Source organism: Phyllostomus hastatus, unplaced genomic scaffold, assembly GCF_019186645.2.
Source record: "Phyllostomus hastatus isolate PE091 unplaced genomic scaffold, TTU_PhHast_1.1 phas_contig_198, whole genome shotgun sequence".
Classification (NCBI taxonomy): Eukaryota; Metazoa; Chordata; class Mammalia; order Chiroptera; family Phyllostomidae; genus Phyllostomus; species Phyllostomus hastatus.
Window position 1 is genome coordinate 2622544 of NW_025333715.1, and position 267691 is coordinate 2890234.

The 267691-nt window shown below is 64.2% G+C and overlaps 4 protein-coding genes and 1 non-coding gene across 18 annotated transcripts; 2 read left to right on the top strand and 3 right to left on the bottom strand.

Annotated features, from left to right (window-relative positions):
- The first annotated feature begins 2954 nt into the window (after positions 1-2954).
- On the top strand, positions 2955-58547 carry PHF21B (PHD finger protein 21B). 2 transcript variants are annotated; one of them, XM_045835012.1, is made up of 13 exons: positions 2955-3008; positions 3873-3938; positions 39035-39127; positions 40088-40438; positions 42511-42651; positions 49095-49146; positions 50126-50202; positions 51537-51591; positions 52917-52939; positions 54408-54566; positions 56345-56420; positions 56695-56798; positions 58194-58547. In XM_045835012.1, exons 1-13 carry the CDS (start codon positions 2955-2957, stop codon positions 58410-58412), a joined length of 1470 nt encoding a protein of 489 aa, XP_045690968.1. In that variant the 3' UTR covers positions 58413-58547. The 2 variants fall into 2 exon arrangements, with proteins under 2 accessions (XP_045690968.1, XP_045690969.1); XM_045835013.1 differs by lacking the exon at positions 2955-3008 and adding an exon at positions 3664-3681.
- A 10046-nt stretch (positions 58548-68593) lies between these two features.
- ARHGAP8 (Rho GTPase activating protein 8) lies at positions 68594-100403 on the bottom strand. 7 transcript variants are annotated; one of them, XM_045834904.1, is made up of 14 exons: positions 97843-97879; positions 92908-93032; positions 87206-87325; positions 86298-86450; positions 83135-83222; positions 81844-81975; positions 80537-80623; positions 78858-78956; positions 77486-77596; positions 73096-73169; positions 71782-71859; positions 70895-71023; positions 69342-69445; positions 68594-68954 (listed from the first exon to the last, which is right to left on the bottom strand). In XM_045834904.1, the coding sequence occupies exons 3-14, from the start codon at positions 87306-87308 to the stop codon at positions 68661-68663; spliced, it is 1452 nt and encodes a 483-aa protein (XP_045690860.1). In that variant the 5' UTR covers positions 87309-87325; positions 92908-93032; positions 97843-97879; the 3' UTR covers positions 68594-68660. The 7 variants fall into 7 exon arrangements, with proteins under 7 accessions (XP_045690860.1, XP_045690862.1, XP_045690861.1 ...); XM_045834906.1 differs by lacking the exons at positions 92908-93032; positions 97843-97879 and adding an exon at positions 100318-100403; XM_045834905.1 differs by lacking the exons at positions 92908-93032; positions 97843-97879 and adding an exon at positions 100079-100198.
- Positions 100404-103849: 3446 nt separating this feature from the next.
- On the bottom strand, positions 103850-153255 carry PRR5 (proline rich 5). Of its 4 annotated transcripts, none has more exons than XM_045834910.1 (9): positions 153153-153255; positions 128558-128677; positions 120047-120127; positions 117035-117083; positions 115674-115731; positions 111185-111276; positions 110720-110860; positions 106918-107053; positions 103850-106145 (listed from the first exon to the last, which is right to left on the bottom strand). In XM_045834910.1, exons 2-9 carry the CDS (start codon positions 128665-128667, stop codon positions 105691-105693), a joined length of 1122 nt encoding a protein of 373 aa, XP_045690866.1. In that variant the 5' UTR covers positions 128668-128677; positions 153153-153255; the 3' UTR covers positions 103850-105690. The 4 variants fall into 4 exon arrangements, with proteins under 4 accessions (XP_045690866.1, XP_045690868.1, XP_045690867.1 ...); XM_045834912.1 differs by lacking the exon at positions 153153-153255 and adding an exon at positions 148652-148805; XM_045834911.1 differs by lacking the exon at positions 153153-153255 and adding an exon at positions 121818-121909.
- LOC123816291 lies at positions 118583-118744 on the bottom strand. Its single transcript, XR_006785256.1, has one exon. It is a non-coding gene; the product is annotated as a U1 spliceosomal RNA (small nuclear RNA).
- Positions 153256-226493: 73238 nt separating the features above from the next.
- On the top strand, positions 226494-232632 carry RTL6 (retrotransposon Gag like 6). 4 transcript variants are annotated; one of them, XR_006785231.1, is made up of 3 exons: positions 226494-226880; positions 227075-228760; positions 229077-232632. XR_006785231.1 is itself a non-coding variant. In XM_045834927.1 (2 exons), exon 2 carries the CDS (start codon positions 227364-227366, stop codon positions 228081-228083), a length of 720 nt encoding a protein of 239 aa, XP_045690883.1. In that variant the 5' UTR covers positions 226494-226907; positions 227075-227363; the 3' UTR covers positions 228084-232632. The 4 variants fall into 4 exon arrangements, 3 of the variants coding, with proteins under 3 accessions (XP_045690883.1, XP_045690881.1, XP_045690882.1); XM_045834927.1 differs by having other exon boundaries at positions 226494-226907; positions 227075-232632; XM_045834925.1 differs by having other exon boundaries at positions 227075-232632.
- Positions 232633-267691: the final 35059 nt, after the last annotated feature.

Consider the following 267691-nt stretch of genomic DNA (forward strand, 5'->3'; position numbering starts at 1 on the left):
TGAAGAGGAATTTTTGGATGGTGGGCTCAGAGGGGAAGCGCGTTCCAGAGGAGGGCACGGCCTTTGGCCGGGAGTGCAGGACGCGCCGAGGGAAGTGTGTCCGCGGCAGCGGCAGCGGCACAGTGCTCCGCCTAAGTCTGCGAGCAGAACCAGGGCTTCGGTGTTCCTCCGCACAACCACTCCCCACCGCAGACGGCAACCCCCTCCCCCACTGCCCCCGCCCCCCGGGCTCGCTGGGGAATCCGGCGACTATGGCAACAACAGAGGGGTGTGCGGATAATTCAGTCCTGTATTCTGCACTAAGGAGCAGAAACTTGCAAGCAGCACTTAATTCATTTTTCATCTTTAAAAAGATTTTATTTGCCCCTGGCTGGTGTGGATCAGTGGATTGAGCGCCGGCCTGTGAACCAAAGGGTCACCAGTTCAATTCCCAGTCAGGGCACATGCCTGGGTTTTGGGTCAGGTCCCCAGTGAGGGGCGCATGAGAGACAACCACACATTGATGTTTCTCTCCTGCTCTTTCTCCCTCCCTCCCCCCTCTCTAAAAATAAACAAACAAAATCTAAAAGTTTTATTAAATAAAAATTTATTTATTTATTTTTAGAGAAGGGGGAAGGGAGGGAGAAAGAGGAGAGAAACATCAGGTATGAGAGACAGGTCAATCTGTTGTCTCTCATGCGCCCCCCAGCTGGGGACCTGGCCCAAAACCAAGGCATGTGCCCCAATTGGGAATTGAACTGGCGACCCTTTGGTTCACAGGCCAGTGCTCAATCCACTGAGCCACACCAGCCAGGGCCAAACCACACTTGAACGTCTCCACAGTAGGAGTCACTATCTACCAGCCAGCATCCCCCTGAGTCTGTGCAGGTCACGAATAACCTGAATATTCCCTCTGTTGATGTCTGTGCCTGTGTGGCTAATGAAATTAGTATCAGCTTTTACCAAAAAGCCAGTGAGTGGCATTTACAGAAATCATAATAGCACCCTCTCTCTGGCTCCCTAAACTCCGGACCCCTGGGCAGTCCCCTTTCCCAGGCTGGTGTCCAGGCCAGCAAAAGCCTGGACACCACTCTGAGTTGGGTACCATCTGAGCTGAGCCCAGCTCAGAACACCAGAACACCAGAATGGAAGGGACCGGAGCCCCATGGGAGGACCCAGACTTAGCCTTTTTGTTTTGCATGTGGTGAATTCTGCTCCTCCCTGGTCGACCCTGGACCCCTTGGAATTCCACCGCTTAGAAGCCACGTGAGTTCCGCCCTGGGTAACAGAGCTCCCTTATCGAGTGCTTCCTGTCTGTCAGTGGGGTCCCCAACACCTAAGACAACCGCCTAAGTCACTTGTGGCAAATGCACTAAAAGAGTCCAGAACTACCTTGGGGCTCCCAGCTGAAAAACGAGATCCAGCAAGTCCTGCTGACCCTAGGGTCATGACCCTAGACACAACCCGTGGCCCCGCGGCATGTGCCGGAAGGGGGCGTGTGTGGGTCGTGTGCGCCTGGGTACTGTCTATGCTGGGGAGGAGCATGAAGATGTAACGACTCATCGGTTTAAACGCTTCCTCCGCAGTGCGGTGGCACCATTTCTCTCCAGCGTCTTTCCAACAGGCCGGGACGCGCCGTCCACAGCGCGCACAGCACGCAGAGGCGCGTGGACGACGCCGGGCCTCGGCGGCGGCGGGACCGGGGAATGTCAGCTCGGAGGCGCGAGCGTCCTGGCCGCGGGCCTGCAGCTCTGCAAGGCGGGCCCCGCGGCCGGGGTTGTGCTTGTTCCCGGTCACGTTGACCGGGCATGCTACGGTTTTTATCAACAGTCTCAAAAACTCCAGTGACATCTCTTGAGAGTTTAATTGTGCGTGTGAAAAAAAAAACACCCCACTAGAGGAACAGCCGAGAGGTCAGTTTTCACACAGTTTAAAGGACCCGGGGACCGTCGGGCGGCCCGAAGTCTGGCGACGTGACCGGTTTCTCCTCCGAGTCGCCGCGCCGGTGCGCGCGGGGACCCGCGGGGCGGGCGCGCAATTCACAGCGAGCAGGAAGGCAGCGGGGGGGGGGGGGCAGGCGGCGGGGAAGCGGGGGACAAAGCGGTTGGCGAGAGCCAGACGGGGAGAAAAAAACACGAAAAACGGACATTTTCTTTCCTCCCACCGACCGGTATCTGTGACCCCGGCTTTAGGCTGGGCCCCCCGGAGGAGGGGGGTGGGGGCGCCCCGTCGTCCTCAGCTTGGGCCGGGGTCGGCAAGAGGAGGACGGCACCGCCGGAGCCCCGCTCAGAGCGCCCCGCCGCGGCGGCCCTGGGGTGGCGCTGCGAGTTCGCGCCCCTGCGGGTCACCACTTTTGTTCTCCGCTCTGGGCGCCGGGTCGCGGCGGCGCCGCAGTGCGCACGCGCGGGCGGGGCGGGGCGGGGCGGCCGGCTCCGGCCCCGCCCCCCGCAGCCCCCCGCCCCCCGCCCCCCGCCGCCCCGGCCGGCTCCATCCGGGCACTGCCGAATTAGCATCGGGCCGAGGCACAACTTTGCCGAGACCCAGCGAGATCCAGGCGCGCGCGCCGGAGGAAATATAGTCCCTGCCGGCGGGCGGCTCGCGCGGGCGGCGGTGGCGGCGGGGCGGGCGCGCGCCGGGCGGCGCGGGGCTGCGCGGGGCTGCGCGGGGCTCCCGGCGCCCCGGGGCCATGCGCCGGGCGGCGCCGCCAGCCCGGGGACCCGGCGCGACTTGCCGGGCGTCCTGAGGAGTTGGGGTGGCCGCGGGCTGTGCGCCGCGGCGCCCGGCCGCCTCTCCTCCCCCTCGCTCGAACCGCGCTCGCTTTCGGTGGTGGGGGCGGGGGCTCGTGCCCCCCCACCCCCGGGAGCCCCGGTCCGCCCCCGTCCGCCCCCGCCCGCCCCCGTCCGCCCCCGCGGAGCCACGCAACTTCGGCGGAGCCCGGGCCAAAGTGAGCGCAAAGTGCAGCCCAAGTTGCCGCGATGGAGCTGCAGAGCCGGCCCGAGGCGCTCGCCGTGGAACTCGCGCGCCACCAGGTAGGCGGCCGGGCGCCCCGGGCCGGGGTCGCGGGCTGCAGGGACCCGGCGTCCCGCTCCTCGCCGCGGGGTCTGGTCGACGGGAGGTGCCGGGGGGGGGGGCGCTGCCTCGGGAGCCTGCCCCCCGGGGGCGGGGACCCCGCTGGGCTTCCCCTCCAGCCGCCACGTGCGGTCCCGCGCGGGGGGGTGCGGGGTGGGCAAGGCCGCGGCCCCGCGAGACTCGATCCCGGCGTCTTCCCTTTCTCCGCGCGGGGTCTGCAGGACCCAGGGTGCCGGGTGGCGACCCCTCGTGAGCCCGCCCCCGGGGTCGGCGCGAGTGTGTCCCGGCGCCCTGCGGCCCCCACCCGCGTGCAGCCCCGCACAGTTTGCAGAAGTAGTTTGGGCGATTGTTGCTCAGCGAGCGGCTGCGCGGCTGCCGGAGCCCGAGCGGTGTTGCGGCGTGCGCGAGTGTGTGTCGGGGAGATTAGGACGCGACTTGAATATTTATGAGCTTTGCTCCACACGGACTCGCCGTGTTTACTTGGCTCTTTGTTCCTCCCCCCTCCCCCGGCACGCACTCACACTCAGTCCACACGCACCCCGGCCTGCAAACTTGCACGGCTCGGGGCGCACCTCCGGGTGCCTCGGCTCCCGCCCCGCCCCGCGAGCTGCCCCGATGAGGCGGCAGCCACAGGTAAGCGGCCCCGCACGGTCCTGACTGCCCGGTCGCCGCGCTTTTGCGGGACGAGGCCCGGGGAACTTGGGGCGCATTGCGGGCGGCCCGGCCCGCGGGGCCGCAGGGCGCGGGGCTGAGGTCCGCGGGGCTCCGGGCGCACCCGCCCCCCAGGGCGGTCAGCCTGAGCCCACTCCTCCGTGTTTCCACAGAACGGCGACCTCAAGAAGCCGCTCCACGAGAGGCAGCCGCGGATCGCCGCGCTCAGCGACAAACGAGTAAGCGAGCTGGAGCCTGCGCCCACCCCCCACCCCCGCCCGCCCGGGTCGGGAGGAGGGGTCTCCGGGCACTTTGGCAGCACCCTAAAAAGTGCCGGCCACGGCGCCGCGCGCTCAGGCTCCCCAGGGAGTCCGTGTGCCATCCTCAAAGTTACCCGCGCCCCCCCTTTTCTGGAAAGAAAGAGCCGGGTTCTCGGAGGCCGAGGGGGTAGAGCGCAGTGGCCGGAAGACAGAAGCGGCACTTAAAAGGCGGCCGGCAGCCCGGCGTCCATTTTGAGTTGGTGGACATGTTTTTGGAGCGTGGGCGTTTCTCCGCGCCCCGCGCCCCCATTTCAGGCCGGCGTGTGGGTGGCGGTGGAGGGGGGCGGTCATCCGGGCCTGGACGCCGGACCGCTCGGACGCGGTTTCTGGGTTCCCTTGCAAATCTGGTCTCTCCGGAAGCGTGCCTCCGGGCGCCCCCTCCCCTCACTCCTCCGGCGTCACTTTTTATTCTTGGAACCTGACGCCAGCTCCCTGGGAACAAAAGAAACGCGCCCCCGGGACCCCCCAGTTCTGCCCCAACTTTGGTCTGCGGGAGTCGGGTGTAGGTGGGGGTCCGGGAGAAGCTGCTCACGGAGAGGGCCGCGGCCGCCGACCCCCTCCCGGCCCCTCGGGGAGGAAAAGTTGTCCATTGTGACTTAGTTGCGCTGAGCTCAGCGCTCGGGGTTTCAGCACCACGAACAGATGCCGCCGCCGCCGCCGCCGCCGGCCGCGCGCCCCCGCCCCCTCCCCCGGCCCCGCGCGCCCCTCCCCCTCGGCTCTCCCCTCCCCTCCCCGCACACGCGCTCCCGCCCCGAGAACTTTGAGAGGCGCAGCCAATGGCGCTCCCGGGGCTCCGAGGCTGGCGGGGACGGGGGCCTCGGTGCCCCTCCCCGCTGCCCCCGCCCCCCCTGGCCATCGATCCCGGTTCCTTCGGAATGCCTGCCGGCCGCCGTTTTCAGCACCAAACTTGGACAGCGCGCCCCCCGCCCCCTCCCCCAGTCCCTGCCGGAGTGACCGGATCAGATGACCCCTCCCCGGAGGAATGTGTCCGGAGACCTGGAGGAGATTGGCGGGGGTGGCGGCGAGGGCGAGGGAGAACTCGGAGGCCGGTGCCGGTTACCAGTGTTTAAAGTTGGAAAGTGCTGGGAGGGGGCGTGCGGAAGAGGAGGGGGCCGGCGTTGCGGAAGGGAAGATGGCTGTTCCCCGCCGTGGGTCCGCGCCTGGTCGGGGGCGCCGGGCTGGACCGCAGAGCTGGGACGACGGCATTAACCCCTTTCTGGCCGGGGCCACGGCCCCCCTCCCCGGCCGCGCGCGCCCGGCCTGGAGTGGAAGCTTCCATTCCCGCTGGAGGGGGGGCCCGGTGCGCGGCCCCGGCGAAGTCGGGGAGTTCGCGGGGGGGGAGGGGACCCGGGCTCGGCATTACCATTTTGATTGCTTTGATGCCATTTTTGGAGGGGGAGGGGTTGGAAGACCCTTCTCCGCTGAGCACAAAGATGTTTAATCACTGTGTAGAATCAAATCAGATACTTTCTTTAAAAAAAAAAAAAGAAAGAAAGAAACCGCCACCAAATCCGGCACAGTGTGATAGCGGAGGGTTGCTAAACCGTTTTTCTCACCGGGTAAAGCGGCAAGTTGTTGACTCTTACGCAGCGACGGAAGATTTGAAAGAGCAAAAACCCAGCCATCCCGCAGCTTTCGTTGCGACAATGTCTCTTTATGTGTCTCGTACATGGCAACAGTTTCACTGTTCGGAGTGGCTTTTCAGAGCTCGGGTCTGGTCGTTTCTTCTGTGTTGTAGCAACTATTTCGAGGCTGTTTAAATTTTTATGGTGATCGTACATGAGTAGCTATTTATTATCTGTCATGCCGGGATTTCGATGAGGGTGAGAGAAACACTGGAAAATCCTGTTGGGAGGCTGCTGTTACGAGGCTGCTGTTACTCGTTCCTCGGAAGGAGCTGTCCAGCTCCAGCCTTCCTCTCTGCCTTTCAGTTTGAATGGGGAAGGATGCTTGTGAGCCACTGTGCCTCCATCTTTGTGTGTGTGTGTCTGTGTGTGTGTGTTGAAGAAGAAAGACGACAACAAAAACTTTTGTTCTCCGGCCTTTTCAAAATGTTTCCTTTTTAAGTGACTAGACATGACATCTGGTAAGCAGCCAGGGTTTGGCCTGGCCCGCCGAACTCATGTTTGTAACTGTAAGTGTGTTGTTTTTCCTTTTCCCTTTGTGACATTTTATGTAACAAGGGCTCATAAAAGAGGGAGGGGAGGGGCCGGGGCCCGGCCGGGGCCGTGGTGCAGCATGCTAATAAAGCTGCCCGGGCTCTCCCAAGCTCCGAGGTGAAACCTTGCAGAGGTCGACCTGGGGGATGAGTTGGGTAGACTTAACAGTCACTGGTGTCTCCTTGGGAGAGTTGGGTGATGATTGGCAGCTTGGTGGGGGAAAGGTCAACGACCTGCCCCTTGGAGGTGACTCTGGCTGCACCCTGACTCTGCCTGGCCCGCCCCGACCTGTGTGTGGGGGGGCAGAAGTGTGGAAGCAAGGGTGAACACGCCAATATTTCAGAGTTTGTTTTTAACTCAACACACATTTAAAGGGAGTGTTCATTTATAGATTTGCTTGGGGGAGAAACTCATACCATCTGGGCCTACGGAGACAGATGTGATTTCGGTGCCGCTCCTGCTTGGAGTATGGGAGGGAAAGGTTAAGTTTCAATTAAAAGTGCACACGTGGATGATGAACTGGATAGTCGGTGAGCGGATGACCCCATTACCCACATCTGCTAGAAATACAGTCGCCGCTGAGTGATACCTCTCGGTGTGCGGGCATCCATTTCCCATTCACGCCCTTGGCGCAGGGCTTCTCCCCGTGACTTCCGGAAGCACGGACAGGCGTTTAGAGAGCGTTACCAAGCACCCCTAGAAGCAGGCAGGAGGTCGTGGGTCAGAAGCGGAGAGATGCAAACTCCATACATACGACTCCCCCGTGCCCCCCTCCCCGTCGCCAGTGGGTGGGGCCTAAGCCGGAACCCGCTTCCACGGAACCCCGAGATTTGAGAGCAGTTCACATTTGTCCTTTAGAAACAGCCGCGCGTGTGGGGAGTGGGTGCGCGCCGAGTGGTGGCCCGGCCGAGAGTGGCCAGGCCGCGTTCCCGGGAGCGGCTGCGCCGGCGGCCGCATCCAGTTGCGGTTTGGCTGGAGGAGGCAGGACCCCTCTCCTTCAACGGGGTAGGTAGGGTGCTCAAAGCCTCCGTAAGTCGCTCCAGGGGTTCGACGCCTTGAGTCCGCAGCGCGCGCAGAGAGGCAGCCACGCTTCCGTCTCAGCCGCCCAGCCGCCAGCGCTGCTGCGTGAACAGCAGACCGCCCGCAGACGTGGGGGCGTTTGCTCCCCCTGTGGCGCCCTCAGCACAGCGTCGGGGTGCCCCGGGCGCTGGGCATCCCCAGACCTGGACTGGGTGCCCAGCGCAGCCTCGCTGTCCGGGAGCCTGCTGCGCGAGCTGCAGCCCGCGCCGGCGTGGCAGAGCGGGAGAGAGATGGAGGCGGAGACCCTGGAGGTGAACCTGGGGCCCTGCGCGCTGCTCCGCCTGTCGATTTGATGGACTCTGGGTTCCGAGGGGCTGCCCTCAAGTGCAGCAATAAAAGTATGTCTTCTTGAAAGCTGTTCTGTACGGGGCGCGTGCCTGGCGCTGAATCATGTCTTCCGTGTGATTCACGAGCCTCCGCGCTGGACCCCGGAGGAGCGCCTCCTTGGAAGTGTCCGCCGGGGAAAACCGGGGCCAGTCCACTCCGAAAGGTCCCCCCCGACGGTTCGCTGGCCTGCGCTGCAGGGAGCTTCCGCTCCCCGGGTGCTCCCCCTAAGTCTGCTCCTGACCAGGAGGCGTCTTTGTAATGCTTCTGACCGAGAGTTCGAGACCTCCTCCTTCAAGCAGCGGCATCGCCCATTAAAGGGAAAACCTAGGCCGTTTCCCAGCGCCCCTCCGTCCATTCTCTGCGGGACAGCGGGTGCGATGGGGAGAGGACAGTCCGGGCCTGGCTCCGCCCAGGGCCACCTGCGGCCCCGGGGCCCCCTCCTGCCCTGGCACAGCCATCCGTCCGGGCCCACACCTTCCCCTGAGCCCTGCTCCTGGAGCCCCTCTTCCCCTCCGTCCTCCCTCCACCCTGGCCCCCGCCCCCATCGTCTCTCAGCTGCAAGAAGGAAGCAGCCCCCTCACCGGATCTGCTTAGAAAAACGAAAGCCAGCTTGACTGAAGCACAAGTCACACAGCGCAGGCAGATGAGCTGCCCCTTTAAATAATACAATCACGTGGTTTTCGCAACCATCGCGACCACTCGTTTGAGAACATTTTCATCTTGAAAAGAAACTTTTTTTTAAAGGCTTTATTTATTTATTTTTAGAGAGGGAAGGAAGGGAGGGAGAGAGAGAGAGAGAGAAACATCAACGTGCGGTTGCTGGGGGCCGTGGCCTGCAACCCAGGCATGTGCCCTGACTGGGAATCGAACCTGCGACGCTTTGGTTCGCAGACCCCGCACTCAATCCACTGAGCTACGCCAGCCAGGGCTGAAAAGAAACTTTCTGACTCTCAGCCCCGACACTCCCCACCCCCAAACTTCCGCTCGTTCACTCTCTGTCCCCGTGGAGAGGCCTGCCCTGCCCTTCCGTGTGACTGGAACCGCAGGCCGTGTGGTCTTAAAGTGACCGGGGTGGGGGTCACCCACGTGGGAAGCGTGTCGGCACTTCTCCCCTCCCCGTGCCTGGAGATGGCCCTGCTGTCTGACGGACCACGTCTGTCTGTCCATCCACCAGCGAGGGACCCTTGCTCATTGCCACTGTCTGGCCCCTTCTGCCGCATTCTCCACCAGAACGAGTGTCTTCAACCCCGAAGGCCACCTCGGCACTCCCTTCCTCTCGGGAGGAAGCCTGAGGGGGTGGCCCCGCCCACCCGCCCGGCCTCTGCTGGGCCCCCTCCGCCTCCCTGGCGCCCCACGGTGCAGCGCCCCCCTTGGTGGCTTTCCAGCTGTTCCTCTGCACCTTGAACCGTCCCTGCCTCTGGAGAGGGCTCGTGGTGGGGGTTCTGATCTTGCGGGGTCCTGACCCGGCTGCGGCTGCTGGCTGGACTGTTAGCTCCGTGAACACGGGGCTGTGTGTCTCCCCCCTGCACCCCCACCCCCGCCCCGGTTCTCAGGGCAGCGCCCACGGCAGCTGAGTGCTTGCTCTTGGAAGCGGCGAGGACTTGGTGCAGACACGGCGTGAGTGAGGGTCAGCAGTGGTGGACGCAACCGGTCCTAGTGGCGGCCCTAGCCTGCGGCAGGTGTGCGACACGACACATGGGAGGCTTTTAAAACCGTGTGTGTGAAGAGAGAGGACTCAGAACCAGGAGGAGCAGCAGCCCCCGCCCTTAGGCACCTCTCCAGAGAATGAGGCGTAGGTGGCCCTGCCTGTGTCAGGGGCATCCGGGAAGAGCTCCGTGGGGGTCTTGTGGTAGGAGCTTCTGCCCCGTGTCTGGCCTGGGGGTGAGGAAGGGTCCCTGGAGGAAGTGGGGAGAGGGGTCCTGCAGGACACCCGGGGCTGTGGGCAGGCGGAGCCGGTGGCCGAGCCCACTCAGGGGAAACGGCCTGGGGAAGCCAGGGGCCGAGGGTCTGCAGGAAAACCACGAGGGGGGGAGGGGAGGCAGCAGAGGAGGTGGGTGGGGCCGGAGCAGGAAGGCCTCGGAGGAGGCCTGGGTGCGGGGCCTGGGTGTCGCCAGCACGGGGCAGGAGTGGCGCTGAGGCCCGGCCCCAACGTATGAGCTCCATGGGTGTTTGTCACCTGCATGGGAAGCCCTTGCGCATTCCTGTGGCAGGGCCCAGGCGTGACTTCCGGGGGAGGCTGGGGGGCCCACAGCCCTGGGCAACCAGTCCATAACAGGCCCTGAGGGCGGGGAGACCACATGGGACCCCCTCCTGCCCCCACCTGAGCCTCTCAGAGCTGAGAAGTTAGTGGGGGGCACTTCTGGGGGCCTCCAGGAGGTGACTCCATGGGCGTCTGCTCAGTTGGTTTAAGGAAAAAATGTGTGTGTGTGTGTGTGTGTGTGTGTGTGTACGTACACCTTTTTGCATTAGTTCTTGCATTTTCTTGACTCATTTTATTTTGACTGTGTGTAAACTACGTAGTAATGAATATGCTGACATATACCAGTACACACAGTGCATCCGAAGTCTATGGTATACGCATCCGCTTGATAATGCTTTGTCCGGGGTGGTGTTACTGAAGTGAGAAGGAAGAGAACTGATTACCGTTCTCTCGCCCAAGTGAACTCTTGCCGAGGAGGGCGGCGAGCGCTGTCCTGGCCCCCATTTCTGTGACGCGTGGGAGATGTAGAAGAAATCGCCCTAAAGAAGGTTTCTGCTGGAAGAGAAACTCATGCTTGCAGGGGAGGGACTCACGGCACAGACTTGAGAGTCAGAAAGCACGAGCGGCCCCTCTGTGCCACCCCCTTCCCGGGCGCGGGTTCAAGGCTGCTGCCCTCTGGCCCGGCCTGCACACAGACTCCTCCCACACCGTCCACGTTCCCCGTGGGTGCGCTGCCCACGCGGCTCCTAGACCTGACTCGGGCCCTGAGCTCCGGGTGGCGGACGTCTCCCGGGAGCGGCTGCAGTTAATCCCGCAAACGTTAACAAGCTCCCGCCCGGCCCTGGGGGACCTGGGGGCGATGGGGGTACGGGTAGTGACAGTGGCCTCCCCCTGAGGAGGCTCCGAGGTCACCCAGCGCCTCGTGTGGGCTCTGCCCGTGGGCGTTGTCCCGCAGAGCTGGGGAGGCGGGCTCCCTGTCTGCGGGGCCTCTCGCCCCCAGACTCGGCTGGCGGCCGGCGAGACCGGCCTGTGACGGGTGCCTGGGCTGTCCCCGAGGAGGTGGCCCTTGCACCTGTGGAGACAGACTGCCCACGCAGGGCGTCGGCCCCCTGCGGCCCCCACATGCCGCACCGGGTCTGTCCCGTTCCCTCCTCGAGGTCAGTCTTGCTTAGTTGTCAGGACGGCGCTGTGACGTGGTCAGGCCACAGGAGGGGACTTCCGGAGGTCAGGCAGCTTGGGACCGCCTGGAGGGTGCCGCAGTCGTAGCCCCTGCCCGGTCCCGTCCAGCGCCCTGTGCTGCGGAGTGTAACACGATGGCGCCCTAACGCCATGACCCCAGGGTTGCCTCCGGCTCCCTGCACGGATGCGGCAGAGGAGCCCGGGCAAGTCACTTTGCCTCCGGGAGCTCTGGGTTCCGTCTGTAAGGCCGGCGAGCTGCCGAGACCTAGCTCCCCGCTTTGTTCAGGTGAGCCGGCTGGTAGTGCGCGGTGGGTGGGTCTGGAGAGAACCGCGGTGGCCGCGTCTGTGGCCGCAGGGAGCTCCACCCTGCACTGTGGGGAGGGGGCGTGGGGGGTGCGGAGCCTGTGCGCAGTGGCTGGTGCCTCCTGTTGCCCCCCGTTTCTGGCGGAGGTGCCCATGCGGTGACTGTGCCGTCTTTCTCCCCTGGGTCCGAGGAGGTCGCTTCCGTATTTTAGCCCCTTAAGACGCCGCTGCTGGAGCGGTGCCGCGGTCCCAGTTCCCTTGGGCTCTTTCCGAGGGGCGCGTTTGGTCCTAATTCGGTAATGCCTCGAGCCTCGTCGGAGCAGCTGGCTTTGGTGAGTGCCCTGCGGCTCAGCCAGCGACTCCTCCAGCACCTGTGTCTGTCCCGGAGCCGAGTCCCGGGCTCGCTGCCCTGCTGTCTCGCTGACGGTGGCCGCCGCCCGTGCGCGCCGCAGCCCGCCGGCCTCAGGAAGCGCGGTTGGTCCTTCTTGCCCCGGGGCGGGCGGGGGCGCTGTTGCGCAGGAGCAGCGTCTTGCCCCGCGCTGGTCACTGGGGGCTGGAGGAGGCCGTTTTCGGGAGGTCTGTTGGCTCAGCCTCCGGCTTTGGGGGAGAGGCGGGTCTCTGGCGGGGGGGGGGTGCGTGTAGTGGGGCCACACTGTGCGTCTTCCCGCGAGTGTTTGGCATGTGCAGGGTTTCAGGGGCCAGGACCCGGGACCTGATTTCCCTCCTAGAGGCGCGCTGGCGAGAAGGCCCTTAGAAACGAGAGTGATGGGGCGCCACCGGTCGAGCGGGCGTGCTGGCGCGGGCCGGCGCGCGGGGAGGCCGTGAGACAGGCACCGGGAGCGTGAAAGGATGAGATGGCGCCGTCAGCTCTGTGTCCGCGGTCCGTCCTCAGCAGGTGGGACCTGGGCATTACCTGTCCCCCCATCAGCTTTCTGATCCGACGCCACCCCCAAGCCAGGCCCCTGGAACGGCTCGCTCGCCCGACACACAGCCCCCCCGCGTAGGGGCCTGTTCCTGGTCCCCGTTCTCTCCAGGGGCGGGCTGGGGGGGGGGCGGGGCAGGGAGGTGGGGGGTGGTTGTGGACAGCGCCCAGCTGGGGGCGGAGGCGCTGCGCTCCGGTCCGTGGCTTCCCGACCGCAGCCCCTGCGCGGGAGTGTGCGTGCCAGAGATGGCGCGCTTTCTGCCACCGTCAGGAAAGTCTGGGGTTTCCGTAACTCCTCCGCGCAAATTCAGGTGAGAGGCCGTGAGGTCGGTGCGTCAGAGACCACCGTGAAAATGATCTTCCCTCACAAGGCGGATGAATGTCCTGGACCCCGGGAGGGGGCCCGGGTCCGCAGCCAGTCCCTGCCTCTCCCCAGACGCCGCCGCCCACTGGCTGGCCCGGGTGCGTGCGGAGTGCGCCCCCTGCCGGGCGCAGGAAGGGTTCCCTGCGGTGTGGGGGGGCGGAGCCGGCGGCGGCGGGGAGGCTGGGTGGACCCCAAACAGATTCACCCGCGCTAGTCTGCCCCCCCCCCCCCCCCCCCCCCCCCCCCACGGCGGCCGGGAGCCCCTCCGGCGGGGCCGCCGCTCCTGTTGTTATTGTGACCGTGGTTATGTTACACTTCAGGGCGGAGGCACCTTCTTCTGGCTTTGAGACGGTCCCCGTTCTCCAGAGGAGCAGACGTGCTTCCTGAAGATAGTTTTTACGGGCAGTTACTTACTCGCTTGTAGCAGTTTCCGGGGTGCGGTGCGAAACTGCTGAGGCGGCTTCGCTCTGGTCACCGCCTCTGCTGCCCATGACACCCCCCCCCCCCGGGGGCTCTGGGAGACTGATGTCCCGCCAGGTCCCGGAGGCCGGTGGCCCGTCTGGTCTCGGGTGGGCCGCACTGTGTTTCCTGCTTGGCACGTGGGTGGGTCTGGTTAAAACACAGCAGAAGGGAGGATATTCATGGGGGGGGTTAATTTTTTTGTCCAGGTTCGACTGGAACCCTCAGCCCCCAAGTGCAGCAGGAGGGCAGGTGGCGGGGTCCCCATGTCACAGCGGAAGATGCTGCTTCCCAGGCCGCGTCGCCCGGAGGTGGCCGGGTTGGGGGCGCTCCGTCGATGTTACCCTGCTGACAGTGACCCGAGGGGCGGCGCGCCGGCGGGCCCAGAGACGTCACTGCTGCAGAGAAGCAGGCAGGCACCTGCGGCTTTCTGCCGGGACGGAACCTCCGGGGGCTTCTCGCCCCTGTGCACGGGGGCGTCCACAGCCAGGACGGGGTCCTGAGCTGGGCACTTGGTGGACACAAGGGCGTGCGTCCCCCTGGCTGGCCCTGATGACCTCAAGTGCAGGGCTCGGCCACCGGGCCCCCTTTGTACCGGTGGCCGATCATGTCCCTGAGTGGGGACAGGGATGGCCCAGGGGATCCGGGACCCCTGGGGACTCCGGTCTCCTGGCCACACGCCGCAGCCACTCGAGAAGCCGGTTGTGGTTGTTTAAGCAATTAAGTCCTGTGTGTTCACCGGCGTCTTCTTTCAGAAGCTGTTTGCCCAAGAGGGCATCCTCGGCATGGGATGTGCCTCGGTCTCACGGAAGCTGTTCTTGTGTGACAAGAGGGCAGCCAAGAAAGGACTGGGGACCCTGACCGGGTGGCTCGGTGGGTTGGCGCTTCAGCCTGTAACCTGAAGGTTGTGGGTTTGATTCCCAGTCAGAGCACATTCCTGGGTTACAGGTCTGGGTGTGTACGGGAGGCAACCAGTCGATGTTTCTCTCCCTCCTTTCTCGTTCTCTTCCTCTCTCTCTCTAAAAGCAATGAAAAAACGTCCTTGGGTGAGAACTTTTTAAAAAGGGCCCTGGGGCGGCACCTAGTGCCGTGGAGCAGCCGTGAGAGCTCTGGGGCAGCTGGCTTCCGGTGTGCACAGGATGGGGCGGGCGACGGCGGAGGCTCACGCCAGGGCTGTGTCGGCCACGTGAGACGCCCCGGACCACACGGATACAGAGACGGACACAGAGACGGCTCAGGAAGAGCAGAGCCGCTCGCCACCAGCCCCCCACCCCGCACGTGGCTCTGCTCCCAGAGTCTACAGGTGGGGGCCCCCCCAAACCGAAGAAGTGCTGAGAGATGGCGGCGGGGGGCTCGGTGTGGGGAGAGCAGAGTGCCTGTGCACCGCCAGAGCGGGGGCAGCGGGAGTCCCTTGAGCTGGCAGGTGGGGCCCTGGGGGCCCGGGGATGCCGGCAGGCTGTCTGTCAGGGGTGTTGCAGTGCAGTCAGTCTGGGGGGAGGCCCCGAGCTCCAGCAGAGAGGAGAGGGCAGGGATGGGCAGGGGGGGGGGGGGTGGGCGAGGAAGGAAGGGAGCCATGTGCCTCTTCGGTGCCACTCGGGCGGAAAGTCAATCTGCGCATGCAAATGAGCTTCCAGATGCAATTAAAGACATATACATATCCGCGACCGTGATCCCGAGTTTAACGTGAGCGGCGGGTCGCAGGGTGACAGGCAGCGTTTCCTGCCGTCGGCGGCGCCGCCTCTTCCCCGAGGTTCTCGCGTCTCAGTGGCGATCAGCGCCCGGCAGGCAGTACCCGCCCGAGTCGCTTCTCGGAGTGCGCTCTCGCGGCCCGCTGCGTACGGAGCGGAGCCCTGTCTGCCCGCCCACCCGGCCGGCTGGTGCCCTCCTCCCCGCTGCCACTGCCAGGGGACCCGTGCTCAGGCCCCTCCCGGGGCTTGTCCGGGTTTGGCAGGCGAGATGGCCGCACAGTGTCAGCCGTGTCAGTGGGGGCAGAGCACAAAGGGTGTGGGACGCCGTCCCCACCGGGGAACGGGCGTGCTGCGGGAGGCTGCCGGGCGCTGGGGTGTTGGGCCCAGGGCACTGCAAGGGGACGGGTGGCAGAGCTCCCTGTGTCTCGGGCCCTAGAGCCTGTGTCCTCTGTGTGCCCCCCGCCCTGTCAGCTGCCGTGTGTCCAGAAGAGGGCGCTCCGAGGGCCGGGTGCCGGCGGTGGCCTCTATGTGCCTGCTCTGTACCGGCACGGGGCTGGGCGCTGGGGCTGCAGCAGTGGCTGGAGGGGGCCCTTGAGACACGGCCCCAGTGTCCGAGGCGGGGACAGGTGACCGACGAGAAACGGGAGAGAGGGGTGGCGGGGTGGGTCAGAGGGCGACAGGTGCCCCGACGAGGAGGAGGGCAGGTGGCCATTTTAAACAGGGCGGTCGGGGGGGCGTCTGGGACAAGGCTGCGGGGGCGTGGAGGGTGAGCCTGGTGGCCCCTGCAGGAAGGAAAGAAAGGGTGTCCTCTTTGGAGGGGACAGCCTGTGCCACAGCCCTGAGCCGGGGCCTGGCGTTTCCGGTGTGGCCGGCAGAGAGCGAGTGAACCGGGAGCATGAGGGCGGTGGTCTTAGAGGGGGACGGGGCAGGCGCTCCCACGCCAGCATCACCGACCAGCCGGGACCGTCCGCGGGGGGTGGGGGTGGGGTGGAATTCTGACTCGACGCTGGGAGTTGCCGGGAGGCTGACCTCAGCCCACAGTCTGGAGGGCTCCTGGAGTGCCCGAGCCGTCCGGGGGGAGAGGTGACCGTTCTGAGACATTCGCCCAGCCCACCCGCCCCGGGGCAGCACCGGTGCCATTGGGTGGACGCGAGACCGGCTGGATCTCCCCGGCCGAGATTCTGCGGTTCAGAACCGCTGCGATCTCCGGGGTTCCGTCCTCGTCTAATGCAGAAGCGCAGACTCCGAGACGGCAGCCCAGGCTGGGCCAGGCCCCGCCCCGCCCGTCCCGCCAGGGGCCTGGCCCCACGCAGCCCCTGCTGCTCGGGGTTTCCGGGAGAAGCCAGAAGCCACGTGTGGTGGCTCTGGTGGCTTCCACGTGGGCGGCGTGCAGATGCCTCGTCTAGATGCCGCCGGCCGCTGGGTCTGCTCTGGTGCCCACGACCGACCGGACCGGCGGCCCTCCGCGTCACCTGTCACCTGGCTCCTCCTGCTTCTGGACAGGGCGGGGGCCCCTCCTCCCCACTCACGTGCCTTCGCAGCTCCGTGCTCCGGGGCCACCCTCGAGCAGTTCCCCGCCGCCCCCCCTCCACGTCCCCGGCTCCTCCTCCATCTCACCTGCCGCCTGCACGTGGGCGGAGCGCTGGGCACGCGCTCGGGGTGAGTCGGGGCCCAGGGCGCCGGTTCCGCGCCTCCAGGCTCCCCGGAGACAAGGGGGTCTGACAGCGAGCCCGGGAGTCGGGGAGGTGCACCTGGGGACCCGCGCCCCGGGGAGAAGCAGGTGCCCCGTGCGTGGCTGGAGGGCCGCGGCCGTTCCTGAAGAGCGTCTGGCTCTCGTTTCGAGAAGTAAGTGGGACTCAAGAATCTATTTCTGTAAATAAAACAGCCCCGCACCCCCCTCCTCGTGCCCGGAGTCCGGGCCTCGTTGAAGTTAGGTTATTAACGAGTTCTGCTGAGTGGGCTTGAATGGGGGCCCCGCGTGCACATCGCCGATCTAATTATAGGCGCGAGGGCCGGCACCAAATAAGCAGCCTTTAAAGGGAGAAGAGTCTGGCAGCTCGGCTTAAAGTGTCCTTTAATGAACTTCTTTGGCACTTGTATCTTAGCAACACATTTTATTACATCCTGGTGCAGCTGGACTCACGCGCAGTAATTTATCCCCCGCCCCCCCCCCACTCGGCCTGGAGGGAGGAATGTGGGGCCGCCTCCCTTCCTGAGGCTGTTTGCGTCTCTTCTGCTTTGTGTAGTTGATGAAAAAGATAAACACGGGCCGGAGCGGGGACGTGCTGGCGGGCGGGTGGGTGGACGCTGCCGTGGAGGAGGGGACCGTGGCCCCGGGCCGAGGGTGCGTGGCCTTCCAGTGGCTCCGATGCCGGTGCCGCGGGCCGCCCTGTCCCTGCGCCGATCCTGTCCCTGGCCCTCCCTGGGTTGGGGTATTTTTATCTGGACTGCTTTCCCGAGATGGCACTCATCTGGGGACGGCGGAAGTGGGGACATTTGCAGATCTTTCCTCGCCGTCAGCAGCCTGGAAGTGGGGTGGGGGGGAGTGTTCTAGACGGAAGGGGGGGGTCTGTGCCGTGGGGAAGAGGGAGGGGGTGCCGCCAGGCCCGGCCCCTGCTCACAGTGAGTGCGGGGATCTCGCCAGCTGCACCCTGCCCTGAGCCCTAACTTTCCCGTCTGCTGCGTGATTTTCCCGTGCCTGCTGTAACCGCTGACTGTGGACTGGGCAGCCTTGAACTGTGGAAATGCACCCTCTCCTGCTTTGGGGGGCCGTAAGTCCAGAATCGAGCAGGGCTCAGCTCCCCCACAGAGGCTCCACGGTGCGGGGGGGGGGTGGTCCTCCCGGCTGCTTCCAGCCCCCCGGGCGCCCCAGGGCTCCTTGGCTTGCGGCTGCATCATGGAGTCCGTCTCTGTCTCCGTGTGGCCTCTCCTCTGTGTCTGTGTCTTTTTCATCGGGTCCCTAGTCGTTGGGTGGAGGGTCCACCCTCACGCAGGGTGACCTCCATTTAATTACATCGGCGAAGACGCAGCTTCCAAATGAGGTCGCCGTCTGAGGTTTTGGGTGGATGTGAATTTTGGGGGGGGCACGACCCAGCCCACTACACCTGCCAGCTGAGGCCAGTCCCACCCACTTCACACAGCAGCTGGGGATCCTCAGACAGGCGACTGGCGCTCGATGCCGCCTCAGTGCCAGGTGCGGTGGGCTCTGCGGGCAGCCGCACCCCCCACCCCGCAGCCAGGGGCTGAGACGGAGGAGCAGTCTCGGACCTCGGGCTCCGTGGGCCGAGAGACGGCGTCTTGTCCGGTTTGAGGACTGGACGTCAGGGCCGCCCAGAACATGCAGAGCCTCCCTCCTTACCACGCGGGGCTGGCTCACGGGGCGTGGGGGGCCTGGCGTGGACTACAGGTGCGATTTTGAAAACCAGCCGGCCCATGGCTTCGCCCTGATTTGTTCTCCTTCCGGCGAGAGGAGAGGATGCTTTGGGGCCCGGTGAGTGGTCAGCAGGAGTGGGCACCTGCCGCACAGTGCCTGCGGCCCCTTCGCCCTGAGGGAGGGGCGAGGGCCCCTGGGTGGGGCGGGGCCACTCTTCCCGCCCCCACCTCCCAGGGGCTGCTCCACTCGGCACACGTTGCTCATCCTCACGGGTCTCAGTTTTCCCACCTGTAAAGTGGCCGCACTGAAGGACCCGGCCACCGAGGCCCGTGGTGGGCGTCATGGGCCTTACGGGGAGGCACGTGTGTGACTCAGCAGGTTGCTTGAGTATGTGTGTGTGTGTGTCTGTCTGTGTGTGTGCGTGCATGTGTGGTTTTGGAGTCCCTGTCCAGTGGCTGTGGCCTGTCCCCCTGGCCGACCAGGGGGCTGGAATCCATGTTTAAGTCTCAGGAGCCACGTCCTGTCTGGGCTGCTGTTGAGCCCTCGTGGGTGGGAGGGTGGAGGCGGCACTCACCTGGGACAGGTGACGGCGTGCGCCCCTCGCCTTCCCACAACACCACGCTCTGCTCCCCTCTCCACTTACAGGGTGAGAAGCTGCGGCTCGGGGGTACAGTCCTCGTCCAAGGGCTGAAAGGTGGCCCCGGGTTAGTCTGCCCTGAGCCCCAGCGCCGTCTGTGTATCGGCCGAGGTGGACCCCCAGCATGCTGCCCACGTGAGTGTGGCAGCACACGTGAGTGTGGCCTTGGGGTCCACCCAGGTCCCCCATGCCATGTGGGCCCCCGTGTCTCGGGGGCTGGTGGGTGGGGTGGGGGTATATCCCTGTGGGCCTGAGTGTGAGGAAGCAGGACCCCCGCCATGTCCCCAAGGCCCCGGGGGCGAGGCTTGGACCTCTGGGTCAGGTCGGGCCTCTGTACAATGGGGGTGGGCCTTTAGTGTCTGCGTGGCGCGGGGTGACCTCGGGCGGGATGACAAGGCCCAGGGAACCGGCCGGTGGGTGCCCGACTCCCGCTGAACCCCGGTAACCGCGTCGTGCCCGAGCCCGGACTGAAACCGGCTGCAGCACTGGGGCAGGTGGCTGGGCCTGTCCCCGCCCATCATCGACGGGACCCCCGGTGACCGTCTGGGCAGGCGGGCAGGTGCGGCTTTGACTCCCAGCCCCCGGGCCCAGGCAGGCTCGGGAGGAGGGCCCGCCCACCCTTTTCCGGGCTGAACCCTGCCCGCCGTGGGGCCAGACAGAGCACGTTGTGTCGACCCGTCATCTCTCAGGGACGTTCGAGTTTTCCCTCTGCTGGCTCTTGGGAGTGACCCGGGCGTATGTGGCTGTGAACCTGGCTGTGCAGGACGCAAATCCGTCGGGGCCCCTGCTTTCAGCCACTGGGGTCTGCGCTGGCTGCTGGGCTGGGCTGGGCTTGCCCTCCCACACACGCCCGTGGTGGAGAGAAGCCTGCCGGGTTGCCGGGGCGGCCCGTGGGAGAGCACGTCCAGGGTGGCCACCCCCCGGCAGACCCCCGGGGGCCTTGGTTTTGACCTCACCATCTCTCAGGGAGCTCGGGGTGTCTCCCTCCAGAGGTTTGCGTGGACGCTAAACACGTGCACGTTAAACATGTGGCCTCGTCCTGGCTGGTGTAGCTCAGTGGATTGAGCGCGGGCTGCGAACCAAAGTGTCGCAGGTTCGATTCCCAGTCAGGGCACATGTCTGGGTTGCAGGCCCTAGCCCCCAGCAACCGCACACTGATGTTTCTCTCTCTCTCTCTCTCTTTCTCCATCCCTTCCGTTCCTAAAAATAAGTAAATAAAATCTTTTTGAAAATGTAGCCTCGTTGTGGTGGCTCGTCCAGGCTTTACGCAGGGGTGGCCGACCTTTGGGCGTCTCTGGGCCACACTGGAAGAAGGAGGGTTGTCTTGGGCCACACGTTAAATACATTGTGACACGTGATCATAAAAAAAAAACCCCTCATAACGTTTTAAGTGACTTTACGATTTTGTGTCGGGCCACATTCACAGCCATCCTGGGCCGTGTGTGGGCAATGGGTTGACACCCCTGCTCTATAGTGAGTGATTTCTCTTCCTTTTCCCTGTCCTGATGGTGAATCAAGGTGGGCGGGGGGGGGGGGCCCAGAGTCTTCCCAGGGGCAGCAGTGACAGTCGCACGACAGCGTCTGGTGTCTCCGGCACCGGCACGTACGGTGAACACATCGCAACGTCGCGAGGGCATGAGAGCCGAGGCCGGAGGGCGGGTGGGTCCAGTCCGGGGCGTCCGGGGGTGAAGAAGATCGGGGTGAGGGCACCAGGTGGGGCTGGGCCGCACCTTCCCAGAACCTCTGTTTCCCTCTCCCGTGCCGCAGCCGCTTGTCGCCCGCACCTGGAGTCCGGGTTCAGCAACTACGTGTGGAGAGGCCCCCCGGCGTCGGCCACGGACGACGTGGCCCTGCCGCTGTGGACCCCCGGGCGTGCCCCTGAGCCGTGCTGGCCTGGGAGCAGGGCGAGGCCCTCCACCGCCGACCTCGGCCCCGCGGTCTCCCCGGCGTGCGGAACGTGCCACGAGAGCGACATGCAGGCCTTTCTCCCCGAAACCTCCCTCTTTTTCTGGCGCTTCTGTTTCTTCACCTTCTCGTGTTGGGCCCTCGCAGACGATGAAATGGTGTAAGATGCAGACAAAACTGGATAGGTCGCGGCGATTTCTCTCGACTTGGGACGACTTCTGCTGGTGACTGTCTTTGGTGGGGTGGGGCTCGGCTGCGGGCGGATAAACCCAGTTAGGTTTTCCCCAGTGGAGTTTGTCCCTGGCGGAATGAAGTATGTCCGTGGCTCACGGCGCTCTGAGGAGATGTCACCTGTAGGATCTGCTTCCCAGGCAGGTTCCACGAACACCGATCAGATCGTCCAGGGATTCCCTCTTCAGTCTCCTCCCCAGTGGAGGTCTTTTTCTGACAGGGAGCTCACTACCTCCAAAGCAGGTTCCTCCCAGGTCTGGTCAGCTGGTCTTCAGAGGGCCGTTACTTCCCATCCTTTCGTCCTTACACCCAGTGGGGGGACCGTCACAGTCATGCAGTGTGCACGTGTGTGCGTGCATGTGCGCATGCGTGTGCATGTGCGTGCGTGCGTGTGTGTGTGTGTCAGACGTGGGGCGCTCCGCAGAAGGAAGACCCGTGAGCCTCGGAGTCTGTCCTCAAGGGCCTCCGTCACCGTGGGGAGCAGTCATGCAGCTGCCTGGGGATGGGGTGTGATGGCCGGAGATGGTGGGGAGGTCAGAGGAGGGGGAGACCTTGTCCCCCAAACCCGGACCCTGAATAACGGACACTTTCAGCTCCCAGCCAGCACCTGTGACCCGGTCACTGTTGTGACATCGAGCGAGTTACTGGCCACCCTCCTGCCCGCTTGGACTCACGTGTGAGGTGGAGATGGTGCGAGAATTGACTCGTGACCAGGGGGGCTGAGGGACAAAGGTGGGGGTCGGCTCCATACTGCATGGGGCGCACCTCGGGGGCTCTGGGGAGGTGCGTCCCCGCCCTGCGGCCCCAGCCAGGCCGCTAACCTCTGACAACGCTGAGCTTCCGAAACCTCCACCTCCCGAGTCTGCTGGTCCCTGCTCTGGCCTCTCGCCCCACCCTGCTGGCCACCAGCATTTGCCAGATGCACCTCCCACATGTTTCTCACCTGTTCCCGCCTCCGGGGCTCTAGTCCGCCTCTCAGCTGCCTCACTGCTCTCGCGGCCTCCCGAGTCTGCCGTCCACCCTGTGACCACGGTGGCTCTTCCGCAGTGTCGCCCTTGGGTCACCTCTCTGTGCACGGGGATGACCTCCCACGCCCCAGTGCCCATGGCAGTGGCTGTGAGGGTCTCCTGGCCTCTCGCCTGGGGCTGAGCCACACAGGCGCTGCTGTGCTGGGAGCGGGGTGGGGGCTTGCCCCCCTCCACGGGGCCGCTGGCCAGTGGGAGGCACCAGGGCCCCGGGGAGCAGCACAGCCTGGCAGCCAGCGACTGGAGGAAGACGACTCCGGAACTCTCTGCTGGTGATTGACAGGCCTGCCGTCCTCTGGCCTCCCGGCCCGGCCTCAGCCTCGGGTGCCAGCCTGGACCTGCTGCCCGTTTCCCAGATGTGCCAGCCACCTGCGGGCCACTGCATCCTCAGGCACCCAGGATGCCCCGCCGGGACGCCCCCCGCAGAGCTCTGCAAGACGACACGAAGCCCAGAACACGCCCGGCGTGCCTTAGAGACTGGGGCTCTTCCTGGGCATGTGTGTCTCGTTTTGCAGTTATTTTGTGACATTTACTGTCTGTCACTTAGCAGGTCTCCAGCGTCCCAGGTCCACACCCGGGGGACGCTGTCTGTCCCTCCTCTGTCTGAGCCGCAGCTTCAACGGCTGCCAGCGGGAACACCGAGGATCTGGAAGGGAATCACAGGAGGAAGAGACAGTGTGTGATTTTTCTTTCTTCTTTTTAATCCTCACCTGAGGATATGTTTATTGATTTTAGAGAGAGAAAAGGCGGTTGGGGAGAGTGAGAGAGAGAGAGGGGAGAGCGAGAGAGAGAGAGAGAGGGAGAGAGAAAGAGAGACATCAGTCGGTTGCCTCCCATATGCGCCCTGACTGGGACCGAACCCACAGCCCAGGTATGTGCCCAGACCGGGAATCAAACCCACAGCCTTCTGGTGTGTGGGACGACGCTCCAACCAGTTGAGCTACCCGGCCTGGGCACGCATGATTTTTCTTGAAAATCAAAACTTTAAGTGAAAAAAAGCAACAAGATAAACAATCCCACCACCTACACATTTTAGTGGATGAATGATGGAGCAAGATGTATATACGGAGGGGCCCCAAAAGAAACCAGAATTTATTCATTCAAAATTGTGTATCTAATCTTACATGTTCAAACTTCAGTCACCTTCACAGTTCTCTCCCTGTGATGCAACACACCTGTCGAGACACTCTCCCCACGGCTCGAAACGGTTTTTGAGCTTGTGGATCTTGATGCCTTTTCGTGCTTCTGCCATTTTTTGTTTCGCCTCTTCCACCTCGGCAAAATGTTTCCCTTTGAGGACTTTTTTCATCTGGGGAAACAAAAAAAAAGTTGCACAGAACTCACGCTGTTTTTGGTCAAAAACTGCCGAACACTCAGTGTGGTGTGGGCAGGTGCGCTCGTAAATCACCTGTCATGAAATGGGCAAATGTGCTGAAAAAGTCTAAGAAAATTTTTTTTTTCACTGAAGCTGAACACCGCCTCTCACCACAACACCAGCTGGTCCACTGGTCCAGATGGGTTCCTAGAACACTCACTAGCAGGAGGAGCCTTTACTATAAGGGGCCCGCCCTCCTGAAGGTAATTACAGTTTTTGGGGTCCCCCCTCATAAGTAGCATATGTGTTGCATACTTTCACTGACGGAATCACTGCTTTTCACACTCACTGTTTAACTCTCAGGGGACTCTTTACTCCCAGTCACAGTGTTTGCAGGCTTCGCAGAGACCCAGGCCCTGACTGGACCTTCACTCGGGCCCCCAGAGCCTGTCCCTGACCCCCATGGGAGCTCCGTTTGCCAGCAGGCGCCTGGAGCCGCCCCGTGCTGTGAACCAGAAGCTCCACCCCTGGGCCTGGGAGTGTGTGGGACATGCTCCTGGCCACCCATCAAAGTGGAAGGGCGTGGGTGGCAGCTTCTTCAGCCCTTATGGGAGACTCCTTTTTGGATGGTGGTGGTTATGGCAGTGGTGACGATGGTGATGTGATGGTGGTTGGTGATGGTGGTGGTGATGGTGGTAGCGGCAGGGTGGTGATAATGGTTATTAACACAATGCTGGTGATTTGGGGAAGTTCATGGTTGTTCCTTGCCGAACTTGGAGAAGGACTGGGGGGATGGGGACACGGAAGTGGGGTTCAGCCGCAGGTCCTCGGATTCCTCACCTTGCACACTAGAGTGAGGCATGGGAACCCCTGAACCTCAGTTTTTCCACCTGTAAAAGGGGGATAATGGTCTCCATAAGCTCTGAAGGCCTAGGCACGTGGCTTTGTCGTCATGATTCCGGGCTGCACCCCATTTTAGTCGTGCGGCGTCTTCATGCAGAGGCGAAAGGAGGGCGTGGGGGGGGGGAGTGTGAAATGGTCTGTGACGTTCGACTGTCATCACTAGTGTCACGTGATTGGCAGACGTTTCTGTCCGTTTGCGTCGATTTCCTTAGGGTCTTGAAACTTATTTCTTAATGTTTCTTTTATTTATTTTTTTAAAGATTTTAAAAAAGATTTTATTTATTTTTAGAGAGGGAAGGGAGGGAGAAAGAGAGAGAGAGAGGGAAACATCTATGTGTGCTTGCTGGGGGCCATAGCCTGCAACCCAGGCACCTGCCCTGACTGGGAATCGAACCTGCGATGCTGTGGTTCGCAGCCCGCGCTCAGTCCACTGAGGAAACGTATTTCTCTAAAGAAACGAGAAAAGCAAACAAAGTGCTGAGGACAACTGGGCAAGCCTCCCTGCCACCTGCCCTCTGGCGCGGTGTGTGGGGACCGGCCTGCGTCCGCTGCCCCAGGTTCGGAGTGGTCCCTGGTCCACTGGTGGCCGCGGGGGCCGGGGCAGGGGGCCCTCCGGGGCCTCCTTCCCGACCCAGAACCTGTGGCATCTGTACTCCGCACTCACCCCTAAGGAGCTACCTAAAAGATACATCGATTTCTAGTTAAAAATCACAATTTTAATAAGTGCCCTCTGCAAACCTTATTACGTACAGTCGCCGAAACACACAGCCTGAAAGTAATGAAAACCCACCGCCTCTTGGATGCGGGACGTGCCTCTCGTTTTCCTGCTCGGACACGGGGTGGGGGGCACTCGCTGGAGGGCCCGCTGGGCTGCCTGGATCGGCACGGGAGTGGGCAGCACATGGGTTCAGAGTCCCCCCCGCCCACCTTGCTGGCCGCCCTGCACCCTCTCTCAGCCGATGGATGACCTTCGGGCCTCGGCCGCCTCATCTGTGAGATGGGCGTAGTAGTCCAGTCTCGAGCGTGTCCCGAGGTGATAGCCCATCCCTGCGCAGAGCACAGGCCCCTCTGTCTTCCTCGCTCTCCCTGCTCCGCAGCCGCCGTGGGAGGGCTAACCCCCCTCGCTCCCCATGCCACGGTTGTTGCAGTCGGCTTGCTCCGTTCATTCGTTCGTTCGTTGGTTCACTCACTGGCTTCTGCAAGGAGAGGAGAGGGAAGCTGGCGGGAGGCGGAGAGGGCGGGGCGCCAGACAGAGCGCCTCCCTCCGGTTTGGGCCGGCACTCCGCGGCTGGGAGCTCGCCACCAGCGACTCGGTCTAGGCCCGGCCCCGCAGAGCCAGCCGAGGCCTGCCTGTCCAGCCAGCACCCCCCTGCCCTGTCGGGACTGGTGGGGTGGTGGGCGGTGGCATCGCCGCACACAGAGGGAGCCCACGCAGGGCCGTGGCTGGGCGCTCCGTGGTCCCGGCCCCCACCCCCGTGTAGCAGGGGCCCCTCCTCCCCGGCGTGCGGGGGGCTGGCGGGGTGAGGGCGCGGAAGGTCCTCGGCAGCATTGCTATAGAAACTGGGCGCGTTTCTGCGAAGTTGCATTCCTGGGCGACCTCTTGTCGGTTCCCATTCCAGATTCTCAGAAACACTCCAGTGCGTCCTTGAGCGCGGTGCCCGGGGCCCTTGGCGTTTCCTATTGGTCCCCGTGCCGCTGTCGCTCCGGGCCGCCCGCCCCCACCTTCCCAGCTAGCGGGTGCAGGGCCGGGCCTCCCCGGGAGGGAGTGGCGCCGGGGTCCCGCCCCTTGCTGGTCACAGGCGCTGGGCGCTTCCTGAGCACCTCTGGGCAGCCTGGTCTCCTCGTCGGCAGACGACAGGCGGTCTGTTCCTGTGTCCGCGAGCCAGGTCCCAACCACCTGCCACGGGCCGGGCCCTGGGGGCGGTGCTGGGAGACAGGCCAGCAACACAGGGCTCCGGCGCTGAACTCGGTGGGCGAAGGGGGCGAGCCCCGAGGTCTGACCGTGCTGAGGAGGGGCCCCCAGCCCAGCCAGGGGGCTCCACAGGAGGCTGAGGCCCTGAGAGGGTGGGCACGGCCCGGGTGAAGTGGCTGACCGATGGCCAGGGCTCAGCTGAGACGGTTCCGTCCCTCCGCCCTTCCTCCCTGAATCCTGCTGACCTCGGTCCCTGCCTCCCAGTGCCCGGGTGTCTGTTCTCCTCGGCCTCCTCCTCTGGAAGCCTTGGGCCGTTCCTCGTCAGATTCCCTGTGGCCTTCGGTCTCGGGGACACAGGGATGACCCCCCACACACACACACACAGCCCCCCACGTCTCTGCAGACGGCAGCTACGGAGCAGAGAGAACAAAGCTGGGGAGTTATTTATTTATTTCTCGCTTTGCTGAAATGTTTATTTGAAAGCAGCCCGGCAAGGCGGACGGTTTGATTTGATTAGCAAGTCTAAATGTATTAGCGGCAAGACAGAAACGATATTACAATTAGCAGTAATTAGCTGTGCTGATGACTCTGGGTGGCAGTGCAGGGTGACAGATGTGCCTCCTGGTCCGGGGGAGCCTGGGAGGGCGCTTCGCTCCCGCGAAGGGACTGCCCCCGCCCCCCGCCGCCAGGGGGCGCAGGTCCCCGGCCCAGTGGTCGGCTCGTCTGAGTAACAGCTAACGAGTCACTTCGCGGAGACGCATGCGCACGGCCCGCCTGCTTCGAGTGCGGTGAGCGCGTCCTGTGCCGGGAGGCCGGCCTGACCTTGGGGCGCCGCCCTGAGCTGGCACCGCTGACGACAGCAGCGGCCGAGGCCTTTGTCCCCGACCCGTGTCTGTGCGGGGCTCGACCCCAGCACCACTCGAGGCCAGCACGGCTCCTCCGGGCCGGCGCCCTGCCCCCGGCTCAGCCAGGGCTGCAGCGAGGCCGCCGCGGCCCCGTGTGTTGGTCGGTGGTGGGCGCCCGCTAACGCTGAAGGTGCCGCACGGACTTAGGAGACACCGGGGACTGGGCTAGTTGCTCGTTGCCGTTGCTCGACACGCAGCGTCGGTGACTTTGGAGGAGGGCGGGGGAGGGGTGGGGACGCCCACGATGCAGCCTGGCCCCCCCCCCCCCAGGAGCTCCCAGGCTCCCTTCCGGCGGGGGCACGCACGTCCTGCGGGGGCGCGCACGCCCTGCTGCGGAAAGCCAGCTGCGTTTTGTGGGGCGGTGGCAACGTTTGGAACTGGACGGGGGTGCTGCTTCCACTTGGTGGACAGAGTAAATGCTGCTGACCCGTTTGCCAGAAAATGGGTTTTTTATTCCTCACCCAAGGGCATTTCTCAGGGAAAGAGGGAGGGAGGGAGACACTGATGCAGGAGAGAAACATCTGTCAGCTGCCTGCCCTGCAGGCCCCCTACCAGGGGCCGTACACACCCAGACTGGGGGTTCATTGACCCCGGGTCGAGGATTGAACTGCAACCCAGGCGTGTGCCCTGACTGGGAATCAAACCAGCGACCCTTTGACTCGCAAGCCAGCACTCAATCCACTGAGCCACACCAGCCAGGGCCTCATCTCGGTTTTAAAAGGAAGAAAAGTGCTAAGTGAGACTTTGGAAGCACACGCACGGCACACTGGGCGCATCCCAGAAGCCTCTGGGAGATCAAGTTCCTGCAGACGCTGGGCCCGTAGGTGGGGTGCCCCCGGATGTGGCCCCAGCGGCAGCACCCGCCGGGCAGCTCCGAGGGGCAGCCCCGATCGCAGCTCTGTCCCAGCCCCTTCGCAGCCCCCAGACCACCCGGGGGTCCTCAGGTCCAGGCCTGGCCCCGGGCCCGTGGGTGCAGCAGAGTGAGACAGACGTGGCCTTCCCCCCGCCGGGGGCTGTGGATCAGCGCTGTCCGAGGCCTCGAGGCGGGGCGTCGGGGGGACAGCTTGAGAACGCCCTTTCTGGACGCGGTGCGACTTCGGTTTAAGGGTTGCAACGGTCAGGGTGGGGGCAGCAAAGGGAACGGTCAGCCGTCAGCTGTGGGCCTTCGCTCTCCTCCCAGGCCAGGGCGCAGCCGTGGGCGAGCCCGCCTCCCTCCACAGCCACGCAGGACAGTGACCGTCCAGTCCCCAGCGCACCGTGCTCGGGCCCCCGGGCTGAAACCCTGGTCCAGGGCCGTGCTGTGGCAGCTGGGCAGGGGGGTGGCTGAGGGGTCTTCCAGAAGGGGAAACGAATAGTTGAGCACAGGCGAGAAGACGCCCAGCCCCACCCGTGTCGGACGCGCACCTGTGGTGTGTGCTGGCAGTGCCCAGGGCTGGGCAGCCGGGGGCCGGCGGAACTCCCACACGGTGGGAGGGAGTCACAGAGGTTATAAAACAGTGTGGAGTCGGCTGGTGAAGCTGAAGTCAGACACTCACGTCCGGTGACCAGAAACCCGCTTCTGGGTGTGCGTGTTCGCCTCAGAGAAGCCCTTTTGCAGGACACCGGCACGCTCCCAGCCGCCAGACAGGCAGACAGACAGACGCGGTGGGAATGAGACACCGCTGATGGGAGCGGGTAAGCAGGTCCCTGCTTGCACTGTGGGGCTGTGCCAGGCAACAGCCAGGCACCAGCCAGGCACGTGTGGTGACAACAGGGAACCTCAGACACCTGCAGTCGAGTCTGGCGGAGTACTCGGGTACGATTTCATGTGTCTGACGTTTGAACCACGCAGAACAAAGGAATGTACTTTTTGACAGACATATTTAGTGAACTACAAGGTCACGGAACGGTGTGCAGACCCGGGGTTACCTGCGCATGGGGGGAGGGGAGGGCACGCAGAGGCACGTCAAGGCTGCTGTCCGTTCCTTTGTTAAGCCGGGCGCTGCGCACAGATGGTGTTCCTCTCCGGGCGGTGCGCGCATTTCATCATTTCTGCCGTCTCCTCGGTACCTAGGACAGGAGCACATTTCTAGAGTGAGCCTGTGGGCGTGGCGTGTGCTGCCTCAAACCACAGTGAGGTCCTGGGCTTCAGGGCAGGTGGACAGAGGTCAGGGCTGTCCTTGGTCGTCTGGCCTCCAGGGACAGGGCACCCCCAGCTTCCCGGAGGAAAGAAGTTGTACCTTTCCACAACAAGACGGAATGGTCAGAAGTGTGTGAGGTGTGCCAATTGTGGAGCTCATGTCATAAGGTGTTTCTTTCCCCCCTAATATAGCACCAAGGCCACATTTTAAAAGTTCTGTTTTAATCAATGTAAATTTTGGAAATAAAGCAAAACTGACTAGCGCCCTCTCCTGGACAAGGCGGGACGGAGCGCTGGCTCCCCCGCGCGAGGACAGCGGGCCGCGCTGGTTCAGCACCACGGACAGCGCCCCGCGGGCTCCGCGTTGGCACTGGGTGCGCGCCCCTCGCTGAGGCGGGCGGGCGGCTTTGCGGCCGGAGACCCGGCTCGGCTCCTGCCTCTCGGCCTTCCTGGCTGCGCGGCTTCGGGCCAGTCCCCCAGGGCTCCGGAGCCTCGGTCCCCTCCTGTCTTCCTTGTAGGGGAGGCGCGTCGGGGAAGCTGCTGTGACGGTGCCCAGCGTGTGCTCCGGGCTCCGAGAGTGGTCCTCTCTCTGGTTACACACAACCCCGTGCTGGTGAGGGGAGGGGCTCCCTCAGGCAGCACACGCGGGCCTGGCACGTGGGCCTCTGTGAAGCGTCCACTTAGCTGAAAGGGTGGTCAAGGGGACCGAGGTGAGCCGGGTGCCCCACCAGGTCCGCTCCCTGTGTGATCGGGCAGCTGGTACAGGGTGGGGGGTGGCGCGGGGGGCAGGACCACCGGCCTGTCCTCCACCTGCACCTCCCGCTCAGGACCAGCCTCCAGGGGACCGGAGGAGGGGCAAGGCCAGACAGGTGCCCGCCAGGAGCCTGGGCCCTTGACCCCGAGTCTCTGGAGAGAAAGGTGTGCTGATGCACTTTAGGGGGTAGAGAGCTGGTGGTGGTGGTGGCTTCTAGAAAGTTCTCTCTTGTCTTTCCTCAGTGAGTGAAGTGAGTTGAACAGCAAGGCCCTCCCCTGAGCATGTGGGTAGGGGAGCAGGGGAGGCGGCAGAGGATGGGGAGTCACCGGCCAGGAGCGTGAGCAGGCGGGGACCCTGTGCCCGGAGAAAGGAACAGCCACGGGAAGGTCCACGTTCTCTCCGCTCTGAGCCCCAGGGCGCCTGCTGCTGGCCCCCGCAACGCCCATGTGTGAAATCACATTCCTTCTTTACTTACTGACTTGCCCCGCGAGTTTGGGCCCTGAGGTGTGCCCCGGGATCTAGGCCTCAAGACCACAGAGGGCGATACACCGCCAGTCAGGACAAGTCGGTCAGCGCCGTGTCCTGCGCCTCGCCGGCTCACTGAGTCACGGCGTACCCGCACGCCGTGGGTAGGCAGCTCTGGTTTGAACCGGGGGTGGGGGGCGCCGGCGGGGGGACCCCGGTGCAGGCGGAAGGGTGCCTGCCCTTTGGGGAGCGCGTGCCCTCCTCCCGTGGCTGGCTCGGTCAGCGCCAGGCCACGGCTGCAGGGTCGGGGGCGGGGCCCAGGGGTGACCCTCTGTCGGCCCAGTGTGGGTCGTGTGGGTGTGGGACTTGGTGCCATGCAGCCATGGAGCGTGGGGGCGGTGCACGTGAGCACGCACGCGGGGCTCATGTCAGGTATGATCACGCCGAACCCCACACTTCCGCACACACGTGTGCTCACGGCATCACACGCCACCAGCGCTCCAGGGCCAGGGGTGGAGCTGATGTATTGTTACTCCTGTTCCTTCTCCCGCCTGCCGTGATCCCAGCCCAGAGCTTCAGTGCTCCTGAGCCAAGGCCGCGGGGTCCTCCTCCTCCAGGGGTCCAGGGACCCAGGCCCCAGCCCCCAAGCTGCAGGCGTGGGTGGCTCAGCAGCGGCCCAGACACGCCCATCGGCTTTTGTCTCTGCGTTTAATTCTACCCGTGGTGTTCCTCCCTGCCTCCTCCTCCGGGCTCATTCCTGCTAATGCTTTAGGAGCTGACGTTGCGCCTCCGCCTCCGAGAAGTCTTCCCTGACTTGGCAGGCCCAGGCCAGGTCTTCCTCAGCTGGTTGCATGGCTCTGGGAGCAGGAGCCACACGACCCCCTCCCGCGGCGCCCCGCCCCCGCTCTCACAGCGCCTCGCCCGACCTGGGGACTCGGCGGGTGCTTGCTGTGTGTTAGGTGTGGTTCGGACTGGTCACCTGCCCCCCCCCCCCCCCGCCCTGCAGTCACACACGTGAGGATTCTTCCCCAGGCCACACTGGGAGAACCTGGCGGGGTCCTGGAGGTGAAACCCATGAACCTGGGGCCCCCAGGAGTTTTTAACTCAACCTAGTCCATACTCGGCCTCCAACACCGCACTGAAGTTACCATTTACGCCGTCCTGCCGGCACCTGGCTCCTGTGGCTTCTGCCTTCGGAAGCTGGGATGCCCTGTGGCCCCCTGCCCGTCTCTCGGGGCAGCCTCCCGCCCTGCCGCCTGGGCCTGTGCGGGGCCCGCTGGTCTGTGCGAGGAGCTCCCTCTCTGGGGACAGACACACACGCGGCCTGGTGCGCACTGCTTTGGGGGGGGAGGCCCCGGGAGGAGGCCAGTCCCCGAGGGCCAGCAGATGTGAAGAGCGTTGGTCGGTGTTTGTTGGCTGACGGAGCGAGGGTCCGTGAGCCTCGGGCCCTGTGCCGGCTCTGCCCAGAGCACCCCAGACCGCCCCCGTGGGGGGCATGGGGCGAACAACATGGGCCCCCTCTGCCCCCTCTGCCCCCCGGGAAGCCGTCCGTCCAGCCAGGTCCGGGTCCCAGACCCCTTTGTGCCTCGGGTCCCCCCTTCCTTCGACGAGATGAGGAAGATGAGCACTAGGCTAAAGTGTCCAAATGTAAAAACGTTAGGAGGAGGAGGAGGGGCGGCAAACGACCTTCAACGAGAGTCCGTGTCTGCGCGGCACGTGGTCCGGCTCCGCAACGCACGACAGGGCCCGGCAGGCGCTGCGTGGCCGCGTGCCCGGCCTGGCATGTGGAAACCGGTCCCTTTGCGGAAGGCCAGAGGCCGGGCCGGGCCAGGTGGTGGCTGTGGGCCAGGGGAGGAAGCAAGCGTCCTCGCCAGTGGGCTTGCGGGCTGGGGGCGGGCCCCGGAGGGAGCAGGGTGGTGCTGGGCGAGGGGGGAGGGGCGTGCTCACCTGGCCGTGGCCGTGGGACCGCCGTGGGGGCCGCGGCCACCAAGTACAGCTCCCACCCGTGGGAGGAGGAGGAGGAGGAGGAGGGGGGTGGCACTCTTGATGGAGCCAGAGCGCCTGTGGTGCCGCTCACGGAGTCTTTTCTCCGGCCCCGGCTCCCTGGGAGACCGGGTGAGGGAGGCCGGGGACCCGCAGGGCGGACCCGCCACTGGGCAGGACCCTCCGCCCCTCACTTCTTGGCGTCTCCTGCTTCCACAAAGGGCCAAGGTGGTTCCGAAAGGAGCAGCCACTGCCCTGGGCCGGCCCAGCAGCCGCCCCAGGGTCAAGTCCAGCTCCCCGAGCTCCCCGGGCATCCACGGCAGAGGCGGCCGCGTCTCCACCCCCCATAAACCCCGCCATCTCGGCCACTAAACAATGGCGTCTCCAGGGCTGAATTGCCACCTGCAATGAGCAAATTAAATATTGACGGCCCCATCGGCGGCCAGATTTAATTTGGCGCCATCTTGCTGGCCGTGATGGGGCCGGGATGACTTCCTCTCTCTTCCCGGCTGTCGTCCCGTGAGGCGCTGAGTGATGGGGAAGCGATGCACTTGTCGGGACGAGGAAGCCCTGAGTGCGCGGGGGGGGGGGGGTCAGGCCTCCGCCCCGAGAATTTGGTGACAGCCCTCGCTGCCACTGCTGCTCGGCCCCGCCCCCGCCCCCGGGGATCTCAGACCACCGGGCCCTGCGGGGACTCGGCTCGAAGGGACGTGCCTCTGCTCGCGGCGCTGGGGCCGAGAGCGCCATGCCGTGCCCTTTCCGGCGGTGTGGGGGCGGGGTGGGGGGGACACACTGCGCGTGGTACGGCCCACTGTGCTGGCCTTTGCCTGTGAGGTGAGCGCGAGAACTTCGTTCGCTCTCCTGGTCCGCGGTGTCGATGGGCAGCTGTGAGCGCGGACTCCGGGCGGGGCTCCGTTCTCCGTGCCCTCGGGGTGTCTTCTCGCAGGAAGGCTGCAGTCACCGCGCACACCGGTCACGGTTCCCACGTGGGGAGACTGAGGCGCAGGGCGAGCCGGGGGCCTTTGTGAGGCCACACAGGCTGGGAGGGGTGATGTCCAAGCCCAGGGCCAGTGCTGACTGGGGACTGTGCCGCCACTCTCGCCCCTCTTGGGGCTCACCAGCTGGGTAGTTGGGTAGTGGGCGCCCCACCCTGGTGCTCCGGGCTTAGCTAGACCGCGGCCGATGGGCAGCAGAGGTGTCTCCCACGTGGGGATCAGGGGTGCCCTAACAGCCTTGGGGGAGGCTCGACAGGGTCCTCACTGGCCCCTAGGCCCTCCCCCAAGTCCAGTTCTCTCCGATGTGGCCTTTCTCGGTTGAGCTGATGTGACGCATGTTTTTGCTGGTCTCGTGGACACTCCGCCGGAGAGCCGGCACTTCAGAGGCTGCCGTCGGGGGTGGGGGTGTCCAGCACGCCCACCCCTGCCCCCACACCCACACCTGTGCTTGCCAGACACCCCCGGCGGGTGTTCGCGCCCCCTCGAGACCACCGCCCAGTTCTTCGTCCACGGTGCCACTTGGAGTGCGTGCTTCCTGCTGGAGAGCGTCGGGCTGATTAACCCTCTTGGCCGCGCTGGCTGCTGAGAGGGTGCCGTGTCGGCTGGGCTTTCTGATGAGCAGCGGCGGACCGCCCCCCCCCCCCACCCCCCGGCAGAGACCTCGTCCACTGGAGGGAAGTGGCCCGGGCAGTCTGCACGGTCAGGGTCACCGGGACCCAGCTGCGCAGAAGCTGCCTGTGCCCCGCAGCAGTGGGCCGCTGAGTCCTCCCAGCCCCCCCCGTGCTGTCTCCCCCTCCCCCGCCGAGCTGCACTTGTGATCGGGCTTGCTCTGGGGCGGGGGGCGGGGGGCGGGGAGTGGGGGGGTCCCGCGTTTCCAAGGCTGGGCTTCAGAAAAGGGCGTCTGTGCAGGGGCTTGAAGGATCCCCATTCTCAACGAGAAGAGCGTTCTCGCTGTGCAGACCCAGCGGTAGGGTCATCCGAGAGCCCCGTCGACCTGCGTTTGTTCCTATTTTTGCTCATAAGACGTGTGGAAGGCACCACAGCAGACCCCCCGCGTGAGCCCCCCCCGCCCCCGACAAAGGAGGAACATCTCGTCCAGTTGCTCCGACCGGTTCAAAGCCCGGAGACCTGCAGGGGGCGCGGGGTCCACCCTGCCCCCTTCCCCTCCCAGGGCAGCTGCTGCCGCTGCTGCGCCCCGGTTTTGCTGGGGGTCCCCAACCGTGCAGCCTGGGGGCTCCCTCTCTGCGAGCGGTGTCCCTGAGTTCCCTCTCTGGGTGGCGTGGGGGCTTCACGCTCACGGGGCACGTGTGTACGCGGTGTGTTGCTCCGGGCCGGTGCCGCATCGTGACTGCAGACAGGCACACGGGCTGGGAGAAGCAGAGACTTCCAGGGGACGGGGCCCCCGAGCTGGACCCCGGGGCCCGCGGGCCCTCCTTGTCCGGTGGCCCGGGCGGGAGGGACTCCAGGACACACAGGCCTCAGGCTGCGCCCGGCCCTCCGGGAGTCTTCTCAGGTTCGGCCGCGTCTGAAGTCCCCTGGGCCGCCGCCCCAGGGACCCCGCTGGCGCAGGAGAAACGTTTTATCTTTGACTTCTGTGGTCCCTTTCTCCTACTGAAATGCTCGGAGCTGCAAATGCCTGTCCGCGTCTGACGGAAGTGCCCCCCGGACTGCCCGCAGCTCCTGCAGGCGCCTCCGGTGCGGCCTCTGCTGGTGTTGCCAAATCTCGGGCAGGCCGGAGGTCGGTCAGGTCGGCCCGGCCCGGCCCGCAGAGCGTCTGCAGATGGTCCGTTGAAGGTTTGTACGGACCAGAGGCGGGCGCTCGGGCCGGCCCCCGAGCAGAAGGGACAGCGGGTGGGCGGTGGCTCTGGTGTCCTGGAGGAGACCCACTACCTCCTAACACTGCCTTTCCAGCTCAGGGGCTTTTCGGTGGTGAAGTCCAGCGTGTGGCTTCACCATTGCAGGGGGCGTGGTTTGGATGTCTCGCGTGGGGTGGCTCCCCCGACCCGGAGTCCCCGGGCGAGGCCCCTCCCCTGCAAGCTCTGCGGGCGCCCGCACCGCGCCTGGGGCCCTGACCCGCGCCGGGTGCTTTCCTTCCTGTTGCCGTGGTGCAAGGTGGGCGTCGATGTTATTGTTTGTGTTATTTTATTTTTACTTTAATATATTTTACTGATTATGCTATTACAGTTGTCCCATTTCCCCCCTTTATTCCCCTCTGCTCTGCACACCCCCTCCTGCCTGCATTCCCCCCTTCAGCTCATGTCCATGGGTTGATTGTACACACAAGTTCTTTGGCTTCTCCACGTCCTGTACTATTCTTGCCCTCCCCCTGTCTGTTTTCCACCTACCATCGACGCTGCTTGTTCTCTGTGCTTTCCCCCTCCCCTCCCACTCCCCTGCTGATAACCCTCCATGGGATCTCCGTTTCTGTGGTTCTGCTCCTGTTCTGGTTGTTTGCTGAGTTTGTTTTTGTTCTTGTTTTTGTTTTAGGTGTGGTTGTTGATAACTGAGAGTTTGCTGCCCTTTCACTGTTCATATTTTTTATCTTCTTTTTCTTGGATAAGTCCCTTTAGCATTTCATATACTAAGGGCTTGGTGATGATGAACTCCTTTATTTTGACCTTATCTGAGAAGCACTGTATCTGCCCTTCCATTCTAAATGAGAGCTTTGCTGGATAGAGCAATCTTGGATGTAGGTCCTTGCCTTTCATGACTTGGAATACTTCTTTCCAGCCCCCTTCTTGCCTGCAAGGTTTCTTTTGAGAAATCAGCTTGACAGTCTGATGGGAACTCCTTTGTAGGTAACTGTCTCCCTTTTCTCTTGCTGCTTTTAAGGTAGTCTCCTTATCTTTAATCTTGGGTAATGTAATTATGATGTGTCTTGGTGTGTTCCTCCTTGGGTCCAACTTCTTTGGGACTCTCTGAGCTTCCTGGACTTCCTGGGAGTCTATTTCCTTTTCCCGGCCAGGGAAGTTCTCCTTCATTATTTGTTCAAATAAGTTTTCAATTTCTTGCTCTTCCTCTTCTCCTTCTGGCACCCCTATGATTCAGATGATGGAACGTTTAAAGATGTCCCGGAAGTTCCCAAGCCTCTCCTCATTCTTTTTGAATTCTTGTTTCTTCATTCTGTTCTGGTTGAATGTTTCTTTCTTCCTTGTGCTCCAAATCATTGATTTGTGTCCCAGTTTCCTTCCCGTCACTGTTGGTTCCCTGTGCATTTTCCTTTATTTCACTTTTCATAGCCTTCACCTTTTCCTCTCTTTTGTGACCATATTCAACCATTTCTGTGAGCATCCTAATTACCAGTGTTTTGAACTGTGCATCTGATAGCTTGGCGGTCTCTTCCTCCCTTAGTTGTATTTTTTCTGGAACTTGGATCTGTTCTTTTGTTTGGGCCTTTTTTTTTTTTGTCATGGCGCCTGTTTGTTTTTAACACGTGAGTGTCCACTTGTTCCAGCGCCTTTTGTGAACCAGCTGCCCTTTCTGCACCGAGTGCATCGCCCTTGCCGAGAACCAGGTGGTGGTGTGTGTGCGAGTCCACTTTCGGGCTCTGGGTCCGTCACTGTGTGTGCGTGTGCGGCGCCCACACCGTGCACTGTCTCGGCTGCCGCGGCGTCCCAGTGGGCCCTCGGGCCGCACGGTCACGCCCTTTCACCTTGATGATGTTTTGTGTTTGTTTTAGGGTTGTCTTGGCTGCTCTGGTCCTTTACATTTCCATATGCTTTTTAAAATAATCTTGTCCATTTTTACCAAAAAAAAAGTCTGCTGAGATGTTGATTGAGGTTGTAATTGAATATGTAGATCAATTTAGGGAAAACTGGCATCTTAACAATGCGGAGCCCCCTAATCCATGGTGACAGCGTGTGTCTCTCTTCACACGGGGCTGGACATGTTTCTCTCCGCGGCACCTGGGGGTTTCGGTGCACAGGTCGTACACGGCCGTGGGCACATCTACCTCCAAGTGCTCCTCGCTTCTCAAAGCCGCCACAGGTGGCGTCTACACATTTTTTAAATGTCTGGATGTTGGTGGCTAGGACATAGAAATACAGTTTTGTTTTGTTTTGTTTTTGTATATTAATCTTGTCTCTTGTGACCTTGCTGATAAACTCATTTATAGTTCCCAGAGCTTTTTTTGTAGGTTCTGTAAGATTTTTTTTATGTAGCCACTATTGCCATCTGCAGGTGAAGGCAGTTTTATATCTTCTTTCTAATCTGGAGGTGTTTTATTTCTTTTTCTCGCCTGATGGCAGTGGCCGGACTTCAGTCCAGTGGGGACTGCACAGGAGTGGGGGAGAGAGCATCCCCGCCTCGTCCCCGGTCCCAGGGGGCAGCCTGCAGCCTTTCCTCGTGGCGTATGGTGCCAGCTGTGGGTTTTTGTAGGTGACTTTTTATCAGGTTAAGGAAGCTGCTTTCCGTTCCTAGTTTGCTGGACGCGTTTGTCTTGAATAGAGGGTGAATTTTGCTTAGTGCTTTTTTAAAAAGCAGTTTATTTATTTATTTTCAGAGAGGGAAGGGAGGGAGAAAGAGAGAGAGAGAGAAACGTCAATGTGCGGTTGCTGGGGGTCATGGCCTGCAACCCAGGCATGTGCCCTGACTGGGAATTGAACCTGCGACGCTTTGGTTCGCAGCCCGAGCTCAATCCACTGAGCGACGCCAGCCAGGGTGCTCAGCGCTTTTCTGCGTCTATCGAGGTAACTATATAGTAGTGGGGGGAGGGCTCCCTACCTGCTATTCAGACGGTGAGGCAGCCTTGTGTTCCCGGGGTAAATGCAACTTTCTCCTGCTGTATTTTCCTTTATATCATTGTTGGGATTGCCTCGCTAGCACTTCGGTAAGAATTTTTGCATCTGCGTTCAAGAGAGATCCTCACGGGTCTCTGGCCACCGGGCTCCCAGTGAGGCGTCCCTGTCCCCAGCAGGGAGGCTCGTGGGGGACGTGCGTGGCTGGGCAGGACTGCTCCTTCGTCAGCCGTGGGCAGTGGCGATCCCCACCAAAGGAGGCTTCCGGCAAGCAGGCACCCCGAACTCAGCGATGTGTGTATGTGGGCCTGGATTCCCCTGGAGGCTGCCGTCTCCCCTCTCCCCACCCTAACGGCGCCCCCTGCTGGTGGTGCGGCGTCAGCATCGGAGAGAGCCCTGCGCTGGGGAGCTGGGGGGGTTCGGGGTGTGTCCCGGTGTGCCCTGGACACAGCCCACCTGACGGGCACAGTGGGGACATGAATCGGGGGCCCAAAATACTGCCACCCTTCTTCACCCTCACCCTGCCCGGGAGCCCCGCCTGCGGCCCCTCTCCTCTGGGAGCACGTTGGGGGTGGGCACGGCTCTCTCCACGAAGACGTCCGTGGAAGCCTGGTGCGTGCGTCGGGAGAGGGTGGGCTAGCACCCAGGTTTCTGAGAGGGGGGGGGCTGGGGAGGAAACGCCGGCGAATGTGCGGAAGGAAAGACTCAGCAGCCGCGGGAGTGACTCACGAGGGTCGCGGCAGCGGCCGAAAGTCCTGCCCACCCCCCCACCCCCCCATCAGTGAACGCAGCAAAACAGGCGGCAGACGCCCGCGTACCGCCGCGTGACGCTGGTACCTGCAGGGGGCCGACGTGCGCCCCGGGGTGGCTGCCTTCGGGTGCCGCCGTTCCTTCTCTCTCTCTCTAGTCTCCGAGATTTCTCGAGTGTCTGTTCCTCGTGAACAAGACCTGGTAACGAAGAGCGGAGGGAGCAGAGGGTGTGCTGTGTCCACGCGCCGCCCCCGGGCAGCTGGGCTGGCGGAGCGCATGCTCCCCCTGCCCCGCAGCCCGTCTCAGCAGCGCCCCCTGTCTTCCAGGCCTTGGGATCCATCACCGCAGTGCCTGTCGCGGGTCCTCAGGTCAGCTCCTTGCAGAGGTTGGCCGGGCAAGGAGCGGCAGTGCTACCTCAGGTAAGCAGCCCTGGAGGGTGTGCCCTGGGGTTTCTGGCTGTCTGTCCATCCCCGTGGTCTCTCACCCCAGCCCCCTCCGCACTAAGGTTTTGGGGGGACACAGAGCTGGGCGGGAGCCCAGACGTGTTGTGCAGACAAGTTTGGACCAGACCCAGTTGTTGCCGGTGAGGACCCGGGACATCAGTGTAGTGGGTAGCGACCAGGATTTGTCTTTAATGGGATAAACTAGGCTGGCTGGAATAGAACAGAAAATATCGAGACGCATCAAACTTTGAGCCCAGCCCGGAGCCCCCGGCCGAGCTGACACTCGGCCTGGGGGCTGCCCGCCCACGTGCGGGTCTGGGTTGGGTGGTCGTAGCCGGCGGTGCAGACCAGAGCCCGTGGGCGAACCTGGCAGGCCGGGGAGTCGGCAGGGCAGAGCACAGCCCTCCGTGTGAGCTGGAGGTCACAGCGGGGTCGTTGTCTGCTGGTCCCCTTCGGGGGCAGAGACCACAGTCTCCGAGCTGGTCGCTGTCGGCAGCCACAGCCGACAGAGGCCACTGTCTGCCGGCTGTCCCCACACGTGATGCCCGTGGGGTGTCAGAGGGAGCCCTGCTGCTTTGCAGCCGATGCGGACAGGGTGCTGCCGCGGCCTGTGCCTGCGGCCGGTCCCTGTGCTCCCCCGGCCTCCTGCCCTGGTCTGCACCGTCGTGCCTGCCTCGAGCTGGGAGGGGCTCGGGCCTGGAGTGGCTCCTCCCGGGCCCCCAGCCAATCCGTGCTGGCCCAGGATGCGGGCAGCCGTGGTGGCCCCCTGGCCTCTCTGTTCTCGCCCCCTCGCCTCTGACGCGGGTGGTCCCCGAGCCAGGTTCGCCGGTGCCGTGCTGTGCCCCAGTGTCCTGGGTCTGCCCAGGGCTGCCTGTTTGCTGTGCCACCCTCCCCTGCCGCGTGTCTGCCTGACCATGCAGCTGTCCCTCCCCCCAGGTTAGGCCAAAGACTCTGATTCCAGACAGCCTCCCCGTCACCCCGGGCCGGGACCGGCCCCCCAAGCAGCCCCCCACGTTGCAGAAGGCCACCGTGGTCCGCGTCAAGAACCCCAGCCCAGCCCTCCCCACCGCCAACAACACCGTGAGCCATGTGCCGACGCCCGGCAGCCAGCCGCAGGCCCTGGCCGAGCCGGCCGCTGTCACCTGTCCTCTGAGCAGTGCCGGAGTGGCCTACGCCCTCGTCTCCACCGCCCCCAGCCATGCCACTGCCGTCGCCCCCAGCAACGCCGTGCCTGCGGTCGGCGACAGCATCAGAGTCCAGCCCCTCCTCCTCAGCGCCGACAGCAAGGTGAGGACGTGCACTTGGCGGCCGCCGTCCGCCGTCTGAGAGTGGCCCAACGGAGGAGGCCGGGGCAGAGGGAGTGGCCAGGTTCGGGGAGAGGATCCGGGAGCCGCATGGGTGGGCGGGGCGGGAAGTGGGGAGGGCACCGCCGTCCGTGGCCGTGAGATTGCAAGGACGTGTGGCTGAGCGGACGCCCTCCAGCTGGACAAGAGCCGCTGGCTCCTGACCGAATCGCTTCCTTTGCCGGAGTGAGTAGCTCAAACACTGAGGCGTGTGGCGGGAGCCGGCGACGGCTCTCTGCCGTGCAGCTAGGCGGCCGGGGCCCTTCCGGACCCCAGCGTCTGCACGGGAACACCTCAGATTTGTTGCCAAGATATAAAACCAAAACCGAGACCATTCCCCAGTTCCCCAGTTCCCCTCCGAGCTCCTTCTCGCTGTGCTTTTGCAGGCCCTTGGGGCTGCGTGGAAGACACCGTTTTCTCTTTTGGCCTCTTTCCCTGTTCCCGGTTTGGGGTCCGCCAGGCCGCCCCTCCTGTGTGTGGCCAGTGTCCCGTCCACTCCCCTTTCCTGCCACCTGTGTCGTCGCACCTGGTGTCTCGGGCAACAAGTGTTAGGCTTCCGAGCCCCCGCCCCGCGGGCCACGCCCCTGGGGAGGCCGGACGCCCAGGGAGCTGTGGCCGGAGGGCTCTGGTCAGATGGCGAGGACTGCGTGGAGGCGTCGCAGGTGTGTGCCGGGGGAGTGTGCCCGTGTCACCACAGCCTCGCCCGCTCCCCCTTCTCACCCTTCAATCAGGGTAAACGGACGCTCGCTGCTGCGAGTCGCATTGCTAGGTGATTATTAGGCTTGAATGTTTCCCTGTATTTCTCAAGAATTCCGGCTCCTTCCGTGTGACTTGTGTGAGGACATTCTTTGCCCCTTTCTCTACTGGGGACGTCACTGCTCTCCTCCCTGTGAATACGGTAGAACGGGGCATGGTTTCCCACGCAGAGCGTCTGGGGTACAAAGAAGAGCAAGGGGCCTTCCCTTAAGCCAGCAAAAAAAAATCCCATGATGCATCTTCCCCCCGTGTGCGGGGCTCACAGATTCTCACGACAGTCCCTGCAGGTTCTGGGGGCGGGTGGGGTGGGATACAAGTTCAAGTTTATTCCTGGCTCAGGCCCAGGGAGCTCCTTTCCCCGGACTCGTGAAAGATAACGATTCTTTCCCAGTTCCCTGTCCGAAAACTAATGAATCAGCCAGACAGCCGAGTCCCGTGTGGAAGGGACTGTGGCCCGGGCCGGGCCGCGGAAGTCCGTGTCGGGCTTTCCGGCCTCTGACCCTCCCCCGGTCAGAGCCAGTGGTGGCCCCGGACCCTGCGGAGGGGAGGGCTGGCTGACGCGGGGCTGCCCTGGGTGGTTCTGTGTGGGTCTGGGGCCCGCCTCCTCCTTCCCCACACCCCCACCCACCCCTGGGCTCCGCAGGGCTCCCCAGAGGGAGAGAAAGTCCACCATTCCTGCCTGCACCCCCGCCCCCGGCCAAGTGTGAGCACCTCAGAACCAGTGGCCTGGGGCCTGGGGCCAAGGGGCAGCGGGGGAGAGGGCGGCCAGGTAATGCCTCTAGGACAGACGGCCAGGGAAGGGTCCCTGCCCCTCTGCTCCCCCTCAGCCTCAGTTTACCTGCATTGGAGCTGGGATAAAGAAACGAACCTCTCTTGTCCCTGCTGCCTGGAAGTTAGCAGCCCCCTGGGGTAGGGGTTGCGAGGAAGCCGGGGAGAGAGGTAGAGGCACCTCCCCGGGCCCCCATGGCCAGAAATCGGCAGCACGGGGCTGGACCTGGGCCGGTCTCTCGGGCAGGCTGCCCTCGGGGGTGGGGGTGGGGGGGCTGTCGGAGGCATGAGCCCTCCCTGTGGACAGGAGGGTCAGAGCCAGCCGCCTCGTGCCCCTGGGACCCCGCCACTCGGCGGGGGGGGACCCGCTCCTCCGGAGCCGCCGTCGTCCTGGCTCACCCGGGCTCTGTGAGGCCTGCCCACCCTGGACCCTCCCAGCCCCCGCCCCCGCTCCCTGCCCCGCCCCCCCTCACCCCTCGCCCCACCTTCCAGGTCATCCTCATCCAGCCTCAAGTGCAGCCGCAGCCCGAGGGCACGGCGGGTTCGCGGTCGCCCACGCAGGAGCTGTCTCAGGGAGCGCGGGCCGCCGAGAAGAAGGAAGACCGGCCGCCACCCGGCCAGGAGAACCCCGAGGTGGGGCAGCTGCGGTCCGGGGGTTGCTGTCTGGGGGCTGCGGGCAGGTCCAGGGATGTGGTCCGGGGGTTGTGGTCCGGGGGCCACGGGCAGGTCCAGGGATGTGGTCCGGGGGTGGCAGTCCGGGGGCCGCGGGCACTCCAGGGGATGTGGTCCGGGGGCCGAGGGCAAGTCCGAGGGCCGGCCTTGCATGGAGTCGGCGGGCACATGCAGGCGCAGCCCCCGTGCAGCGCGTGCTCGGAGTGGGGACTCGCCCATGGCCCCGGTCTCAGCCGATTCGGTGTGCAGACCGGCCACTGGGTGGCGGTGGTGCCTGGCAGCGGCCCTGCAGCCAGGTGCGCGCCCCCTCCCGCCCCCCCGCCCCGGTGTGTGTCCTGGAGCTGCCCAGGTCTCGGGGTGCGCCCGGTGGGCAGGCGGGCCCTTGTCCCGTCCGTGACATGGGACACAAGCAGCCACGGACCCCGCCCGCCTGCCTTTGACGGGCGTTCCTAAGTTTGTTCCCCCTTCTCCCTGCTTCCTTGCTGTGCGTGTCGTTTTCCCGGTGTCTGCACCTACTGCAAGTGCTTTTCTCCCGGAGCTGAGCGGACACCATGTTGGGCATCAGTCGCTCAGTAATTAGTGCTGACGGCAGGTGTGTGCTCAAGGTCAAGGCCTTCTCCGAAGGACCCTTTTCATGGCTGAGATCGCGCCACTCAACTCCTGAAGGGCACACGCCACGTGGCCCCACACGACCCCGCACCCAGGGGCCCGGGCCTATCCTCACACTCCCAGGCTGCACCGGGCGCGTGCGGGACACACGTGTGCATGGCTAGTCCGTTGACCCCACACAGCCACGCTCGGGGCAGGGGGGTCACGTCCCCTGCCGCAGGGCGTGCTTGTGCACCCCAGGCTCAGAGCAGCCAGAGGCCTCTATCCTGGTTGTTCCGGGAACTTGGGGCCAGGAGCCCCGTCTCCGGTCTCCCCGCAGCCCCACGGCGCCTCCTGGCTGCCGTGGCAATGGACTGCGTGTTTGTGAGGACACAGCGAGAATGACCAGGCTGGACATAGACAGAGAAGGGGCCCCAGAGAAAGCGCTCGGTGTGGACAGTCGAGGCCGTGCAGTCCGGCCGCCGTCGGACCCTGGCGTTCTCGGGGCGTCTCCGCTCCGTCTTCAGGGTGCCCGGGGCTTCCTGCTGTGGGACAGCGGTGGCAGGGCAGCCCGGGGTCCGTGGAGGGGCCGCTTGTGTCTGTGACTCTCTGCAGCTTGTGACGTGCGTCCGCACGCTGGGCGTCTGCCGCGCCCCAGGGCCGCCCTGGGAGGTGGGCAGGCAGCTGACGCTCAGGCCCAGGAGGGGACGGTGCCCGCCCGAGGCATGGCAAGGATGCGGGCAGTCACCCCAGATCACACAGCGGAGGCCTCAGAGCTCACGTGCGTCTGCTCCTTCTCCCCACGTCCTCACGGCGGCTGTGCCCCGGGGCTGGGCCCGGGGGCTGCACGTCCATTTGGTCAGCGAGGCCCACCGAGGCTGGCCGAGCGCGCCGTCACAGGCCCCTGGCCCCGGCCTGGGCTCTGTCCGCTCCTTCCTGTCCCCGGGCTGGACTTCTTCAGGACAGCTGCGGCCTTCTCCGGACCTCCTGGTGTCCTGGCCTCGGTGGCGCCAGACCGAGCTGGCCGCCCTCAGACCAGCATGTGCTGACAGAGAGCCGGCCGGAGCGGGGGGCCGCAGCCCCGTACGGGCCTGCCCACGGCACCCCCCCACCCTGCCGCCTCTCCGGGCCAGACCTGTGCACGCAGTCGCTCCCTCCCTGCACGCGTCCCTGCTGCCGGCGCCCCGTCCCCGCCTCGTCTGCCCCTGGGCGCTCGTCTCCCCGTCCCAGACGGGGTCCCCCGCCTCTGTCCACTCTGCAGCTGGAAGGGTCCTCCCACCATTCAGAAATAACCAACTCACCCCCCTCTCGGAACCCCGCAAAGCACATCCCATCTCGGGGTGACTCGGGGGTCCGTCTGCTGCAGACCCACAGGAGCAGCAGGGGGCGCACAGGCAGGGCGAAGGCGGGGCCGTGCACCGCTGTGTCCCTGTGTCTGGAACGGCCTTGGGGAGCAGGACTGGTGCCGGGCCCCCAGCCCAGAGTCGGGCGGGGGGCCAGGAGGGTCAGTGCACTCGGGCAGTGGGTCCCCAAAGCTGCTGTTTGGGCGATAGAGGAGCGGAACCCAGCTTCTCTGCGCCTGGGGCCACAGCTGCACCTGGGGGGGTAGGGGAGGGGGCAGGTGGTGAGGCCGTTCCAAACTTGTTGTAAGGGAAGGCTAAGCAGCAGGGAGAAAATGCAAAAAAAATAAACGGAAAAAAAACTGTGCCCCAAACGAGTCTGTAGACAGAACCCCAAACGCGTGAAGAGATCTGATGCTGGGAATGACGACCCGTGAAAACCAGCACTGGAAGCCTGAATTCATGCATTCCAGACGGAGCTGATTTTGTGGAATACTCACGCTCACAGCGACTCTTTAAGGGAGGATGTTTGGGATCCTCGAAGACGTTCAGAAAAGGGAACGATACCCACAAGGAATAATGAAGTGGAAGATCCCGAAAATCAAACAGGAACAGGCGAATATAAAAAATTATTTGAAAATCCGCCAGCGAACAACGTGGCGGTGAGTGGGAATGAGAAAACCTTCCTACTACACGGGATGAGCGAGGCAGTGAGTGCTCTGGAAGTGGCGCCGCGGGCCCGCGCAGAGATGCCAAGTTCAAGGGTAGTTTGCATGTGAAAGCAGGCGAGAAGCCGGAGGGCAGAGAAGCATCAGCTCCAACGTGTGGGAGCGCGGGTGGAGGAATGGGGAACCACGGTGATCGCAGAACGGAGCTGAAAAGCGTCCTGGGACTGAGGAGCATCGGTGGGGGTCTTCAGATCAAACGTCATCTCCGTCTGTCCGCCGGGCAGCTGGCTGAGAATAAACCCAGAAGGCTAGGTGTCTGTGTCCAGAGAGAAAAAGGAGGGGCCGTGAAAACTGCCGGTGCAGAGCCACAGGTCACCACCAGGGGGCGACCCGCTGAGCGAGAGTGCCTGCACACTCAGGGTTTCCCAGCCAGTGAGATCATTTTCCCAAAGCCAGGGTGAAAGAGAGACATTTTGGATGTAGGAAGGCTGAGATTTGTGTCCCCCACAAGCAGTCCATTAAAAGAACAGGGCTTTGAAGCCCTGGCTGGCATAGCTCAGTGGATTGAGCTCGGGCTGCGAACCAAAGCATTGCAGGTTCAATTCCCAGTCAGGGCACATGCCTGAGTTGCAGGCCATGACCCCCAGCAACCGCACATTGATGTTTCTTTCTCTCTCTCTCTCCCTCCCTTCCCTCTCTAAAAATTAATAAATAAAATCTTTAAAAAAAAAGAACCGGGCTTTGGCGGGGAGCCGGGGAGCCCGGAGGTGGGCGTGAGAAGCCGCAACCGGCACGGCTGTCGTTAGTGGCGGCTGCTGCACGCAGGCCGAGACTGCAGCAGTCTCCCGCCTCGTGTTCCAGAGCAGGTGGACGGGAAGTCCTGGGCGATGGCAGCAAGTCGGTTGGGATGTTTGGAGGGCGCTAGAGCCTGCTAGGGTTAGTGTTGTGTTGGGGGAAGATACAAACGTTCAATAACCTGAGACTTGGTTAGAAAAACGGGCAGTTAAAACATGCGCCCTGGAGGGCGTGGCTCTGTGAATTGAGCCACCCACCTGTGAACCGAAAGGTCACCGGTTCAATTCCCAGTCAGGGCACAGGCCTGGGTTGCAGGCTGGGTCTCCAGTAGGGGGCGTGCGAGAGGCAACCGATCAATGTGTCTCTCACACATCGATGTTTCTCTCCCCCTCTTTCTCCTTTCCTTCCCCTCTCTCTAAAAGTAAGTAAATTAAATCTTAAAGAAAAAAAACATGCCCTTCAAACATCTAGGCTGATCTCTAAAAATAATAAAATGCCACCTATAATTTCCACATCAGCGGAGGAAAAGGAGGTGGGTGTGGGACTGTGTTTTTAAGAAGACAGGAAAGGGGGTGGAAGGGGGGTGACCAGCTGAAAACGCAGGTGAGCCACCACTGGGAAGGGGATGACACGCGAAACCCAAGGGTGCAAGGGGAGAGGCGGCTCAGAGGCCAAAGTGCAGGAGACAGTGGGACTCGCGCCGGATTTACTTAGGAAGAAGTAACACAGAGGCAGGTACGTAGCCGGGTGGGCAGAGTGTGCCGTGGACACGGCGAGACACCGAGGAGGCAGAAGTGAGCGAGGCACGCAGAACAAAAGGAGAGTTAGACCGTGAGGCAAAAGACGGCAGAGAGGGTGCAGCCGGCAGATCACTGGAGGCCGGCGCGGACCCCGGGGTGACGGAGCACAGTAAATACAGCCGCCCGCGGTCCCCCAGGGTGAGTGAGGCCACAACAGGGCGGCCAGCCGGTGGCCGCTGTGACCTGCCGGTCACCTGTTTTCAGGTGAGCGTGAGCTCCTGGGCGGGGAGCCAGGAGGCAGGAGCACAGGCCTCTCAGGGTCCCCGTCCCAGCCTTCCAGTCCCGGGGATGCCCAGCGGCCCCGCTGCCGGTCCACTCAGCCACGGGGCCCGGGAGTGACACCGACACCAGGAGCCGCCTCGCTGCAGCCCGACCGGGGCACCCATTAGTCTCGCGCTGAGCTGGGCTCGCACCTTGCAGGATCTGACGGTACGGCCCACCTTTCTTGGTGTGGTGACGCTTCGGTGTTTTTTAAATGTAGTCCAAGCAAAGTTTACTGAAGTCGAGAGGACTTGAATTTACACAGTGAATGAACACACTGAGCACCAGCAGAAATGACCGGTCAACCGGGAGACACCACCTGGAAAGTCACTGCCTTTCCACAGAAGCACGGGGGTCCGCTGGGCGCCCAGGCGGAAGCGACCCAGAGACTTTGGAGGGAGGATGGTCAGACTGGCTTCTGCCCTGTCCACGCAGCACTGAGCTCGAGACCACGGCCCGGCCACCACGGCAAGACCCCGAGGACAGAAGGGGCCGAGGACGTTCTGTCCACCAGCCGAGCTGGCCTTCCAGGTGAAAGGCCACGAGGAAGTTTTAAGTCTGCCAGGAACTCAGGCGATGGACTCCTGGAGCCGTTGACGGGAGAGCACTACTGCAGGCCCAGCCCAGTCGGCCGTGAGCCCGCTGGGGCCGCTCTGGCTCCCAGACTGAGGCAGGCACCCCCCTCCTCCCGAGATTCACTGCAGAGTGAACCGGGGGCGGGAGGAGCACGTCGGGTCAGTGTAGACGTCACCTGCTCCTCCGATGGCGGGTCAGAGGCCCAGCTGAGCGCAGTGGGGGGAGGGGGAGGGGGCGGACTGAGCCGTCCCCTGGGCTCGGGTCCTAGTTGGGACTTCACACGCCCCAGAGAGTGTCGTTCACAGCTGACAACGTGAGGAGAAGCGTTTGTAACAGCGCAGAAGTGAAAATTAGAAAGGGGGATGAACGGTCACTGTTCGAAAGTGCAGGAAACCCCAGAGGATCCGTGAAATCTCCCTCGGACCGGGAGAGACTGCGGCGTGGCAGCGGGTGAGGGGTGGGCGAGCGGGCGTCGCGGGGCCTGGCCCCCGGGAGGGGCCATGTGGACGGCCCCCCAGGGAGAGCGGCAGGAAGGCCAAGGGCCTCAGAGGGATCATCGTACAAACCTCCGCGCCCACCTGGAAGTCTAAATCCCTGAAGAGCAAACGGAATCGAGGCCCGCTGTGGCCCGGGTGGGGAAATTCGGTGTTTTAGAGCCGTCTGGTGCCCTGGGTTGTGAGTGGTGTTGACATCACCCCAGTCAGCTGGCTCAGTCAGCCTGTGAGTTCAGGTGAGCGCCAGCGGGTCAAAGATCTACAGGCAGAACGGGAGACGGGGGGCTGAAGCGAGACGCAGTGAACCTGCTCCGTCACCTCAGGGCCTCTGGCCAAGGTTCGTAACCCCAGGCGCCGCCCGGGAGAACAGCGATGAGTCCCACCACACACACGTCACACGTGGTGTAGAGTGCGTGTGGCCCCAGCTCCGTAAGCGTGGGCCGTGCACAGCGACTTCTTCCTCTCCGAGGCGCCACGGAGGGGAAGTCAAGGTCAGGGTCACAGTGAGCGGTCACGTGGACAGCACGTGCCCCCTGTGTACTCCCCAGACCCGTGACCGCACTGTGACCCTGAGAGAAACACCAGACGCACCCCAGGGGAGGGGCATCTTCCAGAATCCCCGCCCGGCCCTCCGCTCCACTGCCAAGGCCGCCCAGACAAGGAAGTTCTGAGGAGCGGTCGGTCCCCAGGGGAGCTGAGGAGGCGTGGTGTACTGTGGGACCTCGGAGGGGTTCCGGGGACCAGGGAGAGACCATTAGGTTAAGACCAGGGGACCCCAACACAGATGAGGGAGCTGCGGGAGTGGGCGCTCCGCACGCCTTTGCCGAGTGAGCGCGTGCGGGAGGGCGGCTGCGCTCACGCTCCTCTGCTTCCTTCCCCCAGAAAATCGCCTTCATGGTGGCGCTAGGCCTGGTCACCACGGAGCACTTGGAAGGTAAGGTCCCCGCGGCGTGGGCGGGGCCGGGACTGGCCCGGATGATGGGCGGGGTGGGGCGGGGCGGGCCATCCAGGGGCCCAGGGTAGAAGCAGCGGGTCCCCAGGTCCCCCGGTCAGATGGCGGCGCCCGAGCGTGAGCTGGGCTCCTGGGAGACCTGCCCGGGTGCCCGCCGGGGGGCCACCCCCGAGGCGGACCCTGCCCTCTCTCCCTGGCGGTCTGCACAAAACCCCGTGTGGCGCTTCCTGGCCCTGGTCTCGGCGGAGGGACCCTGCGGGTTCCTGTCCCCCGGGCGAGCCCGCAAGGCGGAACGATGAGGGCCAGGCGCCGGGGCCCCGCCCCCTTCCACCGAAGGCCCCAGGTGCCGCAGGGCGCGCAGAGGAACATGAGAGGGAGGGTGCGCGGCGGTGCGAAAGGGCCCGTCGGGACCGAGAGGCAGGGTTGGAGATTGGCGTCAGCGCAGCCGCACACACGCCCCTCCGGCAGTCAGAGCCGAGGGGGAGAGTGAGACAGGGGAGAGGACACTCGGTCACTGTCCCTGCGGTGGCACACGCCACACCAGTCCTCTTGGCGGCTTCGTGTTTGGGGTTTCGGGGACCCCGGTCCCCCAGCAGCCCTGAGCCTCACTCCGCGGCCCGGCCAGGCCAGCGTCTGACTGATGGGCACCTGTCGTCCCGAGGGACCCGAGAGAGACGGCCCAGGCGAGGCCCAGGGGGACAGGGAGCTGAGCGTGGGCACTTGGATTCCGAGTGTCGCCCCCTGCCTGCCGCCCGGTTCTCCAGCCTGAGCCCAGCAGGCCTGTCCCATCCCGGAGGCCGCGAGACCCGTTGACCCCACCTGCTCCGGGCCGCGGCGGGCCTGGATGCTGCGCAGACAGAGCCTGCGGGGCAGCAGGGGGCGGTGGCGGCTGGGCCTGTGGAGGAGGCGTGCGGGCTCCCGGGGCGGGAGGGACCCAGCGGCCGCCGCGTGTGCCTTGCAGAGATCCAGAGCAAACGCCAGGAGCGCAAGAGGAGAAGCACAGCCAACCCCGCCTACAGCGGCCTCCTGGAGACGGAGGTGAGCCCCGTCGCTGCGTGGGGGTGGGGAGGTTGAGGGGGGCGGGGCGCTGGCCGCCCTCACCTGCCCGACCTGCACGGGAGCTGGGCGGTGGCCGTAAGTCACGCCCTGCGTCACCCCTGAGGTCAGAATCAGCTGACAGGCCCGAGGCCCGAGGACTGAATGCCGGCCGGCCTCCTCCCGGGAGCTGCACCGGGCACCGCCTGCAGGGGGCGTGGCCGGGCTGCGGGGGCGTGGCCGGGCTGCAGGAGGGCGTGGCCTCCCGATCCTCCCCTGATCACCAGGCCTGTCTCCCAGTCCCAGCCAGTGCAGAGTGGCAGCCAGGAATTGTCCCTTAGAAGCAAATTTTTAGGGCCTTCAAGTCCAAAGTGGGGGACAGTCCTCTGAAGCGGAATGATGTCCCCAGAGGCCAGCGACTGCACATTCCAGACTCAGCCGTCCCGGCCAGGGGCCAGCAAGGCTCCGCGGGGCCCCGAGGCGCGTCCAGGAGCAGCCGCGCTCGCCTCCCTGGGCGCTGGCCGGCCGGGGCCCGCTGTCCCCAGTCCGCAGTTTGTGAGCGGGACCTCAGCGGGGAGGTCTGGCAGCCCCGGGCCTGTGTCCCCTCTGGAAGAACGTCACCGAGTTGTTCCTCACCCTGCGCCTGCAGAGGGCGGGATCCCCGCCCCCTTGCCTGTGGTCACTGATGAGCTGCTCCTCTGCTCTGGTCTCTGACGTCCGGCTGGGCCGGAGGTGACCTGGGGGGACCATATCAGCAGCCAGCACCAGGCCCCGTGCCCTTGAGCCTTGGCCACATAGTAGCCTCAGGAGCAGCCCTTCCATGGGTCGCCCCGCGGCCTTGACCGCAGCCCAGGGGTACCCAGAGAGACAGGTTTCCAGCTCAACACAGCTCCAGAACGGTCTCTGGACAGCCACAGCCAAAGCCACCAGTGTGGCCTGAGGGGCAGAGCCGCTGTGCTGGCGTGCGCGCACCAGAAACTTCCGTCTACCCGCGAGGGAAGGGACCCAGGTCCCTGGGCCACGTGGCGGAAGTGGGGTTTGCGGAGCTGGTTAGCACCACCGCTCATTTCCCCACCGGACCCCAGAGCCGGCTGAGGAAGGAGACACGGGAGCCAGACACCAGCCCTGTTTCCGATTCGCCCCAGCGCGGGGTCTTAGCCTGTCCCTCCCGAGTGCGGTCCGCCACGTCCCCACGGGACTCCCCTCCCCTGCGTCCCCTCTGGCCCTGTTCCTGCCTCTGGCCGTGGGCGTCCGGCCAGGGGTGTCCCGGGCAGGGGCTGTGGCCTGAGGAGGCTCCGCACGACGGGTGGTCTGGTCTCGTTTTCTGTTCCCTGCAGAGGAAGCGGCTGGCATCCAACTATCTCAACAACCCCCTGTTCCTCACAGCACGAGGTGAGCTGCCCGGCAGGGGCTGTTCTGGGGCGGGCGCTTTGGGGACCCTCCATGCCCGGCCTGGGTTCTCGGCACACCCTGGCCTCCTTAGCCTCACCCTGCTTCGGGGAGGAGGCCCGGGGTGGGGGGAGGCCCCCTCCTGGCAGGGGCAGGCACTGGGGCTCTGAGCAGGAGTGCCGATGGGGGTCACCCACAGGGTCACACCCAGGGCTCAGGCTGCCCCTCCGTGCCACCCCCGGGTGTGGCCCCGAGCAGAGCCAGGTCCCTCGGTCGCTGAACGCCACTGGGGCAGGGTCCGCCCTCCCAGGGCTGAGCTGGGTCAGGGTGAGGGCAGTGCGCCGGGAGGAGCCCTGGAGAACCCCTCCTTCTCCATCCACGCAGGCAGCTGGCTGGGCTGGCGGCTCTCGGCGCATCCTCCCGGGCCCGCCCTGCGCCATGAGGGGGTCCAGGGCCCTCGGCCCAGCCCTGGCTCTGACTCCCCACGTGGTCAGAGCTGTGCTGCCTGGGCCAGACCTTTCCCTGGGCCTCAGAGTCCTTCTGGGTAACGGGGCGCACACCCGCACCCCGCACTGGCGTGCTGGGCCCCGGCCTGAGGCCCTCCCCCGGGATGCACGGGTCCCGCTCTCCTCCGCCAGCCCCGCCCCACCAGGGGGCCGCCAGGCCCGAGAATCCAGTGCGCATGGGGGACACAGCCCCTGACGTGGTGCAGCGTCCTCCGGCACAGCGGCCAGGAGGGGCCTTCCATTCGCAGCGAGGGGAGACGAGCAGGCTCCAGGGCCGGGCATGCGTGTCATGCTCTTCGTGGGGCCCTGCGATGCTGGCCCGTCGTGCACCTGCCACGCCACCGCCGCCGCCTCGGGCCTCTGTTTGCCGGCGTCCGGAGTGAGCCCCGAGGCTCCCGCCTCTCCGAGTGCGGCAGAGGCACGGGGGGCCGAGCCGACGGCACCACGGGGCGCTGGGCGCACAGGGCCGTCCTCCCCCCTGCCAGGAGCCATCGCGGGCCAGTCTGCTCGTTGAGACGTGGGGTCGGGCACCACCTCCCGGCGTGAGAGGGGGTTACGGCCAGAGAGAGAGGTGAAAATAAGTCACTTGTTTTCCTGGGAGTGACGGCGGTTCGCTCCCCGGGCTCCCTGCTACCGTGTCCCTCGGGAACTCGGGCCCCGACGGGCCTGGGCCGTGGCGGGTCCTGGCCGTGACCAGGCCTGTGACACTCCCATCATGCCCTGGGTGAGGACCAGGTCACACCGGGCCCCGTGGACTCCCGTCCCGATCGGTGCTCCCCAGACACCCACTAACGTGTTCTACGCCCTTCTTCCCTGTGCTAGCCAATGAGGACCCCTGCTGGAAGGTACGTGTCCCCTCTTCACACCTGGGGGCGGGTCGTGCTCCCCACGGTCCAGGGAGAGCCGCTCCCGGCATGGGACAGGGGCTGCGCCGTCCTGGGGTGGAGCAGAGGGCCTTGAGACCGCGGCCCCAGTGCCGCGCTTGCGCCCAGGCCCCCGCCTGGCCGGCCCCGCCTTCCCCGGGGCAGACTGGGGCCTCCCCGCCCGGCGCTGAGGACGCAGGGTTCCCGGGAGCCACGGTGCCCCGGCTGCCGGCTGGACTCTCCCCGGCGCTGCCCGGCCTCACTGTGTGGCCCTGGGCAGAGCTGCCCCTCTCTGGCCTTCACTGCCCACCCCTCTAGGGGTGAGGCTCGGCGGTCTGCAGGGTCTTGCCTCCCACACCCACCCTCCTGTGACCCTGTGACCCTGTGAGCCCCAGCCCCTGGTGCCTGTGCACGCCCCCGCTTCCCAGACAGACGGGTCACGACCTCGTCTGGGGGTCCCACTCAGAGTTCACTCAGTGTGTCTCTTCCCCGGGGGTCAGACCTAACTCTGGGGGTGTCTGGTCCCTACGTGCCCGTGACGGTCACGCTGCCGAGAAACAGTAGGCGGTGGGCATGGACCCTGGCGGGAGGCCCACGCCTGCAGAGCCCACAGTGCTGCAGGGCCTGGGTTCCGGGCAGGAGACCCCGAGGCTGGCCCTGGCCCCATCCCCAGCTCCCTGTGTCACCTTGGGCCAGCGGGTCACCCTCCCTGTGCCCTCGAACAGAAACTGGAGGTGAGGGGGAGAGGGTTTCTGAGGCCGCCTTTAGAGACAGTCTTGGAATTTCTCGTCACGGTGGCTTGGGTCATCCCGGATGAGGGTCCTCTGGTCTGTTCCCAACCTGAGGGGCAGACGCAGGCACGGGGCTGGGGAACAGGCGTGACGTGCGAGGAGAAGGGTTTCTGTCAGTTGGCGGGAGATCGTGCAGACTGTGCAGGTCACGGGAGGCTCCTCCCCCTCAGGGCTGCCCACTGAGGCTTGAAAGGTAGTGAGCTCCCCGTCCCTGGAGGTGTGTGAGTAGAGACCACACCCAAGGGGGATGACTCTGCAGATGGTCACTCTGAGGAAAGGGAAGGCGACCCCTCCCCGGGTTCCTCTCCAGGCGGCACTCTATGTGCCCTGGTCTGGTGAGCCCCCCCCCCCGCCCCCCACGGGGCCGGTATCCGCATGGGTGCCAGGCGTGGGGATGGAGTGCAGCACCCGCCCCAGGAGGATGGAGATGCCAGGTTAGACTGCGGTGTGCCGACAGGGGCCGCACAGCAGGACCCCCGCCCGCCGCTAACACTCGGCGACACCAGCGAGCGTGCCCGTGGGTGCCCGGGAGGCCTGCCGCACCTCCCGGTCAGGCTGGGGCCCAGCCCCCTCTCCCAGAGCTGCCGGGATCCGCAGCTGGGGTGGCAGGCGCCCGCCCGGGAGGGGACTGCTCACCCCCTGGCCCCCTTGTCCCACAGCACGAGCCCGGCCGCGATGAGCGCTGTGCCGCCTGCAAGCGCGGCACTGACCTGCAGCCCTGCGGCGCCTGCCCGGGGGCCTACCACCTCGGCTGCCTGGACCCGCCCCTCAAGACGGCACCCAAGGGCGTGTGGCTGTGCCCCAAGTGCCAGCAGAAGGTACGGGCTCCCGTGCGGCCTGGGGGCGGGGGTCCCTGCGGAGGCGGGGACGGGCGAGAGGGGCCGGCTGTAGGACAGGCTTCCGCACTCCGAGTGACCCGTTGTGGGGGCTGTCCCGGGCAAGGGGAGCCCCCCATCAGGGCGCTCAGACAGTGCGGGTTGGAGACCGCTGGCTGCTGTGGCCCCAGCGCACCCCTGCCCGCCCGAGGGGCTGCGCCTCGAGCACCAGACTCCCCCAGGCAGAGGGGACCAGCGACACCGGCCACCAAGGCAGCGATGGCGGGAACGAAAAGCTCTCAGATTAGCCAGAGCAGTCACACGCCCTTCCTGCGGCGAGGCGGCCACTTTGACACTTGACAGTATCTAGTGGAGAGACTCGGCCGGAGTGTCGTCCCTTAAATGGAAAGGTCACGGGTTCGATTCCCTGGCAGGGCACGTACTGTGGTTGCAGGTTCAGTCCCCAGTCGGGCCTCCTGCAAGAGGCAGCCGACCGATGTTGCTCACTCACTCAGTGTCTCTCTCTCCCTCCCTCCCCTCTTTCTAAGATCGGTAAGCACATCCCCTGGTAGGATTTAAGGGAAAAGTGTGCACCTCACAGCCGAGAATCTTGCTTGGGGAAACGCAGTCTGAGGGTATAATCCAAACACATTCAAAACTCCGTGCGCGAAGCCGCCAGCCCCCCCCCCGTTTACAGAAGGGGGAAGATGTGCTCCCCGGCAGTCAAAGGTGGTGAAATAAATCCCAGGGCTTGTACTGAGACAGGCGATCATTGAAAAAGGTGGTTTTGCCCCGGCGAGTGTAGCTCGGTGGATTGAGTGCCAGCCTGTGAACTGGAGGGTTGGCAGTTCGATTCCCAGTCAGGGCACGTGCCTGGGTTGTGGGCCAGGTCCCCAGTAGGGGGCGCATGAGAGGTAACCACACATTGATGTTTCTCTCCCTTTCTTTCCCTCTCTAAAAATAAATAAATGAATAGAATTTTAAGGATTATTTTTTTTACAAAGACTTTGCCATTCTTTGGGACATGTTCACTATGTGGAATTGGGTTTAAAAAAATAAAAATTAAAAGCAGGCTTTATAGCTGCTGTGTAGTGTGGCCGCCAGCTAAGGAGAGCTGTGTGCAGGATAAAAACCTGGGTGAAGCATCTGAGCGGGCAGCCTTGTTTGCGGCTGCGCAGTGAGAGGGGCATCGACTGGTTTTTTTAACAGGACAGTTTTCTACGGAACGTCGTCTTGTAAAATCATAGGGTGATTCTCTTTACTTCAAAAACCACCACCTGGAGCATTCTGTCATCCGGGTTCTGAGATGTGGGGGTCTGTGTGTCGCTGTGGGGGCCGCCAAGCCCCTGCATTGTCACTACCGGGGGTCACAGCTCTTTGAGGGGGTGCCCAGGGGGAGTGAGGTGGCTTCCCACTTCAGCACGATGGTGGGGCCTCCCTGGGCCCCTGGGTTTGCCGCTGGCTGCTCTCAGGTCCCCGGGACACGGGAACAAGACAGAGATTTATTTATTCATTTGTTCGAGAAGAATTCGAGTCCGCTCTCGGCGGCCACTATCTGAGGCCCTGGTGGTCAGCAAGCCCTGCCCCCGCTCAGCAGCCTCTGAGCTGGAACCCCAAAGCGGGGCCCCCATCCCTGGTCACAGCTGAGGACCGTGTGGCTCGGGGAGCTCAAGCCTCTCCCAGGGTCACACGTGCGTGCACGTGCACGCACACACACACACACACCCCTGGCGTGGCGGGTCCCCACCTGCCTGCTTGCTCATCTCCCCTCCGCCCTGCAGGCCTTAAAGAAGGACGAAGGTGTGCCCTGGACGGGGATGCTGGCCGTCGTGCGCTCCTATGTCACCCACAAGACAGGTAGGGAGCGGGAGCGCCCCCGCCCTTCTCTCCAGCCCCGCCTCCAGGCGTCCGGGCTCGCCCCGGGCCCATGGGAGGCCGCTCTGGGCCTGAACTCTGGAAGGGGCCCCGGGACCGGTCCTGCGCACAGGGCAGTGACCGTGGGAGGTGGCGTCCCAGTCCCCGTGCGTCCGGCTCGGGCCACTGGCCACTGCAGGAGGGTGCGGCCTGGGCACAGACCCCGGGTCCCCTCCGCTGACCTGCCCTCCTCTGCGCGGCCGGGCCCTGTTTCTAGTCAAAGAAGAGGAGAAGCAGAAGCTGCTGCAGAAGGGCACGGAGCTGCAGAGCGAGCACCGGCAGCTGGAGGAGCGGGACCGGCGCCTGGCCTCGGCCGTGAAGGTGCGTGGGGGTCGGGGGCGGGGTGGGGGGGCGGTGCGTCCTGGAACCACAAGGTGTGGGTCCGGAGCGCCGGCGTCCAGTTCCTGGGGCCCCAGGAGAAGGCGGACTCGCCCGTATCCCTCCGCAAGTCGGGCGGAGGGTGCGGCCCTGTGAGTCGTGCGACGAGCGTTGTCGAGTGAGTGAGCGAGCTCACTAGCTGGTGGCTCTGTTCCCTCTCGGCTGCGGCGCCAGCCGGGCCCTGGCTGTGTCTGCACCCGTTTCCTCTCTGTGGTGCGACCGTGAGGATTCCTCCTCTGTGGCGTGCCGATGAGACGTGGTGATGGTGATCGTGGTGATGGTGATGATGTTGATGTTGATGTAACAGCAGCGCCAGGCCCTGTAAAACTTTTTTTTAAAGACTTTATTTTTAGAGAGGGGAAGGAAGGGAGAGCAACGTCAGTGTGTGGTTGCCTCTCATGCGCCCCCTACTGGGGGCCTGGTACGCAACCCAGGCATGTGCCCTGACGGGGAATTGAACTGGGACATGTGGGTTCACCAGCTGATGCTCCACCCACCGAGCCACACCAGCCAGGGCTGGTGAAACCCTTTCAATGTAATGTGACGAGGCTGCCCGTTTATTCCCGTCTTAGCGTTCCGGACAGTCTCAGGGATTTTACGCTATTGGCCCCAGCACCAAATGAACTTTAGCCCAATGCATCTGTCCTTGGCTCTGTATAGAAAGGCTAGGGAGAGGCAGGAACACAGACTGCAGGAGAAAGAGCGGAACCCTGGCCGGTGACCAGCAAAGGTCTGGCGCGGCAGCCGTGGCTGCGTCAGCCGGCTCGGAGCTCGCGCCGGAGGAGGAGAGACAGGTGTGGCCGGTTAGGGGGGGTGCAGCGGTGAGCAGGAGGTTCCCATGCTTCTGCACAAGCCACACCGTTTCTGGCCCCAGCTTTTTCTTAAGATTTTTATTTATTTGTCTTTAGGATAGAGGGGAAGGGAAGGAGAGAGGGGGAGAGAGAGAGGGAGAGGGGAAGAGAGAAAGAAACAAAAACATCAATGTGTGGTTGCCTCTGGGGACCTGGCCCACAACCCAGGCATGTGCCCTGACTGGGAATGGAACTGGCGACCTTTTGGTTTGCAGGCCTGCACTCAATCCACTGAGCCACACCAGTCAGGCTTCTGGCCCCCCCAACCCCCAAATTTAAAACAAACTTCCCCTGTGGGTTTGGCTGCTGTTTAATTACATTTTTCACTGCCGCTGCCCGGGTTCGGTGAGTCCCTCTGGCTGGTCCTTTCAGGCCTCTGCCATGGGAGGGAGGGGCTTTGGGGGACAGGGCTGAGGGATGGCCACCCAGGGCACCTGCACCGTGGAATTCCGAGACCCTTCTCTCTGGCCCCCTTCTGCCCTCACAGAAATGCCTGGAGCTGAAGACCAGCCTGCTGGCCCGGCAGAGGGGCACCCAGTCGTCCTTGGACCGTCTTCGGGCCCTCCTGAGACTGATACAGGGTGAACAGATGCTCCAGGTCACCATGACGACCACCAGCCCCACCCCACTGCTGGCGGGGCCCTGGACCAAGCCCTCAGCAGCAGCCATGCACTCTGCCCTCCAGCACCCCCAGGGGCACAACTGACCCCGAGGGACCCGTCTTCACGCCCGTGGAGAGCCCCTGGGACCCTGCTCACAAGACCCGCGGGTTCCGTCAGCCTTAATTCATGAACACTCTGACTTTCAGACAAAAATAAAACCAGACAGAGAGAGACAGGGGACAGAGGGAGGCGGAGCTGGGTGGGGGTCCTGGTCCTGCAGCCGGGGCGGGTGGGGGTGGAGTCCTGCCCCTTCAGGTGTAGGCAGGACCCCCAGAAGCCAGGTGGTGCACACCGTCCGCTCCAGCCTCTAGCCCAGCTGTCCCTGTGGCCTTGTGTAGTGTGTGGAAGGGCCCAGGCCACCCGTGCCCGGGGCCGGCACCTGTCCAGCGTCCTGCAGGGAGGGAGCCGGGACGCAGACGTAGCTGAGTAGTGCAGGTAGTGGGGCGGAAGTGGGTAGGAACCTAGGTAGGACTCCGGCCCCTCCCCAGCAGGCGGCCCATGCCTGGGCCCGGGCCTGGGCCTGGGCCGCGGGCGCCTTCCCAGAACCCCAGGCCCGTCGGTCAGTATTATTGGCGTTAAAATCGCAGCAGTTTGACTTGAAGCTCTGCGCGGCCTGCGTTCCCTGCCAGTGCCACCATCCCTAGAGTCCCGGGGCAACCCGGCCGCGCACCGCCTTCCTCTCGCTAGTGCTTCGGACCCACGTTGCTGTCGGTGTATTTTTCTCATGGAGTTTCGGGCCAGACGGAGGCGCAGCCGTGCGGCGGGGCATGGGGCAGGCGCCCTGGTTCGGGTCGAATCGTTCGACCTGCGACCGAAGCCTTTTACTCTCTCCTTCCGAAGAGCCGATCAAGTATTCCACTCCCTGTTTCTTGCCAGTACAGACACTATGCCAAAAAATAACCTTCCGTTTTTGTACGGTGTTTTTATTGTGAGATGTTTAATGTGAAGGGGGCACGCCTGCTGGCCGCCCTGCCTGCCGGCCGCTCTCTGCGGCCAAGTCCGAGTGGGGGCGCCCTCCCAGGGCTGGAGACATCCAGGGGGCGGGCGGGGAAGGGGGTGGGGCCTCGGGAGGGCTCAGCCCTTGGGGACTCCACAGAGGCCCCCTCCTTGCCGGCTCCTTGAGAGCAGAGGGTGCGCCCACTGTCTCAGAGCGCTCCTGCACTCCGGGGTGGGCTCTGTTCGCCCTTCACCCCCACCAGCTTCTCCAGTCCCGAGGGACTTAGCACAACAGACAAGCACCCGGGAGCCTCGGGGCTCCCACCCCCCAGCCCGTCGCCCGGTGCCGCGTTGCAGGGACCACACGTGTGCGGGTGCGCGCATGCGCGCGCAGACGTGCAGAGCAGGGGGCCAGCCCCGCCCCCCACAGGCGGCCGCCGGGCCTCCTGCCACTTCCACGACTCCGGGAGAAACTGTGCTGTACGATACAGAGCTATTTTAATACACGTAACACTGGGTTGAACAAGATTTTTATATTCTTTTATCGATGAACAGAGCGAACTGCGGGACACACGTCTTCTATGTTGGTTACTCGAGACGCCGATTATGCAGTACCTGCCGCGCGGCTTGCGATGCAAACGTCCTCAGATTCCTTTCTTTGGGTTTGTTTTCTTCCTGGATGGATTGGATTGAGTTTTTTTAACAATGTAACGGGAGGGTGTGAACGGCTGGACCCGGGAGGGGTAGCTGCTGGCGTGTCTTGAGTCTTAGATTCCTCGGACCCCGGAGGGCCGTCCAGTGGATAGAGTCAGGCTAGAGAAGAGTGTTCGTCTTAAATTTGCCCGTGTAGCCCTTCTGTGCGACGCATTAAACTCGATTGACGATTGCGGAGTCCTGTGGTTCTGTCTGCTTGCCTTGCGCAGAGAGGCCTCTGGGAGCAGATGGGGCGGGGCGGAGGGAGAGGTGCTCACGGGCGCCCTCTGCAGGCTGACCGATCCCCTCCCCGGGAGGTGCACCTGCAGGGCCGGGATCCTGGGTTGCTAGTAACAAACCCACCAGGCCAGCGGCACCACGCGGAGCCCAAGGGTGCGGTCCACACTGTCCCGGCTGGCTCCTTTCTCGTTCTCAGCGGATCGACGGCACCCACTTCTGCTTCCCGGGCAGCGAGGCATGCAGTGTCCCACAACCAGCGGAAGCTTAATCTGTGGGCCTCTGAGACCAGCCGCGCGGAGGCCGGAGCCCCCGCACCCTGGGTGCAGACACTGCGCCGGTGGGCCAGGCTGGGCGAGGGGCCACCCGTGGGCAGTCAGCCATGGCTGGAGGGTGGGATCCAACAGGAAGTGACTGTCCCCTGGAGCTCTGGGGTCTGAGAGGTACACGGGGTGGGGGCAGGGCTACACGGCCCACCCAGGTGGGGTGGGTCACACACCGTCCGGTTAGTTAGAGGGCGCTCACTCCCCTCCTGCCCGACCGTTCGGTGCGCAGGTCCCGGTCTGGGCTGCGCCCCGCCCTCGGGAATTCCTAGGCCGGCTCCGCCCAGCCTCCTGGCTTCCTGTCTGCCCTGCTGCTCCCCTACTCCTCTCGCCAGGGGGGCTCCAGCTGCTTGGTCTGGAGCTGCTGTACCTGGGGCGGCCTCAGTCCTGGCTCAGGGGCCCCCTGGGGGGCACCCCTGCCAGGCCAGCGGCCAGGTCCACCTGGCCCTGTGAATCTGGGGTGTTGGGACAGTGAGAGCGCTGAGGTCAGGGAAGTGAGGAATCCGCTCACATCCGGGGCAGCTGGGGAGCAGGGACCACAGCCAGCCCTCCACCCCGCCCCCACACAGCCGGCTGCACTCCCTGGGAGAGTGAGCGCGCCACCCTGCTCCTGACCACGGTGGGAGCTCCCTCCAAAGACCCACCCTCCACGCCCCCTTCTCCTCCTCCATGAGACAACTCTGCCATTAGAAAGGGGGCCCCAGTGTGCAGATGCCTGCCCCCCACAGCTTTGCCCACCCAACCCAGCGCCCAGGTGACCCGTGCCCGTGCTCTGGGACAGCCCGTGGGTGGGGACGGCCATCCCTCCGTCACCACCTCCTTCCCCAGCTCCAGATGACCCAGCCCAGGCCACAGGCCCTGCTGGGTGAGAGGCCCCCAGGAATGGAGGGGTGCAGGCCTGGGAGCAACCCCTCCCTGCTCACGCAACCACGCTGAAGGAGACTCGCCCTCCCCAAGGGCCAAGGGCCGGACTGCTGGGACACTCTCTTAGCTGGGGGGCAGCTGTGACACAGCACCGCAGACCTCGCAGCTTGAACAACAGAGACGTGCTTATTCTCTCCCAGTTCTGGAGCCTGGGGGTCCAAGGTCAAGGGTCCAGCAGGGCTGGTTCTCCCCGAGGGCGGTGGGACACACGTTCAGCCTCCCGCCCGGCTCCCGGTGACCTCGGGTGTCCGTGGCCTGCGGACGGCGGTCTCTTCTGGGGCTCTCACTGGTTTCCCTCCATGCAGTTGGCCCGTGGTCTTCGGCGGTCCCTGGCCTGGACTCCACCCCCCGCCCTGGGCCTCTGTCTGCAGGTGGCATTCTCCCTGGCGCCGGTGTGTCTCAGTGTCCCCTTTTCAGAAGGACACAAGCAGGTTGGATGAGGGACCACCCAGATGGTCTCATTTCAACTTACCCGCCCTACTTCTTCCTCCAGATAAGGTCACATTCGCGCACGGAATGTCAGGACTTCTGTGTCTTTCAGGGGAGCGCAGTGCAGCTGTAACAGCCCCTGTCCCTGGGTGTGTGGGGTGTGCTTTCCTGGGACTTCCCCCCCACCCGGGACCACCCAGCGTGGCCCTTCTGCCCCTCGCCTCACACGCCCGCCCCCCACTTGCTGGGTCCCCCGGAGGACCCCACGCCAGGCCACAGCGCGCTGGGCACTGCCCACGGTTGCTGTTACTTCACTGAGGACCCCTGGTTTCCAGACAGAAGCAGAGGGGCCCCCCTCCACCTGCAGGGCAGTGCAGCTCTGAACACGCCCTGTTTTGATGTCAAGTGACAGAGGTCCCCTGGTTCCAGTGGTGGCAGGTGATGTAAGAACTAGGCACCGAGGAAGGCGGGTCCCCGCGGGGAGTGTGTGGCTACGCTTCCATCCCAGCTTCCTCCACCCCCGGGATAACACAGAGAGAGAGGTGTTCCCCGGGCGGGGCTCCTGCTAGGCAGGGACGTGCCTGGAAGTGGCGGGGAGGCCGGGCCAGGGACAGGCACCCTCTGGTGCTGGGACCAGCTCCCACCAGCCCCAGGACCACTGTGAGCGTCTCTCCCCAAATCCATGTTTGGGGGTTTCGTGTGAGTGAGTCTGAGGCCAGGTGGGAATATTTACACCACGGAAATGGGCAGACACGACAGGTCAGAGCTCCTGTGCGTGTGTCCGTGTGGATGTGCACACACGTGTGCATGTGTGTGCAGGAGGGGAGCAGAGGTTCCCAGGTCAGCTTGTGAGCCCCGCAGTGGTGACGCCACTGCCCTGGCCAGTGGGGGCGGCAGGCACGACCGAGCGAGCCGTGCACTGGGTGGCCGTCCCATCCAGAATGACTGAGCGAGCAGAGCAACAGGTCGGCATCAGATTTTGCGTCAAGCTTGAACGTTCTTCCTCGGAAGCTACCGGGATGACTCGGGAGGCCGCCGCTCTGGGCGCAGGTGACGGGCAGCGTCATCACCGCGGCACGCCCGCCCGTGCATCCCGTCTCGGGCGGGGTTGTCTGCACAAACATCGCGTCCCCCACGTGACTCACTCAGCCCCCCTGCGGCTTCTCACGTTTCCCAAAACTGAAATCACCTTCGAAGGGGAAGAGGTTTCAGACCGACAATGAGCTTCAGGAAAATACGGCGGGGCCACCGACAGCGACTGGGAGAACTGCGCGAGGTCCCAAGGCGCCTGCTTCGAAGGGGACCGAGGCGTCCTTGTCCTGTGCACCGTGTGTCCCGCATCTTCAGTGCCTGTCTCTGGTTTTCATATCGCACGGCCGGCTGCCTTCTGGGCGGACCTCGTGTGTGAGGTGGTGTCACATTTTCCCCCCCAGGTCCCAGAGGCCCCGTCACCTTTTCTCAACCCTTTTACGGCTTGTCCTTCGGACGGGCGGCTCCCGCCGGCCACCGACGCCTCCCGCCACCTCCGTCCGTGGAACACACGACTGGTGCTGCCGTGTCTCTGAAACCTCAGACCCTGCATTTTGTGGTTTTGAAATTCCAGGGGTTTTTTTTAAATATCTATTTTTTGTGTGTTTTAAAAATTTCAGATATTGTAGTTTGCTTTTCTGGAATCCCTTTGTTTTTAAAAAAAATTTTTTTTTTTGGAACGGACCTGTCCCGTGTTTTCACTTGCAATAAGCACATTTTCCTTCACACGTTTGAGCACGCTTATAGTCGCTACTTTGACCGCCTTGCCCCGCCCCCGCTGTTGCCAACACCTGCGTCGTGTTAAGGGTGGTCTCTGTTGACGGATCGGCTGGGCTACGTCTGCCCGTTCATTTGTACAGTGAGTAATCTGTATTGTGTCCCGGACATTGCGAACATGAGGTTGTGGAGACCCTGGGTTCTGTTACATTCCTCTGAAGAATCTTCGGTCCTGGTTGTTTGCTTCGGCGCATGTTTAACGGGGATGGACCCAGATTGCCAACTCTGCCCATTTGCAGCTCAAACCTCTGTTCAGCTGTGTTTTCTCGTTTTTACCCCACACCTGGTGCCCGCCCCGCCCGTGCGTGGCTCGGGGGCCGGGCAGCACGGTGGGCAGAGGCGGAGGCACAGACTCAGGCCCTCCCTCCCTCCCCGGCTTCCTTGCCTGGGACCCGTCCCCCAGGGCGTGACCCTTCATTTCTAGAGGCTGTGGTCGTCCCAGACCCTGTCCTCTGCTCTTTGAGCCACAAGGTCGTCATTTCCTCCTGGTCATCGAGCCCCCTCTGACAGGAGTGCCAGCGCTGGCGGCTCAGGGTAGAGCCACACCGTGGAGGCTCCGCCTGTGCCGTGCGGCCACCGCAGTGGCGTCAGGTCATCGTTGGTTGGTCTGCCCTCGTCGCTTCACAGTCGGTCCAAGGCTCTCAGACGTTGTCCGTGGGACGGTCACGCCCTGCAGGAGGGCGACGCCCACGGGTTTCGGACAAACGATGAGACACATTTCAGACGCAGCTGAGGACCCCACTGCCCCTCCCCTCCATGGGGGATGCGGTGTGTCGCCTTCTCACTCAGTTTTTAAAAACCCTTTTTTCTACGAATATTGCTCAAAACACTGGCTAGCGCCTAAAGCACTCAGGATCGGGGAGTTTTCTAACTTCGCACAAGTGAAAGCACATGTGTGTCTCGCTCCGCAGCCCCCCTCCCCCCGCCCCGTCTCACGTGGTGTTTGGAGTTGCAGCCACGCGGGCACGTGCAAGCCCAGCTGGGTCACTCCACCGGCGGTGCAGCATTCAGCCGCACGGGCGTGGCGCCGGCCTGTCTGCCACCCTCCCGTGGACGGGCACACGGGGCCGCCCCCGTTCTCAGCTCTGCGGGGTGCGGAGACAAGCCCCGCACCCACCCGTCCGGCTGCGGACCGGGACGTACAACTGCTGGACCAGCTCGCGGAGTTGCTCCTGCAACTGCTCGTAACAATCCACACCCCGATCCTCCGAGCCTTAACGATGGTCACCTACGGGCGGTCACATTGCAAGTGACTTCCACTTTCCTTTTCCACATGGTTTGCCGTAGGATTCCCGCTCCCCCACCCTTGGCAGTGACTGTTCCTGCCACAGACAGTAAAGCTTTGGGTCCTCGCGCCCACAGCAGAAGCTGCTCTTTCCTGCCAGCCCAGCCCCTCCGTCTGGGGGAAGGCCAGCGCCCTCGGCTGCCCGCAGAGCTCACCGGGGAGAGCCGGACAGTGCCCGGGACTCACTGCTCTGGCTCCTCCCTCCTGCACCTGCCTCTGTCCTGCACCCACTGCTTTAGCTCTAAAAACCTACACCGCCCTGGCTGGTGTGGCTCGGTGGGTTGAGCGCTGGCTTGTGAACCAAAGGGTCATCGGTTTGATTCCCAGTCAGGGCACGTGCCTGGGTTGTGGCCCAGGTCCCCAGTAGGGGGTGCTTGACAGAAGACCACACATTGATGTTTCTCTCTCTTTCCCTTCCTTCCCGTCTCTAAAGATGAATAAATAAAACCTTTAAAAACACATTCCTCGTGCGTGTCTCTGCTTATTTTCTCCCCAACTGCTCCGCAAGCCCCTTGCGAGCAGGTGTGCCCCACGTGTCTCTGTAAACTGCGACATGGGCTTCACCTGGCGCAAAGCAGGTGCTTCAGAGCCCACGGAATTGCAGCGTGCCCACGGCCTTCCTCGTTGTATAAATGGGGGAGAGCACGAAGCACTGAGCCTGGCCTCCACCCCCACTGCGTCAGGCAGGAGGCACTCACGCTGAGCCTTCCAACCGCAGCTCCCCCTGCCCAGCGAAGTGACCCGCCTACCTAGGGCCACACGGCCGTGACTCTGGGCTGGCCCTAGAGGTGGGGTGCCCAGTCCTGGCTCCCCCCAGCGACGGCTCCCTCTCCTTGGGGTAGACTGACCTCCTGCTTTTTTTTGCTTCAGCCTTTTCGGCTCTGGGTAGGATCCAACCGCTCCCCGCGGACGTTGGCAGCAGGGTCTCCCGCCTGCTACTCTGGCGTCACTTAACATCTGTCACTTCTGCAGAAGCGAATGTTTGGACAATTTTTCCACACGCCCTGTCGACAGCGGCACCCTGGAGTCCTCATTTCCCCATCACGTTTCATTGTTTCGAGCTGAAAGACGCTGTGTGTGTTTTAAGACATTAACAGTGTAACCGCTTCCTTCTGCTGGGAGCTGATCGGGAAATCGGGCTTGGAGGCGGGGAGGGGTGACGAGGCCTCACCACGCACGCCACGGGCGGCTACGCGTCCACAGTCGGTGCGCGGCGGGGGAGCCCGCTACCGAAGCATGCCCAGGAGAACGTCTCGGGGCCACCTTTCGGCGTCAGAAAACTTGAGGCGTATATTCCCCCAGCGTGCGTCACGCCGTAAACCTTCCTGCATAATTCATGAGACCTGATTTAACGCCATTAATTTTGGTGCTCACAGTGGTGAGCGCGTAAGGGAGCCGTCATTTTTCAGATTTTTTTTTTTCCTGCCACAGAACACTGAGGCCGCTTCAGGGTTGCTCTGAACTGTGTGAGAGCAAGACACCCCCCACCCCCGGCCCAGGGGCGGGAAGCAGACGCCAGCCTCACGGCGGGGGGGGTCCTGGGGGTGTCGTCCTCGGGCTCCAAACCCAACTTTTCCTGGGGATCCCACAAAGGCCAGGTCTGGGCTCCCTGTGCTGGCTGGCCAGACCTGGAGGGTTGTTTTGTTAACTTTTTTGAGAGGGGGGGAAGGGAAGGAGAAAGAGAGGAAGAGAAACATGTGTGGTTGCCTCTCACATGGCCCCCACCAGGGACCTGGCCCACAACCCAGGCATTTGCCCTGACTCGGCTTTGAACTGGCAACTCTGATTCGCAGCCTGTGCTCAATCCATTGAGCTACACCAGCCAGGGCTGTTCTTTTTTTTTTTTTTAAGAGAATGAAAGAAAAAGTGTTGGTAGCAGAACTGAGAAGAAATAAACAATCCCTCCTTAAGACGCACGAGAGAATATTCCAGCCTGGGTGAACTCTGAGCCAGAGAAGACAGGAAGAGCGGATGGGGGGGGAAGACCAGATCTGGGGGGAGAGGGAGATGCGGGGAGGCCGGTGAGGAAAGGGGGGCTGGCACCTGGGGGCCCTGCTCTCCGCTGGTGCCTCGGCCGTGTGGGTGCGGGTGCAGGTGCAGGTGCAGGTGCGGGGCGAGCCGGAGCCTCGGAAGCCTGGGGACTCCGGGGCACCTGCCGGCCGCTGCCCTCTGCTCAGGGCGGAGGCAGTCCCTGGAGGAGCGTCTGATGGGCCGCACAGATTGAGGAACATGGACGGCCACCGGGGGGGACCAAAGCCCACTTTAAACCAAAGATCTAGATGGTTCTGGTCCAAGCAGGAAATGTCCACAGTGCCATGCAGCGGCAGTGAGTTGGGTGCCACGCTGGCCGGATCCCCCGTTCAGACAGGGAACAGGCACGTGGAGGGTAAACACGGCTCAGGTGGGCAAGCGTCCGGGGAAGCCGGTTCCAGCCGAGGCCGCGTGGCTCCTGAACCAGGTGCTCAGAACCGGCAGGCGGGCGGGGCACACAGTGTGAACGCCCCCATTGTACAGACGGGGAGACGGAGGCCCGGATCCCTCCCCGTGGCTCCCACAGCTCCGTGAAGGTGCACCCCCAGGTCTGCCCTAACCCTAACCCTAACCCACGCCTTCCCGGGGTGGGGGCCAGGCGGTGGCTTGGAGCAGACAAGACGCCCTCAGCCCCGGATCTAAGGCAGGTCTCCACTCTGCTCGGCCCCTGGGACGTCCTCTTCCTCAACGTTCTGAGCTCAGGCTTGAGGAGGGGCGTCAATGAAGCCCCCTCAAGCCCCGCCCAAGGACACCTATCCAGCTGGGCTGCCCAAAGGCTCCCGTGGCGGGTGGGGAAGGCGGTCCAGCACCACCCCCGGCACACAGCAAGGGGCCCAGCAGAGGGGGCAGCAGTCTCCTTATCAGCCTGTGGCCCCTGCCGGAGGGACCCACCTCGGCCTCTGACCTCGTCCTCCCAGAGGACCCGGACTGCCCTCCCCCAGGGAAGACATGTTCCGTGGGCCGCGGGGGCTCCCTCCCAGCACACCGAACCCCGGCTCCCATCTCCTCCACTCCAGACACGGTCAGAGGGTCGGTGGTGTCCTTCCTGGTGGGGCAGCCAGGGCCGCAGGGCCAGAGCGGGTCCCAGAGCCCGCAGGAAGGCCGCCTGCCTTATCACCCCAGCCCCCACCTGCCCCAGGGTCACCCCTGTGCCAGATAATCGGCAGAGCCCTCCCACTGGGATCTGGCCTTGGCCCCAAGGCTGGCTTTGGCCGGTGCAGTGTAAGCACGCGGGACGGCAGCCAGAGCCAGGAGGCCGCCTGCCCCTCCACCTCCAGGACGGGAATGTGTTCCGCTTCCTAAAGCCCCGGCCAGGGCAGAGCCGGCCGGCTGGCCCACCGACAGTAGGCCAGAAACGCTGGTGCTGTATGTTACTGGCCCGTCTGTTACACAGCATCGCAGCCGCAGTGGCTGCCTGATACAGGGCCCAGCCCGCAGACACCCATCTGCAGTGAAGCCACGTCGGACTGTGATTCTGACAGAGCCACCCTCTCCTCTGCGCCCACGCTCAGCAGTGTGGGAGGGGCCGGAGGACCAGAGCCACGGCATTGTCACCGGAAGGTTCGCCAGGAGCGTCTTTAATGGCAGGTTAACGCGCGCGCATGCCCAGAGAAACAGGCATTTCTACACTAGCGGAGGCTCCCGGCGGCCGCCAGGGGGCGCAGGCGCACGGGGCGCAGCGAGGCCTCGGGCGAAGGGGCCGCCCCGCTCTCCAGCCCCGCCCAGCCGGCGCCCGGCTCCCCGCCGGCGTCCTGGGCGCGGAAGACCCTTCCGTGGTGCTCGATGAGCAGCTCGGTGAACAGGTTCAGGGGCACCAGCGCGCTCAGGGAGGCCGCCCCCTGCGACGGCCAGATCAGGTTCAGCCCAAAGACGCAGGCCAGGTTGGAGCTGTTCATCTTGTTGAAAATGCTCTCCCGGGACACCTGCGGACACACGTGACACGGGGTGACCCGTGGGGCCTGCGTGGCGGGAAGAGCACTGGGCTGGGAGCCAGGGCCGTGACCTTAGGCTGTCACTGTGCTGCTCCCTGGTCAGACGACCGGGGACATGGCCCCTGCCTCCAGGAACCGCCCCTTCCCGGGAGACCACGTGGGGCAGCAGGGGTGGGCGTGGTCGACCCCGGCCAGAAGGCAGAGGGCTTCTCCGTGCCGCAGCTGCCCGCCAGGCCTGGGGGAAGCCCCCGGGGGCCCGGAGGTGGCATTCCAGCAGGAGGGAGAGTGTGACCCCAGAACCCGGTCAGGGTCGGTGGGTGTGCACAGATGAGAGGGCGAGGCCGCCGCCCCCGCCCCCGCCCGGCTCCGCCCACGCACCTCGTGCAGGAAGCCCATGAGGTACTCGAGCACCGCGTAGTTGTGTTCCGGAAGGCTCTGCAGGATCTGGCGGCAGCGGGTCACCCGCAGGCTGCTCTCCACGCCTGTGACGGCACCAGGGTCCCGCTGAGCCCTTCCGAGCGGAGGGCGCGGGACGGAGGGAGGACAGCCTGCCCCCCTGCCCCCCTGCCTGCACTGGTTCGGAGCACCTGCCACGTCACTGGCCTGCAGGTTTCTCCTTCCAGCTCCGCCCCCTTCTTCACACGGGGCGGCTGTGACCTCCCGGGGGGCCACATCACTCCACCCGTGGGGCGTCTGGGCCGGGCGCTGGCACACAGCAGCCCGGGGGTTCGGGGCCAAACGGCCTGTTCTCATCATTAAAGCTCCCCCGGCTCTGGGCCGCACCGGTCACACACAAGTCTGCGGCCGCCTTCTGGGAGTGGGGTCGGGCGCACTGAGCCCGCGGCACTTCCCGTCTGGCCGGTTACAGAGAACACATGCTGACCCCGCTCTCGACTGGCCTGACCCGGTTATGATTCTCAGCAGTTCGGGCCCCCGCAGCGACAAGGGGGCTGGATGTAAGCTGTCCCAGGGTCGAGAGCGCCCCCCACCCCAGTTCCCTCTTAACGACATCCCCCACGGAGCTCTGTGAACTTCAGGTCGGACCTCACCAACCAGCTCTGGCGAGTCGTGTAGCTCAGTGGATTGAACTCTGGCTGCAAACCCAGGGGTCACTGGTTCGATTCCCAGGCAGGGCACATGCCTGGGTTGCAGGCCAGGTCCCCAGTGGGGAACTCGTGAGAGGCAACCACACACTGATGTTTCTCTCCCTCCCTTCCCCTCTCGAAAACAACGATGAATAAAATCTTTTAAAAAACACACGCACACACAGCTCACCAACCAACCAAGTGTCCCCAAGCTCCCCCTGCAAAAGCGCACCCACATGCTCGCACTGACTCACACCACACCGACTTGCACACTCACACGCACTCACACACATACACACACTCTCACACCCTAGTCCCTGGGTGTGCTGACCTCCCGCTGCACCTCGGGCGGGGTCACCACGGACACCCCGGGCTCCGCAAACGCGGCCACAGCGGAAGGACACAAAGCCTTCCACTGCGAACGTTCTTGCGGGGTTTCTGGTAAAAGCCGTTCTCTCGTGAAAACCCGCTGTTGGGTCTTTGTAAAGGGACACGCAGTTCCCGTGAAACGACCATTCTCGAGCCGCCCACGCGCCGGGGGCTCCCCAACCCCCCCCCCCCCCCCGTGCTGGAACTTGGCTCTCCAGCCTCACCCCACGTCCTCCGCATGACGGTCCCAGAGCGGCTTCCGGTGCAGGGGCTGCCTCCAGCGCCCCCTGCGGTCCCTTCGGGAAAGACCCCTCGCAGCGGGCAGGAGGGACGCCCCACTGACGGCCACAGAGCCACGGTGCCCGAGGCTCGTCCTGGGTGCCCGGAGCCAGGCCCGGCTCGCCCTCGAGCACCCTGCCTCTCAGTGTGGCGGCACTGGGCAACCCCGACCCCGGACGGCCCCGGGCAGGCACGTACCGGTGATCCCCAGGATCTGCTCGTAGGCCTTGAAGGTCAGCAGCGGCTGGGGCAGCTCCCGCAGGAAGGTCTTCAGGATCACGGCGGGGACATGGACGTCCCCGTAGTCGTCGAAGTCCACGGGCTTGCCTGGACACGGAGGGCGTGGCCCTGAGTTTGGACCCTGGGCCGGGGACTCGGGCTTCAACACGGGGCGGAGGCGAAGCAGCTTTAAACCTCGGAAGGGAGAGCCTCAGGCGGCAGCAGGGCTGACTGGGGGCGGGCTCTGTCCGGGGGCGGGCTGGGTCCTCTCTGGAGGTGGGGGTGCTGTCACCCCATCCGCCCCTGCTTCCCCCAGGGAGCCCGGTGGAGGCGGGGTCGCTGCTGGCTTCTCGTCTGGGCAGCTTGGGTCCCGGCCAGGGCGGGAGTGCCCGGGGTCAGGGCCCTGGCCCGCACTGTCCCCAGTGCCCACACCAGTGCAGGGAGGGGCTGGCCCGCCGGCTCCCAGCGCCGGCCGCATGGCTACAGGAGCGAATATGTGACCACAGAAACGACGAGGGGGCGGGGGGCACGGGGCTCCTCCTTGTGGGTGAGCCGTCTGCTTTGCCGGCGTCACGGCGTCTCCCCACCCGCAGGCTACACCCTGGTCGCTGAGGACGCTGCGGTGAGCAGGTGGGCGCTGCTGCCGACAGAGCTGCCGCAGAACCGTCCCCACCACCGTCCGCCTGGTGCGCCTGGAGAAACCCTCAGGGCGTAAGGGCGTCGAGAGGCCACCTGCCCCGGAGCTGGGCACAGGACCTACCAGGACAGCTGTCCCGGCCCTGGGTTCTTTGGGGGCTGGGCGCGGGGGGGGGCTCCAAGGCCCCAGCGGGCAGGTGGCTCCAGGAGCCACCCTGATTCCGACTCACCCTGATTGTAGAGCCGCTGGACCTCGCGCACGGTCTGGATGCTGGCGGATCGCCGGAACAGGCCCTCCGTGCGCAGTCCTGCAGGGAGAGGGCCTCCAGGGGTCTCACGGGTTCCAGCACACCAGGTTTCCAGAACCTTCCATGGCTCCCCCTCCCTCTGCTGACCTCCTTCATTCATTCCCTTCTGTTCAAGCTCTTCCACGTTCCCCAATCCGACCCGATTTCCCTCCCACCTGCATGGCCCCTGGGAAGGGAGGCTGGAGACCGACCGCCATGGAGGCCAGACAGACCCGGGTCCCGGGCAGCGCTGCCTCGGACCAAGCGCACAGCCTGCCCGAGCTCAGCCGCCCGTCTGCAGAGCAAGGCCCGGGCTGCCCGCTGCCCCCGGGGGCCGATGGACAGGAAAACGAGTGGCGAGCATCGGGCACCCCCGGGCCCCAGCCCGCTGCTTCCCTTCCTCCCCACCAGGGTCTAGGGCTGCCTGCCCGGCACGCAGTCCCTCGCCGCACGCGGAGATTTAAATGTAATTAAAATTAAATGACACTTAAAACTCCAGCCACTTAGCACTCACGCCAGGTGTAAGGGCTCTGTGGGGCGATTCCCCACGGGGGGTAGGGACGCCCACTTGGGGGTGGGAGGCGCAGGCAAGACCCGTGTCCCCCCCCACTGTTCTCCCCCCCAGTGTTCTCCCCCCCCGTGTTCTCCCCCCCGTGTTCTCCCCGCCCCCCGTGTTCTCCCCCCCCCCGTGTTCTCCCCCCCCCGTGTTCTCCCCCCCAGTGTTCTCCCCGCCCCCAGTGTTCTCCCCGCCCAGTGTTCTCCCCACCGCCCCCTCCAGTCTATCTGCATTCTGACTCCGAGGGGAGCCATCGGCAGACTTGGCCGACGCTCCCGTCCTCGTCAACCACAGGATGTGCCCCCCCCTGCGCCGTGGATCCCTGACTCGGACCCGCTCGGCAGGCCTGGTAGCCCCTCTCCCACCCCTGCCGCCTCTCCCTCCAGCCTGCAGCCCCCTGCTCACTCAACGAACAGACCCTGAGCCCCTGCTGTGCGCCGTCTCTGTGTTTGTTCGTTAAGGGACAGAGTAGCTTCCTGAAACAGACGCAGCCCGTTTCACAGTCTCTGACCTGGGTCTTTGCACACTAGCCTTCGCCCGGTCCCGAAACACGTCACATCCCGGTCACCGCCCTGCATGGGCTCCCCTCCCCCAACTCCCCGGCCTGGGGTGCTCAGGACTGGGCTGGCCTCCCAGCGAGGCACGCAGGGTGGCCCTCCCGTCCTCCTGCCCCCCGGCCGGAGCCAGCTCCTCCCACTCACCTTTCTCTCTCAGGTAGGTCACCGTGAACCTCAGCACGGGGGGGATGAGTTCGCCTTGGTTTTTGTCCTTGAGGCTGAGGGGACAGAAAAGACAGCAGCGGTTTTGGCCTGGGCGTGGCAGGCAATCGCGGCCAGCACAGGGCTCCGGGCCTCTCCACACCTGGGAGAGCATGGGACCCTGGAATCCAGGAACCCGAGAGAGGGAGGGAGAGGGAGGGAGAGGGAGAGAGACTCGGCCACCGCCCTCAGGTGGCCCGGTGGCCAGGAGTGGCAGGAATAGCAAGAATGAAAGCGCAGTGTCAGAGGTTCTCCGCCAGCTGCGGGCTCTTTTCCTCCTCCGTTTCCTTGGGGGGCAGTCTTGGCCCCGCCTGAGCTGGACGACCCTCAGCCTGCCTCGTAGCCTCTCCAGACCCAGTCCCCTGCGGAAGGCAGGGATGGCTGGGAGCTGCAATTCACAGTCAGTGGCGAGGGGTGTGGACGGCTTTGCGAAGGGGCACGTCAAAGGCACTGACAGTTAAAACCGCTGGAAGGCCAGGGGCTGAGGGGCTTCCCAGGCCAAACACAGGGGGCCCCCTCTCACAGGTGCAGACAGGGTCACCCAGCCAGAGTGCCCGGGTCTGTTGATCCCAAAGCCCGGGCTAGTCACCGCTCCTGGGGGGAGGGGACCCAGCTGGGAGTCACTGACCAGCCTGGGTCCCGGAGACCTGTCCCGCCACGGCTGCTGAACATACCCCTCGCCTATAGCTCAGCCGATGTTTCGTGTTTTAGGAGCAGACTTCCCGCGCAGAAGGGGCCCGGGAGAGCAAGAGGCCGAGGGCCTGGAAGGGGCGGGCTGCCCCAGGTCACAGGGCCCCCAGCCCAGTGTCCTTCCCTGTGCTGGGCGGTGAAGGGGCAGGACAGACGCCCAGCCTGCAGCATGGGGGGCCTGGCACTCAGTCACCGCCCTCGACGGAGTAGAAATGACAGCTGGGCTTTCTCCCCCGGTCCCTGAGCCAGTGAGGAGGGGCTTGCCCCAGGCACTGCCACCCTACCAAGCCCGCTGCCTGCATCCCAGCAGCCCCGTGTTCATACAGGACAAACGGACTCAGAGAGGCTGACTGTTTTATCTGAAGTCACACAGCCTAGGGCTCAGGCCAACGGGCTCCCAGGGCCCTGTGCCTGGAGCACCCCAAGGCCTGGTGTGCAGTGGGGGTGCTGGGAGGTGGCGGCAGGCCCCCGCAGGCTGCGACACCTCTCGGACAGCTGGCCCTCCCTGGGGGCTGTGGGGGCCACGACAGAGGCTTGCTCCACCCTCTAGACCGGCCCCCCCAGCTCCAACGGGCGGGGGCTCTGCCAGGTCAGGCTGGCGGTGACTTAGAACCGGGGCCATAGGCCCACCCCCTGCCCCACAGCCTTCCCAAATAGCACTTTACGCTCTCTGCCCCGCCCCCGGGGCCGGAAGACCAAAGGCAAGCATCCCAAGCACGCAGGGAAAGAGCGGGAAAGCAGCCGCCCATCACCCCTACCCTCGCACAACGTGTCCTGGCCGCCGAGGCCTTCCACCCTGGGGCCCCCCGTGCTGCGCGGCCCTGCCCACCCGAGAGCAGACAGCACCCCGGAATCTGCTGCCTGAGGGTCCTTAGCAAATGGGGGCCCACATGGGCACACTGAAAACTACAAAACATCCCTGAAAAACATTCAAAAGGTCCAAGTAAATGGAAAAACGTCCTGTGTCCGGGGACGCAAAGACGCACCGCTGTCAGGACGGCGGTAGTAGTCCCCAGACTGACCTCCCTCCCGGCGGCCCCGCCCCGCGGAGGCCCAGCGGCCCGGCTGCGGAAACGGACGAGCCGATGCTAAAGGTCGCGTGGAAACTCAAGGGGCCCAGAATCGCCAAGACGGCCCCGGGAGAGAACAGAGTCGGAAGACTCCTACTCCCGATTCCGAAACTTCCTGAAGCTTCGGCGACACAGAGTGTGGCACCGGTACACAGGTCAACAGAATAAAATGAAGAGTCAGAAATAAACCCTCACATTTATGGTCAATCCGTTTTTGATAAGGGTGTCAAGGCAAGTCAATGAGAGGAAAATAGTCTTTTCAACAAAGGGTCCCTGTTTGTGTGGAGTCATCAGGGAAGGCTTCCTGGCGGAGGGGGCCATGAAGAAGGAATAAGAGCAGGCAAAGCGCCGGGCAGCAGGAACTGGCTCCTAGAGTCTGACACCCTGGCCCTGGAGGGTGAAGGAGGAGGGTAAGGTTTCACCTCCAGTCAGAGAGAAATTGGGGTTGCCTAGCTTGATTTCCGAAGACGGAAAGTGCCAGAAGTGGGATGTGGACCCCCCACCCCGCCAAGGCCCCTCCCTCTTCCCACGGGGCCACGTGTGCCCAGGCAGGACTGTGCTAAATGCACGCGAACATTTCCGTTTCCTCTCTTCAGGGACCTCGGGCCAGCAGAGACCTCTGGACTCACTGACTTCCCATCAACACACTAACTTCATCAGCTCATGCTAAGGTGAGAGCTCTCTGTTGTATGCTTTTGAACTTGAACTCAGCGAATTAACACTGGCGAATAGGACGGGGTGATGAATTTCAATGGTGTTTATTCATTCATAGTCCAAGGAGAGTACACAGCTGGCGCCGTATTTCACGTGCTCATTGCCGTTTCATTGTAGTCGTTCTCGGCGAAACGGCAGAAAATGCTAATTCCGAGAGGCGACTGCACGGGCTGCCCCTCACAGCGGTGCGCGCAGAATGATTTCAGGGGCTGTCCGAGGCCACCGCCACTCCCCATGGACGTGAGGGACCGGTTTGCACAGTGACAAGGGGCCCTGTCACAGGGAGGGACCTCGGCTCTCTAAGGGGTGTCACTCACACGCACGGGGCCCCGGGGGGCTTCACAGAGCAGAGAGGACGCCCCCAATTATTGACCGTCTCCCCCACACTTGGGGGGGGGGCTTTAGAAGTCCACCAGGCGGGCGTGTTTCCGGCGTTTCAGCTTTAAAGTTTCATTGGACAACGGGAGACAGAAGGGGCTCTGGACAGGGAAGCTGGTCCCAAAGGCACTGAGAGCCACTGGGCTGAGGGACGGATGGTGGAGAAGCCAGCGGCCTCGGCCAGGGCCACCCACCCAGGACCCCTGCAGAACCGCCAGACATGCCAAAAGCGGGTGGAAGGGTGGCAGGTGGGCGGAAATCCCAGGCCTGCAGGCGGGGCGTCCCTGGGACCCTGCTGAGAGCGGAGTTCTCGCCAGCGCCCCCCAGAGGGGCCCAGGAGCACTGCGGGTCAGCGCCCCACCCTGCCTTCCCTGGGGCTGTTAGGAGTGTGGGGTCAGGCCAGCCCTTGTTACAGTGTTTGAAAAAAAGGGAAGAAAATGCCTTTCGGTGAACTTTGGTTCCAGATATATGAAGGGGAAGGGTCTACGTGAACAAATACTGTGTTTGCGAAGGGCTCACAAAACACTTCTCGAAGGGGACCCCACCGTGTGGGTGTGGCAGGGCAGGCGGGGGGTGAGCCCCCCTAATCCAGACAACAATGTCTAAACTCAAATAAAGTCAAACTCAGGGCCGCACGGACACCAGCCACGTTTCACGTGCGCATCAGCCACCCGTGGCCACCGCAGACCGAGCCTAGCCTCCCAACGGTCCGGAGAACATCACCGCTCCACCTTTACCCGCTGGGACGCAGCCGCGGTGGCCATTGCCCTCCGAACCCCTCCCTGCCAGCTCCCCGGCGGACGTGCCTGGCCCTGGGACAGGTTCCCGCACAGCCCCTGCCCCTCGCTGCCCGGACCAGCTTCCTGGTCCCGCCGTACGCTGGGGAGTTCGGGTCAACACGTGTTTACTGCCCTGCCCCTCCGGGCGGGCCAGGGTCTAGAACGGGTCAGCGGGGCTACGTTCTCTGGCGGTTCCAGCGGACAGCCCGTTCCCGGCCTCTCGCAGCCGCTAGGGCACCCGCAGTACCTGGCGGTGGTCCTGCGGTGTCCCCACGTCCCTCTGACCTTGACCCTCCTGCATCCCTCTTATGAGGACCCTGAGAGGACACTGCCCCCCATCCCTGATCACCCAGGGTGACTCCCCACCCCAAGGTCCGTCACCTGACCACACTTGCCAAGTCGAGTTTGCCATGTAAAGCGACAAAGTCACAGGTTCTGGGGACCAGGACACCATGTCCACAGGGGTCAGCGAGCGGCCCGACACCGCCCCTGCCTGCCCCCCCTGCCCCCCGTGCCCCCCCTGCCCCCCCTCACTCCGGCCCGAGGAGACAGAAGGAGGTCCAGTGCACCGACTCACAGCAGTGGGCGCCACCCAGTGACCGCTGCAGGCCTCACTGCTGCTGGCCAAGTCTGGGGACCACTCCCCCCACACAGAGGCGCCCCACGGCGGACACGGGAGCAGGCCACGCCGGGCTCACTTACTACTGCAGGCTGACGCCGAACTGCTGCGTGGGCAGAGGCGGCCGTGGTGGTGGCGTCTTGGCGGGAGGCAGCAGCTCGCCCTTGCGCAGGCTCCGGAGCTTCTCGTCGTACCTGTGGGCACAGCAGGAGCCCGGCTCTCACCTGGTGGGGCCGAGGGCTCGGACCAGAGGGGCCACCTGCAGGCTCTGTCTGGGGCCAGCACCCTTGGGCGTCTGCAGGACACCCAAGTGTCAGCCTTCTGGGCCCATGCACCACCCTGCTGTCTCTCTCTCTCACGCGCGCACACACACACACACACACACACACACCACTGCCGGGGACGCTCACACACAAGGCAGGAAGGGACGCCCAGCCCTGTGAAATGTCCAGTCTCCCCCACCCACCCACCCACCCACCCCCGGCCAGTACTTCACCCACACGTGTCTGCATAGGGACGCCCCCTTCTGCTGGAAACACCCTTCCCTGGCTGCCCGACGCAGCCGGCCGTCCCCCTGAAACCCCCTGAAACCCCCTGAAACCCTCTCCCGGCGTCGCCCCCTTCTGGAAGCCTCCTGCAGCACACCCGTTCCACCCACCCTCCCGGGCTGGGTGCGGCGCCTCTTGCGGGCCCTGTCATCTCTAACTTGTGGCCACTGCCACCTGGCGGGGTGGGGAGGGGTCCTGAGGGCAGAGTCACTCCCCGAGAGGCTCCGTCCCCAGCCTCTGGCATGTGACTTGGAGCCCGGAGGGAGCTCAGCCTCTCCGCTGCCCCTGCAAGGCTGTGTCCTCACCCGCAAGAGGGCCCTGGTCCCTCAGAGGACACCCGGAGAGGGAGACGCAAGGGGCAGAGGGCGCCCGGGCAGGGGCAGAGGCCTGGGTTGGAGGGGACCCCAGCCTGCACTGGCTGTGGGGTGAGGGCCACCACATGCCTTCCTGGGGTCCCCCACCCCACATGACAGAGCAGGAGGGGAGCTCCTGTGCCGTGTGAACTAAAGCAGCAGACCCAGCAAGCAGGCTTTCAGCAAGCGGCCACGGACGCGCTGCCCTCGAGGGCACCTGTGGCCTGAGCACGTTCAGCCCAGCGTCACCCACACCCCTGAGATGCACCCCAAGGCTCCTCCCCAAAGCAGAACCACCAAGCACCGAGGCAGCGACAGCCATCACCGCTGTGGCTATTTTCTGAAACCCACTTTGCAAGGTGGGAGAGAGAAACAGGGGTCCCGCACGTGCCCCCCACCCGGGGTCGGCAGCCGGCATCGCCACTGCGCCTCCTGGAGGATGCTGCCGGCTGCTGAGCCGGACCTGGCCGCTCCTCGCAGGATGCGGAGCCTTCCTCACGGATGGGGCGGGACCCAGACTCGGGACACACCTCACACGCTGCGGCCTGACTCACCGCACGACCTCCGCGGGGATGGCCAGCTGGTCGCATTTGAGGTGCGCCCGGAGCTCACTCAGGTAGTTGAAATAGGTGACTTTCTTCCCGAACTTGTGGCTGCGGAAGCAGAAGAGACCAGAGACCATGAGGCGGCCGCAGAGCTGCGGGCCGGAGGGCAGGGAGGCAGGGGTGGGGGAACGCCACCCGGAATCGGGCCGTAGCGGGGGTCTCGAGTCTGCAGATGCTCTGCTTTTACAAGACCACGGACGCCCCGGACACTCGAGGGACCCTCTGCGTAAACACAGATCACGGTCTGCACCTGCCGTGAATCTGCAGACGCCGGAGTCTGCGTGGGAGCCAGGGGTGTGGAAGGGCAGCTGGGAACGGGGCTTCCCCTCCAGGCCCCCTCCTCTCCCTGTGAAGGGTCCTGTGAGGGCAGGGGCCACACCCAGGTCCTCCCCGGCGTCTTTCCAGGACGCTGTCCCCCTGGGGACCACAGTGGAGCCAGCACGGCCCCAAGGCCAGCCCAACCCTGGGCGAATCACCTCGCCCGCCTGCCGGGCTTCGGCCCCCCCTTGCAAACGGGGCTTCTCCCTCCTACATACACGGGCGCCCCTCTGCATAAACTGGTCCGCTGCCCCACCCCGGCGGACACTACCACCGGTGTCCATTACTATGTTTTACGTGTATCCATCTTTTATGTCCCCATCACAGGTGACACAACATCTATCAGTTTCAGGAATACGACAGGGTGACGAGGCATTTATAGAACACATGCAGCGATCCCCGAGAAACCGAGGCCCACACCGTCCGCAGATATGACAGCATGACCCCGCGTCTGCGGTGCCCGGCGAGCCTCAGGCTCCCGGGCTGCAGAGTGGGGGGAGGCCGGGGCAGGGGGGGGGGCGCCGTGGGAGCAGGTGCACCAGCACCCGCTCTGGCCAGCGACCACGCCCACTGGGCTGCTCAGCTTTCCAGCCTCCCCCGCCCCGACCGGGAATCGCCTCCAAAGAAAGCTTCCTTGGGTCCCTCTGCTTGCGTCCCCACCTCACAGGACATGCACCCTCTCGGGGCAGTTCTACACCATTACAATGACCACGGGCTCTGTCCGTCCAGATCTCCAGAAACTCCCCATGGTTCAAAACTGAAACGGAGCTGTTTTATCACCAGCCCAGCTTGAACCCAGAGCCGGGGGAGGCCCCGCTGTGCGCACTGGCTCCCCCTAGTGGACGAGGGGGAATCAGACGGGTTCCTGGACCCCCTGCTGCTGGCACTGAGGGGCAAAGCGGGGGGCCCTCGCGGTTCTGCGGGAACAGTCTGTGGGGACAGAGGTGCCCGTGTCAGAGCTTCGGGGAGCCCCCCGTACCAGAGCAAGAACCCCCTCGGCGATCCACCCGTGTTTCTGGCGCCCCTCTCCAGCCGTCCAGGCAGCTGCTGGGCCCCCGGCTTGGCGGATGGCTCAGGACTCTGTGTGTTGAGGTGGTGTGTGTGTGTGGTGGTGGGGGGGTCAGGGTTCCTCCAGGGTCACCTCACACCGTGGGGCACGCTGGGACGTTCCTCCTCAAGTCCCAGGGTGGCCGGGACGAGGAGAGGGCTCGGGAGGCAGGTCGGGGCCTCAGAGAGCAGCCTGGGGGCCGCAGACGGTGTGGGTGCCAAGCGTGGAGGCCGTGGGGGGCCGGCGGGGGGGGGCCGCGTACCTGATGAGGGGCCTGAAGACGTTCCACAGGACCTTGATGAAGTTCGTGGGGTGCACGACGTAAAGAGCCTTCAGGTTCTTCTTGTACCTGAGGGGGCGGGGCCCTGACTTCAGAGCGCGGCGGCCGCAGGGACACACCCGAGCGAGCGGAAGAACCGCCGGCCACTCGCCAGAGCCCGTTCAGGGACGGCGGGCAGACCCAGAAAGGACTGGAACTCGGGGGAAACCAGGACCCTGCCCACCACAGCCCCACTCACTGGGGCTCCCTCACTCCGGGCCGGGGCGGGCGGTGGGGGTTCATAGCGGAGGGCAATGGGGCCACAGCTCTCAAAACAAAACCTGCACCCCGTTCTCTGCTGGGAATTGCTTCTGGGGGAGCAGGGAGTCTACCGTGTGGGTCACACAGGCTGTGAGATGGGTCACAGAGTCCCACACAGCGAGGCACTAGGCACCCACGTAAAAACGAGGTGGTTCGCCCTGGCTGGGGTGGCTCAGTGGGCTGAGTGCCAGTCTGCAAATCGAAAAGTCGCTGGTTCAGTTCCCAGTCAGAGCACAGGCCTGGGTTGTGGGCCAGGTCCCCAGTTGGGGGCATGGGAGAGGCAACTGATCGATGTTTCTCTCCCTCTCTTTCTCCCTCCCTTCCCCTCTCTCTAAAGTAAACAAATGAAATTTAAGAAACAAAGCAAAACTGCTCTAGGAGGAGTCCCAGTGCATTCCTGTAATCTCACGCAGCACCACTCAAAGAGAAAAACAAAAAACGAGGTGATTCTCAGCTCACCTCCCTCCCTCCCTCCCTCCCTCCCTCCCTGAATAATTCAGTCCCAAGGCTGAGCCAAGGCCATTGGCTTGCACCCCGGGTGGGGGCAGAGGCCGCGCCGGGCCCATCGGGGCCAGGGGCCAGTGCGGTGGCCGTGGGCCCTGGCGGGGAGAAGTCCCGCCAGCCAAGAAGAGCTTTACGTCTGCACGTGGTTGAAAATCACCAGGACAACAGTGCATGACACGGTATGTGAGCATGGAGCGGAGGCCACATTTCAGCGTCTGAAAATACGTGTGTTGGAACTGAGTCCCCGCCTTGTTCATGTATTGTCTGTGGTGGCCGCGCCCTGGGTGGTGTCTGGGGTCTGTGACCAAGGCCCATCAGCCCTGCAAGGACACACGTGCCTCCCCGTCCTGGCCGGCCGCTCAGGACAGAGCCCCAGGCCCCCAGGCTCGCCCAGCCCCCACCCCCCCCGGCCCCCGCCCACCCACAGCCATGCCCCCGGGCTGCCCCGCGACCCCCGTCCCGTCCCCCCCCCCCCCGGCACGCACTTCCGGTCGAACTCCCGGTAGGCGCTCTGAAGCCAGTGCAGGGACGGCTTGTTCCGGCTGCTCAGCCCGTGGTGGAAGTACACCAGGACGTAGTCGCTCTCCACCTGCTGGTCCAGCGTGAACTTCAGGTACCTGGGCGCCGAGCACAGACCCGGGCTGACCGTCGTCGCCGCCGCCGCCCTCCCGCTGCCGTTACACCAGACGGGCCTTCCCCACGGCGGGAGGCTGGGGCGCCCGGCGGGTGTCGGCATCGCGTGGGTGGGGGCCCCCAGTCCTCATTTGTTAGATGACAGCTGAGACTCAGAGATGTTCGGTAACTTCACTAAGGTCACACAGCTTGAGAGTGGATGTGGTGGGCCAGAAAGGACCCCCGAACACACCCAGGTCAGATCCAGAATCTGTGAGTGTGGCCGCACTGGGGAAAGGGTCCCGAGAGGAAGGCCTACCCCTGGACTGCCTGGGGGGGCCCTGGCTGCCACCACGGGTGTCCCCCTGGGGCAGAGGTAACGGGGACATGGCACAGAGGGGGACGGCCACGTGGAGGGGGGGTGCGGGGGGAGCAGAGAGAGGTGGGCCCCGCCCGGGAGGGTGAGGGCCGCTGCTGCCGCGGGAAGCCGGAGACGGCAGGTTCCCTCCTGGACTCCCGGCCCCCAGGACCGTGAGAAGGAACTTCTGTCTTACATGCCCCCTGGCTTGTCACGGCGGCCACGGGAAACTCACCGAGGGGAGGAACCCGGACGGGACCCCAGGACTGGTGTGCAGCCCCCCTCCCCGGTCAGACTCCCCGGGGCTCCTTCCAGGAGTGGCAGCTCCTTCTCTCTGTGCTGGCTCCCAGCCCTTCCCCATCTCCCGTGAGTGGTGTCCTCACTGTGCTCTGCCCTGTCCCTCGACCACACCTGCAGGACCGGCTCCACGGTCCACCTCCCTCACTCACACACACACACACACACACTCAGGACAACCCTCTCAGGCTGGCACCGGCGTGCCTAAGTCTACACACCAGGCCGCTGAGGCCCATGCAGAGGGCCTGGGGGCTCGGGGGCAGCGGGGAGAGGCTTCTAGAAAGAGGGAGTCCCGAAAGGGCCCCGAGGCCGACGGGGCCCGCAGTCCTGCAGGCGGGTTGGGTGACTGGCAGTGGGCGTGACGTGTGCCTCGGGATCCGTGATTCGATCTACGCGTGTGTTAGCCTTTGACCCTGAATGTCCCTCCTGTGCTGAGTGACGGAGGGGCGTGAGCACAGGGCGGGGGGGTGTGAGCACAGGGTGGGGGGCGGTGGCAGGGCGGCACTCACTCCAGCAGGCGCCTGTGGTTGAGCTCGTGCGAGGGCGGCATCCGGCAGCAGCTGAAGGAGACGACGCGTCTCCCGAAGCGGTCCTCCCCTGCGGGAAGACATGGGCGCGGCCTCAGCAGGACACTCATGCCCCAGCGGCCGCTGCCGCTCTCAGAGCCCCTGCCGGCATCCACCGAGGGAGGCGCCTCCAGCCCGGCCTGCCTGCGCTAAGAGGGGCGGGCAGCCGGCCGACAGCAAAGGTGGCACCTGCTGGACAGGCACCTGCCGCGTGACGGTCGGGGTGCAGCAGCCAAGTTCACCTGCACGACCAGGCCACGTGCTGCATGCCCCACTCCCTTTTACAAAGGGGAAGCCGGGCACGGGGGTTGTCACCGGTGCAAAGCCACACAGAGGTTGTCACCGGTGCAAAGCCACACGGCCACTGAAACCGAGACACAACAGGCTTGCGAACCAGTGTCTGCCACCCCGCCTGCCGCCTCCGCCCACAAAACTAAAGCACCCCCCCGTGCCGCCCCCCCTCCCGCACAGGGCCCCCCGGACTCTGGGCCCAAGAGAAACCAGGGGTGGCCTTAGGGGGGACAGTTTTCCGGATGTGACCTCCCATGGTACAGGAGCCCGCTCGGAAGTGTGGCAGCTTGGTCCTGGCCCCTGTCATGGCCCAGGTCACCCTGTCATAGTCTGGACACAACCGTGCTCGCCCCATGCGGGACGGAGGGGGTAGTCCTGGAGCACCGCCCCCCGGTCTAGTGACCCTCGACCCAGAACGCAGGCTGCTGCGCGTGCCTGAGGCTCCGCCCACGTCCAGGGACCGTTTCCCGGTTGGCGGAAGGGCTGGCTGTAGAAAGAGCAGCAGGAACCCAAAGAAAACAGGGGCGCCCTCCTAGAAATGGGCACAGCTCTGAACTCACGCTCATTAGAAAGAACTCGTTTATTTAATTTTTAGAGCTGGGGGAGGCGGGGATACACACAGGGACCGAAACGGCAGTGTGAGAGAGACACATGGATCCGCAGCCTCTCGCAGGCGCCCTGACCGGGGACCGAACCCGCAGCCCAGGCTTGTGTCCCGGTCAGGGCCCCTGCAAAGAAACACCCGCGCCAGCTCTCAGCTGCTCACTGGAAGGGGGACAGGGTGGTGACAGTGTGTTCTCGTGCCCCCCCCCGCCCCCCCGCCCCAAAAGGTAACGAACTGAGACACCCCACGTATGCCCACGTGTGCCCTGCCGGCCCTGACCCCGCTGCCCGCCACTTCGAGACACGTGCCCATCTTCCCGGGAGCCTGGAGGCCACCCTGGCACACGGGACTCCAGCTGCTTCGGCTCCCGGCGCGGCCGCCTCCGTTTCACCGGCTCCTCCAGAGTCCCGGCCCCGCCTCCCGTCCGTGTGCAGAGCGCCCGCCGGAGAGGCTGCCCCAGAGGCCACGCACTCACGTGCTTCCCCTGCCCCCACCCCCACCGCGTGCTGGTCCTCCACACACACACCCTCGGGTGGCCGGGTCTGGGAGGGCAGCCTGGCTCCCCAACCGCGGCCCACCGTCTCGGGGGCCAGGGCTCCGCGGCCGCCCTGCGTCCGTGCCCACCGGCGGGACCAGCGGGAAAAGACGACTTCGCTTCTGAAGCTGTGAACGGTCAGATCACCGAGTGGCCACTATCACTCCTGAAACCGGACCACACGGGAGGTCTGGGGGACTCGCTAAGCAACTGGGCCAACGGAGGGTCAGGCCCACCAGCGTCGGCCGCGGCCGCTGCGCACGCAGCTCCGGGGAGAGTGACCACACACGGGCCGGGGGACAGGTCTCTGCCCAGCCCCACGAGCCCCGTGAGAACCGCCGGGGCGCCCTCTGACAGCCACACCGACATCGGCGGTGACTTCCACCCGCGGCTGGGCCGCACCTCCCGGGTGAGGGCACCCTCCCTCACCGGACAGCCCTCACTTCAAACCCCAGCGGCAAGACCGGGGTCCCCAGGCCACCCCACTGCTGGCCACAAACGGGCTACAAACAGGAGGTTCCCACTAACCCTCAGGATCAGTAACTCACGAGAAGAGCCCACAGCACTCGGCAGGGGCTGTGCTCACAGCTACAGTTTATCACAAAGGACACCGCGCGGGTCCAGCCCGGGGGCAGACGTGGACGGGAGGTCTGGGGGACCTCTCCCACCGAGACGGGGACATGGCCGTGCCACCCACACCCGGGCGGCCCCTCTGCACCCCGGTGTCCAGGCTCTCTGAGTCCCGGGTCCTTGGGGACGGGGGTGAGCCAGCAGCAGGGGAACTGGGGCCCAGAGGGGAGGGTGCCCAGGCCCCTCCCTGCCTGTGACGTCGCTGTGATTGGGTTCCCAGACGCCCGGGTGGTGGGGGGAGCACGTGTCTGCGTGTGTCTGCGAGGCGTGCCTGGAGGAGACCACCGTTTGGGACGGGAGACTGAGAAGACACTCCTTACCAGCTCAGTGGGTGTCGCCCCCACGTGGGGCGGCCTGAAAGGGCGCAGGAGGATGGGTGCTCGTGCCCCCCCTGCCCCCGCGGGAGCTGGAGCGGCCGTCTCCTCCTGCCCCTCCCACTGGCGGGCGTCCATCGTCCGTCCGTCCGTCCATCCGTCCATCCGTCCATCCGTCCGTGCTGCCGGTCTCAGGCCCCAGCCTCCGACTGGGACCACCGGCTCCCCTGGGGCTCCAGCTCGCAGACTGAGGGTCACGGGGCTTCCCAGACCCTGGCACCATGTGACCCCGGGCCCCCCCATAAACCTCCTCTCGCCTGTAGCTCTGCATCTCTCCCCCCGCCCCCCCCCCAGCCTAATGAAACCGACCCACTATGCCCCCGCTGCCTGCTGAGTGTGGGGCGGCTCGTCCCCTCGGTGTGGCAGGGGCTGCTGCTTCTGGCGACGTGTGGCGTGACGGCGTCTTTGGTCGGCAAAGCCACCTGTTTCATTCCGGCCTCCGCTCTTCAAAGACCGCAGGACGCTGCCTGGCGGCTTCCCAGAGCCCCCGGGCAAGGCTCGGACCGGTAGGTCATTTCCCTCCCAAAACGCCGGCGGCCACGGCGTGCTAGTTCCTGTCGCGGTTTTCGCGCCGGGGGCACAGCCTCGCTGCAGGGAAGCGGCCCCGAGGTGCCGCCCCACGCCGCGGCCGGCACTGTCGGGGCTCCTGGGGGCCACCCGGCTGGGACTCACCTGCCACCTGCAGAATGCCGTGTCGGGCCACGTCGTAGAAGGGGTGGCTGGTGCTCAGCGCCGGGTCCTGGCCGGCCGTGGGTGCCGCCGAGGGCCTTCGTGCCGCGCCCGGCACGGCCGCCACCTGCTCCTCCTCCTCATCTCTCCGCAGCTCTGTGGCAGACAAGGACGAGAGGAAGTTGGCTGGATTCTCCGGGAAGGAGAATGAGGGAGGCTCTTCTTACAGGACAGCCGCCACGCCTCAGCTGCGGTGCACCCACCACGCACCCACCTCTGCTGTGCACCCATTGGGTGGGCACCCACCACGCACCCACCTCCGCTGTGCACCTACTATGTGCAGCGCTGTGGAAGAAGACATATGAGACCTGAGGACTGAAGAGCGGAAACTGAGGCTCAGAGAAGGGGCATGGCGTCCCCAAGGTCCCACTGCTAGGGGGCAGCAGGGTGTGCACTTGAACTCGACTTCTCACCACCGAGTCTGCCTCGGGCGCTTCCTGAAGGATGCTGGCGCTGGCACTGGCAGGGTGCCGTGGGGGCGGGGCGGGGGGTGCGGTGAGGGCAGACCCTGGGTCCCTGAGCTAGCAGGTGGGAAGAACGCGCCGACTTCCGGAGCTGAATTTGAGAATGAGGGTTGCGGGGGGCCCTTCCTACAGAACAAATTGAGGATCTCGCAGGAATGGTTTCAGCTGGAAAAAGAGTGGGAACTCCACAAAGTTCAGGGAAGGGTGGACTCTGCCCCCGGTGCCCTGGGTCCACCGCACCCCTCCACCACGCTCGTCCGGCCCGGAACCCGACAATGGGACGCCCATGGGCACCGTGTCTTTGGAGACAAAGAGTCAAGGAGGGCGGGCCCTGTGAGAAGGGGACAGGACACACAGAGACACCGGGGAGGGGGAGCACACTTGTACCTATTTCGGCCAGCTCCTCCGGGTCCAGCCGGGACATGCTCTGCTGGGCGGCAGGGTGGCCGGGGCACACCGTCGAGAGGCCGCCTCTTAGGGGTCCGGGCATGGGGTCCTTCCGAGGCCCTGAGTGGGGAGAAGCACAGGAATCTCAGGGGCATTTCACACAAGGCCCCGGGGCGGGGCTTTCTGTCACCAGGCGGCCCTGCGTCTCCGGAGAGCAGGGCAGAAGGCAGTGGGGGTGGGGACAGCGTGTGCAAGGCCCACGGACCTCCGGGACACCAGCACGCCGGCCTCCCCACCTCCCGCAGGGCCATGCACACCCACTCCTATACCCACTTTACAGAGCGGGTCACTGAGGCCGGCAGAGATCATTTCAGAACCGCTCGTGGCTGCTCAATAATCGTCATAATTAATGTTACCCTGTGCTGGGGACGCCGCTTCCATACTTGCATAGACTTTTTAAAATACCTGTTTCTGCCCTGGCTGGTGTGGCTCAGTGGATTAAGCTCGGTCTGCGAACTAAAGGGTCACAGGTTCGATTCCCAGTCAGGGCACATGCCCGGGGTTGTGGGCCAGGTCCCCAGTAGGGGGTGCAGGAGAGGCGCCCACACATTGATGTTCTTCTCTCTTTCTCCTTCCCTTCCCCTCCCCTCTTTCTAAACATAAATAAATAAAACCTTTACAAAAAATACTAAATGAAAAAAATCCTCACAACTCCACTCTCGGACAGACACCCTGCAGACTGCACGGAAAGCCCAGGACTAGAACATTCCCAGCGGCACTACAGAAGCAGCCCCCCAGCGGTGGTCGGGGAGGCGCGGAAGTGGGCAGAAGGTCACACAAGGCCCGCCCCCGCCCCCGCCCCCGCCCCATCTCCCGTTTCTCCCGGCTCCTCCCAGTGTCCAGTGTCTGACCTTGGCACAGGCAGACCCGGGTTTGACAGCACCCCCCCCCCCCCCCGGCTCGGAGCCACGGCCACAGCGACACCTGCGGCTTCCCACTGGCCTCCCCCACCCGCTGCCGGCCCCGCCCTCACCGCTCAGCCCTCAGCGGGACTCCGCCGTCAGTCACACACAGCTGTGTGGCCTTGCCTGGAGTCTCGCCCTCTCTGGGCCTGGACGGGGCAGAGCCCGGCCCTTCCCTCTCACTGACTGGCCACCAAGTCCCGGAAGGCTGCCAGGGCCGTGCTGAGAAGGACCTGGGCAGGGCAGGAGGGGGGAGCCCAGGGCAGGGAGGTGGTGGGGGAGGGGTACAGGCCTGGAGAGAAAGGCCCCAGGGCAGAGACAGGCCAAGGTCTCAGGAGTCAGGTGCACACCCTTCTACATGCCACCCTCACACGCGAGTTCATACGCTGACACGCACGTGTACACACGTGCCCTGGCTCCTCCCCGCCTGCAGCTCTGGGCGACACCTCCACATCAGCCCCCCACGACCCACGTTTCACACCACAGCACCCTGCCCCAGGGTCTGCGTCCGAGTTCTTGCGAAGTCACCTGACCCCGGAGGGCAAGGAGGAAGGGAGGCAGGTGGGCGGGACGAGCCAGCTGGCCGGGGCCGGGACCCACAGGGGATCGGGTTTGCTCCCTGGCAGGATGCGGGCACCGAGCGACAGGCAGGGGAGCCCGGCTCTGCCCCCCCGGGCTCCCCACCCGGACCCCACCGGCACCTCCCACGTCCAGCTTCCCCAAGTTGGGGGGCAGCTCACTGGGGAGCTGGGAGGGCACTGGGGGTGACCCCTGGGCCTGAGACCAGCACTCACGCCTGGCCGGGAGCCACCCCCGACCGGCCGGGAAAGTGAGACGAGAAACTCAATCACCTGCCCCCGCAGCCCCGGACGCAGCCAAGGCAGCCGGTCTGCAAGGAGTGCTGGGCGCTGGCTGGGAGGCCTGGGCACCTGAGAACTCGGTCGTGTGTCGGCGGCCATCCGGCCAGCCAGGCTGCCCACTGCGGGGCGGCCAGGGCGGGGCTGCCCTGAGGCGGGGAGGGCGGTCCTGCGGGGGACTCACCGCCACCGTCATTCCACTTACACCCCCCAACAGGCAGGAGGGGGTCCCCGAAGTCTAAGGGAAGGAGGCCACCTGCCCCCACTCCCACCCCACTCCTGCCCGCCCCCCAGGCCTTCGAGGGCCACGGGGGCCCTTCCGTGGGCCGGCCTGGAAGGCTAGCCCTGTCCGGGGCCAGGCACACAGCGGGGATGCAATCCTCCGGGGGCGCCAGGTGGCCCTGATGGAAAGTGCAGGGGTACCCCCTGGGGGGCCACACCCCCCCGAGGGACGGGCCTCAGGGGACACAGCTAGAGCATTTTTGCTTGAGAGCCTCGCAGGAGGCCCTGACCACCAGGGCGACAAGTGAGACAGCCCCTGCCCCTGGGGACACAGCCGCGGCCCCCGAGGTCCCGGGGGGCACCGCTCGCTCAGAGCTCCGAGCCTCTGAAACCAGAAGCTTCTCCTCCAGACCCTGCTCTGACCACGCAGGGCTGTTCGGTCGCTGTTCGGTCCCCGTTCCCTTGACGGGCGCAGAGCACGTACCTGCTGCCCATCGGCGGAGGCGCAGACGCCATGACTTTGTTCTCCAGTTTGCACCCTCGGGCCCGCGTCACCCACAATCCCTGCTTTGTTTCGGCAACAGCAGCTCGTTGGGGGAGGGAATCTGTGGGGTGGGGGAGCCCTGAGAGCCTCCGTTCCCCCAAAGCCTCGTAGTCGAGTAAAACAGGGCCCACCCACTGGCTTGGGTGCCCGTTGGACTGGGGTCCCCCAGCCTCGCCCCACCCCCTGCTGCGTGTGGTCAGTGGGAGGGGCTGGCGCTGCTGCCCAGGGCCTTGGGGGGTCCTGGGGAGGCCAGGGGCTGGTTCCCACAGGCCTGCCCCGTGGATCCGTCTCCTCCAGCCCCAGGAGCCCCCAGCGGTGCCGGGTGGCTGGAAGGCGCCCCTGGGAGCTGTGTGTTTCCCCACCTGGGGGTGGCTGGTCCCACCCGCCTTGTGATGAGTGTTTGTGTGTCCGCGTGGCTGGCGGTCAAACACAGTCCAGGTGTTGTGCGAAGGTAGTTATGGGTGTGCCAGACACCTGCAGCCGGCGGACTCTCAGTAAAGCAGACCCACCCCCCGGAACAGGCGTGGGCCTCCTCTCATCGGGCAGAGAGGCCTGAGGAGCAAAAGCTTTTACGGGGGGAAGGAATCCAAGGGTTTGGGGGAAGGGACCTGCCCCCAGACTACAACGCTGAGCCCCTGCCCGGGTTCCAGCCGGCCGTCTGCCCTGTACACCACAGGCCTGCTGCCCCGTAGTGGTGTGAGCGAACCCTACACCCGTTTACCAGGGTCAGCCTCCTGCCCCCGCACGTTCCGCACCCACCCCAGACCCGCAGCATTTCCTCAGTGTTACGTTGTTGCCGGCACGTCCCATGGGGTTAGGTGGGGGCTGCGCCTGCACTGAACAAGACGTTTTTCCTCGTCACTGTTCCCTGAACCACACACACACTGCGGCAACTGCTCACACAGCATTTACGTTGTATCGGGCATCGCGAGTGACCCAGAGAGGATTTAACTACGCGGCAGGGTGCGCATTTGCGCCATTTCATCCGAGGGACGGGGGCATCCGTGTGGTCTGGGGTCTGCGGGGGCCCGGGAACGGGTCCCCATGGTCGCCGAGGGACAACGGCAGGGAAACACCCCCGGAAGTTCTGTTTCTCCGGGCCACGGCCCTCTTCAACGCTCAGATCCCTCCCTCCTGCGAGCAGTTGGAATCACGAACAGTGGAGCCAGGAAGGACCCCAGGGAACGCCCCGTGCCGCCCGCTGTCCCTGGCCGGCGGGAAAACGGAGGCCCAGAGAGGGTAAGGGGCTCGCCCGAAGCCACACAGCAAGTCCCGGTGGGGGGCTGCCTCTGGAAACCGGGTCTCCTGCCCCCAGCCCGGAACCAGAATGACTCTTTGTAAATGCAAAGAAAAAACGGCCATGGGCTCACTCACCACCCCACCGCCACCCACAGCTGGTTCTTTCCCGAGGGTGCTCCCCTAGCCGCTGTCCAGGGTGTCATCTGTCCCAGACCCTCTCTTCCCAAGGGGACCCTTCACTTCCTGGAAGACTCCCCTACTTCCTGCCAGGCCGTCGTCTGAACTGCTTCTGAGATCTCAGGCCGCCCACCGATCCCCTGCCATTCACTACCGCTGCCCCCAGGGGCCTCTGGTCACTGCGGGACAGACCTGTGCCTGAGGGGAACCATGCGTTGTGTAGATCAGAGACTGTCCTGGGGGGTCTTGCGGAGCCCCCCACCCCAACCCCCATGTCTGGGGGCCTTCTGGGAGCCCACCCCGCAGGCTGCAGACAGCAGCTGACAACAGTCATTCCAGTCTTCAGATGCTTCTCTCCCTTCCTGCGCCCGCCCAGCCCCCCAACAATGCCCCAAGGGTGCCCCCACTTGCACTTCTCTGTCACCTTCCTGCCCTGCGAGTTCCTGCCCTGCGAGTTCCTGCCCTGTAAGCTCCTTCCCTGTAAATGCCAAGGTCCTGCGGTAGCCCTTCTGAACCAGTGATAACATCTGCCAGGGTCTCTCCTGAGTTAAATAACATCTTTAACACGCGTCCATTTTTACATCTTATGATGAGGGTCGTGTTTTATTCTCTCCTGACAATGAGCTTTTACTGCGACTCTGCGGAGGCAAAGGCAGTTCTCTCCCGCTCTGCCTCACCCTCCACCTGATCCACACCTCGGCGCCCTGTGGGCCCCGGTGGGCGCCGGGGGGAGCCTTCCCTGGGACGGGGCCCCGTGGCTGTCATGCAACAGAGGTTCCAAATCCCCCAATGGCTCTATTTATAACTCACAGCAAAACGGTTTGTTGCTGGAAAAATATACTTGCACGTGACACACACAGACCCTCGGGGCAGTTACCCAAGTGCCGTGGTTACAGATCAACGCCTGCGTACAGACTGGCTCCAGATTTCACGAGTGCCCAGGGGGAGGCGGACGCACGGGGCAGAGGAACAGCTCTCGGTGGCGCCTACCCGGCCGGCTCCTGTGTGGGCACGGGGCGGGGAGAGGGGCCCCCACCATCCAGGCCTATCCCTGTATTCCTGGGGTGGGGGGGACACCGAGAGCCAGAGAGAAGGGGCTGAAACAGGGTCACATGTGGGGCAGGGGGTGCACATCGGGGTGGGAGGGGCAGGAACTCTTGCACTTGGCTGAGAAGGGGGCCACCACTGAGTTGGGGTTCCAGGGTCTCCTAGTGACCCTCCATAAATAGTATTTTCACCCCTGTGTGTCAGCTGCCACAAACTCCCTGGCACAGACCCCCGCCCAACACCACTCGCAAACACCTCTGGACTCCCGACACCGGCGAGAGGGCAGGTGCCAAGCAGCAGGACCAGAAGCCACAGGAATTCGGGCAAGACACTTGGCTGACACCCGAGGTGGCAGCAGCAAGGTCCCCACAAGGTGGGATGTGCTACATGACCTTGGCAGAGGCCTGCCCCAAGTCCCAGGGACCCTTGACCCTCAGAAAGGGCAGGGGGGTCTGTAAAGAGCTGCTGGGGCTGCCCACCCCGTCCTGCGGTTACACTGACATTAAGACGCAGGGCCCACCTGGGCGCCTGGCTCTGTCTGGGGGGCCCAGGTGCTCACTCAGGTGCGCACCTCTCACCTGCACAGCCTTCCAGCTGCCAGGTGCTGACCCACCCCACCTCCCAGAGCCCAGCTCCCAGAGCCCACCCAATTACCTATCTCCCTCTTCAAAGGTTTATGGAGAACCCACGTTGAGCCAGTCACCACACAGCAATTTCCCTGGCCAGAGGGAGGAGTTCACTGAGGCCAGTGAGGGACCAGGAAGAGTCTCCAGGTGCTTCTGGGAAGGAAGAGCCGTGTCAGGAGAGCACCACTGGAGTGGTCTCTCTCCACACTGCTGCATGTGACGATGAGGCCTGGAACGGCTGCACACAACTCACCGCCCCCTGGAAGACCCTGGAAAGTCCAAAAAAGGCAGGGAATTGCTAAGCCCTGATCAAGCCATACCTGATCTCCACCCTGTCCCCAGACCATGTCAGCTGCATAGGCCAATATATCCCCCTTGACTTTTGGGCCAGAGTTGGGTTTTCTCTTCATTTACAGTCAAAAGTGTCCTGTTTCCCTGACCAGTGTGGTTGGAGTGTCATCTGAAAGGTTGAGGGTTCGATCCTGGTTGGGATGTGTACGAGAGACAATCAATCGATGTCTGTCACATTGATATTTCTCTCCCTCCCTTCCCCTCTCTCTAAAATCAATGAGCATGTCCTCGGGTGAGGGTTCATAAAACAAGTGTCCTGTGTTCCCCCGGGGGCCTCACCACCCGGGCCGGGAGAAGGGCTTCCCCTGGGCTCTGGCCGCCCTCAGCCTGCTCCCCGGGTCTGCGTGTCCTTCCTGACCTGGCCCCGCGTGCTGACAGCCGGGGCCGTTTCTGACTCCCACGACCCATCTCAGCAGTCACCTGGCCGGTCGGGGTCGTGAGGGGGAGCCTGGCGGCCGGGGTGGGGTGGGGTCTGTGGGACGAGAGAGCAGGCACCAGACCGCGCCCAGCACCCCAGGCCTCCGGGCCAGGTGTCACGGCCACAGCCCGCCTCGCATCTGTCCCCTGCCACCCCAGGCTGCTTTGTGCCTGAGGAGGGCATGGAGGGGGCCTCTCCGTGGTCTCCGTCATCCATACCCAGACCTGTGGGGGCTGGGGTACCCCAAGCCCTCTCCTCGCCTCCCTAAAGGATAGCAATCTCTTGCTCTCCGCCCCAAACTCAGATCTCGGAAGAGACCTCTCCCCCAACTCCGGACTCAAATCCCCCAACTGCCCACCCCACACCGCCCTCAGCCCCTCTGGGTGCCAACAGCTGTCCGCCGTTCTGGGAATAAAATTCCGACCCCCACAACCCCTGAAAGACCCTGTCGCCTGGCTCCGCCGCCCCCTGGAATCATCTCACGCTACCTCCACTGGCCCAGCCTCTGCTCCAGCCACGCAGGGCCTTTGCACACGCCGCCCCTCTGCCCGGGCGGAGCAGCCATCGGGAGTCAGTGACCTGTGAGCAGTTCCTGTTTTTATCTCGGGCTCAAGCCAACCCAGTCATTCGGTCTGAATTCAAATCTGGCCCCTCCCCGGCCTCCTGGGAGACTGACGTGGGGTCCACAAGACTCTAACACAGCTGCCCCCCACCCTCAGGGGCCTCTCTTCAGGGAGACCCGGTTACGGGTCAGCCAGGGCAAGCACTTTCCCTGGACGTGGCCAGAGAGAGAGGCGCCCAGGTCCCAGGGGAAGGTCGGGCCACTCTGTACCTCCCGGACCAGGGACTGGTTCTGATCCCACCTGTGCCCTCGTCCAGAGAGCCCTCCGTCCCTCGGGCGTGCTGGCCGCCAGCCCCTGCTGGCCACCGTCCCTGTCCCTGTCCCTGTTGCTGGTGTTGATTTTACGACCAGGTGGGGAGGAGGATGCCTCCCCAGAAGTTTCTGGACTCCTGACTGGCCAAACCAGTTCCTTCTCGTGGACGGCCACCAGCTCCCACGGAAAATGAGTGTCTGGCCGCCCTGCGTTTCCCGGGTCACTGAAGCAGGAACCGCCGGGCCCCCGGCCTGGGCAGGACAGGTCCCTGCCAGCTCATTCTGCACCGACTCCCGGGAACCGGGAACCAGGAACCGTACCCCCGGGGGGAGGGGCTGGTGCTCTCACAAGGGCAGACACACACAACACGCCCCGTGTAGGGCACTTGGCACGCATTAGCCCCTGGATTCTCCCAGCAACCCTGTGCGTGGCTGCCACCACTGCCCCTGTTTCACAGGTGGGGAAATCGAGGCGCACAGAGGTCAGCAGCCCTGCTCCCAGAGTCCGCTGGTGACATGTGGGCCACAGACACCTTTCCCTCTGAGCCTCAGGGCAACCCGCTCCTGAGGGCACCCGAGTGAGAGGTGAGAAAACGGGGCCGGAGAAGTGACGCGGGGGGAGGCCCCAGCCGGGGCTGCTGCCTCCCAGGCACCCGGAAACCCGGGCCTCGGCCGGATCCGGCTGCCAGAAGTCCCGGGAGCCCGCCGGTAAAGGTCGCTGGGGCAGGACTCAGGACGGCACGCTCCCCTGCGGTGACCCTCTCACCCAAATGGCATCGTGGCGGCTGTCCCCACCCCCGCAGCACCTGGCCCAGGGGATCCTCCCAAATGTGCCCCAGGAGGCCCGGGAAGCTCCAGGTACATGGGCGGGCGCAAGCGGTCCATCAATCACCCTGGGGCATCGGTTGTAATCAAGGGGTTGAGAAGAAAGTTCAGCAATTTATCTGAAAAAATTGCTTTCAGCCCCGGTGCTCATTGCACACAGCCTGCAGGGGCGGTCGCTGGCAGACCCCGGGCGTCTCCCTGGAGACCGGCCGCAGTGCCCCGGGGCAGTGCCCCGGGAGGCGGCAGAGGCAGTGGGCAGGTGTGGACACCGCGGCCGAGGCACACCTGCCTGGCTCCCCGCTCCCTGGCCGCGTGCCCTCGGGGAGTCACTGAAACCTCCCTGCCCAGGTGTCCTCGCCCGTAAGAGGGGACAGTGGCTCAGTCCCTGCCTCACGAGGCTGACGGGAGTGAGCGAGGGGTGAGGCATTACCGGCGGGGAGAGACCGTGGCCATCCCGGGAAGGGACGGCCCCCAGGGTCACTGTGGGGCAGGAGGCTGAGTCCCCAGGAGGGAAAGAAACCTGCTCAAAAGCTGGCTCCGACTCCCCCTGCGTCTCCTCCCTACCCTCCTGCTGCCTCGGTGCCTCGGTTTCCCCGTCGGTGGAAGAGGGCACCCTCAGGGGACGGGGCGGGTTACTAAATGTCATGAAAGGTGCCCACATCGGGCACCTCCCGGGTGGCCTGAGCTCTTGCTGTCCCCTCTTTAACTGAAGGCGCCCTGGCCGGCGAGCCCAGGACCGACTCGGCCTGGAGCCAGCCTGTTGAGGGATGTCATATGCCCACGGGATGCTTAGTCCGGTAAGTGTCCAGGCCTTAAAGCACTCCACGAGCCCTGGCTGGTGTGGCTCAGTGGGCTGAGCACCGGCCTGCAGACTGAAGGGTCACCAGTTCAATTCCCGTCAGGGCACAGGCCTGGGTGGGCAGACCAGGCCCCCAGCTGGGGGCGTGCGAGAGGCAACCGATCAGTGTTTCTCTCGCGCATTGATGTTCCTCTCCCTCTCTTTCTCCCTTCCTTCCCTTTTCTCTAAAATCTTAAAAATAAATATCAGTGAGGTTGCATTGGAATGACTCCGTGGGCATTTCCGCCCCCTACCTTACATGTGAGTCACCTCCGGTCACATGCAGTCGTCGTGCCTCCCCACCCCGTCTCTGGTCTCTGTGGGGCCTTGAAGCACGACACCCTTCCCTGCCTATCACTTATCCATGATCCAATCACATCTTCCAGCTCAATGGTCGCCTCCTCCAGGAAGCCCTCCTGACCAGTCACAGCCCCTGGCTTCCCTCTGTTAACAGAGAGCAGACTCTGGGTCCCCTGTGGGCGGGGACTTGATGGGCCCCGGCTACTGCCCTGTGTCCCTCGTCCCCTTTCACTCCCAGGCCTGGTGTTGGTTTAATGAACGGTCTGTCACTGCATTAAGGGAGGAACTCACAAACGAGATTCTAAAACTGCCACCAGAGCCTTGTCAGGTGTGGCTCTGTGGGTTGCATGCGGACCTGCAAACAGAAAGGTCGCCGGTTCGATTCCTGGTCAGGGCACATGCCTGGGTTGTGGGCTGGGCCAGGTCCCCAGTCCCTGTCTTTCTCGCTCCTTCCCCCTCTTTCTAAAAATAAATAAATCTTTTTTGAAACAAAATTGCCACCGGAGACCACCAAAGGATGGTTACTGTGGAGGCTTAAATTTTGAGCTCTGGCCTGGACACAAGCCAACACCGCACTTGCCAGCCCTCCCTGGAACCCTCGCAGCCCCGCCCCGGCCCCGCCCCCGGCCCCGCCCGACCAAGGCTCCCAGGCCTTCCTCCCCGCGGGCTGGCCGTCTTTTAGGGGGCGGTGATCCTCCTCCCGCCTCGCACTCCCGCCGCGCAGTGGGGAACCCCCGGCCCGCGCGGCCACCGCGGCTGCACCCTGAGGGGTGGCCCCGTGCCAGGGTTCGAGGAAAGCGAAAGCAGCCGGCGCCTGTCCTCTAACCGGCGCCTTTGGAGGGCGACGACCCGCTTGACTGATTTTTGGCCTATTAACTCTTGGGGTCCCAGGCCCGTGCTGAACGGGCCAGCACCCCGGGCAGAGCCCCTGAGTCTGAGTCCGCGCAGCACCTGCTCTGCCTCCACGTTCTCGTCTGGGAAACGCACGATGCCTCCCGCGTCCCGGGTTCGGGGAGAGGGAGCTGACGGTCTGCACCGTGCGCGGGCCGGGCCCGGAGACCCCGAGTTGGGGGAGGTGGCGGGGAACTGCCGGCGGAAGTTTGGGCTAAGTCAGCGCAGCCGGAGCAGACCGGACACGAGTGAACGGGGGGGGAGGAGGGAGGGAGTACGAGGGGCGCAGGAGTGGGAGAGGGGCGCGGGGGGGGGGAAACAGGCGGGGCCGGGCCCTCGATCTGCGTGGGCGCCAGTCTTCGCACCGTGTCCCGCGCCGCCTCGGAGAGCCCACCCGCGCCGCGAGCCTGTCCCGTCGCCGGCTCCCGCCCGCCGAGCCCGGGCAGCGTCCCCGCGGGCACCTTACCTGGGAGCAGCTCGACCTGCGACTCACCTGTCCCCGCCCCGGACGTGGCTCCCGCGCAGGCCCCGCCCCTCTCCCCGCCCCCCAGGGCCCGCGCCCGGTGCTTTCCTAGAGCCCTGGACGCCCCAGGACCGGCTCCAACTCTGCGGGGGGCAGGGCGAGGCCAGGCCGGTGGCGCCGCCTTGTGGACGGGGCGGGGGGCTGGCGATGGCAGAGGCCCCTCGCTGCCGTAGCCCTGGAGGCGCCCCGGGGCAACGCCTGAGTGGATCCCGCCTTGGGCGTAGCACCCGCGCCCGAGGCGGGCCTTTTCCTTGCTGATCCATTTCCCCTTTTTAGGGACGCACAAAGCGAGGTGGGAAGGGGTGAGATCTGCGAGGAGCCGAGAGGACACGGACATTCCACAACTGGCTCCCAAAGCGCATTCAGAGTCCCACGGGTCCCACGGTGCGCCCCCAACCTCACAGCGGCAGGGGTTGGGTGATCCCAGGGGCAGCTCTGACCTAGGCTGAGAAGCAGGGAGGACTTTCTGGAGGAGGAGAGGGGAGCAAACCTTGGGCCTCCTGAGGGTCATTCAGGGCTGCATTTCTGCGGGCGCAGCCACGGTCCCCACCCTGAGGCGGGGGTCCTGTAATCAGGAAGGCCAGGCCTGGATTCCCCTGGAGGTGTGTTTGCTGGCCCAGCCCCCCAGGCAGGAGGACGACCCGCCCTCCAGCATCACCGCACTCCACCCCAGGGCGCAGCTCAGGGAGGTGGGGTTCAAAGAATGGGTCTGTATCAGGCACCTCTCTGGCCCACCTCTCAGGCGCCTCCTCGCTGCCCCCTCCCCCATCTCCCCAATTTCCGAAGGTCATTGCCCCGGGGCGGGGTCTGCACCTCCTGGGCCACACTCCCTGCCCCTTGCTTTCAGAGTGCCTGTGCCCTGACCCCCAGTTACACCCCCTGACCCCAGATGCCCACCTCTGACCGGCCCCCAGCCTCTCCACCTGAGACCTTGGTGGGCAGCTCCAGCGCCACGGCCCCTCCGCACCAGCCTCCTCTCAGGGGCTCCCCCGCCCATTCTCCGCCCACCAGCCCCACCCAGCCCCACCCAGCCCCTCGGGCTCCTCCTCTGCTCTCCAGTCCCCTCACGTCCCACATGTGGTCCCCCAGCAAGCCCCGGGGGCTCTTCCTGCACGACGTGTCCCAGGGCCACCATTTCTCCCCACCAGCACTGGCCCAGAGGGCTCAGGCCACCAGCACCTCTCCCAGGGCTCCCCACGAGGTCCCCTGACGGGCCTCCCTGATTCTGACCTCGCCCCGTTGGGTCTGTGTCACCCCAGCAGGGGTCCTGCTGGAGACCTGGGGGTCCTTTTGTGAGTGCCTGCCTTGCCCCTGCTCAAGTGTCCCTCTCCCTCTTCCTCCTCCTGCCCCTTCGGGGTGGGGTTGGGGGGCTCCCCCCGCAGCTCCGCAATCCCAGGCTGCCTTGCATGGAAGGTGACGTCCAGCTTTTTGAGTTTCCTTAGTATAATGCCATCCCTTCACCACAGTGATTGGTTCAGGTCCCAGAGGTAACCGGGCCTAAGCCAATCGCGTGGGTGCTCATCAAGCCACAGCGAGCAGTTCAGGCCAGTCCAGGCGGTGTGACGGACTGCTGGACTTCGCCTGGAAATTGGGGAAGGAAAAGGCTCTGCTCTCTCTATTCCTCTTCCCGCACCTGGACAAGGAGCCTGGCACGCCAGGGACACCCGGCGGACACCCTGTGACCACAAAGAGATCTAGTCTTAGGCTGCAGCAGAAGTGGCACAGAACTAGGTCTCTGGTGACAGTGCAGAGCCCCTGGATCAAACCCACCCTGACTGAGGATTGCCCTGTCTGTGGCCTTTCTCATTAAGTGCACCAATAAATTCCCCTCTTGTTTAATCTAGTTCCAACTTTCTGTTTCTTACAGCGTGTCACATGATGAAGTATCCTCATTCCTTTTAAACAAAGTGCAAAGCGTTTCTCTCCTGACAGCACTTGCAGAAAAAACCCCGGGAAGACCTCTCCTGGCTAGTCCTGGGACACACACATGGCCGGTCCGGGGACCAGGGGAAGTCGGACAGACCCAAACCTTCTCTTCCCCGAAGTTAGGACAGCCAGCTTCACCCCAGTTTTGCCCCCGAGAACCATGAAGCCAGCGAACACGGGTTAGTGTTAACGGGGACCCTCGCCCAGTGCCACTGTGCCACGGAAGGCCGGAGCCGGGAGGCTGTTTGCTCACCGCGGTGTCCCCAGGGCTTGGTGCTGCGCCCGGCGCACAGGAGGCGCTGTCCCCATCCATCTGAAGGAATGAATGACCTCAGCTTCTTTCTGCCATCACCCACGCAACTGCCTTTTCCCCACAAAGGCCGTCCGACTCCCACAGCGCGCTTGTGTGGTGTTATTTAGCGCTTCCTCGCTCCCAGGGGACTTGGGTTGGTGAGAAAGCCAAGGGCACTGTGGTGCTGACCTTGAACATACCCTTGCGTATGAGCCTGAGGCTGCGAATGGAGCGGGAACGGGGCCTGTTTCTCTTCTTCCCATCAGTGCACTCGGTGGGTTGCGTCCAGAGCTTTGTGCCAGGTTCTCTCTCCCGCTTGTGGAATGTAAACATCTCTATTTGATCATCAGTGCAAGGCCAGCCTCTCAGGAAAGAGGGACAATGGGCAGCTTTTCTGTTGTAAAAAGCACTTTGGACCCAAAGGGAGAGAAAACACCCCCTGCGGGTGCCTGGCTGGCGAGTAATTTCTTGGTATAAAGACACGTCGGGGGCGGTGGGGGGAGGGGGAGCTGCTCTCCTCGAGCCTGTGTTTTGTGCGGAGCGCATACACATTCCACACCACCGCCCGGCGATGTAAACCCCGCACAGTAAAGCGATAACACAGAAGACGGTGGCCACAAGAATGCAGGTGCGCCGCCGGTCCCCGGAAAAGGAGAAGGGCACGGAAAGGCACGGTGACCCCCAGGCAGGCTCCCTTCCGGGCTCGCTCTTCTGGGTCCCCCCAAACACGGGCGATCAGCAGCCCACCAGTCGGCCACTTCCCTTTGTCGCTGCGACAATGACTCCTTGCATTCCGGGCGCTTTGCCGTGGGAGGGAGAGAAGAAAGGTGCAAGGCGAGGCAATGGCATCTGAGTGGCGTTCCTCCCAGCGTTATTAAATTTCCTCTCGCCAGTGTTTACAAAGCGGGAGAGCAGTGGTACCCCCCCTCCCCCAGCAGCAGCCTCCACATTAACAGGTGCCAGGGGGCCGGGGGAGGGGGGACAGCTGCAGGGAGGGAGGGGATGCAGAACCCGCTCCACCCCGGGTCTGGGGCTTCTCGCTCTTTTTCTCCCAAATTAACTCCCCCGGCCAGTGGCTTGAGCCCAGACTTCGTCTGCTTTGAACGCGACTAAAACCACGAAACCGAAACTTCCCAGCTAAGTGTGGGTGTGACCGCAGCGTGAGCCGAAGATGTCCAGGAGATCACGTTCTGACCCTCCCTCAGGGGCTGGGGCCCGGGACCCCACGAGGAACCCTGGCCCGTGTCAAGAGTGAGTGCATTTGGTGGTTTGCGCCAACAGCCAACCGAGCCCAGCCCGTGCCTCCTCTGCGGTGCTTTTGGGAGAGTTTGGACCTAGTTCTTTCTGGAAGCTCTTTGATTTGCAGCTGGGCAGGCCACACCCTTGGTGCCCTATTTGACACCAGGGTGGGACTCTGGTCCTGGACTCTGGCCCCTTGCACCTTTACATTTTTTTAACTTATTGATTGTTAGAGGATGGGAGAGACAGAGTGAGACTGATTTGTTGTTCCACTTACTGATGCATTCATTGGCTGATTCTTGCATATGCCCTGACCGGGGATCCAACCCACAGCCTTGGTGCACGGGGATGATGCTCCAACCAACTGAGCTACCCGGCTGGGGCCCAAGCTCCCTGCACCTTTCAAACATCCTCACTAGTCTCTCTGCCCAAAGTAGTCAGACAACAGGTCGACTCAGCCTGCTTTACAACCGGGGCATAGACGGGACTTAGGCTCCACCATTGTGACACTCCCCCAGCGGCGGGGAGGGGGTGGGGGGCGCAGCCCTGGAATTTGTTACACTGGAGATGGCAGCTGCGTGATGTTTGGCGAGGGCCCCGGGGGCGGGGGTGCCATGTGGACGCTGCAGTGGCTGGAAGGTTGGGCACAGGGGCTGTGATTGACATCAGTGCTGGTGGCAGCAGCAGGTCTGGTCCAGTGCAACTGGCGCATCTGCGGAGGGAGCATCCCTGTGGGGTGGGAGCATCTCCAGGCAGCGGGAGCATCCTGTGGGGTGGGCGGATCTCTGGGGTGGGAGCATCCCTGTGCGGTGGGAGCATCCCTGTGGGGTGGGAGCATCTCAGTGCAGTGGGAGCATCCCTGGGCAGTGGGAGAATCCCCATTTCCCCACAGGCCTGTCCTGTGGGGTGGGCTGAGGCATTGTCCCCAGAAGTGACGCCTCCAGGGATGCTCTCTCGCGTCCTGACGGCCCTAGGAGTCCCCACCATCCTTTAATAAGCTCCTTCGCTGAGTAACCGGCTGGGACCTGCTTCCGTGGCTTGCAAATAAGAGCCCTGCCTGACGCTGTGGCCTCCTTTTTTTAATATTACCCGGCCCCTCCCCCCTTCCACACACAGGCCGGCACAAATCCCCACAGCGTGGAGAGAAATGTCAGCATGAGAAATTCCTCTGGCGACGATGCCGCCGATACTTGACAGTTTCACAGCGTTTCACAGCCTGGTTAAGTAGTCTGAGCTCTCTGCAAACACATCCCGGCGAGCACAAGGGTTCTCGCCAGCGAAACCTTCAGTTCATTACTACGCCATGGTCACCTCCAGGTCAAAACCCATCAGGGACTTGTTTGCCCAACACGCCGTCACCTGTGCTGAGCTCCTTCATCAGATGCCCGCTGTCTGGGAGTTCTTGATCTCACGGCTGGCCCCGGCTGGCCCCGTGCGGTCCGCATAGTGCAGCGGACAAGCAGAGAAATATCACTAGTTACAGAATTTTATATCCGGAAAGATCCTTCCTACAGCTAGAGGTACTGAGGATGGGGCCATTGCCCACTGCCACACCACAGGTGAGTGACCGATTCGGGAGGAGAACCCAGGGTCCTGGCACTGCCCTGGCGGGGCGGGCTAGCCACACCAAACATGTAAACATGTATTAGTCAGGTCAAGCCAGGTTGTGCTGCAATAACAAACACCCGCCAGTCGCAGGGCCTTACACTGAGTGCAGTCTCCTCACTCAGACCTGTCTGCAGCCCCCCACTCCCCTCTGGCCAGAGCAGTCCCGTCTGGAATGTGGCTCCACAGAGGGAAGAGTTCTGGAGGGCCTCTGCGTGGCACGAACGCTCCAGCTCCAAAGGACCCGCGGTCCTTTCTGCTCAGAACTCACTGGCCAGAGCTGGCCACAGGGCCCCACGAACCCCGAGGGGACCAGGAAGAGCAGAGCACCGTGACTTTAGGGGCTCACCTAGAATCTCGTTGCTCTGCCGCCCTGGCTGATGTCCTGCGCCCACAGCCTCCCCACACCTCCCAGAATCCCCAAGGCTGCCGCCCACCAGGGCACTGCTGGACGCTCCTGGAGCTCAGGGCCACGGCCCCCATGCAGGGGGCAGGCCACACCCCCTGAGGGACAGGGCGCAGACCGGTGAACTTGACTCCTCCAGGGCCTCATGTCAGTGGGACCCCATGGCATTTGCCTCCTTCGTGACCGGCGTATTTCACTGGGCGTAACATCCTCAGGATTCACCCACATAGTCGCGCGCGTCAGAACTTCCGTCCTTTTCAGCGCTGAGTCGTGCTCCGTCGCGTGGACAGACCACACTCTGCTGGCCCGTTCGTTCACCTGCTGACGGACAGCTGGGCTGCCGCCACCTCTGGCCCGGAAATAGAGATGCACACGGCGGACAAGCATCTGTTTGAGCCTCTGCCGCCGCCGGTTCCTTTGGGGTACATTCGGTTCTTTTCTTTTCAATTTTATTTATTTTTAGAGAGAGGAAGGGAGGGAGAGAAACACCAGTCAGCTGCCTCTCACGCACCCCTAACTGGGGACCTGGCCCGCCACCCAGGCACGTACTCTGGCTGGGAATCGAACCAGTGACCTTTTGGTTTGCAGAGCCACACTGCCCAGGGCCAGCTCTTTTTAATTATAGGTCAAGTACCACTGTCACGGTCAAATGGGAAACAAGCAGCGAGTCAAAACCTGACAGGGTGCACCCTTGGCTCACCCAGTGCCCAGCCTTTCTCCCCTATACCAGTCTCCCCCTCCTCCTCCTCCTCCTCTGGGCTCCCTCTGCGGCGGGCAGCCCCCCGCCTGGCAGGGACCCCCCAGCGCACCTGTGCTCCCACCAGCGATTCCTGGGCCACCGCCGCCCAGCAGCACCTCCCTTCCCAGAGACTTGTATCAGTGGGAGCAAAGAACACCCCTGGGCCCGAGGGCATCTTGGGGTACCCACATACACCCCCAAACAAATGTTAACTCTGAGGTGGTGCAGTCCAGGGCAACTTCAATGCCGCCCCTCCACAGCGGGGCGAGGCCCCAGGGACCTGGCTGGGCTCCTGCTGGCTTGTGGCCTCCTCTGGCTTCCGGGGCGGGCCTGGGGGCCAGTTGCCCAAGGAATGGGTCCACCACCCACCAGAGGGCCACGGGAGGGAGCTGTGTCCCCCGAAGCCCCCACCACCCCCGCCCAGTGTGGTTGTGTTTGGAGATGGGTCCCTAAGTAAGTTTCAACCAGGTCATAGGGCAGGCCCAACAGACGAGATGTGTCCTGATGGGAGGCACCCTCTCCACAGTGAGGATGTGAGAAAAGGTGGCCATCGGTGACCTGCGGGGTCAGCTGGCACTCAGAGGAGGACTCTCTGGGCCAGCAGACGGGAGGTGACCTTCCGGTGTAAGAGGCACAGGCAGGGGTATGTCTGAGGGACAAGACTGAGGAGCCCAGACCTCGGCAAATGCACGGGTGCCACAGGGGGACAGGCCAGGGAGCCTCCCCGTTGGGCCTGGGTCCCCGAGCCGGGGAGGGTGCTGCCTGCCGGGTGGTAAGAGCAGGTGTCGCTGGTCCCTCGCCAGGCGGGTCTCTCCAGCAGGATTATGGCAGGGGACCAGGTAGCTCTGTCCCCCTTCCAAGCTCTTGAGCTTTGCCGTTGGGGACAAAGGCAGGGCCCGTCCCCTTTGTGTGGGCCAATGGTCTGCACCCGGCCTCTACCCTATGGTCCCCGCAGCTCCTGAGAGGCTGTCGGGTCCCCTGGCCCCTCCCTCCAGGTCTCTGGGCCCCTCGGACAGGGTGGGACAGAGAAAGTGGGCAACAGGGACCAGCCCCTCCAAGAGCAGGGCGGGGAGGCCCCAGCAAGGGGAGGCGGGGCAGGACACACTCGGGAGCAGGGCTGACGAGGTTTATTCCCCCCTCTTCCTGCCCGCGGCCACCCTGGCCCAGTGAGGGCAGGCGGCTCCCAGGGTCCGGGACAGAGTCACCCACAGGTCGTGCTGTGGCGAGCGGGGAGGGACGGCTGTGTCCGAGGGTCATTCTGGGGGCCTGGCCGGATGCCAGGTTCACAGTCTCCGGGGGTGTGGCTGGGCGGCCTGGTGGGCGGGGCGAGTGGCGGCGGCCCTTCCGAGCACGTGAGGCCAACCTGCGTGCTGGGAGCCCCGCGGGCGGCAGGTGAAGACGCCGGGGTCGACGCCCCGGAGTGGGGCTCGGGCTGGTGAGAATGGTTTCTCCAACCCAGGGCTGGGGGACAGCCGCAGTGGACGGGGCTGGCCGGGACGGAGTAAAAAACGCACGCGCACGCACACACGCGCACGCGCACGCACACACAGGCTCGCACTCGGGCTCGGTAAAAACTCCAGGACCTCACACGACGCTCTGGCGCCCCCTGTCCCCCTCCAGCTCGGAGGCGCCGGGCCCGCTGCGCCGGCCAAAGTCAATGAAGATGCCCTCGGAGTCCGAGTCCACGGACTCCAGGACCCGGTCCACCAGGTTCTCGGGGCTGGAGGAGGGCGGGGAGCCGCAGGCCGGGCCGGCCCCGGGCGACTGCGTGCGGTCCGAGTACAGTCTGCTGGGGCAGGGCCCCGGCTGCAGGCCCGCGGAGGGCTCGAAGTCCCCGGCGGGGCCCTGGCCGGGCGCGTCCGGGCAGGACGTCATCTCGGAGACCGAGTGCCTGCGGATGCTGGCGCCTCCGGCCGCCGCGCCCTCCGCCTCGTGCTCCGCCACGGGGTTCAGCAGCGGCGTGTTGTAGCTCTTGGAGCGCACCACCGGGTTCTTGGCCAGGATGTCCCCCGAGCGGGAGCGGCGCAGGAAGTGCTTCTCTGCGGAGACAGACAGGCAGACGGACAGGCGTCAGGCGCCGGAGGCCAGGGGACGCGGCAACCCCGGGCACCTGGGGGTTCCAGGCCCTTTCCTCCACCGGGTGCCCGGCGGCTCCCGCTGGGAGCACAGACTGGGCCCCCGGCTCTGCTCCAAGGGCGGCCGCAGGAAAGGCCGGACTGGGGCAGACCCCGGGCCAGCCCCACCGAAGCAGCCGCAGGGGCGGCTTGGTCTGGGGGGAAGAGGGTGCAGATTCCCCGCCCCCCCCGCCCCCCAAGCTGTCTCCTCGGACCCTGCCTCTGAGACAGGAGAGGCGGTGAGGGGGCAGACACGTCCGCTGGGGGGCGGCTAAGCCAGCTCTGGATTGGCAGCTGCTAGAGCCTGTACCCATCCCCCCCCAAACCAGCAAATACCAGCACATGCTCTGCACCAGCACCTCCCTGGGCAGACTCAGAGACTCAGCCCTGTCTGTCCTCGGAGCTGGAGTCACAAAGCGTGTGTGTGTGTGCTGGGGGAGAGCTGGGGGTGGGGAGGGACCAGACGACAAACGCACATGGGTGGTCCGCGAGTCGGTAGCGGTAAGTGCCAGGGTGGGGACGGACAACGAGGGGCCCGTCAGTGTGAGGTCAGGGCTGGGTCTTTCATTCTGAGTGTCGTGGGGGCCCTGCCATCATCAGCGACGGTGTCGGCTCCGGGGTCTCCTGCAGCCCAGCAGTGGGCCGGGTGCGTGGGCCCAGTGGCTACCACTCCCACCCAAGGCCTGGGCCGCCCTACCTAGGATGCAGGAGTGCGAGAAGGAGCCCTCGCCGGAGTAGAGGCCGTAGGTGCCCAGGTAGGGCGACACCACCTTCTGGATCAGCGTCTCCAGGCGCAGGTAGTCCTTGGTCACACCCCGGGACTCGTGCACGCCCTGCGGGACGGAGAGGGAGCGGCGGGAGGGTCACTGCGTGGCACGGTCCCCGATTCCCTCGCCCAGAGGGCTTAGCTCGAAGCCACCATGCCCGCCCCGTCCAGCTCCCACTTCCACGGGGCCCGGGCCCTGAGGACAGCGCCTGCCAAGCCCTGCCCCCAGCTGTCTCTCGAGCTGGGGCCTCGTAGCCTCTCTCCTGCTTTGACACCCCCTGTGGCTGCCCACTGCCCACGGCCCGCAGCAGCTGTGGGTCAGGGGGCCCATGTGGCCCTGTGGGGAAGGACACTGTAGCCGAGTGAGGTCGGGCTGTCTTCAATCAGCCCCTCGGGAGAGGGTCCTGGGCGTCGGTTTCCTAGAGGCTCTGGAAGCCCCCTGCAGGGGCAAGCTCACCCACCCAGGGCCCCTGCCAGCCCCCCCTCGCCTGTGGGGCGCGGCAGGCAGGCAGGCAGGCAGGCAGGCAGGCAGGCAGGGCTGCCCACGGGGCCAGGCCCGGGGTCCGGGACTCAACAGCATTTTGGCGAGTGCTTGCTGAAGACTGATGGATGAATGAATGAATGAATGAATGAATGAATGAAAGACACCACTCCTAAAGTAGCTGCCAGTCGGTAGAGGACAAGGCAGAATTAGGATAATGACATTGAACAACAGCGCGAGACAAAGAGAGAACCCCACTCCACGCTGCGTCGAGAAACCCGTTAGACTGTGAAGACACTGTAGATGGAAAGGAAAGTGAGGAGAAAGCCACGCCGGGCTCTCGCTGACCCCGGAACAGGGTGCGAGTGGCTGTGTTCATTTCAGACAGGGCAGACTGCAGACCAAGGAAGCCCCAGGGGCAAAGAAGGTCATGGCAGAAGGACGAAGGGGTCCATTCTCCAAGATGCGATAGGGGTCCTTTGCACGCATGCACCTAACGACAGAGCGCCACCTATGGGAGGAATCTAGAAGTGCAGGGAGAGACACAGATCCGGTCCCACAGCCGAGACTCCAACGTACCCCCTCGCAACTGCAGCGCCGGTGGTGGGCGGTCGCAGGGGCCAGGCTGAACGGAACAGCACCAGCGGCCAGCCGTCTGTGGCCGTCTAGCCCCCCCCCCCCCGCCACGAGGGGAAGCACACCCACCCTCCTCGCGCTCACGCGGCACCTCGGCCGAACAGACCGCACTCCGGGCCGCGGAGCACACCCTCGGGTGTCTGCTCTCAGGCCGCACCGAAGGGAAACCAGGAGTCGGTAACGGGAGACTGGCAAACTCTCAAATAGGAAGAGACCAAACAACTCACGTGTAAACGACACAGGAGTGGAAGGAGAGATCTCAGGAAGACTCATGTAAAAGACCTGGCACTCCATGAGAGTGAACACCTAACGGTCAAATTCACGGACGACACTGGAAACGGCCCTCCGAGGGGCATTTACGGCATCGAACGGACACGTCAGAAAAGGAAAAGCTCACCCTGGCTGGCGTAGCTCAGTGGATTGAGCTCGGGCTGCGAACCAAAGTGTCGCAGGTTCGATTCCCAGTCAGGGCACATGCCTGGGTTGCAGGCCATGACCCCCAGCAACCGCACACTGATGTTTCTCTCTCTCTCTCCCTCCCTTCCCTCTCTAAAAATAAGTAAATAAAATCTTTAAAAATAAAAAACTTAAGTCAAGAGAAAAGCTTGTGGGGAGGGGTGGGGCGAAAAGGCAGAACACTGTACCTGAACAACAATAAAGAAAATAAATATTTTTTAAAAATCACTAAAATAACGTGGTTACTCAGGTTGACTGAATTACTATATCCAGAATTGTGTAGGAAAAAAAAAAAGGAAAAGCTCAACAATGGACACTCTAAGCTGCCAGCTTACGGAACCACGCAAAGAAGGGCGAATCGAGTCTGGCGTAAGCAGAGGGAGAACACCCATCAGAGCAGAGATGAATGAGACGGAAAACAGGAGGTGAGAGAGAGAGAAAACCCGGCAAGACCAAAAGCTGGTCCTTGGAAGAGAGCAGTAGGATCACGGAGCCTCTAGCCAGGCGGACGGAGGGGAGAGAGAAGACGCACGTCCCTCGGAAACGAGAAGGGACATCACTACAGACCCCGTGGGCCCACCCGGCTGTGTGTGGACGAGGAGGGGCTGGGATCCCACGGGTGCCCGCCCCCCCCAGGACCCTTGATGCCCCTGGAGCTGTCTCCGCCCCTGGCAGCGGTGCACCCAGGTGACAAGGGCAGCGCGGAGCTGTGCTGGGCCTCCGGGAACCTCACTGTCACTGCATCCCCAGAACTCGTTCGGGCAGCCTGCTGTCTGCTCCCCCGGGCAGAGAGGACGCGGGCCCGGGGATGCACTGTTTGTGTGCCCTCTGCTGCGTGGCTGTCCCCGTGGTTTCTGGGACCCCGTGAGAAGGAACCGTGCCTCTCTGGACGAAGCACAGGGCACACAGGAGGTCCTCAGCACATGCCGACCGGCGGCTGTGAATTCAAATCCATTTGGGACATGAAAACAGTAGGGGCGAGTTTCTTGGGGAGCCGGGACAAGGTCCCTCAACGTGGGGGCCAAAGTGGGGTGGGCACTGGCAACACGCTGTGGTTTGGAGTCACGCCCACAGTCTGGGTGGCGGAGCGGCCCAGCCCAGAAAGCTGTACCAGGTGGTGGCCACCAGGGGGCAGCATCGCCCCAGCCTGGCCGCCAGCGGGGATGGGGCTCCAGGGATCTGGCGCAACCTTAATATTCCTGGTTCTAAACCCTAGCCCTGGGGCCGCCTGCTCCTGGGAGGGCTTTATAGCAATTTCTCTCCATTCCCCTTGGCCCTGCCCCCGCCAGGCAGGGGGCCTTTCTGCACCACGCAAGGAGACAAGAGGCCCAGGGGCAGAGTCCCTCAAAGCCCCCGGCTGCAACCCAGCCGGGAGCCACCGAAAAGCCCTTACAATCCCTGCCTGCAGGCCCGGCGCCCCCAAAGCTGCCAGATGACCACAGGCCTGAGCGGCGCGACCCCTGACCCTCCACATTCACCGGCCCTTCCTTGCTCTGGAAACTTCGCCAGCTGCCCTGGACCCCTGACCAAACTCACAGACCCTCCCTAAATTGTCAGGATTTCTGCGTGGATGAGAAATTCGGGGCGACAGGCAGGGCTCTGGGGGCGGCCAGGCTCGCCCATGGGTGAGGCCAGACTCCTGGCTGACCCCCATGGGTGAGGCTGACGGTGCCCCCCTGGGCCCTGTGAGGTGAGGCCAGCCAGCACACCGAGGAGCCCTGTGCCTGCCCCAGGGCTCAGGATGCGCCAAAGGGGCCAGTCTGCAGCAGGGGCTGCTGGCGGCCCATCAGACGCCCCGCCTGGGCCAGCCGGGAGGACGGTGGCTAACAGCCTGCCGCTGTCCCTGCCCCAGAGCTGCCCTCTGGGACGCCAGCCGTCCGTGCCATACATGTCGGAGCCACTGTGGGGCGTTGGGGGAGGCACCCTCCGCCCCCATGACTGACCGACCGGGCTGTGAAGGCCCAGCCCCGTGCCCACGACACAGAGCTCTGGTTCCGATCTCGCGGCTGCTGGGCCACCGCGGGCGGGACCAGGCGGAGGCCCGCCTTCTCCCGAGCCCAGGCCTCTGCACGGCTCCTCCCGACAGCGTCCCCGCTGAGACACACGCGGACCCACGCCCCCCTCTCGGGCCCCGCCCCTGGGAGCCCGGCCCATGCGCACCTGCAGCACCAGCAGCATCTGCACGATGGCGGGAGGCACGCGGGCGTGGGCGCGGGCCAGCGCCTCCTCCAGCTTCACGCTGAGGGTGATGGTGTTCCGGAAGTGCAGCAGGGCCAGCTGGCGCACCGACGGCTCCTTGCCCTGCGGACGCACAGCACCGTGGTCGCGGGGTGCCCGCCGACCCGCAGGCGAGGCCAGGGTCACGGTCCCACGCATAGCGCCTACTCTGCGCTGGGCACGGCCTACTGTGTGCTGCTCGGGCTTTCCGGGGCCCTCCGGAGGGAGCTGGCTTTATTTCCATCTCATGGGTGGGAATGGGTTCTGAGAGGTCCAGGGACCACGTGTCTGGTCTTGTCACGGGTGCAGACAGCTGTTGCCAGCACTGAGGGCCAGAAGGGCGTGTCCACCCCAGACTGGGCAGCGGAGGGGGTGAGTGAGGTCGTGGCCTGGTGGGGGGGTGCTCACCTGCACGGGGTAGAAGACGGCCTGCAGCGTGGGCAGCACGTCGCTGAAGAAGAAGTCCCACGTCTCCGCCAGCGAGTCCAGCAGCTTCTGTCCTGTGGGCACAGGGGGCCGTCACTGCCCGTCTCCAACGGGCTCAGCGGACACTTCCCACCCTCCCAGGTCAGAAGTCCCCTCTCCGGTCCGAAGGAGGTGCAGGAGGTGCCGGGGCCAAGGGCTTGAGTCCAGGCCTTGGAGGCACCCCCGAGGTCAAGGGCACAGAGCCCTTGGCAGCTGGGTGGCCCCAGGCCCACTGCTTAGCCTTTCTGTGCCTCAGCTTCCCCATTAGTAAAAGGGGACAGGAGCAGGCCCATGTCCCAGAGCCCACACAGGGCTTGGGGCAGAGGAGTGAGACTGTGCGTGGGCTGCTGGTCCCAGCCCCGCCCCCACAGGCCCAGCAGGCGTGTCCCCCCCCCCCAAAGGAGCATCCCCTCTGTCCTTGTCTCATCCGCCGACTCACCTCACCCACCACCCTGGAGCGAGGCATCCGTCCGCCGACCCACCCTGTGCCGGGCCTGACACCGGGGCCCCTGCTGAGCCCCACACAGTCCAATCCCACTGTGTGTCACGGAGCAGGGCACGGAACAGCAAGTGTGAGGACGGTGGCAAGGGGCGACCTCTCTGGGCCAGCGAAGGGTTGGAGCCTGTGAGAGGCGCAGGCCTCCTCCTCCAGGGCCTGGGGCCCCGCCACCCGAGGCCGCCTGAGGCGGGATCGGAGGAGCCAGGAAGGCCATGTGCCACCATGGCAACGGGTAGAAGAGGGGTAGAGAAGGTGGAGAGAGTCAGGCAGGGAGGGCTTCCTGGAGGAGGCGCCACCTGTGCTGATTTGGGATGGTTTGCCAGGTTGAATGACGTCCCTGGTGTGTGACCCACAAAAACAGGTGTGTGGACAGCAGGCAGTTGGGCAAGCTCTGCAGTCACTTCTGCCTGCCCCGGGAAGGAGGGGTGCTGTCCTCGGGGCTGGGGACAGCTGAGGGGCCCTCAGGCTGGCTCTGGGATCCCTCAGGAAGTGCCAAGTGCCGAACCCCCAGCCCTTCCACTGGGAGGAGCAAAAGGGTGAAGGGCTGCCGGGCCAGGAGGAGCGGACCCCGCCGGGAAGCCAGACTGCTGTCAGCAGGGGCGTGGTGGGCGGCTCCGAGTGGGGAGGGGGAGGGGGAGGGGGAGGGGGCGTGCCCCTCGCTGGCCGCTCTCCCAGACTGCACTGCTCAATGCCGGCGGTTTCCATGGGAACGAGAGGGCCAGACAAGAGCCTTGGCCTCTCTTCTCCTCACTTTGCTTGGGCTCCGGGCCCCACGGCCTCCACCCTGCAAAGCCCCAGGTCTGTGTAGGTCCTGGGGCTCTGGGAGGGGAGCCTGGCGAGGCAGTCTGGGAGGTGCAGTGCAGCCTGGCTGGCGGTTTGCGGGGGGGCGGGGGGGTGTCTGGCTTCTGTGCTCGGCCGTCGGCTGGCACTGGGGCTCCCTGCCCAGCGGCCAACTCCCGGTCCTCCCTGGGGCCCACACCTGGGTCTGCGGCGGGACAGGCGGGCACTTGCTGCCCCAGGGGCTCTGTCCGAGCACAAAGGTCCCTTCAGGGCCCCGCCGCTGCCGGCAAGAAGAAAGGCAGTTCAGTTCCCTCGGCCAGCCGTGGGGTGGCCCTGGGCGCGGGCCAGGCCGGTGTCCGCTGAGCTCAGGCCGCTCTCCAGCCCCCGGCCCGGAAACGCGGCGGAAAGCAGATGTCGAGAAACGCGAAGTCCAAGCCCGGCTGAGCCGCCCGCCGGCCAGGCCCTCTGCGGGGGGCTGTGTCTGGGGGCGCTGCGGGCGTCAGGTGACAGAGTCGGGCCGCACAGCCTCGCTGGGGGTCCCCAGGGGAGGCCCGCGCCCCGGGCCTCAGTCTGGCTCTCTGTAAAAGGGGTGCGATGACCGTCCCTCGCAGGCAGGGCTAAAGGCGGCCGTGCGGCCGGTGCTCCGGAGGTGCCGGCTGGTGTCCCGGTGACCGGGGGGCCGCGTCCTGCTGACGGACGGTCAGCAGGGTTCAGGCGGCGGCTGAGGCCGGGCCGGTCCTCCTTGTCCGAGTTCTGAGGGCCGACCGTGGGGCCTGGAGACCAGAGCGAATGCATGGCGGTGGCTCAGGTCTCGGCCGGTCTCGGGGGGCCCCTAGGGACAGTGGGGACCGCAGGGCCTGGCTGCGGCGGAGGGGGTCAGCCGTCCGTCATGCTGAGGGCACCAAACTGCAGCCTCAGCCACGGTCCCGGAGGAGCCCCCAGCTCTGGGCTGCCGTCCGGGCTCCTCGTGCCCGGGAACCTCTCTGCTTGGCGGCCGACGTGCCAGCTTCGGCGGGGCTGAGGGAGCAGCAGGTGGCAAGGGCCCGGCCACCCTGTGTGGGGGCAGCACCCCGTCCGTCAGAAACACAGGCAAGGGCAAGGTGGGGCGCCCGCAGCCGCCTCAAGGAAGAGGTCTCCCTGGGCCCCAACCAGGGCTGAGAGGCAGGCGGAGAGGCTCCTGGGGCTGCCCTCAGGGTGTGGGTCGGTTTTATTGTTCCAACGGCATGGGCCGTAGAGGACCAGACATCGTCCTGGACGGACTGCATTTGAAACCTCTACTCGAGGGCCACTGCCTCCACGCAGCCCTCCCTGACTGCCTGTGCGGAATCAGTCCATTCTCCCCAGGGCTGCCCTGTACCCCGACATTCACCACACTGTACTTTCGCCACCTGAGCCTTGCCTATGCCCCCGAACAGCTGTGAGGCCCTGCTGGACAGGGCCTGAGCATGTGGGTGGAGCTCGACCCACCCCACCCCATGGTGCCGAGACGGGGACACCGAGGCCAGAGGGAAATGTCGTGTCTGCGGCTGGATGAGAGTGGGACACCAGGCCCTTGGCCTGTAGCAGCCGGGGGCTCCGGGCCTGTCCCCGAGGCCCAGGGAGTCTGAGCGGGCTGGCACTCCCTGCTGGGTGGCCTGGCAGCCTGCGGCTGTGGGCAGGGCCCCGCCGAGCCGCACAAAGCTCCCCTTCTCCGACGATCCCGGCTCCCCCGGGGCTGGGGTTGGTGGGAGGCACGGGCGCCGCCGGAATGTGCCGAGTCAGGAGAGGGGTGTGGGAGGGCGTCTCCACCAGGTGCCAAGTCCTTGCTGGCCCGTTCTGCGGGCTGAGGTGCAGCCTCCTCCAGGAAGTTGGCCTGGGACCCCTCGTGGCTGTGCCTCCGGCTTAAGGTTCTCAGGCTCCTGCCTCAGGGACTTCCGCACAGAGGGGCACAGAAGGAAGGACCTGCGGCTCCAGGCTCCTCCAGGGCCACCAGGCCACCAGGCCCCAGTCCCCTCCTCTCTGACACAGGCTAACGCGCCTTCTGCACAGGGTCAGGGCGAGGATTCGAGGATGCGACTGGAGCTGCAGAGAACAGCGTGGGCTCAGGAGCCAGGCTGCCACGTGGACTGCGAGTCACTGAACCCCTCTGTGACTCGGTTTCCCCCATGGTCAGTGGCTGCAGCAATGGAATCTCCTTTGCAGGTCGTTGGGAAACTCGGTGAGTTAGCAGAGTCAGGACAGAATCTGGTGGAGTGAGCATGTGCCCAGTGCCCAGTGCCCAGTAGGCGCTCAACAAACATTCACGGAACCTGAACCCAGCACTGGCCCGGCGCACAGTAGGCCCTGAGCACAGGCGCATCTGCTGGAGCGGGGCTCCCGCTGTTTGATGTTTCCCTAAGGAGGCCCACCCTCCAGCTGTGGCCCTAGGGCCCACAGACACGGGGAGCCCGAGGGTGCCAGGACCAGGCCCGTCCTGCTGAGGCTTGGTGCCTACAGGGGAGGGCGGTCCCCTGCTTGCCGAGGCCTGAGGCTAGCACAGAAGCCAGCTGGGACTCCGGGCCAAGAGAAGGGCAAGGAGCGTGTGCTCTGGCGTCAGGATGACCTGGGTTCAAATCCCACCTCCACTCCTTATGTGCACTGTGGTAACGGACAGATCACTTGCCGTCACTGCATCGTCCCCAGCTGTGTAACGGGAACAGTGACCCACGGGGGGTGGGCGTGGGTGTGAAACGAGGGAACCCCTGAGCATGCCTATCAGGGAGCCCCCATCGGCTGCTCCCACCGGGAGGCAGCGACCGGCTCCAGCCTCTTCAAGATACTCCCTGTCAAGCCTCACAGAGCCTGAGGGCGCTCCCAGGCTGCTGGGGACCGTGAGTGGGGCAGGAGCCTTCTCCCCACCACCCCTTGGGCCTCCTGGGCTCCAGCAAGTCAGGGGGCAGACGTTCTCCCCAACGAGGCCCCCTCCGGGGATAGGATCTCTCCCTGCCGTCCCGGAGGCCTCGTTTCTGTCCCTTCCGGGCCCCCCCACCCCGGACCGGGAGAGCCGCACTGCCACGGTCCCCACGAGCACACCTGCTGTGCCTCCGCCCCTGGGACGAGCCGGGACCCCCCGCAGCCACGCCAGTGGGCAGTGCAGCCCGGCACACAGCCCCCACCACGGGGCCGCCGACTCACCCTCGTAGAAGCGGATCTTGTCCCTCAGGATCACCATGCCTTTCGTCAGCAGCTGGTTCTGGAAGGCACAGGCGGAGACGCGGTCACGGCCCTGAGGGTGCCCCCGGGGGCCTGGCAGGCAGGGCTCCCACGGGTCCCCCGCCCGCAGCCAAGGCCCAGCACGGGAGGGGCTTGCTGACACCCCCCCCCCCCGGCCTGCCGCAGAGCCCGAACCTCAGCTCCTCCCGGGGGGACGCTGACAACGGACCCGACCAGGGGTTGTCACCGGACGGAAGGTGGCCACAGGGACGGTCCCGAGAGACGGGCGGCCCCTGCCTGCAGCTGCAGCTGAGCTGGGCGGGCAGGCTGCCCTCCCATCCCACAGCAAGGGAAGGACGCTGAGCCCGCAGGGCCTGTGGCAAGGGCCTGGTTCGGGGACTGCCGCCGTCCCGCGAGGCTCCCACCATGGGGACCCGTGCACGCTGCCCTGGGCGCCGGCCGAGGATGACACCGTGTGGTCTTGGCACCATGCCCAACAACGAAGGGGTGACACGGCCCAGGGCCCACCCACAGACTAAGGAACAAAATGGGGTGCACGTAGATGGGGGGCGTGTCTGGTGGGGGAGGAGCAAAGCCCAGACACCTGCCGCAGGGCGGGTGAGCCTCGAGGACGCTGTGCCCGGCCAAGGCCGCTGGACACGAAAGGCCGGACAGGGCGGGCGTGGCCGAGTCCCTGTGAAATGCCCCGGACAGGAAAGTCCAGAGACAGAACGCTGACTGGTAGTTGCCAGGGGCTGTGCGGGGAGGGGACGGGGGCCGATTGTAAAATGTGGGGTTCCTCCTGGGGGGTGATGAGAGTGTCCTGGAGTTAGCCAGGGGTGAGGGCAGCAAGACTCTGTGGGTATGCCGAGAACCACTGAGCAGAACCCCTTAAACCGCACGGCACGGGGCTCCCCTGGGTTCAGCGGCTCTGCCGACCGGCGGCCCGGAAGGGGACCAGGAGTTACGAGAGCCGCAGCGCCTGGGGCAGAGGGAACTCGGTGATGCCGACACCCCCGGCTCAGGGCACTGGGGCGGTGGGGGACGGGTGGGGGGGCACCCCAGACATAGATGTTGGGGGCCACGCTGACATTCCAGGAGGAGGTGAACCACTACCGACAAAGCCGCCCGAGCCCGCCACACGCCAGGCACAGCACTGAGACAGCACCTGCATCGAATCATTAACGTCCCAACAGGCTGCAGTGCCAGATGGGGAAACCGAGTCACAGGAGGTAGAGTCTTTGCAACCCAGTGCTCCAAATGCCCACCGAGAGCGGGTGACCCCGGTCCTTCTTGCCAGCTCAGAAAGCCACCCCGCCCAGCGAGAGGGCAGGGCCACCCACCTGCAGGCACTCGGTGAAGAAGGGCCCCAGCTCCGTCCTCAGCAGCTGCCTGTGGGGGGGAGGGGAGACGAGAGTGAGGGAGGGTGGGAGTCAGACGCCATCGAGGGGCCCGCCTGGGAGCCAGGGGACCCTGGCCTGTTCAGCCCAACTCGAGGGCCAGCATGTGTCCACCTGTGTGTGCCCGCACTGCCGGAGACGGGTGGGCTGCGCACTTTCACCGTCCACAGCTGCGGGCCCCCGGCAGTGCGCCCCAGGCAGGGCCCCGGGGCCGTGGGAGCGCGTGTCCGCACAAACCGTGCACGCGACCTGCACGCGACCTCACAGCAGCGGGGTCCGTCCATGCAGCCGCTGGGAGGAACCGGCCCGGACGCCCACCGGCGGAGGAGAGGGCACACGGGAGGGCGAGTTTTCTGCGCACCCCCCCTCCGTGGGTGTTCCGAGTGGCCGTGGACAGGGACGCAATCCCGACACCTGCTCCGACGTGGACGGACCCCGAAGGGCTGTGCCCAGTGACGGAAGCGGCCATGAGAGGCCGCGTGCGGACTGAGGGATGCCACCCCTACGAAGCGTCCCGATCCATCTGGGACAGATCCATCTGGACGGACGGACAGACAGGCATCGGCAGGGGCCGGGGGAGGGGAGCAAGGAGGGGTTGGTGATAGGGACAGTCTCCTTGTTGGGGGTGGGGGATGAAAATGTTCTGAAACGAAATAGGGTGGTGGTCGTACAAACTTGGGAATAAACTAGCATGACGAACTGCACATCTTATGACGACGAATTATGTCTCCAAAAAATACACGGACAAAATGGGGGGGCGTGGGGGGGCAAGCGAGGGCCAGACGTCGGCACCCCCTTCCGAGTGAGTCACGGTCGTGGCCCTCCCCGCGCCCGGGCGCTGCCTGCTGTCACCGGCGAGCTTCCGGAGCAGAGCGTTGTGTCGGGTGAGGGCGCGACCCGTGGCTCCAGGCCCAGGCTCTCGAGGGATGGAGCTAATGCCCAATGATAGATTCAATCACAATTAACTTCACTTAATTTAATGTGGCCGCTCGAAGAGCCAGGGCGGGGGAGGCCCTGAAGGACCCGCGGGCCCTGGAGTCAGGGGCCTAGGCCCCGGCTCCACAAGCGACCTATGACCTCTCCGTGCCTCAGTTTCCTCATCTGTCAAACAAGGAGTGGGGCGTCTACTCCTCAGAGGCGCTGTGGAGAGTTTAAGGTGTGTGAGCTCGTGGCACAAGGTTGGCCGAGAGTACACTCTCCAAAGAAAAGCCCGGTTATCTCCCTGGCTGGCGTGTAGCTCAGTGGATTGAGCGCGGGCTGCGAACCAAAGCATCGCAGGTTCGATTCCCAGTCAGGGCACATGCCTGGGTTGCAGGCCACTGCCCCAGTGGGGGCCATGTGAGAGGCAACCACACATTCATGTTCCTTTCCTTCTCTTTCTCCCTCCCTTACCCTCTCTAAAAATAAATAAAATCTTAAAAAAAAAAAAAAAAGCCCAGTTATCAGTACTTAACAATGCCCAGCATTTCAGTTTTTGTGGGGAGCGGGGGTCAGGGGAGGGAGCGAACGCGGTCCCCCCCCACCAAAAGTTACACGGCTGAGTCTCCCACGTTTGGGGAGATCGTGGGGTCAGCGCATCGGGCTGCCGCGGAGAAGCCTCGCCCCGGGAAGGTGGCCTCCGTGGCCGCGGTGTCTCCCCTGCCCGGCGAGTGCGGGCTCTCACCCTGAACTGGCCACAGCGCTGCTGCTGCCCCAGGGAACCTGCCCGGCCGGGAGCTGCACGTCTCGCGTCGACTGCTCTCCACCCGTTTCCCGGGGGAAGGATGCCGGGGCTATCCCCGGAGGGGGGGGCCTGGGGCGCGGGCTCCGTTCCCGCCCCGTGCCAGCACCCCACACACACTGCTGAGGGGGGCCCCTGCTCTGTGCGTCCCCCCAGGGCTGGCAGGCCGCGGCTGGTGACGGGGGTGGGGGGGCGCGTGTGGTCCGGGGTGACAGTCCCCACCCCCGTGCTGTTGGTGCTGCCGGAGGAGCGGGAGGCTGTGCGAAGGGATGGCTGGTGGGCTGTCCCTGGCGCTTTGCTCAGGAATTCACAAGCGTTTCCTTATGTTCTGTTGTTTCCACATCTAGCACATTCTTTAGGCTTGCCGCAAACTCCCTGTCCCTCAGCAGAGCACAGCAGAAAACGGGGGTGCCGCGGGCCCCACTGAGGCCCTCGGGGGCTCCTGGGGCCCCTCCCCTGGGTGGCCCTCGGAGCCCGGGAGAAGCAGGACAGACCACATGTCAGGCCTGGCAGGCAACAAGCCCCTGTGTCCAGTTTCGGGCCTCCACAGTGTGAGTGCAGGCGCCCTCCCGGCCCGGTCACTTGGCGGCGGGGAGGGCTCCCCCGTCCCAGGTAACCTTTCGTCCCGCCTTGGAGCTGGAGAGGTGGTCTGCTGTCTATCCGCTCCCCCCTGCCTGGAGGAAGGCGAGCAGCTCTGAGGAGGCCCCCGCCTCCTTGCAGCCGCTGTGTGACCCTGGGCAAGGCGCTTGCCTTCTCTGAGTGCTGGCCACCTCCTACTGCACAGCAGGACCGCGGCCGGCCTCGCAGACTCCCCCGGAGCCAGGCCGTCGTGGGGGGCTCCTTGCCAGGTGCTCGTGCCTTGGCCGCCCGCAGGAAGCGAGGGCCGTGCGCCGGCTGTCGTGGCTTTTCCGGGAACCACACCCCCGGCGTCAGGTCAGGCCGGGGGGGTCCTTCCTCTTTAACAGAACGAATGTCCCTCCTGACACCCCACACCAGCGGGGTGCGTGGGCGTTTTCTTGACCCGCTGTCAGGTCCTGCCCTGTTTCCCCTGGACAGCTGTCCTCGGGGGGGCGGGCGGCGAAAGCCCTCCAGGCCCGAGAGCCACGTAACAGGTCCACGTGGCGGCCACTGTGGACCCGGCTGGTGGGCCAGGGGCCTGGCTGGGGGCTCCCACCCTGGCACAGCCCTCCCCAACCCTTCTCACAGACCTGGGCGGGGGCAGGGCGGGCACTCACCGGACGCCTTCGTTGAGGCTGAACAGCTCCTGGTCAGGCAGCCCCTTGCGCTGGAAGACGGCGATCACCCCGTTGTGGATGCTGCGGGCGGGAGAGGGGCGCGCTGGGTCCGGACGCCCCGGGACCCCTCCCCGCTCCCCCAGACCTCCCTCCAGCCCACTCTCCTCGGAGGCCTCCCTGCCTGGCCGGCCGAGCAACAGGAAGGGCCCGTCAGAGGCAGGGCGCCGGGACAGCAGGGGTCCACCGTCCCCGCGGGACCCTCGGTTCCCACCCCGGCCCCCAGACCCTGCGCCCCCCGCCTCCCCTGTGCCCCAGGCACCTCCTGGTCACCTCCCTAGGACGTCCCTGTCCTCCGCGCACACGCCGCTTCCCTTCCCGCGCTCGCAAACCCCCCAGCCCAGGCCAGAGACTAGGGCCACCTGCTGACGGACGGCCTCACCGCATCCAAGCCCACTGGCTTTGCCACCCTGGGCGCCTCGGTGGCCCCGAGCCGGGCCCTGCAGCTCCCGCCTCTGAGCACCAGGCTGCCGGGAAAGCTGCCGGCAGGCCCTCCCACCCTCCTCCCCCTCCTCCCCCTCCTCCTGTCTGCTCCCTTCCTCCCTGCAGATCACACGCAGGTGGCCGTCCGCTTTGGCAGCCCCGGTCAGCCTGGATCGGCACGTGTACGAGTGAAGTGTGAGCTTAGCTGGTCTCCGCCATCTTCCCAAAGGGCGGGAGCGCGGGCCCTGTGCCGCTCACGGCCGCGTGACAGCCCCTGGCCCGCAGGGCAGCTTGGCGTGCACTTGGTCAAGTTCATCCTGACCCTCGCCCTCCAAACCCAGTCTCCGGCCCTGCCTCCTGGATCTCCGCGGCAGCCCTCCTCTGCCTTCCGGCCCAGGGCCCCTCCTCTCCGCCTGGACCTCTGATTACGCCCGCCGCCAGTCTCCCCACCACACCCACCGCCCAGCACAGAGCAAGGCCTGGGCATGGCATTCAAGGCTCCTCGGAAGCAACCCCTCCCCGAGTTGCTGGGCGCCCCGCACTCTAATCCCATCTTAGAATGCAGGGCCTGTCAGGGGTGCCACACCTTGGGGTCTCTGTACCCACTGCCCCTTCTGCCTGGAGGGTCCTCTCCTCGTCTCCTGGGCAAGCTGCTGGTCATATCAGAGCCTCCGCTCAGAGGCCACTGCCTCCAGGAAGCCCCCCTGATGCCCTCTCCATTCTGTGTAGATTTGTGTCCCAGTACTTTGCTGATTCACTTTCCTGTTAGTCCCTCCCACTGGCCACCCGCTCCCAAGGGTAACAACCAGGTCCCGCTGCCCTCTGCCCAGCACCGGGCTGCTGCTCCCTGAGGTTCACCACCTTGTGCTGGCTACATGACTCTCGGTATGCAGGGGGCAGCTGGACATGTGCTGCTGGTCACACCCCAGGGCAGGCAGTGGCCGGAGAGTGCCTGGTGCCCTTGTCGGCCTCCCCCAGCTCTGCCCTTCCCAGCAACAGGGGATTGGCCGCCCACTTCTCAGATGAGGAGACTGAGGCTCAGAGAGGCCCGTGCCCTTGGCGGGGGCGGGGGGGATGGTGGTGACGGGTGCAGGTCCAGGCAGGGGCAGGACCCCACGGCCCAGGGGCATGGAGGGTCTGGGCAGTGTGGGGACGTGCCCAGTGTCCACAGCCGGCCCCAGCTGAGCCAGAGGCTGTGACCAGACCGCACTCCTGTCCCCTGACCCAGGGGCCCGGCTCCTCTGGGGCCGACACTGGAACGCTGCTCATTCACGTGTCCAGGGACACGCACCTTCCACCCGGCTGCTGTCTGCCGGCCGGGGTCACGGCTGGGGTCACGTCCGCCTGCTACTGGTCCTTGGCGGGCTCGGCGCCCCACCGGCACTAAAAACAGATGAGAACTCGGCGGGAGGTCGGTGGCCACCAGGAAGCCAGCTGCCCTACGGCGGTGGCCGCCCCCGGAATCCCGATAGCTGGGGACTCGCTCTCCGCCTCATGGGGGCTGCTGGGGTGCCCAGCCCTGTCTGCCTGGGGTGGGGGGGTGGGAGGGGCGGGGCCTGGGACCTTGAGGCCTCGGCAAGCCCCCAGGCCTGGTCCTGCTGCTCTCGGGGACCCCCTCTCACCAGCCTCTCTGCGCCCTTCCTCTGCTCCCCTTAGACCCTCCGAGGGGCTCCAGCCCACTCTGGTCCCACCCCCCCACCGAGAGCTGGGGGCAGCCGGCCGTGCCCTGCGGGCTGTTTGTCACGGTGTGGGCCAGCCGGCCTGCCTCTCGGGAGGGGCGTGACCCCAGCGGCGGCAGCAGCAGCAGCAGCCGCCCAGGCTCAGCCATCTGCCCTGTGGTTTTCTCGATGTCTTCCTTCTAACCACAGCACGAGGTGGGGACTTCCATACCCAGGCCACAGAACAGTGAGGCTCCGAGAGGCCGGGGGGTGGCCCAGAGTCACACAGCGTTATCGCCAGCCCGGCTGGAGCCCCAGGCCCACGGCCCCCCACCCCCAGCCCCACCCGCTCCGCTCCGCCCCAATGTGGGGGTGGGGGTGGGGGTGGGGACAGGCAGGCCCAGCTCCTTCCCGTTTCTCTCCAGCTGAGGTTCCATGTTCTGCCCAAAGCCCGCGTTGGGTAAACAAGAGAACCTCGCTGCGAGCCCCTGGCGGGGAGAGGAAGGGCGGAGAAGGTGAAGGAAGGGCCTCATGTGACTTATCGCCCCCCCCACCCCCCAGAATAGAAGTGAAACCCCAGCTGTCCCAGCCCACGGCGGCCTAGACCAGAGCGGGGCAGGCCCAGCCAGGGGCGCAGGGCCACGGTCCCCCGGGAAACTGCAGGTGGCCTTCGGGGAGCCTCTGGGAGACACCCTGACCCATCACCCCGTCCTCTCATGGGGCAGCCCCTCCCCATCCACCCCCAGAGGAAGACAGGAGGCGGGGCCGAGTCCCGGCCTCTCCGGTCTAAGCACTGGGTGGGCTCTGGGCGGACATGCGGGACCCTCAGGGAGGCTCAGGGCACCCAGGAAGGAGCCGAGATCAGCCACTGAGGCTGGAGGGACAGGACAGGGCTGCCCAGGATTGCTGGGGTGGGGGGCGCTGTGGTGAGGCTGGGAGGGAGGGCTAACTGGGGAACTCGGGGGCACCTGCCAGTGGCCATCCTGGCCCGGGCTGGGGCTACCGCCGTGGGTCTGTGAGCGGCTGGGACACCGCATCGCCTCTCGGTGTCATGCTGGGTTAGCTCCATGGACACTCAGGGACCCCTGGAGGCAGAGCCCTGTCCTTCCTTCGGCCCCCACCCGCTCTGGACCGGGCCCCCGGGGCCTCTTCCGATATTCTCCTCATTGTCCGGTGCCCCCAGAGCGCCGACCAGGCCCCGGGCGGGGCTGGCGCTTCCTCAGGCCCCTCTGAGTAGTGCCGCAACCTGGATGCTCTCAGGACCTGACGCCCAGCCGGTGGCCCCAGGGAAGGACTGAATGGGTGGGCAGACGCCGCAGGCAGGGGTGCTGGGATCCCCTGGGTCCCCTCAGGATCTCCCTGATGCCACCTGAGCCGGTCAGTGCCCACCCTGGCTCCCGCCCACCTCAGGCTGCCTGGGCTCTACTCCTCTACCTACCCTGTCCACCCAAGGGTGACTGGAGCCCCAGTGTCCTCATCTGTACCCCAGGGGGTCACACCCAGCCCCCAGAAGTTAAGTGGCAGGACCACCGGCCTCTTCTTCGTGCCCAGGTGGAAGGCCCTGGGAGGCAGGCATCTCGGAACCCATCCCTACCCCCGTTTGGGCCCCAACCTGGCCCCCTGGAAAGCAGGGGTGAGGACAGACCCGAGGGCAGGTTTACCTGCTCCTCAGCAGACAGGCACCGCTCCTGCCCTGGCTTCAGCCCACCTGGCTTCAAACCCCCCACCCCAGTGTTCCCGGCTGGGCAGGAGGGGCCCCGCTGACACCCACCGCAGGCGAGGGCTCGGAGAATCTCCCAAAGGCTCACCGGCACAGGTAGCAGGCGCCCGCTGGGGCTCCGACCCCTCCACCTTGACAAGCTGCAGAGGGGGTGGCGGCTCACCCGCGTCTTCCCAGGGCCGCCCGGGGCCTCCTATTCCCACCCTCTGAGCTGCGTGCGCGCGCGTGTGTGTGTGTGGGGGGGGCAAGGCGTGTGGTGGGCGGGGTGCCCAGAGTGTGGCCGTCCTGTGCTGCTGGGCCAGAAGGCCACCAGCCTGCTGGCTTACGACGAGCCCCAGTTGTTTTCCCGGCGTCCCGAAGGCTGAGAAGTCCAGGTCTGAGCGGCAGGGCTGAAGCCGAGGCGTGGGTGGGTGGGCTGGCCCTTCGGCAGGGCCCAGGGCAGAGCCTCGGTGCCGGCCTCACCCGGCCTCGCCCGGCTGCCAGAGGCGCCTGCACTCCTGGGCTCTCGGGCCCTTCCCTCCGTCCCCAGCCCCCCCTTCCACCCTGGGTCTCCCCCTCACAGAGGCCCTGTGAGGACATCGGCTGCCCGGGTCATCTCCCCATCCAAAGGTCCTTGACTTCCTTGACTTAGTTGCCTCTGAACAGGCCCCTGTGCCTTGCAATACAATGGACTTTCAGGTTCTGGGGGATCAGGGTGTGGGCCTATTTGGGGGCTATTACTCTGCTGACCACAGGCGGACTGCCTCAGGGGGGTGGGGCTCCAGATCCGGGGCCTGGCCCTGAGTGAGGGAGGAGGTGGGGGTCCCCACAGGTCCCCCACCCCCCCCCGCCCCCGCCCCCGCCCCCGCCTCCGCCTCCAATCCCACTCGCAAGCAACTTAGTCACCTCGAAGGCTTCAACCAACCTCCTCCGGCCCCCCAGGGACCCTCGTGGTGGCGGAAGCACAGGCTTGGGAGCGAGCCTGGGGCGGTCCCTGGGACTCTCTGAGCCTCATCTGCGGGGTGGGGGTCGGGAGAAGCACCTGGAGTTATTTCCAGGATGAAAGGAGCTCCTCCCACCTGAGTTTGGCAGAGCGGCACCGTCCGGGGGACAGGGTGTCACGGCGTCACGGCTGCTCAGCGTTGCTGAGATCGGGGAGGGGAACAGTCTGAGGGGTTGGGCCAGGGCCCCTCCAGGGCCGGGGGCTGGGGGCCGGGGGCGGACTCCGGCTCATCCCCAAAGCCCACTTCGCCCTGGCAGTGGCTGCACGTGGACCTGGGCTCTGACCGCAGGCCCTGGAAGCGGAAGACCGTCGCCCAGCTTTGGAAGTGAGTTTGTGGGGAGAGTGACGAGTGTCACCGGCACCATGTGGAAGCACCCCCACCTGGCTCCTGCCTGGCTGGGCACCCAATGTCTCGGTGGAGTGGGCGCAGGCCGCTCCAAACCTCAAGCATCTGGGCAGATGCAGGCCTGGCCAGTAGGGTGCCAGAATACTGAGCGCCCTCTGACCCAAACGCAGGTGCAGGGGATCTGTGTCGGGGTCCGTGACCCACATCTCAGAACGTGACCTTCACGGAACTGGAGGTCCCATGCACCTTGAGGAGGGAGGGCATGAGGGACTCCAGGTGAGGCTAGCAGGTGAGCCTTCTGACTCTCCCCTGCACCCCAGCCTCTGCCACCCCAGCCCCTGCTGCCCTGCCCTGGGCCTGGCACAGGGGAGAAACCTGTCTGACCACGCGGCTCCTGATGGTTCCAGTCCACAGTTTGCAAGGGCAGCCCAGGAGGGGCCGGCCTGGCACCCACCCCTCACTCAAACATGCCCTGCACACCCACGGGACCCACGAGAACAGAATGCAGGCTGCCGGCCGCGTGCAGGCAGCACTCGGGTGCCCGAGTTCGTCTCCCCCCGGCACCGACGCCAGGGACCTGCGAGCCCCCGACTGGTTTGCTCGGGTCCCGTGTATCTCCCGACTCCAGGCTGGAAGCCCTGGGCGCCTGCCCACTCTTCGCTGACTCCGCACCCGGGAGTGAGTCAGTGAACGAATGAACGAACGAATGAATGGCCCAGTGAGTGCATGAATTCTATTTTTGCAAGAATAAGCTATGTGTTTTTGTTTTGTCTTTTGCCCATGCCCCACGTCCGGAGGAGGAAACCGAGGCACGGGGAATTTAGGGGGTGCCTGGGGTCACTGCAGTGAGTTGAACTGTGGCCCCTAGGAAGCCATGTCCGCCTGAGATCCCAGGTCTCACTTGGAAGCAGGGCCTTTGCAGGTGCCACCAGCTCAGGGCCTTCGGACGGCCACCCGGACCCGGGGCGGGCCCTAAGTCCAGCGGCCGGCATCTTTACGCGAGAGGAGAGGGGTGTGCGCCCAGAGACACGGAGGAGAGGCTGGGGGAAGACGGAGGCAGAGGCCAGAGTGACTAGGCCACCGGTCAAGGGCCCACTGGGAACTGGTAGAGGCGGGGGGGGGGGGGGGAGGGGACCCTCCGCCAGAGCTTCCGGCAGGAGCACGGCCCTGCCGACGACACCTTGATTCTGGACTTCCGGCTCTGGAGCCACGAGAGAAGGAACCCGTTGCCGAGAGTCACCCAGTCGTGCTGCTGGGCTGCGGTGGCCCCAGGACACCCGTGTGGCCACATGGGCAAAGGGCGGCTCACCTCAGGCTCAACTCAGCAAGGAGGGCCCATGCAGGCTGTCCCGGCACAGACAAGACTTGCCTGTGGGCCCGGCGGGGGCACCGCGAGGACCAGGAGGGGCCCCGGCCCCCACCGCAGGCACTCAGGGGCCTGGCTGAAGGCGCTTTGCTCCCTTTTTGGCTCAGACCGCCCTCGGCCCGGGGCGGGGGTGGGGGAGAGTGGGGCTCTGCGCCCCCTCTGCACCTCTGACCTGGGGGCGGGGGTGGTAGTAACCCCTCTCTCCCTGGGCTGCAGTGGTAGCGAAGTGAGCCAAGGACACGAAGGGGCCTGCCAGGAGAGCTGGCCCGTGGAGGAGCAGACCGGAGCCTGAGGGTGCAGGCTGTGGGGAGGGGTGCACCCCTCTGTGCGGACCCAGGCACAGCACAGAACTGGAGTTCCACGGCTCCCTTAAGGAAAAGGCGGCTGGGAGACCAGGCGGCCCCTCCTGGAAGACTCAGAGCAGGGCCTACAGTGCCCCCAACTCTGTTTGGGGGGACCCCTGGCAGGGCCGATCACAAAGAGTGCCGTTCACAAAGCAGCAGACTCCGAGGAGCGCCCCCAAACCCCACCCCTTCAGGTCCACCCTGACCTGAGTGCGGGCCTGAGTCGAGCTGCAGAGGACCCACTGCGTGCCAGGCGCTGCACCGAGGGCTTCACCACCCACCTTCACACCCAATCCCTGCACCAGCCCTGGCAGGAGGGAGGTACGCTTGTTAGCCCATTTTATGGGTAAGGAAACTGAGGACCAGAAAGGGTACACAGCAGGGAAGAGGCAAAGCGGGGATTCGAACTCGGACCGTTGGGCGCCTTCCACTAAACCGCAGCGGAGGAGGGAGAAGGAAGGCCGCTCCCCTCTCAGTCCTGCGGGAGGAGGGCACAGCCGTGAGGCAGTGTGGGGGAGTCCCCGGGGCCCTTCTCTCCCCGTCCCACGCGGGACCCCCGGGGAGGGGTGTGCATGCGCACAGACACACAGGGAGACTGGGCAGAAGCGTCCCAGCCCTCAAACAGCGCGCAACTTGGTAGGGGGCCGAAGACAAGCAGACGGATGGCAGTGTCTTGCTTGGTGCGCAGACGGGAGGGTCCCCGGCTGGCAGCCCCGTGCCCACCACGATGCTCGTGAAGTCTGGCCAAGACCACAGCCCGAGGAGCATCTGGCAAGACTTCACTGCCAGGTGTGTGTGGTGGGGGGACAGCATCCACAGCCCCCCTAAACAGCCTGCCTCACTCTCTGCCCCCTCCCCCTCCCCTCCCCTCCCCTCCCCTCCCCTCCCCTCCCCATTGCCTTTTGGTGGAAACATCTATTTTTGAAAAGGGCCAATGAGCAGACACGCTGGGGAATCCCACTAAATAAACCGTCTCTTTTCCGGATCCCAGCCCTGCTCTTCAAACAAAGCTTGGGGGGGGGGGGGCCTTCCCACGCCCCTGCCTGTCTGGGAACGGCCCCTGGAGGAGGGTCGGCTGAGGAATGCGGGGCAGCTGCTGCACCCTGCGGACAGCTGGGAGGACAGGGGGCCGCTGGAGGGGAAACCGCCCGCCCGCCCCCGACCTCAGTGCAGAGGCAGGAAGCGCGGCGGCAGCCTACCCACGGCGCCCGCGAGGCTCATCGGCTCATCTGCGAAATGGGAAAAATACTTCCTGCTGTATTATCTCCCAGGTTGCCATGAACACTGGATCGGAGACGTGGGAAGACCACGGGCGGGAGGCCGGCACGCGGCGCCGCCCACCCCGCCACCCACGAGCCAGGCGCTTCGGGACCAGCCCCAGGTCCGCGGTCTCGTCCCTCCGCTCTAGAAACACGTTGCACTAAACTTCCCTCCCAGCCCGTACAACTCCGGCGGAGCAAGTTCTTGCAAATAGTGAAGTGCCGCGGTACCCACGGCTCCATTCCTCTCAGGGGGTTCGCCCTCTACGGCAGACCGGCTCGAGGGCGCCCCCTCCTCCAGCTCTGGGGCTCTGGGGCCCCGGGCCCACAGGCGGGCCGAGAGGGTGCGGCCTTACCTGTTCCAGGTGGCGTTGGCGCAGGCCCGGCGCTGCTGCGTGCCCCGCTCGTCCGCGGAGGCGGCGGCCGGCTCTCTCTTGCCCAGGTCACTGAGGCTGGGCGAACTCATGAACTTCAACCTGCGGAGAGTCCTCATGGTGACCCCAGTGGCCCGCTCCGCGCCCACGCGCGCCCCGCGCCGCGCCCTGCGCCACGCCGCGCCGCGGGCCCCGGCCGGCACTGCGCGCTCTACGAGGAAACTTGGGAGAGAGCAGGAAGCGGAGCGGCGCTTCGGGGTCCCGCCCCGGCCCCAGGCCTCCGCCCCGGGCAGGGCGCGGGCCGGCCCTCCGGGTTAATCATTGCTCCGAGCGGCTGCAGCGTGGAGTGCCTGGAGCGCGGCGGGCAGCGCGGACCCGGCGCAAACAGAGGCCGGGGGCGTGGCCAGGGGCAGGGCTTGAGGCCGGGGGCGGAGCAGGGGAGGCCCCGACTGGAACTGGAAAGGGGGCGGGGCTGTGGGAAGCCGAGGCGGGGCCACCAGCTGGGGGCAAAGACGACGCCTCCGCCTTAAATCCCCTCGGTCAGCCTCGCGTTCGTCCAGCCAGACTCGCTGCCTTCTTCCAAAGGCCACACCTCGGAAGCCAACCCGCAGGGTGGGAACAGCCAACAACCCCCAGCGCCCGCCCCTGCGGACCCATCCACAGGATGCTCCGAGACTCCTGTTCCCCCACCCCCGAAATCCCCTCCTCTGCAGGGCCTCAACCAGAGTCACCCCCTCCTTCCCGTCCCTCCCCATCCCTCCCCACAAAGGCTGTGTTCACACAGATGCCTCCACATCCTGCCACCTGGACACAGACGTCTCCATGGTTCTCAGGAAAACAGAGCCAAAGCCGTCAGCCCCCTGGGGTGCCTCAGGCCCCGACCCCACCCACCCTGGCTACTCTGAACCGTGTCCTGCGGCTTGGGACAGGAGGAGTTGCCGGATTGGGGGGCTGGGGGGACCAGGAGTGGCCTCCCCAGCGCAGAGCCCTGCAAAGCTGTTGCTGCCCCTCCCACCCGGGGTCTCTGGGACCATAAAAACAAGTGGGCCCCCTAAGGCCCCGTGGCTGGCGAAGAGTGAGCCGTGGAAGGGATCCCCACGAAGGCCAGATTTGCTCGGCACTTGGAGAAGCTTGATTGCATGCCGTCTCCTCTAGGAGGTAGAAATTTCCCACTTTCCAGTCGGGGAAACTGAGGCTCAGAGAGGGAAGCAATTCGCCCAATGTAATGCAGTCAGCAAACGGTGAAGCTGGGCCTAACCACCCAGGCCTCCTGAGCACAGGGCACAGACCCGCCCCCTGCCCTGCCTTGCCCTGCCCTGTCCTGCCCCAGCTTCTGGGATTGCCACAGACTTCACCCCTGCCCTGCCCTTGACACTGCCATCAGGCAGCATGGCTGCCCTGGTGCCACCAGAGCCCCAGCCCCATGTCCTCCCATCAATGGTCCCTGTGGGAGTCAGTGAGGAGAGGGGGCTGATCCGAGACCCTCAGCCTGAGAAGGATGCCCCGGGAGCCCCCCTACACCAGTGTTGTACAGAAGAGGGAAACGGAGGCCCGGAGGCCACGGGTCCCCTATCCCAGAGGGTGCGCCTTGCAGTCCACCCTCGATGGTGGAGCCAAAGCGTCTGCTCCCTGGGAAAGAGGTTCCCTAACAGGGGGCGGGGTGTGGGGGGACACACGGGTGCCTAGGGCTGGCTCGGAGTGATGCACAGCGGGCGGCGATGTCATTCCCACTCAGAGACAGAAACCTGGACCCCAACGTGAAGGAGGCAGGGGGCGGGGTTTGCTGAGGCCCGGCTGGGCGGCTGAGCTGCTCTCGCGGCTCCAGGAGCGGGGACAGCTCCCACCTCGGCGCACAAGAGCTTCATCAGCAGACAGGGTCCAGTTCAAACCAACCAGCATTTCCCAAGCACCTACTGTGTGCCGGATGTTACCCTCGTCCTTAGGGAGCAGAGTCAGGGCCGACAGACCCCGTGACCCTGTGCGCAAAACTGAGGGTTGGACCCCTTCGCCTCCCAGAGCTGCCGTCCCCGAGGCTGGGACCCGTGTGACTTCGCAGGTCGCCCCGGCCTCACCTTCACCCTGTTCCCTCCCCCTTCAGAAACATCGATGGATGCTGCGCCCTCCACCTCCCCCGCCACCTCCCCAGGCAGAGTGGAGGGGTCTCTGGCCAGGATGACAGACGCCTCCTCCTGATGGCTCTCCCGGGGCCACTGCAAAGGTGCCTCCCCTTCCCTGACTCTCTGCACCCCGGGCTAGGCTCAGAGACCGCCGCCCTCCGTCACTTGGTGGCTTTTCCGTCCTCTGCCCTAAGCCCAAGCTGGGCACCCCCCACATCACCGCACCCCTACACAGTAGGCCCGCTGCAGTGTTTGGCGGAATGGCTGGAGGAACGCCTCTGCCAGGAAGAGGTGATCGGGCAGATGGGCGCCAATGCTTAGGGGACGGTGGGTAACTGCCCCTGGCGAGCCACGGCAGAGTGTACCGGGTGGGACAGGGTGGGAGAAGCTTTCTCTCGCTGCAGGCGGGCTCCGGGCAGGGGGCTGGCTTTGTTCACCAGGCACACTGGGGTGGGAGGGGCCGGCCGGTGGGAGGAGGCTGGACTGCTCAGATAAGAAACTCTGGGGATGGGGAGGCGGGGAGGAGAGGGAGAGGGGTGGTTGGAGGGCGCCTGGGTGGAGAGGGGGCTAGGGCTGCGGCAGGGTCTGGGAGAGGTGGCCGGCAGGGAACTCCAGGCGTGGGAATAGCCCTGGAAGTTAAAAGCCAGCCGCAGTCTATGGGAAGGGAATCAGCCGTGGCCCCAGCAGCCCTCACCCCACGGCCCAGGCCCAGCGGGGACTCAGGGGGAGGCGCCGCGGCGGCAGAGGGTGGGCTGGTGACGGGCGGAGGGGGACACGTAGGTGCTGGGGGTGGGTTGGCGGCCCAGGGGAGCAGCCCGCCGCCAGGGCCGTAGACTCTGAGGCAGAGGCCGGGAGGGGACAAAGCCATCACAACCCCGCGGAGCAGGGCTGATTGAGAACCTGGGTTTTGCACTGCCTGCAGCGTGGGGGGAACCCCACCCAGAACTGCGCGCAGCCAGGGTTCCACACGGAGAGACCGACATGCAAACCCTGATTTCTGGCTTACCCAGAAGCATCAGATGACCGGGCCTCCTGGGCCCGAGGCCTCACGTGACGGCTCTCACAGCGCCGCCGCCCCCGCACACAGGCAGGCCCCGCGCTCCCGGTGCCCACCAGGCCCACGCTCGCTTCCGGGACCTCCCAGGCCCAACCCGGGGCGGGGGGCTGAACAACTGTATTGAGGGGTGACTCTGGGTGGGGCTTGAGACTCCGGGAAGGGAAATGCTCTCTTTCAAAAGCAACAGGAGACTAGGGGGACCCATTCCTGGGCCCCAGAGCTGCCAGAGGGACCTGGTGGCACCGACCACATCCTCTCCTCCCCCGGGACCCTAAGTGTCCCCCCTCCCCGGGCAGCAAGATGTCAGGAGCTGGTGCAAAACCCCACTATCCCCTTTGGATGGGAGAGGGAGCCTTCAGCTGGGTGGCCAGAATGGGGGTCCACTTGGCCCTGACCCTGAGGACCTCAGTTTGCCTGCCTGTAAGATGGAGGGGGTCGACAGTGGGACCCCTCCCTCCCTCCCTCCCTCCCTTCCTCCCTCCCTTCCTCCCTCCCTCCCTCCCTCCCTCCCTCCCTCCCTCCCCAGAGCTGCTGCAGGGGAGTTGGAGAGGGGAGAACCCATAAAGCCCTTTAAAGGCTGTGCACCCCCGTAGACAGACGTGGCTGGGGGGGCGGTGACCTGGCGTCTCTGGTCCCTGTGTCTGCACCGAGGGGCTGGCCCAGGGGCTTCACGTCCACAGGAGCAGCGCTGGGGCCCGCAGGGCGGGCCTGGCCCCTGCTGGGCACCGGGGAGTCGGGATCTTTGGGGGCAGGGCCTGTGTGACGATGGCTGCTGAGCATCTGGGGCGGGGAGGGGGTCTGGGCCCCTGGGCTCAGCAACCCCTGAGCCTGGCACAGAGAGTCTGGTGCCCAGGGGCGGGCAGTGAGTCAGCGCAGCTCTGGAACCGGGACCGGGGACTCGGGTCCACCTGGCCCAGTCCACCAGCTCCGTGCCTCCAACCCGCATGTGAAGGGGGTCGGGGGAGTTCGTCTGTCCCCAAAGGGGCCGGGTGAGAGGCAGGGCAGAGGGCGGCCGGCCCCTGGAGTCCTTCTGCCGCACCTAGTCCACCCAAGGCTGGCAGGCAAGGGCAGCAGACAGAGAAACCGAGGCTCGGGAGGCCAACGTCAGAGTCAGCATGGGGCTGGAGCCAGGCCAGCGGAGCGGGAGAGAGGCAGTCCCCAGCTGTGCCACTCCTGCCGGCTGGCCAGACTCCTGCCCCCTGGTGGGGAGGCCTGGCGTGGCATTCTCTTCCCCCGGCTGACTGGGCAAGTCCCTCCCACTGGCCGGGGATGCCTGGGTCGGGGGACACCCAGGGAGGGGCTTACCAGCGTGCTAGGCACGGGGAGCCATCTCACTCCTATTCTGGGGTGGACAGGGAAGGGTTCACACCTGTCCCAGGAGGGGTGAGACCATTCGTGTCGCCATGGTGCACACCAGCTGTCACGCTACTGAGGACAGCTCGTGTCTTCCCGGGACCCAGCACAGAGCGGCCCTGAGTCAAGGGCAGCTGCAGTTTCTTCACTTTCATCAGCATCGTGGACCGAGGCAGCGCGGGCGGAGTGAGGGGGCGGGTGGACGCTAGGCCATGGCCGCCCGGGTGCCCGCCCCTCCCAGCCTCCTGCCCAGGGACGCCACCCCGCAGCCCGCACACTGAGCTGGACACAGAAACGGCGACCTGCCTGCGGGGCTGAGTCCCGGGCACTGCCCACTGCTCTCCTGCTGTGGGTGGCGCTGGGTCCCCAAAGGCGTGCTGAGGTCCCGGCCCGCGTGCCTGTGACCTCGGCCTTATTTGGACACAGGTGTGATCGGGCTGAGAGGAGATTGCACCGGAGAAGGCTGGGCCCCGGACCCTGTGCCCAGCGCCCGGATGCGAAGGCCGGGTGGAGACACAGAGGGGAGGTGGCCGTGGGGGCAGAGAGGCAGGGACCAGACGGGTGCAGACAGGTGGCCGCCAGCAGCTGGAGGGGATAGGGAGCACGAACCCCTGACCCCGTGGCCTCAGACTCCAGCCTCCAAGACTGGAAGAAACGCGTTTCTGTCTCCAGCCGCCCGGTTCATGCTGCTTTAGGCAGCGCTGGCTTTCCCACTCCCCCACCCTGGCTCTGGCGGCGGCGCCCAGGCCACCCCGCGCGAGTGCCAAACGGCCAGCCCCAGTGCTCGCAGACCCCTCTCCCCTTGGCTGGTCTCTCTGGTCAGAACGCGCGGGTCCAGGAGTCCTGCCCGGAGCGGGGGCTTCTGCCGGAGGCCCCACGTGTAGCCCAGGCCCCTGCGTGCCGACAGCGTGCGGCACTGGGCCTCACTGCGCCCACCCAGTGCCCAGGCCCCCGGGGGCATCTCCTGACCCGAGTCCCGGCAGCGGTTCTGCGAGGCAGGCCCCGGGACCGTCCCCACCCCAGGCGGACATGCGGATGGACACCATGCCAGGCAGAGACGGACGGCCCGGGCCTGACTGCCAGGTTGTCTCCCCAGGGCTCCTCCTTGGCCCGCAGCCTTTCCTTGGAAGGATCCTTGGAAGGATCCTTGGAAAGAAGGGATGCATCTGCGGATTTCAGAAGTCACGCCGGTCGGGCAGCGCACCCGAGGGAGGGGGCTGTGGTGCCGGGGAGGACCTGGTGGGAGGCGGGGCCTGAGGAAGTGCTTCCCCGCCCACTCATCCGCTCACTGCGCCCCCCAGTGGCCCCAGAGGCGGGAACCGCTGTCCCGGCCACACGCAGACCCGGCCCCGGGAAGAAGGACAGCGCGGTGTCATGACTTGGCCCGTGCTGTTGGCTTTGTGAACGAAGCCCAAACCCCGCCCAGCGAGGAGGGGGCGTCAGGCCGCCCGGACGCTGCCGAGTCCGGGGCTTTGCCCTCGGAGGAGGGTGTCCACCTGGGCGGGCGCTCCCCTCGCCGCCCCTCCTTCCGCTAGGACGCAGTTCAGCCCACGAAGGGACGGACTACATGGAGGAGAAACTGAGGCTGAGGGTCTCTGGACGGGCGGGTGGGACCCCATCTCCCCATGGGGGCGAGAGGGAGAGGTACCCCTTACTGAGTACTTTTCCCAGCCTGTTTGGCCCATGTGTCCCCACAGTGACCCTGCCAGCACACAGAGGGAGGTCTCAGATCCTGATGTCACCTGCAGGGTCGCAGGCTGGCAAGGGGCAGGACCAGGATGGATGCTGGGGTCCCCATTCCAGTCCCTGGCTTCCCCCAAGGTGGGCTGTGGACTGAGGACTGAATGCAGGCACCCCCTGGTGGAGACTGGGACCTTCCCCACCTCAGGCCCGGGCAGGTACTGCCCGCCCCTGCTATCCTCTCCGCCCCTGCTGGGCCACAGGCCCCAGCCCCGGCCCTGGCCCCGTCCCTGCAGCTTTTTGGGCCCCCAAGCCCCTAAGGGCTCGGGACTGTGCCACTGCCCCCCCCTTGGCGGGGGCTGGAATGCACCTTGCCTCCACCAGTCACTTGCCCCCCCCGTGACCTGCACTTCCTGCTGGTGCCCCCACTTGTGACCTGCACCGCGGGCTGGGATGGAGGCCCCCCACGATGCCCTCTGCCGGCAGGACGAACTCCAGCTTCCCGTGCTGGGCGTCCAGGACCCTCCACAGTCCCGTCACAGCCTTCCATCCCTTCCGTTTCTGCTTCATCTCCCACTGTGCCCCTGTCCCCCGGGCCCCCTTTCTCTCACCGCCCCACCCCCCCAGCCAGGAGACAAAGCCGCGTCTTGTTCTCCAGACTCCCTGCCTGCTTCCCACTTGGGCCTTCACCCAGGCTCCGCCCTCCCCCTGGCGGCCGCCCCCGCCCCTCCCTCCGGTCTCTGGTTCCGCGGTTCCGATAACAGCAGGAGGCAGGGCAGCCTGGAGCTGGGGGTGGGTGGGCTGTGGAGCAGCGGGCCTGGGCGGGACTGGCTTCCGCTGGTCAGAGCTGACCACTTGGGCCGTTCAATTCCCTGTGCCTCAGTTTCCTCCTCTGTGAAGCTGAGAATGTGGGAGAGGAAGAAACTGCACCCTTGATGTTCTGTTAGCTGGTCTGACAATCAAGCAGACGAGACAGCGGCCAAAGAAAAGAACCAGATTTACTGTGTACATGCACACGCACGTATGTACATACGGGGCCCTGCGTGCAGGAGACAGCCGGGGCCCCCGTGAGCATGGCAGCCGCGGAGGCAGAAAGGAACCGGGTGCGTGAGGTGCCCCGAGCTCTGCGCAAGGCAAGGCGCCATGGGGGTTCTGGTCGCTACCGGACGTCGGGAAGCGGGTGCCCCCTGGTTAATGGTTGCCTCCCCGCACGGCGGGTCAGAAGGGGCAACGCAGACACTCTCTGCTCCTAGCAAGGCCCGGCCCCCAGGGCGTGGTTGTGAAGGGGAGGCGCAGACCCTTCTCTTGCACCCACTGCTCAAGCCGCTTTTAGCTCAAAACTACGCACATACCACAGAGGCACCTCTTTGGGGTGACTCGTCCTGAATCCCCCCAGACTTCTGACCCCTTCCTCCCCGGGTGAACCCGAGGCTGGGAACGTGCCTGCGGCTGCAAAACGCCGAGAAAGGGGCCTGGCCCGAGCGCTGTGGTCACCGGCTGGCCTCGCTTGCCCCACGCGGCCCCGCGCCAGCGGGCAGCCCTTTCTCCTCCCGACAACGGCTCAGCTAACGGTCCCCCGGCCATCGCCCTCCGCCTTGTGTTCGGTCTCAGGACGGGGTCTGCCCTTCCCCGTCCGTCAGCCCGGGCTCTCCGGTCCCGAGGCCGTGGCTCCTGCACGCACAGGCCGCTGCACGCGGACTGACTGCTCCTGCGCCTGCGCGGATGAGGCCCCATCTTGGGCTCCCCTCCCCCTTGCCGTAGAACCCAGCTTGAGCCGGACCCCTGCTGGGCCAGTTTAGGAAAAGTCCCCACACTCTGGGTCTTATCGCCTGGCCTGCCTTCACGAATCTGATGAGCTGACCTCACAAGAACCCCCTGACCCCAGACGCTTCCTCTCAGTCCTTCCCCGCCCAGGGACCCCCGCTCAGCCCCTGGGAGGTCAAGCCCCACTGGTCCCCGTTGGAGTTGAGGCTCCCAGCCCCTCCCCCACCCGGCTGCCAGACCTCCCCCACCGTCCCCGGGGCTGCAAACCCTGACCTGAGGGGCGGGTACTGCAGAAACTGTCCCCACCTAGAGGTGGGACAGACCGCGGTCATCACGAAGATTGGACAGGAATTCCCACACCGCGCCTGGCCCTGAGGGTGGCAGATCGGGGCGGGAGACGGCGCACAGAAGGGACGGTGCGTCACGGAGCTGGCAGGTGGCGGAGCCGGATTCCCCGGGAGAGCGAGAGACAGGAGCGTCCTGGGCCCTGCGGGTGCTGGGAGAGAGGTCGGCGCCTGTGGGGGCGGGTTGGATGACGCTGCATTGACGTTTAAAGGCCAAGAGGCTGGAGGTTTGAGAACGGCGCAACCAGGAAGCTCCTGCCAGCACACCTCCCAGACGGGCTGGAAGGAAACACCACGGGCATCTTCTGACTGCACGAGTGAGCTTGTAAGACAGCGAGGCACGTGACCAGCACCCGGGCCGACGATGCACATGTCATCACTGAGACAGCAGTGCCCCCGTAGTTACACCGAAGGGGACACCGATGGCACCAAAGGCCGGCGTAGCGCCTGCCGTGCGCAGCCACTCACAGAGCGGTGGCGCCTCGGCGCCTGGGCGTGCCGAGCCCTCTGCCCCTGCCGCTGTGGGCGAAACGGGCGCCGCCGGCACAAACCAACCAACAGTAACCTTGCAGGGCGGTCCGACCTATGCCCCTCATCGGGCAGGTCACGGGGGCAGTCCCGCCCCGGCCTCAGCTTCCCCAGTTTATCTTTTAAACCTTGAAGGCAAAGGTTTGTCTTTGCCTTCAGCAAACCCCGTGCGTTGCTTCTGTGACTCTACGTTAACGCCCCTTCCAAATTAGGCTGAACACCGGCAAGAAAGCACTCGGCCTTGTCTGTAACCCCCGCCACACGTCTCCTGTCTTGGAATCAAAAGCAGAGAAGAAACGGCAACGCGGATATTTCCAGGAGCCGTTGAGGTCTCGCTCCTCCGCAGTGTTGCCCGTTTGGCTCAAATAAACTCTTAGGAACGTTCTCTACACGTTTGGACGGTTCTTACGCCGGCGCAGTGACCCCCGCTATGACCACCCCCCCACCCCCTCCTCACAGATGAAGAAACGGAGCCCGAACCCCCCGGCTGGCGGGGCAGGCGCTCTGGCTCCAGAGTCTGCGTTTGCCTTTCTTAAGATGACTGACTTGTTTATTTTTAGAGAGAGGGACAGGGAGGGAGAGAGGGCGAGAAATATCAGCGTGCCTCTGACCAGGGACCCAACCCACAACCCGGGCAGGTGCCCTGGCCGGGAATCGAACCCGTGACCCTTCACTTGGAGAGCCGACACCGAGCCAAACCGAGCCGCACGGGTCAGGGCCAGCATCCGTATTCTTAGTCCCTCTACTCTCCCAGTGCCCTCGGAGTGGTATTGATGGGGGCTCAGGTGTTGGAAAGATTTTAGTTGCAGGTGATCGCTAATAAAAGATTAGCAACCAATGTATAATGCATGTAAAAAAAAAAAAAAGCTGTCGTTCCAGGAACGGAAGGTACGGCCCACCCTGACTCCAGGAGACCGTAAACAGTCCCACTGTGTGCCTCGGGAGGGCTGCAAGCCGTCACCACCGCGACCTCTGAGCTGTCATGCTCCGGGGCGCGGCGTCCACCGCCGGGGCACAGGGGAAGGAACGCTGCAGCTTTTCCCCTGGTTCACCTCCCCCCCCCCATTCCCATCCCCCTACCCTATAAAAAGGGTGGGCGGAAATGGAATTTAGGACGGTGTGTTAGGGTACAGACCCCCGTGGCCTCGGATCGCCGGCATCTGAGTGAAGCGCCCGCAGACAGTCAGCCCCCGTCATCGCTGCCTCTGGAGCGTAGCAGGCGACCGGCCGCCCGAACGCTGGCGTTTCCGGTTTCAACCCAACAGCTGCTGCAGGAAAGCGGCGTGAGCTGAAAGCCTGGACTTTTTTTTTTTTTTAAGATTTTAAATATTTATTTTTAGAGAGGGAAGGGAGGGAGAAAAAGAGAGAGAAACATCAATGTGCAGTTGCTGGGAGCGGTGGCCTGCAACCTAGGCATGTGCCCTCAGTGGGAATCGAACCTGTGACACTTTGGTTCGCAGCCCGCGCTCAATCCACTGAGCTATGCCAGCCAGGGTGAAAGCCAGGACTTTTACGTGAAGGTGGTGGTGGTGGTGGTGGTAATGGCGGAACTCAAGAGCTGGAAAGTTTCCAGTTGTAAAGTTACAGTCAATGATCTTCGTGACGAATGCATGTAAAACGCTCCAGCCCCAGCAGCTGCAGGCGTGGCCCACCCTGACTCCCCGAGACCATTCCACCCTGGTGCCCCCGGAGGGCGGCCGGCGGCAGACACGGACGAAGAGTGAACCCCCGGCCAGCAGAGGAGTGGCCGCGGGGAAAACCTCAGGGCGGCAGCTGTTACCGGACTCACCCTTCTCCCGGATCCCAGACCCCTCACCTAGGCTTGCTTTCTCCTTGTAAAAGGGGTCGGCTTGAAGCGAACTGTAAGACGGCCTTTTAGGGCGTCGGTTCCCCAACCTTTTTGGCACCACGGACCCGTTTTGTGGTGGGGGGGCCGGTGAGCTTTGCCGGTCCCACTGTCCATGGGAGGGGCCGGGGGCGGAGCTCAGGTGAGCCTCACTCCTCCGCTGTGGACAGCAGTGGGGGGGGGGGAGGTGGAGCGCAGGTGAGCTTTGCTCATGGCTTGGGGGGGGCCTGGGGACCCCTGTTTTAGGGCACATGGCCCGCCCTCTTCTCAGATCGACAGTATCTGCGTGAAACGCTCGTGAAGACTTAATCCCCGTCCCCGCTCGTGGGGCCGGGCAGCGACCCGCAGCACAAATGCTGACCTTCCCCGTGTCCGAGGCGGCCTCCGGAGGGAGGGAGGGGGTGCTGAGGCAGGTTAAAACCAGCCCTCAGGAGACAAGACCCCAAACGAGCAGGGTGCCGGTCGGGACAGGCAACTGAGCTCCTCACACACAGCAGGGGCCTCAGGGGGCTGCACCCCCCGCCCCGCCACCCCAGGCCTGGGGAGCTGGGAGAAAGGTCTGCCCACGGACACAGATGTGCAAGGCAAGGGGCCGCCGGGAGGGGAGGCGTGCGAGGCGGTCTTACACGCTCAGAGACCCCAAGTAACCACAGAGGACGGGCTACAGTGAGAACTTACTAACTAAAAGCGGTCCAGGGCGGGTGGTCCGGTGCTAGGCCGGTGTGGTTCCCTAAGGAAGGACAGCCCTCACCTCACCTGAGCCTGTCTGCTGTCCGTTCGCCTCTGTGACGACGCACCTTTGGAATGTCGGAGTAACCTCCCTCTTCCCCAACCCCCGGCGCACCAGCTGAGACCACACCCCCCTTGCAGTGGTCGAATCGTGTTAACTGTGGAGCGTTCGCTCCGGTCCCCACATACAGGAAAGAAGTCTGTGATTCTCCTTTCCCCCGGTCCCAGAGGTCCCCCCGCCCCGCCTTGCTTGCTCCCGCCCCCCCCCCAAGCTGTCACCGGTGGACCTCACGCAGCCCCCTTAGGGCGCCTCCTCCGACTGCGCCCCAGAAAGTGAGGCGCTCAACTGCCGCTCTCGGGGGGCATCACTCAGTCCGCTGAGATGCTGCTTCCTGGCAACCATTGTCAGCTGGACTCAGATAAACTCCCCAAAAATTCTCTGCAGGTTTGAGTGTTTCCCTCGCTGACAGAGAGAGGAGAAGGAAAGTCGCCAGGAAAAAGCACCGAGTCCCCGGAGGCTCCGTGACCGCAGGCTGCCCTGCTGTCACCTTCTTTCTGGTGGGGACACCTGAACAGTAGCATAAAAGCGGCCCCAGACTGTGGGGCGGGGGGAGGGGGGCAGATTGGGGGGCGCACAGGCCAGGCCTCCCAAGTGCCCCCAGATAAAGCCAGGCTGGAAATGAACTCGAGATCCCAGGCGGCACCTCACAGGAGGAGTCGGGCCGCCACGAGGGAGGAGAGCGAACACCGGAGCCCCCAGCGCCCCAGCGGAGGAGCGCGCGGCTGGGAAGGGGCTGTGAAAGCACGAAGGTGCTTGCGTCACTCAAAGCCGTGGAAGGAACGTAGAGAAGAACAAGACGCGTGGCCGGGAAAGGGTCCCTCGGGGGCCACTGTACCGGGCAGGTCCCCGGGGCGGGGGGAGTCCCTCCCCAGGCACAGAACGTCTTCGGTTCCAGGTTTACCCTCATCTGGAGCAAGCCCGGTCCAGGGTCCCGGGGCACCTAGGGTAGCGCTTCTTTTCAGACGCGCAGAGGAGAAACCTCACCCTCGAGCAGGCGCACGATCTTGCTAACTCTCCTTCGATCCGATCCCGCCTCGGTTTCTCCCACCGTCTAGAGCATTCCTTCGCTTCCCTCCCGAATTTCCTCCCGAATTCCAGACGCATGTGACAGAGGCCGCAAACTGCCATCTATCTGGGAAGCAGTGTTCTCAGTCCGTGGGCATCCCGCTTCCAGCTGTGTCCTCTGTTTGGCCCAAACGCCTTTTTGTGAGACTCCTCCACACGCTGGGCCGTCCTCCCACGGACAGAGGCCACGGAGCCCAGTGCTGGTGGGAAGCCGGGGTTCAGGGTGAGAGCCGCCATGGGGCCTGCGTCCTGGGCGCCTAGGGCCGTGAGAGGGCGGACAGGCCCCGGGAGAAGAGAGCGCCCGCAGTCCCCGCGTGGACTTCCCTGTCCTTCCTCGGTGTCCCACAGTCTGTGTGAGAGTCCCCGCTGACTCGGCTGACCGACGTCTGGGTCACATCGGTTGCGCCTGAGTAGATGCCCCTCCAGGTCCATGGGAGGTTGCTGCTCCTGCTGCCTGACGAAGCCCAGCTGCGAGGAACCGTGCCCGTGAGCGGGCCCAGGGGGCAATACGCTGTCCCCCTGTCACCCTAGGTCAGGGCCCGCCTGCCCAGCCGGGGCCTGGAGTCCCTCCGAAAGTGTCTGCGTCACTCCTGAAGGCCAGCATGCCTTCTTCTGGGGGGAGGGGCGTGGCTTCCAGGGACTTCCCTTAAGGGGCCGAGGAATGAGTGCAGCCCCCCTGTGTGGAGCACCCGTGGTCCCCAAAGAATGCAGTGGAGGAGGGAAAACATTACTTTTGTACTTAAACACATGTGACTCTATTACAGATCGAGGTGAACTCCTCCCGGACTCTGAAAGTAACATGTGAAACTTCAAGGTCCTGGGGCCTTGCCGGGTCCCGTGCGCAGGCCCCCTGAGGAGGCCCCACTCCCTCTCCCTAGCGGTCAAGGGAGCCTGGATGTGCTCCAGACACAGGTGCACCGAGGAGGCTGCTCAACGCATCACGCGGGGACCCTTGATGGGGGCCCCTGGGAGGACCATCTCTTGGATCTCATCACCAGGAAAAGCGGTGCTTTCATCTTAAGGGCATATGAATCCAGGGAGTCATCCTCTTTCCCTTTTTACTCTTCCTGCTAGGAAGCTCAGTCAAAAAAAATCCGTCCATATCTCACACACGTACTGGACCTCCTGGCATGTCCGTTTTTAAAACAAATCTGGGTACATCTCATAATAATGACAGCAATAACACAAGCACAAGCATTGCATTACAAGCGCTTTCTAACAGCAAACACAGGCCTGAAGGGTGTCTCTGTACAGTCAGGCTGCTGCAATACGGTCTGAAGCAGGTACTGCCATCCCCACCTTCCAGACCGGGCCAGGGAAGCCGTGAGAGCAGCAGACACGGCGCTCCCCCAGCAGCACCCCCCTGGCAGGGGAGCAGTGGCAATCTGACTTGCTCGCTTCCTGGGCTGGGAGAGGGGGGCGAGCCCGGAGACCAGTGGGGTTCCTCTCCCGGGGGGCCTGGAGGGAGGGGGCACTTCTGCTGGGCTCCGCGACCCCGGGACATCCAGCCCTCCTTCCCTCGTCCCGCTCACACACCTGCGTCAGGGGCCCCACGCCTTCCTGGCCCTGAACTTGGGAGCTGCCACAGAGGATAAGCGAGGGCTCTCACACAAACCACCTGGCCCTCCTTTCCACGCCAACACCATGTGAGCAGGAGGAAGAGGTCTGGCGGCCTCAGGAGGGACGCTGGACGACCCTGGCCCCAGTCCCTCTGCACCCTGCTGTCGCCCACAGGAAGCCAGGCCCAAAGGCCCCTGGAGTTCCTCCAGCTCAGCTGCCCACTTTACAGAGGGGAAGAGCAAGGCCTCACATGGGGGCGGGGCACGCCGGGTCTCCCTTGAGCAGGGCTGTGACAGTGGGTGAGAACAGCAGCATACGCTGAGGTCCCACTGGGTGCTGGGCAGCCCCACCAGGTCCGGAGGAGGGAACTGACCGCCCGGTCGCGCAGCAGGTGAGTGGAAGGGCCAAGACCCGAGTCCAGCTCGGACCTGGAGCCCACACCTCACACGGTCACTCCCGCCTCTGCCGTGAGCACCTGCTGTGGCCAGCACGAGTCCCCGGAAGCAGCGTGTCCCCTCCCTGCGGAGCCCCGGAGGGAGTGGGGGAGGGTGCAGGGACTTCCAAAGGACACTGACTGCCTGGCGGTTGTGCAGCAGTGGCGACATTTCAGACAGGCCTGGAGGGCTGACCTCGCCCAGCATGGAGCAGGGTGGGGCACAGACCAGACCCACAGGACTGGTGGGCTGCCCCCCACGGTCTGGCCCGGTGGTCAGCAACTCTGCCCATTGTCAGGTGTAATGCCACAACAGTCCACTGGGAGGGGCTCTGGAGGGGGCAGCGCAGCCCACAAGGTCAGTCAGGGCAAAGACGAGAGGTGGCCCTCGGGCCCCTTGACCTCCCCTGCTTTGCCCCAGTGCAGCTGCTGCCCAGAGCGGGGCGGGGAGGTTGCACGGCTGGTGCCCAGGCAGGTGGGGGTCTCCCTCGGGGACGGCCCTGAGCTGCACGGGGCCTGAAGCCGAGGGAGGGTGGTCCAAGGGGGCAGGAGCCGGGCCCCAGGGAGGCAGGGACCTGGAGGCGGGGAGCAGAGGGGGTGCTGCACGCTGACCTCGGGTGGTGAGGGGTTTGGAGGGGGTGGGTCTCAGGGAGACTCCGAGTTCCACTCCACAGCCCCACCTCTCCATCCCCGCCCTCATGGGCCCTGGGATCTGCCACCAGCAAAAGACAGAACTTGGGGCTGGTGGCCTGTGGGGATGGTGACATGGGCCCAGGAGGTTGTGGCCGTGAGAGGAAGGACCCTGGATGTGAAATAAGAGGTGGGGGCCTTTGGGGCCCCCCCTCACCCACCCACCTGGCGCTGAGAGGAGGCCGGGCCCATACTCGGGCTCTGTGAGCCCTGGGGGGTTGGGTGGAAACGGACACACGAGGCTTGTTGAGCTGAAAAGCCCCAGGCCTCCCGCCCAGCCTGCCCTCCTGCGCCTGCGTGAGCTCGGGAACCCCTCGGCTGTGGGCCGGCCAGGCTGGCCCGCCTTGGATCCAGGCCCCCTGGGGCCCCACCCCTCGGCCCCCACGGCTCACTTGCTGCGTCCTCGGAGCCTTAGCCTCCCCCCCCACCTGCGAGATGGGAAACCACATTCACGAGGCGGCTCTCAGGGGGGAGCGGCATGAGCTCCTGGGTGTGACCCGCTCGGGCCTCCTGGGCTTTCAGTGATGCCACAGGTGGTTGTCACTGAGGAGGGTCACCGGCTTCATCCGCTGGGACTGTGGTGATGGGGGTGTGCCCCCGGGCTGGGTGGGGGTCCTGGCGTGCAGTGCTCAGAGCAGAGCCTCAGAGACAGGAGTCCCTGTGGGTCCACCAGCTGCCCATGCAGCGGGGCCTGGGCAGCCCCACAGCCCACTGGGACCAGGGCCAGAGCCAGGAGCTGGCAGGTGGACACGGTGTCCTGGTGCCTGCTGTCCCCTGCTGTCCCCTGAGCCCTCCCCTGGGTGCTGGGTGTGGGAGGACGGCCCTGCCCAGCCGCCAGCCCGGCTCCCGCGAGCACTTCTCCTCACCTCTTCCCGCAGTTTCTGGTTCTGAGTAACCAAGGTCTGGCTGGGCCTTTCTCTGAGGCTCCCCGTGTGGGTGGCGGAGAAGGTGGGGACGGAGGTGGGGACAAGGTGACATGCGTCTGCCTGGAGCTGAGGCTGCCGGGAGGCCTCCCAGCAGCTGTGGCCTGCTTGGCCCCTCCCGCCCTGGTTCAGCTGCGGGGGTTTCCCCGGCGGCCTCCAGGGGCAGACGACAGGAAGGGGTCCCCACGACTTTGCTGCAGGGGTGGGACAAAGGGGTGAGCGCAAGGTCATGGACTCTCAGCCCGTGCAGGGGGCCCAGGCCTCAGGTCCTAGGGTGCCTGAGGGGCGTGGAGGGGAGCTGGGGAGCCAGGGCCTCGCCGAGGCCTCCAGAGCAAATTCAGGTGGAGCCCGGCATCCTGGTGAGCGGTGCTGTCCCCGAAGGCCAGGCCAAGTTCCCAGTCCCACGCTTGCCCTCCACCCTGTCTGGGATGACTTCCCCTACGCCTGGTCTGCTTGGCCAGCCCCTGCTCATCTTGCAAAACCCCGCTCAGGGCGACCGCATCCCCCAAGCCGCCACCACGCACGGCGGTGGCACGGCGCCTGCACGGCCGCGAGGGCAGGGCAACGTGCCCAAGGCCACCGGCCCTTCCCCTCACTTTCATTTAATGAGTGTTTCTTGAGAGCCTGCTATGTGCCAGACACGGAGCTGAGCCCTGGATTTGACTCTGACCTTGACCAGGCCCAGCACCCTGTGCTGACCTCAGTGTCTCTGTGGCCCTCAGGAGTGAGTGCTCTGGGAGGGAGACAGGATGTGGGGGAGGCGGGGGTGTCCTCGTTGTACCAGTTGGGGGACAGAGGCCCACAGGGAGCTCGCCGTGGGATCTGCAGCCCAGCCTCTGAGCCGACCCCCAGGGCGCCCACCCTGCCCACCCAGCTGGAAGCCCACAGCGGGCAGGGGACCCCCACCCTCTCCCAGTGGAGCCGGGGACGGAGGACGGTGGGCCCCAGCTGGGCCCCCTTCCCTCTCTCCCACCCACTGCCCACGGCGCCCACCCGAGCTCAGCCCAGGGGGATGGCCCCCAACCGTGGCCGTGAGCACGGAGGCCTCTACCCTTCACTGGGCTGGTTCTTCTCACCTTGGGGTAAAGCAGAGGTCACCTCGGTGACTTGGGGGGCAGACACGCTCCCCACGGCCTCTGAGACCTCAGCACGTAGGCCCAGGGCCCCAGAGCCACGCCCGCGCGGGCCGCCCCTCTCCACCACGCCGAGGCCGAGTCCCGGCTGCCTGGGGCGGCCCCGGGGCCGGGTCAGGGCTGACCTCCTTTAGGAGGTCAGGGCTCAGGGCTCTCGTGACATCGAGCGCATTTCCCACGCCTGTGGCTTGTCCTTCTCAGAGCCCTGTCCCCAAGGTCCCCCCTGTGCTTCCGGCTTGTCCCCTGACTGGCGGCCCCGGGCAGCTCTCGGACCATAGCGGAGCTGGTTGGAGGACGGGGGGCGGGGGGCGGCGGCTCCAGGGACGGGCTCCGGAACTGGTTCTGGGAAGGGTGTTCGCTGGGTCTGGGTCTGTCCCACCACCTTCTGGTCTCCGCTCGGCCGATGACCGAGCAAGGGCCCCGGGGGCTGGGTGACGAGCGCAGGCTGTCGGAGGGGCCGGCTGTTCCGAGCTGCGCTCTGGGGACAAACAGGCCTGGACTGGAAGTGCGGCTCCATCGCTTCTAGGGCTTGGCCTCGATTTCCCCATTCTGTGAAATGGGGACGCGGCAGCACCTGCCCCAGGGCCGGGGTAAGAGTCTCAGGGGCTCCTTAGTGCAGAGTCCCCCCCTCAGCCCCGCTGGGGGGCCGGTGGCTGTGTCCTCATTTGGATCCTGAAAGGAGTTCCCTCCCCACAGTCACTCAGGACCTGGTCCGGCCGCTCTCCCTGCAGGGTCTCTCCTGCCGCCACCACCACCACCTGGCCCCCCTCCAGGTCCGTGGCCACACGGCATCACGGGCGCTCGCACGCCCGCCGGCCCGTCTGGCAAACCCGCCCCCCAGCGAGCTGGCAGCCGGCCGCCTGCAGGCTGGGCTGGGCTGGGGCCTCCCTGGGGCTCCCATCTGCCCAGGACCCACCCGTCAGCCACCGGGCTGTGTCCCACCTGCCTGCCTGCCTCCCGCATCAGTGCCCCGGCGGGCAGGGCTGGGGCACAGGGGCAGTGGTCTCTCCGGGGCTAGCGAGAGGGCCTCAAACGCACACGCAGAGTCACCGAGCGAACTTCAGAACATTTGGAAAATACAAAAAGTTGGATGAAGAAACTGGCCACCCATCTTGGCGCCTTTCCTCCCAGCCCCTTTTCCGTGCCAGGCGGTGACACAGCCGGTGGGGACACCACCACGAGGGCCCTGCCAACACAGGCCTGCCGCCTGCCCCCCTCCCTCGAACCCGTACCGCTGGGCCTGCGGAACGGACTCGGGCCCGACGACGGGGGTGGGGGCGGGGGCGGGGGGGGTGAGTCGCTCGTGGGCACGCAGCTCCCAGAGGGGGAGTTGAGGCTGGGAGGGCAGCCCTCCTGACCCCAGGGCTCGGCACCGCCTCCCGCCCCAGCCTCCGCCCCAGAAACCTGGATTCTCCACCGCCCAGCCGCACACGTAAATGGGATTAGGTCATGTGGCACGCTGGGCCCAATCGTCTGTGACGGTCAGGGGGATGGAGGCCCTGGCCACAGAGCCGGGTCACGTGGGGCACACCTTCCAGGCCCCTCCGGTCTCCGCGGCAGTCCTGAGCCCCGCCCCAGCCCTGCACGTCCGCCACTCACTCGCTCATTCCTCGCTTCGTTCATTGGACACCCCTGGGGTCCTGCTCCGTGCCAGCCCTGGGCTGGACCCTGGGACCCCGAGATGAATGTGGAGGGTATGGGAGGGGCTGAGGCCAACCCAGCCTGGGGTGGACTTGGCGCAGCCAGGAAGGCTTCCCGGAAGAGGAGGGCACCTGCTATCAGGGGCTTGGAGAAGCAACGAACGCCCCCAAGTGAAGAAGGAGGGAAAAGCGTTCCAGGCAGAGCAATGGCGGGGGGAGGCTCTGAGGGGGGAGGGGACAGCATAGGGTGGCCAGGGACAGGACCTGCATGCACGGGGGGGGGGGGCAGTGGAGGGAGGGCCACAGGGACCCGGGTCCAGGACTGGGGATGGAGGAGAAGGTGGCCACCCACCGCATTCACACCAATAGTTTGTGTGTGACCGACCGGCTCCCCGTCACGGTGACCGTGGCCCCAGGGCCCCAGGGCCCCAGGGCCCAGTGTCCTTCAGAACGCAGCTTAGGAGAACTCCCACCCCCCACCCTCGGATCCCAAAGCCCTGGGGACACCAGCGCCAGTTACTTCCTGGAGAGCCGACCGTCGCCAAGCCTGCTGGGGCCTCAGGGCACCAGACCCGCTCCAGAGCCCATGGACGATGCCCCTCGGACAGATGTGAGGACGTGGCAGAGAACAAGGACCCAGGTGTGACCCTCACTCGAGAAAGCGGCACGTCCCCCCAATTCACAAGTCAGAGGCCGAGGCTCGGGGCGGCTGCACGGCCTGCCAGAGGCCCCGGCCCCGAACCCGGCCCTCTCTGGTTCCTCGCGCTCCCACCCCACGGCCAAGTGCCCCCCACGCCCCGGCCCGGGCGCCCAGCGCCTGTTTTATGAATGAGTGAACAGAAGCGTCTGATGGCCCATCATCCCGCCGCTCCACACGGCGGTAGGTAGAGACCATCTGCTGCTGTTTTTTTGTTGTTGCTGTGACTCTGGAAATCAGAACGACAAACCTGAAGTCACAGCGCCGCTTGGGATCAAGAAGGGGAGACACCAGGCCCTGATTCAGGGCAAGAGCCGAGGCCGGCACGGCGGGGACAGGAGTCAGACGAGGGCCAAACCTCTGCTCGGCCGCCGGCGACCGAGAGACGGGACACGTAGTGCCCGGCTCTGAGCCCCTGTGTCCTCGCCTCCAGGGAGGTGCAAGGGGACCACCTACCTTGCGGGGTGCCGTGAGCAGTAAGGAGGTGTGACCCTGCAGGGGTGGGGGTGCAGGGGGCTCCCAGCTCTCTGGCCTGCTCTAACCGCTCGACCTTGGCTGCTGAGGCCTGCTCCCTCCCTCGGGGTGAGCTCTGAAACCCTCAGCACTAACCGCGCCGGATGCCCTGGCCTCGCGGGCAGCTGAATGGCTTACACATTAGGAGGCGCCCATGTGGCCAAAGGGCACGGGGGCCAGGAGGCCGCGGGCAGGCGGTGCCCGGCTCCCCGTGACTCAGCGGAACACGGCGCAGCTGCAGGCCCGGGGCGGGGGCTGCCCCCCGCTCTGCCCCCCGCTCTGCCCCCAGCTCTGCCCCCAGCTCTGCCCCACGCAGGGAAGCCCGGCTGCTGGAGTCTCTGATGAATCTTTTATCGCTGCTCACGGAGCAGAGCGGTCCCTGGCAACGTGTCGGCAGCCTGCGAGCCCCAGGAACACCCCTTCCTGCCCAGACAGAAGGAAGTGGTGGGCGGGGTGCGTGTGGGGGGAGGTCAGGAGCCCAGGCAGCCAGCTCGCTGCTGTCCTGCGGTGACTCCAGGCCAGCCGAGGTCAGCAAGCGCTCATCTGTGCTGGGTGCTGGGTGCTCGGCTCAGGCCTGCCCCACGGACGGTTCCCATCCTCCTCTTCCCACGTCTGACACGCACCGGCTCTCCGCCCCTCGGCCCAGTCAGACGCCCCGTCCTGCTGGCCCAGGGCCACTGCCACCTCCTCCAGGAAGTGTTCCGGCCTCCACCTCCCGCTGTGTGCCCTCGGGCAGGACCACCACCCTCTCTGAGCCTGTTTTGAGATGGAGCTGACGGCTGTGGAAGTGGGGGACAGGATGAGGTTGGGTAACTGTCCCGGTGCCTTGCCCACAAGGAGACACTCTAGTTGGAGGAGGCCCCAGAGGTCAGGAATCGGGTCGGTAAACGTGCCTGAGCGTGCTCGGGGTGGGGCCCGGGACCGCACGGAGCCTGGCTCCTGCGCACAGCGGGCCGCACTTTGCCTGGGGCGACGGGACCTGAGCAGCAACGGTAATCACAGCCGCCGAGTTTCAAGCCCCTGCCGCCCGCCGGAGACGAGACATCACATCCCCTCGCTTCCTCCTGCAGCAGCCCCGTGACACGGGGTCCTTACCCCCCATTCCCAGCCGAGCAGGAGTGCTCTTGAGACTCAGAGAGGCGCGGGGCCCCCCCAGAGCCTACACAGCCTGCGGGGTGTGGGGGCTGAGCAGCTGTCCTGCTGGGCCTTGGGGGGGCGTGACCTCAGGGGTCCACACCTGCTTTTTACATCGTTGTCCACGTGGTGGCGCCACAGAGCGAGGATGTGGTCCAAGTCAAGGGATGAGAGGCCCACAGGGCAGGATGCTGGGTGGAGCTAAGCAGGTCGCCAGCCGATGGTGGGGGGGAGCTAGCAGGCCTTCGCGGAACAGGGCTCACGCCCCTCGTATCCCACGGAGTGATAAAAGCCTGGGCAGCCCCCTGGCCTCTCCGAGCCTCAGGGTGCCCATCTGTTGACCGGCCTGGCTTTGATCCCCTCTGCGCTGGCCGGGGGCGGGGTGAGGGGGACGGTGCCTGGGGGAGTCTTCATGCAGGCCTGGCACACAGTAGGTGCTTGCCTTCAAGAGGTAAACCCAGGCTTTAGAGTCAGGACGAAGGAAAGCGATATTTTTTTTTTCTCAGTGATCTTTCCAGCAGGGGCCTGGCCTGGGCACTTGCCACCTGCTGGGCACGTGGACAGTCGGCGGTGGTGCCGTGGCCAACTCCACGTCTGTCCCCACGGCTCAGAGAGGCTGGGTGGCTCTCCCAAGGCCACACAGCTGCTAAGTGGCACTTCCAAGACTTATAGCAGTGGGCCTGGCTCAGCTTCCCAGCATCTGCGGCCCGCGCCCCCCCCCCCCGCCCCGGCCTCCCTGGGAGCTGTGGACGGGCTGAGGCCTGTGGGCAGCTCCAGTCCCGGGAACCAGGGATTCCCGCGCCGGAGACCCGGGCTCACACGCAGACTTCAAAGCCCCCATCCCACGCAGCACTCCCCAACCAAGATCTGATGCTGAGACATAAAAGAGGGATGTGGTTAAAAGAAAAGAGGGCCGCGCTGTCACCAGGAAGCCACCGCGTTGTCCCACTAGCTCATTACAACCACCCAAGGCTCGAATTCGCATCTCCCGCCTCTCCCCGGGGAGGGGGCCGGTTCTTCTCAGCGGCTGAGCCACTGGGGGCCACCTTGGGCTTCCTGACCCCACAGCAGCTGTCCGGCCTTGCCACTGGGCTCTGAGGACCACCGGTGCCCCCGTCTCTCCCGTGGCCCCCTGTGCAGCAGCCCCTCCTGCCCGGGTCTCCTGGCCTCCCTGGGGGTGCCCCGGCCACCGCCAGGCCCGAGAGACCTGCGAGTGAATGCGGACGGCTGTGACTTTCTCTGTCCCTCTGAGGGTGTCTCGTGAGGGCCGTGCCCTCTTCCCAGATGTCCTGGAAGAGGGCTTCGTCCCCGCCCACGGACACCCACAGCCCGGGTTCCTGGGCCGGGCCCAGGCTACCCCCTGCACCTCCTCGCCGGCCCCTGCTAGGTGTCTGCCCCTCTCACTCCGCCGGGAGTCGCCGGGACACTGGGGCCTGGCCCGGGGCCGGCCTGGAGCGAGAGAGCTGGCCCGGCGGCCCTGCCAGGGCCCACCAACCGCCACCCAACTCTGACCGGGCATTGTCCTCGGCCGCCGCCAGGCCTTTTAGGCCGTCCATTAGACAGAAGGAAGTCCATTAGCTGACAACCGCTCCTGCACAGAGCGCTTCCCCCGCCGGTGAGACAGTAAGTCCACAAGCCTATTCCCATCCCCCGGGGGTCCAGAGAACCGGCTGCACGTGCAGTGCCTACCGCCCCGGGGGCTGGAATCCCCACCTTGGCGGTGGGCTCGTGAGGTGTCGGGCATCGTGCCCCACTACCCGGAAGGGGCGGGCAGTGTGACTCCGGTGTCTGGGCGAGAACCCGAGGTCTGGAGGAGCACAGTGACCGGCGTGGGCCCCACGGCCAGCCAGTGCGGGCCTTGGCTGCTGCCCAGGTCTGCCCGACTCTACGGAACGCCCCCCAGGGTGGCAGGGCCTCGGCCTCTAGGATGACCCCCTCTTGGGCCCACCCCACCGCCTGCCCACCAGCGAGGGAGCTGTATGTGCGGCCTTGTCCCCTCGCCCACGGCCGCCGCCCGCTGCCTCGGGGTGCTCACATCCTGGTGCCCCCATCAGGGGTCAGGACAGGAGCCCAGAAAGGGGCATGTTGCCCCTCTCATTTGCCCCTTTCAAGCTCTCTCATCAAAGAGGACAAGGCAGCAGTCCCCGACTCATTCCCAGCGCCCCCAGCCCGCCCTCCAGGAACGGGGGGGCTGGGCCCACGCAGGAGGTCTGAGGGAGCCCCTCCCCCTCCAGGGGCAGTCCAGGGGGTTGGCCTTTGGGAGCCTGAGAACTTGGGTAGAGCCACGCCCTCACCGAGAGCTCACTAATCACCTGGACAGCCCCCCACCCCCGCACCTGCAACCTCAGGGCAGCCTCTCACAGCTGCCGGGGCAGAGGATGGGGAAAGGGGGGCTGCCGGCAGGAAGTGGCCTGGTGGGCATCGCCGACCACACCCTAGGCCCCCCCGGGACCGGTGACCCTCCTCCGGCCCTGCAAGTGCTCCCTACCTTGGCTCCATGGGAAAAAAATCTTAGAAAGTGTCAGCCGCCCATGTGAGCAGGTCCAGTGCAAGACCTGATGGTGCCCGAAGCCCAGGCCCTGACCCTGGCCGGGCTGAGCTGGCCACTGGGCCTCTGTCAGGACATGTGCGTGGGAGGCGGTGTCCCGAGGCTGGAGGGCACCGACCCTGCCCTGCTCCAGCCCTGGGGCCGCTGCCCGCAGAGGAGCCCGCGGCTCCGGGCCCACCCCCACCCACACTCTGCAGGGCCGGCCCCCTGCAGGAAGGTGGCGGAGGCCCCCTGCAGGAAGGTGGCCGGAGGGGTGGGGCCCCGCGCTGAGCCAGGACACTGTCAAAGGAGGTCTCCCTCCCTCATCATCTTTGTTTGCTCTGTGAAAGGGGCAATGGGAAGGGGGCGAGAGCCCCGATGGGGAGCGGGCGGTGTCTGGAGGGAAGATCAGGAACGGAGGCGCTGGCCCGGCGGCTGGCCCGACAGGCAGAGACGCACCCACAGAGACCCAGGGAAACTCAGAGACAGGTAAGGAAAGGGGGGCGGGGCGGGGCGGGGGGCGAGAGAGAGAGAGGCTGGGAGAGAAGACGAGCTGCGGGAGGTCCCGGGAGAGACCAGGTGGGAGAGGGTGGAACCCCCACAAGGTGGACCCCTACCCCACCCCGTGTCTCCGCAATCGGCGCGACACAGGCGCGCGCGCACACGCCGCTCCACCCGCGCAGCCCCAGGCCCCCGCCCTCCGCAGCGGCGCTCTTGTCGCCCTCCTCTCTCCCGGCCCCCTCCCCCGGCGGGGCCTCCGGGACCGTCGCCGCCGCCACTCACCTTGGTCCCCGCGCCACTGCCGCCGCCGCCGCCGCCGCTGCCACCGCGCAGAGCTGGAGCCCGGGGCCGAGGGCGAGGGACTCCGAGGCCCCGCCCACCCCGCCTGCCCGCCTCCTCGCCCGCCCGCCTCCCCGGCTCGCGCCGGGTGCCCGGCGCAGCCACGGCCACGGGACCCTGGGGCTGCGGGGAGACCCGCGCCAGGCGGCGAGTGGGGCCGCGGACGCTCGGCCACCGACCCGGGCCCGCCGGGGGCTGGACCCGCCCGAGCCGGGAGCCGGGGGCCGGAGAGCCTCCTCCCGGATCCCCCACCCCGGTGCGCTGCGCAGGCTGTGGGTGGTGCCCGCCGCGGAAGGGGGCGCCCCGCTTACCGCGGTGGCCCAGATCGGCTCTCTGACCAGCAGCCCACTCCGCGGGGCCCCTCTAACGTCGTCCCATGGCCTCCTCCCCAAGCACACGGGGCTGTGCCAGGCTCCGGGAGCCGGGAGGGAAACGGGCCGTCAGTTCCAGTCCCCGCTGTGGACTTAGGAGACGGAGGCAGCAAACCCACGCACCCAGCATCTAAGCAGCCCGAGGCCAAGGTTAGACCTCGCCAAGGGCACCACGGGAACGGGTTAGAAACTCGAATTCTTGGGCCCCACCCAGACTTACAGAATCTGGACAAGCCCTCCTGGCGGTTCCCAAGCTCCGGGAAGGGGGGTGAGGGTGGAGACCCTGGGGCCTCACTAGGCCCAGGGGCAAGATCCAGCTCCCCCCCTCCAGCACCGCAGACCCACCCCCTTCGTTTACAAAGACCCCCGGTGGCACTATGCTGCGGTGGAGGTGGTCTGGGGAACAAGGCCCCCCCCCAAGGACTCGTCAGCGTGGGTGGAGGAGGCTGGGGAGCGTCGGGCCCCCCGGGGCCAGGGGGCCTGGCTGGCTGCGGTGCCCCAGCGAGGGGCTCACTGGCCCTCCCGTGCTCACAGGGAGTGCGGGGAGGCTTTGAAAGGCAGCCGTGCGAACAGTTTTGCTTGTGTTCAGCACTAACTCATCCCCCCGCCCCCCCATCACGGTGCATACTTGAAGGGAACCCCCCGGGCCCCCGGGAGCAGGGTTAAACTGGCTCAGGCCCTCCTGGTGGCCGGGCTCTGGGAGAGCGAGTGGGCGGGTGGGGTCCCCTAGGGTCCCGGGGCAGGTGAGTCCACCTGGCCGCGGGCCAGGGCGTCCGTCCCAGAGTGGAGCGGGCAAATACCTGGGCGGTCGTGTCCGTCTCTGGACCATCTGCGATGGCCTCCTCTTTGCACTTGGCCTTGGCCTTAGGGTCTACAGGCGCTTGTTTCTTCGTTGTTTAGTTTGTCCCACAGGATGTAAATTCCCTGGGAGAGGGGACTTGGGTATGTTTTTCACCCCGAGTGTGCCTGGTGGTTGGGACCGTGCTTTGGTGCCTAGAAGGCACCTCATAGATGTCTGTGGAAAGAGGGGTGAAGGAGTGCGCAGAGAAGGACTGGTGCCAGTCACTCATCACCTGTGGCACCCCTGTCCCCTCAGACCCACTTGCTGCCGGGCTCTGTGCCCACCCTGGTGGACTGCACCCAGCTCTGGCCCCTGGTTGGGTCTGGCTAACGGAAGGCCGCTGCTGGGTGTCAGGGCGTGGGCAGGGGGCGGGGTCTTCCCTGCACTTCCCACGGGCTGCTGAGCTGGCACTGGCTGTGTGAGCCACGCTGCAGCCCCCCCCCCGCCCCCCGCCCTGCCCCAGCTGCCACAGGAAACCCCAGATCCCCTGCTTGCTCCCCCAGGCCCAGGGATGGCAGCTTCCCGCACCTGCTAGCCTCTGGGTGCTCCCTCACCGGCCCCGGCCTCTGTGAGTCCCTTTAGTCCCGCCTCTTACCTGGACCACCCCAGTGCCTTCTGTCCGCTGCTGGGACCCTGGCCGACACAGATAGCACCTTTGCCAGTTTCTAGAATTGGAAGCTGAGGCTCAGAAATGTTATGAAACATGCCTGGCCAAAGAGTTTAACAGACACCTCTCCAAAGAAGAGGTACAAGTGGAAAAAAGCGTGTGAAAAGAGGCTCTGCATCCTGTGTCGGGGGGGTGGGATATGCAGGCTGGATGTCCAGCAGGGAGGCGGCCCTGTGTCCCCAGCAGGAGGGCGGAACCCGGAGTGCCGACAGCAGGCGCTGACCGGGGCGAGGGGCAGCGGGGACTCGCTTGCTGCCGGTGAGGATGCAGACGGCGCAGCCCGTGGTGGAGGGCGGCCGGCGTGTCTCGCAGGTCCAGACGCACTCTGCCCGCACGGTCCCGCACTCTCGCTCCTTGGTGTCACCCACGGGAGCTGCAACTTGTTTTCACACAAAAAGCAGCACCCAGAGCCGTCACTGACAAAACCTGGAAGCAGCCAAGACGTCCTTCTGTAGGTGACGGGCAAACCTGCACGTTCAGACAATGCAAAAGTATTCAGCACTAAAAAGCAATGAGTTACCAAACCACGGAAAGACACGGAAGAAACTCAAGCGCCTGTGACTAAGGGAAAGGAGCCGGTCTGAAAAGCCCACACGCTGTGTGACTCCGACTCCGCGACATTCTGGAGAAGGGGAAACTGTGGAGACAGTCAGCTGTTGTCGCCGGGGCCAGGGGAGGCAGGGGCGAGTAGGCAGAGCACGGCGGGCTTGGGGGGCAGCAGGGTTATTCTTCATCGCGCTGGGGTGGTGGACGCGCATCACCGCAGGTCTGTCTGAGCCCACAGAACTCCCCGCGCCAGTGGCGAACGCTAGCGCCAACTACGGACTCTGGGCGGCAGTGACGGGTCCTGTAGGCTCATCAGTTACAACACCCAGGGATTGTGGGGGAGGCTGTGGGTAGGTGGCCTGAGGAAGGTGCATGGGAAACCTCTGTACCTTCCACTCAACTTACCTGGAACCCTAGGCGTGCCCTAGCAGGGCTGGGGTGGGGGACACTGGGGGGGACCTGTAAACGCCGAGGGCCCTCTACACAGCAGGGACTTCTGGACACGCCGACCTGGTCACGGCAGACGGGAGCAGGCCAGCCTTGTGCCTCATCTTGCCCAGGGACAAACGGTGTGCCAGGCTGGGGTGAATGCCCCTGCCCCCAAAGATGCCCACGTCCTGGTCCCCGGAGCCCATGAACACATTCCCTTTCACGGAGCCTCAAGGGTGTGAGGAAGGACTTCAGGGGGGACGGCGAGCCTGGGTTGGTTGATTATCTGGCGGGCCCGCTGTCGACGCAAGCAAGCGTCCTCATAAGAAGGAACCTTATAGGGAGGTCAGAGTGAGGAAGGGTGGCGTGGCCCCCGAAACAGAGAGGGGTTGGAAGACGCTACCCCCCGGCTTTGAAGAAGGAGGGGGCCCTAGAAGCAGGACACGGCAGGGACATCGCGCCCCCGCCCCCCCGGAGCCACGGGAGAACCGCCTGGCAGACCACGGCCTCGGGACAGTGAGAGGGCGCGCCCGTGTGGTTTGGAGCCCGTGGCGCTGCTGCTGTGAGTTAGAGCAGCCACGGGAGACCCGTGCGCGCAGCCGGGCGGGGCCGGGACGCCGGGCGTCGGGCAGCTCTGCCAGCTCCCGCCCGGAGCCCTGAGCCCTGACCCGCGCCTCCCGTCCGGGGCTCCGGGGCTGGGAGCTCGTCCGGTGCTCCAGGACAAACTTTCCCCCCGTGGAGTGCTCAAGTGTTACAGGAAATACACATAAAACGACGCACACGATAATGGGGGGAAAAAAAAACAGAACAAACCCACCAGTGCCCAGTGGAAGAGCCAGACTGCCCCCCCCCCCAGTCTTGAAGCTCCCAGATGAGCCGGCCACCTGCAGTGGGCACTTCAGCGCCCACGGGGTTCTCTCCGCGGGCCCCTCCTGCACGCTCGGGGCACAGGAGGAAGATGGGGCCCTGCCCCAACCCCAGAGTCCAGTGGAAAGAGGCAAAAGTCCCCCTAGCACCTGGCGTGGGGCGACAGGCCGGCTGGGGAGCAGCTGTCGCCTCTGCCTGGAACCCCCTCCACCCGGCTGTCCGCCCTGGAGCCAGCTTGGGCCTCACCCGATGGCCTCGGTGACCCCCCTGCCCCCACGGCTGCGTGAGGGGCTATCGGTCTTCTGGACCTTCAGCTCTGACCCCTGACTGCAGGCTGAAACGGCAGGCGCTGGGTAGCATTGTTTCACTTGAAGGGAAATGCGGAGCTCTGAGTGACGACACCGTGACGTTGGCATGCATTTCCCCCGTCGCGCACTCGGCTTTCCCTTTGGGCTGCAGCAGCTCAGACTTGACCTTTGTCTCCGATGCTCTGTCAGATGGCGGTCCCTTCGCCCCCGGGGCCAGCACCCTGGGCCAGAGCCGGCCTGGCCCGAGGCCACGGTAAACAGCGGCGGCTGCTGGAGCATGTTCCCACGTCCCCCTGTTCCCTGGAGTGGAAAGTGCTCCGAAGCAGAGCCTGGCCTTCAGCTCCGGGTCCCCAGGGTGCTGCCCAGGGCTTGGCCCGCAGCAGGTGCTCCGGGAGTGCTCAGCAAGTGACACACGGACTGTGCAGAGCGCTGTACAGAGTCAGCACCCAAGGGCGCGTGGACGGGTGCTTGTGTCACCTGGGCCCCACACCTGTGTACCAGGCTGGGCTGCAGGGGTGGGGGCCCTGGCCTAGGGCTGCCGGCCTCCTGGCTCTCCTCCCGTGGGTCTGCCTCCTGCACCAGGGTTGTCTGCCCAGCCGCGGTCCCAGCTGAAAACCGGGCCCTCTGTCTGCAGCAGCGGCCTGGACCGCTGGCCCACCGGTCACGGCAGGGCTGCGTCCAGTTCAATCCGAGGGGCATTGTCCACGCGCCTCACTCGTGCCAGGCTCTGAGTTCGGGCTGGGATGCCGATGGGGGCCCTGGTAGCTCCGGCAGGGAGGGGGCGGGGATGTGGTGGGGGGGGTGTAAGAGTCCGATCTGGAAACCAGTTCTGCCACTTGGCATGACCACGTGTGTGGCCCTGAGAGCCCAGGAAGGGCCCTGGGGAGCTGGGCACGGAGACCGCCCTCTCCCTGGGAGGTCAGCAGAAGCTCCGCAGGAAGGGCGGACCTCTTGGGACATGGAGCCGCCAGGCCTGGCACCTGTCCGTGAGGGTCTCGGGCTGGGCTCCGGGTGCTGGACCAAAGCCGGGGGGCGGGGCCTGAGCGGGCAAACCCCGCAGGGCCCAGCCTGCCAACCACGAGTGAGGTCCCACTCCCGAGACCGCTCACGCGCCCTCCCTCCCCACTGGGGACTTGACCGGGGACGAAAGGAGTGGGAGTGAGGCCTTTCACACACAGCCAGCTCCCATTCCCGTCCCCCCCACCCCAGTGCACACACAGAGCCTCTGGCAGCCTGCCCCCCGCACTTGGCCCAAGCACACCCGAGGCCGGCGAGCCAGGCCGTCCCGCCAAGAATCTGTCTTCAATCACCGCTTTCCGATTTCCAGGCAGAGCCGGCCTGGCCTCCACAGGAAACCCAGGCCCCGGTTGCCTTAAAATAGCCGCGTCCTGGGCGCCTCCCTGGCAGAAGCAGCCCCGAACGAAGCTCTCTGCCGTGTTCCGCCTCCGGGGCCCCAGTCAGTGAGGGAGAACTGGCCCCCTGGCACTGAGGTCCCGCAGGGCCGTCTGTAGCGGTGGGCGTTCTTGTCCTTGTCGCTGGCACCCGGGGACGGGCTGGGGCCTCCAGGACACGTGGGGTGGACGTGGGGACGGTGGGCAGACTGTCTGCTCCCCGGCCCTCCGGGGAGAACTCCAGCCTCCCGCCACGTCCCGTGACTCCGGCTGCAGGTTTCCCTGTAGCTCCTCGGTCCTGTTGGTGACAGTCCCTTGAGTGCCTCGACGGCTGAACGTTAAAAAAATCTTTCTTCTTCTTTGGTTATGAATGCATTTGTTCCCATGCTTTCTTTGCATCTATTGAAATCATGTGATTATTTTTATCTCTTATGTTCTGTTAATGAAGTCAATGCCATTGACTGGTCGTGGAATACTCAGCCAGCCGATCTTGCATTGCTGGAAGATGTCCACTGTCTCATGGTTCATGATCACGTGTGTGTATTGCTGGGTTTGCTCTGCCACGCTTGCGTTGAGGGGTTTGCATACATATTCAGGAGCAATATTGGTCTGTAATTTCTCTCTCTCTCTCTTTAAAGATTTAATTTATTTATTTTTAGAGAGGGAAAGGAGTGAGAAAGAGAGAGAGAGAGAGAGAGAAACATCAATGTGCGGTTGCTGGGGGCTGTGGCCTGCAATCTAGGCATGTGCCCTGACTGGGAATCGAACCTGCGACACTTTGGTTCAATTCTCTCTCTTTTTTAAAAAATAATGTCCTTGCCAAGTTTTGGTACCAGGGTAATTCTAACTCATTAAAACAGTCTGGGGTGTTCTCCTGGCTCCTCTGGTTTCTGAAGGGGTTTTTATGAACTTCTTCCCTAAATGTTGGAGGTGCGCTCTCAGCACCAGGGAAAGGAGGCGTCTGAACAACTTACCAACGGACAAGGCGCCCGTCGGAGTCTGCAGCGCAGACCCGACTTGTTTCCCACACGCTTCCCGGTCGCCTTCCCGTCACCACCCTCCCCAGAAGCTGGGAACCCCCTTCCACTCGTTACAGCCTAAGGCAGCAGAGGGGCCCAAACCAAGCTCCGGCTGCCCCTCTGGTCAGTCAGGTGTGGACACTCATGTTCATGAACCCCTGCCGGTTTCTCTCTCGGGAACCTGTCTGGCCCGTCTGATGCACAGGCCCAGCCGAGGCCCTAAGGTGGGTGGAAGCCAAACACTTCTCCTTCTCTCCGTTGTCACGGGCGGCTCCGAGGTTCCGAGCCGCCCCTGCCCGCCTGGCCCTTCCTGCCCGCACACACCGCCCGGGGCCGTTGGCCGCCGGCACGGAGCCGCTGCGGCTCTTGGCTCCGCCTCCCTGGAGATCAGTCCATGCTTCCTATGCCCAGCCCTCCTGGATGCCCCCTAGAAACATATTGTTTCAATTTTTATCCAGGGATTTTTTTTGTTGTTGTCGTTACTGTAAGATCCTTCTGTATCCTGATGGAAAGACGTTTCCGGTCAGCTTGACATCCTGGCTGCATCTCCCCGCCCTGGCCCCTGGGTTGACTCAGTCCTGTTCGCAGCCTCCCCGGAGCCCATCCCGTCCTACCCCGAGAGGGCGTCGCCCCCTCCAGGCAGCCTCGGCCGCCCCCTGCAGCTGGCTGCTCACTCCCGAGAGTGGCCTCCCAGCGCCCCAGGATAATAAGCCTGCTCTGACCCTCCGGCCCAGGCTGTGGGCCCGGGGCCCGCCTCCCTCTGTGCCACCCCCCCCACCCCCCCGCAGCTTCCTGCCTCCAGCCTTGGCTCTGCCCTCCCCTCCGCCTGCTGGTGTTTGCCCAGCTCCACGCCGAGAGACGGAGGGAGCACGCCAGACGGCGCAGGACGTCCAACCGGTAGTTCCCTTCCACGCGTGTGCACACACACACACACACACACACACACCCAGTTCCCGACTTCTCCTCGCCAGTTGTCCTGGGGGATGGGGCTTCCAGGTGCAATGAAAACAAATAAAGAAACGAGTCCCCAAACAAACACAGGTGGAAAACCGGCCAAACCCTCCGAATCAAACCCTAGAGAAGAGTTTGTTCCTTAAGTGGGTCCCCCGCTCCTGCCCACAGACATCTTGGCCCCAACACACAGACCTGAGTTAACAGCAGGATCTGCGACCTGAACGGTCCCTGTGGGGTGTCCCTTCTGGCTTCGGGGTGTGTGCCATCATTTGAGACCCTTCTCCCTGTCCCAGAGTGGTGGTGAGCGTGGTGGGGGGCGGGGGGAAGCAGGCCCCGTCTTGGAACAGTGCCAGCTGCTGCGGTCCGCAGGGTTCGCTCTAACATCCGAGTACGGACATGCAGATTCTCACGTCTGGAAGTTTCCAGCAACTTCTGTGGGGAAAGGGTCATTGACGGGACGCCAGGGGACTTAGCTGGAAGGGGCTGTCGCTTGCTCGTGTGTGACCTTGAATGAGTCACTTCTCTTTGAGGCTCAGTTCACTTCTTCATTTTTATAGGACGAAGGTGAGACTCTCTTGCTGTGAAGTTCAAGAGAGAGAATATGCGAAACCGACCAGGATCGTGCCGACGGCCCAGAAAGTGCTCGCTTCTCCCTCCACGCTTGTGGCTTGCATGGCCTCTCCCAGACGCCGCAACCGGAAATGCACCAGCCCACGTAACCGACACAGCGAGAGGGAGCTGCAGGAACCGCTGGATCCAGGGCCCCTAGGATGTCATCGGGCCTCCCAGCACCCCTAGCCTCGCAGCCTAGCCACCTCCCTAGAAAGAGTGGGTTCCAGCGAGGACCCCGGGGGCTGACCCTCATCAGCCTGAGGGCGTCCCTTAGCCACTCCTGGACCACTCGCCGTGGCCGTGGGCTGTCCCGTGATGAATGACCAGGGTCCCTGGCCCATCCCTGGGGGCGGGAGATAGAATCACCTCCCCTCCCCACCTCCCCAACACATGAACTGTGAGCGGGGGTGGGGGGATTTCTCAGAAGAAAGTTGGGGTGCTGTTGGCAGAAGGAGGCAAGGGTGCTGGGCAGCGACAGGCGTGGGGACATCTCCACACAGACTGGCCCGTGGCATTCCAGGGAGAGCAAAGCCCCGCAGGGGGCGCTCCGCTGAAGTTTAGAATGACTGACTGAGCGAGTGGATGAGTGGCCCTGGCCGGCCTGGCTCAGTTGGTGGGAGTGTCGTCCTGGAACGGAAGGGTTGCGGGTTTGATCCCCAGTCCGGGCACGTCCAGTCCCAAGTCCAGGTGCCTACGAACCCCGGCCCAGGTGTGTACAGGAGGTAACCAATCGGTGCTTCTCTCTCCCTTTCCCTCCCTCTAAAAAAGCAATGAAAAAAATGTCCTCGGGTGAGGCTAAAAGGAAAACAGAATGAGCGAGAGGCCCTGATGCGGCAGGAGGAAGCGAAGGCAGAGGCGAACTCCGTACAGGCGGGCAGGCTCAGCCGGGGAGACCTGGGTGGGCGGCGCGCCCAGGGCAGGCGGGGGCGCGAGAGACCCGGGCCTTCGGGCCTGTGGACCTTCACGCCAAGGTCACTGCCGTGGGTCTCACAGAACAGCAACGCCTCGGGGAGTGGGGCTTGTGAAAGAGACATTATCCTCTTTGTTGCATATTAAAACCAGCGGGGAAAGCTTTATTCGACTTTTACTATTGCAACAGGGGAGAGAGGCAGGGGGCTGGACGCGGCAGAGGGAGGGGTCAGCAGATGGAAACTCACTGAGGGGAGACACTGGGGGGGTGGGGGCCTCCTGCTCTCCCGAGCTCGGCAGAGCAGACGGCTCGGGGAGCCCAGCTGAGGCTTGGTCGCCCAGGGGTCTTCGTCCGGGGACCTGTACCAGCTCTGGGACGGGGACATCCTCTGGGCGGGGAGAGCGGGGCTGGCTACCCCGGAGGAGAAACCCAGACAGACGGCCGGGCTGCCCCAGCTGCGGGGGGCCCGGGGCCTTTCCGAGAAGCCTGCGGACCCCCGAGCCCGCTGTCTCAGAGGCCCACCGCTGGCGGGGTGGGACTGTGCTTTTCAAGGGGGACACACCCTCTTCCTTTTTAGGACACCCCAGCCAGCAGCACTGTTGATACCGGACTCTTCATTTTTTTTTTAAAGATTTTATTTACTTATTTTTAGAGAGGAAAGGGAGGGAGAAAGAGAGAGAGAAGCATCAATGTGCGGTTGCTGGGGGTCATGGCCTTCAACCCAGGCATGTACCCTGACTGGGAATCGAACCTGCGACACTTTGGTTCGCAGCCCACGCTCAATCCACTGAGCTACGCCAGCCAGTGGATTTTTCATTTTACTGATTTATTTTTAGAGAGAAAGGAAGGGAGACAGTAAGAGAGGGAGAGAAACATCAATGTGTGGTTGCCCTTCACGTGTCCCCGACAGGGGACCTGGCCCACGACCCAGGCACGTGCCCTGACCAGGAATCGAACCGGCGACCCCTTGGTTCGCAGGCCCTCGCTCAGTCCACTGCGCCACAGCAGTCAGGGCTGTGTCTGCTTCTTAACCGCTTCCAGCACAGCCCACGGGAGAGTGGCCCCTGCCTGGGCGGGGAGACCGGGCCCTGAGCGTCAACACTGTGCTCGGCTCAGAGCCGGGCCGGGGGTTGGGGGCGGATCGGGGGGGTGGATGATACGACCTTGACACCCTCTCGGAGGACCAGCCAGGGGGCTGGGAGTTACCCCAGAGGGCGGCGTGGGCTGAGTGGAGGAAGCAGGGTCGGCACAGGGTGAGGCGTGGAGCTCACGGCCCCGGCGCCAGGACCCTGGTAGAGACGCCAGTTCTCGGGCCCCGCCAGCTCTCTGGACCAGAAGTCCGGGCTGTGAGGAGCCCCCTCTCCAGGGGTCCTGGTACACCCCCGGAGTCTGAGGAGATGCCCGGACCTAGACAGGGGTCCCTGGGTTGGGGCGTGAACTGACTCTCGCACAAACACTCAGTGAAGACATGCCAAAGATCGCAGTTAGCTCATTAAGTAAAGGGGGGGGCAGTAGGTGTCACCATAATTTGGAGGAAAAGCCAAGGACAGACTCGTGTGTGGGCAATCGGGAAGGCCGAAGGGAATTTGCTACTTGGCACAAAACTGGCTCTTCCTGTGGGGTGGGGGGCCCCCGGCCACCAGGTCCAATTCATTTGCATCTCTGTGGGCAAGGCTCTTCGAGTTGCTGTCATCTTCTGCGGTGTGCAGAGTGCTCAGCTCGCTGAGTCAAAGACAGTGCAGGATAGAGACGCTTATAGAATCAGCTGAGGAGATGGCTCTGCCTGCTGGTCCCCTGCAAGGGCGTCTGGTAGCTCCCGCCCCCTCCCTCCCTCGCCCACTCCCTCCTCACTTCTTGCCCCATTTTACCGACAGGGCGGGTTTCTAGCTGAACACCGGCCTCTCTGAGCCTCGGGTCTCGGGATCCCTGCAAGGAGAACAGGCCGATGCCGCCTCTCCCGGGGGGTTAGGCCAGACCCTGGCTGCACAGCCTTTCACGCCCCGTCTCTGGCCCCTGGGGGGGCCCTGGTGCGCAGACCTGGCATGAAGGGGGTGGGGAGGGGGGACTCAGCGAGCAGCCCAGGCAGCAGCACAGAGATGGGGAGCAAGACAGCTGAAGAGGGGGCCCCCTTTCCACGGGGTTTTCTAGGTGCCGCACTTGGCCTGCGGCGCTTCAGCTGCTGATGGAAATCTCCGAGGAAGCGGTCTGGGTGGGAGGGGCGGGTGTCACGACTGTGGCCGAGTTTTCTGTGGGGCAGGGGGCGGGGACGCTGGAAGGGTGCTGCTGGTTACGAATGCGCTTCGTCCCCACCCGCGGGGGCTGCCCCGCCTGGCTGGGCCCCGCTCTGCGCCCTGCTCAGCCCACAGCGGCGGAGCCCGAGGCGGGCCGGCCTCGGCTCTGACTGCACTTTGACAGGTGGAAACGGGGCTAAATCGGGAGTTTGTGAGAAGGGCTAACCCTGCTGCAGGCTTTCTCCTGACTCCGGCAGGGGGTGGGGTGGGGGGTGGGGTGGGGGGGGCACCGGCCCTCCTCCGATTGCCAGCCGAGAGGGCTAGGCCCGGGCAGTCCGGCTTTTTAACGTTTGAAACCCGCGGAGCCTCTTTTGCAGACCACCTTGGCTGGAAGCCCCACGTGTAGCCACGATAAGCTGTAAGCATTTAAAAGTCGTCTTATCAGCTGACACACACATTTCCTTCCCGAGGAGGGGAGATGGCAGGGTGAGCCCCCCGGCAGGGGTGATCGACTCTGCAGGGGTGCGACCCCCCAAAGGCAGGAGAAAGGCGTGAAAGGTGGGCGGTGGCCGTGTGCCTGCTGGGGGGAGGGGGAGACAGTCCTCCCTCTGCTCGACGGTGCTGTGTGCGAGGGACCACTGCCCCGTGTCCCTGGCTCTCTCTCCGAGGACTTCATACAGGATGCATTCGTTTCCGTGACTGCTGTAACAAATGGTCACAAACTGGTCGGCCTAGGACAATAGAAATGTGTCGTCTCTCAGTTCTGGAAGCCCGGAGCCCAAAGCCAAGGGGTCGGCAGGGCCCGGCTCCTTGTGAGGGAGGGCTCCCGGGGAGGGCCCCTCCTGCCTCTCCCAGCGCCTGGTGGTGGCGGGCACCCCGCGGCGGTACTGGGCTCGTGGCCGCGTCCCTCTGGGCTCTGCCCCCCGACTGCGCACGGCCCCTCCCTCCGAGGGTCCGAGTGCAGACTTCCTTCTGCTGCCGAAAGGCCCTCCCCAGTCCAGGAGGGGCTCCCCTTAACTCGCTCACGTCGGGCGAAGACCCTGCTTCTAAACGAGATTGCATGCACAGTTTCTGGGGGACGTGATTTTGGGGGACACTGTTCCATACAGGGTAGGTGAACAGTCTGGAAACGCGCAGCTCTTCCGCCTCCGGAGCCAAGGGCAGGCGCGCTCGCCGCCGCCGGAAAAGGTTCCGGTCCCCAGTGCCGGGTTCCCCTCCTCCGAGCGGCGGGCGCCACCCGGCCCCTTTGCGCTGCCCCCCGTGGGCACCGGGGCTTGGGGAACTGGTGCATAAAGATGCTGACCCTTGGCTCCTGCTGCCACCACGAGTCCTAGACGGTCCTTTGTTTCTGATCAGGTGACTCGTGTTTGTCACGAAAATTTGTGGAACGGCTGCAGGGGGTGGGGTGGGGGGGCTGTGGCCCAGCGAATGGCTCAGCTTAGTACGGAGGAGGGCCTGGGACGAATCTCGGGGTGGGAATCCAGGAACAAAGAGAAAGGCAACCACGTGGGGACTGCGAAAAGCTGCTGGTGGCAGAGGGGCTCAGGGGAGGAGGGGCCTGAAGAGGCTCCGCCCCCACCCTGCCCTCCATCAATGCCGAGCCTCTCCCAGGCCCCCACCAAGCTTTCAGTCAAGCAGACTTGACCAATGGGGTGGGTGGGGGTTAGGGTACTAGTGGGCCCTGAGCCGGGGGGCCAGGGCGGGGCCTGCCTCCAGGTGAGTGTGGGTGTGGGGTGAGACCCCAAAGGCCCGCTGGCTGAGGTCTGAGACGGCTCAGGTAGCTGTCCTTCTCCTGAGGAGTAAGCTGGGTCCCAGCGCTCTGTGTGCTCGCCCTCGAGGGTGGATTTGGACCCAGTGCCCCTGTGTGACCCCGATGCTCTCTGTTCCAGCGGAGAGTCTCCCGGGGTGGAGGGAGGGCTGCTCCCACTCGCTCCTCGCGGACGCTGCACAACCATTGGGCTGTGACAGACAAAAGACAGAAAAACACTGCCTTGGCCGGTGTGGCTCAGTGGGCTGAGCTCGGCCCATGAACCAAAGAGTCGCTGGTTCAATTCCCAGGCAGGGGACATGCCCGGGTTGCAGGTCAGGTCCCCAGTAGGGGGCGTGCAGGAGGCAACCACACACTGATGTTTCTCTCCCTCTCTCCCTCCTTTCCCCTCTCTCTAAATAAATAAATAGATAAATAAAAACTCAAAAAAAGAAGACTGACCCGTGGGTGGGTTTCGCTGCGGGAGGCCCGGCCCCTGGGAGCCTCAGCGGCCCCCCCCCGTGAGAGGGGGATGGTGGGACGGGTGCTTGGCCTGCGTGCAGCCAGGATGTGGCCTGTGGTCGCGCACGAGCCTCCCGCTCGTGGGTGGCTGTGAGGCCTCGTCGAGCCCCACCCCCCGACCCGGCCCCCCTGCGTGCAGCAGGGGCACCGTCTGGCCAGCCGCCTGGGAAAGGCGGGCCCGGACACAGGGCCCTCTGCCAGGGGGCGTGCTCCCCGAGGGTCCAGGGCCACGGCCGGGGAGGGACCGGGGATGAAACCCGGAGGGCCCGACAGATGGGCCCTGACTGCGGCCTCCCGGAGGTGGGGCGACAACACCTGAACCCGAAGGGCCGTGCAGTGTTCTCTGGGACGCCAGGGCCTGAACTCCCTGGGTCTCCCTTTCCTCCACTGTGGAGTGGGGCCACGATCCCTCCCACGTGGGTGGGGACCCCGCACTGGTGCTGGGGGTTTTATGAGGCTGCCATGCGTGCAGCCTTCACGCCAGCCTCTCCATGGCTTGATTGCTGCTGGAGACGGTGGACTCACCCCTCCCAGCTGTCTCCCTCGTGAGGTCTCTCAGCAGTTTGCCTCGAGCGCCCCACCTCGTTGCCCACGGCCACCCGTGGGGACACACAGCCACCTCTGGGAGGGCTCCCTGCCTCTGTGTTCACAGCGGCCACCGCCCTGCGGCTGCCGGATCGGAGCAGGTTGAGAACGGGGCAGCGGGTGGCCAGTGGGGACTGCCAGGCCCCGGAGCTGGCTCGGCCTCAGCGCGAGGTGACCGCATCGCCACCCCGGCTTCCTGGAGCGCGCTGCAGAGTGGCTGCCCCGCCCCTCCTGGCTTCCCACAGCTGCTTCCTGCCTGAGCCGGGGCCAGGAACCGGCCCTCCGGCCCCCCAGCAGGTGCTGGCACGTGTTCCCTGCCCCAGGGGCCCAGGGGGCCTTCGCCTGTGACTGGGGTGGGGGTGGGGGGGCGGGGAGCCTGGCAGCTGAGCACCCCCTCCCTGCTCGCCCCACCGAGCGTGGGCGGAGCCCGAGAGGCCGCTGTCTAGGTCCTGCGTTCCTGCCCACGGCCTGGGTGTGGCCCCGAGTGGCCCCGGCCCTGGACAGATTGCCCTCTGCCTCGGCCCACAGAGCCCGTGGGACGCAGTGCGTCCCCAGCTCGCAGAGTCCGTGTGACGTGACTCTCCAGCAGCGTGAGAACCGCGGTGAATGCTCAGAGAACGTGTGTGCAGCGACCGTGCCGACCCGACCACACGTTTCCGCTTTCTCCGCCCCCCCCCCCCCCCGCCCCCAGCCTGACAGCAGCGGGCGGCAGGGTTTGGCGGACTCATTTCTCCGTCCCCAGCCCGGCCCAGCCCGGCCCCGACGCGGAGGACGGACGGGAGGGACGTCGGGGCCGGCGGCCGAGCGGAGGAGTGAGCGGAGGATGGGGCGCTGCCGCCTCCCCACGCGGGGCCCCTCGGCCGGAGCTGGCCGCTGCGCGCTGGCCCTCGCTGGGCGTCCCCCCTCCGCGGGGCCCCGGGCTCCCCACACAGGAAGAGGCTCTGAGACACGGGGTCCTGCACCGACGCCCTCGCTCCTCAGCATCCAGACCGCGAGGCTGCCGCAGGGGCGCGCCGGCGTGGGGAGGGTTCTCGCGTTAGCCGGGAACATGTGCCAGGCGCAGAGAACCGGGCGCGGCGCCCGCGAAGCCCAGGAGCCCGGCGCGTCTGGTCTGGCGCTGTTCCGGGAGGAGGCAGGGGTGGCTTTGGGTCAGGGTGCGGCGTTTCCCCCCCCAACCCCCTCCCCCAAAGGGGCCCGCCGGCGGGGACCCGCCACGAAAGATAAGAACGCAGTGGCCGCTCACTGCCTGCGCCCGCCGCGCTCGCATTCTGTCCCGACCCTCCCGCTGCCCCTGTCTGGGTTAGGGGGCGTCTGGCCACGGCTTTAGGCCTGGATCTGCGGGCTGCTCAGACCGTCCCCCCGCTGCCCCAGCCCCAGCCCCAGCCCCAGCCCCAGCCCCGCCCGCAGGGGACGGCTCCTGGGCGGCAGGAACACCGCCAACAAACGCCCAGGCGACTGTCCTGTGGGCGGGCAGACGGCGAGCGCCTGTCGAGTTTCAGGTCAGCGCCATCGTAGGGGACGAGGACAGGTCTGCCCACGGCCGGACACCGGAACTTGCCAGAGGCCCGCCAGGAAGGCAGCTGACTCAACAGTTCTGCGCCTGGAATCCCACGCTTTCAGGAACATTCCGGAACTCGGGAAACCTCCACACGGTTAGTCAGAGCCCAGAGAAATAGGCACCATGTAAATGCCCAACAAACGTGACACGGGGGGGGGTGTGATTACACACCCTCCCTCGGACTGTGACGCGGCCGCGAGAGCCGGCTTACGGCGTGTTTGCAGTGACGCAGGGAGGTGCTACCGCAGTCCCAGTAACGCGCCGTCCCAGGCACCAGGAGGGTGCGGGTTCGAGCCCCGGTCAGGGCACGTACCTAGGTTGTGGGTTCGATGCCTGGTCAGGCGGATACGAGAGGCAGCTGATGGACGTTTCTCTCTCACATCAAATTCTCTCCCTCCCTCTCTAAATTCAATAAAAATATATATCCTCAGGTGAGGATTTAAAAAACAAAACAAAACAACCCTGGCTGGTGTGGCTCAGTGGATTGAGCACCGGCCTGGGAAGTAAAGGGTCACCAGTTCGATTCCCAGTCAGGGCACATGCCTGGGTTGCAGGCCAGGTCCCCAGTAGGGGGCGTGCGAGAGGCAATCACACATTGACGCGTGTGTGTCCCTCTCTCCTTCCCTTCCCCTCTCTCTAAAAATAAATAAATAAGATCTTTTAAAAAAATCCCTCAGAACTAAACTTGAAAAGTGTTTTTAAAAATCCCGTGCGTCAAAACCTTATGGGAGATATTATCAGGATGATGTACCACGTGGAGACTAAGACCTGAAAGAAACGCTCAGTTGTCATCAGTGATGCCCCATGGACTCGGACAGTCTCAGAGGTGCCTGTTCTTTCTAGGTTTCCGGACGAGCCCTTCCCGGGGGCTGGTACTGGGAGTGACACTGGGAGTGACTCTGGGAGCGGGAGGGCGCGTCAGTGCAGCTGCCCCAGGGCCCGCAAGCAGTCGCGCAGCCGATGAAAAGAACCGCTGTCCTGCATCGTCACCGCCCCAGCCCCCTTGGCCTCTCCCGTCTGTCAGCGTGCCCCACAGATCGTGCTGCTGAGGGAAGCTTTGACATCTGGGCGGGGAGATGACAGGTTGCAAATAGATACGTTGTAATACTGTTTCACTTCTGCTCGCACCCGGATCCCTTCAACCGGCCCTGGTAGCCTGTGCCCCATGGGGTTCCAGATGCTCAGACCCACCACAGCCCGACCCCGCCTGAACCCCCAGACCTGGGGCTGGGGCTCAGTGGGCTCCTGCAGGTTCCTGGTGCTGCCGTGGCTCGGCCCTCTCCCCGGGCTGCCCCTCCCCCCCGAGCTGGGTGCCTCCTTTACCTTCAGGCTTTGGGTGAGAAGGCACCTCCTGTGGGACGCCCACCCCCGACCCGAGGAGGCAGCAGGCGTGTTTCCCATCAGGCCTCAGTGTGCGGATGAAGTGACCCCCCTATAATTAAGCTCCTACGGGCTTGTCCCTGGACCGCCAGCTCCTAAGCCCTGCCGGTGCTGCCTTTGGTATGGGGCACGGGGCCAGGCACACATCAGGTGCTCACAAAATTTCTGCGGGGACAAACTGAAAGTGACTTCTGCCACCTCTGAGGGGCAGACAAGGACGCCCCCAGGTGGTGGCAGTGACGGCAGGGCTGCCTGTCCTGTGAAGGGGGGGGTCCCTGGTTTTTGTGGGTGAGTGGCTGGGAGTCCTGGCCAAGTCACCCCGGCTCCGACCAAGCCAGCCGGTGTGGAGGACCTCGGTGTGCCTTTCTGTGAAATGGGCACAGTGAACCCTGCCTCGCCTGCTGAGTTTGAGCCCTACAGCCCCTCCTCCTGTGTGTCTCCCTCACTGTCCCAGGACCGCCGCACTCCCAGCGCCGTGACACCAATGCGTGCGGTTGCCCACGCCGAGCCATTCCCACACCTGCCGGGTGTCCTGCAACGCAGCTCGGTGCTGCCTCGGTCTGGAGATGGTGTCAGACCTCGGTCCCACGAGACTTCAGATGCCATTCGCCAGCTGCAGGTCCCCAGGTTCCCTGTAACTCCTGTCCCACTTGGCTGCATCTCAGAGGGTCCCCCGCCCCGCCCTGCCCTGCCCCTTGGGGTTGGAGTATTTGCTGGAGTGTCTCAGAGATCTCAGGAAAACCCGGGTGTTTTTTAAAGAACGTGATCATACAGATGAACAGCCGGAGGAAGAGGTACACTGGCCGAGGTCTGGGAGCTTCTGTGCCTACGGGGTTGGGGTGGGTCACCTTCCCAGTGCGTGGGTGTGTCCACCCACCTGGGAGCTCTCCGAGCCCCACACCACTGGGTTTTAGGGGGGCTTCATCACGTGGGCACACCCCACTGACCCCCATCTGGCCTTCTCCGGAGGATGGGGTGGGGCTGACATTCCAAGCTTCTGAGATCACATGGCCTGGTCTGCCTGGAGCCCACCCCCCACCCAGGAGCCCACCCAGGGGGCACCTCATCAGAACAAGAGGTGCTCTGTGGGCTCTGATCCCCAGGGAACGTACAGGGTTTTGGGAGCCCTGTGCCAGGAGCCGGGGGCAGGCACCCACACAGACGTCCGGTCATCTCACGCCTCCCTCGGAGCGGGTGGGCCGACTCGGGGGTGGGGGGGTGGCTGTGGTCCGAGCCAGCCGGTGTGCCCCTTGGCTGGATGGTGTGTCTGCGTGTGTCTGCGTGTGTGTGCACGCACAGAGGGCGAGGTTGTGTATCCAGCTGGGGTGGGAGTGTCTGTCACCTCTGCTGCTCGGGCTTCTCGGGGACCTCGCTTCCCCGGCTCAGCACACATGCAGGCCTGGCCCCTCCCCCCCCCCCGCCCCCCGCTTCCCGGGCTCTTGGCTCCACTTGGCCGAGGACCGAGTTGGCCTGTCTGCTGGCAGGGCGCTCCCACGGGTCCTGCTCTCGCTGTCTGGGCCCCCAGCGAGGGAGCTGGGCTGTGAAATCCGGGGCAAAGAGCGGCGCTGACTCTTACCCTCCTTAATGTAGCCGTTGGGCTGGATCGCCCCTCCCACCACCCCTGCACAGCCTGGCGCGAGTGGGGCCAGCAGCGAGAGGGAGCACAGGGGTCAATGGTGTCGTTCCCTCATCCCAAACAGCGCCACTGGATGGCTTTTCTAGGCCCCTGAAAACCCACCCACCCACTGACCCACCCACCCACCCACCCATCACTGCTCCGCGTCTGATGCCTGCTCCGTGTGGCTCCCACTGGGCGGCCGTAAACACCAGGGGGCCCAGTCTGGGTTTTGATGGTGGGCACTCAAGGTAGCAGGCAGAGGCAGACGGGTGACGGTGGCAGGTGACGGTGCTGCAATGAGGGGTGCCCAGAGAGCCTGGGGTGAGACCTCCCGCACTTTCTAGGGTGTCGGAGGATGTGTGTGTGTGTGGGGGGGGGGGGTTGGGGGGTTTGAGCGGGAGATGAGGCTCTGGGGTCTGCCGTGGAGGGTTCCGAGTGCAGGCTAAGAAGTCTGGGCGGGCTGTTAAAAAGACAGATCGCCCTGACCAGTGGCTCAGGGGGTTGGGCATCGTCCCAAAGAGTGAAAGGTCGCCAGTTCTATTCCTAGTCAGGGCACATGCCTGAGTTGCGGGCCAGGTCAGGGCTCATGCAAGAGGCAATCGATCCATGGAAACATTGATGCTTCTCTCCTTTTTCTCCCTCCTTTTCCCTCTCTAAAAATAAGTAAAATCTTAAAAAAAAAAAAAAGACAGACAGTGCCCTGGCTGGTGTGGCTCAGTGGATTGAGCTCCGGCCTACAAACCAAAGGGTCGCCCGCTCAATTCCCAGTCAGGGCACATGCCTGGGTTGTGGGCCAGGTCCCCAGTAGGGGGCCTTCAAAAGGCAACCACGCATTGATGTTTCTCTCCCTCTCTTTCTCCTTCCCTTCCCCCCTCTCTAAAAATAAATTAAAATCTAAATAAATAAAATAAAAACCAGATCAATTTACATACCACAGTGTACTTAAAGTGTACACAGTGGTTTTGGGTGCTGGGGAGGGGACAGTATTTCGTTGTTTTAAGCACCGGGTACTCAGACCCTAGAGTGGCAGCCCTGCCCCACCCACCGGGCGTTCGGGCCCCACCCCCTACAGCGGATTCACCCTTCCACCCACGCGGTAGATTGGCCGCCTTCTCCCCAACGGCCACCAGGTGGCAGCAGAGCCCCGCAGATCCCACCTTGGACAACCTGGGCGGGCGGGCGCCCTCCGGGACAGGTAGAGCAGGAAGGCACCAGGTGTGGGTCGTACGGGGGCAGAGCTGGAGTGCCCACACCTGCACCCTCTCAGCGCTCCCCCAGTTCCTCACTTAGCGCATCAGCAAATCTTTCCTGCGGTGTATAGGGAACAGGAGTCCTGTGGCACTGGTCCTGGCCCCGGGCCCCCGGCGCTGCGGGCGGGAGGCCAGGGTGAGGGAGGCCTCCCAGGCGCTCCGACGCGGTCCTGAGCACAGGCCCTTGGACAGGCAGGCAACAGGCACTGCCCTCGCTCAGCCAGCAGCCCGGGGTGGAGGCCCCTCCACCAGCACTAGGGCTCCAAACAGGGGTTCCCACACGCAGGACCAGCACGTGATTGGCGGGCCCCAATGTAAAATGAATACAAGGCCCTAGTTCAAAAACGGTGACAAAGATGGTGAGAGCAGAGCGGAAAACCAAGCTCTGTCCCTTCTGAGCGTGGGGCGTGCGTGCCGCCTGCCCAGGCTGCACACCCAGAGGCCGGCGGCGGGCTGCCACCCCAAGTGCAGAGCGCACCGCCCACAGAGCCTTATCCACAGCCCTCTGCGTGCGCACAGCGCCCCCTCATGGGGGGACGGGGAAGAGACGCCGCTCTCCAGTGTCCATTTTACAGACGAAGAAACTGAGGCTCGGAGAAGGGAAGGGACCTCCGGAGCCACCAACTCTCCCATCTCCTGGGGCTTCCTCCCTCGAATTATTGTCAGAGCCCCCGGAGCTCGGCTTGGGCCCTCAGAGCCCAGGCTGGGGCTGCCTCCCCTCTCAGACCCCGGGTTTTTTTTCGGGGGGTGTGCAGGACTCCATGAGATAAGGAAGTCAGGCGCCCGCGCTCGGATGTTCAGGAATGATGATGATGAGAAACGGCCATGGAGGCGGCTCAACAAATGCGAGCGCGCTTGTTCGCGTCGCAGCGGGAGCCGGCACTGCCCAGGACTCTAGCGAACGTGACCTCGCGGCTCTCGACGCCAGGTGCGCGCTCTCGCTCTCGGGGATCCTGGGCCCGGAGTCCGTGCCCGGCTAGGCTGCGGCCGGCAGGGGGCGCCGTCGCCCCACCGGAGCGCTGGGAGCCTCCCAGTCTGGCTTCAGGCTGCAGTTGCCGGCAGGGCGCGGAGGGGCCACGGGGTTGGGGTCTCCAGGTGCCCGCAGAGGCTCTGCGTCCCGCCGGGGCTCCTCCTCTCCCCGGGTGTCCGTTTTCCCCCACATTGGGCAGGCCAGAAAGCGCCCTCGGAGGGTCAAGTTCAGCTTATTTCTGCGTTTCAGGGACTAGGCCTTCCTGGAGACCCCTCCGGGTGAGGGAGGGCCGCCGTGGGACAGGGGTCCTGCTGGTGGCTCTTTGCTGGGGGTCAGAGCAGTGTGGGCCTTCCTTGTCCCCCTTCCTCACCCTGGGCTGGGCCACACCCACCCTCACCCACCCGGTCACCTTCCCACCTTTGGCAGTGGTTGAGCTCGGAAGGGTGCTGGGCAGGGCCTGCTGCCACCACGTTGCACCAAGGCCCGGGGTCAGTCTCCTGGGGCTGCCACGACCTGGGTGGCTTAAAAGAGTACAAATCTGTTCTCTCCCAGTCTGGAGCCAGGACTCTGAAATCAAGGTGTGGGCGGGGTCATGCTCCACCCGCCCCCCGCCCCCAACTCCAGGGGCGGGTCCCTCCCCACACTTCCAGCCCCTGGGGGCTCCAGGCGCCCCTCCGCCCTGTGGCAGCCTCATCCAGCCTCTCTCTGACTTTCCGTGGCCTCTCCGCTGTGTCTGCTCTTCTTACACGGACGCCTGTCCTGGGATTTAGGTGCCATCGGCTAACCCAGGCTGCGAGCACCCTTTCTCCAGATAAGGTCAAGTTCACAGACTCCGAGGTTTAGGACAGTTCCCAGACCTGTCAGGCTGAGCCACCCAAACCCAGGAACCGGGCCCAGCCCCAGGCCGTGCCACTTCCTCACCGGCGCCCACCTGGCCCCAGGTGCGGCGGCCTCTGTCACTGTTTCTCACCCCCCATCTGCATCACTGGCCCCCCGCCCCAGCCTGTGCTCCGGGGGCCCCTGCGGACTCCCACGGCCCGAGAGTGGCCCGGGGCGGAGCTGGCAGCAGGAGGCCCCGCTTAGGCCACAGTCCCCCCTCCCCTTGCCTGTGCCCGGTCGTCGCCAGGGCCCCGTGCACACACGGCCGCCTCCTGTCTGTGGCCCTCAGACCGGGTGCTCCCCCAGGCAGCAGTGGGTCTGGGCCCGTGTCCTGGCCCTGGAGAGGCGCTCGGAGAACGCCCGAGGACTGAGGGGTAGGCAAGGCCCCGGGAGGGGTGCCCACCGCCTGCCCCTGCCTCCTCCGGCAGCCTGCTCCCTGCCGGGCCAAGGCCCCTTTTGCCAATCAAATGGGCTTCCCTGCAGGGGCCCAGGGGGCTGGGCAGGGGCTGGGCTCCTGGCCTATCCGCAGGGTCTGCACATGTCCCGCTGGCCCTGCCTGTGGGTGTCGGGGGTGGAGACCCGAGCTGGCTGGTGTTCACGGCCTGCCTGGAGGCGGGCCTCAGCCACATCCCAGAGAGCGGCATTTCCACCTGGGCGCACCACAGTCCACGCTCCTGGCCAGACCTCCCTCCCCGCCCCCCAGCCCTGAAGCCCTGGGGGTGCGCTGTTTCCCCAGGAGAGCTCCCTGGGGGTGGCGTCTGCCTCTGCAGGGACTCCTCTTGCCCCTGGGTTTTGTCCACGCCGCTCCCTCGTTCCTGCGGTGGGGGTTGCCTTCCTCCACCCTCGGCCAATGCCCAGTCAGTGGAGAGGGCTTGGATACGTGGCCTCCTCCAGGAAGCCTTCCCTAATGCCCCGGGTGTGGCAGGCACCCTTCCGACCCTCCCAGTGCCTCTGTCCCGGTGCCCCTCCGGAGGCTCTCCCGAGGGGTGCCCACGGCTCCATGTGGGTGACCAGGAGGGGCAGGCAAGGTGACAGACAGGTGGGCGGGTGGGCAGAGCCAGGGCGGGCAGGAGAGGGCGGGCCCAGGAGACCCCGTTTCCGAAGAGAACCAAGCACACCACCAGAGCCGGAGTGGGGACGTGCCGTGCGCACGGGTCGGACGGAAAAAGGCTTGTTTCGGTTTCCAGGGGCGGGGAGGCCCCTTCCGGGTGTCCTCCCTGCGAAGGGCGTCTGCTCTCCGGGCCGCAAGGCCTCCGGGACGGACGGGGCTCAGCCTCCGTGGGCCCACCGCCCTCAGAGCCCCCGAGGGCAGGCCCGCACTCTCACACGTGCCGTGGGTGTCAGGTGGTCGGCAGGGGCCCAGACACAAGCCAGGCGTCCCCGAGAGAGGTCCCAGGCTGCAGCGCTCACGGGATCCGGAGGGAGCCGGTGGCCCGAGGCCCTAGGAGACTTACTTCTGGGGCAAGAGGGGGTGGGGGGCAGCTCTGAGCTGGTGGCTGGAGAGGGCGGTGGGGACTGAAGTCGGACAGACTTCTGCTGGGGCACCGCCGCCACCACCAGCGTCGTCTTCCCGCAGTTCCGCTGAACGGCCAGGGTCCCAAGTTCGCGCCCTGTGGAGTCGGCAGCCCGGGCTGCTGTGTGCGATGGCTCAGGTATGACGGGAATCCGGCACGTGCCGGTGGGCCCTGTTCCCAGCCCCTCCTCCACCTCCGCCACCCCCATCCACCCCTCCTCCGCCCTCCCTCCCCATCCCCAGACCTGGTGACCCCCTCCCTCAGCCTTCCCCGTGCCATCGCGCACCCAGTAGGACTCTGCCGGTGGCCAGCAGGGCCCCGCCTCCATGCCGTGTTCCTTGTCTTGTTCCCTTCCTCTCCTGCTCTCCCTGCATTCTTTCTTTTCTTTTCCTAACCCCTTCCATCTTCCTAATCTCAGCCGAAAAGAGGCCTTCTCCGGGAAGCCGGCCCTGATTTCCCGGCAGAGGATGCTTCGTCTTGCCTTTGAACCCCAAGCCCCGGAGCCGGCCCTTTCCTGTGGAGCCGGGCACCCCGTCCTGTGTGCTGGGTTAGGGGGTGGCGGTCAGAGCTCATTCTGCCCGGGCGCAGGGCCTCGGATCCAGGGACCCCAGCGGCCAGCCTGGCCCCTGAGCCCTGGGCGTGCTCCGTGAGTGCCCCCCTCCCGGCCCCCAGGGCAGCATGGGCGTGCCTGAGCGAAGTCCCTGGCCCAGAAACAGGTCCACGGGGATCCCCCATGAAAACCGGGTTCCCTGCTCCTCCTGGTGCAGCGCAGCGAGCGGAGAGGGACGAGCGTGGTAAATCTCACCTGCTTTATACACTTTCCTGCACTGTTTCAAAAACACTTACCGTGTCGTTTTTAGTACCCCACAAATCGGTACAAGTTATTCCCAGGTTGGAAAGAAAGTAAAAGGATCCACTTCCGATCCTCACGGACCCAGGAAGGTCTGCCACGCCCCCTCCTGCCCGGCCTACCCGGTCTGTGCCCCGGGACGGGTTTTCTCAGGCGAGGAGGCTTCTGCACACACGTGCATCCCCACCGCTAGAGAGAGGGCAGGTGTCCAGGATGATGCAGCTTGGTTGCCAGGTAACAGTGGTCACCATAGCAACGCTGCCTCCACGGAGGGAGCAGGAGCCTCAGCACCCCACCTGCAGAAGAGGGGAGAGGGAGGCCGCGGCAGGGGCTCTGCCCTGACCACCCGGGTGACATCTGTCTCCCGGCCCTCCTGTTCTCCCCAGCGTGTCCTCTCGGGGCAGCGGCTGTGGGGTGCAGGCCCAGGGGTGGGGCCCTGGGGTGCGCCCCTCCTCCCTCTCTCACCAACTCCCTTGTGTCCCTGCCCTTGAGCCTTGGTTTCCCCATCAGCCAAGTGCAGTGGTGACAGCTGCTCCTCCTTCCCCGTGTGTGAGTGTCTGCCCTGCGCGCCGGGTGCTGCCCTGGGCCAGGTCTCCTCGCCACCGCCGGCCACCCGCTGGGCGCGCACGCAGAGGTTGTCTGGGTCATTCTCGCGGGCGCCGGTGGGAACCCCTGGGGCCGGGAGGCAGGAGGCCCGTTGGGTCGGGGCCAGCCCTGCCAGTCCGAGGCCGGCTGACCTTAGCCAGCCCCTCGCTCTGTCTGGGCCTCAGGCGTTCTGTGTGATGGGCGCAAGCCTTCCTGACCTACCGGCTCTCTTCAAGAGCAAAGGGGTGGGCTGTAAGCGTGGGGGCGCAGATTTAGGGGACACTGCCTACACCCCAGCTCGGGGGGACCTTGGGGGACACTGCCTACACTCCAGTGGCTGACTGAGGAGAGGCTCAGCTCTCTCCGCTGGTTCCTGCCTGCCACCTCCCCCGCACCCCGCTCCCTGCCGGCGCGCACCCGGTCTCGTTTCCTAGGTGTTTAATTGCATGGCTCTCCGGCACCCCATCGGTGTCAGCCAGGGCGGCCCCTGGGCTGCGTCCTGACACCCCCCCACTGCCGGCACACCCAGCCTCCCTCTCGTGCCGTGTGACCTGGGAGCGGACCCTTGGCCTCTCTGGGCCTGGGCCTGGCTCTCAGGGGCAGGCGGTCAGGGTAGGAGGCCAGCCAGCGCTGGGTGCTCTGATGACAGGCCCAGGAGCGCAGGCTCTGCAGCCGCGGCAGCCCTCCGTGTGGCCCGCGGGGAGGTCAGCCACCCCGTCACAGGGCCAAGGGGGGGCTGGACGAGCCGGCGCCCCGTCCTGGCCTGCGGGGTGTCCTCAGCAGAGCAGGGGTCGCCGTGGAGACGCTGCGGTGCCCCCAGGCTTCCTGCTGCCCCGCCCCGTCGTCGTTTGCCCTCCCTCCTCGACCCATCCGGTCCTGGCCATCCCACCGCCCAGGTGTGTCTGCAGGCGTCCGGCCATGCCCAGCTCCTGCGTGGGTGGCCAATCCCCGGAGGGGCTGCCAGGCTTCCCTCATCCTTTATCGGTCTCCATGGAAACCTCTCGGCAACCAGGAAAACACGCGCAGCACAGCAGGGCTGTCCCTGGGGCGGTCCAGGGTCACTGTGGGTGCCCGGGGTCAGGCGGCCTGGGCCACCTGGCCCGCCCCCTCTTCGCTGCGTTGTCAGTGACGACGCCACTGCCCGCAGCCCAGCGCGGTCCTGCTGACGCGCTTCTCGTGTCTCTCACAGCGGCTCTGAGGGTCACGGACCTTCATTTCCACAGGACGCGCCCAGGTCCCGCCTGACCCCTGCGGACTGGGGTGAAGCCTGCTTGCTGCCCTTTGGCGTGACTGGGCGTCGTGAGGCTTGTGAGCGAGGGAATGGGTCTCAAGAAGCAGCTTCCCCCCCTCCCGGCGCCCCGCCGTCCCCATCCTGGTCCAGCCCCCACTCCCACCCCCACCCCCACCCCCACCCCCACCTCCACCCCGGCTCCACCTCCCTGGACTTCCTTCCCCTTGGTGTCTTGAGGAGGTGGCGCCTCTGTGCACACCCTAACCCCCCACCCCGAACCCCAGGGGTCACATGGACTCAGAGACACAGACACACAAAACCCGAGACCCAGAAAACACCGACACCCCCTCCCCCCAGGACCAGACAGGAGCTGAGTGGGAGGCGGCCGGATGCGGCCCCTCTGACTGTCCTGCAAACTGAGCTCTGCCGCACTGCCCCGGACTCCCGGCAGGGGGCTGCCTGGGGCGGGGCGGGGAGCCCTGGGCAGGGGCCGGGAGGAACCTGCCTCTCTGTCTGCCTCTGCCTGCTGGGCGCGGGGTGTCCCAGGAGGAGGGGACACAGGTGGGTGCGCCTGGTGGGCAGACAAGACTGAGCGTGACGGTGCAGAGGGCAGGGGTCTGTCCCTGCGGCACCTGTCCGAAGTGCCGTGACTGACGTGCACAGTGACATGGGGTGGGGGGCTGTGGGGTCTCCGCAAAGGCCCGGAGGAAGAGGGAGGGACAGACGGGCCTGCCTCCAGGGCTGTCACTGCTGCTGTCCCAGCTGCACCAACGACCCCATCCCTGGGTGACAGAGAGGAGGCTCAGAGGCGCAGGCCGGTCCCCAGGGCCGCCCTGCTGGTGGGGGGGGGCCGCCGGGGGAGCCCAGGCCCGTCTCATGAAGAGGCCGGTCAGCTCGGTTCTCGGTCGCGGTTGAGGATGTCGGGGTGGCCTCTGTCTCCGCTTCGGTTTCCCCTGTGAACTGGCCGGGCTCCCCTGCCCCACCCGGGCCTTGGGCGGGTTCCGCGAGAGAGAGCGCTCAGACAGTGATGGGCTCTGTTGGTTGTCATTAGCCCAGGTGAGTGCAGGTCAGGCTGAGGACAGCAATGGGGGACGCGTGGCCAGGAGGGTCCCGAGGCCCGCTGCTCCAGGACCGGGAGAGGCGGCTGTGGCTGGGGTCCCAGGCACTGACCTCCGGGACGCAGGTGGTCAGGGTCCGTCATGCTCATTTTGCGGACGGAGCACCTGAGACCCCGGAGAGGACGCCACCTGGCCATGGGTCACAGAGCAGGTGGGTGTGTGAGCAGGGACTCGAACCCAGGGCCTTCTGGCTCTACAGAAGAGAAGATCCCAGCTTGCCCAGGACGGCCCTTCCCCAGGAGGGGCCCCTCTGCCCCACCTCTGCCCCGGCCTTGCGTCCTCCCGACACCGCCCCCCCCACCACCGCTCTGACCCTGGGTGTCCCCAGCTCCCAAGGCCTGCCGGGCGGCGGAGATCCTGACGGGGTGGTGGGTGGGGGCCCTGCTGCCGCTACGGGGGCCGTCTCAGTTCCCAGATCCTGCTGCTGGAAGACCGACGCGCACCCTCCCGCCCTCTGAGGGCGCCACCTGGAAGCCCCACGCCCACGACGCTCTGTGGGCCTGAAAGGGCCAGAGCGTTCCCAGCTCCAGCAGCGTCCACCGGCCGGGGCAGGAGGAGGCAGGGGAGGGGGGAAGGGAAGCTGCGGCGACCAGCAGGGGTGCGGGGAGCTGGCCACAGTCGTGGGGGGGTGCCTGTGACACTGGGTCCTTTCTGGGGACCTGAGGAGTGCCACCCCCCGTCCTAAAGGTGTCCTGCGCTGGCCCCGGACCCCTGGGGCCGTGCACTTCTGGCTTCCGATGCCCCTAGAAGGTTCCAGAAGTCGGGATGAAACAAACGGGCCCGAACGCCGAGCAAGCTCCCGGGTGTGGTGCACCTGCGGCCCCAGGTTCGGAGAACCTTCCGGAGGCTGAGACGCGTGGAGAGGGGGGGAGCTGCGGAGGCAGGAGTGGCGCCCGTCATTCTGACATTCCGTTTTAATGTTATGCAAAGCATTCTAATTCAAGCCTCTGTGCTCGCTTTGAAATAGTGGCAATTACAATGATGAATAATTGCATAATAAATATTAATTTGCATCGCGGTAATGAGGCCCTGGAGCATCCTGCTGTTAAGTGAGACCAGCTCTTCCCCCTCCCCGTGCAGGAGAGGAGGGTGGGAGGGGCTCCTCGGAAGCCTGCGGTGGGGGGGGGGCTGTGCTCCCTGGGCTGGCTGGGGGGCTGGGCGGCCAGTTCCCCTCTGTGATGAGGGCTCATCTCTTCCCTCCTCTGGGCCCCGTTGTCCCCAGTTTGACAATGACGAAGCTGGGCGAGGTGTTCTCTAAGCGCCGGCCAGTGCAGGCGGCGTGGAAGGTGAGCCTCACCTCACACTGAGAAGCCCCGGCTGCCAGCAGGTTGCCCGGCGCCGCCCCGGGTGAGACACACCCAGACTCTCCAGCCAGGACAGCCCCCCAAGCTCCCCTTCCACGGGCTGCCCCGCTCCCTGCCCGGCACTCTGACCCCAGGCTGTGACCTCTCGGCCATTGTGTGGCTCCCATGCTGGGGCGCTGGGGTGTTGAGGCATGAGCCCCTCGGGGCAGCGACGGGACCGTGTCCCAGCCCCACTGAGGGGGTGCCCACATCGAGGGGGCGACGAGCATTTGTGGAGGAAACAGGGGCTCCCCTCTGCCCAGGCATGGCGGTTTGCAGGTCCCGGGACGGGCTTCCTCCCCTGACACCGGCGACATCAAAACTGACCAGGCTCTGGCCTCCTGCGGCAGGAAGCCCCCCAATCCCGCCGCCCCGGAGGGTGGGGGGCAGCTGGGAGCCGGCCACAAAGAGGGCATACTGCCAAACCGCCACACACCTCAGGGGCCTCCCGCCCGCCGCCGACCTCCAGGGGAATGAACCGTGAGCTTTCACCGCAGCCGCTCCCACGCCCTCCCCGACTTTGGTGATGCCGAGTGTCTGGGGGCTCCGGGTGGCTGCGCCGGCCTGAGCGCCGGGAAGGAAGCCGCTCTGTCGCCGGCGTAAATGGTGAGAGCCCCGTAGGCATGGTGACCTCGGGTCCCGGTTTCCCTCACGTGCCTGTCGTGGTTTCACTGCGCGAGCCCACCCCTGACCCCCGCACCTCCACGGACGCCCCTGAATCTGCAGAGCCTTTGGGAGGAGACGGTTTCTCGAGTGTCTTTTGCTGTCGGAAGTTCCACTGAGTGCGGCAAGGATTGTCCCATGGGCGCGGAGCAGGCGAGGGCCCCACCCGCCACTGGGGCAGCGGTTCTGGCTGTGTGTGTTTGCACGTGTGTGTGTCCGTCCGTCCCTCTGTCTGTCGGTAGGATTGCTGCGAGGCTGGGGAGCTGCTTCCGTGGCCTGGCTGTCGCTCCCTTGGGTGGCCGGGGGCGGCGGGGCAAGCTGTCTGCTTATCTTTCTGTGTGTGTGCCTTTCGCTCGTCTGTTTGCCTCGAGGACTCTGCTGGCTCTGGGCACGAGGGACCCTGTCACTCCATTGCCAGGTCCCACCACGCGGGCTTGGTCTCGGGACGGCCGGTCTCGTGCCGCTGGCTGGGGAGGGCACCCGTGTCTCGCCCTGCATCACACGTCTGTGCGCGGCTGGCCTTTTCGGTCACGGAGAGAACCTGCGTGGGGTTCGTCGGGCCCGCACGTACGCCCGAGACAAGCTCCCGCAGAGGAGCTGTGTGTGCGCGGGAGGGACGGGGTGGGGGGCCGCCAAGCTGCGTCTCTCTGTCTCCCTGCTCACGGAGCGGCGGCCGCTGAAACCCCAGGTCCGAGGTTCGTGCTGCATCGCTTCTGAGTCACAGCGGGAGTTGTGAAACCGAGCCTGAGCGTTCTCTTCGTGTGCAGGTCTTACAGAAGCCTTTCGCTCCTGGGGAAGGGAGGGCCTTAGGCCCCGGCGACGGCCCGCTGGCTGTGGAGACGCCTGTCCTCCTCCGAGGCCTGCTGGACAGTGGCCTTCCCCAGCTATTGGCGACCCGTTGGTAGTGAGATGGATCGCTGTGCACACTTCAGGGGTCTCTAGCACAGACAGGTTTCTATGACAACGAGAGAGGGACGTCGGGTGTCCTGGGCCAGCCGTGTCTTCCCACACAGCATGGCTGACCGGTCGGTGCTGTGTGTCCGGCTCTGCTGGGACAGGATGGCGGGCAGCCCCGTCTCCCTGGACTCTGCCCTCAGCCCCTGTGCCTCGCTGGGTGTAGAGTGACTGGGAAGGGGGGTGGTCTCAGCTCTGATGTTTGTGAGGGCCCCTCTGTGTCCCAGAGCCTCACCTTCCCTGCCTGTGAAATGGGGACGGGCAGGGGAGCGCTTCACAGGCTGTGGCGTGTGGGTCCCGACTGATCAGGCTCATGGGGCGACCGCCCGGCCTCAGCCCCCCAGGTCCTTCCGGGCCCTGCCCTGCGTGCTGCCGGCCTCCTCGCAGGGCCCCGCCTACGGCTGTCCTCCCGAGGCCCAGCCACCTCCGTGGCGCGCACCCCGCCTGGGGAGCTGCAGGTGGAGGTTCCCCGCCGTCTCCTCCTCTAGACCCCAAGCTCCAGGGGGCCGGGCTGGGCTTGGCTCCACTGACTGACGTGCCTGGGGCCCGTCAGTCTCTGCGGGAACACACGCACCCCCTGGGTCCGAGGGCTGCTGCCTAGTTCGCTGTGTGTTGCATTTAGAAGGGCAGAAGTCCTACCGAGTCTGGCCAGCAGGAGGCAGGGCCTGGCGGACGCCGGGGCCTTCTGGGCAGAGGGCAGGCCCAGCCCCGGGGGGCGTCACTGGAGCTGGATCCTCTTTTCCTTGCTGCTCTGAGTCACAGCCACTTACTGGCTTTCCGCCGAAGGTGGGAACCCGAGTCTCCCGGGGCCTGCAGCTCTGGAGCCGACCATTCCGAGTGGTTAGAGCTGGACATGCACCTCAGGCCTGCAGGGCGGCCCCGCTTCTGCCGGGGTGTGCCACCGGGGCCCCTCACCCAGAACTGAGTGCGCAGGGCTGGGGTGGGCGCTGCTCAGCAGGCCAAACCCCCAAAACCCTCCTACCCTCTGCCCCTGCTGACACCACTCTGGACAGGCGGAGTGCTGCCCCAGGGCCTTTGCACTGGCTGAGCCAGAGACTGACATTCGCTCTCTCGCCGGGGTCGGGGTCGGGGCAGTGCCGGAGGACTGGAACCACTACACGTTCAGGGAGTGCACTCACCCACCCGCCCCCGGGCCTTGGACCTCTGCTTCCTTCCGCCACTGCTTTCCTTCTGGGAGACGGTTGGCCTGCAGGTCCAGAGGTGGTCTCCCGCTGGACCTACAGGGGTCCCTGGAACCCCTTCTCCTCCCTCCTCCTCCTCTTCTTGTTCCCTTTCCTTCCTTCCTTCCTTCTTCTCTCTCTTCTTTCCTTCCTTCCCTCCTTCCTTCCTTCCTTCCCTTTCCTTTCCTTTCCTTTCTTCCCTCCCTCCCTTCCCTTCCCTTCCCTCCCTCCCTTCCTTCCCTCCCTCCCTCCTTCCTTCCTTCCTTCCTTCCTTCTTCAGTCTTTGGGGCTTCAGAGCCACAGCGGTTCCTCTGATCTCGGACTTGCAATAAATGTTTGCAATGTGTTGCATTCGATTGTCCCTTTAGGTCCCATCTGTTAGGTGTCCTCTGTCTGCTGCAGGCAGGGCTGGCTGGCCCACTCACGGCCGGGTCCGAGGGGCCGCCAGCAGGAAAACCAACCCCGGGGGCACTTCTGGGGCCCGCGCCTGATCGGGCCCACAGAATGGGCGAAGCGGCGGCTCACCCCCCCCCCCCCGTCTGGCGGGATGTACAGAAACACGCATGTTTGCCACAGCCTGCTGCGTGTGGACTGCTCTGTGGGCTGTGCAGTCCAGGTGGACTGAGTGTTAACTGGTGTTATCACCGGTTCGCAGCCGCGGCAGCTGGGGAGGACCCAGCGTGGCTGGGGGCGGGTGCACGGCGCCGGAAGAAGGTTTCTCCTTCTTGGCGGTCAGATGTTGTCCGTGGGCTCGGGGTCTGGGAGGTGCTGTGGGAAGGGGCCCCAGAGGGCCGGGGCCTGCCCTCGGCCTCTCCACCGCAGCCCCAGCCCCACTCCTGGGGTCCTGTGCTGTTCCTCCCCGCCGCCCCATGGCCCTGAGCCCCTCCAGAACGGCAGGGTCTGAGTTGGCCCTCGGCCCCGGGACACTTTCGGAACCCGTGATGCGGAGACAGAGTGGTGGGGCAGCTGGGCCTGAGCGTGAGCTGTGCTCAGGAGGCAGGTGGGTCCCGGGGTGGGACCCGGGGCAGTGGGGACCCGGGGCAGGGAAGAGCGCCTCCCGGGACGGGGCGCCGAGGGCCTGGGAGCCCGTCTCGGAGATGTTTGATGAGACAGGGCCAGCTGCTCCAGTGGGCTGTGGATATTTACTCGCAAAGCGCAGAGCGCCCGTCGCCATGGCAACCACCCAGGCGCAGGCCTGCTCCCCCACATCTGCCCAGCACCTGGCATTTCTCAACGCGCTGTCTCAGCTGTTGACTCATCCATCCTCTTGACGTCCCGGAGTCGATTCTGTAATTATCCCGTCCTGCCGCTGGGGAAACCGAGGCTGGGAGGGGGAGGGCACCCAGCCAGGGTCCAGCGAGTGGTCTCCGGACTCCCAGCTCTCTTATTCCAGAGGATGAGCCCCGCAGAGGGGCTTCCGGATGGTGGCCTGCCACCCCCTCGTCCCGGCCCCCTGGACTCTGTCCACCTGGACGTCACGTCTCTCTGTGTCCGCTTGTCCATCCAGGCAGCCCAGGGAGGGCTGGGGTGGAGCTGCTGGGGCGCACAGGTGCCCCCGTGGCCAGGGCCACACTCCCGATGACGTCAGAAGAAACACGAACGCTGGGAATGCCGTGGGGGCGCAGGGAAACTGAGGCTGGCAGGCAGCTGGCTCTGCGTGGGGGTGCGTGGCCCCTCAGCCCTAGGTCCAGGGCTGCGTGACTCTGACCGAGTCACTTGACCTTCCCGTCTCAGCCTCCTCATCTGTGAAATGGGTGTGATCATTGAATCTCACCTTTTCGGGAAGATTAGTAACACAGTGGGTGCTTCCCTCACTCTCAGCACGTTAGCCTCCTGCCCATTTGTTCACGTACCCCGACCCCCTCTCTGCCTCCCCCCGTCTCCCCCTCGTCCCCAGCTGCTTATCTGAGCCTGCGCGGAGCGTGGGAGCAGCCGGGCCTCGTGCCCCGGGGGCTGGGCCCCTCCCTCCCAGGTCCGGGTACCTGCAGTGGGGCAGCCTGGCCGAGGCCTGTGAGCTCCCTGTGACCTAAGTCGGTGCTTCTAGGTTCGGCCTCCTGGTTCAGGGGATCACGGTGCACACCTGCAGGTCCCTCCCCAGTGCTCGCCAGGGCCCTCCCCTCCATGATCCCCGCTGCCGCCTTACCAGCTGGGGTGGTCCTGGGGGCAGGGGCAGGCAGGGGAGGAGGAGGGGGGCAGCCATCACTGCAGCCATCGGCACCCTAAAGCCGCAGGCGCCTCTGCGGTGGGCCTGTGGGGTGTGCTGTCCCCGGTGCTGCCACTGTCCCCTGAGGCGGGCCCGAGTCTCGCCGGCCAGCCGGCCGGCCCCAGGGTGAGCTCGCCACTGGACTGATCATGGCAGCATCTTTCTCGGGGCGTGGGGTGGGGTCTGACGGGGGGACAGTGCACGGGTCTCTGGTCAGATGGGGCCTGGGTGAGTCCTGGCTGGTGCTGGCAGCAGAGTCCAGGGGGGCCGCAGGCCTGCCTGCCATGTGCCTCCCAGCGGGTACCGGCGAGCTCCGGCTTGGTGTCCTCACCTGTGGTGGGGACCTGACGTGGGGGGCAGGACATGGGCCCTGAGGCCATAGTTGACTGAACTTGCCCAGCAGGTTTGGGAGTGAAGGGGACTGTTTGCCTTGGGGGCCGGCCGCCCGGCCGCTAGTGAAGCAGCCCAGGCAGGCCAGGCCAGATTAGCTCTGCCTTTCCCTCGAGGTTCTTCGGGGAGCTGTGTCCCAGGAGTCTCCGGCCTGTCACCTGTGCGAAGCCCCTGGCCGGCCCCCCGTGAGCCCCCTCGGTGGCCCCAGGCGAGGCTGGGCCCCTGCCGCACACGGTGGCCCGGCCCGGGAGTGTGGCGGCGTCATGCCACCAGCTGGAAGCTGTCCTGGCCCTCCCAGACACCCGCCCCTCCGGTCCCCTGCGAGCTGCCCCCGCCCCCACTCCGTCGGGAGCCAGCGCCAGCTGCTTCTCGTGGCCGAGACAGGCCGGCCTCATAAATGTCAGGCCGCTGGTAAACGGCTGCTCCATTAGGCCGCGGGCAGGCTTAGGGCCGCAGATAAGCACAGACAGCCCGGTGATTGCTGCCTCCGACCAAATGGTGTGACACTTGCGGCATAAATTTGGAGGCCTCCTAGGAGGAGCTGCCATCAATAGTGTGAGCTGACAACAGAGGACATAAGTCTAAGTAACAGCACAGGGCCCAGGTGCCAGGGTGCCATCCGAGGGGCCGAGGGGCCAGCCAAGGGGGGGCTGGGGCGCTCCTACGGTCATTGGCCGAACTTCGTAGTTTCTTTGTCACTCATACATGCGTGCATTCATTCATTCATGCATGTGTGCATTCATTCATTCATTCATGCCTGTGTGCACCCATTCATGCATATGTGTACGCATGCATGCATGCATGCACTCATTCATGTGTGTGTGCATTCGTTCATACATGTGTGCATTCATTCATTCATGCATGTGAGCAGGCAGCAACTTTCAGACGGGTGTTTTTCCCTGCATCTCCCCACAACAGCTCCCTGGCCCCACTGCTCGCTGCCCCCCGCCCCCATCTCCCTGACTTCTGATATTGTCTCCTCTTCTCTCCTCACCCCTCTCCCCAGGGGAATCCCGCCCAGCCTCCCAGTTTTCCCCAAACCCATCGCTCTAGCCTGGACCTCTCCTGTTTGAGTCGAGTCTCTGGGGGCAGCCCTGTGCTAAGGTGACATCTGAGCAAAGGCGGAGAGGGAGGGGGCGAGCTGCGAAGCCGCCTGGGTGCACGAGGGGGAGGGGCTGGTCCCGCAGGGCCCGGGGCCTCACTGGACTTTGGCTTTGACTTGGAGTGAGGTGAGAAGCCCCTGTGGGTCACAGGGAGGTGGGGCAGGGGGAGGGGGTTGGGGGGCCAGGGAGTGGGGGGGGCAATCCAGGACTGAGGTGCGAGCCTGGGCCCTGCGGGGACCAAGGACCGGTGGCAGGTGGCTGGGTTCTCGGCGCCTCCTGAAGCACACCTACCAGTCAGATGCGGGGTAGGGAGAATGGGGGCGGGGCACTAACGCCAGGTGTTGGACAGAGTTGCAGTGGGGTGGGGGGGTCCCACTGACTGAGACAGGGAGACCGTGGGGGCGCAGGTTTGGAGGTGATCACAGCTCTGTCCACACCTGTTGGTTTGGAGGTGCTCAGGGGGCAGAGAGGCTGGGCCTGGGGTTCCGGGGTCTCCCCACCAGGCAGGATCTCAGTGGGAGGCCCGAGTCTGAGACCCCCTCTGCCTCGGAGATGCCACCGTCCCTGGGAAAGTCCAAGGCTGCAAACTCCAGCCCCCCGACGCCCATTCCCCCATGACACCCCCACGTGGGTGCCTGGCCCAAAGTGGGGACCGGCAGCTATTGTCACTGTTGCCACCACTGCCTGGGGGAAGGAGGCCTGGGATCCTGGGAGGAGCCCTGGGGGGTCAGGGTCATGGGGGTCTGGAGGCACAGCGGCCTGGGTGCCGGGGGCATCGGGAGAAGGGGTGAGGAGGGAGGGCTGCTGCAGAGCCGGTGTCTGAGGGTCAGCGCAGGGGCTGCCGCCAGGGGTGAGGGGAGGAGTTCTGGAGGCGCAGCTGAGGGGGCTGGAGGGGGCGTTGTGGTCGATTATGGGGAGGACGGGCACTTCCCAGGCGTCTGCGCACACGGTGGGCGGGGCCATAAGGACCTGGACCCCACATCCGATCCCTGGGGGCGGTTCTTCAAACACCAGTCGCCCCAGGAGGGCAGCAGGTGGCAGCTTCCACATGCCTTCGGTTCAGGACCGTTAACCTGGGCTCCGGGTCCTCCGTGGTCCTCCTCCCACCTCACCGGCTTCTGCTCGCACCTCTCCTCTGCGGTCCCAGCCGTCTCGCCCTCTGTCAGTTCCAGAACATTCTACATCCACCCCTCATGGTCTCCGAAAGCAGCCGATGGGCGACTCGTTCTCTGGGGTGCAGCTCCTCATCCTGAAAGGGTCGAGGAGATGTCACCCTGAGGCTCTGGAGGGCCAGCTGAGGTGACCCGGCCCCGGCTCTGCGCCTGCAGGTGCTGGACCCCGGGGCAGCGGGACTGGCTCGGCTGCCGCTGGTCTCACTCACGAGGCTCGTTGGGGAGGGAGTGAGGGGATAGATGGGATGGAGGTGGCCCCTGGGGGACGGTGGTTGCTGCCGCCCCTTGGCCCCGCCCACAGGATGGTGTTTGTGCCCGCGGGGTGGGGCCTCGACTCTCTTCCCAGCTGGCCGGGGTGGTTACACACGGCACAGAGTGAAAATGGGGGCCCTTGGCTCTGAAACCGAGACTTTCACCATGGTGGTCACAGAACGTTAGACCAAGCAGGGGACCCTTCTGGGTGGGGGGCCTCTGGGTGACCGTTCGGGGCACGGGCCCATGCATTCTGCCCTGTGGGGCCCTCAGGACCTGTGGCGGGGTGGGGGCAGGGCAGAGGGACAGGTCGGAGAGGCCAGACTCATGGTGTCTCATCACCTCCTTGTGCTGGACAAAAGTCACCGTCCTTCCTCTCCGGCCTATTTTAGGCTTGGCCCGGCATGAATATTTTATGAGGAGACCATTTTTCTCCTTCAAACCTGGAGGGACCGTGGACAAGAGCAGGTTGGGGGCTGGGCTGCGCTGTCCTGGGCAAGGGGACCTGGTCTGAGGCCTCCCGGATGGAGCTGGCCCTGGCGGGGGTCCCACGGGGGCAGGGTCCAGCCAGTAAGAGGGACCCTCGCCCGCAGGGGCCCAGGCTGGCTCTGGAGCTGTGGCCAGGCAGGAGTGCTGGGGACCAGGTCTCAGGATGGCAGGGTGGCCGGTGGCCATCCCGATCCCTTCCAGGGCGACCCCTACAACCTCACCATGAGAAGGCATTCTTCTAGAAGAATGCATTTGAGTCAGAAGTCACTCAGACACTGCCCAAGGATCTCCTCCTAATGTTGACACCCCCACATCCACGGGGACTGCTGGTCTACCCTCGTCTGCACGGGGACTTCCCCGGTGTGTTAGGAAACGGGACCCGTGCTGGGCTGGACCCACCCTCTGCCTCCCACTCCCCACCGGCCGGGGACTTGGGGACGGGACTCGGGTACCAGCTCAGCCCAATTAGAGACGGGCTCCTGGCCCCAGTGGGCAGGGGCACGGCGCCTTCAGGGCCCAGGGCCCCCGCTTCTGGCCTTCCCGTCTCCTCACGGTCAGCGGTTCTGGTGGCACCAGCACCACTGGGAATGCGCAGACTCCCGCCCCTCACCCGTCCCCACCACTGGGCAGGAATGCAGGGGGCAGGGCTGGCTGTCCAGGGCCCCGGGGCTCCTGGGCCTTTAGAGCTACAGTGCCAGTGGCGAAGGGCACAGACCGGGAGATGGTCCCTCCCCCCACAGCGGGCACAGGCTGTCACTGTGCCTTAGTTCCCTCATCTGTGCAACCCAGCCAGGGCCAGCACCGGCCTCAGGGTCACGGTGGGGGCTGGAGGAGCTCATGTGTGGAAATGCCCCTCACGCCCCCCTTCACACTCTCCTCAGCCCCCGCCCCCCCCCGTGACCCACCGGCTGAAAACGGCCCCCAAGGACACACGAGTCCTAGTTCCTAGAACCCGGGCGGGTGCCGTGTCACTCGGTGGCAGGGGCGCCGCAGGGTGAAGGGCTTGGGGGTGGGGGACTCTCCTGGGTTTTCCTGGTGGGCCGGTGTCATCACAGGGTCCTCGTAAGAGGGAGGCAGGAGGGTCAGAGTCGGGGAGGTGATAGGAGCAGAGTGGAGTGACTCGGGGAAGCTGGAGAGGCCAGGACGCACCCTCCCCCAGAGGGAGGAGCCCCACGGGCACCTGCCTGCCAGCGGCAGGAGCTGGGCTCAGGCCCCGCCCCCAGACCTGGGAGGGCGCACCTAGGGCCGGTGGAGGCTGGACGTTTGTGGGCATCTGTTCAGCGGCCACAGGACACTCCTCCGGGAGGAGCCCCGCCCCCGCCCCCGTCCCTGCCCCAACCCCAAACCTGCTGGGCTCAAATCCTGTCACTTAGCAGCTGCCAGCCTCCCCTTCTGCTGCTGCTTCTTCCCCAGTGTCCCTTCCCCTGCCACTCCCGCCTCTCGCGCCTGAGGCCACGCCCAGTCCGGATCCAGGATGACCTCACCTCCAGATCCTCGTTAACTAACCACACCTGCAAGGCCTTATTCCCGTAGAGCACGTTCTGAGGGGCTGGGTGGGCGTGAGTTCTGGGGGGCACGATTCAACCCCTCGGCGACCTCGGTCAAGTGCGCAGGCCCCGGGAGCCGGGCTCCGAGCCCCTGGGCCGCGGCTCCCGGGCTCAGCCCCCGCCGCCGGCGCGCGCCGACGTCGGATCCGCCCGCAGCTCCGCTCCGATGTTCCCGCAATGACACTTCGGTGGCGGAGACGCCCGCCCCGGCTCCCGGAGACGCGCGGACAGCGCCGATAATGAGCTCTGCCCCCGAAATGACTTCTTTCTGGGGTCGGGAGTAATTTTCTGTCTGGGAATAATTAGCTCAAAGACCCGAGGAAAGCAAGTGGAAAAGGGCGAAGGAGGTCATCGAAGAGTCTGTTTGGGAGGGACCGAGAACAAAGCCTGCAGACGCGGCCGGCGCACCTGGGCGTGCTCGGGGCCACGTCAGCACTTGAGGCCGTGGGACCCCAATTACCCCCGGGGGCCCTCCGGCCGCCCGCCCGGTGGCGCTGACAGCCTCTGAGAAAGGCCCGGCTCTCCAGGGCCGCCTGCCTGGCGGGCGCTGAGTGGCCGGCACGGGGTGGCGGGGGGGGGGAGCCCAGGGCCTGGAGCCAGGGAATGTGGGTTGAATTCCTGGCACGGTGGAGCAGGAGGCGTGGCCGGCCCGGCCTCGGGCGCCCCCACCGGTGGGCAGGCGCCAGGGTCACGTGGGACAGCGTGTGTGGTGTGCAAGCCAGCGCCTGGCACGTGGTAAGTGCTCAGGAAAAGCGGTGACCCTCCCCCCACCCCCAAGGCGGATGCGTCCATTCCACGGAGAGAGCAGCTGAGGCGAGTGGGAGGAGGCCCAGGGCCTGGGTCGGAGTTCCGTTCGAGGCAATGCTCCCCCAGCGAGCCGTGGGGCCTTGGACAAGTCGCTGAGTGCCCCTGGGTGACCATGAGACGCGTCCCCGTAGCCGTGGAGAGGGGAGACGGCGTGAAAAGTTCTTCCCAACTGTAAAGCGCGGCCCACCTGTGTCTTAGAAACACCAGTGGGACGCCCCCATCCGTACACCCTGCCCATGGGACCAGCCCGGCCATTTCTTGTTTCCTGGGTGCAGCTCAAAGTGGGGCTCCCGGGCCGGCATCCCCCCTGGGAACTGGGTAGAGCTGCACATTTCAGGGCCCACCCGATGGGCTATATCAGATTCTCGGGGCGGGGGTCGGGGGGAGAGCGCTCCGTCTGTGTCATAGCAAGTGCTTTCAGGGGGGCGGGTGTGTGCCCCCCGCATGTTGGGCTTCTCTCACCTGTGCCTACCCCTCCTCTGAGCCTCCCTGAGTACCCCCTGCCACCCCCCGAGAACGGTCATGGCCCGTGACAGCTGGCCCTAACCTCACCGAGGGACCTGGTGTGTCTGAGACGGAATGTTCATGGGGTGGGGGGCAGGTCCCAGGGGACCCCACCGCCTCCCAGGCCCTTAGAAACTGGCTGAGGAGTCAGAATCCAGCGCCCCAATTTCCTCCCTGTCACCATCCCAGGGTGGGGCTCTGGACATGTCGGGTCCTCTGGGCCTCAGTTTCCCCATCTGTATCTTGGACCCGTTGGTCAGCAGGACCTCCCAGTCCCCACTGTGACCTCGCTGGCTCCCCAGTGCAGGCCTGGGGCCGTCTTCCCTGGCTTAGCTTCTGAGGGGAGGCCAGAGGCCCCTTTGCGCCTGGGCTCGGGGGGTCCCTGTGTGTGGGGGGTCTCCTTTGCTCCCGCTGCGGGTCTGAGGGGGTGCCGGAGCCTGGGGGGGCAGCATGTGCCCTGAGCGCTCTGACTTCTCCATGAGCTGGCCCCTCTGTGCCCTAGATCCTTCCCGCGTCGCCCCTTTGGAGCTGGAAGCTGCGGACTGAGCTGCTTCTGCACCATGTTTCTTGGAGCCGGAGCCGCGCCGTCCCTGCGCGCTAGGTGCAGACGCTCCACGTGGGGGGCGGGGCGCCGGAAAACATTCGTCAGCGCGGTGTTTCCGAGGAGCGACCGGCCGGCACGCTGGCTCTGGACGTCCGCCCCCTGGCCTTGGCAAGCTTCCCTGGCTCAGCTTTTCCTGTTGGCAGCCAGACTGATTCTGGCTGGTGAAGCAGGGAGAGGTTCCCCCGAGCGGTGGGGTGACCCCTGAGGATGCCAGGTGGCTGGGGGGTGTGCAGGTGGAGGAGGGGCTGGAGGGCGGGGTGGGGTCCGGCGAGGGCGTCTGAGATGCCCAGGCCTGCGGCGGGGACAGGCTGTCTGAGCCAGAGCTGCCCCTCACACAGGGTGCGGAGATGATGCAAAAGAGAGGTGGTGAGAATGTGTCAGAGGACCCGGGGCCCTGACAGCATCACAAGCAGTTAGGTGGTGCCTCCAGGTAATGGCAGCGGGGAGCTGTCTCCTGTGACCAGTCTCCCCGAGGGACCAGGGACAAGGCGCAGGGATACAGGAAGGGCGGAGAGCGCCCCGGAGGCCTGGCCCAGGGGTCCTCAGGCTGGCAGCTGTGTGTGTGTGTGTGTGTGTGTGTGTGTGTGTGCAGTTCAGGGACGGCTCCAGCCCCCAGGGGAGGGGCGGGCGCTGGGCCCTTGAGGAAGAATTTGCTCCTTCATTCCTTCACTGATTCGGGCCCCAAACCTGAAGAAGGGCCCCTCTTTCCCCCTCCTCCGTGCAGGCAAGCGGTTGGGTGGAAACCTCAGTTCCTGCCTCATCTGCTCCCTGGAGTCAGCCCGACTCCTTCGCACCAGGCAGACCTGGAGGCGGGAGGGAGACAGAGTCCCTGGGGGTGGTGGCGGCCGGTGAGAGGGGCTTGCACGCCGCTGTCCAAGGGGAAGGCATAGACTCCGCCTCTCTCCGGGTCTGAGCCGCCAAGGCAAGCAGGGGCGGGGTCCTTTGGTGTGGCTGCAGTTCAGGCTCAGACCACTGTGCACCAGCAGTGAGGGGCAGGATGAAGATCCCAGAAAACAGAGGCTGGGGAGGGGGTGGGGGCTGGCAGGGGCTCTGGTTAAGGAGGGGCGAGGGCTGCCCCTGGCACCGAATGCTCACGGGGCTGACCTCGAGGACCTGGAGGACTGAGGGTCCGTGGCCGATGACCCTCGGGGCCTCGCCAGGCTCGCTTGGGCTGGTGGCCCCCCATTTGCGCTCGCTGGGCCTCCAGGCCTTGGGGAAGAGCAGCCCGTCCCTCACGCCGGAACGGCCTCCAGCTCCTTTCCTGCCGGGCTCCCCGAAGGTCCAGGTGGTCCGAGGGTCCTGGGAAGGGCCCTCTCCCCCAGGGTGGGAGGGGCGGGAGCGTGTGCCCAGTCCTTCGGTGTCCGGACTCGGCTCATGCAGGAGGCTGCCCGGCTCCACTTGCATCCTCCCGTGGTGGGGAGCTCACTCCCACACAGGCAGTGCAGCCTCTCCAGAGCCCTCTGTCCCGGCTGAGCTGAAGTCTGCCTCCCGGTGAATCCTTCTGGAAGCTTCATCCTGCCCGCTGCCCCGGTGGTTTTACGTGATAATAACAGCGACCCCCATTTACTGAGGCCTCTGGGACAGGCCCAGCCCTGGGACACCTCGTGTCTCAGGTTGTCAGCCCCTCCACATCACTCGGAGAGTCTGGGATCTCCTCACCATCCCATAGGTGAGGACACCGAAGCCCAGAGAGGTGAGCTGAGGTGCCCAGGGTCACACAGCCCATCCAGGGGAGCGGGCTCCCTGCCCAGGTTGGGCGGCTCCGCCGGCTCACTCTCCGTGGTGACGTCTGGGGCCCAGGTGAGTGTCCCCTCCCCCAGCCTTTCGTGAGGACGAGACTCCAGGCTCCACGTGGCCCTGGGCAGCTGCCACCTCCTCCTCCACCCCCAGCTCCACTGTCTGCATCTCCCGGCAGAAGGTCCGCTCCGGGAGAAGGGGCCTCACCTGCCTTCTGGCTGCTGGAGCCGGGCACCCGGCAGGCAGCCTGCGCACAGAACCTGCTGGCCCGCTGGAGGCAGGGGTCTGGAGGAGGGACAGGGCAGGGTGAGGCCGGATCTCCGCATCAGACCCGACAAAGCCGCGTGGCCCGGAGTCAGGCGCCTCTTGGAACCTTAGCGTCTGCTTCTGGGAAGTCAGCGAAGACTTGCACACTGGCATGGGGGTGCCACCCCAGGCGGGCAGCGCCCGGCCGGCAGGTGCAGATGGCGCTGCGACGTCTCAGCCTGGGGCAGAGGCCCCCCACCTGCTCACCCTCCTTTCGCCCACCACCACCGCTGCGGCGCCTGTAACACCTTGCGCTTGGTTTGGGGAGGGAATCGCGCCGGGTGGCGGTGCGCCGACAGTCTATTTTCTGCCCGGCGCTCGGTGCCCAGCTGTCACTAAAGTAGAAAGATTAGCATCATCAGGACGGCGTTTGGAGCCATCTCTTGCAGCGGAGTCCCTGACGTGTTAATTAAACTTGATAAATCCTCTCGTCTAAAGATAACTTTTGAACAATGGACCCAGTCACTCATTCTTAGTTGGGTCCAAGCTCCTGCCAGCTGCTGGGGCGGCGTTCAGAGATCCCCGGGGCCCGTGCCAGGAAGGGCAGCTGGGGACGGCGGGCGGGTGCCCTGCACGGCCCAGGGCCCGGCCCAGGGCTCCGGGGGCTGCAGACGGAGCGGGGAGGCCGGAGGGGGCTCTAACCCTAGCTCTGGGCCGCAGCTCTGCCCGCAGCCACTTCCGGCCCAGCACCCTCTCCCGTCACCACGACAACGCCATCCCACGACGAGCCCCCGGGGTGGGGGAGACAGGCGTGCCTACGGATGTGACGTGTGCTCCGCATTCAGAGTCACTGTCCTGGGGGCCCATCTCAGGGACGCGTCATCCTGTGGGTCCCTCCGCTCCCTGCTGCCCTCCCTGTTCCCGGCTTCCAGAACCACAGCGACAAAACTCCGCCCCCCCAGTTCCCTGGGGCCCTGGGGCTGTGATGTCCAGATTCCGCCCCAGGCACCGAGACGGGCAAGTGCAGAGACACAAGGGGCCACGGGGTGTCACCGGCGAGCCCAGCTGAGACCAGAAGAACCACACGACAGAGCCCAGCCTGGAGGGCTGCACCGTGAGCCACACAGACTCACGTCTGAAGTGTCGGGAGGTTTGTTATTGACGCGGCGTTACTGGAGCAACAGTTTCATATCCTTGCTTTAAAGTTGGGGCTGGGACCTTCCAGTGCTCAAGGGCTGGGGTCGTTCGTGGAAGCCCGTGGGCTTTGCCCTGCCCTGTGTCCTCCTGTCACCGGGCTCAGAGGCTCCTGCTGGGGGTGGGGACAGTGGGGGAGGCCCAGGAGCTCACCACGTGGCTGCTCCCTAATCCCGAGCCTGGTTCCCGGCCCAGCTCGGTGCCGAGTGGGCTGCGGGGCGCCTTATCTTCAAAGCACAGCCGCTCCGTCTTAATTTGATTCCGAGTCTTACTTTGATTCCGAGGCTGCCGTCTCAGCACAGAAGGAGCTCCCACGTGGCAGAAGGGGCTGGGCTTGGCTGGTCTTGCGGTGGCATTTGCGGCAGATGGCGATCACCGGGCTCTAAGCCGGTTTTTATTTGTGACTTTGCCTTCTCAGAGCTGAATGGTTGGTCCTCCTCATTCTGGGAGCGGCACTGGGCCGCACGGTGGAGCCGGAGCTGGAGCCGGACGGAGTGCCTGGTCTTGCCGACCCGCTGGGTCCCACTTTCACGGCCACCTCCGAGAGCCCTATGGTGTGAGGGAGGGGCTGCGAGGCAGGTGGCACAGGTTCAAGCCCTGTTCTGCCTTTGACTAGCTTGTGGCCATGGGCACGTTGCTTTTCTTCTTGGCTTTGACATTTTCATTGGCTACCGGAGGGGTTGGTGATATCTGGTCCGGACACTGGGGACTTGGACGTGTGTCAGGCCCAGCCTCGAGGACAGCACAGACTGGTGGGAGAGACCAGTCTGGGTCTCTTCGTGGGTGGTAGTCTCACGGGTCAATCTAGAGTTGGGGGAGATTTTAGTTCACTGAGGTGTGGGTCATCAGGGAGGACTTCCTAGAGGAGGTGGTAGGCAGGTGAGGTCCGTGTGCAAGGGCTGTTCTGGTGAAGTCCCAAAGGAGGGGAACACAGGGTGTGTTCGAGGCCGGGGGCTAAGTGTGGGCGTGGAGTGGTCACAGACCGTCTGTGTTGGCAGCTGTCACGTTCAGGGCAGGGACGCATGGGGGGCGGGGGTGCAGAGTGACGATAGTCAGGTCCTGTCGTGGTATTTCCTTTCATTATCTGGAGTGCGCTCCCGGAGGACCCTGCTGCTCCAGCCGGTGGCCAGGTGTGCCTTCCCATGGGAACAGCTGCGGCAGTCCTGGGTTCTTTCTATTTTCCAGTTGTCGCTGTACCAAGTCTGTTCCCTGTCATCCCTGGAAGGTCACCAGGCCTGCTTCCCAGCGGGGGCAGTGTCTGATTCAGCAATGACCCTGAACCTCGCAGAGGAAGCAGACAGCTGGTGGCACCAGGAGCCCTCCTGGAGATTTTCCAGAAGTGGGCCTCTCGCCCCGCCTGGCATATGCACACTCGGATGGTCTGCGTACAGAGTGTACACGTGCAGCCTGTATAATGCATGATTTTACCGACCGTGGGAAAACCAGGTTGGGCCAGTCGGCTCAGCTCCCAGTAGCCGAGGGCTGCTGCATCCCAGGCCCTGCCAGCACGGCGGCGGCAGGGGGTCTGAAAGAGCTGCCCGCAAGGACCCCCAGGAAGTGCTGATACGAAGAAGCCGCATTGAGATTGCACCTTGGTCGCCGGCCTCGGGGACGGCCGTGGCAGCGGAGGGAGTGGGAGGTCCTTCTGGCCACGTGCCGGCTCCCACACCTGCTCCTGCCGGTTGTGTCTGGGACTGGAAAATGACGGGTATGAAGGAGGGAAGAGAGTCAGTGAAAAACGAAGTTGAGTATTTGAAGACTCGATAAAAGTCAGATGCTAAAACTGTGCTGCCAGAGAATTGGGGGGGGGGGATCGAAACCCAGAAGGCTCTGAGCTCCGACAGCTTAGGGCAGATCTCGGCGTTTTCCCTCCAGTGAGAACCCGAACCGGAAACTGTGCACAACGCCCCGGAAGTTAGGTTTCTGCAACAAACACTCCAAGAAATGCACGTGGGAGGTAACGCCGCCCACATCAAAGAAAAGGACTGCAACAAACGTGCAATGAGCTAGTCTCCATGTGAAGTAAGGTGTTTAAAGTTCATATGTCAGCCCTGGCTGGCGTGGCTCAGTGGGCTGAGCGCCGGCCTGGGAACCAAAGGGTCACTGGTTTGATTCCCAGTCAGGGCACACGCTTGGGTTGCAGGCCAGATCCCCAGTGGGGGGCGTGTGAGAGGCAACCACACACTGATGTTTCTCTCCCTCTCTCCCTTCCCCTCTGTCTAAAAATAAATAAATAAATAATCTTTAAAAAATAAAGTTCATATGTTATTTTTCCTTTAAAAATTGAGGTGAAATTCACAGAACACACTATGAACAGTTTGAGATTATGTAATTGCGTGGCATTCAGTGCATTCACGATGTTGTGTTGGTGCTCCCCGCTGCTTGTTTCTAGTTTCAAATCCTTTCAGCACCCTGGAAGAATCCACACAGCATTTCCAGGATTTCAAAATGACTCTCTGCCCTACAAGACCTTTTTGATTGACAGACAGATGTTGCATTCAGATGACGCTGATCTGGAGGGCTGGGTGCTGGGAGGGAGGCTTCCAGCTTCCACCTGTCCCTCCATGGGGGTGACTTCTTTGAAGCCACCAGGCACAGAGGTGCAGAGTGGGAGGTGGAGGAGAGGCAGACCCTGTCAGCATCAGGAGAGCACCTGGATCAAGGTGTGCCCGAAGCTGCAGCAACCCTGGGCTTCTGTCTTTTAGGAACCTATAAAGCCTCTGTTTTACTTGTCAGCATGAATTTTCCTGCCAGCCGGAAACAGACATCATCCCACTGAATCCTGGCAGAGGCCTGGTGAGCAGTCACCTGACCTCTGGTCCACGGGCCTGGACAGTGAGGATCAGAGGGAGAGCTCCAGAGGCCGAGCCGTCTCCCTTCTGCTGCTACCTATCCCCAGGGCCCCAGGTACGAGGACATACGGGGTGGGCGCGGGCCAGGCTCTCACTGCCCCAAGGCCCGGGATTCCCCCCTTTGACCACCTCCGCTACTCCCCTTTCTGTCCAGAAGGCCCTCCCTGGTGAGAGACCCCGCAGGGGCCCCCAGTCTGGGGCACGTGCTGTTGCTGCTGGTGCTAGATCCCCCTGGTCGGCCGCTCCCTCTGCCTTCGGAGGGAACATTGGATTATCTCTATGACCTCACGAGGCAGCCCAGCTTCCAAAGTCACGTGCCACTCTGCGAACTTAAGTTCATTAACCTCTCCGCTTCACCTGTCCCAGCTACGAAACGCAGTGGTTGGGCTGGGTCTGTGCCACCCGATAGACATGGAATGTGGCCCTGACCGGTGTCTCAGTGGCTGGGTGTCGTCCCGCAACATGACAGGTCGCCAGTTCGATCCCTGGCATGTGCCTGGGTTGCAGGTTTGGCCCCTGTTGCGGGCAAGTAAGCAGCCGCTGATCGGTGTTTCTCCCTCACATCGCTGCCTCTCTCCCTCTCTTCCTCCTGCCCGCCTCTCTAAAAATAAATAAATAAAATCTTTGATAAAAACAGAAATGTCATGGGAGTCAAACATGTTATTCAATAGTTTCTGGTAACATCATTTCAAAAGCAAAAAGAAATAGGTAAACGTATTTTAATGCTATGTTTTATTTAACTCGAGATAGCCACAATACTGTTACAACAGACCACCAGTGTGAGTTATTACTGAGCTACTGTGCAGGTTTCTTCCTGTGTGGACCCCCGGGATCTGGCCGCTCCCCTCACGCTGGAGGGGAGCCTCCGTCTGCAGCAGCTGCATCTCCAGTCGAGATCAACCCGCCGGCCTGGGGGCCACTGTATGGAACCGCACGGGACTGGGCTAGCTTTCACACTTTTAATTTGTGTTTTAAGCAACAGGACCAAAGCGAGACTTTGTTCCGAGTTCCATCGTGTGGATGGACAAAGGGAGTGAGGGGGTCCTCCGGCTGTTTCGGGGTCTTGTTCAACCTTCTCCCTCCCACAGCGACCCCTGTTTTCTCCCCCTCTCCCTCCTGTGCCCCCTCCCCACCCCACAGCCCTCTCACATGCGGGCTCCTAGGGCACTGCTTGGAGGTCACTGTTCCGGGTCACCTCGGGGGGGGGGTGACCCCGTGACTGTGGTCTCGGCTGATGTTCACCTGAAGAGAAAGGCTGGGAACTTTCTCTCCCAATCTCCATGCTGCTGACAAGCCAAACTCTGGAAATCCGCCAGCCCGGGACAGGCTATGTTGCAATAACAAAGAAGGGCTTCGACCACAGCCCTTCACCACCAGGCTTATTCTGGTGCCAGGCTTAACGCCAGCTCCTCGCCCCTGGGCCGGGCTCCTCTGCACAGCGATGCAGGGACTCAGGGCGCTGCCGTCTTCCACACCTGGTCCCTCCAACTGGCTGAGGGCAGGAGACCTGGGGCATGGCCCTGGCCGGACGCAGGAGCACGACCCAGGGTTAGTGCAAGGGCGGCAGGTCTTCCTGGGGCCGCACCCCCAGGAGGAAACGACGCTTTGCAGAGCACCAACCCCTGCTGCTGCAGGGCCTGTGCCGGCCGCCTGCCTCCTTTGCTCCAAACGCTCTCCACCACCCTCTTCTTCCAGCTCGGTGCTCGTGGTCTCCGTTCAAATGTCGTGTCCTCAGGGAGGGCAGAGGAGTGCGGCCCAGCGTGGCACTGGGTCCTGCTGATTGCATTCCGTGGCCTGCGGGAGAGCGGGGGGCGGGGGAGGGGGGCCGGGAGCGATGCAGTTGGCATTTGAGAGCGGTCCCTCCGGTGCCCGGAAGATGCAGCGTCTGTAATGATGCTTCTATTTTTAAGAAAGGCCGCCTCCCTTGGTGGTGGCCCGAGGAAAGGCAACCCTGCGTGACGCCAATGGTGATGAACAATCTCGACGCCATCGAAATATTTCCCAGCGCTCCTCGGAAGAGGCTCATCCATCACTCGGCCGCGCAGCTGTCTGGGCAGAGGGGCCCCGGCTGCCCCCCCAGCGAGCAGACTTCCATGTGGCCCGGGGCCCCGGGCGGGGGACGGGGAGGGCCGTGGTAGGAGTCAGGGCACCTGAGAACCTTCTCAGTCTCTCAGCCAAGTTCAGGCCACTTCCGTGTCACAGAGTACCTCCACGTCACAGGCCTTGAGGACTGCAGGCTGTGGCTGGCTCCATGCCAGGTGGGTGAACGGGCCAAGGCCAGGGGCAGCCAGAGCAGAGCCCAGCTGGGTCGCCCCCTGCCCCGGCTGCCCCTCGAGCGCAGAGCACTCCTCAGCAGCCAGCCTGGGGGTCGGCCTTGGCGTGACCGGCGGTGAGAGCTCGGCCCCCTGTGCAGGAAGCGTTTGAACTTCTTTCTGCCAGTGTTCTTGGGCCACAAAGGATCTGAGGTGGACGGGGTGCTTTTGTGTCCGGACGGACCTAGATTTTGTGGAGAGCCCCAGGGCAGCTGGTCCGAGGGCTGGCGTTTCCGCACCAACTGTGGGATGAGATCCCGGGGGACCGGAGCCCCTCGGCTCTGGCTGGTGACGCTGCGGCCCAGGACCACCCACCATCCTGGCTCCTTCCGAAGGTCGGGCCACACGGGTGTGCCCTCTGTGAGCGTGCCCACTGTCCCGGCTGGGCCTTCATGGGCACCCAGGTCGCCCTGCATGTCCCCTAGATCTGGTGCTTCCCGGGAAACCACATGCTCAGCCTCGAACATGACGGAGGGACACCCTCTGGGCCCCTGAACCCCTCGTGTCCACGCCAGCCCCACCTCTCAGCTGGCTCTCCCCCCACCACCCCGTTTGCCAACACCTGTCGGTCCCGATGCTGGGACTGGGGGTCTTCCTTCCTGAGTAGGCCGACTCCTACTCGTCCGTCAAAACCCACTCGTGCTCGCTCCTGTTTGCGGCCTTTCTGGTCGTTCCCCCAGCAGCTGCTGCCTCACACCTGGCGCTGCCCCAGCCTCCGTGGAAGTGAAGGGTGCACCGCCAGCCGTCTGGGCTCCCACCGCCTTCCAGGCGCGGTTCCGGGCTCCGTCCAGGGCTGGGGGCCTCCCTGCGGAGGTGGCGCAGGACGGAGACCGGGCAAAGCAGGGCATTGGCCACGCACATCCGTGGGGACACAGGCTCCACCCTCGGGCCTGGCAGCTGGGAGGGGCACGAGTGCGGACCGGAGGGTGACGCACGCTGCGCTCAGGGCTGTCTGCGGCCGAGGGGACTCGGGAGCAGGGAGGGAGCCCAGAGAAGGCTCCTAATGCCGTTGGGGGCAGGGCAGGGTGGGGGTCAGGGGTCGGCCTGCCTCAGAAAGAGCCAGGGTGATTGCATAGTGCAGCACGGGCGCCGTTCTGTTCCTTCCTCCCACCCACTCCTGTACTCACCCACCCAGCCATGCACCCACACACCCAGCGATGCACCCAGCCACCCACCCAGCCATGCACCCACACACCCAGCCACCCAGCCACCCACCCAGCCATGCACCCAGCCACCCAGCCACCCAGCCACCCACCCAGCCACCCACCCACCCATCCATGTACCCATCCACCCAGCCACCCACCTACCCAGCCATCGAGCCACCCAGCCACCCAGCCACCCAGCCACCCATCCATCCACCCACCCACCCATCCATGCACCGATGCATCCACCCACTCACTCATCCACCCAGTCACCTGCCCATCCACCCACCCAGCCATCTCCCCGCCCGCCCGGTGGGGCCAGCTGGAGGAAACAACAGCAAGAACACACCCCCCGACAGGCATGCCCAGGTTTGGGCCTCCTAATTGGCCGTGGATGGCTTTCAACTCAGGCCCCGGTAGCTTCCGGGGGACAAGGTGCTGTCAGACGCTTGTGATGAGCCTGGGGCTTCACCAGGCCGCGGTGCCGGCTGGGCCAGCTCTGAGATAATTGGGTCCTTCAGAAAGCCTCCAGAAGGAACAGTGACGAACCCTCCCCACTCGGAACCGGACCCGGGGCAGGGAGCGCAGGTCCTGGCTGCGGTCCCCCAGACAGACTCACACGCCCTTGTCAGCCCCACAGCCTCCGGCATCTGCCGCCCGGCACATCCTCCCTCTGTGCCACCACCAGGCGCCCCCCGCCCCCACCCTCGGGCAGGGGACCCAGGGAGCTCAGCGGCCTCCCGTCCCAGGAAATCATGTGCCCCTTGGGGTGCAGGCGATGTGGGCCCCAGGCGTTGGAGGAGCCCTGGCCACGCTGGCCTCCGGCAGTTGAGCGGATGCCCCTCGGTTGCCTCCAGACGCCACTAGCCACAGACCTCTTAACTAAAGTCGGGTTCTGACCGGTGGCGCCTTCCGCTGAGGGCGGAGAGAGCCCTGTCGGCAGGAGGGGGCAGAAGCGCCGCTGGGTTCTGCCCGAGCGCGGGTCCCAGGCGGCTGGCGCTCCGGCTGCACACCGTCTAGTGCTTCTCCTCACCTACTGGATGTGTGGACGCTCTTGCCCACGCCCCAGAGGGCGTCTGAAGTGGCAGTGGGATCAAGTTCACCTTGATACAGGAGGGAAGGGAGACCCGCCTCCTCAGGCTCTGGGGGTCAGCCGGCCTGGGGGCGAGTCCTGCTGTCCCCTCCAGCTGTGTGTCCTCAGGCAAGCCCCTCCACCTCTCTGGGCCCCGGCTCCTCCCCTGGAGGCTGGGCTCCTGCAGACCCAGGGAGAGTGAAATCAGACCATGGGATGAGATACCTTGGCGGCTCAGTGGATGTCTCCAAACCAGGCTTCTTGGAAATGAGGTCAAAAGGACTCAGGAGGCGGGGCTGGCCACTGGGGCCCAGCCCGGGAACTCGGCCCACTGCGCCCAGACCTGGACGGCCCTGTGACAGCTGCCAGCTCCGGTCCTGGGCCGACCGGAGTGGTGCAGGGCTGGGCCACAAGGAAGGGGGGGCTGGGGAGACTGAGGCACGGCCCTCTCTCTGCTGTCTTGTTGCAGGAGCCCGGGCCCCTGGGAGGGAGCCGGAGCCAAGGGATCCGAGGCCAGGCCCAGGGCGCCGCTGGCCTGCAGCGTCCGCTTCCAGGCCCCTCTTCGGCTGCGGGGGCCTTGTAGCACCCCAATAAAACACTCCCATTTGGTTGTCGGCTGGGTTTTGGAATGACAGGGTCAAACACAAGGACAGGCAGCTGTAGGGAACAGAGTTCTGGGGACTGACCGGGAGGAAGCCTGGCCTTCTCACAGCCGGCCACGGGGGCCCTGGAGCTCCGGGAGCAGGGCGCGAGGCCCCTCTCTGAGCCCCGGCCCCTCCCACACAAGCCGCCCCTGCGCCCCCTCCAGCCCCTGCCCCTCCTTGTGTGCACACTCCTGCCTCCGCCCCAGGTCCAGGCGAGGTGGTGACTGCTTGGCAACATCTGCTGAGCTGGACCTCGGCCCCCACAGGCCCCGGCGCTCGCGCCGCGGGGCGCACACGCCACGGGCAGGTGCACAGATGGCCGCCCGCCAAAGAGGCGCAGAGCATGCCCGCAGGTTGGCAATCGCCTCAGAGTGGAAACCACCCGTGTGCCCAAGGCGGTGGGAGAATAAATCAGCTCGGATGTTCGCACGGCGGAATCTTCACAGCAACCAGGATGAAAGCAGAGCACACAGAGGCGGCGGCAGTGAAGAGGCCCGCAAACAGTGGGGTGCCGGGGAGGAGGGTGCCAGACGGGAGAGGGAACCCGGCCCCGGACGGCGCGCGAGGACGCCAGACGAGCACAGGCAGGAGGGCCCGGCGGCGACTGAGTTTCGTTTTGTTCCTTTTTTGTTCTTTATTTTTCTCCTCCCCCGCCCCCTTCCTTCCCTCCCTTCCTCCTCCCTTCCAAACGTGGGCTCCTTCTCTCTCTCTCTCTCTCTCTCTCTCTCACACGCACACATAGACACATGCGCGCGCGCGCACACACACACACACACGGCCTTTCCCCTCATCAGGAAACAATACCCCTCACAGGACGCCCCAGCCGCACCAAGGCTGGCAGGCGCTTTGTGCCTGGGGACGATGGACGTGCGGAGGCTTCTGGGGATGCCCCCGGTGCCGTTGTCGTCCGTAAGTCAGGGTCACAGTCAGACGCGGGTGCTCCCAGGGCCCTGGGGCTGGAGACGGAGGTCAGCAGGGGGCAGTGCTCCCATGACAGGAAGTGCTTGCCATGGCCCCCATGGGGGTGCCCTTGGGAAGGGGGCCCCGGTGACCCGATGCCGGTAATGCCGTCCAAGTGGGCGTCCCGGCAGAAGGAAAGGGTGAGATCTGGTCGTTTCAACGGCGCCTGCGTCTTTTCAGTGGCCGCGGGCGGTCGGTTGGCCGACAGGTCGCGCCTTCCGGAGCCACTCCCCGGAGGGCGGCCGTGAGGGCTCGCCGCGCAGGCGCCGGGCCAGGCCGCACAGCTTGGGATCTGCCTCCGTCGGCGCCCGTGGCTGCTCCGGGCGAGTCGTTCAACCTCCCGGGGCCTCTGTTTCCTCCTCTGAAAGACAACTGCGTGAGGTGGCTGCGAGTGAGAAGTGAGTTCTGTCTGCAAAGCGCTTGGTGAGCACCCGGGACACGGCAGCATTTGATGAGCGTCTTTCTGCTCCCGGCAGGTTGTTGGAAGGTCTCCCCCGTGGCGTCGGCCAGGTCTGCTGTAGTAGCACCGTGTGGCGAGCGACCCAGACCTCTCAGCGGTTTTCAGCGAGGATCCCACTCTGTCCCGGGCGGTGGTGGGGTTCACATCCACGGGGGGTGGGGGGGAGTGGGGAGGAGAGCAGGGCCATGCGGTGCCTCCGAGAGCCGCCGCCCGCACCCCGCCGTCTCTCTGCTGCCGGTCTCCTGACCAGGCCCCCGGCGTCAGGGCAGCTGGGACGCTGACTCCGCCCACAGGGGCCTGGGCCCAGGGGTGCTGGGAGAGGGGAGATTGCGGGGGTGGGGGGCAGAAATCAGACGATTTCTACCCACTCTCTCTAACGTGGTCCCACGGCCCCGCCTGTGGAGGCACGGGTGCCCCCGTGTGATCAGGTTCCTGAACCGGTGACACCTGGCGAGTGACAGGAACACGTTCCTGTCGTTTCACAGAACGTCCCCGGGCTACCGTCTGGGGAGATCGGCCGAGTTGTGTTTCTGCTGGAAGCGCATGAGCCTGACCCGCAGCTCCAGCTGCGGACAATGAACTGTATTTTTTCGTTCTCGCTAAGTTGGTAGGTAAAAAAGGATGCCGAGTGTAGTGACGATAGCTGCACAGTACACTCTCGGTGCGGATCTTTACGGTGAGGTCGGCTGCGTGTGGAGCCGGGAGGGTCTGGAACCTCCCACAACGGACTGACCTACCAGGGGGGCCCGGGCCCGGGAGGGCCTGCCGAGACCACCCAAACTGAGCCAGGCCCAGCCCTCCCCGCCCCACCGCACTGAGCGGTCATGGGAAGCAGGCTTCTCCCGGGACGGGATGACCTTAGGTTGGCGGCTCCCTTCAGCCAAGTCAGTTTCTGGAGAGAGACGCAGCCAGCTCCCGGGGCTGGGGGACCTGCATGGGGACGAAGCCCCCCCTTACTGGTTCTGTCCGAGTCCAGCACCAAGGCTCCCCTCTCGGCTGCAGAGGTTGAGTGGAGGGGGCACCCCTGGTTGAGTGAAGGTGTCAGGGTCACACCTCTCTCAGGAGGGGGCGCTCGACGGCACCGTCGCCCCCGAGGGGACAACCTCTGAGCAGTGGCCCTCCACCCGCGCGGGCGGGGCCTGAGTCGGGTTCCAGATCGATGCCTCTGCGCCGGGAGCCTTTTCTCTTCCGAGAGGGAAGCAATGTAGCAAATGATTCAGCACCACCACGGCAGATGTTTCCCGGGGCTGTGGTTCTGCTGGGTCGGAGAACGTGCCTCGGCTGTGGCGTGCGTCGAGTCTGGGCTCAGGCTGGCTCTGCCAGGCCAGTGACGAGGGCGGGGCGGGCAGCAAGGAGCGCCAAGGTCCCGGTGGGGGTGCCTCGCGCCCGCGGGTGACCATCATGCAGGGGGCTGCGCAGAGAATGGTGCGGAGGTGCCGCCGGTTGCTGCCTGGGGACTGCGGAGGGCCGCCGTGCTGGCTGATGGCCTTCCAGCCAGGCAGAGGGGGCCACCTTGCCAGGCACCCGGGGCGTTCGGGGCGCTGAGACTCCGCGAGGCCACACCTGGGCGCTCAGCGAGGACCGCGCCAGACCCTTCCTGACAAAGTCCGCAGCTGGGACCCGGGAGAGGGACAGAGAAGCACCAGTGGACTCAACACCCTCCACAACGACCCCCACAGCTTGTCGAGGACAATGGACCGATGCAGACGGTCGACCGCCTGGCAGTCACGGGGCTCGGCACTCAATGCTCCGCAGGTGACTGTCCGCCTGAAGTGTGCCCTGTCACGACGCCGTGCCACCGCGCCAAAAGAGCAAGGAGCTCGGGACGACGCAAGGACGTGAGTCTCCAGGTCTCCCGCTGGGCAGGACCCTCCCGACACCAAAGGCCACGCCTGTAAAAGACGGCATCGTCCGAGAGTCCAGGGCAGCCGCAGTCACCTGGGGCTGGAGGTCAGGGGAGCGCGGCCTCTGGGGCCGGCCAGGGGTGGACTGACAGGGGCAGGAGGGGAGGTTCTGAGGAGATGGGAAAGCGCTGAACCTTTCCATCAGGCGCATTTATTTAAGTCCGTTGTGCTGGAGAGTCGTGCCTGTCACCACCATGCGTGAAGCGTCTCTCGGCAGCAGACAGCATGGGCGTGGAAGGCTCGCCCCTCCCAGCGGTCGGGGTTCCAGCCGGCGACGGACGGTCCCGACCCGGGCAGGACGCGGCGGGGAAGGCGGGCTCAGTGGACAGCGAATCGTTTGGTTGGGCCCCGGGTTCTTAAGAAGTGTGACTTAGGGGTCACCTCGTCGGAACCTCCTATTTTATAGACAAGGGAACAGGTTGGAAGGGGTGTTGCCTCGTCCCCACTTGTGCAAGGTGTCGGTGGCAGAGCCACACTCACATCTAGTGTGTGTGCGCACCTGTGTGTGTGTGCACGTGTGTGTGGGGGGGGCGGTGAGTCCCCTGGGGGGACATTCGCTGGGGGAGGAAACGGTGGTTCATCCTGAGCTGGGTCCCCGCCACTCGAACGTGCACCCCGCCGGCCGCACCAGGAAAGCCCGCCGCCCTCCCCGTGAGCAGTAACCGGGGCCATGTTTTTGCCCCAAGGACCGTGCTGAGCCCTCTCCCTAACTCGTCTTTGCAGCCTGCACACAGTGGGGCGCACCAGGCGGTTCTTGCTCTCATTTCACAGACGGGGGCTTGCAGCCCGGCCTCGGCGAGCTTTGCCTGGGGCGGGCGGGCGGCAGGTGGAGCGGCCGGGGCAGGCGGGCAGAGCGCTGTCGGGACTGGACTCGAACCCCGCCTGTCAGGGCCTCCGCACTCGCTGCCCCCGCTGCCCGGAGCCCGGCGCCGCAAATGCTCACGTGGCGGCGCCCACCGCCTACTCAGGCCTCCACCCGAAGGAGGCCGGGGAAGACGGGGCCATCCTGTCCAACGTGTCCCCCACTTCGGTCTCCGGCACTTTCCCGAACACCCCCTCCTTACTGTCGTGAGCACACCTGCTCTGTTTAATTACCCTCTGTACTGCATGTGTGTTCGGGCTGCCTTCCCACTGGGATGCGAGTCCCAAGAAAGAAGGGGCCTGCTGGACCAACCAGTGCACTGAATGAACAAATACGTGAATGAGTGAATGAACGAATGAGTGAGTGAGCGAATGAATGAGTGAGTGTCACCGAACCCTGAGCTCTCCTAGTAATTTCGAGCAGCCCCTAACCTCCCGCTGCAGCGTTTCACTTGGACACCGAGACGGTCTCCAGGCTCACTCCCGGACACACGGGGCCACCCATCCCCGGGTCACGTGTGTGCATTTCTGTGTAATTACGGCCGTGTTGCCCTGTGGGTGACAGGAAGCCCACCTTTCGGAGCACCTGCTGTGCCTCCCATTGTCCTCCGGTGTTGTCCTCGGTCCCTACCTTCCCGCGGCCCTCTGCCCTCTGCCCTCTGCTCTGGGAGCACCGCCCCCCCCCACCCCGACGCACGAAGGGCCCCGCCAGGACGAGGCGGGCTCTGCTGCCCAACTTCCCGCTCTGGGGAAGAGCCAGCTCAGCTCAGCTCTTCAGAAACCAGAGTGCTGAGGTCGCAGCCCCTGGACATGAAATCGTCGTCCCCGGCGGAGATCAGCGTGGCGGTGATGTGCGGGGAGGGGGGGAAGGGGGGGGCCGGAGACGGCCTTCCCGGGCCGGCTTGGCCACTCACTACGGCGTGTGTCTGAGCCTCACCTTGCTGCTCCTCCATCTCCGTCAGCAAAACGGGGCCCCGACGGCCACCACCTCAGAGGATTAGAGGGTCAGACGAGGTGAAAGGAAGCACTCGGCGGCGGCCCCGCTCACCCTGGCGACCACCCGTGATAACGAGGTGCCGCACTTGGGGCCACGCCCCCCGTTCTGCCTCTCCGTGCCCACCTTCCAAATCGGGAGGGTCCTCCGGCCCTTGGGGGCCCGCTGACAGGCGCTTAGAAGGGCCGACGTGACGGTGGCACCGTGCTCAGGGGGCGATGCCGGTGCGGCTGTGGCTGCCAGACACGGCGCTGCTTTCCTGGTTCATCGGCCTGTGTGCGCGTGTGGCCGCAGCCCTGGGGCTGGCCGGCCGAGGCAGAGACGGAGGACACCAGGCCCCAGCGCTGCCCCCCGCCCCCCGCTGGCCCTGCCCCCACCGAGAGCACCGCAGGGCACGTCCAGCCAGCGAGCAGGCTCGTCCCCGCACTGTATCCTCCTATCGTTTCCCTCTGATTGTTTGCCCGAGTTAATCTACATTTATTCTAGTTACAATTTGCCGTGTTGTGTCCCTAACTCGAGGGACAAGTCGGTGGCCCAGAAGTGGTTCATGACCACGCGGGAGTGTCCTTCACACGCTGGAATGCCGGCGGGGAGGCAGCACAAGTTCACGGCCATCCACCGACAGCGAGAAGGGCGGGGGGTGCCCCGCAAGAAGGATTAGCCGCCGCTGGGGAAGCGAGTCTGCCCGTCCGACGGTTTTGCCCCCCAGCGGCCAGAAAACCGGAGCGCAAATAAACACGCGCCAAGTTCAGCTCTCTGAAAAATGGGCTTCATCGTGCCAGTGAACGAACTCTTGTAGTCCCCAGGCCTTGCGACATTACCGGTTATGACACTTCATCAAGTGACAGCCCGAAGCCGAGGAAGATTCCACGTCATAAATTCACGCAGGGCTCCGGGCGGCGACGGGACGGGCGTTTCGGAAGAAGCTGGAAACCGGACCCGCCCGTGCGGGAGAGAGGCCTGTGACTCATAGAGGCTGAAATGGAGCAAAAACGACGTCCTCCGAGGGCGCCCTCTCTGCAGCAACGGCACGAGAGCGGAGTCACTGCTTGCGAGGTGACCACCGAGTCCGTGCCGGACGTCACACTCTGGCGGGTGTGACAACTGCGAGAGCCACCAGCCAAGCGTTGCAGCCGGGATGCTTTGGGGCGGGGCGGAAGGGCGAGGGCCCGAGGGAGTGGGAACAACTCGGGTCCGTGCATCTCCCAGCACACACTGCTCTCGACCGGGGGACACCCCTGGGGAGCGGGGAGACCCACTCAGCCAGCCCCCCGCGGGGCCGAGCCCCCAAAGTCGGGGCAGCGTGCCCTGAGCCCGAGCTTTGGCCAGGTAGCACTCTGGGAACTCTGCAAGAATGAGGCCACCCTTACTTTTTTAAAATTTGGTTTTAATCCCCGTGATGAACTGATTTCACAAAAGATGCTTTTATTCTCCACGTGTTGCTGTCGGCCAGCCCTGGGCCCATGGAGGTGAGCGGGCCGGCCCCTGGCCAGGCAGCCAGTTAGCAAAGAGGAGCACACTGGGCCCGGGGAGTCGGGGCTCCCCCACCCCCGCCCGTGTGTGGGTCCTTCCCACTGTGTCCACAGGCCTCCACCCAGCGGGAGCGACGAGTGGCCCATGTTTCAGGAAAAGAGGTTTTTTGTGACGTGAAATTATCACCGTTTCCTGGTTGACAGTATTCGGGCTGGAAAAGGAGAGCCAGTCCGGTCTTTTTTTTTTTTAATTGTTGTTTAAGCACAGTGGTCTCCGTTTCCCCACCACGGCCCCCCGCCCCACCCGTCCCCGCCCCCCGCCCTCGCACCTACCCCCTCTAGCGTTGTCCGTGTGTCCGTCCTTGACCGACCTTCCCCTGTTTTCCCCCAACCCCTGCTCCCCTCCTCCCCTCTGGCCACTGTCAGTTTGTTCTTTATTTCCATGTCTCTGGTTCTGTTTCGCTAGCTTGTTTGTTTTGTTGATTAGGTTCCACCTAGAGGTGAGATCCTATGGTATTTGTCTTTCACGCCTGGCTGACTTCACTTCCAATTAGCAGGAAAAGGCGTAGCTCTGAGGATAAGAGGCCACCCACCGGCCTGCCGCCCTTTTAGCTCCGGCAGAGAGTGAGCCGTCCACCCGGGCCCCGGTCTGGTCTCGCGGTGGAAGGAAAAGCCGCGAGTAACCGGCGTGACCAAGGACAGCCGCGGAGGCGGCCTCTCTCCACCTTCCCGCAGGCACCACACCCACAGGTGGGGGAGAAAAGCCCTCTTCTCTCGACACAGAAAAAGCCAGGAAATACTGTTTCTTGGATTTCAAGTGGCTTCCTCAAGGAGCCTGAGGATCTACTTAGGATCCGTGGAGTGTCTCGAAGACCCCGGATCTGTCCCTTGAGGACAGAAAAGTCACAGATGCCTGGACAAGGCCCACGTCACTGAGGACTGTTGGGAAAGGAGTTGAGGAGTGGACGCAGAAAAGAGATCGCGCCCACACCTGCGTGAAACGTCCCCAGAACCCAGCACGGCGAGGACGGGGGCTGGGATCCCTCCCTGCCGTCACCCCCCCCCGGCCCCCCGTGACACTCTGCTTCCCGGCGTGTGGGTGTCTGGCCAGGTGGCAAGGTGGTGGCATTCGTTTTCTGTGAGGTTTACGTTAGCTTGTGGATATATTGTAATAATGATCATAGCAGGCTGTCAAATCTATTCCCGTGCGTGTGTGTGTGTGTGTGTACGTGTGTGTGAGGACTCTCTCGGAGTCCGGTCACGATGAGTCGGGATGACCAGGTTCGGCAGAAACAGTGAGCTGGAAAGAATCATCTACAGCTCAGCCTCTCCGTTCTCAAGGCTACGGCCACCTCCAGAGACATTTAGGATGATGTCACCTCTCAGACGGCCCAGAAAGGGTCGTTGTTGCTATCAGTTTTGAAAGCATCGCTGTCACTGTAATCGCTGCTTGAAGGTGGGACGGTGCCGGAGAGGAAACGGCACCCTAGGACGTCGGGGTCGGAGGTCTGCTCTCCCCTTCTCCCCTCTCAGAGGCCTCCCCTTGGGGGTCACAGCCAGGCCCCACACTCAGGACTGGGGGGACGGTGGTCCCCGAATCGGGTCACCTCCAGGACTCCACGACACTCAGCTGGTTAGTCTGAAAGTCGCACTTGACATGTGCCCCTTCCTTGTCGTCATCTTCTGGTTCGTCACCAAATTGTGGAGAGTGTACTTTGTCATGGTAACCAGCGGCGGACGGTCTCCCCCAAGCCCACGGCTGCCCCCAGGGGGAGCCCCTCGGAATGTGGCTGGGACTGGACCCCTGCAGAGCCGCTTCCCTTCTGCCGCCTGACTAGGCCTTTTCAGAGAGCGCGTCAGCCCCCGCCGTGCACGGGGACCTGAGCAGGGACCACGGTTTGCAGCAGGACCACCTGCACTAGCTCGCCGAATCCGCCGCCAGCTCGGGAGGACGGAGGCTCCGCATGGGCAGCCTCGAAGCAAAGACGTGGTGCAGGTGGGACCCCCGGAGGCAGGAGCAAGGAAGGGCCGGGGGTTGGGGGGGAGAGGCAGGGGAGGAGGTCACTGTGGGCAGCGGGGCTCAGCCCACCCACCGGGGCCCCTGACTGTGTAGACGGCCCCTGGGAACTGTCCACCCGGATGACCCCTGTACCTGCCGGCTGAGGACTGTCCCGACGGGTGACCCCCGGCATCTGCAGCCTCCGTGAGGGCAGAGCGTCGGTCTGCCTGCCGCAGCCGCGTCTCCAGCTGTGGACCGGCGTGGCTTGCTGGGCCCACGTCCCTGCGTGGAAGGGACCCTCCCCGGGGACGGTTCCCGCCTCCCCACTGTGCCCCTCCCTGGGGATGCTGCTGTCAGGAGCAGGGGTGGGAGGGTGCCGTTCCGTCTCCCAGGGCAGGGGGGTGGAAGAGTACCTGGGGCCCACCAGGTGCGGCTCTGGCTGCCTCCAGGCCCCTCCCCTTGAGGACCCTGCTCCTCCCCTCCAGGTGAAACCCCTGCCTGTGTCCACCTCCCGCCCCTCAACGTGCAGCCACCCTCCAGCAGCCGCCCTTGTGCTTCACAGCTGACGCACGTGTCACCTGTCTGTCCATCCCCCACCCGTCCTCAGCTGTCCCCCCCAAACTTTGAGGCGATGGACAGACTCCATTTCCCGTCCCGAGGGTGGCCCCACGCCCGAGGGCTCTCCATGGGTCAGGCCACAGGTCCCCGCAGCCTAACCAACAGGGCTGTGCAGACGTCGAGGTGGACCAGACCCACTCCATCTTCGTGTCCCCTGCGTTCCTCTCTCTGCGCACTTTCCACGCTGCAAACCTGGGTTGACCCCTCCACTCGCAGGCAGCACCCCGGAGCCTTCCGCCGCTCGGTGATGAGCTGTGCTCAGCTCTGGAGACACAGCCGTGCGCATCCATGTCAGTGACGGCCGGGGTGGCATGACAGCCCAGGATGAGTGTCCAGCGGGGGGTCAGCATCCATTCTGGGCAGTCACCCAGCACAAGGCCACTGGGAGGTACGGCTCCAGTGTGCACACTGCCTTTTGTCCCCCTGTCTGGTCAGGGGCTCAGAGCCGTGCCCGCAGGGAACGCAGCGTCTGGGGGCGGAGATCCGCTCCGTAGGCTGTGGGGCGTGCTGCCCGCTCCAGCTGTCCTTCCTGTAATCAATTCTGTTGGGATCTGGGGGTCACCTGCGTCAGTGTGGGCCTCGCCCTCTATCTGGGGTGGCCTCCGGGCTGGTGTCTGCCGTCAGAGACCCACCAAGTTCACATTCTCACAAGAGGACCCACCCCCCACCCCACCCCCCAATTCCAGCCCAGCTTCGTTCGGGTCGCCACCATGGAAATGTGAGTAGCAATGTCTTCAGAATCGCAACTGGCGGTCCCACGGGACACCGCACAGCTGGTCCCCAGTCCCGGTGCCTCTGATCTGCCCCCCACCCCTAGCCTTTCAGGGCCAGGCATGTGCCGACCTGCCCCCGGGAGTCCTGGGGGTGCCGTGGGGGGCACGAGCTTCCCTTTCTGTCCCTAATTGGATGATGTATCACCGGAAGTGCACAGCGTCTTCCGAAAGGCAGCCAGGTGCCTCAGACCGGGGAACTCGTGGCTGCTGAGTGACATTAGTCCTGACAGGTGACTTGGTTCCTGGCCCCTCTCCGAGCCTCAGGACTTCCAGAACCCGCTGTCAGAGATCTGTCAGCGTCCCCTGTCTTGAACGCACGGGCAGGCGTGTGACGAGAACGGGACCCCCACACAGTTAACAGGCAGCCTTCCTGTCTGTTCCCGTAGCCCAGGAATAAACTCACGGAATTGGGAGACTGAGTTCGGGACGGTCGGACATAACACACATATTCGAAGAAGTAATTGCAAAGCGCATTTTGGAGGGCGGGGAGGGGAGTACCTTAAAAAGAGAGGCAGCCGTGGTCGTGAAACTGAACCTGAGGCTCGGCCCGTGGGCAGCTGCTCAAGAGGCAGGCTGCGAGGAGAAGGGTGTGGAGCTAGAAGACTCTTCCAGAATCTTCACCTGCGCCCCCACCTCCACGGTGAGCACACTCCGCCGCCCTGCGGCTGGGCCTGATCACGTGCCCTCCTTTGGCCCCGTGGTGGGCGATCCCGGTTCTCTGCTCCCTGACCTCGGACTTAGTCACTGGGCTCGCTTCGGCCCAGTGGATGCTGGTGGATGTGTCTCAGCGACGCCTGGGATGCGCTTGTGATGTGGGCTACCACGTGGGCCTCTGCCATCCCCCCTGTGTGGCCGCTGCCTCTTCAGGCCGCGCCCCTGCGTGAGCACAGGTGGAGTGCACCTGGACTTGTCCGCGGCTCCGAGGCAAGCCCCGCCCAGCGCAGGCCTGTCGGCCGACCTTCAGCCCATCCCGGGCTGAGAGGACAGCGTGGCTGGTGTTTTAAGCGTTTGTGTTTCGGAGCGGTTTGTCACGCAGCATTGTGATGACTGCAGCTGACCGAGACAGACACGGACACGGTTGCAAACGTAAGTCTCAGAAGACACAGGAGACGCCCAGGGGCAGTGCCGACCCGCGATGGAGCCGCTGGCCAGGGGACAGCTCCGCCTTGGCCTTCGTTCCCATGAGGACGCTTTTTCCAGGCACCGCAAGGGAATGAGGAGGAGAGAACTTTCGGTTTCAATGCTTCATTATCCGGATTAATGCTTCGTTGTCATAATATTATGATTTGTAATAACACATTTACATTCTTGTGCAGAGCTCCCGAACCCTTGGGATTCCTCAAGTGATAAGAGCGTGGAAGATAAAGTCGGAAGGGGTGTCTTTTCTTATTCAGAACAAGCCCCTTCCAACCAAAGTTGAGTGCACGCTGATTGAGTGACTTTCGGAAAGCCCCTCAGGGTGGGGGCCAGTGTCTGGGGAACCAACCATGTGCTTTGAGGGCTGGAGCTTCCACCCCCCTCACCCCACCACCTCCGACCTCTGGGGAGGGGAGAGGGGCTGTGGGTTGAGTTAATGCCCATGGCTAATAATAACGTGATCCATTATGCCTTTGTAATGAGGCCACCACAAAATTCCCTCAAGTGTGAGGCTGGGAGAGCTTCCAGGTTACTGGACACAGGGGGCCTGGAGGATGGCGCCCCCATACCCTACCCTTTCCGTGGCTGCCCTCTCTCTGGTCCTGAGTGGTACCCGCTATAATAAACCAGTAATCTAGTAAGTCGGCTGCTTTCCTGGGGTCTGTAAGCCACGCTGGCACATTGCTGAACCTGTGGAGGGCGTTGTGGGACCCTCCGAGTCCGAGTGGGTGCGTCGGAGTCCCAGGCGGCACCCTGGGGCTTGCAGCTGGCCTCAGACAGTCTGGTGGGCCTGAGCCGCACCCCCATGGGCTGATGCCATCTCCAGGTGGGTGGGGTCAGGCCGAGTTAGACTGTTGGACACCCGGACTGCGTCCACTGAGAACCGTAGCACTGCTCGGGGCGGGGACACCCCCGCGTTCCACGGCCGGAGCCCCGGGGGGAGCAGCAGGAGGCAGAATCCCCCGCTAGCGGAGCGCTCAGAGGAGAAACAGGCGGTTCCCGCTGTCACTTGTTACCCCGACAGAGTGCAGCCGGACGCGCACATGTAGGTCCCAGTGTAAACGCCCGAGGTGCTGGCGGCGCCCACCCGTGAGCCCAGGGGACGGGGTGGACAGACACCTCTGTGGGCTGAGGTCACCCACGGGCAGGATGGCTGCCTCATCCACGGGAAGTCCCGTGTCCCAGGACGCCCCTCAGACCTAGGGACAGAGAGACGGCTGGTCACCATAGGCTGAACCCTAGGCCTGGGGGTGGGCGAGATCTTGGACACCGACCGCAGGTGAAGTCACTCGTTTCGGAAACGTTTACACTTTGAAACATCGCGTCTACAGTACACGGACGGCGGCGTCAGGACGGGGATCAGGGGGGAAACACGCACCGTTTCCTGCCCTCCCTCTTCCAGCGCACCAGCGTGGCGTTAGGCGGCGTGATCTGTAAAGCGGTGTCCATCACGAGGACGGAGAGGACGCGGGGGAGAGCGGGGGAGGCGGCGGGGACGGGATCTGGGAGGCGGGAAGGAGGAGGGACGAGAGCTCGTGGATCAAAGCGCGATTAGAACCTGAACAGGTTGGGAGGAGGGAGTGTGTGGGCGTGTGTGAACTCGCGTGTGTGTTTGTGTGACGTGCGATCGTGTTGTGGCGGGAAGCTGAATCACCAGCTTCTATGGTGGGAAGTGGGGAGACCACGCCTACATCTAAGTAACCGTGAAACAGGAGGACGCCGCTCACGGACCTAAAGGTAAACGGGAAAGCGAATCAGGCGGGACCGCCCGCCTGGGGGGCGTGGCGAGGGGTGGGGGCGGGGCCTGCCGCATTGGGGGGTGGGGGCGGGGCCTGCCGCATTGGGGGCGGGGGCAAGAGCCACAGGGTGCCTCGGTCCTCTGAGCCCTGGTCACGCGGCACTTCCACGGCGTCGAGTGGAGGACCGCCACGGACACAGACGTGCAGACAGCCCGAGACGCGGGCGACCCGCGGAGGGTTTAGCTCGCACTTTCCGGGTTGCTGGTGCAGGCGCACTTCTGAAAAACCCGTTTGCCGGCCGCGTGGGTCTCCTCTCCTACGGACCCACCGCAGCTCCAGGCGCTTCGGTTCCCTGTTGGGTGGGTCTCTCCTTCCCACCGACCCGCGGGCATTTCCCGTCCACGCCGGAGACGGGTCCCAGCTGACTGTGCCTCAGGCACGCGTCTGCTCCTCCCTCTGGCCCGCCTTCGTTTCGCGTTGCGTGGGCGTCTCCACAGAAGCGGCAGGTGGACGAACTGCATCCATCCGTCTCTCCCTTGCAGTCGGAGTTTTGGTGGCTCATGCAGAGGGTCCTTTCTCACCCTGCAGCCAAAGGGGTCTTCTCCTACACTTTTCTTCTGAGACTTTTAGAATTTTGCTATTCATTTTTACATCTTTAATCCACGGGCAATTATTTTTTTTGTATCATGTATAGAAATCAAGATGCTACATCTTCCAATATAGAGAAGTCAACAGGTTATCACCGAATGGGAAAATACAGCCAAGGAAATGATCTGGAACACAGCTCGGGGGGACGGGGTGGTGGGAAGCAGGAGAGACGCTGAGAGGCACAGACCGCGGGCACTGCGCCTGCACAGTGGGGGCGCAGGCAGCCCACACAACACCAGCGTGTAACCGGTTCAACAGCCGCTAAGGGACACGTGTGTGTGATTCCCACCAGGTCACGAACGGCTCCGGTGTCCGTGGACTAGAACAGGGGTCCCCAGCCTCCCGGCTGCAGACCAGCCCCGGTCCAGGCCTGTTAGGAACCCGGCCGCACAGCAGGGGGTGAGCTTGAATGCAATGCACTTGAGTCATCCCCAAACCACCCCCTCCGACCCCACGTCCGTGGAAAAACCGTCTTCCACGAAACCGGTCCCTGCGGCCCAAAAAGGTTGGGGACCGCTGGTCTAGAGGACCAGCGCTGTCTCTTCATTGCAACGAGCCCTCTCCCCACCCGGAGGGGGTCCCAAGCCTGACAGGTGTGGCAATGATCGACTTGTGTCTCTCAGCGCAGTTCGCACCTCTGTGTGCGTGTGGTTCGTCTCCCTGGGACCGAGCTCCTGTAACAAGATGATGCAGCCTGCACGGGGTCTGCTCTCAGGCGTCACGTTGGGGGTGGCTCTTGATTTTCACCGTCCCACAGGGGCGGCTCTCAGAGTGGGGGGGGCCCAGGCCAGTGCCATCGGCGTCCCGAGACCTCCTGGTTAGACATGCACGTTCTTCAGTCCAGCCCAGCCCTGCGATATGAATCAGGAACTCCGTGGTGTGGGGAGAGGTCAACCTCCCCAGCTGGTTCGGAAGCTCCGGAGCCTTTGAAACTGACTCTCCCGTGTCGTTCTGCTCAGTCTCCCCAGCCTCCTGTGGCGGCGGCTGCCTGGCCGCCCGGGCTTTGCTACTGGGGACACAGCCTCCCGGAGCGGTCTGGCCCGGGTGTCCTGGCTCCGCCCCGAGAGTGAGGGAGGACCCGGCCCGCCCGTCTCCACCGTTCTCAGTCTGTGCCACATTCCCTTCCTGGAGGGTTGGGGGTGGGTGCGGGCCCAGGCGGGAAACAGAAGGTGTGCTGGGTCCCAGGTGCGCGGAGAGCGTTCGGGAAGGGACGGCCCACTACGGCGCCCTTGTGAAAAGGCCGTGTCTCCACTCCGCGAACAGGGAACAGGCGGGCGGGGCAGACGCACTTGGGCTGGGAGGCACTGAGCCCACCCTGCACGCTGGCGCCCCCACAATCCACAGAACCCAACCACCCAAGGGAGACGCCGTGGTTGTCCACGTTTAAAAACACTTTTGTTTGCATGCCGTCGGGAGAAAGCAGGCTGCAGACGTTTTGGGGACAAAGTGGGGGTTGGACGCAAAAGCAGACCTTAGGCGCCTGGTGCGTCCTTTCTCTGCCTTTGCCGTAGCCATTCGTCCCACCGGCCAGTCTGGGGGCCCTGGAGGACCCCCTGTGTGCATCTGCCCAGGGCCCTGGAGGCGGTCTGAACTTTGGTAAAGGAGTCCTCTAACTTTCTGTTGCATTGTGTTCCAAGCCCGTTGGAAACCTTTAATCAACGCCTTTGTTAAGGGAGCGCCAAGAATCCTGAGCTTTGAAGCTTCAGTGAGCTGTAATTATTAGAGACCATCCTTGCCAACGGGGAAGTGCTGAAATCCGTCTCTACAAAAGCCGGGGAGGGGCCGAGGAAATTAAATGCAGAGAGCTCCGGCGGTGTTCGAGGCCTGGCGCTCGAATTCCGTGATTGCTTTTGGAACATCTCAACGTGTGGGAAGAGCGCTTGGATGAGGTTCCTAGTCTTAATGAGGTAAAATGCATGTTCTGTGTTGGAACAGAAGGGAATGCAGAAAGCCCACGATTCTGCAGCACCTGAATTTGAGGAAACTTTCCAAACGATGATGAATTTTGAGAGGGATAAGTTTTTGTTTATAAAAAATATTTGTCGAAGAGCGGTACTCCAGATGGACTGAACCTATGGAGTTAGGTTTTCAATTGACTGAACCTATGGAGACATTTGAGCTGGAGTAGTTACATATTTCAACACAAAAAGGTAGAATTGAGAAAACCTACCATTTACTAGGTTTTTCTGAGTGGTTCCTTCATCCCTGTATGAAGAGAATCTCTCAATTAAAGTGTAGTTTACAAAGAAGAGTTCATTGAAGATGTTGACAGATTTGCCCCAGCTGGTGTGACTCAGTGAGCTGAGCACTGGCTGAGAACCAAGCGGTTGCTAGTTCCATACCCCGTCAGGGCACAGGCCTGGGTTGCAGGCCAGGTCCCCAGTAGGGGGTGCGTGAGAGGCAACCACACATTGATGTTTCTCTTTCTCCTTCACTTCCCTTCTCTCTAAAATTAAATTCGATAAAATCTTAAAAAAGAGAGAGAGAAAATGTCTCTGGCTGGCGTAGCTCAGTGGATTGAGCGTGGGCTGTGAACCAAAGTATCACAGGTTCGATTCCCAGCCAGGGCACGTGCCTGGGTTGCAGGCCACAGCCCCCAGCAACCACACATTGATGTTTCTCTCTCTCTCTCTCCCCCCTCCCTCTCTAAAAATAAATAAATAAATCTTTTTTAAAAAGAGAAAATGTCAACAGATTTAAGTCAATAATCATGGAATGCATCTTGGAGTAAGACCGTAAGTGATTTTTGATAAAATGAAGAATAATAAGGCCATATTGAATTTTAAAAAAAGCATTCTCCAGCAAAATATCAGCCCCATGGCCACAGCTATGGGCCCACTAGTATCATAGACTAATTTGGTAGCCGCGGCTGATGCCGCAGAGAATGAGCTGCTTTAACCGTCTTTAGCAACTTGGTTTGCTCTCAGAAGCACCCCAGTTTGGGTGATGGGCCTGCCCGCATGGCCACCCCCTTCCCTGGAGCCAGCCCTCAGGGGCTCCGTGGTCCCCTTCCGCCCTTCTGACTGCCCCTCAGCAGGTCCCCCACCCCCGCACTAGACCGCTAAAGGTGTCCGCCTGGTTCTTGACCCTCTGCTTCCTGGCACGCTCCCTTCCCAGCGTTGGCCACCACCCGCCTACTCAGGACTCGCCAACGGGCCTCTCCCCGTTGGGACTCCAGGATCGCAGCCACAGCCGGCCTGGCACCCACTCAGCGTCACGCAAAGGTCTCTCAAACTCCATCCCAGCGACGGCGTCCCTCCAAAGCCACTGCCCGGGCGGTTGTCGGACATAATGTAGACGGACCCGCCCTGTGCTCGGTTCCCCCCAACGCTCGCGTCTCTGAAACCTCAGTGCGGCACCCCGGCCAGGAAGCCGACTCCGCCGCCGCCGCCGGGGTGTGGGAGCGGCCCGTGGCCCTCCCGAGCCACGCACACGGCCCCTCCGCCCCAGTGTCCCCCAGGTCTTCACTTCTTTGGGGCAGATGCGGTTGCTGGGGTGAGCGGCAGTGGCAGGCCTAGCTTTCTGAGAACCCGCCGAACTGTTTTCCGGAGCGGCCGCACCCCTTCCACGTTCCCACCGGAGACGCACCTGGTTTTCCGTATCCTCACTGGTGTCGTCACAGTTTCTTTAAATGACACTGTATTGATTATGCTATTACAGCTGTCCCAATCCACCCCCCCCATTCCCCGCTCCACACAGCACCTCCCCCTCCCTCAGGCAGTCCCCCCCCCACTGTTCCCGTCCATGGAGTGTGTGTATGAGTTCTTTGCTGCCCCATGTCCTGTGCTGTACTTGACACCCCCAGGGCTGTTCTGTGACTCCGTTTGTGCTTCTTACTGCCCTCACCTCTGCCCCCGTTCTCCCCCAGACCCCCTTCCATCTGGCGACCGTCAGAACACTCTCCGTGTCCACGGTTCTGTCTGTTCTCCTTGTTTGCTTGGTTTGTTTAGGTTCAATTGTTGATAGATATGTATGTATTGCCAATTTATTGTTCATAGTTGTGATCTTTTTGTTAAATAAATCCCTTTAACATTTCATATAATAATGGTGCCCTGAGTGGGAATCAAACCCACGATCCTTTGTTTTGCAGCCGGTGCTCAATCCACTGAGCTACACCAGCCAGGTGCCGAAATGTCCTTCCTTTTCTCCAGTAACATTTTTTGTCTTAGAGTCTGTTTTGTCTGATAGTGCTCCAGTTCTCCTCTGGTTACTGTGAATAGCATGCCACTGTCCATTCATTTACTTTCAGATCACTCGTGCCTTTAAAACTAAAGTATGTTTCATACACAGCATTGAATTGGGTCATTTAAAAAATTCATTCGGCCAATCTCAGCCTTTTAACTGGAGTGTTCAGTCCATTTACACTTAACTTGTTACTAATTAGTGGAATTTGCACCTGCCATTTTATTATTTGTTTTCTATATGTCCTATTTTTTGTTCCTCTGTTATTCTATTACTGCCCTTTTTCATGTGAAATAGATATTTTCTAGTGCACCATTTTGATTCCTTTGTCATTTCTTTAACATGCTTTTTGAGTCATACTCCTAACAGAGTACACTGAGGACGACAACTGACAACTTATAAAAACCTAGTTTGGATTAACACCAACTTATTTCAATAGTTTTGAAGAGTTTTTTTTTTAAAGATTTTATTTCTTTATTTTTAGACAGAGGGAAAGGGAGGGAGAAAGAGAGAGAGAGAAACATCAATGTGTGGTTGCCTCTCATGTGGCCCCACTGGGGACCTGGCCCGCAACCCAGGCATGTGTCCTGACTGGGAATCAAACCTGTAATGCTTTGATTTGCAGCCCGCACTCAATCCACTGAGCTACGCCAGCCAGAACTGTTTCGAAGACCTTTATCTCAAATACCATCATCTCCTCCCCATCTCATTTGAACTATTATTATCATGCAAATCACATTTTTGCATAGTGTATGCTCATCAACACAGATTTATAATTGTTGCTTTTTGCAGTTATCTTTTAAATAAGACCGGAGAAAATAGAGTTACAGACAGAAACACATTTATACCATCTTTCATGTTGACCTACGTTGGTGCGTTCACTGATGCTCTTTATTCTTCATACGGACCCCGGTTTCTGCCCAGTGCCCGTTCATTTCACCGGAAAGAGCTTTCTTTATTATTTTTTGTAAGGCTGGTCTGCTGGTGATGCATGCCCTGCAGTTTTCTTTATCTAGGAATGTGCTAAGTTCTCTTTCCTCTTTTGCAAGACGGTTTTGCTGGCTCTGGAACCCTCGGCTGACAGTCTTTTTCCTTCAGCGTGTCGAAACTGCCCTGCCCCTGCCTTCCGACATCCACGGTTTCTGATGCGAAACCAGCTATTAAATGTATTGACCACACTTTATACATGATTTTATACATGATCGCTTGCGTCTCCCCTGCTGCTTTCAAGATTCTCTGTCTTTGACTTTGAGGTTTTTGCTTAGGATGCGTCTGTGTGCTTGAGTGTATCCTACTCAGAGATTGTGGAGGTGCTTGGATACGCAGATGAATATATTTAATCAATGTTGGGAAGTTTTTGGCCGCCTCTCATACCCAGCCCGACAGGGGCCCCGGCTGCAGCCCCTCCTCGGCCCTTGGCATTTGAAGAGCATTTGCAACACCCGGCTCAGCGAAGGTGTCAGTCTAGGCCTCCCTCTGGGCTTTTGCTGGCCTGAGTGGTGGGGGGCCGCCGCCTCTCTGCAGCGTTGGGCTGGAACAGAGAGAGTATTGTCTGCGTGTTCCCTGTCTTCTCAGGCTGCTCCTCTCCCGGTTCTTTGGCTCGAGAGAGCGGGCTTCTGGGGAGGCCGAGGCCGTGTTTGTCTGCCCCGGGCTGCCCGCTTCTTTGGCTTTAACTCTGAGATGTGTGATGCGGAAGAGCACTCAAGCCGCTCGCCGCTGTGCCGTCCCTGGGGTCCGGAGCAACCCACCCAGCCTGCTTTTCTCTCTCAGCCTTTCGGAGTCTTTTTGAAAAGGTCGTTCTCCGCTGTGCTTTGCTGAAAGAACAGGGAAGAACGCACCTACTCCATCTTCCTGGAAATGGAAGGTCACTGGATTTCCTCTTAAAAGGCACTTTTTCATGGCCACCTCATCGGTTAGTGCCTGCCCTCTCCCCCCGCTCTCATGGCTACTCTTTTCACAGATGTTATATATTTCATTATTCTCACGGAAGACCCTAAGTATGCTGTCTTTAAAGTCTTTTCATTTGCAGACTGTTCTATGATTTTAACTTTATCTGGAGTTCATTGATATTATAATTATTTATTTTGGTGGCCATTATTCTTAGCATTAGATGTCTTCCTTGGCTACAGAGTTTTTATTTGTAGGCTCACTTTTGGGTAAAAGACTGTCTTTCACATTCTCTGTCTCTCTGTGTATTCCCTCCCGACCCGCCCTGGTGTTTTGGGGCTGCACCGGTGACGCCTGGTCCTCGGTGCAGAACACGTTTTGTATCGGCAGCAACGGGTCGCACTTCCTGCCCTTCGGGGTCCACCTGTCAAACCAAGGGACGTGAGACTCAGGAGACTGTATGTACACCCCCTTGTTGCAGGGCCGCACCTCCGAGAAGCTGCTGCCTCATGAAATGTGAAAACCGAGTTTTCAGACTCCTTTCTGAAACAGGGGCGATCCCCCCTCTGCTCATTTCTCACACGCAGCCTGGCCCTGTTCGCAGCCTCGTGTCCCGTTCTGTGTCGGGACGTGTGGGCCAGCAGGCCCGTGGCTTTGCCGACACTCAGCAGCTCGTGTGCCTGGGCCGCGGCGGAGCTGTCTGGTGTTTGCACCAGCCGGGGCTTGTCCTTGACGTTTATCGTGGTCTCGCGTTGGCAGCAGAGAGGGGAACTTCATAGCATCACTGATCGGGGTCAAAGGCCACAGAGTCTGCTGGGTTTTTAAAAATTTAAATAAGTCTGTTCATTTTTAGTTTGCTTTATTTGTATCCTTCTTGAAATGAAATACAAAGAAATTATGTTTTTTTCAAACTCATTTTTATCATTTCTGAAAGCACGGTGCACCTTATACTCCATGCACCAGTGAATTCAAGACCCAGTGCCAACGACACCTGGAATTCTGGCAGATACGTTAGTGACGGGCACGGTGTCCAGGGACTTGGGGAGGCGCAGCCCTGGCACTGAGGGCAGGGAGACCAAGGGGCGGCTCACAGCAGCGGACGGGGGGTCCCGTGTGGGTTTGGAAGCGGTGGGCATGCAGAGGGGTCCCAGTCAATTTCTGTAGCCATTGACCTTAGCCAACATGAAAGAAGGTCCTGCTGGCATCTGACTTGGGAGACTTCGTGGAAGTAGTTTAAAGAAACACTGTCTCCTTTCTTTTCCCTCTTGCCTTATGCTCCAGGAGTTTTTAGCTGGTCACAAAAAATGCCTCCTTTGGCACATTGGGGTGCACACAGTTGAGGGGATAGCTAGACCGTCTCACCCAAGCACTCACACCCTCCTGTCCCAATTTCCATTTTATAGGAGCAAACATGGTAAAGGCCCAAGGGAAGCTGCCGCTGTCCAAGGCCCGTCTGAGGAGTGAGTGTAGGTGGGGCCATGGTCAGCAGCTCCCTGAGGGCTGTGTGCACAGAGGACCGTCAAAGTCGGGGCTTCTCTCCCCCGCCAAGCCAAGGCCCGGACCTGGCCGTTGAGAAGCAGCTCAGCAAGGTCAAGCACGAAGGCATCCAGGCCCCGAGTCAGACAGTTCATACTCTGGCCCAGTCATTTTACCCGTTGGAGTTCACCCTGGAGAAAGTGGCGGAGAAAGAGGCTGGGCTTTATACACAAGTGTGGTTTATAAAAGTTCTACATGGAAAAGAAGTTAGAGACCCATCAAAAGGGGGCATGGTTAAATACACCACGGTACACAATTTCAGTGGAACACTAGGCAATATTTGAACATCAGGCTTTTGAAATATCTTTCATGGGGAAATGCTCAAAAGTCAGTGTGTTATTAAGAGTAAAAACAGCTCAGAAGGTACAAAAATTTATATAATTAACAAACGACTGGACGGAACGACAGAAATATTACTGAGTGTCCTTTCCAGGCGGAGGAATTCTGGGTGAGAAGAAGAATTTCTTTTAGACTTCTCTGACATCAAAACTTTCTACAAGAGACACTACATTGAATTTGTATTAGGGTTACAATGTAAAAAGCAAGCTTCACTAAAAAAAAATAATCACAACAAATACAAGAAGGGCTCTGCACGCAGTTTGGGGAGAATTAGAGAAATGAAAAAAGCACCCACAGTAACAAAGTAACAGTAACCATAGTCTTCCCTGATTGGTTGCTGAGCCCCGGGAGGGGCGGGGCTGCGCGGCATAGGGGCGGGGCTGCGCCCACTTCTTCCGGGGTGTGGCCTCCGTCGCCGCCGCGCGCGCGAGCGAGCGGTCTCCATGGCAACTAGTGGGGCCTGCGCAAGGCCCCTTCGCCGCCGCCACTGCTGCCACTGCCGTCTGCTCCGCTCCGCCCCCACCGAGGTCACGCCGCGACCCGCCCTCCACTACGACCCCGGTCCAGCTCGCGCTCCCGCCCGAGGCCGCCCTCCTCCCTCCGCCGCGGCCTCCCTGGCCTGACCTGACCGGGAAGCAGTTCCGGCGGACGGCCGCCGTGACTCATCCGCCTGCTTGCATCCCCAGATCGTGCCATCTTGGCTGCGGCCGGCGGGGCACCCGGAGCCGCGGAGGAAGCCGCGGAGACCCAGGTACGAGTCCGCCGCCAGTCCCAGGCCCGGCTCCGCCGTCGCGGCAGGTGCGTCCGCCCTTTGTTGTGCCCCAGGTGGGTGCTGGCCGCGCCCCGGGAGGGGGCTTCGCGCTGCGAGGGGGCTTCGGGCCCGGCTCCCACCCCGCCCCCAGCTCTTTGCCCCTCCCACGTCGCCTCCCCCACTTCGACCCGGTTTTCTGCAATCTAAAGAAACCTTTCAAAAACGTGTTTCCATCTTTCAGGCCCCAGAACAAGTCCAACCTCCTGTGCTGCCCGCCTTGGCCTTGTGAGGTCCGCGATAAAGGAGCCGGTCCGGAATCGGGGATCCCCAAGGCCTGCACCAGCTGCCTGGCCGCGACTGCGCCCATCCTTGGCGTGTCTACCCTGCCTTCAATCTGAGACTTGAACCCTACCTATTCCCTCATTCCTGCCTGTGTCTACCAAATTTTAGCATCACTGGTCCTCAGGTTCCCGGTTATCCAAACCCTTTCTCCCACCCAGCAGTTCATCCTTTGGTTGACCTCTGCCAACATGGTCCAACCCCAGACATCAAAAGCTGACACCCCAGCCTCCGTAGCCTCTACCAATGCCCAAATGGATGATGTCATTGACACCTTGACCTCCCTGCGCCTCACCAACTCTGCACTCAGGCGGGAGGCCTCTACGCTGAGGGCGGAGAAGGCCAACCTCACCAACATGCTGGAGAGCGTGATGGCAGAGCTGACCCTGTTACGCACCAGGGCTCGGATTCCGGGCGCGCTGCAGATCACCCCGCCCATCTCAGCCATTACCTCCAACGGGACCCGGCCAATGACCACGCCCCCGACCTCTCTGCCTGAGCCTTTTTCCGGGGACCCGGGCCAGCTAGCGGGGTTCTTGATGCAGATGGACAGGTTCATGATCTTCCAGGCCTCCCGCTTCCCGGGGGAGGCTGAGCGTGTGGCCTTCCTCGTGTCCCGGCTGACTGGGGAGGCAGAGAAGTGGGCGATCCCCCACATGCAACCTGACAGCCCCTTGCGAAACAACTATCAGGGGTTCCTGGCGGAGTTGCGGAGAACCTACAAGTCCCCGCTGCGGCACGCGCGTCGCGCCCAAATCAGGAAGACTTCCGCCTCCAATCGAGCTGTGCGGGAGCGGCAGACGCTGTGCCGCCAGCTGGCCGCTGCGGGTGCGGGCCCCTGTCCTGTGCACCCCGCCTCCACCGGGACTGGTCCCGCCCCCGCCCTGCCCGCCCGAGCACGGAACCTTTAAGAACCTGCCGCCATCCTGGTCGCCTCTGCAACTACCAGGTCGCAACCCCCTTTGCTGCATAGAAGAAAAACCCCTACCACAGCATCCTTCTTGTTTGAGACACCCCTTCCGGCCTCTCCAGACCCGTTCCAGAAGGAGATCTTCATACTCTCGGGCACCCTGTCACCCACCTCGCTTCCTAGTGCTCCGTGCTAGCTCTGCACCCGCGCCCCCGTGCATGTTTCCCTCTCATGCTTGCAGCTGCAGCTCCTCTGGTGACCGCAGCTCTGCTGCTCGGTCACATCGACCCCACATCATGCTGCGGACCACTCGGGCGGACCCCGCCTGGCCTGGCGAGGTTCGCAGATGCTCCTCTTCCGCCCTCTGCAGACCCCCAGGGCAGCAGCGCCCCACCTGGCTGCCCTGTTCTCACTGATGAGCTTGCTGACGACAGAAGGCACTTTGGATGGCTGGTGGCTTGACGTGGGGACCTGGAGAAGGGAGTCTGGCCTCCCACCTGTGAGGTCGGCAGTCCAGCCAGGGCCCAGTGTGGCAGGCAGGGGCCCTGTCCTTGCTCTTGGTGGCCGAGCAGTCGCTGTGGGAATGTAGTGCCCGCATGTCTGGGAGCACGCTCCAGTCCGCACCAGAGTACACGGTCAGCGGGCCCATTGTTGCCGCCGGGAAAGGCCGCAACGCAGGTAAAGGGGGAGACCTGGCAGAGGCACCTCCACGAATGCCTGGCTTGAGCTGCCGGTGTTCTGATGGCGCCGGGAGTTCTGGGAATCTGGAACTCGCCTGCTAGAGAAGGTGACTGGCTTTGGACCACTGGGTGGCTCCCGGCAGCGGCCGGAGCAGCCGATCCGTGCACACAGTGCCTGAGGCCCTCTGCCAGCTGAGGGCTTGGCCTCCAGTGGGGATCGCCCTGGCTGCTAGTGCGTGGTCACCCTTCCACTGTTCCGTGTCACTTGGTGGTGGGCCTCATCGGGCTTGAGACTTGTTCTCTTCTCCATTCAGGTGACAAGTGGCCTTTACCTCAGCCCCTCAGCCACCCCCAGCATCTTTCGGTCTCCAGACCCCCCCATGTGGCTTTCCGCACCCCCCAAGCCTGGGCTGTCCGTCAGCCGCCCAGCCTTTGCTCAAGAAGTCTCGGCCTCTGACAGCCGGAGACCCACCGCCTCTGGGATGCGTCCGGAAGCACCGGAGGCAAGGCAGCATTGGCCTCTGGTCGCCCCAGGCAGGGCGTCGGTGACGCTTGTGAAGGAAAAGAGCTGCGGACTACCTCCATCCTCAGGCGACAGTGCAGACTGACACTCAAGTCCTAACTCTGAGGGACAAAGCCATACTTCTTAGTGGTGGGGGCCTTGCGCTTCCTCATGGGGACGCCTGGCCTTCCCTTCCCCAGTGTCTTTGCCGAGTCCTTTGGCCGGCGATGCCCCCGCCGCAGTTGAACGCCAAGTGAGCTGCACCTGCGCAGCCGCCTGGACAGTGCGGGGAGTTGGGGTGTGTCACCCTGGGCGCGTCCGCCCCTGCTCTGCTGGCAGCAGAGGGACGGCTTCTGCACACGCCCAGAGACACGTCTTGGGTTACCCAGAGGTTGGGTCCTGGGGCCCACCCTTCCTTCTTTAAGAGTTTTGATGTTGGGAGAAGTGACCACGTTCCTGAAGCAACCGCTGCCTTGCAAGGTCAAGGGTACCCAGTGTTGCTGATGTTCGTGGGTCACTGCCACCCTCTCATTGTAAACTCCGTTAGCCCAATTGCCCTGCTCAACGACCGCCTGAATACAGGCGGCAGGCCCCCTGGATTCCAGCCGCGGCTGTTCAGGTGGGCCCGTGGTGCTCTTCAAGCTTGCACTGGAGGAAGACACGGGAGCTGCCGTTCTGGGGGCGGGGCCTCGGTCCGGGCATTCAGACCACTTCCTCTCAGGGCTCCGTTTCCCTCTGCCTGCGTGCCGGGTGGAGGCTGTTGCCGACGAAGGGTGCAGCGGTGCCCGGGGAGAAGGAAAGCCCGTGGGCGGAGCAGGTGCCTGGAAGCTGCCCGTGTGGCCTGGCGCAGCTGGGGTGGGAGGCCCAGTGCCGGCGCAGGGCGGGAGCTGGGTTCTCTCAGCCGCCCCCAGGCCCACTTCAGTGTCCCGTGTCTGCACCAGGCGCAGCGTTTCGGCCACGCTGCCCGCACACCAGGGCCAGAGCCGCCCATGCCCATGGCGCTGAACGTGGGCCGTGGTGCCCGGCCCGGGCTGCTGCTCCGGTTTCCTTTAGCCTAGTGACTTGGTGCTTGTGTCTGTGGGCTCGGGACTGGCGCTGTCGGACACCCACAGCCTTGGTCGCTTCCTGCAGCTGTAGGAGCGGGAGCAGGCGAGCGAGTGGGGGTGGCCCTCACGTTGGACAGGGAAGAGATGCCACATGGGGAGCCCACCGGCTCCAGGGGAAGACACACAGTCCCCTGCAAAAGAGGATGGGACCCGAGCTCCCTGTGGCCCAGGGCTAGGCCACGGTGGGGGGCAGGGCCAAGCCGAAGAATGGAGTTGGGGAGGGGAGCTGCTTTGTACATACCTTGGGGTTATACTTTCCATTTAAGGGAACTCGTGCTGGTTTGCAGAGGGGCCGGCCGTTAGTAGTGTTGATGCATGCGAGGCACACATCTGTTTTCCACGGTGTTGGCATCGGACTGGACCGTGACTGCGTTCTGGCCCATGCGACCCCCATCTGGCAAGGAAGCTTCATCTCCTGACCGCACCCCGTCGGGTGGGATTCCGAGTGAGGGGTGGGCTCCTGGTCCGATGCAGAGTGTGACCTTGGGGTTAACTAATGTCAGTGTCCTACAGCATTTCAGTGACTTCTGGGGGAAAGCAAGACCCGTTTGCTGGGTCCCAGGTAAGTATGCGGTGAGTGAGTCAGGACGAGGACCGCACAGAGGTACAGGTGAGGCTCCCTGACCCACACGCTTCTGAACACGGGGGACAGAACCACCCACTGGGTGACCGAGACCCTGACAGGCCTGCGGGACAGTGGGCAGAGGTGGGCCTGGACTCGGGAGGGCAGGCCCCACGACTGTGAAAGGATAGGCAGGGACCACTGACCGCCAGCGGGGCTTTGGGTCGGGAGAGCCGCCTGCAGGGGCCCTCCCTCCGCCCGGTAGCCAGAGCTGTGGGACCAGGATCACCTGTGCTCCGGAAGCGATGGCAGTTTCGAGACGACGAGGGGCGACGGCAGGCTCCGGGCCATCAGCTAAAGCTGATGGCCGAGCCCGGTGTAGGGAGGGGGCCAAGGGTCCAGCAGGCCACCGCCCACTGTGAGTGGAGCTGCCGTCTCCCGTGTCGCCTCAGGGCCCCGGCACCCGGCGTGGTGGCGGCAGTTGGTACAGCACAGGCGCAGTGGACACGGAGGAACCCCAGCCCCTCACTTCAGCCTCACGGACCCCTTTCCGTAAACAAGTCCCAGCCTGCTGTCGGGTCTGTCGGGAAACCTACACGTCGTAGAGATTCTGGAACATCACGCAGAGCAAAGAGAAGTCAAGTTCAACATTTTGGGATTTCTCCTTTCAGCCTCCCCCTCCCCCTTGTCACCACTAATTTTCTTTAGAGAGGGCCGGTGTGGCCGCATCAGGCGGGTGGCCGGCAGAGCCGGGGCTGCTCCCTGCGCTGCTCCTGCCCCTCCCCCCGCTGCAGGTCGATGGGCGTCCTCGTGCGTAAAGCCTTCCCCCGGCCCGCTGTTCCCTTAGGGTACATGTTCCGGGGGCGGGGCTGCGGAGTGAGAGGGTATGGGGACCCCCGAGGCTCCGGTTCCACACTGACAGAGTGGTTTTCCCAAACGTGTCCGCTCACACTGCCACCCGCACGGACGAGTGGCCCGTTCTGCCGTCTCGCCGGCGCCGAGTACCATCACCTGGCTAAGTCTTTGCCGACTTGATCACGAAGAAATAGCCTTTGTTTTCATTCCCACCTCTTTGGTTTTTAACCCAGTGCGACATCTTTCCGCGTCAAGCAGCTGTGTGTCCTCTTCTGAACGTCATGGTCGTCCTTGGCCCTCGTCCCCCGGGGCCTGTCTGACGCGTTTGTGCGAGCTCGTTGTGCATTAAAGATACTAACCTGCCGAGTGGCGTCTGCTGCTGCGCGCTTCCAGCCTTCGCTTCCGTGGGCGTTTGACTGACTGCAGCGCCGGCGACCTCTCTGTGGCCGACGCGGTGGCCCCCGGCACCTCCTGCTGACGGCGGCGAGGCGGGCCAGTGTGTCTTGTCCCTTTTGTTCACAGGCGTGTCATGGCATCTGTAACCGTGCCCTCTGGCACACAGTAGGTGCACAGTGAACTGCCAGACTCTCACGCAAGTGGATGTGCTGGGTGCAGAGGACCCGTGGGTGGGGAAAACAGTCCCTGCCCAGGTACCCACGGGCCAAGGGCAGCCCTCAAGCTTTGGGTCCCCAAGTCCCTTCACACTTATCACTGAGGACCCCAAAGAGCTTTTGCTTGTGTAGGTCTTATCAATAATCATACGTTAGCCCTGGCTGGTGTGGCTCAGTGGGTTGAGTGTGGGCTGTGGACCACAGGGTCGCCTGTTCCATTCCCGGTCAGGGCACAGGCCTGGGTCGCAGGCCAGGTCCCCAGTAGCGGGTGTGCGAAAGGCAACCACACACTGATGTTCCTCCCTCTCTCCCTTCCCCCTCTCTAAAAATAAAAAAAATCTTAAAAAAAAATACATTAACTGGAAGGTGTTTTAAAATATTAAAAATAAACTCATTAGCCCTGGCTGGCGCAGCTCAGTGGATTGAGCTCGGGCTGCGAACCAAAGCATCACAGGTTCGATTCCCAGTCAGGGCACATGCCTGGGTTGCAGGCCATGACCCCCAGCAACCGCACATTGATGTTTCTCTTTCTCCCTCTCTAAAAATAAATAAATAAAATCTTTTAAAAAACTCATTAATATCAGCATAAATAGCCTATTTTAATGAAAACTATTTCCTGAAAGAGAATTTAGAAGAGTGGCATTTTTTTTTACATTTTTGCCATTTTTTAAATTGGCTTAATAGAAGACAGCTGGGGTCTCAGACCTGCTTCTGCACTTAATCTCTTGCAAGATCCCGTGTCACGGAGCCTCTGAAAAATCCCACTGCTCACCATGAGATAGAGTGGGGCTGCGCGGGGCGTTCAGGCGTTACCATGGAAACCCTTCAGCTCCAGGACCCACCGGGGCTTTTGCGCTCTGGGAACTGCTAGTCTGCGAGGAGGTGAGGCCACGCAGCCCGCAGACATTGGCACCCTGTCCTGCGTGGTTTTCTTTCACTGCCGCAGAGTTAAGGTCTTCCCTTCCCTCCAGAATCCACGGACTCACCTCTGGGGTTAAGTGGGCATGTAGCACAAGGTGAGGCTTGGTCCCAGATATTTTAGCAAATACGCTGAGCTCAGAGATGCCTTTCTCTTGCTGCCCGGCGTGTGTTTTCTTCACCACATTCGAAAACCTGAGCTCTTCTAAGGCCACCTTTCCTGTTGTCTGTTGACCCACCCACCTTCCCCAGCACCTCCCTTTTTAAAGTGATTGTCTGGTGGGGTCCCCCTCCAGGTTTCCTTTGCTGCTCGTACCACATGGACTTGAAGAATCCTAAGATGCTCCCCAAATCTTGGCGACAAGGGGCGGCTCTGGAGGGCGCAGTGGCTCTGGTGAGCTGTGTGCAGGCGCAGCCCTGAGGGGGGGTGGCCCCTCCTCCTGCCCGCGAAGGCCTGGCCCCTGGGGCTCCCACCAACGTGCTTCTCCACTACTGGTTCTCAGCGCCCCAACTGCCTGGCCTGCCGGCCAGTCTGTACACGTAGCGTCCTCCCGGCTGCCCCTGATGGCTGGTCCTGAGAGGTTCACAAGGACCTGGCCCCCCACCACGTCTGGTGGTTGAGGTGCGAAGCCCTGCCCCCCACCCCCAGCCAGCCCCACCGTGGGTCCCAGTGTGAGGCTGGAGGCCAGGAGCCTGGGCAGGACCAGGGCGCCATCCTCAGTGGCTGCAGGGCCCCTGCTCTTGCTTTGGGTCCCACACGACCAACCACAGTCCCGAAGACTCCCGGGGGGACTCTCCGCCCAGTGAGTGGTGGCTCCATCCACGCCGTCCCCCAGGCCAGGAACCTGAGTGCCATCCTGGCCTTGTGTCCCCCACAGCAGCTTCTCCATTGTCCAGAGCGCCCGATGCCGTGCCCAAGCTGTCAGTCTGGAGCTCTGCTCCCGCAGCCTCTGTCCTCTTCGCTCTCCTGCCTCCCTCCCTGCGCTCAGGGCTGCGCCGAGACAGGGACCACACGGTCCTCCTCTTAGGAAGCCTCCCGGGACAGCAGGGCAGTGGAGGGGTCCGGGCTGCGCCCCCCCATCCCCACACCCACCCCAGGCCCCCTCTAGGAAAAGTCACCCCCTTCGCTTCTCACTGCGCTTGCGTTTCACCTGCGCTCCCCGAGGGCCGATGTCTGCTGCATCCACGTGCCTGGCCCCCCGTGCAGGGCCCGGCAGAGAAGCTGCCTGGGGCCGGTTCCGTGGTTGACCAGAAGGACGGCGGAACGACCCTGGCCTGGAGTCGCAGGTGCTCACTTGCCGAGGGCCGGGCACCGGTCCGGCTCCCCACCCTGCGATGACGAGACAGAGCCCACTGGCGTGGGGCTTCTGTCCCTGAGCGGGAAGAGCAGCGGCACGCCCGAGCGCCTGTCCCAGAGGGAAGAAGGCCGGGTCGGTGGCCAGTGGGGGCTTCCCTCCGGAGACCGGCGCGTGTCACTCACCAGCTAACGGTTCTGCCCACTGCGGCCGGGGGACCAATTTCCACACTCGGCCAAACCCTCGGCCTTAAGCATGCCATTCGGTGCGTGTGAAAATCGTGTGCTGTGTGCGCCGCCCCGTCGAGATACAGGAAGAGCGTCGCCACCCAGACACGTCCCTGAAGCCCCGCCCTGGCTCTAGGGTCAACTCCCGGGACACAACAGCACTCTGTGCCTCTCAAAACCACGGCCGCACCTCTGCCACGCGGCTCTCTGGTGCGTCCCGCCAGGATTTGGTGGGTGGGGGGAGGCGGGGCGGAAATGCGTGTTTGCCCCCCTGGCCAGCCCCTCATTGCGGAGCCACTTGTTGAAGGACCTCCTGTGTCTCCACTGGGTGGCTTGGGTGGCTTTGCCCAGCTCGAGGGACCCAGCGTGGTCGGTTTTCTACTGGACTCTGTTCTGGCGCAGTCGTCTGTCTGTTCCTCCGTCCGCACGCCGGCACCGTGCTGTCCTCGCCGCCGTGATCGCGCAAGGGCGCCCCACTCTCAAAGAGAGCGAACCCCGCCCGCCCGCCCGCAGCCTCCCCCTCCCCCAGGTCCAGTCTGCGCCGGGCACTCGGCAAGTCACCAGACGCCTGGGGCCGCTCAAATTCATCGAAATGAAGTTACACTAAAGATTCAGTTCCTCAGGTGCAATAACCACATTTACAAAGCTCAATGGCGCATTTGCATTGCCACAGATCCATTTTCGGTCCTCTGCAATTCCGCGGAAGGTGTAGAATCATTTTATCAATTTCTGTTTTAAAAGCCCGCTGGGGCTCTGCCTGGGCAGGGACGGAATCTGCAGATTACGGGGAGGGAGAGCCGACATTTTAATAACATCGAGTCATCCAGCGCGCGAACGCGGTTCCTCCCTCTCGCTAGGACTTCTTTAATTTGTCTCAGCAGCTTTCCTGTTTTCAGTTAGTGGCTCTACGCATCTCGTGTGAATACACCCCCAAGGCTTTTATGATTCCTGATGCTGTTGTAAATGGGATTAGGGTATTTTTCATTTGGCAGTCATTTGTTGCTCTCGTGTATAAAACCCGAACTAATATTTGCATCCGCTTTCGCGCCGCGACTTCTGCGGTATCCATTTATCAGCTCCAGAGCTCGTCTCCCCGAGTCCTCAGGGTTTTGGTCCGCGAGCAGAGGGAGCTCACGCCTGTCTGCTCGTGCCTCGTGCCTTTCCTCTGCCTCGCCCGCCTCTCCGCACTGCGCAGGGCTCCGTTTCGGCGTCGTGCCGGGGTCCCGGGTGGGCAGCCCGGCCTCAGCGCCGGGCTTTGGGGAGCACGGGCGACACATCACCACTGGCTGTGATGCCCAGCGGAGGGTCTCTCCTGCGTGGCCTTTGTCAGAGTCGCCAGGTTTCCGTCTATCCCCGACTGGGAGAGTTTTCAAACTGTGTCGTACGGACGCTGAATTTTGTTACTGCCTTTTCCGCATCGATTCAAAGCCCCGTATTTTTTTTTCTCTTTTATTCTGCGAACACGGTGAGTGAAACGGATTGATTTTCAACCGGTAAACCGACCCCCCCGCTCCTGGGATAAACGCACTGGGTCACCGAGTGTCACCCCGTCTGCAAATGCAGCAGCGGCTCTGCCCGTGTCCTGCGGTTCCCCTGGGGTCGTGGTCCGCGGGGCTGCCGGTCAGCAGCTGCCCGTCTGCGTGTCTTCACTCCCGGCTCCCACGCACCTCGTCATGCGGGCTGGGAGCTGTGCCCCTCGCCATTTTCTGAACGAGTTTGCAAGGTCGGGTTTTTCCTTCCCTCGTCGTTGGAGAGACGATTGTTGGATGACGGCACCGGGCCTGGAGGTTTCTCCACGGTGACACGGCGCCTGACGCGAGTTCGAGTTCGGCTCGTTGGCGGGCGGCCAGGACGGATGGGCCGTCCGTCTCTCCTCTGGGCAGCTTGTGTGGCGTGTCCTTGGGGGGACGCGTCCGTTCCGTCCGAGTCAGGAAGTCTGTCTGCAGAGATCTTCAGTGTGGCCCCTCGTTCTGCCTGCGGCGTGGAGTCGGGGGACCCCAGTGCCTCCCGCTTTCCCTATTTCCCAGCGGGGGGTTGTGTCCTCTTACTTTTTCTGATCGTTCTGATTAGAGATTTATCGGTCATAGTGATCTTTGCAAAGTACCCTTTTTTACAAAGTTCACCAATGTAGTCCATGTTTCTGTTTTCCGTGTGGTTGATTCCTGCTCTTGTCTCAGTTATCTCCTTCCTCCAGCTTGGTCTGGAGTTCATTTGCTCTCTTTTTCAAGTTCAAGTTGAAGCGTGTTTTAAAGAGGAGGATCAGGGACAGGGCATGGCTTTGCATGTTTGTATATCGAAGAAAGGGCCACTCTCTCTGGCCTCTGGCCCTGTCCCCACTCTTCCTGGCGATCCCGAGTGGGGGTGTATGGAAAAGAGCTCACGGGTGAGCGTGACCTCCACCGGGTCTGGGCCCCCAGTAACCCTCGGGGTCCCACTGTCCCATACTCCTTTAAGAATGCATTAGAATGTTCGTGTTTTCTCCCACCTTTCTGGCCACCCCTTTTCCTCCGCACTCTGCTAAAGGTGGCCCGGCTCTGGGTCCTGTCCCTCCTCACAGGGGCTGGCCGGGATCTGAACGTCACCTCCCTTCATTTCCCGTGAACTTGGCTCTCTGGTGAGCTCAGGAAAAATTCTCATTCTGTAGATCACGCAGCTTTTTCTCGTTGTTAGGGTGGAAGCGGTGCGCCCCACGGCGTTCTGCCTGCCAGCCCTGCATCGACTTCTTCAAACCAATTAAGAGGGACAAAAATAGCCTTCTGTATCGTGACTCATATTGTTTGTGATTTTAAATAGTGGCTGGAGCGGCCGATCCCCCTCGGCTCGGGCTGGCTATTTATACCCGCCTGCCCCTGCTCGTGGGCTTGACTCTTCATCACGTTCCTTGATTTGTTCTGTTTTATAAAAGTAAAACTTTTATGTTGTACATGAACTGCACGTTCAGTGTAGAAAATTGAGAAAATGGAGTATCGTGGAAACGATAAAACGGGGCCATGCCTCTTCTCCTGTGAGTTTTCAGTGCAACAGTTCAAGTGCAACGTAATGCGGCCTCATCGAGAACGCAGCACTGCAGACGGGGGCGGGCGAGACCTGTAAGGCAGGCTTGTGCGCTGCCACGGGGCCCCCGGGTCCCGCTCCCACCCCATGCTGTGCAGATGCACACACGACACCCGAGTGCGCACACACACCCACGTAAGGGGGCACTCACTCTCAGGGCCACTTGAGTGCAAAGTCACCCCTGGGGGGTGTCCCTGAACTGTGCACCTCCCCCTAGTCCTGCCCAGCTCCTCCCTCCAGCTCTGGGCTCTCCTGTGTTGCGTCTTGCGCGTCTTTCTTGTGGTTCCTCAAATGAACGGCATCAGCTCGCTTCCCGATCTCTGTCTGATCATGACCGGGGTCTGCCCTGTTTTTCTGCTGCTCCCGCCCCAACGATCCACGGGTCCAGTGGTTCCCACTGTCCCCCAGCTGGTAGGGGTGCGTGCCTGCTCACTGAGGACACCCGCCCAATTTCTTTTTTTTTAAAGATTTTATTTATTTATTTTTAGAGAGAGGAGAAGGGAGGGAGAAAGGGAGGGAGAGAAACATCGATCAATTGCCTCCTGCACGCCCCCAGCCAGGGACCCGGCCTGCAACCCAGGCATGGGCACCGGCTGGGAATGGAACCGGCGGCCCTTCGGTTCTCAGGCTGGTGCTCAGTCCACTGGAGTCCACACCAGCCAGGACTGACTTATTTCTCATTCAGTGTAATTGGCTGGAATGTCTGGCGCTAGGTAGCAGAGACGATGTGTGGCATTTTTGTCCCAGATCAGCTACTTGTGCTTTAATCGTTCTGGGTACTTAGACGGAAAATTGTCCACTTCACTGGGGATTTTCAAACCTATCAGCATAGAATTGTGTGTGGTTTCCTCCTAGGCTTTGAAAACCCTCTCCATTGTGTCCCTTTTCATCTCAATTTAATCTATTTCCTCTCATCTATTAATCTATTGATTAGATTGATGGTCAGAGATGGACTATTGTATTTATGTATTTTAAGAGAATCAACTATTGATTTAACATATTCCGTTGTTTTTTTGTTTCTGATTCATTAATCTCTGCCGATATTTCTGTCCCTTCCTTCCTCAGCACCCGCGCTTCTCCACGCAGCGTCTTTGAGGAAGGACCCACGCCATCGATTTTATTTCCAAGGAAATTGCTGTCCCCATAAGTGCATTTTTTGGGTAACTCCTTTGAAATATAACTCACACGCTGAAAAGTGTACCTATTTTAAAAGTGCAGTGGTCTTTATTATAGTCGCAAGGCGCACAACCACGCCCATAATCAGTTTCAGAACATTTCCATCGCCCCGATCCGGCACATTCTTTAGCTCTTACCTTCTGAAACCCCCACCCCCGGGAAACCACGCACCTACGTCCTCTCGCTGCAGACTCACCGCTCCGGGCCCTTCACGCACGGGGGATCGGGCCCTGTGCGTGCACCGGCCTCTTCCCGGGCACCCCGTGTGCCGGGCTGTAGCGCGTGACAGTCCCCCTCAATGCGGGACACGGTCCCACTGTCCGGGCGGGCTGCATTCGGTCTCCGTACCCGCTGACGGACGTCTGGGTTGTTTTCGCTTTTTGGCTGTTCTGAACAGTGCGGCTAGCGACCATTCGCACGTGTTCAGGCGCACACTTTGGGGAGGACCCGTCCTCATTTCCGTGGCGCGTGCGCCCAGACGTGGGGTTGCTGAGTCATGGGGTAACTCTGCATTTAACCTTTTAAGAACAGCCAAACCGTTTCCCCTCGTGGCTGCCCCATTTCCCACTCCAGCGGCACGTGGGCGCTCCCATATCTGTCCATCCAGCGAGCACGGGCCGTCACCTGGCTGTTTCGTGATTGCCGTTCTGCAGCCGCACCTCGTTGTGTGTTGAACCGCGTTTCCCCGGGGACCGCCGAGGCCGGACATCTTTGCACGTGCTCATTGGCCGTTGGTGTACCTCCTCTGGGGAAACGTGTCTTCAGATCCTTTGCCCGTTTCTCAAAAATTACACTTTTTATTATTGGGTTGTAAGAGTTCTTTATATGTTCTAGATGCAAATCGCTTATCAGATACATAATTTGCACACATTTGCTCCCATTCTGTGGACTGTCTTTTTATTTTCTGCAAAGCTGTCTTCTAAAGCACAGAGGTATCTTCCTCACAATCTCGATGAAGTCCAAATTATCTGCTTTTTTCTTGGGTTGCTGGCGGCAGCTAAGAATCTGTGGCTCAGTCCGTGGTCGGGAGGATTTGCCCCTGTGTTTTCTTTTAAGAGTTTTATACTTTTTGCCCTGACATTTAGGTCACTGATCACTTTGAGGTAATTTGTTACAGGGCGTGAGGGAGGGGCCCGTTGAGAGTTTTGCCGGCGGGTGTCCAGGTGCCCCCGCAGCTCTGGTCGGGAAGCCTCTCACCCCCCCGCACTGAGACGTTCTGGCGCCCTTGCAAGAACCCGGCTCGTGAGCGCTTGTCACTGGCCGGGCATTGTTCTAGGTGCTGGGGGCGCTGGCCGAAGCCCCTGCTCTCGGGGAGCTCATTTCCCAGGAGGGACAGAGTCCTTGGACAGTGAACAAGCAGAGGTGTCGTCCCTCAGGGGTAGTGAGAGCCGTGCAATCCCCGGGACGAGGGGGACCGAGCGCTGCCTGGTGGGAGCAGGCCGCTTCCTGAGGGTGGTTGTGCCTTTTGCAGAGGAACAGGAATAAGCCCGGAGGTTGCACAAAGGGAGCCCCCAGGCAGAGGGACAGCAAATTTGAGGAACGGGGCGGGGGGGGGGCAGCGTGGAGGCTGGGAGCGGAGGAAAGGTGCAGGTGCCCCGGGGCCTGCTGGGAGGGGGCGGGGGGCAGGGGAACAGCTCTGGCCTCACTGCTGTCTCTCTGAGCAGCTTGTCCACTGCAGCTGCGCCTGGGTGTGGATGTTGTCGTTTTAACAAAACGAGGCACGCTCCTAACCACTCTTCCACAATCTCTCTGAAAAGGTGGCGCTGCGTGGGCGCACTCCACCCCGGAATGATCACCAGGGTCCCCTGGTTTTCATGTCGGCTGCTCACGCCTTGGGCCCATTTTCGCTGCCGAGAGCGTGCAGGGGCCATGGATTGACCCAGCTCACACGCCCACCCTTGCACTAGGTGCCTGGGGTACGCTGTGTGCGTCGTTGCTGTGGTTACCGCCCTGGCTGTTAGAGGGCAGGGGACTGTGCACAGGACCAGGACACGCAGGATCGGTGTCCCCTTGTCTGAGCTCTCCGAGCACCCTGGGGGGATTCTGGCTGCCTCTAGGCCTGGAGAGAGAAGGAACTTGAATTTTTTAATTTCTGAATTTCCGAGCCGGGCCCTGGGACCTGCCTCTCTGTCCCAGGCCCTGACCCCTGTCCGGTCCTCCTGCTGTCCCAGGGGCCCAGGCGGATGGCCTCTCCCCAGCCCAGTCTCCGCTCCGTGTGGAGAGGTCCCTTCTCTAGGAACACCACAAAATCGGACAGCGGGCTGTGGCTGGAGTTCTTCAGGCTGGAATCAATCCCTTTTAGTGGCTTTAAAAATAGACCAGCGATTATGCAGGTAATGTGTTAGTGCCAGGATTAGCATAAATATGCTAACTGGCTCCAAGGCCAGAGTTCTCTCCTTGCCTTTGGGTCCAGACGTCCCCAGGTGGGGACCCCACGGCGGTCAAACCCACCCGCATCTAGAGTGCAGCGTTTGCGCCAGGCGAGGCCCTCCCTCAGATAAGCCCGTGCGTGCGGAACCGGCAGAGGCCCCAGGCCTGGCGGGGAGGGAGCCTCGCGCAGAGGATGCCGGGTGGGAGCCAGCACTGTGCGTTCGGAAACACACACAAACACATCCACTGGGGAACTGGAGCAGCGGGTGGAAGACAAATGGAAAATTTTGGAATATAATTAACGTGACGGCAGTCCTTCAGCCACACAGAGCTCAATTTGCAGAAGCCCTGTTTCAATCCTGGCTGTTTATCACCCGCCAGCCCGGCTGCACGGGGACACCTGGAGCTGCGGCGTGGTCAGGCGGTGATTTGTCTCGGAGACGATCTCCGTGCCCGCGGCTCAGGGGGCATTGTCGCCAGACGTGCACGCAGAAGGAACGTGCCCGGTTTGGTGAGCGGCATCGAGCACGCGCGACAAGAGGCCGAGAGGCCCGTGCCTCTGAAACTGCCAGACAGGTGTCTGCCCCCCGGGAGCAGAACTTACTGGGCCTGGAGCCCCCGCCTGGGGGTCTGCTGCCTTCTCCCAGGTGTTCCCGCTGCTGCCTGCCCACCCTGGGGGACAGTGAGCTCCCCATCTTTGAGGAAATCACAGGTGGAGCACACTCTTAGAGACAGTGGTAGATGCTGCCAGGTGCCAGCCTACTTGCCACGCTCCCTGAGTCTGAACAGCGCCGTGATGTGCCCACTGAGGCCACTTGCTCCCCCAGCCACCCTTGCAGTCTGGGGGTGGCCTGGCAGCACCATTCTGGCTAAAAAGGTGTGAGTGAGAGTCAGTGGCGTCAGCTTCTGGGAAAGCTTTGTCACATACTAGAGTTAGCTGCCATTTCCTTTAAAAAAAAATTCTGTGTCCTCCTTTCTGCCTGGAATGCCGAGGAAGTGTCTTGATCTCAGCAGCCATTTTGTGACCATGGGGAATCTCAGTCCCAGGCCGAGGACAGAGCTCCGGAGGATGGACGAGGCTTGTGCACTGGTTGCATGGGTGGACCGAGCGAGCTGAACTCTGCCTCTGGGCCTCCCCACGAGGCCAAACAAGCCATTCGAGGGCTCAGCTGGGCTCAGGGCACTGTCGCAGGCGGGACCAACTGCTACAGTGGGACGTTCCATCTGTCTGGAGCTCAGGTGGGACAGCTGGCAGGAGATGGCAGCCTGGGGTGGACCCACCTCTGGGCTGTGGAAGGCAAGGTCTGCAGAGCAAGACCCAGCCTCGGTGAGAGGGGGAGAGGGGAGGGGAGAAAGCCAGGCGTCGGCTGGGTGCCTGGCGGGGTGGCTGTTGTGTGGAGCCAGGGCCGTTGAGCGTCTTCTGAACCATGGGAGCCACAGACGCCCTGTTTGCTCAGAGTCTACACAATGTGAAACAATACCTGGCATCTGCAGGGAGCCTACTGTGCGCCACGGGTGGGGCAGTGAGTCCCCAGCACCCGGCCTCTGCAGGGGGTGGGGCCACCAGCCCTCCTCCCGCGGGAGCAAACCACACCAGAACTGGAGCCTTTGGGGCTTTGGTAGAGAGACGTCTGGACGCGGGAAGATGATGGCTGCTGCTGGCGGAAGGTAGTACACCCCCCAGAGACAAGCCTGGGAACATAGGGAAGGGGGCACAGCGTTGTCTGGCTCTTTCTGCCTGGGGCCTCTGGTCTGACAGCCTGCACCGGTCAGTCCTCCCCCGGGGCTGGGCCTCCCCGGAGCGGGGGTGGGGACTTCGGGTTGCCGTCGGGGAGGGAAGCTTGGGGGCTGGGGGCACGGTCCCAGGCCTCCTGAGCAGCCTACTGGGGATCCCCCACCCCTACCCTGTGGCTGCCCCAGGGCCCAGCTCAGGAGGGCGGTTGCTAAGAGACCACAATAGCACAGGGAGCAGTGTTCACTTACCGCTGTCTGATCCTGGGCAAGTTATTTCGCCTCTTTGGAACTCAGTTTCCTCAATGATAAAATGAGGGTGATAATACATGTCTCACGAGAACGCAATTTTAAACTGCAGCATGCCAGCCCTGGCTGGTGTGGCTCAGTGGGCTGGAGCGTCATCCCATAGACTGAAAGGTCGAAGTTTCGATTCCCAGTCAGGGCACGTGCCCAGGTGCGGGTTTGGTCCTGGGTCAAGAGGCAACGGATTGATGATTCTTGCTCACACTGATGTTTTTCTCCCTCTCTCTGTCCCTCCCTTTTCCTCTCTCTAAAATCAATAAGCATGTCCTTGGGTGAGGATTAAAAAATGTAAAAATAAAATAAACTTAAAGAACCATACTCAAATAAAGTGTAGCATGCCTAGCGGAGGGCCCAGCACATAACGGCCACACCAGAAGTTTCTGCGGTTTGGTTCACGCTGCGGCCTCCGATGTCCTCCCTTTGATCCGGTGCCGGGCCCGGTATGTCCTTCACGGGCAGAGGGCTCAGAGGGGTTCCCCGGTGGGGACCACACGACATTCTCGCAGCTTCTCCCAGACGTGGAGTCACTGCCGCCCTGAGGCAGTGCCTGGGGCCTGGAGCAGCGCTTCTGCGGCCCCTGCAGCCCGCAGAGGTCACACAGAGGCCGCTTCTGCGGCACGGCCAGCATCTGTGACTCACACGTCCTCACCCTCGTCTCCAGAGCAGGTGTTCCGGTCCCCTGTCTGGGGCAGGTCGGCCAGACAGGACAACAGTCAGGGACTGGCCTCGGAGGACCCCACTGCGGGGAGCTCATGGGCCCCAGCCAGGTGGGCCCCCGCCCGGCCCATCTGGTCTGTCGCTGGCCGAGCTGACCCCCGTGGGGTTTAATTCTTGGCCTTCAGCTTCTTCTCGTAAACAGGTGCGGGGCGGGGAGAACCAGGTGGTCGCCCAGGAACTCCAGGGCTCTCTGTATCTCCTCCCCTCCCCCGCCCGTGGGTGGGGGCCCTTAGAGTGGCTCCTGCCTGGCCCTTTGCTCAGGGGCTCCGCCCACCGCGGTGCCATTGCTTCCTGGTGACACAGAGGACCCCTCTGAGGATGACATGCGGGCCCCCGTGCGGATGCCGTGAGCCCAGTCCTTGCTCGCCTGGGGTTTCAGGCATGAGCATCGCCCTAATTCGCTAACGCCACACCCTCCTCGGCCTCCCCAAACCCTCACGGCCCAGGTGGCTGTGTGTCTCCCACGATGGCTGCGGTTCTCCCGGACGGCGGGGACAGTGGGGAGTTACAATGCCCGTGCCTGTGCTGTGTCACGACCCAGCCTTCACGCGCAGGGAGAAGGGACGACTGCTCGGCACCTGGGGACACGGAGAAGGACGGACGCTGCCCAGGGCTCTGCACGTCCGGGCTGCTGGGGCTCGTCGCGCCTCTCGGTGCGCCGGGGCGGGAAGGAAGGATGGGACACTTCCTGGGCCCCGAGTCCATGCCAGGCTGTGGGCTGGGGCGGACCAGCCCTGCCCTGAAGATGTCCTGGTTCTTTGGGGGGACAGAGACACTAGGTCCCTCGGTGCCACATGAGTGGCCTCTCCCTGCAGGAGACCCTGGCGTGGACTAGTCACACAGGAGCCCTGTGACCAGGCAGCTCCCCAGACCTCAGAGCACAGTGTCCTCACCGGGAGTCCTCGGTCCCCGCCCCCGCACATGGTGGGGAGCTCACGACCCCCCAGGCCAGCTCCTCTCCGAACTGGACACATCTGTCTCTGAAAAATTCTTTTCTGTAAAAAATATTTTTGTTGTGTTTGTCTGGTTTTGTTGTTGGTCTGTTTTGTGTGTTTCTGCGCTATTACAAACAGCGCTCCCAGAAACGTTCCAGCACGGCCTCTGGGCGCGCGGGCAGGGGCCTCTGGACAGGCCTGGCGTGGACCCCGCGGCCGGCTCGCCTTCACGTCCGCTGGGCGAAGCCGAGTCTCCGCCAGAGGGCTCGCGCCGGCTCACGCAGGCGCAGCTCCGTTCATTTCTAGCCGTTCCACTCGCTTCTTTTTGAAATCTGCTCAAGTCACTTGAGCATCTCTGTTCCCAAGTCGCAGTTTCAATCATCCCCTTGTTCGTTTCTTTGGCCGTCGTGAGCAGACTTCCTTCATGTCCGCCCGCGGACACTCCTGCCCTCCGAAGCCGCGCAGCGCCGGGGGGGCCTGCCGGGCGGTTCCCGCCGGTTCTCGCCCACGGCGCCCCCGTGCCCTGCATGTTCAGTGATGTCCTCGGTGGGACGCTGCTTCCCCTCGGCTCCCACCTGCCCGTTTGCCTTCCAGGTAGAAGGGGATCCGATGTGGACCGAGAGAAGCCTGCACAAAGCCATTTTGATCTGAATCCTCAGGCTTTTGCATACAGGGCCGGGCTGGCAGTGGTTACCAAGTTTCAGCGGGTACTTCCCCCATTCACAACAGTACGCGATGCATAAGGGCGCAGGCTAGGCCCCGAGTTGGCCATCCTGGTTTCCGAGGCTCGCGCCAGGCCCCGTGGCCAGCTGGGGGCAGACGCAGGGACACATTCGGAGTGTCCGAGCTACAGCAGCGGCAGTGGTCCCCGAGTGCTGAGCATCACCACGTGCCAGACGTCGCGGCAGCCGCTGCCTGTCTGACTTTGTCACCGCAGCGACCCCGTGAGGTCGCGCCAGGTCGCGCCAGGTCAGCGGGATGAAGAACCGGGATAGAGGTCCCCAGCACACGGGCACCCCTGGGCTCTCCCCACCCCACACCGAGCACTTGTGGGTTCTGTATTTATTTTTGCTGCTACTATTTTTCTGGCACCGGAGGGGTCAGGGGCCTGGCCCCTCTGCCCCCCGCACGTCCGCTTCGGCCTGAGGCTCCGATGCCCCCTCAGAGCAGGCTTGTCCCTTGTCCTGGCGATGAGTCATGCCTCGGGCTGCGTGTGCTGCGCATCAGAGGCAGGGAAAGGCAAGGGAGCGGTGGGGGCAGCGGGAACACTCGGAGCCAACGCCACTTCCCGTTGGCAGCCGGGCCGCCTCTGCCCTCCAGCCAGTGATCACGGCAGGCGCCCTTCTGCGCTTCCGGGGACAAGCTAAGAACAAAGGTGACTTAGGGGGGAAGCGCTGTCTCCCGAGGGGCCAGCCACGGCCCTGTGCGTTGTGCCCCCGCCCCCCCCCCACCCCGCAGCCCGCACCGCCTGCCGGCCCCCAGCCCCTCTGTGATTCCTGGGCCAGGGACTGGGGACAATGGGGACACAGAAGAGCCAGCCCAGGCCGTGCCCTGCGGCAGCTCTCGGTCCGGGGGGACTCGGGCTCAGACTGAGCTGTGTGGCTGTAGTGTGGGATAAATGCGTGTGGTTGATCAGTGCGTTTGTCGTCACACATTTATCACCGATTCGTGGTCCCCCTCCCTGGGCTGCGAGCCCCCTGGGGCGGGGTGGGGCTGCCCTGTTCACCCAGGCGCGTCCTCCTGGGTGCCGGGGAGGAGGGAGCGGAGTGGTCCGAACCCTGACCTGGTTCACTGTCTATGGCTTAGTGCTGTGAGTAATTGAGGTGGGGCTGGGATTTGAACCCCTGTCCCTGACCCTGAAGCTCATCTGGGTCTGGATCTCCCTTGCTCACACCACGCCGAGGGCCATCCCCCTCTGACTTCAGCCAGTGTTCCTGCGGTGTCCACATCTGGAAGCCTGTCCGTTTGCGGGGCCAGTGCCCGGTTCTGCGCAAGGGAAGCAGGGAAGGGAGGATAACACCACTGCGGACCAACCTCGAGCTGCAGCCCGACCTCGTCCAGTCCTCCCAACACCCCGGGGGAGAGGAACCCACAGTGCCAGGCTCCCGAGGCCTCTTCCCCACAGGAGTACGCTCCGGGCTCCCAAGATCGCCACAGAGTGGTCCATCTTACGGTGACTTCCGTGTCGCAGCCGGGGGGCCTGAAATCCAGAGAGCTCGCTTGTCCGAGGCCTCCCCGGGTCGGCCTCCAGCAGGCAGAGCTGGCTGTTGTCCACCGGGCCCGCAGGCTCCCCGTGCAGGGAAGGACCTGCAGCGCCTGGAGGACCCTCGTGCACGGGCCCGTGGGGCTGCGGGGTCACCCGTTCTGGCACCCCCCAGGCCCACTTGTATCTCCCTGGGCCTGGGAGGCAGGGGGTGTGGGGGTGATCCGACAGGCTCCATCTCGGCCCCAGGAGGATTCCAGAGCTTTCCTGGAAACCTTGCTAGGCAGCGCCTCCACCCACAGCTGCGAGAATAGAGGAAGGGTGGTGCGGAGGTCTGGTTTCCCCGGCACGACTCCAGAGGGGGTTGTCGTGGCTACCGTCACGAGAATAAGGGGACTCCCTCCAAGAATTGCCAAAGCTCCCTTCCTCTTGCCCTCCGCCTGCTCTCTCTTCTCTCTCTGGCAATCCCTCCACCCCTCCACCCTTCCATCTCTCTATCCCTCCACCCCTCCTCCACCCACCCCTCCTCCCTGCCTCTTTCCTTCCCGCTTGCTCTTTGCATCCCAGCGCTAGATGATGATTCTTTTCTTAGCATTTCTTCTGCAGGGCTTGCCGAGCCCGCCTTCTCTTGGTGGCCCTGGCCCCTGGCTCCAGAGCCTGACACTGGAGCCCGAGAGCCAGCGAGCTGGGGTGGTACATGCACAGTACGTGGCCCCACTGTCACCCCAGAGCCTGTCACCTGCCTCCAGACCCTGCTCCCGCTCTGGTTTCTGAGAGGCGTCTGGGCGGGCGTGCCTGGCGCGTCCATCTCGCAGGGGCCAGACCCTGCTCTCAGCAGCAACGGGCACGTTGAAGAGGCTCAGAAGCGGATCTTTGAGGGCGCACCTGTCTCGCGTGTGTTCTCAGTGTGGAGGCAGGGACGATGCACCTGGGGTGAGAGGCAGGCACCTGAGCATAGTGGTTCGTGCGTTCCCGGGGCTGGTGGGGGTCTGCACAAGGGCTGGGAGGACCAGCAGGGGAGAGAGGAACTCTCCTCGGAGGGCACAGGGCCCGTTTCCTCTGGGACGTGAGCCTGGAGCAGGGAGCGGGGAGCAGGGCTGGCCCCTGGGCCCCAGGTGGAGAGACCACCCGGGCCAGGGCGGGAGGTGTCAGGGTGCAGGAAGCTAGGTAACGTGTAACTCGTGAGTGGGGCGGAGCAGGCGAGAGAGTCTGAGGGAAAGTGGGGACTTCCGAGGGCTGAGCCGAGGCTGCTGCAGCCTCACCCTCCGGAGCCCAGCCCACCCCTGCCGGACAAAGTCACGTTTGTTCCGTCTGCACCGGAGAGCGGAGGGGCTCCTCCCCCAGAGACTCCGCAGACACAGGGCACCCCCGCCTGGGCTGGCATCTCTCCCCAGTTCGTCTCCATTTCTCTGAGTCAGCTCGGGGATCGCTTTTCCCCAAACCCCAGTCCCTGAGCACACTGCTGTTTGCCGCGCGCTTCCCGGCCGTCCTCAGAGCAGCCTCTGAGTGCGGCGTGGGCCGCCCCTGGCCGGCTCCCAGCTCGGGGCAGCCACTTAGCGTGTCGGCAGCAGCGCGGGCGTGTGGCTCGTCCCCAGGAGCTGGCGTGAAGAGGGGCCCAGTGGCTCCTGCAGATCAAGTGAGCTCTGCAGCTAAACCATCCAGTTCCTCAAAGAAACTGGCAAGCCGTGTCGGGGGAGATCCCAGCACGCCCTGGAAGCCACTGCTGGAGATGAAACACAGAGACGCGAAGGGTATTAGGAAAAGCCCTCCTCTGTGTGGGTGGGAGTAGGGGAGAGGGGCGGGGGGGCTCCAGGCGAGGGGCTGATGGCTGGGGAGGGGCTGGGGCGGGGAGCTGGCCCGGGCAGGAGGCTTTCTGGCTGGAGTCGGGTCCCTGTGCCGTCGTTTGCTAGGAGTGGGGCGCCCGGTCCGCAGGCCCGCCTCCCCCATGGGGCTGCGTTCTGTTTTGAGTCCCCTTCTCTGTGACCCAAGAGCAGATAGGGCTGCCTCCAGCAGCTCCGCGTCCCCAGCCCCAACCCCGCGCATGACCTGTCTCGCCCAGCCCGTGTGTGAGCTGTCCGGGCTGAGGAAGCGCTGGACCTTGGACAGCAGAGACCGGAACCGACAGCAAATCAGAGCACCCCGGGAGGGGACCCCCAGGACCCCCAGGACAGGAGGCTGGAGGGTGCCAGAACCCAGGGCCTGTGGGGCATGCACACAGCGGGGATGGGGGGTAGAGAATAGAAGGCCCCCCCCGTCCACTCACATAGCAGGTCTGTCCACTCCCCACACAGGGGTCCCCAAATTAAGGAACACCCTCCCCCATATTGCCCCGAGTCCCCCTCCTCCCTCGTTCCTCCCTCGTTCCACCACCTCTCCGGGAACGGGGTCTGTACTCCCCATCTACACGCCTGGCCCCGCGGGGCGGCCTTTGCTCCCATCACTCAGGGAGGGGTCGCCCCCAGGCCCATAAGTGGGGCTGGGCTTCCCTGGGGGGTGGGGCTGGGGGGCACCCGCCGGCTCTGAGCCTTATTCTTAAAGATACCTCTGTTCGAGGCTAATTCGGAAAAGGTGCGTGTGCCCCCGCCCACAACTGAACTTGGGCTCCGTCAGCTTTGGTCGGAATGTGTTTGCAGAGCCCCGTTAGGTGGCATTTCAGCGGATCTTCCGGGACGTCGTCCAGTGACGGTGTCCGAACACCTCCCGTGTGCGAGGCCCTGGCACCCGGCGCGGAAGGTCGGCCTGAATCGGGGCCCCTGCCGCCGGTCCCCCGAGGCTGTCGTCCTCCCCACGGCGAAGTCCACGTCCTGTGGGCTGACATCCCACCGGGGGACAGTGAGCCCGCGTGCTGTTCTCCGTGGGCCCCCAGGCGAGGTTTGGGGACGAGGCCGACCCCAGGCGAGGCAGGGCTTGCGGAACCCTCGGGAAGGCCGGGCCGGGGCCCCTGAGGCTCTCTTCCTGCTCCGACCCGCGGCGGGACAGCACAGGCCGTGGCCCCTCGTCCCCTGGGGGCGGCCGGACAGGGACGCAGTGAAGCCTCGGTGGGCGGCTGGGGGGCAGTTCTTGCATCCCCGTGGTTTTCCCCTCCGAACGTGGGGCCCTGGGCAGACGAGCGCTGGCCACGGGGCCAAGCTGAGGTCTCTCGGAGGAGGTGCCGCTTTCGCTGAGAGTTGTAAGGAGGAGGGCGTGAGCGAGCTGTGGGGAAGGGCGTCCGGCGGGTGGAAGGGCAGGGTGAAGGGCGGAGGCAGCAGTCAGCTCGGGGCCCGCGGGGCAGACAGGAGCCCAGAGGCTGGAGGCCGGGTCGCCGGGGTCAGACCGCACGCACTCCATCCTGGGCAGCCACTGGGAGGTTGGAGTGGGGGGCGCGGCCTGAGGGGAACCCTACAAGGGAACCCTGTTCTGGGGGACACGGGGCTTGGGCAGCTCCTGGTGTGAACTCCTCCCGCACACGAGGTGAGGCCGAGGCCCGAGTCTGTGGCACCCGAGGGCCCCGCCTGGCGTCTCGCCCCCAGGCGGATCCCATCACCCCCTCCCAGGGCCCAGGCTGGCTGTGCCCAGGCCAGCAAACAGCACCCGAGTATTCCCCACAGCATCACTGTCACTGACTCCTGGCGCTGACACCCGGCGCGGGGCCTGCTTCAGTGCGGGGCGGGGATACTGGCTGGGCACGGGGTGCCGTCCCCAGGCCGAGGGTCAAGCCCGCACTGCTGTGGGTTTGAGGCCGGCCAACCTCCCTCAGGGATGCTCTCCCTGCCCGCCCCCACGCAGCCCCTCCTGCACCCCACCCGTCCTCAGCCCGGGCCCGGGCCCCCAGCCCCCAGAGAGATGTCTGTTCCCCGTCCCTCCGCCTCGAGGAGCGTGCCTCCGGCGCGGCCGGAGAGACCGCCTGCCTGTCGGCAAGAGCGCAGTAAATTGCCATCTGCTCCCTCGCGCTGCGGCGTGTCACTTCCAGTTTACTCAGACCCCGGGTGACACGGCCGCCCTCCTGCCACGCGTGGGTGACAGCCTCCCCTCCTTCCCCACCCGTCTCCACGGCCAGGCCACCAGAACGTGAGTCCCGTCTCCGTCAGGCTGCACGTCCCCGCAGGGACCTTCCCTCCCTGCCCTGCGGCGCGGGCTGACAGGCCCAGCCACCGGGCTGCACGCCGGGGCTCCCGGCCCCTGTGCATCCTTCTGAGTTACGAAGCTCGGACACTGACCCCCAGAGGGCCCCGTCCCTGCGCCGGCGTTCCCGGCGCCACCTTCCCCGGCTCAGGCTGAGCTCTCCCCCACCCACCCCCTCGTCCTCCCTCACCCCCCGGCCAGGATCTGCTGGGCTCTCCTGGGCCACCCAGAGGCCTGGCCAAGGAGCGGAAACTTCTGGAGGTAAAGTCTGGGCCACGGAGCCCAGGGCCCACACCCTCGGACTTGACTATTAGCTTTCAACATTGATGGAAGGAGGGACAACACCTCACCATCCTGCACCTGGATGGGTGGTCTCATTTCTTCCTGCAGCTCCTCCCTCTCTATAGCTCCTCCCCACCTGCAGCTCCTCCCCTCCTGCAGCTCCTCCCTCTCTATAGCTCCTTCCCACCTGCAGCTCCTCCCTACCTGCAGCTCCTCCCCTCCTGCAGCTTCTCCCTTCCTGCAGCTCCTCCCCTCCTGCAGCTCCTCCCCTCCTTCAGCTCCTCCCTTTCTGTAGCTCCTCCCCTCCTGCAGCTCCTCCCTTCCTGCAGCTCCTCCCCTCCCTCAGCTCCTCCTCTCCTGCAGCTCCTCCCCTCCCTCAGCTCCTCCCCTCCTGCAGCTTCTCCCTTCCTGCAGCTCCTCCCCTCCTGCAGCTCCTCCCCTCCTTCAGCTCCTCCCTTTCTGTAGCTCCTCCCCTCCTGCAGCTCCTCCCTTCCTGCAGCTCCTCCCCTCCCTCAGCTCCTCCTCTCCTGCAGCTCCTCCCCTCCCTCAGCTCCTCCCCTCCTGCAGCTTCTCCCTTCCTGCAGCTCCTCCTCTCCTGCAGCTTCTCCCCTCCTGCGGTGTGCTCTACCCCTGCTCCCATAAGCCCCAGCTGCCTCCCTGTGGGGATACGGGGACCAGAGGCAAGAACGGGAGGGTAAGGCCTGCACCCCAGACCCGCCGCCGCCCGCTTCTCCATGCCTCAGTGTTCTCATCTGTCCAGTGGGGCTGGGTGGGCCTCCCCTTGGAGTGCAGAGGTGGCAGGGCTTAAATGAGGGACATGAGCGAAGCCTTTGGCTGACTCTCCACTGGGGATCCCAGGGTGCCACCCGCCACAGGCACCAGGTGGGCGTCCACTCTGCGTGGAGGTCCGGGCCGGATGCCCGCGGCCCCGCGAGAGCGCGCAGGACGAACCATGGCTGCCTGCGGGGTGCCGCCCAGGCCAGAGCCCCCGCACACGAAGCCTGCGGCACGGAGTCCGCTCCGGTCCCCAGTGCACAGGGCCCACGGAGCCTGCCCCCACGGCCACCGCACGGGCCTCTGTCGCATCGGCAAGTCCTCCCGCGCTCGCCGGGGTCTGCGGGGCCGTGCGGTGGCCGAGCGGCCTCTCTGTCTCCCAAGAACGCAGCGGGACGAAATGTTACCCGGCGGCAAAAGGGAAGAAGAGGGAGCCCCGACAGCCGCCGCGGCATGCGGGACGCTGGGACCTCGGCTGAGCGCAGGGGGCCGGTCACACGGAGACGAGTGTGTGTGGGGGATCCCACGCGTAGGGGGCCCCGGAGGCGGTGGAGTCACGGAGTCACGGAGTCAGAGAGCAGGGCGGTGGGGGCCGGGCCGGGTTGGGGGCGAGGAGGCGAGGCTCGTGGACGAGTCCCAGCCCCCAGCCGGGGAGGGAGAGACCGTCCCGGACCCGCCGGCGGGCGGGGGTGGACGGAGAACGTCCGGTGCAGGCGGCTCAGCCGGGGGGAGGGGGATGACCCGGAGACCCAGGGGTCCGGCCTGGTGTGTGTCACGGGCCGCGGGCGTCACCCTACGAGACACGGGACGTGCACGGAGAACGGGCGCCGGGGCAGGGGAAGGGCCAGACGAACCTGGTGGCTTCTAGGTGGCTTTGGGGATTGGGGACAGGTGTGTGTCCCTCCCAGGGGTGCACTTCCCGGCACGCCCCGAGCTGGCTGCCTTCCTGCCGACACCCTAAGTTCCACCCACTCCGGCTCGTCTCCACGGAACCCTCCTATGTGCCTGTCCTCAGCGGGATAAAGGGGTCCCACTGCCTGGGCGCCGAGGGCTGGGTGCCCTCCCCACCCTGCGATGGGGGCGGTTGTGGCGGAGTCACATCCACCCCGTGGCCCGCAGAGTGCTCTAGACGTGGGGCCCCCACTGGGCCGCCTCTCACTACTGACCACGTGGGTCCTGCTAGGCCCTGAGGCCCCCAAGGGGGGGGCCAGGGCCCGCCCCCCACGTCTGTCGCCCCGCCCCTCCGCCCCGTCGGCGCTCCAACGGCAAGAACGGGTGCGGCGTTCCTCCGACGTTCAGCACCCCCCCCCCGCCCCACTAGTGAGCTGAACACGTTTTATTTATTGTTTTTCTGATACAATATTTTACCCACTTTTCTATTGTTTGTGTTTTTCATATTGCTTCCAGCACACGCTCTGCAAGCGCAGGCCATTAAGCGTTTGTTATATTTGTCCCAAATGCTTCTCCTCGGCGGCGTCTGCCGTTCCACTCGGCGTTCGTCCTCTTGCCACAGAGCAGCTTCCTGCCTTGACGAAGATGAATTTGTCGGCCCCTCTGCCGTGGAAATGCCGGCGCGCCTCCCACGTGCTCCTCGGGGCTGGCCTGCCTGTGCCTCACCTCGTCGCCCCGTCACCCCCCTGCGCCTGCCGTGACGGCCCCCTCCACTGGGGCAGCAGCTTCTCTCCGGGTCCCCCTCTCCCGGCCGGCGGCCCAAGGACTGATGGGCTGACTCGGGGGGACACGGGCCCAGCTCTCTGACCTCGGGCTGGGAGCACCTCTGAAGGTGTCCCCGCCCCCCGGCTCCCTGCGGGATCGGCCGACCCTCCTCCTCACTTCCTGGCAGAGGCACGGGTGTCTCGGGGCCCCTGGGGAGACCCTACCCTGGGTCTGTGATCACAAAGTGCCACAGGGTTGGTGGGCTGAAATGGCAGAAATGATTCTCCCACAATTCTGGAGGCCGAAGTCCAGGGGTGCCCTCCTGAGCATTCTGGGGTGGGTAGGGGTCCTTCCTGCCTCTCCCGCTCCTGTCGGCTGCCCACAGTCCTGGGCTTGCGGCCACGTCACTGCAGTCACTGCCTCCGCGGCCACAGGACCTTCTCTTCCTGCCTGTGTCTTCTCTCTCTTATAAGGACATTTGTGACTGGAATTAGGGCCCAAATAATCCAGGACGACCTCATCTCCAGATCTTTAACTTGATTACATCCGAAAAGACCCCTCCTCCAAATAAGGTCAACCTCATAGGCTCCAGGTGTAAGGATGCGGACAGATCCGGGGGGGCCCCATTCAACCCACTTCCGGCATCTAGGAGAGCCCCCTGCACCCCAGTTTCCAGGGACCCTAACCCAAGACACTGTTCCTCCCTGGAACCTTCTGGACTAGGGGACTCAGGAGAGGAGGGTGCAGGCCCCAGGCCCTCGCCTGTCTGGCTGTGTGAATCTGAGTGAGCCCCTTCTCTTGGGGCTCCCAGGCCCCCGACTTCTGTGACAGGGGTACGGTGGAGGTTCTGCAGGGCTTTCCTGGTCAGTGTGACCTGAGGATGCTCACTCACACCAGGACCGGTGGGCACGCCGGGTCTGGAGCCGCTCCCAGGAGCGGAACCCTCCTCCCCAGGGTGGGGGGACTGGGGAGGGGCCATGCTGAGGCCGGGCTCCTCCCACCCCCCCACCCCCGCTGGTGCCTCAGAATAGCGCTGATGTCATTCATAACCGTCCCTTTCTCCCACAATGAAAGCCACCAAGCGAGAAAAAGGGGTTTCTTCTCTAAAATTGCTTTTCTGCGTTCTTTGACAGAGGCTGTGGGGCCTGTGTGTAATTAATTCACAGCCTGGTGCGCAGCGGCTCAGCCACTCGAGCTGGGAGAGAAAGCTCTAGAGAAAAGCCCAGAGGGCCAGCTGCAGCTGAAAATGAGATCGCCCAGACGCCGGGCCCTGCGGCCGCTCGGGACCAGAGGAAACGCACATGGCCCCGCTGCCTGTGGGAAACACGGCCCTGCTGGCCGCGGAGGGGAGTCCCGAGGAGGCGACGGCTGCTTCTTGCGCATCAGCGCAGAGACCCAGAGAAGGCGACCAAAGGCGAAGGTGGCTTTTTAAGCCTCTCCCGAGGCTTCTCAGACCTCAGGGCCTGGAGGCAGGGGTTTCAGGGCCCAGAGGAATAGAAGCAGCTTTGTCATGCCGTCCTGGTCTGCTGTTGGCTTTCCAGGTGACCTTGAACGAGAAACACTGACGATCACTTCCTTCTTCTGTAAAGTGGGATAATAAGCCCCAAATTGCAAGCGGATTGTAAGGCACAAAGACAGGCTTTGAAATACCTGATGATGTCTCTGCAGCAATTACCCCTTTGTTCCGACGAGTCCTCGGTAACCTTTGCAGAGCCCTGAGAACAAAGCAATTCTGTGCATTACAGAAAATTGGAACGAACCCTGACCACCGGCAGTAGAGCTTTGCTGGGGAAGGTAGAGACCGTGGCTGTGCCGGGACATTATGCCGCTAATAAAAATCGCCTTGCAGGAAAACGTTGTTGCGGGAACATCAAGACACTGAGCACGCTGTCCCTGTCACGAAGCCCCTAGACAGGGGCGACCCTGGTGTGGCCGGGGCGGGGGCAGCCCCGCACCCCAGCAGGCGCTTGAATGGGCAGGCCCTTCCCCTGAGCAGTGCTGGGGAGCCCTGAGCAGGGCCCCGGTGTTCAGGGACTTCCGTCTGCCTTGTCTGAATCAGGGGTGGGGGGAGGGCGACAGCGCCGGATCTGGATTTTAGGACCGATCACCAGCGAGCATTCGTGAGTCTCACCGTGTGCCAGGCACAGTTCTAATGCTTCACCTGCCGTAGCCCAACCCACTGGAGCTGGCGACGTGCTTGTGTTCGGTGGCCCCCCAGGAATGAAAACCACGGATGATACAGGGGCAGCACGCCGCTGACCGCCAGGTGCGTGGTGGGTCCAGGGCATCAGAAGATGCGCCCTAGAACCAGTCAAATGTCGCCGGCGAACTCGCCCGTTCTTCACAATGGTCCGTCCAGGCAGGAAGCGTTGCCCTCAGTGTGCACATGAGGAAACCGAGGCACAGAGACCTGAAGTAACTAAGTCACTCCGTGGCAGAGCCAGGACTTGACCCCGGGGTCATCTGGGCCTCTGCTGGGCTTGCTCCCTTAACGGGTGCCGCAGCTCTGGGGCAGGGGCCCGGGGTTGGGGGCGCGGGGTGACGGGAGCGAGGGAGGCGGCGGCCCAGGAGTCGGGGTGGGGAGACAATGCGGTCACACTCCCTCCTCCCCCGCCTCCTCTTCTGTGCTCAGGGCTCCGGCCTTCTCCAAAGGAGGGGCTCCCCGCTCATCTCCGGGGCTGATGGGGGGTCCCCTGTATCTACAAGCTGTTTCACACCAGCCCTCTCTCGGATTCTTCCCGAGCCGGAAGACTGAAGGCAAAGCTGGCCAATGGCCTTCACCTTAAGCACCAGCCTGACCAATCAGCAGAGGCCGCCTGGGACTGTGTTGCGAAGGCTTCTGAGGCCCGGTGGGGACCCCTGGGAGAGCTTGCTGGCCGCGTCTCCAAGGACGTCAGCAGAAGAGGAGAGACGAGGGCCAGGGGTTTCCCAGGCCTGGGCTAAGGCAAAGCTGGGGTCCCTTTCATAACAAGGACCCGAGAGACACCGCAACCTGCCTCCCGAAACGGAAGAGCCTCTCTAGGATGGAGCTCACGCCCTTGGCCTCGCTGAAGCCCAAGCTTCTCCAGCTGAGCCAGGACGTGGGGAAGAGGTAAGACTGGGGGGCGTCCGGAGTGGCCAGGGGCCCTCCGGGGCAGACCGCAGCCTGGGGTTTCTGGGGAAGCCCAGAGTAGGACATGACATTGCCCAGCGCCAGCCGAGTTCTCTCGGACCGCACTGCGAAGGGTGGGCCGGCCCGGCTGATGGTTTCCCGTCCGCAATGAGCCCGAGGTCCCCGGCCGGGAAAGCGGAGAAGCGTGTGGGCAGGGAGGGTGAAGCCGTGTGACCGGCGGCTCGGCTCACACCGCGAGACCTCCCACCGCAGGGCGGCGCTCCTTCCAGGTGCCGGGCGAGCTGCCCACTGGTTCTGGGGTGGCCGGCCGGCTCCAGGTTGTCCTGTGGCCACGACGGCCAGCATCTGTTCGGCACGACCGAGCCCTGTTGCGCCCCTTTTTTACCCTGGTGACTCCCCATGCCGCCCGCGAGGGGAGTGCGGTCCCCGGGATTCGCACAGCCCGCCGGAGAGAACGCGGCTGTCTGAGCAGAGGCGGGACTGGAGCCCAGGGCGGAGGGATACCCGCTCCTCCCACGTCCTCCCAGACCACGGCCGGCCGGGCTGGGAGGGTCCTCCCAGTAGGGGGCGGCTCCTGAGCACATTCTAGGGCCTGGCTGGTGGAGACGCGTTTTCATCCTTGAGGAAGAGTCAGTGCTTTCTGAGGCCGGGCGGACTTCCAGGGGTTTCCTCCGCCAGGCCAGCGCCCAGCCCCCACCCCCACGGGCCACAGCAGAGGAGAACCGGGGCGGGACTGGGGGTCGGATGGGGGCGGCCCTTGAGAGTCTGCTCCCAGGTCCAGAGTCTTAGGCCTGGATCGGGCCTAATAACGCTCGGCCGCAGGCAGCGCCCGGCTGTGGTCCTTGGGAGGTGGCCGGCCCTCAGGGGAGCCTGCGGTCACCAGCTCTCTCCCAGGGACAGCTCCCTGAGCACAGCCCAGGGACCCGGGCCTGCGCACGGCTCCGTGGTGAGCTGGAAAGACAGCAACGAGAGTTCGGACCCGCAGGTGAGAAGTCAGCGAGGAGCTTTGCAAAGGGGGGGCTACATGGGGGGTGAGCTGTGTATTCTCAGAGCAACACGGTCCGAGACTTTCAGACCGGGGACCCTGTGGGACCGAGGTCAAAACGGGAACACCAGAGGCCGGAGTTGCGTGGGGGGAGGGGCAGGCTTGGCCAGAAGGGGGACTGAGCGCTTTGCTGACACCTCCCGTGGGCAACTGAGACCCCCGAGAGGCCCGTTCTGAGGCTCGGGCGCTGTGCCCTCGTGGGAGGATGACACGGGACCTCTCCTAGCAAAGCCCAGACCAAGCCCCCGGAAGGTCTGCAGGGAGAACTCAGCTCAGCGGCACTGCCTGCCAACCGCGAGGGGCTTGGGAAACCCACAGGGGTCTTCACGCCCCACAAACAAAGTATAAACGGGGTCTCTGTGAGTTCAAAGGGAGGAGCTAGTCGTTTAGCTGCCCGGGGAAAAACAAGAACAAAAAGGAAAAACACCCCTTAGAGGAAGACAGCAGAATCCCGTGTCTCTGCAACAGGCTGTCCACCACGCCCGGTGTTCGGTCAGAAGATCACTGGGCACCCAGAGGCTAGCAGGACCGCGTGGAAGCCGGACCACAGTCGGCAGGAAGTACAGGGAAGGTGGCCTTGGTGACTGTGGGGGGAGGGGGTGCGAGGGGACTACAATAAAACAAGACGAGCTTGCCCTGGCTGGTGTGGCTCAGTGGATTGAGCGCTGTTCTGTGAACCAGAGGGTTGCTGGTTCGATTCCCAGTCAGGGCACAGGCCTGGGTTGAGGGCCAGGTCCCCAGTAGGGGGTGTACGAGAGGCAACCACACAGTGATGTGTCTCTCCCTCTCTTTCTCCCTTCCCCTGTCTCTAAAAATAAATAAACAAAATCTTTAAAAACAAAGATTGTCTTAATGTTGGGTTTAGCAGAGAAAGACTTTAAAGTAGCCATTATAAATATGTTCAAAGAATTAAAGGAAACATATATTTAAAAAATGAAAGGATACGATACCGATGAGGGAACAAATAGGAGATCTCAGCAGAAGGGTGAAAACTGTTTTCTAGGAAAACCCAACGCAAACTTGACAGTTGAAAAGTGCGATAATGGCCATAAAGGTTCACAGTGCGTTCGAGGAGACGGGGAACGGAAAGGCAGGGCCTGCACGGGAGGGCAGTACAAAGGACCCGCTGTGAGGACAGAGGTGTTTTTACACTGAAGAAAAATGATCAGGACGGAGGAAGAGCACTCCTTTCCACCCGCAGGGCTAGCCTGCTCTGACCCGGGCCCCCCTCGGGCCCCAGGGACGCTGGGGGGGTGGGGGGGGCAGAGTGGTCAGGGCAGGAACGGGCCTTGTGGGGACCGCCCCCAAGGGGCCCCAGTGGGGCGGGGAGGATGGACCCTGAGACACCAGGGCTGAGGGCCCTCCCTTTCCCCCAGATCACCAGGTTGACAGTAAATATCCGTCTGTCACTATCGTCCCCCCTTCCTTCTTCTAGAACCTCAGCGGTCCCTCCCGGGGTCTCTCTGGCCCCCTCTCCCCCCCCCACACGCTGCTGCGTCCGACCCCCTCCCACCTTCCCTCTGCCTCCGTGCATCTCCCGTTCTGCACCCCCACCTCTCTCCGTCTCAGTCTCGTCCTGTCTGCATTTCCCTCTCCGTCTGCGCGTTTCTGTCCGTGTGTCTGTCCTCAGCTCGCTGGGTTTCTGTCTGTCATGTGCCCACCCTTCCCTGCCGGTGGCAGGGCAGTAAGAGTGGGCCAGAAATAGACCCGCAGCTGGGAGGCCAGGGACCTCTGTCTCTCTCCTCTCTGCTCGGGGCCCGGGAGGACGCGCTCTGGCCGTCAAATCACCCACAGGGGGGGCTGTCCTGGCTGGAGCCCCTCGGGCAGTGGGAGTGGGGAAGGCAGTGGCCCACCGGGCCCAAATCCGGGACAGGCAGGGTTCTGTCCCTGGGGGGTGACTGTCCCCCTGGCTCCACAGTGGCTCAGCGCAGAGGAAGAACAGACCCCCGGATTCAGGCCGAGTCCTGCGCGCAGGACGGGTCTCGGGCCTCAGGGAGTAGCAGCCCTGGCCGCACGCGGAGCGCCCCCCCTGTAGAAGGGGCACGAGTCCTTTGAGGGGAGGCCCTTCAGTCTTAGTTCTCCCGTCCCGTCGCGCCTCTGGGCTCGGCACTGACGCCCTCCCTCTGGGACACTTGCTGGGGCCTCCCCTGCACCCGACTCGGCTCCGTCCTCCTCGAGCCCTTGCGTCTGCCGTCACCCTCCATTTGCATCGTTTGAGGCAGGCTTGTGAGAGCGTGAGAGAGGCACTCTCCGCCACCTGGTTCTCCCGGGACCCCGGCGCCGAGAGCCTGGCATGCAGTAGGTGCTCAGCGGAGTTTGCCGCCTGCAAGAACGAGCAAGGGCGGATACACGAACCCACCCATCCTTCCGCCAAACAGTCCCTGCCACGCCCGGCGTGCGGCGGCTGCGTGCTCGCCCCTGGGAAGCCGGGGCCCCTCGCAGAGGCAGACTCCGCCGGCCCTGGAGGAGGGGCGTCCTCCCGGTGCGGCCACTCCCAGTGTGCACGGCGACACGGCTGGCGTCTTTCCGCGGTCAGCACGCATCCATTCCTCTAGCATCGGTGGCAGCACTGGCCCAGGATGTCAGCTCTCACTCAGAAACCGGGTTGAGACAGCCGCACAGTGAGACGCCTCGCGCACAGCCCCGCTGACTGAGTTGGTCACTTGACCAGCGAGGAGGGGCCCTGGGCCCTGTGGACACAGGGTTGCTGCTGTGGGGAGCTCCTACCTTGACGGCAGGGACAGGGCCGCAGAGCACAGAGGCTCCCGGGCAGGCCCCGAGGAGTCTGAGGCCCCCAGAGAGGCGGGGAGCCCTGCTTGGGAGGTGCTTGGCGGCGGAGGCAGACGTGGTGGGTGGCGGGTGGCTGTTTCGGAGCACAGTGAAGACAGACGTCCCCCACCTCGGTGGCGCTTCTGCAGCACAGGTCCTAGGAGGGACCACTGGCAGGGCCTGGGAAGCTCCCTCAGGTGCGGAACTGGCTGAGGGGTGACCCCCTTCCCTGCCTCGGAGCAGCCCTGGGCCTGGAGCATACGCTGGGGCGGCCTTGCATCTGTCCCCCAGGTGGGGGACACCCTGAGGGCTGCGGCTACTCACAGCAGGGAGGCCACCTGCCTCGGGTTCCCCCGGAGAAGAGCACAGGGCAGGGGACGCTGGGGGACCAAGCAGCCAGGCCCTCAAATGCAGCAGCGGTGGCCTTGGGTCTGGGAGGCTGCAGAAGGGAGGGGACACCCCCGGCCAGGGGAGAGCTCCGCAAGGAGGGCAGTAGGTGGGACACCTGGGCCCTTGTGTCCTGAGGGGGCTGCCCTTGCTGCGGGGGCTGGTCTGGCCCACGTTCCTCCCCGAGGCCGAGGCCACAGCCGCTCTGTGGGCTGGGCCGCGGGCAGCAGACACACACAGAGTGGAGGACTGTCTCTCCCTGGGCGCCGGTCGGAGCTGATGAGCACACAGCACCTCCTACTGTGTGCCTGGAGCCCTCCCTTCATGCTCACGGCGAGCTCCACGGAGCTTGACGGGGGGGCGGGGGAGGGCAACACTTGGATGGCGGGGCTTGGGGGGTGGGGAGGCCTCCCCAGTGCAGACGGCCAGGACCCGGCGAGTCCTCCCCTCGGGGCCAGGGAGCTTCCGAAGGCAGGAGGTCCCGTGGCCGAGTCCCACAGCACATGCGTGGCCGTCCGGGGTGCAGGGTGACGCTGCTTACGGAGTGCCGGGCGCACAGGGAGGGAGCCGCGGGATGAGCGGGCACAGCGGTGGGGACGCACTCAGCCCGGAGTCCAGGAAAGGTCAGTGGACCAGGGCCGGCTGTCTGGCCAGCAGGCAGGATGGGGGTGGGGTGAGAGGGCACTGCCCCCTCGGGTTCCCCGTCCGTCCCACGGGCACCCCCCAGGGCCTTGCAGGTGATTCAGGGACCAGCAGGGAACTGGGGACCGCACGGGTCCCCTCACTAACATTTGCTGGGCGCCCACTGTGGGAGAGACGCCCTGGGCGTTACCGTGGTGACCATGCCCAGGGGGTCCCCGCCCTGCTGTGACCTCAGTCCAGTTGGGGAGAAGCACTGGGGGACAGTGACAGTTCTTCCTCTTCCAGCCCCTTCTCCGACGCCGGCCCCGCCCTGGACAGGTGGGCCCGCAGCCCCTTTCTCGGTCCGGATGAGCAAACTGGGGCTGCCCGAGGAGGGGATGCACTGGCCCCCACGGAATCCCAGGTGCGACCGCCGCGGCAGAGGCTGTCCCCGCCGGGGGTCTTGGAGACGAGAACACTGAGGGCAGCATCCTTCACGTGTCCCAGTCTCTGCCTTCCAGAACATTCCCGGGGCTGGGCTGGTTCGAGCCGCTGGAAATCTCAGCCGGGATCCTGGCGCCTAGGGAAGGGCCGGGCTCTAAAAATAAACCGCTCGGCTCAGCCTGGGAGCTGCGGGCGGGGGCCTGGTGAGCACGCGCTGCCGCCTGGCGCTCCCGGCAGACGCCCGCTGGCCCGTCCCGGGGGTGGGGGGCGCCCCCCTCTCGGGCAGCTGGCCCCTGGGATGGGCTGCTGGCAGGTGGCAGCCAGGAATAGTTGATCCCTGGCTCCCACGGGCACCCCCACCCCCACACACCCATGCACACTCACGCCCACGCACACCACACACGCCCCACGCCGGGGCGCTCTCCACAGAGCGTGGCTGGGGCTGCCCCCCAGGAAGGGGCCGGGGACCGGCGCCTGGGACGCTGGAGTTACTTTCGCAGCAGCGGCAAGCTTCAGCACAGGTAGGGGGGTGTCTCCTCGTGCTCCACAGTCTCCGCTCCCCTGAAGGAGAAGAGGCCGTGGGCCTGGGGGCGGGAGAGGGCTCTGGTGGGGGGTGCTCTGCGTTCCCCAGCCTCACGGAGCCCTGATGCAGCCAGAAGCTCTCCTCTGGCGGGGGCTCGACTCCGCTGCCCTCACACTCTGCGCCCCGGCCTAGGGCCGGGGGAGCAGCTCACCCTTCCTGCTCTGGACGATCGGCTGCCGCCCGAGTGTCAGCCCAGCTGGCTTAGTTAGGAGCAGGCTGCCGGTTAATGGGTTTGCCGGAGTCAGACTGCAAAGTTTCGGAGGCGGCACTGTGCCTGACCCTCGGAGGAAAAATGCCCACCATCCCCCTCCGGGGTGGTGGGGGCTGAGGTCCTGCCCAGGCAGAGGTGGCGGCCGGCCTGCCAGGCGGGGCTCCGTGTGGGGAGATTCCCTGAAGGGTGGGGAGAGCGCCGTGGGAGACACACCGCTCTGGGCAGGTCTCCACGGACCAGCAGCTGCTTCAAGGCTCACAGAAGGAAACTGTTTTGGTTGGGGGGGTGGGCAGCGCCCAGGGTGCAGTGCTGGGAGCCCCCCACCCCCGTCCCGGTGCTCTGAGGGAGGGGCCGTCCAACCTGACTTCCTGCCGCAATGGATTCTGTGCCTCGCCCTGGGCTGGCTGGTCCCCTAGAGTCAGGGTGATTGGTGCCCAGGACGGGGAGGCGGGGGGACGAGGGGAAGGCCTGCCGGCTCCCTCCACTACCCCCAGGAGGGGCACTGAGGCCGACAGGACCTGCAGACACGCCAGTCCTCTCCCCCCGTGCTGTGAACCTTTCCTGGGCACAGGGCAGGGCGTGGGGTTCATCGGGATGATTCTGGGGGACCTGAGTGCGAGCTGGCCTCTGCCACCCAAGTCCTGTGGCCGTGATGGCTCAGCGAGGGCACAGGGGCTGTGTGGTGTCCAGGCGCAGCCTGTGGCTGGGGGCAGGAGGGGAGCCGTGGGGAAGGCCCTGGTGGGCAGTGGAGACAGGCCGGTGGCCGCCACGGGGTCTCAGACTGGGTGTGTCCTTCCTGCAAATACCTCCTAACCCCCTTCCCGTGCCAGGCGTCCGCACTGCCTGCCTGCCTGCCATCCCCGCCGCCCTCGTGGTCCTCGGAGTCACCCCACAGTGGAGGCCTGAACCGGCGGGCGGTGCTGCACCCTGCACAGGGCACGCTTTCTCCTCCACACACGGACCGAGGCTAGAGTGTCGTGGATGAATTAGGCGCAGGAAGAGAGTAACGGGAACGAATAAAATGGAACAGGTATAACCATAGACGGCGATGAAAGTTACGTGAACGTGGTCTCTCTGCCTCTCAAAATACCTTTGAACTTAGAGGAAGCACTTTCCAGCTTCTCGCTGGCATCTCCGAGCTGCCAGCAGCCCTGCTCCGTGCTGATGGGGGGGGGGGGGCGGCGCGTTATTAAGTAAAGGGAGGGTGACCTGCAGACGGGCACGGCAACCCTGCCCCCACCCCCGCCCCACTGGGAACCACGGCGGCTGCTGCGTGCCCGGCGGGTGGGGCGTCGGCAGCGTGGAGACGCCGCACACCGGGAGGCCTCCTGCTCCGGGCATGACACAGCAGGGTGGCTCGAGATTTCATCCCGTTACTCAGGACGGTGTTCCATTTAGAACTCATGAATTGTTTATTCCTGGAATTTTCCATTTAATCGTTTCGGCCTGCGGTTGCCCGCAGGTGACGGAAACCGGGGAGAGGGGGACTGGGCACCCAGAAGCCGAGTCTCCCCGGTGGCGCCCAGGCCCTGCTGACACCCGTCCCCAAGGGTGCTCTGTGGGCTTGTCATTTGGCCACGTCACCTCGATCACCGGGCCCAGGTGGGAGGGCTGCCCCCGCCCCGGGGCTCCCTTCCCCCTCCTGACCCAGACACCTGCCCGCTGTATTGGTGGCTCTGGCTGCAACAGTGCTGGGTAACAAACAGTCCCCACTCTCCGCAGCTCCCGGCAACGGGCCTACTGTCCGCGCTCCTGGGTCTGGGGTGTGGCCGGGTCTGGGCGGGGTCTGGGCCGGGTCTGGCTGGGCTGCACAGGCGCCGCTGCGCTGGAGGCGATCCTTGGCAGGCTCCGCCCTCTCGCTCTGGCGCCCGTTCCCCGGGCGGTGGAGGAAGAGGCCTCGCTGCCGCGGCTCCTTCCAGGGCGGCTCACACCGCCGGGCCGCCCTCTGCCCTGGCGTCAGGAGGGCGAGGGCGAAGACTCTACCCGCTCTCCTGGGGGTGCTGCGAGGCCCCTGGGTGGAGAGCAGGGCAGGGACCTGGGACGAGGGACCCCACCTTCCCCGTCCACGTGCGCCTGCCCGGTGCTCTCTGGTTCACTCCCGGGCTGGCCCCCGCAGCCTGGGGGCTCCAGGAGGACGGCCGCCCTCGGTTCTCTGGACCACAGGGTCCTGATGTGCGTGTCACTGAGACTAGGTCACGTTCAGGGTCAAGAGGGGAAAAATCTGCACCAGGTGATGGCATTCCCTCCAGCCCAGGGGACCCAGGGAGAGACATGGGGCTAAGCTGGGGGAGCACGGGTGTGACCCTGGGGGACGGGGGAGGTGGCCCCAGAAAGGGCCTCGGCAGCAGAGGGGGGAACAGAGAGCATCCTGGGAAAGGGGCAGTGCCCGGGCCGAGCAGGACCGTCCTTAGTCTGGCCGGCCCTGCGGCCTCGGGCTGAGCAAGCTGCCCTCCCTCTCCGGGCCTGGGCACTGCAGAGCGTGCAGCCCCGGCGCCCGGCTGTGAGCTCCGTGAAGGAGCAGGCCCTGGAGAAGGAGCGACCCAGCAGGGTGAGGAGGGAGCGGCGGCTTAAAGGTCACTCAGACACACTCTTGTCCGCATTAATCCAGAAGATAAAGACTACACAGCCCCGGTGCCCTGAAGCTACAAAGGCATTTAAATACCAGCAGCTCAGAACACCAAGAAGAGAGTGGGTATTTGTCCACGTTAAACACTCCCTCGCCTCCCAGGGTTCCGAGGGCCCAGGCAGAGAGGACAGCTGGGGAAAGAACTCTGTGCGGGAGGCGTTGATGGGAGGTGCCGCCCCCCCGCCCGGGCAGGGCCGGCGGGGAGAGGGCAAGGCCTGGACCCCAGAGCAGGCGCCGGGCTGTGCGCCCTCGGCCACCCCCCCTGGAGCGTCCCCCTCTCTCCCGCGTCTGCCTGTGTCTTTCTCTGCAGACCCCCGCCCCCTCCTCCTCTCTCCCAGCCTCGAGTGGCCCTGACACGAAGCTCAAGTGTCCTCTTCAGGCATTTAAATGTGTGAGTGTTTTCTACGCTTAATTTAAAAAGCGGACGAGTGGGGTATTTCCTCTCTCTCAAAACACACAGTGGAAGCCGGCGAACGGGGTTAATTGGTTCTTTCCCCGCCGAGGTCCTCTCGGCGGAGGCCCGAGTCCTCCTGTTACTGACGCTAATCCCATCGACTGGGCAGCGGGGGGCACTCAATGCCCGGAACCTGTGCCTTCTGGCCCGAGCCCCACCCCCACCCCCAACCCCGGGTTACCTTGGGGTCTTGTCACCCCCAGGTAATGACAGTACTGGGGACAGCAGGAAGGAGCCACCTAACTGTGGTCCTCTGCCGGCATGTCTCTAGTCCTTCCCCCTCCCCACCTGTCATTAAATGCCACTTCCCCATCTTTCCCTCCTCGGTCCCTCTCCACACCAGCCCCAGCGCATGTGCCCTGCCGGCAGCGGGCCCTGCACCCCGATGCTTGCTGTTCGCTTGGGTTGGAGGCTCCTCGCTCCAACATCACCTCCTCCATGCAGCCCTCCTGACCTCCTCCCTCCTCCCCACTGGGCCTGTGCAGACTTGCAGGAAGGCGCTAGCGACAGTGGCCCCAGGGAGGACACCTGCCCCTCTCTGCCCTGAGACGGGACCCTGTGAGCGTGGGCGTGGGGACGGTGGCTGAACCAGTGCTTCCCAACGTGACCACTGTTACCGTGACACAGCAGCGCTGCAGTGACGTGGGCACACTCTCCGCCTCCCCCGGCCCGGGAGACCGCTGACTCTGCCCACCCACCTCTCCCCGCTGGGACCCCGAGGGACACACGGAATTGGGGAACACGCTGAGAGACAGAGGGCAGGAGCAGGACAAAGGGGGAGAGAGCCTGCGTGGGCCGGCGCCTGCGGTTGGGAGGTCCGATGGTGCGTGGAGCGGAGGGAAAGCTCCGAACCCTCGGGCTGAGGCGGCGCGTGGAGAACAGGGAGCGGGGGCCACGTGCGGGAGAGACAGCCACCACGGGGCGGACGAAGAACGGATCTGCGGCGGGAGGTGACGCTTTGCAGAGACTGGGCCTCATGGACCGGGAGATTCTTTCGGGTTACGTGGTGTTGCTCAGCACCAGGAATTCCACTTCTCGGAGGCATCCCAGCCTGCACTGTACCCCCAAATGTCATCGTTGGGGTCACCATCCGCGCTCCTCCAGCCGGCCAGCTGACCACACAGCTGAGCCCCCTCACCCCATTCATGGCTGGGAGCCCAGAGGTCAAACAGCCCTCTGCCCCTCCCTGCTGGAGCGCCAGGGCCCTGGTCTGGCAGCCAGCACCTCGAGGCCTGCGTCTCACAGCCCGGCTGCCCTCCAGGTGCAGCTCCCGAGCCCGGGATCTTTCCCAGATCC

Bases quoted from the DNA above. Each gene is read 5' to 3' on its own strand.
- PHF21B (XM_045835012.1), top strand. From the start codon at position 2,955: ATGGAGCTGCAGAGCCGGCCCGAGGCGCTCGCCGTGGAACTCGCGCGC. The intron at 40,439-42,510 runs GTGAGGACGTGC...CCCACCTTCCAG, and splicing joins TCCTCAGCGCCGACAGCAAG to GTCATCCTCATCCAGCCTCA. The intron at 56,799-58,193 runs GTGCGTGGGGGT...CTGCCCTCACAG, and splicing joins GCCTGGCCTCGGCCGTGAAG to AAATGCCTGGAGCTGAAGAC.
- ARHGAP8 (XM_045834906.1), bottom strand. From the start codon at position 87,308: ATGCCCGGACCCCTAAGAGGCGGCCTCTCGACGGTGTGCCCCGGCCAC. The intron at 77,597-78,857 runs GTGAGTCAGGCC...CTGTGCCCACAG, and splicing joins ATCCCCGCGGAGGTCGTGCG to GTACGACGAGAAGCTCCGGA. The intron at 71,860-73,095 runs GTGAGTGGGAGG...CTCTCCCTGCAG, and splicing joins GACCTACCTGAGAGAGAAAG to GACTGCGCACGGAGGGCCTG.
- PRR5 (XM_045834909.1), bottom strand. From the start codon at position 128,694: ATGAGGACTCTCCGCAGGTTGAAGTTCATGAGTTCGCCCAGCCTCAGT. The intron at 120,128-128,557 runs GTAAGGCCGCAC...TCCCGCCCGCAG, and splicing joins GCCAACGCCACCTGGAACAG to CATCCACAACGGGGTGATCG. The intron at 107,054-110,719 runs GTGCGCATGGGC...TCCGTCCCGCAG, and splicing joins AGATGCTGCTGGTGCTGCAG to GGCGTGCACGAGTCCCGGGG.
- RTL6 (XM_045834927.1), top strand. From the start codon at position 227,364: ATGGTCCAACCCCAGACATCAAAAGCTGACACCCCAGCCTCCGTAGCC.